The sequence below is a fragment of the Podarcis vaucheri genome, assembly GCF_965113315.1.
Source record: "Podarcis vaucheri genome assembly, chromosome: 7".
NCBI lineage: Eukaryota > Metazoa > Chordata > Lepidosauria > Squamata > Lacertidae > Podarcis > Podarcis vaucheri.
The window spans coordinates 86,223,241-86,504,023 of record NC_138765.1 but is presented as its reverse complement, the minus strand read 5'-3'; the positions used below and the strand labels follow the sequence as shown (position 1 = coordinate 86,504,023).

The following is a 280,783-nucleotide window of genomic DNA, read 5'->3' as shown; positions in this document are numbered from 1 at the left end:
GAAATAAAACACCACCTAACAGGGTGCATCCAGTATCAGCAAATAAATGAGGTCTTCAAAGCTGACAAGAAAAAGGGTTTTGCAATTTCAGTATTGGATAAAGATTTACTACAAAACAAAACAAAAGTAATTTGTAAAATCTATGGAATCTTATTGGAGTGGGAGGATCTGGATGAACAGGTAAAGGCGGTAATGATCAAATTGGCTATGGATTTAGGGAAACCTATTCAAGTAACATCATGGGGAAAATTATGGAAGGAGAGTTGGAATTTTACGGCTTGTGAGGCAATAACAGAAAATTTGATAAAGATGTTTTAAATAAGGAAATATTTCTTTACGCCACAGTGGCAGTGAGAACATTTATTGCCAATTAATTGCCAAAAATTGGAAAAAAAGAAATAATTCTGACAAAAAAAAGCTCTCTTTGGAGGAGGGTCCCTGGCACTCGGGGAGAGACCATAAATGTTGTAACTACTCCGGGTCAACGCTATCTTTCCCCTTAATTCCTCATGAAGTTTCCTAATACCAGTTATACCATATGCCTTATACCATTTCCTAAAATTCTATGATTATCCCCGCTGTGTTTTATTTAATGGAAATTGAGACGGGTTTCCTAGGTGAAGCTTTTTCCACATTCTAAACAGTCCCTTGCAGGAAATATTTCATGGAAAATTAGATTCACCAAAAGAACGAAGCCAGACAAATGTAGAAAGGGAAAAAGAAAATTAGACAGGATGTACCTCCATGTCCCTAAGATCTCTGAAGCCTACATTGAAGAAGGCCTGGGCAGCTCAGAGCAGCCTCATCCTGGTTTGAAAAGGCAGGACTGGTGGAAGAATATTCCCAGACAGAACAGGAGATGCATCTCCTATGGAGAGTTGTGGGTGTGTTAACATCTCAGGTGCTGCAGGTGGCGCTATTGGGCTCCCTCAAAATAGAGGAGGTTTGTCCTTCAGAGATCTGTATGGAATTTGAAAACTGATCTTATGATCCAGCAGGGAGCCTTACCAGAGAGGCCACGATCCCAGGATTCTCCTCCTTGACTTCCTTCTGCAGAGCTCTCTGGTCAGGATCCAGCAAAGCCCAGTCCTCCTCTGTGAAAGGAACAGCTACGTCTTCAAAGCACACTGGACCCTAAGGGAAAAAGGGGGAATAAAGATGATATTATTCTACACGTTGCTCTGTTCTTTTCTGTAACAATTTTGTTGTGTATTTAATTGATGGGTACAGTGGTACCTCGGGTTACAGATGCTTCAGGTTACAGACTGCACTAACCCAGACACAGTACCTTGGGTTAAGAACTTTGCTTCAGGATTAGAACAGAAATTGCATGGTGGTGGTAGTGGAGGCCCCATTTTCTAAAGTGGTAACTCAGGTTAAGAACAGTTTCAGGTTAAAAATGGACCTCCAGAATAAATTAAGTTCTTAACCCGAGGTACCACTGTATTAATCTTTGTGTAAGCGGGGGAATTCACGTAATAATAATATTATTATCTATATGGCACTCATCTTCATGGAAATCTTTGCAAGCATTCCCATTTTCCAGATGGAAGGACCTCCTCTCCCTTCATCTGGTGGGGTGGCTCCTGCCCCTGCCCTCAAGCCAACTTGAAGGGGCACCAGGAGGGGGTGGGGAGGTGTTACGGCTAAAATCTGGGTGCGGGGTTACTCTGCCACCCAGCTCATCGGACTAAGTCCGTGGGTCCCTGCGGAAGAAAATGAGCTCAGCCGGACACAGGAGCAAACTGCAGAAGGTCCAAGTTTATTGCGCAACAGGTTCAAGGCGAGATTGAACAGCGAGAAAGGGGGTGACATGAACTTTTGAAATTTCCCTCCATGTCCCAGAATACAGTGCAAAATACCTCCCAGTTACATCACGAATACATTAAGGAAAGGTTGGGTTACACAGATTACATCATGAATACATTAAGGAGAGGTTGGGTTACACTGGATTAACATATGGAGGAGGGAGGGGGAATATGCAGAGAGCTGGAGATATGCGCAGATAAGCACATCCTGAGAAGACAATGGTCCATGTACGCATAGTCTGTCACCTGGCATTGCCCGAGGAAAGGTTTGGCAGAGTGATTTTGACAGGATTACTTGAGAGATTATGGAGGACAGGGGAGGGGTGATGGAGTCCTAGAGAAATTGAGCAAATATATTGTAGTGAAGAAGACATGCCCCCCCTTCCGTAACAGTCCCCCATTCGGAGATAGATTTGCATTAAAGTTCTGTAAGAACTTGCAAATCTTTTCTCCGCACCCTAAATCTCGGTGAATGTAGGTTTTCCCTGTGAGTGGGAATACGCTCTAATGGAAAGGAGGTGGGTTGAGCAGGGCAGCAAAAGAGGGAGCAACACGGACGAATACAATGTACACGCGTGTTATATATATGCGCTAAATAATAACTTGGTATCTACCGTACCAGATGTGTGGGTTTATGCAAACCTGAAAGGGACTTGCATATCATGCTGCTTTAAGGATATTTGCACAGAAATATAATGGTGTAACAGTACACATAGCTAGACATAGGATATCACGTAAATTAATATTTTGTTGCTCAGTTACTTGTGGTATTCTAGCACCTTGGAAGAAATATTTTCTCAATAGTGATCTATGCTTTACATTTAGGCAGGAAGGTCCACTAATGACTGCAAAGTGCAGTTTGCTTCCCCCCCCCCCGCCATTTTGTGTTCTCAGGTGTCAAGGTAGCTCTTCTGTGGTCTCACACTGACATAGTGCTACAGCAACACATCCTGTCTGTTGAATCCCCTCGGGGCTTTCATTTAACCATGTCGCCTGGCATTCACCATAGCTGGCACAGGTTTGGGCATCTCTGAGGGAGATGTCTTCACCTTGGCCTTTAGCTATGGGATTTTATTATAGGCTGTGGTTTTGCACGCATGGGGGTTGCTCACTTGCACTTAAAGGACCAAAAGGCTAATTGCAGCCTGGATACACGTGCCCAATTCAAACTGAGTCCAATTTGAATTTATCTTGCCCCATGGTTCTCAACTCTTCAAACCAATCTGTTAAAAGAAAACCATTCTTAACAAGGGCAGTTGTCCAAATAAGTCAATTTAAGTCTATAAGGAATCATTCCTGCTAAACCAAAGCATATCCACCTTCATGTTTCTTAGAAGCTTCTCCTTGGTAAAGCAAGTTTTAGCACATTTTTAAAATGGGTAGGGAAGGTTGGCATAGTGCCAGGTGGGACAACGAATTGTGGTTATCTAAACATTGGACTACACAATAGTGTGAGCTATTAGAAAGTATAAAATGCATGAGAATTCTCCACTGGTGTGTAAGGAATAAGACATTAAACATAAAAACAGTTACACACAATAAATTGCCCCCCTTTGTGGAAATCACACTGTCAGACACATTTCAACATTCTTACATAATAACACATAATACAAAACAAAATAATTAAATATCTGTTGCATATCTTGACACCATTGTGATCTTTTACGTATGTATCTTTTGAATCTTGGAGCAGAGGCTTGAGGTTCAAGTGAAAAAATGTCCTTGCAATTCAACTCCTCCCCCCTTTGTCAGCCCCTCCCCCCGTCAGTCTATATCATTTTAAAGAGATAGCTGTGGCCACTTTGAAAACTCTGGTGTTGCAGGTCTCGTGATAGCGAAGAACTGAGTTGAGGGGTTGTTGAGGGGTTGTTGCTGCTTTTCATCATTGCACATCTGTAGAAGTGATATCCTGTAAGGGGCAGGGTTTTGGGGTGACTTAAAAACAGTTAGACAAGGAAGGGGCAAAAGGCAAAAAGGATGTCCTCCAGTTTCCATGGGAAGCTGCAAATAATAACAATGTTAGTGGATTAAACATTTTATTCATTATCATTATTGGACTATTTTGATTGTTGTTAGCCGCCCTGAGCCCAGCTTCGGCTGGGGAGGGCAGGATAGAAATAAAATTTACTATTTAGTATTATTTATTATCACATTTCCATATAATTACTGTTATTATCTGCTAAGTTTGTTTGCTTTCCTTCACTTAGTTTTTGTTGTTGTTGTTCTTTTCATATTATAAAATAAAAAATGCTCCACATGTATAGAAAGAGAACTGAAAAAATACAAAGGTTAAAAAAATACAAAAGAAAGCAAAAAATTAGATTACCAGTCAGATGAAAACAAACTTGACACAAGGACATCAGATTTAGAAAAGAATTATTATTAAATATATTATCAAAACCACTAGACTGAAAAGATGGGAAAACAATGGGGAAAAACTTAAAATTCACCATGTGCTATCTGATAAAAGAACTTCATGAAACTGACTTTCAACATGTGATGAACATGTCCCCAAAGTAAAACACAAACACACAAAATGAGCTATGAGGAACCAAAAATAAATAAATGCTAAGACACACAATTAATAAGTAACCTGAAGTAATCTGTTTTGGCATTCTAACATCCCAAATGAAAATAAAAGTGTTTCTTGATGTGACATCAGCTGTAATGTTAATAGTGGAATACTGGGAAATGAGTTAATACCAAGAAAATGAATGGCAATTTAAAGTTGTGCAAGTACCTTGCACTAGCCAAAATGACAGAATTAAGAAATGCTCAGGCAAAAGGTAAACAAATACCATTCCACAAACAATGTTTGGTTGTGCTTCGATTAATTTCATATATATAATGGAAGAACTGATAAAACGAACTTAATAAAGGAAAACAGATTATTTGTAACCTAAAAATTAATGTCAAAGCCACAAAGAGATAGAAGGAAATCAACTAATATAGCAGGGATTCAGACTTGTTTTGCTGAACAGAAAGAAAGTGACTGTTTGGCTTTAAGGGAAGTAAGACAAAAGGAAAACAAATGCAATTACTTTTTATAGAGTATTTAAATCACTGTTTGCATCCCCTCAGAAAGGACACTCTGTTAAAAGGGAAAATTATTTCATGTGAGAGGTCTGTCAGGAAATGCTGTTCCTAAAATGCATAGGCATATACACATACACACACACACAAGAAAACTGTTATAAAATTTAAATCCCATGGGGGGGGGAAACTACTCAAGAGAGGAACTCACAGTGGGAGTGCTTTGATATTTACCTGTGAAAAGAATTTGGCATGTCCAGTACTTAACTCTATTGTCTTAAGTAGCCCTGGAGCAAACTCTATTGTCTTAAGTAGCCCTGGAGCAAAACACATTAAGGATGATTTCGCTCAATGGTTCCAAGTTTTACATAAGGAAATTTGTATAGGTTTCACGCTCTCCAAACCTTCTCTCTCCCCCCTCCTTTCTCTCGCTCTCTCTTTTTTTTTTTTTAAAGCTGATCTAGCCTCTGTGCATGTGCAGAGTTCATGTCTCAGCAAACCTTTTATACCATTGAAAATGTTGCATCCTTTGGCTCAATTAGAATAAGGAAGGGAAAGGTAAGGAGTAGATTTTAAAAATAGGGTTAGATTTTAAAACAACAAAAAAAGAGAAACTCAGCAATTTAAGTATTCACCAAAGCTAGCAATTTCAGCTCAAGCAACAGGAGTGCTTCCTTTATGTACAGGAAAGGACTATCATTATTGGTCATTTTATCTGGTCATTCGCGGAACAATCAACCGCTCTCTTATTTATGAGTAAAATGGCCAGAGAGTTAGAATTCATATGATTTTTTTTTTTTTTAACATTCTCAGCCTTACCATCTGCAGACAAATTTTACTGCCCTTTATTTACAGGATGGATGGTCAAGGCTAATTCTACTTGATTATATGAATTTTTATGTGCTTAAACTTTTAATGGACTTTTAAGTTTGATTTTTTTTTTAAAATAATAGACAAAATGATGAACACTGTAATCACTTAAATGCTTGATATTACCAGTTGGGCTTCACCTCTCACCTTTTAAAACTAAAGAGCATAGCTAGGTTGAATTTCAACTCCATCACGTCACCAGAATTTAAGAAGTACCCTCCAATGCTTGCAGACACATGTCCTTCCACACAGCCACAAATCGGGAGAGTTGAAAGGGGACCCTGGGGTCATCTAGTCCAACCCTCCAAAATATAGGGTTCACAGCAAGATTTTGCAGCAAGATTTGTACTACCAAAGAGGCATACACATTTAAGTACAGATTTACAGCTGGGAAAGGAAACATCTATGCTCCTATCATGTACTAAGGAAGAGGAAAATAAAAGTACATAACTTTACACAGAACCCTTTTTGCAGATCTTGAGATAGTTTGAGTGAGTTTGAAATGATATTTAAGGAAGATTGAAGTGAACAGTTTTCGTAAGATAGGGAGAGGATCTCTTATAAAGCACAGTTAAAGCAGCCCTAGATTTGATTTTTTTTTTTTTTAAGGGAATACACGAGTGTTGCCCCCCTCCCCTCTTTGCAGTTTCCTTTAAAGGAAGCTTACTCGGGAGTAAATTTACCTGGCACAGAAGTAAGAAGGGGGAAAACAACTGAAAGAGGCAGAGTGAAACAAGGGGGAGGGGGGGCATTTTCTAACAAAAGAGGCCATGAAGTCTTATAGAGACTGATATCAGGAGCCTTACAATAACTCTTCTGTCCAACCAAATCAAAGTTAAAACTGGATTCAAATATTTTTCTTTGAATGAACACCATACTTTTATAGGCATATGCTTAATGAAGTACATACACTGCATTTTAGCTTGAGAGAGCAGTTGGCTCAACTAGGCTTTTGCAGCAGAAACATTAGGTTATCAGCACCTTCCAAAATAAGACTGTAGACTCACAATCTCAAAAGTTGGGGCAAAGCAAGAGGTGGGGTAAACATTTGCACACTTCATTCTCAATTTTTGTCTTATTTAGGACTGCTAAGATCCAGCATGGCTTCCTTAGATTTAAATTTTGAAGCAAGCTTGCAGTTTAAACTATGCACACTTAAGAAAGGCAGTCTGCCAGAGACAGAAGGAACAGACAACACACATAACAGACAACATGTAAACATACATCTTCTCATATATGTATTAACAGACAACACACATAACAGACAACATGTAAACATATATTCTCATCCTTTAGTTGGTTATTGCAAGGAGATGGGCCACTACCTTTGGCTTCATTAAGTGAAATTAGTAGGAAGGTCCCACATGGTTTTATGAGCCTCCTTGCCTCTTCAAACACACCACCAGGTAATCAGACTGGTAGGGCTCACAACGCTTGGTTGACTGGGTACCCCTTTATAGATGCATGCGTTGCTGTTGTTGCTTTTTTGCTTTTTTCTTTTTTTGGGGGGTGTCTGGGATAGAGAAGGGGAAAAAGAGGGGTTGATTAGGATTGGTATGTCTAGGGGTTTGGTATGCTTAGTACAGGGACGTATAGTAGAGAGGAGAAGGGGCTTCTAGTTGCCTGGCAACTTCCTTAGTGGGTTTTAGAGAGCTCTAGCTATCCGGTTCCTTGCGTTCCATTTCCTATTTCCTTATTTCCTTATTTCCTGTAACCTGGGGTCTCTTTCCACTCTGCCGGTCCTGCCCAATTCCTCATGGGCTATCCCTCCTGGCAACCTCCTACCTATCGTCACATCTCAGGAAAAGGGGCCCTACTGGACGCCCGCGCCATGCAGTGCCAGATCGGGTGGTCCCTGGATAGAATTTTGGGTCGAAAATCCCCCTTGCTTTCGGAAGCGAGCTTACAGTACACGTGGTATGTAGCTCGACCGGTGCGGCTGGGATTGGGATAGAAAGCAAGACCACTTCCTGCCCCCTAGAAAGGACGCTCGGGAAGATCGGAAAGAGAGCTCCAACCCCTTGCTTTCAACTGGGATGCCCGTTGCAGAGAGTCGGCTATCTTTCAAGTCGGGTCTCTCCGTCTTACTTTCGGGTTCCCAATTGGTGCGGCTGGCTGGAGATTTTAAGGAAAAGGGATAGAGCTCAGAACCCCCCTTTCGGGTTGAGCAGCGGTCCCCGGTCTCTCTCACTAACCGGACCAAGAGAAAGGCAAGAAGGAGCGATAGAGAGGAGGGCAGAGAATTCAGTTGCCAGGAGACTTCCACCCCCTTCCCACCAGTGCACTGGATTTTCCTTTTTCCTTATACTCACGCGTCTTCTATGATGATCCCGGGATCGATGAATAAGCCGGCTGGATCCCTCTTTTGCTCCCCGGCTGAACTCCTAGGGCTTTCGATTACCGCCCAGAAGATGGCTGGGGGTCCAAAAGGATCTTCCCAGGCAAAATGGCCTGGAGCCGGCTGAAGATTTCGGGGCCCCCAGTCAGCAGCTCGGGAGAACCGCAAGCCCCACGTTGGGCAGCCAACTGTTACGGCTAAAATCTGGGTGCGGGGTTACTCTGCCACCCAGCTCATCGGACTAAGTCCGTGGGTCCCTGCGGAAGAAAATGAGCTCAGCCGGACACAGGAGCAAACTGCAGAAGGTCCAAGTTTATTGCGCAACAGGTTCAAGGCGAGATTGAACAGCGAGAAAGGGGGTGACATGAACTTTTGAAATTTCCCTCCATGTCCCAGAATACAGTGCAAAATACCTCCCAGTTACATCACGAATACATTAAGGAAAGGTTGGGTTACACAGATTACATCATGAATACATTAAGGAGAGGTTGGGTTACACTGGATTAACATATGGAGGAGGGAGGGGGAATATGCAGAGAGCTGGAGATATGCGCAGATAAGCACATCCTGAGAAGACAATGGTCCATGTACGCATAGTCTGTCACCTGGCATTGCCCGAGGAAAGGTTTGGCAGAGTGATTTTGACAGGATTACTTGAGAGATTATGGAGGACAGGGGAGGGGTGATGGAGTCCTAGAGAAATTGAGCAAATATATTGTAGTGAAGAAGACATGCCCCCCCCTTCCGTAACAGGAGGGGAAGCCCCATTGTGCATTGTGAGGGGAGGGAATGGTTGGTTGGTTGGCATCCATCTGTCTTAGGAGTGGGAGTGAGATCTGGGGGAGAGACATGTGTTGTTGCATCTGGGACACAGGAAGTGGTCTGGAGATGCAGAAGGGCTTTTCTTCTCCCTGTGCTCCCCCCATGTGGGAATGTTCCCGTCTGGCTGCAGCCCCTTCTCCCCATTGCACCCTCAGGGGAAGAGAGAGGAGACTCAGGTGAGTCCAGGAGGGGCTTTTGCAAAGGAGAGAGAAGAAAGCAGGAAGGGAGGGGGAGGGAGGGGCTTCTGCTCTGGAGGACCTTTCCCCTCCCCCTTCACTTCCTGCCCTCTCTAGGAATCCAGCTCTGCTCCTTTTAACCCTTGGCAAGCCGAGCGCCCCAGGTCCTCCCCTCCCTCTCCCTGCCTTCAGTTTTCCTGCGGCTGCGCTCTAGGGGCTGCCCCCCTTATCTCCCCCCTTATCTCCTGGGGGGGAGAAGAGGCGAAGGGCTGCCTAGTGGCGGGAGGTGCCTTGGGCTCAGAAATGGCTCCCTCCAGACACCCCCCCAAGAAACACCCTCCAGCTCGGGGGGGGGGAGGGGGCTTCCCAGCCAGGAGACCCCTCCCCCTCCCCAAAAATCCCCTTTCCCCCCCCCAGGAAAATAGGGAGATGAAGAAGTGTCCCAGGCCAGGAATGAAACGCCCTCGCGATCTTGGGGGGAGGCCAAAATGAGCTTCCAGGAGAACCACCTACAAAGGACCCCGGGAAATGGCTAATCAATCAAGCCGCTTTGGGCCAATAATTGATCCCTTCAGATCCATTGACAAGAGAGGTACTTAAGCGAGAGGAATCCTGAAGAGAAATCCGCCCCTGAAGGCCCGGGAAAGGGTCGCCTGGTCGGCCAGGAATCCTTGGCGCGCAAAGTGAGGCGAGGCAGTTGGGAAAATGCGGGAAAAGTCGTTGAGGGGAAGCAGCAGCGGGGGGAGGGGCGCCTCCTCTCTCCTCCCTCAGAGACACAGAGAGAGACAAGGGGGACCCTCGGGGGGGGCGGAAAGGGGGGCTCTCCCAGAAAGGGGGGTCTCTCTCTCTCCCCCCCCCTCACAACCCCAGGGTGTTCCTCTCATGGTGGAAGGTGTGGGAGAAAAGAGATGAGCCTGCCTGCCTGCCTCCCAAGGCTGAGGTTTGGACAGACACCCAAGGAAGGGGGCCCTTCGAAGAATGGTTGATCTGGACAACCTGAGTTGTGGAGAAGAATCCCTCAGAGGCTCCTTTCCTCGCTGGTGTTACAACTAAGTGTTAGAAGTCGATTGTGAGCCTGTGTAGCAGGAACCCCCCACCCCAATCATTCTGTTTGCACAAACTTCACACACACTCACACTCACACACTACATACGCCACATTTCTGTTATAGACTCATAGAATCATAGAGTTGGAAGAGACCACAAGGGCCATCGAGTCCAACCCCCTGCCAAGCAGGAAACACCATCAGAGCACTCCTGACATATGGTTGTCAAGCCTCTGCTTAAAGACCTCCAAAGTAGGAGACTCCACCACACTCCTTGGCAGCAAATTCCACTGTTGAACAGCTCTCACTGTCAGGAAGTTCTTCCTAATGTTTAGGTGGAATCTTCTTTCTTGTAGTTTGGATCCATTGCTCCGTGTCCGCTTCTCTGGAGCAGCAGAAAACAACCTTTCTCCCTCCTCTATGTGACATCCTTTTATATATTTGAACATGGCTATCATATCACCCCTTAACCTCCTCTTCTCCAGGCTAAACATGCCCAGCTCCCTTAGCCGTTCCTCATAAGGCATCGTTTCCAGGCCTTTGACCATTTTGGTTGCCCTCCTCTGGACATGTTCCAGTTTGTCAGTGTCCTTCTTGAATTGTGGTGCCCAGAACTGGACACAGTACTCCAGGTGAGGTCTGACCAGAGCAGAATACAGTGGCACTATTACTTCCCTTGATCTAGATGCTATACTCCTATTGATGCAGCCCAGAATTGCATTGGCTTTTTTAGCTGCCGCGTCACACTGTTGGCTCATGTCAAGTTTGTGGTCAACCAAGACTCCTAGATCCTTTTCACATGTACTGCTCTCAAGCCAGGTGTCACCCATCTTGTATTTGTGCCTCTCATTTTTTTTGCCCAAAGTGCAATACTTTACATTTCTCCCTGTTAAAATTCATCTTGTTTATTTTTGCCCAGTTCTCTAATCTGTCATGGTCGTTTTGTAGTGTGATCCTGTCCTCTGGGGTGTTAGCCACCCCTCCCAGTTTGGTGTCATCTGCAAATTTGATCAGGATGCCCTTGAGTCCATCATCCAAGTCGTTGATAAAGATGTTGAATAAGACCGGGCCCAAGACAGAACCCTGTGGCACCCCACTAGTCACTCTTCTCCAGGATGAAGAGGAACCATTGATGAGCACCCTTTGGGTTCGGTCAGTCAGCCAGTTACAAATCCACTGAGTGGTAGCATAGTCAAGACCGCATTTTACCAGCTTCTTTACAAGAATATCATGGGGCACCTTGTAAAATGCCTTGCTGAAATCAAGGTAGGCTACATCCACTGCGTTCCCTTCATCTACCAGGCTTGTAATTCTGTCAAAAAACGAGATCAGGTTAGTCTGACATGACTTATTTTTCAGAAATCCATGCTGACTATTGGTGATCACAGCATTCCTTTCTAGGTGCTCACAGACTGTTTGCTTAATGATCTGCTCCAGAATCTTCCCTGCTATTGATGTCAGACTGACTGGGTGGTAATTATTTGGGTCCTCTCTTTTCCAGGTAATTATTTGGGTCCTCTCTTTACCAGGTTCCCTCTCAGGGCTGTCTCCTGAGCGAGCTGGCTCTCTAGAAATAGTTCACAATTTATAAATACAACTGACTTAACAGTTTCTCCTCCATTCCTGTTAGTCGTTTCACTTCTTTGCCACCAAGGCCCCAACTTATGCAGTAATTAGTGGGTGTGGGTGAATGCTTAGGATCCATTTTCAAGAGCCACAATAAGTTAGCTATTCCCAGAGGAAATATTTGGCTCTTTTGTTAATATTATGGGCAACAATACTGGATGCGACTTGCCCAAATTGAGTTCTAATGAATGTTTAATGTGACAAGAAGGCCAAACTAATGGCAATAAGAAAACAGCCGTTTGTGAAGGAAAATAAAACGGAGGGTTTTACTTCCTCGCAATTAGATACTTGATACAGAGGGCAATCAGCACATACATGAATGATTGTGAATACTGCAAATTATTTCAGCTCAGAGGCAGGAGCTTCAAAGGTGTGCAGAATTAATGTCAACGCACCTCTTTTATTGGTGGATAACCTTGGGAAACCTTGTTTTTCTAACTTGGGTTTCCTGAAGTTCATTCTGTGGAAGACTAGCTGTGATTTTAAAAGGGTTCACTAAAGAACAATAGGAGAGGATGTTTTGCATGTTTAAGTCCATTAGTGGGAGAGGCTGTGCCAACATCTGTAGCTCCTGCTGTGATTATGAAAAGCAGCATTTTCCTTGTGGCTCCCCAGGTGTGGGACTCCTCCCCCCCCACCAGCACAATAGAGGCCCCCCCACACACTGTCTGTGTCCAGCATCAGATTAAGTTGCATGAATTCCCCCAGGTTCATAGATCTGGCTGATGTTTATTTTTTAAAAAAATTAATATGTATTGCTTTTCCAACAATTTAAACACTACAAAAACAATACAATACAATACAAAAACACTACATAACATTGACACATTAAACACATTAAACTAACAAAACAAAACAAAAACAGTTTAAAATAAATCAAACAATTTCAATATCTTATCTTTCATTCACTTATTTCCACGACCTCCTCACACCTCCCTTTTTGTATTCCACTTCTGTTAATTGTTTCAGCAATTCCTTTTTCTATCCTATAATTATCTTAACACATTCTAACCTTATTTTTCCTTTAATACTCTATTAATCTATTTATACTTATTTCCTTATAACATTTCTACTAAAGCCATATAATTTCATTCCAACATTTTTCTAACATTCATTAATTTTACAATATTTCTGTAGATAGTCTTTAAACTTTTTCCAGTCTTCTTCCACCAATTCTTCTCCCTGGTCTCTGGCTGATGTTTTGTTAACCCGCTCCCCTTTTAATTAAAGTTGTGAATCCATGGTTCATCCGTGGAGCAACTGTGCTCCTCCACAGTCACCTGGGCACAGGAGGCCAGGTAACAAAGGAGGCAATCAGAATTGTAGAGCTGCGACTCGGGGTCCTCCAACCCCCTGCAATTCAGGAACCACAGCTAAAGAATCCCTGACAGGTGACCATCCAAGGTCTGTTTAGAAACCTCCAGTGAAGGGAGTCTCCTCCACTGTTGAACGCCTCTTAGTGTCAGAAAGTTCTTCCTAATCTTTACTGGAAATCTCCTTTCTTCTCACTTGAATCCATTGGTTCGGGTCCTCAGTCTTCTCAAACGACAAACAGCCATTGGATTCCAATGTCAAGAAAGGAAATTGTGACTCAACATGAGGCAAAACTTTCTGTTGAACATTGGGATGGACTTTCTTGGAACCACAGAATTGGAGAGTCTGGAAGGGACTCCAAGGATCATCCAATCCCCATGTGGCGGACTCTCCTTCATTATGGGTTTTCAAAGCAAATAATAATAATAATAATAATAATAATAATAATAATAATAATAATATTTATTATTTATACCCTGCCCATCTGGCTGGGTTGGCTTCCAACAAATCACTAAAATACAATAACCTATTAAACATTAAAAGCTTCCCTAAACAGGGCTGCCTTCAGATGTCTTCTAAAAGTCTGATAGTTGTTTTTCTCTTTGACATCTGGTGGGAGGGCGTTCCACAGGGCGGGGGCCACTACGAGAAGGCCCTCTGCCTGGTTCCCTGTAACTTGGCTTCTCGTAGCGAGGGGAACCGCCAGAAGGCCCTTGGCACTGGACCTCAGTGTCCGGGCAGAACGATGGGGGTGGAGATGCTCCTTCAGGTATACTGGACTGAGGCTGTTTCGGGCTTTAAAGGTCAGCACCAACACTTTGAATTGTGCTCGGAAACATACTGGGAGCCAGTGTAGGTCTTTCAAGACTGGTGTTATGTGGTCTCAGCGGCCGCTCCCAGTCACCAGTCTAGCTGCCCCATTCTGGATTAATTGCAGTTTCCTGCTCACCTTCAAAGGTAGCCCCACGTAGAGTGCATTGCAGTAGTCCAAGCGAGAGATAACTAGAGCATGCACCACTCTGGCGAGATAAGTCCTTGCTCGGGGATTCTGGAGCTGCAATGCAGGGAGGGGTGGACTAGAAGACCCCTGGGGGGCTGAAATATACTCGGAGTCGCAAAGAGATTTCATGCTCTTTATTCAGCTCATAGTGGTGAGGAGGAATGAATGAAAGTCCCCTCACAGTATCTGCTTTATATACACTATTTACACAATGGGCTGCACATGATTGGCTAATTCCGGAATTCTACTGTAAGCCAATCAGGTTGTGGATTCACTTCTATCTGGAGCAGGATTGGGTGGTTCCTGCCAACCAATCATACTGCTGCATTGTTCTAGGACCAATCAGACTGCTGCATTCTGAATCCTATTGTTCTAGGACTAATCAGACTGCTGCAATTTGGATCCTATTGTTCTAGGACCAATCAGACTGCTGCAGTTTGAATCCTATTCAACTCAGTACATAACACCCCTCCCCTCTAAGTTCCAGTCCTGCCCGGGAGGTCGCATTCATAGTCCTCAAGGTATGCCGGCGGCCTACGTGTGCGTTGCGGCCTAGGGTGTTCCCTGGTCCGGGCTCCAGGTTCTGGCTCGTGTTCCAAGGATGCTGGCTGTGATGGGGTTGTTTGGTCTGGTGCAACCGGCTCGCTCAGTCGTGGTTCTGGTTCTGGTGTCCTTTCGGCCTCACGGGTCCTCTCTGTATTTACTGATTCTGCCTCTCCTGCTGGCCCCTCCTGCTCTATGGGCCTCACTGCCCCGCTGTTCCCTTGGGACTCCTCTGACATGTTCTCCTCCTGGGTTTCTCCCGGGAATCGTCGCCGTATCTGGTCGCAGTGGCGGCGCCAGCATTGCCCCCCATCCGTTAGCACCTCGTACGACACTGGGCCAGTGACCCTGGTGACTGTGGCGGGTACCCATGCTGGGCCTGCCCCAAAATTCTTTGCGTACACTGGGTCCTGGGCCTCGAAGGTCCGGGGGTTCCTGCCTTCCCCCACCACTACCTCATCCTGAGCTCTATCGGGGTGAAGGCGGTCCAATCTGATTGCAAGGCGCCGACCCATTAGTAGTTCAGCGGGGCTCCGGCCGGTTGTTGAGCTGGGGGTGCTGTGCTGTGCTAGAAGGAATGTGGCAAGGCGGTACTCCCAGTCCCCTTGCGTCATGCGGCGAAGGGTGTCCTTGGTGGTCCGCACCATGCGTTCTGCTTGGCCATTGGTGGCAGGGTGGAACGGTGCCGAACGGATGTGGCGGATGGCGTTCTGTGCTGTGAAGGTTTGGAATTCTCCTGACGTAAATGCAGTCCCGTTGTCTGAGACGAGAGTGTCAGGGAGCCCGTGGGTTGCAAACAGCCTGCGTAGTACCCGGATGGCTGCGGACGTGGAAGTGGACGGTACCAGTGCGACTTCCAGCCATTTGGTGTAGGAGTCCACCACTATGAAGAATGTTTTCCCCTGAAAGGGGCCAGCGAAATCCACATGCAGGCGTGACCATGGTGCTCGGGCGGACTCCCAGGACTGGACTGGGGCCCTTGGGGGATCTGGGCGGGATTCTTGGCAGGCCTGGCAGTGTTTGACCCAGGCCTCTATCTCTCCATCGATCCCCGGCCACCACACATAACTCCTGGCAAGGGCCTTCATTCTTACTACCCCTGGATGTGTCTCGTGTAGGGCTGTGAGGACCCTTTTGCGGAGGGGCTGGGGAACAACGACTCTGCTTCCCCATAACAGGCACCCCTTGTGCGCCGACAGTTCATGTTTGCGGGTTGTGTAGCCGGCGAATTCTGGCCCGGGGCTGCCGCTGGGCCATCCCCTCCACACCCAGTCCAGGACCCGGGAGATGACCCTATCTTTCTTGGAATGGTGTGCAACTTCTTGTGCCTGAATGGGGCGGTCGGGAAGCAGCTCCAGGCTCATAACCTCTTGTGCAGGTGCTGGGTCAGGGCCTGTTTCCGGCAGTGGTAGCCTGCTGAGGGCGTCCGCATGGCCCATCGCCTTCCCAGGTCGGTGAATCAGTGCATACTGGTAGCTGGCAAGGAAAATTGACCACCTGAGGACCCGAGGAGACAGCACTTGGGGGGTCTGCTTTTCGGGGGCAAACAAGCCAAGCAACGGCTTGTGGTCAGTCACCACGGTGAAGGGCCGCCCATACAAGAAATCATGGAATTTTTTTACTCCCTTCACGATTGCCAGACCCTCCTTATCAATTTGCGAGTAGTTCCGCTCGGTTGCGTTGAGTGTCTGGGAAAAGTACGCCACCGGTACCTCTCTTCCATCCGAGAGTTGGTGCCCCAGGACAGCGCCAATGCCATAGGGTGAGGCGTCGCATGCTAGCACCACCGGCAGCCTCTCGTCGAAGTGTGCCAAGACAGAGTTTGAGACAAGCAAGTCCTTGACTGCCTGGAATGCGGCCTCCTGGCGCTGGCCCCACACCCAAGGGGCCCGCTTGTCCAGGAGTCTGTGTAGGGGCTCCGCTACCGCCGCCTTGTGGGGAAGGAAGGAATGGTAAAAGTTCAATAGTCCCAAGAAGGCCTGAAGTTCAGTCTTGCTCTTGGGCGCTGGGGCATCACAAATGGCCCGTACCTTGTCCCCAGTCGGGTGGACCCCTTCTGCGTCCACCATAAATCCCAGAAAGTCCACCTGAGGCACTCCTAGTAGACATTTTTCCCGCTTCACCTTGAGACCCGCCGTCTGGAAACGGTGCAGAACGGTGCGGAGGCGGATGCTCAAACTCCTCTGGTGTGGGCCCGGCAATCAACACATCATCGAAGAAGGGGGTGACACCAGGAATCCCTTTGAGGAGAGAGTCCATTAAATTCTGGAATATGCCTGGTGCCACGCTGACCCCGAATTGCAGCCGCTTTACCCTGAACGCTCCTCTGTGTGTCACAATCGTCTGTGCCTCTGCTGTGGCCTCATCTACTGGCAGCTGTTGATATGCTTGGGCCAAGTCCAGCTTGCCAAAAATTTTCGACCCAGCCAGGGTGGCAAGGACATGGCTGACCACTGGCACTGGGTATGCGTGGGCCGTGAGGGCCTTGTTTATGGTACATTTGTAGTCTGCGCAGATGCGGACCGAACCATTAGGCTTGACGGGTGTGACGATTGGAGTTTCCCAGGGGGCATTAGGCACCGGCTCCAGCACTCCTTGCTCCACGAGTCGGTCCAATTCCTCATCTATACGGGGTTTCAAGGCGAACGGGACCCGGCGGGCCTTGAGCCTGACCGGTCGTACTGCGGGGTCAAGCTGTAGCGCAATGGGGGGGCCCGTATACTGTCCCAATTTCCCGTCGAAAACCCCTGGAAATTCCTTGCATATGGCGTCCACGTCCACTTGTAAGCTAGTGTGGTTCACCCCGGTGACAGCTAGCCCCAGTGGTCCAAACCATGCCAATCCCAGTAAGCTAATGTAGGGGCCCTTGACCACAAGCAAGTCTAGTTGCCGCGTCCGCCCTCGGTATTGCACCCTGAAGCTCCCCACCCCCATTGTGGGGACCTTACGTTTCTGGAAGTCCCGGAGGGTGAATGGGGCCGGCCTGAGTTTGGGACCCTCAGTAGGACACAGTTTCCTTAAGGTCTTTGCCGAGATTATGGATAGAGTTGAACCCGTGTCAAGCTCCATGCAGCATGGGGCCCCCTCTATCTGTACCTCTACATAAATTTTCTCTACGTTGGGGTGGGGCAACTGGTATACCTGGCAGTCTGTGAGCTCCGTCGAGTTGCCTTGGTGCGTTGGGCCCCGGGACCTGGGGCTCTTGGGTTGGTCATCTGATGCCTGGTGTCGGGTGGGCCGAACCCGACACACCCGGGCGATGTGTCCCGATTTTCTGCACTGCCTGCACTCTGCGTTGCGGAAACGGCAGGTCCTCCTCTCGTGACTCTCCCCGCAGCTTGCACAGTTTCCTCCTTCTCGTCGAGGCAGCTGTGGTCTGTGCGCTGCTTGAGTGCGCTGCTGTACTCGGTGCACCTCCTCCCTGTCGGATCCTGAGTCGTCGGTGAGGTCTTCATGGTGGACCCTCGGTTGGGATGGCAGGCTCGGCCGTGCCTCTTGCGTCGACCTCTCGGCAGCTTCCGTTGCCAGGGCCTCCTCCAGAGCGACCTGGAACGTTAGGTCCTTCTTAGCGTAGAGGCGTCGTTGCAGCTTCTCATCCTTCAGGCCACCGACGAGGCGGTCACGAAGCATGTTCTCCAGCTCTGAGAAGTTGCAGAACCGGGCGGCTTGGCGGAGAGAGGTCACAAACCCAGTTATGGTTTCCCCAGGGGCTTGTCGCTTTGCGTAGAAGGCATTTCGACGAGCCACCACTGAGGGCTGCGGCGAAAAGTGCCCCTTCAGCTGTTCCATTATTGTTTTGTATGGAACAGTAGCGACGTCTTCAGGCGCAAGGAGAGCCCGGGCGATTTCAAACGTCTCCTCTCCGCAGACGCTGAAGAATATCGCCCTCTTCTTGGCGTCTTCTTCGTCGGTGACCCCTTTGGCTTCTAGGAGGAAGGTGAAACGGGAGGCGTACGCTTCCCAGTCTCCAGATGCTGGGTTGAACGGTGAGAAGCTGCTGTCGGTTGCCATTCTGAGTTCCTTGTGTCCCGGAGCTGAAGCCTGGATACACGGTGCGAGGCAGCGGTGCGGCAGGTGGCGGTGCTGCGGTGCTGTGTGTGGCAGTCAGCTCAGCGGGATCCCACCCTCGTCGCCAGTGAAATATACTCGGAGTCGCAAAGAGATTTCATGCTCTTTATTCAGCTCATAGTGGTGAGGAGGAATGAATGAAAGTCCCCTCACAGTATCTGCTTTATATACACTATTTACACAATGGGCTGCACATGATTGGCTAATTCCGGAATTCTACTGTAAGCCAATCAGGTTGTGGATTCACTTCTATCTGGAGCAGGATTGGGTGGTTCCTGCCAACCAATCATACTGCTGCATTGTTCTAGGACCAATCAGACTGCTGCAGTTTGAATCCTATTCAACTCAGTACATAACAGGGGCCTAACCAACGTGACGGTCCATTTGGCTGCCCTGGCTTCTCTTGCTCCAAAGGGGGCAGCAGGTTTTTGGAGGTCCGAGGCTAGCAAAACCCTGCCAACCCTGGAGGGACCCCCAGAGGCCGGGACCCTTAGCACCCCTCCAGCCCAGCGAGGGGCGGGCAAGGCTCCGCTCGATAGCATTGTCTGGCCGGGCTCACCCCCCCCAGCCCCCCAGCAGCGGGAGGAGCCTCCAATGAGCCGGCGATTGGCTGGGCGGCGGCGGGGAGGGGGCGCCCGAGAGAGAGGCCGCCCGGCCGGCGGGGGCGGGGACTCCTCCCCGGCAGCTGCGAGGAGGGGATCCGGGCGGCGGCCGCCGTCGTCTGCTGCCTGCGAGGACGCCCAGCCGCGGGATCGGGGCCGGGGAGGGGCGCTCCCGGTAAGTTGCAGCCGGACCTCGCCTGGTGGAGGGAGGGGGCGCAACAAAGACGCACGCGCACCCCCCCCGGGGGTCCGAAAGACTCTCCGCATCTTCCGGCGGCCGGACAGAACAGACCCACGAGGTGCATGGGGGGCGGGCGGGGGGGGGGTGCTGCCTGGGGAGAATCGGCCGAGTTTGGAAGGAACCCCCACCCCGGAAGAAGCCCCTTTAGATTCGTGGGCGCCCAACTGGGCGAAGGCGGCTGCTCTCCCTGCGCCCTTCTTGGAGTTGGGCGGGACTGGCGGGGGGGTGGATCCCCGCAGAACCCCCAGGAACCCCGCTCCCCACTGCTTATCCCTGATCTATCCGCTCATCCCCAACCGCCTTGCTTCCGAGTAAACCCGTCTGGGGTGGGGTAGACGGAGAAGCGACCTAGAGATCTGGAGCCCATCCTTCCCGGAGCGGGGCGCGGAGAAGAGGAGGGTCTCCTGCGCAAGCAGCTGTTCAGATGGAGGAATGAATGAATGGGAATTGAGGGGAGGAGCGGGCCCCTTTGTGGCTCCCATTCATTGCGCTGAGTGCTTATGCATGCAGGCAGGATCGGGCCCAGGACGACTTTCTGACACTCTCTGGGAGGAGAGTGTAGTTAGTGGTTAAGAGGAAACAGTTTGTGCTGCTGTTTCTGGCGCGGGGTGGGACAGGCCAGGACTCCTGGGTTCTCTCTTGAGTGGGGTGAAAGAAGAGGATATCAATTAATTAAGGAAGGCCACCCCAGGGACTGGGAATTTGGGGAGGGGATTCCCTTACTCTAAGTGGGTGACTCCTCCCTCCCTCCCCATCGCTTTGTGTCTCTCTATTCATCCCTCCCCGTGATGGACTGTCACTGCCTTTGTGGCTGGCTGTACCATCTCTGCCCCCCCCCCGGGTAATTTGTTATCTGCCACTGGGACTCAGATTCTCAGCTCCACAGAGGATGAGGAAGTGGGTGGGGGAGGGGAGGGGCGGCTGAAAGAGGAAGAAAGTGGGGCTTGTGAGTTTTGCAAAGTGCTGCACTACGCATAGGGGTGAGTCTGTCTATTCCTGTTAACCATTAGCTTTTTTTTTTGGGGGGGTGGACTTTAGCCCGGTGGAAAGAGAGCTTGCATGTTACAGTACTCTTGTTGGTTGTACCCCAGACATGCCTCCTAAATGCACTGGATTGTTAATTTGGGTGTGTTGAGGCTCTCTTCCCCTGCACTTAAATCCCATTGCATCTGATGAAGTAGGCCTAGTCTCAATAAACGTCTACCAGTTTTTTTGTTAGTGCCAAAAGATTCTTCTCTTGCGATGGACTTCATTTCCATCTACAAACTTTTGCTTTGCTTCTCGTCTGCCTGCCTTTGAGACTCTCTCAAAGTCTTCCTTCCATTTTGCCCAGCTCTAGCAAATAACCTCCAGTATAACATTTAATGTTCAGCAAGATCTCTTCTAGAGCACCACATCTGCATATTTCTTAATCTGCTCTGTCCCTGAAGGATGGGTAATATTCAAAATAATAATATCCAGCTCTGGAATCAATGGCTTCCAAGTGCAGAAGAATCAGTTGCTGGCTGCCCCTTCTTCATTTCTTCCTCCCATACCAAGACTGTGTGAAAGAGGGGTGGAGCACCACATTCTTCCCTGATAGTTCATATGTGGTTTGTTCTCGGTTCTTAACTGATTCTGCAGGCGGCACAAACCAACAGTTCTTCTGTGTTCAGTTTTGGTGGGCAGCATGAACAACATTTAATTCTCTGACTTTTTCTAGTGATCAGGTTGTTTTAGGAGTACTAAACATATGCATTCCTAGCTTCAGCTTTTTTGTGTTCTAAAAGGACCCTAACAATCTTGATAGCTCTGCCATTAAGACTCAGGCCTTCTCGATTTCCATCTTGTCACTAAGCAGTTGGGTCAGAGAAGATGCCATTCAGTGGCAGAACACAAACTTTGCATGTAAAAGTTCCCAGGTTCAGTCCCCAGCAGCTCCAGTAAAGGTAAAGGGACCCCTGACCATTAGGTCCAGTCATGACCGACTCTGGGGTTGCGGCGCTCATTTCGCTTTATTGGCCAAGGGAGCCGGTCATGTGGCCAGCACAACTAAGCCGCTTCTGGCGAACCAGAGCAGCGCACGGAAACGCCGTTTACCTTCCCGCTGGAGCGGTACCTATTTATCTACTTGCACTTTGACATGCTTTCGAACTGCTAGGTGGGCAGGAGCAGGGACCGAGCAACGGGAGCTCACCCCGTTACGGGGATTCGAACCGCCGACCTTCCGATCGGCAAGTCCTATTCTCTGTGGTTTAACCCACAGTGCCCCCCCCCGCGTCCCCTAGCAGCTCCGGTAGGCCAAACCTAAACAGACCGGAGAGCCCCGCTTTGTTTAACAAGCCCCCCACCCCCAGAGGAGGACTCATGAACCCTGGAAACACACTTGGGTTCAATGTACTCCGATCCACACCTGGGGACCTGCTTTGTACCCTTTCGTGGCTTTGCTGCTCTTGAATTCCATGGCAGGTGGGGTAGAAATGTAATGAAATAAGCAAGGAATGGATGCTAAACTAAATTGTGCTACAAAATAAATTGTTGCTGAATGCTGAAAATCTAGGAAAAAAGATTTCAGAAGAGTTAAACAGTGTCTGGAAAACCTTAATGAGGCTTAAGTGAACATGCTGCATTAAGCAGAGAGAAGCATTTTTTGTTCTAAGCTGGGCTCGTTTCCTAACTTTTGGAAGGGGAGATACAAAAACCAAATGCTCAAGCTGATTAATTTCCTTATTAGTGTGCCAGAGGGTTCCGAGTAGCAGATTTGCCCATTTGCCCAGCACAAGTGAAAACTAGACCCAGGCAACCAGGCAAGGAAACTATTTATTTACAAATTAGAAAAGGTTTGCCTTTGCCTTCCGTGCTATCAAAGTGCCCAGAAATTGCAATATATGCATATTTGAGCAGGCAGACTAATAATTAGTTTTGTTGGCTATGAATTCCACTTGGACAGGTGGAATTTATTTGCATAGGTGCACCTGGATGGTGCAGTGGCTTCCAGTGAGAGTTTGTGAGCTCCCACCGGAAGCCGCAATCGTATGACCCCAGCAGTGGCAATGGGGGTGCCACCCCATGTGGGGTTCTGCAGCCTGAGGCAGCCACTTCAGTCTGCCTTATGGGCTGGCCGGCCAGCCCTGAGGCAGCCAAAAGTCTGGATTCACTTTTTAAGGCTGTGGAGAGCTATAGAACTACGGCGAGCAAGGGAACTGTTAGAAGAGAGGAAACAGGAGAGAGGGTTCCAAGTGGACCCTGGTGCCTGCAGCCATAGAGACCTAATGGATGGGTTAATTGAAACAGAAGGAAGAAAGATCAGTGGGAGAGTGCAGGGTGGGTTTCTAAGCCAAGGATTTGGGATTCTTGGCAGAAGGGTGCAGGGAACCGCAGCTGGCAAGAGGGAAGGCATTGCTTGCGGAGGAAAGTCCAGAGGCAGAGCCAAAGGGGGCGATTTCCAGAACTGTAAGGCTGCAGCAATTCTGACTTTAAGCAAAGAGCCCCAGGGGGAATTATGCCACCAGGGCAGAAACTGTATCCTTCCTCGAAGGGTGGCAGTGTGTTGTTGTGTGCTTAAATTTGGCTAAGAACAACTTTTGAGAGCCATGGGGAAATCTGGCCAAGCCAAAGTATATTCAGTTCCCATTAATTTTAAGCCAAGTCAGCGGCTTTCCCGAGTGCCTAAGGCTGCTGCAACAGTAGGAACTTCCCCTGTTGAGCAAAGCAAGACTTGGTTGGCACTTGGCAATGTGGCTTTCCATAAAATGTTGAATCGGAAGTTTCCTATCCCTGTTTGAAGAATAGTATTGGGGTTTCGTGAAATTACATCGTATTTTTATTATTGTGTGCTGCCCTGGGATCCTCTGGATTTAATTCAAGCAATTAAATAAAAGTCACCATGCAAAATAGGGGAAAATGTGTGCATGAGTGATCTCCATAATTTGCCTGAGCTGCAGAAAGTTGTCTCCAGCTGAGATGGAGGCGGTTGCTGGAGGCCACAGGTGGAGAGAGGGCTTGTGCTCACATCCTGCTTGCTGGTTTCCCATGGACATCTGGTTGGCCACTGTGAGAACGGGATCCTGGACTAGATGGACCATAAAAAGTGGCAACGTCCAGCCACTTTTGATTGATGGGGTCTGTGTGGAGAGGGTAACAACGTTCAGATTTCTGGGCATTGAATTACAAGAGGATCTGTCCTGGAGTGTCAACACAAGGGGGCTTGTGAAGAAGGCGCAGCAGAGACTGTACTTTTTGAGAATACTAAGGAAAAACCATCTTCCGCAGAAACTGCTGCTTGCCTTCTATCACTGTGCCATTGAGAGCGTGCTCACTTATGGCTTATGTGTGTGGTACGGAAGCTGTACTGCCCAGGACGGGATGGGGTTGTGCAGGGTTGTTAAGGCAGCAGAGAGCATTGTTGGCTGCCCACTCTCCACCTTAGAGCAGATTTATGCCACAAGGTGCCATAGGAAGGCACTGGACATAGTAAAAGATCCATCGCATCCTGGTCACTGTCTCTTCGAGCTCTTGCTGTCGGGACGGAGATACAGGACGATGAAGACAAGAACGAGTCGTCTTAAGAACAGCTTCTTCTCCAGAGCGATCTCGGCCCTGAATGGGAAGCCCGGACCTTGAAAGTCATCAAATCTCCCTTGCTGTATTATATTGTATTGTTTAATTAGTGTTTTTATGGAGCAGTCAAGTAATTTCGTTGTCCCCGAAGGGGGCAATGACAATAAATATATTCTTATTCTTCTTATTCTTATTGGCTGGATCCAGCAGAAGGACTGTTCTTATGTTCTTGCTTGCTCTTTCAGAAGGAAGCCTTGAATTTTATGCAAGATCCGCTGCTGGGCTCTTCCAGCGCTGACATGCTGTTGCTTCATTAGAGTGTGTTAGAGAGACTGGCTTGCTGAGTTGCATTTGGGCTGGATTTAAGCCCTTGCTGCAGATTGCCACAGACCTCCCAGTCAGAAGCAGCAAAACGTTGGGGGAGGCATGTGGGGGTGGGCTCACCTCAAGGCTTCGCTTATCTGAAAGAAGCTGCAGTTCTCAGGCCAGCAAAGATGATGGATACCAGTCCAGATCAACCAGGAACCTGCTTCCTTTCTGTGATTGGATGTAGCAGCACAAATAGAACTTCTGTCACATTCAGCTGCTACCATCAGGTGTCAAGAAACAGAGGCATGCATGTGTGAACCAGATCCTTGTGTGAAGCATATGCAAGATGCAGAATAGGGTGAAATTCACACTTCTATTCTGGGACGTGGGTGGCACTGTGGTTTAAACCACAGAGCCTAGGGCTTGCCGGTCAGAAGGTCAGCAGTTCGAATCCCCGCAACGGGATGAGCTCCCGTTCCTCGGTCCCAGCTCCTGCCAACCTAGCAGTTCGAAAGCACGTCAAAGTGCAAGTAGATAAATAGGTACCACTCTGGCAGGAAGGTAAACAGTGTTTCCGTGCACTGCTCTGGTTCACCAGAAGTGGCTTAGTCATGATGGCCACATGACCTGGAAGCTGTACGCCGGCTCCCTTGGCCAGTAAAGCGAGATTAGTGCCGCAACCCCAGCGTCGTCCGCGACTGGACCTAATGGTCAGGGATACCTTTACCTTTACATACTTCTACTCAGGATTGATTGGGCACCATGTAGGGATCTTCTGACATGTAGTGTTAGAGCATGGGTAGGCAAACTAAGGCCCGGGGGCCGGATCGGCCCAATCACCTTCTAAATCCGGCCCGCAAACGGTCCAGGAATCAGGGTACTTTTACATGAGTAGAATGTGTGCTTTTATTTAAAATGCATCTCTGGGTTATTTGTTAGGGCATAGGAATTCATTCATCCCCCCCATATAGTCCAGCCCCCCACAAGGTCTGAGGGACAGTGGACTGGCCCCCTGCTGAAAAAGTTTGCTGACCCCTGTGTTAGAGTGTCAGATTAGGACCTGTGAGACCAGGGTTCAAATTCCTACTCAGCCAGGAAGCTTGCTGGGTGATCTTGGGCCAGGGTTGTTGGATAATAAAATGGGGAGGGGGAGAACTATGTGTGCTACCTTGGACTTCTTGGTGGAAAGAAAGGTGTGCTTTGAATGTAAGAAATAAGAAATCTTATACAGGAAGTGTGTGTGTGTGTGTGTGTGTGTGTGTGTGTGTGTTTGTAAGCTAAGATGGTAAATCTGTTGAAAGTACAAAATTAAATGATTGAAAGTTAGTCTCAGCAAACAGATGCTTAGTGCCATTTCACTTCCCTCTTGATCCTTTGCCCTGGTGCTGCCCAGGGGAGCTGAGCACCATTTCTCTCCTGAACGGTCTGGCAGCCAGACTTTGGATTAGGGGGCAATTTCGCTGCTGCTTCACCTGGGTAGCAGCTGCTGGTTTGCAGAGCAGATGGCCTTGCTGGGATCAAGAAAATAGTTTTAAAGTTATTTTTAGTTTGGATTATGGCTTTCGTGGGGGGTGCCAGTTTGGCCCCCAAGAGTGTTTATGTATGTGAAATGGAAGCAAAATGTATTGTGGCTGATCCTGCCATTTAGGTTCTCTTGATTCTATAAGTTGGGGAACTGATGCCAAAAGAAGCCTGTTTCTCTTGTGAGAAAGCAGACTGGGGTCTCCTTTTTTGAAATGGGAGCTGTCACTTCAGAGGATGGGCCTGCAGGCTCCCTGGGGGAGGCAGCCCAGTCCTCAAAGGTGCCACCGGATGGCATGCCTTCGTATGTCTGCCCTTGGCATTTCTTTCTGTAGGCAAAGGTAACTCTCTGGGAATCACAAGGATCAGAAATTCTCTCCCTAAGGCCAGGAGTCATGCAACCCCTCCAGCTGTCCCTGTTTTCTGATCTCTGCTAGATCACTGTCCTGGTTTGGTTTTTGTTTTTACTCTTAGCAACAAAACAAAACCTTGTAAAAATGCTGCTAGATTTGGTGCTGTGTGTCGGTTTTCAGACGTCTCCCTGCTGGAGTTCCGAGTTGGCCAGCAAATACATCTCTGCTACACTTCTCTGGCTTGCAGCTTTCTTCAGCCAGGTGCCCACCAGATGTTTCAAGCTGGGGTTGCAGATGTGCTGTACCTTTGAAGCACATTCAAAGCACATTTCCCCCATCAAAGCATTCTGGGCACTGGAGTTTGTTAAGGATTGCTGGGAACTGTAACTTTGCAACTGCAGTGCCCGGAATTGTTTGAGGGATAGGATTTGCTCCAATTGTGCTTTAAAGGTATAGTGCAGGCACCCGCAAACTGGGCCCTCCAGATGTTTTGGGACTACAACTCCCATCATCCCTACCTAACAGGACCAGTGGTCAGGGATGATGTGAATTGTAGTCTCAAAACATCTGGAGGGCCCAGTTTGCCTATGCCTGGTATAGTGTATTACACAACCTACAACTGCCATCTGTCTTAAGTCAGCATCAACATGCTCCCATCAGCCCCAGCATCTTATAATAATAATAATAATAATAATAATAATAATAATAATAATAATAATAATTTATTATTTATATCCCGCCCATCTGGCTGGGCTTCCCCAGCCACTCTGGGCGGCTTCCAAAAGAATATTAAAATACTATAATACATCAAACATTAAAAGCTTCCCGAAACAGAGCTGCCTTCAGATGTCTTCTAAAACCCTGGTAGTTGTTGTTCTCTTTGACATCTGGTGGGAGGGTGTTCCACAGGGAAGGCGCCACTACCGAGAAGGCCCTCTGCCTGGTTCCCTGTAACTTGGCTTCTCGCAGTGAGGGAACCCCCAGAAGGCCCTCGGCGCTAGACCTCAGCGTCCGGGCAGAATGATGGGGGTGGAGACGCTCCTTCAGGTATACTGGACCGAGGCCATTTAGGGCTTTAAAGGTCAGCACCAACACTTTGAATTGTGCTCGGAAACGTACTGGGAGCCAATGTAGGTCTTTCAAGACCGGTGTTATGTGGTCTCTGCGGCCGCTCCCAGTCACCAATCTAGCTGCCGCGTTCTGGATTAGTTGTAGTTTCCGGGTCACCTTCAAAGGTAGCCCCACGTAGAGCGCATTGCAGTAATCCAAGCGGGAGATAACCAGAGCATGCACCACTCTGGCGAGACAGTCCGCAGGCAGATAGGGTCTCAGCCTGCGTACCAGATGGAGCTGGTAAACAGCTGCCCTGGCAGCCCTGTAACAGCTGCCCTGTTACAGTTGTGTTGTCTGAATCTGATCGGAGTTGCCGCTCAAAATGTCCCAAAGGTGCCTGGTTGGTGGAGCCCAGTGTTGTGCATGCGGCTGAACACTGAAGATGCCAATCAATGCTCACTCTGTCGTTGTGCCCACACTTCAGCTGCTGAGCTGCCTCTTGGGCAGCTAGTAACCTATTGCAGGATGAATAGATGTTGGTAGTATATCTTTAACCTAAGGATCAAATGACCTCTTGGCTTCTAAAGGAGTTGAGCAGAAGCGACTGTTACACAAGTGTGTGTCTGCATATCCAGCACTCACTCCCTTGTCCAAATGGTTGGCTTATTATTTGTCATGAAACTGGCGGTGTGTGTACATGCTGCTTCAGAGAGCAAAGTTACAGTAGAAGCAGGCAGCAACTCGCACACTACAGACACAGCTTGATCTAAAGAGGACAAGGAGGTTCCTTGTCAAAAGCCTAAAGAGAGAATGTGTGGCGTTTGACACAGACTCATGCTAAAAGTACAGCAACAAGGGAAGGGGAGAGAGGAGTGGATACCTGGAGCAAAGCTCTCAGGCTGGTCCTTGAGAGCACAGTGTGAAAAGGGGTCCATATTGGAGCTGTTAGAGCTGACAAAGCATTGAAAGTGTAAGTACTGTTTGGAGCCAATGTGAGGTTATGGAGAAGGGAAGGGGTCTTTTAGATGAGTAATTTGGTAAGAACACCTTGATTCCTCTGTTTCATTATTCATTTCTTACAAGTTCCTGTCTGCTAGTTATTCTGCTTACCTGACTTAGTTTGTAGTTGAAAGAATATAATCCTAGTGAGAAATGACAAACTGGTTTATCTTTGTTTGTTTCCTGTCTTCTATGTGGAGCCCATTCTTTTTAGAGGAGATGTGAATTAAATTTTGCTAACAACAGATTACTGTGCTGATATTTACATAAAGTCTTGAGAGATGAGGAAGCTTTTCCAGGAGATAAGGACTCTTATCAGGGTCAGGAAAGTCCATTGAGGGGTTTATTGTAAATCAAGTTTATGCCAGCTGTACTGATGCCATGATCTGCAGTAATAAAACACTGGAAAAGTTCCAGTTGGCGCTCATCATTACACAACTGAGTTGTGCCTTTGGCAGTGGGTCAGGGTGGGAGGAAGGTTCTGAGCCTTGGGGTGGGAAGAGGGAGGTGACCAGGGCGTCCCTGGATTCATTTATGAAATGCTGGTGGATCTGGTTTCCTCAGTTCAGCCATGGGACTGTCCAAAGCCCTGTTCAGCTGTCTGGTTCCCATCACATGAAATAGCTTGCAGGAAAGTGTGGGGTCAGCCCCCTCCCTTCAACAGCCCCACACCAAGCACCCGGTGTTAGTCTGACAGAGTGGTCTCCTTTTCCATTTCCAATGGAAGGAACCTCCATCTCTCAGGGTTCCTGTCCCCATGTTGGAAGCAAACACACCCTGCTTTCAGACTGAGCCACGGCCGGCACTGAAAGTTGAGGTTTCCACTGGGTGTTCTTGAGGACCTCTTTGTGCATTCAGGGTCCATGGGTAGCCCTGACTGGCCATGGAAGCCAGGGACATGGGAGACGAGGCTTTGATTCCCCACTTGGCCATGAAGCTCACTTTGTGACCTTGAACCAGTCACTGTCTTCTCTCAGCCTAATGTACCTCACAGGGTTGTTGGGATTACATGACAAGTGGGGAAACCATGTACGCCACCTTGAAAAAAATGCAAGAAGTAAATGGGTACCAGAAGGGAGGTGGGTGGCGCTGTGATCTAAACCACTGAGCCTTAGGCTTGCCGATCAAAAGGTCGGTGTTTCGAAGCCCTGTGATAGAGTGAGCTCCCGTTGCTTGGTCCCTTCTCCTGCCAACCTAGCATTTTGGAAGCATGCCAAAAAGTGCAAGTAAATTAATAGGTACCACTCCGGCGGGAAGGTAAATGGCATTTCCATGCACTGCTCTGGTGTTGGTGTTCCGTTGCGCCAGAAGTGGCTTAGTCATGCTGGCCACATGACCCGCAATTTAACTCTTTCACCATCTTGTTCTAAAATTTCACAGTATTTTGGCCAATTGGACTCCATATTTAGTTTTTTTATCTCTTTAGCCTCCATTGGTGATAACCACCTAGGGGTTTTACTTTCCAACAAATCTTTATATCTTATCCAAACATTATACAGTGCTTTCCTCACAATATGGTTTTTAAAGCCTTTATGCGATTTTACCTTGTCATACCATATGTATGCATGCCAGCCAAATCTATTATCATACCCTTCCAGATCCAAAATATCTGTATTCTCAAGAAGTAGCCATTGTTTCAGCCAGCAAAAAGCTGCCGATTCATAATAAAGTCTCAAGTCCGGCAGGGCAAAACCCCCTCTGTCTTTTGCATCAGTTAAAATCTTAAAGTTTATTCTGGGCTTTTTGCCCTGCCAGACAAATTTTGATATGTCTTTTTGCCACCTCTTGAAACAGTCCATCTTATCCAAGATCTGGAGTGTCTGGAATAAAAACAACATTCTAGGCAATACATTCATCTTAATGACAGCAATTCGGCCTAACAAGGAAAGTCTCAATCTTGACCATATTTCTAGATCTTTCTTCACCTCTGCCCAACATTTATCATAATTGTCTTTAAATAGGTTTACATTTTTAGAAGTCAAGTTCACACCCAGATATTTCACCTTTTTTGTTATTGTTAAACCTGTTTCCCTCTGAAACTTGTCTTTTTCTGCCATTGTTAGATTTTTCTCTAACACTTTGGTTTTTTGCATATTCAGTTTAAATCCTGCTACTTGACCAAATTCCTCAATTAGTTCTAAGACTCTTTTAGTACTAGTCTCTGGCTGTTGCAAAGTAATAGGTACCACTCCGGCGGGAAGGTAAATGGCATTTCCATGCACTGCTCTGGTGTTGGTGTTCCGTTGCGCCAGAAGTGGCTTAGTCATGCTGGCCACATGACCCGGAAAAATTCTGCGGAGCGGACAAACGCCAGTAAAGTAAGATGAGCGCCGCAACCCCAGAGTCGTTTGCGATTGGACTTAGCTGTCAGGGGTCCCTTTGTTGTTGTTGTTTAGTCATTTAGTCGTGTCCGATTCTTCATGACCCCATGGACCAGAGCACGCCAGGCACTCCTGTCTTCCACTGCCTCCCGCAGCTTGGTCAAACGCATGTTTGTAGCTTCGAGAACACTGTCCAACCATCTCGTCCTCTGTTGTCCCCTTCTCCTTGTGCCCTCCATCTTTCCCAACATCAGGGTCTTTTCCAGGGAGTCTTCTCTTCTCATGAGGTGGCCAAAGTATTGGAGCCTCAGCTTCAGGATCTGTCCTTCCAGTGAGCACTCAGGGCTGATTTCCTTCAGAATGGGTAGGTTTGATCTTCTTGCAGTCCATGGAACTCTCAAGAGTCTCCTCCAGCACCTTAATTCAAAAGCATCAGGGTAAAGGGGTCCCTTTACTTTTACCTTTAAATGGGTACCACATGCCCGAATAAGGTGATGGTGTGTGCAGAATAACCTCTTTTAAGCAGGGTAGCGCGGTGTGCTGTGGAGTTTATTTTTGTGCTTCTGCATGTTGTTCCATACCTAGTGTGGTTGGCCTTTTTCCTTCCCTTCTCTTTCCTCTGTTCCTTCCTCCATCGCTCATCCCTGGGCAGCTGGGAGCTACGCTGCCATGAAGCAGATGGATGGTTCTGTGTCTCCATTAACAGGAGAGAGGCTGACAAATGGAGCGACTTTTGGCAAGGCCAGATGGGAAGGGCTGCCTCCAAGAGCAGACCGAGATGGAGGAGGGAGGCGGGGAGAGAGGGGAGGCCCAGTGGTCCTGCTGCAGGAGGAATGGACGGCAGGCGTAACAGCTGGTCCAAAGGCCAATGTCACTCTAGGTTGGATTATTGCAAAGCTTTGCATCCTCACAACACACCAGTGTTTGCACTGCACACAAAGGCCCCAACATTAATTGTGTGGCTTTTTAAAGCTTCCTCAAAGAAGCTTAGGCAGGAGGCAGCATATGTTGTCTCCCCAGCGGCATTTTATCCCCATAACTGGGGGGGGGGGGGGAACTGTGGCCCTCCCAAAATTTTTTTAATGCATGCACACATAAAGCGAATGCAGAATCAGCCCTGGTGAGTAAACAGTGGGCACTGGGCTTCCAGTGCTGGGTGACATCCAGCTTCACGGCTGAGTCATTTCAAGGTGGGCAAGTAGTGCAAAGAATTCAAAATTTAAAACATCTCCTGCAGGTATTTTGATTTCATCAATGCTCCTAAAAAGGTCAGAGCAGCTCGCAAGAATGAAAGCAGTAATAAAAACATAAACTAGTTGACTAGAAATTAAGGCCTTACAATAGCGGGAAACCGACATGCACAGATACAAAGAAGTCGTACTTCACGCGGGGCGTAGTTAAACCGTGGAACTCCCTCCCACAGGAAGCAGTCGTGGCCTTCAGCTTGGGTGGCTTTGAAAGAAGATGGACAAATTCATGGAAGAGAGGGCTGTCGATGGCTACTAGCCATGACAGCTGCGCTCTGCCTCTGCAGTTGGAGATAGCGATGTTTCTGAATACCAGTTGCTGGAAGCTGCAGGGGGGGGGGGAAGAGGGCCCTGCTATACTAGATAGGCCCCCACTGGCCTGATCCTGCAAGCTGTTCTTGTGTCCACACACATACCAGTTAAAAAGAAAGTTCTGTTTGCCTTGTAGCTCCAGCCCTCCTCCTCCTTTAGCTACACCCATTTGGGACCACTCTGCTCCGCTTTTCCTACTGCAAATGGGCCCGTGGTCTGAACTGGCGCCTTCTTCTGCCCCTGCTTGCTTCTCTTTAGTGCAGCTGCTTCCAAACTCTCCTCTCTGGAGGGAGAGATGCTTCCTTGCACAGCTGGCTCTGCTCCTTCCTCCTAACCGGTGCAGTGGATGCTCAGAGCTTGGGTTGCCAGACAGAATTAAGCTCCCACATCTGGAAAGAGGCAGCAACTCAGCTGCTTCTGATGGAAATTGTGTTTGCGAATCACAGAAGCCTTGGAGCCTTATCTTTGAGGGGTCCTTTTGAGCAGGACGTGTGAGCTGTACTTTTAAGGGTTGGGGGGGTTCTTTCTCAAGGACCTCAGTGCTGCTTTTGCCAGCTCTGAACCTCTCGTTGTTCTCCAGGATGCAGAATGGAGGGCTGGGGTTTCCTCCCCCCCCAATTTTTTATTGTTTTTCTACATTTATGACAAATATAACATATAATACACACAAATGAAAAGACAGTACTATACTGAAAGAAAATAAAAATATAAATATAAACACTTATTACTTCTAGAACCCATTTTATCTTTCATTGTTGTCTGACTTCCTCAAATCCCCCCTAACTGAATGTCATTTTATCACCTTGTAAGTTTTCCAAAATCCTCTTTCTAATAAAATTAAATCCTTCAATTTACTATCTTTTTCTCTTTTCTTATTAGTCTAAATCCATAGTTTTTTACAACTCCTTATTCTAATCCTAAACCTAATTGATACTTTCAAGTGACTTCTAATTATCTTATATTACAATATTTAGCTAGATAGTCTTTAAATTTCTTCCAATCTTCTTGGCGTTCCTCTTCTTTCTGATCGCAGATTCTTCCAGTCAGGTCAGCCAGCTCCAAAAAGTCCAACATCTTCATCTGCCATTCTTCTACAGTTGGTATTCCTTGAGATTTCCAATTTTTAGCTAATAGCAGTCTTGCCACTGTAGTGGCATACAAAAATAATCTAACATCTTTTTTGGGCAATTCCAGTCCTATTATTCCAAGTAAAAAGGCTTCTGGTTTCTTAACAAATGTATTTTTCAACATTGTTTTCAACTCATTATAAATCTTTCCCCGGAAGTCCTTAACCCTGGGACATGTCCACCACATGTGATAAAAGGTGCCTTCTTTTCTTTGCACTTCCAACATAAATTATCATTCGTGTAGTAAATCTTTGCTAATTTTACCAGGGTTAAGTACCATCTATACATCATTTTCCTAATGTTTTCTTTTAATACCATACATTCAGTAAACTTAACCCCTTTCTTCCACAACCTTTCCCAGTCATTATATTGTGTCCAACATCTCTTGCCCAGGGGTTTCCTGACATGGTGAATGACTTGACAGTGGTCTGCGGAAGCCTCACTCTGGTCCCAGGTGTCAAGGATGGAGAAGAACAAATCCTGCAGAGCATCTGGTGGGAGTCTTTGGATTCCTAGCAAACTCTCTGCTTTTCAGTCCAGCCGAGCTGTTGTCCTCTGCTCCCTGCACCCACCCACCCCAAATGCACACAGGAAACCCCATCTGTATCTAAGCTCAGGGCTAAACCAGGCAGGATGTGGGAGATCTAAGATGCAGCATTTATGACTTTCTAGTTTAGAGAAAAGGCGAGTAAGACATGTCAGGAGTTTTTAAGACGAAGCCTGGCATGCAGAAAGTGGATAGAGATAAGCTTTAACTCTCTCCCTCGTAACACTAAACTTTTGGACATCCAGTGAAGCTGAACATTGGGAGATTCAGGAGAGATGAAAGAAAGGACTTATTCGCACAACACATAGTTAAAACTCTGGAACTTGCTCCTCTGGGGGGGGGGGTGGAAAATCCTCCCCCTGCCCCCACCCCATTCCCATGCACCTGAGCCAGTGCATTGCTAGAGATGGTTTTGCTGTTCCTGGCCTGGTTAGGACGTCTCTCCATCTTGCCTGCTGAGTCCCCATCGCCCAGCATGACCCGGGCAGTGCCTTTGGCAAAGACCCTTGCCTGAGAAAGCAGACAGAGAGGTAGTCAGCCCTGGCTGTGTGCTTCCAGGGGATGTCTTGCATGCGCTGCTCACGGGGTGTGTGCTAGGTGTGCCCCTCCCCGGCTGCATTTGTTTAAGGCAGCAAGCCTCAGGTGGAGCACTGTGGGAGAGGTGGCCTGCCCAAGTGCCCCCTTGGCTCGCTTGTGGCCCTCAGGTGCTGGGGAGGGCAAATGGTTTGTTTGTTTATTACCTGCCCTTCACCCTAAGGTTTGAGCATGGGTAACAATGCGGGTGGCGCTGTGGTCTAAACCACTGAGCCTAGGGCTTGCCAATCAGAAGGTCGGCGGTTCAAATCCCTGCGACGGGGTGAGCTCCCCTTGCCTGGTCCCTGCTCCTGCCAACCTAGCAGTCAAAGTGCAAGTAGATAAATAGGTACCACTCTGGCAGGAAGGTAAACGGTGTTTCCGTGTGCTGCTCTGGTTCGCCAGCTTAGTCATGCTGGCCACATGACCCGGAAACTGTCTGTGGACAAACGCCAGCTCCCTCAGCCTACAGAGCGAGATGAGCACACAACCCCAGAGTCGTCTCTCACTGGACATAACAGTCAGGGGTACCTTTACAGCATTAAAGCACAATATTAATAACAACTAAAAACAACTTACAACCATCCTCCAAAAGCCGTACAATGCAGATGCCAGATGCACCTTTGCAGGGAGGGAGTTTCACAGCTAAGGGGCCACCACAGAGAAGGCACTCTTGCCTGGACCACCACCATGCCAAGCCTTCTAGGTTGGAGGAACTACCCAGGGGTCCCCCTGTTCTGATCTTGGAGGCAGCCTCTCAGGTCTTTGGAGCCTGAGACATTTAGGGCTTTAAACACCAGGGCTTTTTCCCAGCTGGAACTCAGTTCCGGCACCTCTCAGACAGACGCCATTGCCATTCTAAGAGAACAAGGGAGGCATTCATGGTGAGTTCCGGCACCTCTTTTTCTAGAAAAATAGCACCGTTAAACACTAATGTGAGCACCTTAATTGGGTCCAGAAACAGCGCAGCTGTTTCAAAATGGGTTATATGAGATCTAAGTGGAACCCCAGCCAGCCAGCTCCTGTGTTTTGGACTGACCGAAGTTTCCGAGTCGTCTTCAAGGTCAGCCCCACACAGAGCGTGTTGCAACGATCCAGTCCAGCAAACCAGCCAGAGCTGAAGAAAGGCACTCCCAGCCACCGCTGCCAGTCTTGAAGAGACAACGGCACTGTAGTTTGGAAATAGGGTGGGGGTGGAGATATCATTTTATCCTTTGCTTTGTGCAAGTCTTGAGCTTCATTGCTGAACAGCCCCAGAAGGAGAGGGCATGAAACAGACAGCTGTCAGGCTGGTTAGGAAAGCAGCTCAGAGGAGGCAGGAAATTCAGAATTTCATCAGCCGCTTTGCTGGGAGGTGGTGATATTCTTAGTGCTTCTGTTTTGCTCCCCACAACCCAAGAACAATGCTTGGCGGATACAGCAGCGGATGCAGCAGTGTTAAGACTTCTGGGCTTCCTGCTTTGCGTCTTCAGGCAGATACAAAGAAAGATTTGTGGACACCTGTTAAGCTACAGCAGCCAAAACAAGAGATTATGCCCAGAGGTGGCGTAAGATTAAATCCCAGAGAGAAAGGGAAAAGAAGATGGGGTTCAGAGTGGCATTCGGCACAGGAGTCAGATTCAGCACTGGAGAGCTTTCTCTTTCCCTGTTAAGTATCTAGTCCTCATGACTTCAAAGATATGTGTGATGCCTGTGAAAATTTCAGAAGCTGGGCGGCTAATGTGTGGTCAGCTGGAGGGCTTCAGTGCTCTACTTTGTGTCACTTAGCAATGTACAGGTTCAGTCCAAATTGCATAGCATAGCATAGCTTGGACTGCTGCAATGTGTTCTACGTGGGGCTACATTTGAAGGTGACCCGGAAACTGCAATTAATCCAGAATGCGGCAGCCAGACTGGTGACTGGGGGTGGCCGCCGAGACCACCTAACACCGGTCCTGAGAGATCTGCATTGGCTCCCAGTACGTTTCTGAGCACAATTCAAAGTGTTGGTGCTGACCTTTAAAGCCCTAAACGGCTTCGGCCCAGTATACCTGAAGGAGCGCCTCCACCCCCATCGTTCTGCCCGGACACTGAGGTTCAGCGCTGAGGGCCTTCTGGCGGTTCCCTCATTGCGAGAAGTCAAGTTACAGGGAACCAGGCAGAGGGCCTTCTCGGTAGTGGCGCCCGCCCTGTAGAACGCCCTCCCTTCAGATGTGAAGGAAATAAGCAGCTATCTTCTCTTTAAAAGACATCTGAAGGCAGCCCTGTTTAGGGAAGTTTTTAATATTTAATGTTGTATTGTTTTTAATACTTGATTGGAGTGGCTGAGGAGGCTCATCCAGATGGGCGGGGTACAAATAATAAATTATTATTATTATTATAAGTAGGCAGAATACATTATGCCAAAGAAAAGGTAATTCATGGAGGAGAGGGCTATTGGTGGCTTCTAGCCATAATGGCTCCTGAATGTTTTAATTGTTATATATATATATATATATATATGCAGGTTTTGGTGTCTTCGGGTGTCTTCCCGTGTAAGAGTCGGGGTGTCTGTGCGACGTTTCGACGAGGTCTCACTCGTCATCTTCAGGCTGGTGCTTTCGGCTTCTTGTTACTGGAACAGAGCAGAATCTGGTGTTTGAGTTCCTATAAATACTGTTGAGGGGTGTGGTGTATAGCCTCCAACGTTCTGGGCAGAGAGGAAGTTCCTAGATTAGTGTGCCTTTTCTTCTTTTGTTCCTTAATTACTTGAGGGATATCTTGAGTGATTTCATGAGTGATATTCTGAATACCACTGGGTGGGTCATTAAGTGTAGATTAGTTGCTAAAGCTTTCGTGTCTTGACCTCTTGAGCTTGTGAAGAGTTTTTCTGAGAAGATGGCTGTGCTGCATTTAGTTGTGCTCTGGCTTGGCTTCGTGTATAGGGGCGAGCTGTGGTTTTGTGCCTTGTGCCAGCCAGATCTGTGTAGGGATTGCAACACAGTGCAATCTGTGTAGGGATTTTCCAACACATGAAAGAAACAGGACACGAAATTAATTTTGCAGATTCCAAATTGCTCTTTAACATGGAACATCACCACAAGAGAATAATCATGGAAGCCATCGAGATAGAGAAACACCCTCACAACATGAACAAGCGTGACGACACGTCCCGCCTGCCAGACATCTGGAAATTAGCCCTCCCCACAAAAACCGACACCAGAACCAGAGGCACACAGAACGCCGTCTCCAATCAACCACACCAGACCCAAACCCAGACCCTCTCCACAGACATATTACAGACTCCATCCAGTAGCCAAACTATAGTGGCACCTCCGGATGCTGCACCCCCCTGCAATCCCTACACAGATCTGGCTGGCACAAGGCACAAAACCACAGCTCGCCCCTATACACGAAGCCAAGCCAGAGCACAACTAAATGCAGCACAGCCATCTTCTCAGAAAAACTCTTCACAAGCTCAAGAGGTCAAGACACGAAAGCTTTAGCAACTAATCTACACTTAATGACCCACCCAGTGGTATTCAGAATATCACTCATGAAATCACTCAAGATATCCCTCAAGTAATTAAGGAACAAAAGAAGAAAAGGCACACTAATCTAGGAACTTCCTCTCTGCCCAGAACGTTGGAGGCTATACACCACACCCCTCAACAGTATTTATAGGAACTCAAACACCAGATTCTGCTCTGTTCCAGTAACAAGAAGCCGAAAGCACCAGCCTGAAGATGACGAGTGAGACCTCGTCGAAACGTCGCCCAGACACCCCAACTCTTACACGGGAAGACACCCGAAGACACCAAAACCTGCATATATATATATATATATATATATATATATATATATATATATATGCTTTCGTAGATTTTCACGGGTATAGGAATGCAGGTTTTGGTGTCTTCGGGTGTCTTCCCGTGTAAGAGTCGGGGTGTCTGTGCGACGTTTCGACGAGGTCTCACTCATCATCTTCAGGCTGGTGCTTTCGGCTTCTTGTTACTGGAACAGAAGATGACGAGTGAGACCTCGTCGAAACGTCGCCCAGACACCCCAACTCTTACACGGGAAGACACCCGAAGACACCAAAACCTGCATATATATATATATATATATATGCTTTGCGTTGTTTTGATTTGTGTAACCCACCTCAAGTGTCTGTCCGGGCAGAAGATGGGATAGAAATAAACATAGTAATTGCAGTAAGGCCTGAGGTGCTGGCCAGTCCATTCCACCTCCTGTTTCTCAGAATGGTCTTCCAGGAAAACAAGCAGGGGTATCACATTTCTGCAGCTTTTGGACTCCCCTCCCTCCCCACTACAATCCATGGATCTGAACCCCATTAGAGGTCTGCAAAATCGCCATTGAATTGAACGAACGATTAGCATGTTCTTTTCATTTATCTCAGAAAGTAAATTGCTGTGTGCTTTAAAGTGGTTTCCCACCTCCCCTTTCGCCACAGGCCTCTGTTCCTGATGAAAGACACTTTCCAAGGATGGACTACATAAGTGAGAACTACCCGGTCCCTTGTGGGCACGACAAATACATTTCGAAGTAAGTCAGAGGTTGGCTGTGTGTCCCGGGCAGACCTTTGTTCTTTGCAGGGGTCCCTGGGGTCTGGTGTGTTGGTGTCTGTGTATAATTGCAAGCACGTGCAAGGAAGGGAGGAGAGACCTGAGTACTGGCAACTTGCATCTTACGCCTATCATATTTACGCAATTGGAGTGGCGGGGTGAATAAATAGAGAATGGAGGAAACCCACCAATCCTTGCTCTCCATTTATTTATGTTCTCCGCACACCCAGAGAGTCTCCCTCACTTTTTTGGGCTTTGGGAAGGAGGCATGAGGACTCAAGGATGCTCTGAGAGCCCTCGCACCGCCTTTCCAAAGCCCAGTAAGCAAAGGGCTGACTTCTTCACCGGCCCCTGGGAAAGGGCTCTGGGACAGTTCTGGAGGCCGGTAAGGAAGGCGTTGCCTCACCTAGTGGGCTCCCTGAAGAAGAAGAGTTTGGATTTGATATCCCGCCTTTCACTACCTTTCAGGAGTCTCAAAGCGGCTAACATTCTCCTTTTCCTTCCTCCCCCACAACAAACACTGTGAGGTGAGTGGGGCTGAGAGACTTCAGAGAAGTGTTACTAGCCCAAGGTCACCCAGCAGCTGCATGTAGAGGAGCGGGGAATCGAACCCGGTTCACCAGATTTTGAGTCCACCGCTCTTAACCCCTACACCACACTGGCTCTGCCCTCCTGTGACCTTCCCAGAGCAAGATAAAGAGTCCTCCTCCTGTGGGTTGGGGGCAGTTCCAGGGGCTCCTGGCTTCACGTGATTTTGTGTTTACACACTTGACAGCCAGAACCGAACTGCTGCATAAGCTGTGAGTTGCCTGTATGTCATGAAGCTGTGGGCACAGTGAAATGAGGGCATTTACAACCAACCATTCATTTCTAGCCTAGAGAACTCCCTACAGGAAGATGGACTTTGAGTGCATGCAATCAATCTCTCTCATTAATTTTCTGTTTTACAATTTCAAATACTTATTTTGCATCCTTGATAGATCAATGACTTCCCTTCTTCTCTTTCTGTGGTTCATTTTACATATCTTAAATCCCTGCATATTTAACAAAAACTATACCAATCAGTATTCCATGATTATTGCATCCATCGAAACTTATTTACACTGTTGAATTTATCTTAATGCTGCCAGCATTTTCAGCTGTATACAATTATATTCCATATGTTCAACAAATGTTTTCCAGTCTTCTTTAAACATATGTTCTTCTTGTTCTCTTATTCTATATGTTAAGCATGCAAGTTGTGCATATTCTGTCAACTTAAGTTGCCATTCTTTTTGGTTGGGACCTCGCATGTTTTCTGTTAAGTTGTGGGTTGACATAGCAGACGACACAGCGATTTCTCCAAAGCAGCTCTTTATTTTGTAAGCTGGAACAGAACTGAGCTGAGGAGCTCCGTCAGCCTGCTTATATAGAGCTACAGAACAACTGTAACTGTTGCAACGTTCTAAAACTATCCAATCACTGAACATCACTTTTTGATCCTTCATTTGCATAACTATCTACAGTATCCCCCTGCTGGCCCAGGGTGAGAACTTCAGTACATAACATTTTCCATTTGGGGGCTAAGAAAACATGGGCCGCAGTTGCTGCATACATAAATAACCTTTTCTGACTCCTGGGGATTTCATTCTGAATTATCCCCAACTTTCAGGACTCTGAAAGGACTCTCAGAAAGTGCATGCCATTTTCTGATGGGACAATGAAATGTGTGGCTGGAGAAGCATGTTCTGTGGAACCTTGGCTTTCCTTGGAGGCTTCTCAGGACAGCCATGAAAGTGGAGCAAGTTTGGGGTCAGGCGTCAGCTCCAATTACCTTAAATATTTTATTGCAAAAAGCAGCAACGTTTGGACAAAGCCACCACATGTGGCAAAGAGAGCTGGACAACTCTTCCATTTGCTCTTCTAACAGCTCTTGTTCCACATCTTCCAGAAATGAACTGTTGTTGCACTTGAAGACCTACAACCTATACTACGAAGGCCAGAACTTGCAGCTCCGGCATCGAGAGGTGAGAAGACCTTTCTAAGCAGAGACAAGTTAGGGGAGAATGTTGTGACCAGGGGTGTGTGCCTGGGCATGATTCCAAAAATGAAACTCTGCACCCATGTCACCAGAACTCTGCGCCTAAAGGAGCTGGGTCCTGCAAATGGTGTAATGCATGCAGAAAGGCTCATAGGTGCATGCTTTTTGAATTATTGCAGTGCAGAGTTTACATTTCAGTTTTTATTCCAGTTTTACTATTTTTGGCAGGCGCTGGGACCGAGCAGCGGGAGCGCACCCCGCCGCGGGGATTCGAACCGCCGACCTTTCGATCGGCAAGCCCTAGGCGCTGAGGCTTTAGCCCACAGTTCGAAAGCACCCCCGGGGGCAAGTAGATAAATAGGTACCGCTTACCAGCTGGAAGGTAAACGGCGTTCCGTGTGCGGCTCTGGCTCGCCAGAGCAGCGTTGTCACGCTGGCCACGTGACCCGGAAGTGTCTCCGGACAGCGCTGGCCCCCGGCCTCTAGATGTGAGATGGGCGCACAAACCCCAGAGTCTGTCAAGACTGGCCCGTTCGGGCAGGGGTACCTTTACCTTTACCTTTACTATTTTTGGACTGTGCAAGGCCCCAAAACTCTGACACCCCCAGACTCTGGGTTTTTCTTTTGACCTCCCTGTTTTCCCAGCTTCTGAGAATTCAGCATGTGCTGCCCATGCACTTTTAATGATGTGTTCAGGAGGGCTGGAAACCTGCATTTAAAAACTAAAATGATCCTTCCAGAGGAATACAGTATGATTGCATCTTATGCACGTTTAACTCGCACAGTTTCAACCACATGCGGTTGAAGGTGGGCTGGCTTAAAGTGTGCAAGTTAAATGCAAGCAAGGTGGAGAGCTCGAAAGCTCTTTTTGCACCAGGTCTGCTGGCGGGAAAAGCAATCAATTGGTATGTAAATCTTATGAACCAAAATAAATATAGTTGAAACCAGCATCCTTTCTTTTGGTGATTGCTTTTATTTTCACTTTATAATACACAAAAAGCAATGGCAGCAACAGTCAAGAGAAAGAGAAAAGAGCAAACCAAGAGAAAAGAGAAAAGCCAAGAGAAAGGGAAAAGAGAGGGGGGGAAATAAAGAAAGGATAGGAGGAGAAAGGAGGGAATGGTACTATTCCAAAAGCAGTGTTATAATTCCAGAGTCCTTCAAGAGTAAAGGTAAAGGGACCCCTGACCATTAGGTCCAGTCGTGGCCGACTCTGGGGTTGCTGCGCTCATCTCGCTTTATTGGCCAAGGCAGCTTCTGGGTCACGTGGCGAGCATGACTAAGCTGCTTCTGGCAAACCAGAGCATCGCACGGAAATGCTGTTTACCTTCCCGCCCAAGTGGTACCTATTTATCTACTTGCACTTTGAGGTGCTTTCGAACTGCTAGGTTGGCAGGAGCAGGGACCGAGCAATGGGAGCTCACCCCGTCGCGGGGATTCGAACCGCCGACCTTCTGATCGGCAAGTCCTTGGCTCTGTGGTTTAACCCACAGCGCCACCCGTGTCACAACCTTCAAGAGTACATTATCCAATAATGTTTATCCATAGGAGCCTATGAGAAGAGGGTGGCTGCCAGCCATGTTTCCTTTACGTTAATCTATTCAGTAAATGGATGCCAAACTTTTGAAAAGCTGTTCTTCATTTTCAGATAGCGCAGGGTTTGGGTATATTTTGTTAACATTTCCATTAGAGCTGCGGTCCAGCTCTGGAGGTAGAACCAGCATCCTTGGGGCTTGGGGAAGTTTACTGCAGCATCCTTGGAGCAGACCAGCTTCTGGACCATCCCTCAGTCCCTTCTCTCATGTGCCCTCTAGGAAGAAGGGGAGTTCATCGTGGAGGGCTTGCTGAACATCTCCTGGGGGCTGCGCAGGCCCATCCGCTTACAGATGCAAGACGACAACCAGCGCATCCGCCCCCCGCCTTCGTCCTCCTCCTGGCATTCCGGCTGCAACCTGGGAGCACACGGGTCAGTACACAATCCAGGGCAGGTTTGTGTGAGTGTGTGTGAGAAAAATATCTAGGGGTCTTAGCAGACCACAAGCTTAACATGAGTCAAGTGTGACGCAGCAGCTAAAGAAAGCTGATGGCATTTGAGGCTGCATCAACAGAAGGCGAGTTTCCACATCGAGGGAAGTCATAGTCCTGCTCTCTTCTGCCTTGGTCAGAGTCCTTTGTCCGGTTCTGGACACAACAATATAAGAAGGAGGTTGACAAGCTAGAACGTGTGCAGAGGAGGCTGAGCAAGATGATGAAGGGTCTGGAAACCAGGCCTGATGAGGAACGGTTGAAGGAGCTGAGTATGTTTAGTCTGGAGAAGAGGAGAATGAGAGGAGATATGATGACCCTCTTCAAACATCTGAAGGGCTGCCACGTGGAAGGTGGAGCAAGCTTGTTTTCTGCCGCTCCAGGGGGAAAGCCCCGAACCAGTGGATTCAAATGACAAAGAAGGAGATTCTGACTAAACATTAGGAAGATCTTTCTGATGGTAAGAGGTGTTTGGCACTGGACTCTCCGTCATTAGAGGCTTTTATTCAGAGATGGGTGGCCCTGTGCAGTGGCGTAGCGTGGGTTGTCAGCACCCGGGGCAAGGATTTGCGCCCCTAACCCGTGCATTTGCGCCCCCTAACCCTAACCCCCAAATGTTGCGCCCGGTGCGGCCGGCCCCCCCTGCACCCCCCACGCTACGCCACTGGCCCTGTGCCAGGAATGCTTTAGTTGTGGTACCTGCCCTTCAGGGAGTGGGATTAGATGGGTCCCTGCCCACTCTATAATTCTATCACCGTGACCATTTTGTTTTAACTTTTCCTGTGATCAGGGACTTAAGGGAGGGTTTGAACTCGTGTAATATCGGCAAGGAAAGCGGCACCTTGATGTGTAGAAACAAGGGTGGGAGTGGATTGGGGCCAGAAACAAACTGAGAAAATCATAAACCTTTTTTTTTTAATGGCAAGAAATATCATTGATTTTCCTGAACACTGGAGAAGTAGACGGGTTTTAGGGGAGAGATTTCAAGTCCTGCCCCTGCTGGGCTCACACTGCTCTCTGCCCCTTCTCCTTGGGTAGAAAATAAGATACGGCCAAGTACAAGGCTGGTCTGTCTGCATCTAGGATCCCCATGAACAAACCAACTTGGGAACTGCAAAATATGCAGCCCAGACTATACAAGTGGCACTGTGACCTTGATTATTTCTGCTTGTGGAACACTGTAATCTACATGATCACAAGTTGCAGATAAATAAAAAGTTTTTGTAAGTAGAAATTATAGTCAGGATGGCAACAGAGCCTCTTGGTTGCTGTTTTTGTTTTTAAAGCTTTGGGAAATGCTCAGTAATTTCTGCTGTAACCAGAGTCTGTTGCTAACATGGCACAGATCCATTCTACACATTACACAGAAGGTGGTAGTAGGATTCTGGAGGCTGGAGCTTCAGACTCCAGGGACGGTTGCAGTTTTGAATTTTCCCTGCCTGCAAAAAATAAGTGCACCTTGGTCAAAAGATTTTGCAATTCCCTCTTCTTGTTTTGCTGCATGCAGGGAGCTGTTTTACTAAGCAAAGCATTCAAAAATATTTAAGCCTCACACATAATTTTATCCCTGCTTCCTGCCTAACATCCGACTTGAGGCAATTCTGACATCATGTTTTCAAAGTGTGCCCTCTTTGGTGTCCATGTGTCTATTAGAGTCTGAAGTGGGGTGCAGAGGGCACACAGAAGATCATGCTGGCTACTTCTGTGGTGTATCCTAGAATTGTTGAGTTGAAAGGGACCCCTGATGCCATCTAGTCCAACCCTCCCTGCAGTGCAGGAATCGCAGCTAAAGAATGCGTCTTGCAACAACAACAAAACCATCATGCTCACATAACTTGCCACTATGATTTTGTGCTGTGTTTACTATTCACACGAGCAGACGAACAATAATTGCTTGCATCAATCTGTGTTTTTAGAAAGCCTGGGGAAATCTTTCAAGGTATTTTCTAAATCCCGAATTCTCTTATTTTGTCGCTTCCCTACTTAGGTCAGTCATAAAGCCGTCAACCTTACCAGACATTCAGGTCACGGAAGCTGAGCCCTCGATGGATGGGGACGGAATTGATGGGGGAATTGGTAAGATAGGGGAAGTGAAGGATGGTGGGGGTCCTTACTGGTGCTAAGGAGTTGGGTGTCTCCATCTTCTGAAAATAATGCAATAATGGAGTATAATCCTTATCTATGACAATAATTCACTGTGAAGTGTAGTAAATCAGTTTCTGAAAGGTGTTTTTCTGGGAGCTTACCCCGTGCTAGGAGTGCCATAATTATGTGTCTAAAAGGAACAGAGCAATCTGTATCTCGGGTCTAAATATTTGTTTCAGAGTTCTCTTGTGATGTGGATGGTGCTGATCCACCAAACTCTCTTTATGTTCTTAAAAGCAATGACTTCTCCATACAGTTCAGAGTTAAACTTGCCACTTCCAGATGCAGTCACAACCTCTGGCCTGGGTAGCTCTGAAAGGGGTGTGTGTGTGTGTGTGTGTGTGTGTGTGACAGATTTGTGGAGGTCAAGGCTGATCGGCAAGTGAGGGACGTGGGTGGCGCTGTGGTCTAAACCACTGAGCCTCTTGGGCTTGCTGATTGGAAGGTCAGCGGTTCGATTCCCCATGACGGAGTGAGCTCCTGTTGCTCTATCCCAGCTCCTGCCAACCTAGCAGTTCGAAAGCACATCAGTGCAAGTAGATAAATAGATACCACTGTGGCGGGAAGGTAAACAGTGTTTCCGTGCACTCTTGCTTCCATCACGATGTCCCGTTGCACCAGAAGCGGTTTAGTCCTGCTGGTCACATGACCCGGAAAGCTGCCTGTGGACAAACGCCGGCTCCCTTGGCCTGAAAGCGAGATGAGTGCCGCACCCCGTTGTCGCCTTTGACTGGACCTGACCATCCAGGGGTCCTTTACTCTTTACTTTTTACCTTCCTCCCTGGCCAGAGGCAGAGAGAGTGGCTGCACTCAAATCCTGCTTGTGGACTTTGCCAGAGGCGTCCGGTTGGCCCCCGTGGAAAGCAGGAGGATGCTGGCCTTGAGGGGCAGCCAGGCGTCTCCGAGTTCATGAGACCAGCGTGAAACACACACACACACACACACACACAAACACACACACACACACACTGAGTGTTGTGGAAGAATGAGCTTTGTCCCCCTTTTCCTTGGCAACACAGCCCTCCTCTCTTTAGAAAGGGGGAATAACAGGAGTCATTGTTAAGCAGAGTTGCCATGGAGAAATAAACATTTACAGGAGAAGCGCTCTCTGCAGCTCTCCCCACCGCCCATCGCTCTCTGATCCGAGATCGGCCTTCCTGTTTAACAAAACAGAAAACCACCACGTGGGTTTTGGCATTTACGGGCTTTGTGCAATCTGAGCTGTGTCGTTCTCGCCTCGCCTCTCCCCTCTTCTTTTCCCTTCCCTTAAAAAACCAAAGCAAGCCAGGCAACCTCTGCTTAGATAGATCAAAGTCTCCGCATCTGCATTGGTTCCCCCCGGGACGAGAAGCGCAAAGCGACCAATTTATTTGGAGTTGCAGGTGTTTGAAACGCCAAGTGCAAGCTTTTGAGTCACACAGGACGCTTCAGTAGTCCGGGTCTTCGGGAAGGAAATGTGGGAAGGGCAGTGCCCCATGTTGCTGTAGCCATAGGCCACTGTTAGACATTTCTGCAGTAAGGATTTTAATCCCACTCACTGCTTGGAAGACTAGTGGGTTTAAGGTAAAATAGCTGATGGAAATCGCTGTTCAGAAACTTTTGTGCAAAGCAAAAAACAAAACCACCCTAGCTGAGGTCCCCCCTGAGAGACAGTGTGGTGTAGTGGTTAAGAGCGGTGGACTCATAATCTGGTGAACTGGGTTCGCGTCTCCGCTCCTCCACATGCAGCTGCTGGGTGACCTTGGGCCAGTCACACTTCTCTGAAGTCTCTCAGCCCCACTCACCTCACAGAGCGTTTGTTGTGGGGGAGGAAGGGAAAGGAGAATGTTAGCCGCTTTGAGACTCCTTCGGGTAGTGATAAAGCGGGATATCAAATCCAAACTCTCCTTCTTCTTCTTCCATGCGCAACAGTCAGTGGTTGAATATATTTTGCTGTGTCAGTTTGGAAGCCCTGGGCCAGTTGGAAGCTGCCAGGGTAACCTTCTTGGTTCATGCTGTGGCCACAGACATGTGATCTGATGGTGAATTTGGGGTGACCCAATGCAAAAATCCTGAGGATCCATGTGGATCCATGCTTTGTAACCACGTTTTTGCGTCATTGCAGGCCCACGCAACAGTGGGTGCAGGCTGTAGCCATGGACCTGCTATGTGATCTGATGGTGAATTTGGGGTGACCCAATGCAAAACTCCTGAGGATCCATGGGCTTTTACCTCCCCCCTCCCAGGCAGCCTCCGCTAGCGTCCCTTATCTCTCTTCTGATCCCACCGATCAGCTGTTTCCTTTCAACACTCCCTTCCCTCTTGTTTGCCTTAGTATAGTGTCTTTTCCTTAGCTGGAGCAGTTTTTTGCTCCTCCTTCTCTTCTAATTTCTCTCCTTATTGCTTTAGTCTTCCTGTTCCCCCCTTTGCAAGTTTGCTGTCTTTACCCCCCCCCTCCCAGGCAGCCTCCTTTATCTCTAGCGTCCCTTATCTCTCTCCCGATCGGCAAACGATCAGCGGCTTTGTTTCAACACCCCCTTCCCTCTTTCAAAAAAAAGAGAGGATCTGCTTTTTGCCCCTGGGCGATTTGGCTGCAGGAACCACGCATTCGCTCCATAAGACACACAGACATTTCCCATTACTTTTTAGGAAGAAAAAAGTGCATCTTATGAAGCGAAAAATACGGGAGTTGGACCCCCTTTGGCCTGATCCAGCTGGCTCTTCTTATGTCACATGTTTAAGATGTCTTTCTATTTTTTTGTTTTGTTGTTTAAAGCCACCCAGCTTGTTGCAGATCTGAAACAGGAGCAGGCTTGGGTGGGTTGACACATGGTGAGTTGAAATGTGAGTTTAAGGAGCCCATTAAAAATGGATTAAGAGGGATTTCATTATGTTCTGGGTCCACGCCAGGAATCTTAGAGGAACGCTTAAGGGTCTGCTTTCCCTGCCACATCACATTCTCATCTCAAGGAGCAGCCGCTCGGAGGAAGCTCTTGAACTAGAGCTCTCACCCTTTTTCTAGCAGGCGAAAGGGTAAATGCAGCCAGTTAGACCAGAGGTTGGCAACCGAAGCCATGGGCCGATTCCGGCCCATGAGCCTCCTGGAACCAGCCCTCGGCTATTCCATGGATTGGCGTGGGGATTCCATTTTTTTTTCTTGGCGCCATTTTTTTTCTCACCATGGGGACCGACTTCCAGGTCGGAAGAGCGCCGGAAATAGCATGTGCTCACCTGGAGGAACACTCGTACACGTACATATACACTACTTCTGGCGCACTTCCGGTACGTGTCCCTTGTGCTTGGATCATCTCTGTGGGTCGTCATCTGGTGGGCCACTGTAAGAACAGAATACTAGAACACAGGGGGCTCCACTGGCCTGATCCAGCAGCCAGGCTCTTCTTACGTTCTTAATGTTCAGAGTTTGCAGGTTGTTGTTGTTGTTTAGTTGTTTAGTCGTGTCCGACTCTTCGTGACCCCATGGACCAGAGCACGCCAGGCACTCCTGTCTTCCACTGCCTCCCGCAGTATGGTCAGAGTCATGCTGGTAGCTTCAAGAACACTGTCCCACCATCTCGTCCTCTGTCGTCCCCTTCTCCTTGTGCCCTCCATCTTTCCCAACATCAGGGTCTTTTCCAGGGAGTCTTCTCTTCTCATGAGGTGGCCAAAGTATTGGCGCCTCAGCTTCAGGATCTGTCCTTCCAGTGAGCACTCAGGGCTAATTTCCTTAAGAATGGATAGGTTTGATCTTCTTGCAGTCCATGGGATGCTCAAGAGTCTCCTCCAGCACCAGAATTCAAAAGCATCCATTCTTCGGCGATCAGCCTTCTTTATGGTCCAGCTCTGACTTCCATACATCACTACTGGGAAAACCATAGCTTTAACTATACGGACCTTTGTTGGCAAGGTGATGTCTCTGCTTTTTAAGATGCTGTCTAGAGTTTGCAGGACAGGAGGCCAAATTGCAATGCACTTTAGATCACAATTGTTAGGGAGTTGACATCCAAATGACCTTGGCCTAGAAGGTTGGAGCGCGTTACAAATGTAGCCGAAGACACCCTGATTAGGAAAGGAGTCTGTGAATAGCACATTGTTGACTTCTTCTCACAGTAAAAACACTGGCTATGGATTTTATCTCCGGATAGTGGCACCACTCCAACTCACACAGGGTTGGGCTTGATGATCCCTGGGGCTCCCTTCCAACTCTACGATTCTTTGAAAACCTCTAATGAAGGGGAACATGTTGGCTTCTGTAGCAACTAGGAACATTGGCTGTGCTGTCAGAATTGCAGCTGGATCTCAGAGCAATTCCAGGAAACAATTTTCAGTATTCACCCTTCCTTTGTTTTCTCTGCTTGCTGCTGAACTTCCATAACCCTAACCCCTCACAGACACCTTCATTTAAAACTTAACAGTAGCATTCCATGTCTCCAGCGTCTGTCTTCACCGAAAGCACCACCTCCCCATATCCTCTTTGGGAGTCCTAAAGATAAAGGAGTACCTGACCATTAGGTCCAGTCGTGGCCTACTCTGGGGTTGCGGCGCTCATCTCACTTTATTGGCCGAGGGAGCCGGTGTACAGCTTCCGGGTCATGTGGCCAGCCTGACTAAGCCACTTCTGGCCAACCAGAGCAGCGCATGGAAACGCTGTTTACCTTCCCGCCGGAGGGAAGCACTTTGACGTGCTTTCAGACTGCTAGGTTGGCAGGAGCAGGGACCGAGCAACGGGAGCTCACCCCGTTGCAGGGATTCGAACCGCCGACCTTCTCTAGGCTCTGTGGTTTAACCCACAGCGTCACCCGTGTCCCTTTCTTTGGGAGTCTTACTCATGTGTAAAAGGAACACATGGAGAGGGACAAGCCCACTGAGTTTCACCCTTTGTGAGCTGGAGGACAAACACTTCTTCATATTCCCCAATTCTCTGTTGTAAAGAGATGCTCCACACATAAAGGAGGTTTTGTGCTTCAGTTGTTTGCCCTCCAGCTTGTGAAAGGCAGCAGGGAGGATGGAGCTTTGCACGCTTTCACATTGCCTATACACGTGAGTAGAACACCAGGCTGCTTTGTGCGCATCATGCAAGTTCTGCTTGTTGCAAACTGAGTAACCCGCTGTAGGAAGAGTCCGTAAAAATTGTGAGCTGGTAGCAGGCCCCACGCTAATATGCTTCTCTTATTGGAAACAGAAGGCAAGGGGACCTGAGTTATTTGTCCCCTGATTCTGAACATCTTGTTTGTGGGCTTCCCAGAAGACCTGGTTGGGCACATGTGGCTTGGGTCTGATCCTGCAGACTCCTTATCATGCCAGAGAGGGAAGGAGGAAATCCCAGGAGAAGATAATGTAAGAACATAAGAAGAGGCCCACCTAATCCATCATCCTGTTCTTCAGTGGCCAATCAGATGCCCATCATGCTCAAATCCTGCTTGCCGGTTTCCCATAAGAGCCCTCTCTCCTCTTGCAGTTTCCAGCACCTGATATTCAAGAACATTGCTGCTTCCTGGTCCTTTACCTGCAGTTCAGACCCCTTAGGCCTGTATGTGTGTTGCTGGCTGTGTCAGACGATGGAGCCTGGCCTCTCTTTTTTTTGAAAACTTTGAAAGGTACATGTAGGGATAATTGCTGGGTCCGGAGGGAGGACACTCCCCACCCGCAGGCAGCCTTAGCCTGCCTGCGCGCATGACCTTGGGTTGTGGGGCACACACCACCCCCCACAGACAAGCCACAGCTGTCTGAACATCTTGCCCTCTGTCTGACCTTTTGCGGTCTCAGAAGTCTGCAGGGCCCTGTCTGTAACCTTTGTCTCTGAGACCTTTTGTCTCCTTCGTCATACACAGTGCAAGGGGAAAATGACGCGGTGGAAACAGGTGCCAAAATAGCTTTGTACCACCCCTCGATCTCGGGACCGGAAGATGTGTAAAGGTCACAGCCCAAAATGTATCTGACTGGTTTGCATATTTGTGTCAATAAAAGGAGGCTCCACAGGGCTGGCCGGCAGCTTGCTTGCAGCTCACCTGTGCGCAGCTCACCTGCATTATCAACTCCTGCCTCATGTCCATCACTTCAGATACAGGTGTTTGGAATTTCTTTTGGGGGGGGGTCAGCTTCTTTTGACACACCTTTCTCCTCCGTTTTAGATGACAACGATCTCAAAGCCCAGCAAGAAGAAGCGCCGCAGCTGATGCGGACGCGGAGCGATGTGGGCATGCGCCGCAGGGGAACTCTTCGCACCCCGAGTGAGCAGCGGAGGATCAGGAGGCACCGCTTCTCCATCAATGGGCATTTCTACAACCACAAAGTGAGTCTCCCAAGGAGGGTCTCCCTAAAGCGCAGGAGCATCTTGATTTAGGGATGGATCCAGGTCAAGAATGTAGCTTTCGGTGCCTCTCAGAGAATTGTTAAGGCAGGCATTTTTTGTTTTGTTTTGTTTTATATGGAAACTAGCATCTATTTATTATTTGCGTTATCATGTATTTGTGGCATTTTGTTCCAAGGAGTTCAAGGGAGAATATGTGGTTCTCCCCTCCCTTGCCATATTCCTCACTCCATAAGACACACCTGACCATAGTTTTTAGAGGAGAAAAACAAGGAAAAAAAATATTCTGAACAAAACAGTGGATGTATGATTTTTGTGGTTCATGCTGTGACCACAGACATGTGATTTGACAGTGAGTTTGGGGTAGCCCAATGCAAAAATCCTGAGAATCCATGTGGATCCGTGCTTTGTAAGCAGATTTTTGTGCCCCACGCAACAGTGGGTGCATGATTTTTTTGGTGCAGGCTGTAGCCATGGACATGCTATGTGATATGATGGTGAATTTGGGGTGACCCAATGTAAAAATCCTGAGGATCCATGGGCTTTTACCTCCCCCCTCCCAGGCAGCCTACTTTATAGCTAGCATCCCTTATCTCCCTCCCGATTGCTCACCGATCAGCTGCTTCATTTCAACACCCCCTTCCCTCTTTAAAAAAGAAAAGGAAAAAAAAGCACAATCTGCTTTTCGCCCCTGGGCTATTCGGCTCCAGAAATCACACATTCACTCCATAAGACGTACGGACATTTCCCCTTACTTTTTAGGAAGAAAAAAGTGCGTCTTATGGAGCAAAAAATACAGTAATCCCCACAACAACCTTGTGAGGTATTTTAGGCTGAGAGGCAATGACTGGCCCAAGTCACACAGTGAGCTTCGTACCAAGCGGGGATTCGAATTCTGATCTCTCTCAGGTCTTAGTCTGACGCTCTAAGCCCTACACCACATTCTGGCTTTCACTTAGCAGAGTTTGGTGCCCATGTACCATACTTTTCCATATATAAGACGAGGTTTTTTTTCCTTCTGAAACAATGTCCAGAATTGGTGCTCGTCTTATACATGGTCAGTGCGTTGTTGGGACGGGGGATTGGTTGCTGGCGCAAGCAGGAGCTTGTCAGGGGTGATTGGGCATGACTGGTGGCCATGGTAAGGGCTGCTGCCCATAGGCTGCTACTGCAGTAATTGGGCATGTGATTAGGGTGGCTGCTGTTGGCGAATGGGCAGACAATAGGTTGGTTTGGCGACGTGCGCGATAGTCACCATTGGTCTGGCAGGTGAGTGAATTTTAGCCCTCAAAAAGCTCATCTACTCTGGGCAATTCCCCCCCCCATCTCAAAAACTCTGGGCAATCTCCCCCCATTTTCTTAAATATACACGGGGGCGTGTTATACACGGAAAACTACAATGTGTATAAAACTACAGAATGCTGGCAATGTGAGAATTCAAAAGCTCCATAATATTTGCTCCGGAATGTATGACCATTTCCCAGTTGATTTTTGAAGTTTTTTTTTAAAAAAATTACCGTATTTTTCGCATTATTGGACGCACCGGTCCATAGGACGCACCTAGATTTGGGGGGGGGGAATAAAGGCAAAAAAAATTTACCCCCCCGCCAGGCGCGGGGCTGGGGAAGCCCGAGCTTCCCCCTCCCCCAGAACGGGACCCAGAGCCATGCCGAAGCTGCGTGCAGCTTTGGCATCGCTCTGGGAGCTTGCGGGGCTGGGGGAGGAGGAAGCCCTCCGCCAGCCTCCAAACCATGTCGGGAGACAGTGGGATGGCGCGCTGCGCCTCTCCCGCTGTCCCCCGAGTTTGCGGGGCTGGGCCAGCCTTCTAGCCAAGTCGGGGGACAGCGGGAAGGGCGCGCTGCGCCCCTGCCGCTGTCCCCCGAGTTTGCGGGGCTGGCGACGGGGAGGAGCAGGCTTCTCCCCCCGCCAGCCTTCTAACCAAGTTGGGGGACAGCGGGAAGGGCGTGCTGCGCCTCTCCCGCTGTCCCCCGAGTTTGCGGGGCTGGCAACGGGGAGGAGCAGGCTTCTCCCCCCGCCAGCCTTCTAGCCAAGTCGGGGGACAGCGGGAAAGGCGTGCTGCGCCTCTCCCGCTGTCCCCCGAGTTTGCGGGGCTGGCGACGGGGAGGAGCAGGCTTCTCCCCCCGCCAGCCTTCTAACCAAGTCGGGGGACAGCGGGAAGGGCGCGCTGCGCCTCTCCCGCTGTCCCCCGAGCTTGTGGGGCTGGCGGTGGGGCTCTCCTGAAGCCTGCATTCACCCCATTGGACGCACACACATTTCCCCTTCATTTTTGGAGGGGAAAAAGTGCGTCCTATAGTGCAAAAAATACGGTAATAAAATTTTATTAAATGTTACCAAAAAAATGAAAAGAAAAGAAGAAATAGAAACAATACATAACCATACATTAAGACATTTATCTACACAATTTTCTAGAATGCAGACTAGAAAAGAAGAAAGACAAAAGATGGAAGAAAGAAACAAGAAGAATGAAAAGAAAAAATACTTTTCATAATCAATTTTATAATATTTTAACTAGGATTTATATATCATAATGTTTGAAGTATGAATTTAGAATAATTGATTATAATTTTTGAGGTTCTTTGATACCTGTAGTCAGTCCTCTTGCTGGCAATTGTTTTTTTCCTTCCACCATGTCCCCCAACTCCTCTTTCTCAATTCGATTTTGATTTAATCTTTGCATTCTGCTTTTCCAGCAACAAATGTTGAGCTCTGAGCGGTTCACAAGAATCACGGCAGCATTAAAAACCAAGAAACACTGTCAATCCCTATAATAGCAAGCACAGTAGCCTTTTAATAAAGCAAATGACTGCAAGAAATTAATCAAAACAAGGAGCTCAATAAGATCTTCCATAGTTTCTAATCTGCCATGGCGTTAGCTCCCCCTTCTCCCCCAATACATGGCTCACACATCCCTCTGTGCTTCTGTGGGCCTCCAGGGATTCCTCTTGTCTAGATCACCCTGTCCTCCAGCCTTCTGATGGCTTTCTGCTCCTCTCTGCAGACATCGGTTTTCACACCCGCCTACGGCTCCATCACGAATGTCCGCATCAACAGCACCATGACGACGCCTCAAGTGCTCAAGCTTCTGCTGAACAAGTTCAAGGCAAGTTTTGCTGCAACATTTTGTACTGGCCCAAATCTGAGCTGGGAAAGTCTCCCAGTGGTGTCCTCTCCTCCTGGGCCCCTGTCCAACTCTGGTCCATTTCTGTGGGGCTTGCGGAGGAGGGTGGCTGTCCCGAGCCTTGCCCAGCCTCGGGGCACCTCCCATCTATTTCGGACCACAATTCCCATCCGACTCAGCTTCATACGGCAGTGTTGGTTGGGAATGATGGGAGTTGTAGTCCAAGATGGTCGTGCTGCCTGGGGCTGATGGGAGTTGTACCATGGAGAGTCCCCAAATTGGTGAAGGCAGCTGTAGGTTGTATATCTGTGTCTACTTCTCGTGATGGCACTGATGAGCTGCCTGCTGTCACAGCTGCCTATTCTTGGACTGGACCCCTGTGTTGCAAAATGTAACAATCTACAAAAATGCAAATGCAACATGCTGGCTAATAACTGTTAGTCGATATATATTCGGTTATGAAGTCATTCAAAATATATGACTAAGCCACTTCAAAATGATGTATATATCATACAACACATCTCACAAAATATACAAGTAACCACAAGTTGTTATATGTATCAGAGTCAAACACAAATGTATTTGTGTTGTAAGCATCAGCAGCTACACTATCCAGTGGGCACTGATCCACTAGCATGATCCCCATTTCTATTAATATTTCACTGATAATTATTTGGTATGTACCTCTTTATATAGGGACGCGGGTGGTGCTGTGGGTTAAACCACAGCCTAGGACTTGCCAATCAGAAGGTCGGCGGTTCAAATCCCTGCGACGGGGTGAGCTCCTGTTGCTCGGTCCCTGCTCCTGACAACCTAGCAGTTCGAAAGCACGTCAAAGTGCAAGTAGATCAATAGGTACCGCTCCGGCGGGAAGGTAAATGGCGTTTCCGTGTGCTGCTCTGGTTCGACAGAAGCGGCTTAGTCATGCTGGCCACATGACCTGGAAGCTGTTTGCAGACAAATGCCGGCTCCCTCAGCCAATAAAGCGAGATGAGCGCCGCAACCCCAGAGTCGTCCACAACAGGACCTAACGGTTAGAGGTCCCTTTACCTTTACCTCTTTATATATTTTGTTCTATTGTATAACTTATATGCAGGTGGCTCAGTTTTGTTGTCATTCATTGCCTGCAATGTCTTATGTCCCATTTCCAGCTGATGAAGACTTTATTCCGAAACAGTTGAACTATTCCGGATATAATACATATAACAACTTGTAGATTACTTGTATATTTTGTGAGATGTGTTGTATGATATAGACGTCATTTTGAAGTGGCTTATTCATATATTTTGAATGACATCGTACAGTGGTACCTCGGGTTAAGAACTTAATCCGTTCCGGAGGTCCGTTCTTAACCTGAAACTGTTCTTAACCTGAGGTATCACTTTAGCTAATGGGGCCTCCCGCTGCCGCCGTGCAATTTCTCTTCTCATCCTGAAGCAAAGTTCTTAACCCAAGGTAATATTTCTGGGTTAGCGGAGTCTGTAGCCTGAAGCATCTGTAACCCGAGGTACCACTGCATATTCACTAACAGCTATTAGCCAGTGTGTTGTGTTTGCATTTTCATACTCTGGGCTGGGTCTGGAAGCTGATATGCTTCACTGGGTGGAATAAAATAACATGAACAGCCCCAAAGGGCAGTCTCAGGCCATAGAGTCTGGCTGCTGCACGTTGACTTAGCAGGCACGCTCAGGCCCACCAAGCCTGAAACAGGAAGAAGTGGTTAGACCAGCAGAGGTTGCTGGACTCCAACTCTAGGGCTGACAGGAGCTGGAGTCCAGCAACATCAGCCTGGGCATCATCTTGCCTCCCTTATAGAATCATAGAATTTTAGAGGTGGAAGGGACTCCCAACCCGCTGCAACGCAGGAATCACAGCTCAAGAATCGCTGGCAGGTGGCCATCCAATCTCCCATGAAGGAGAGTCCGCCATCTTCTGAGATAGTCCATTCCACTGCTGAACATCTCATACCGTCAGAAAATTCTTCCTGATGTTTAACTGGAATCTCCTTTCTTGTTGTTTGAATCCATTGGTTTGGGTCGTCCCTTTCGGAGCAGCAGAAAACAAGCTGTCTCTGCTATGTATTTGAATATGGCCATGAGATCTCCTCAGTCTTCCATTTACCAGGCTAAACATGCCCAGCTTAGGGCTGTCTTAAGCATATGCGGCGCCGGGGTGCAAAGATCCGTCCGGCGTGCCCTCCCCCCAGGTTGCCCAGTCCCAGGCGTGCAGAAAGGTGGAGCTGGCTGGCTTGGTCGCCCCCAAACTCGAGGCGCATAGCTGCCAGCAGCAGAAGAGCCCACTGCGGCGCTCCGACCAACGGGTGGGCTCTTCGCCAGACTCAATTCTCGGGCCTTGGACTCTTGGCCTGGCACTCCTGAGAGCCCGGCGACCGGGTGCCCTGCACCCCTAGCACCTATGGGTAAGACGACCCTGGCCCACCCCCATCAACCGTGCCTGATAAGGCTTGGTTTCCAGACCCTTGGTTTCCAAATCTTGGCCAACCTGAAAACCTTGTTCCGTGGGTGGGTGGGAGAGAGAGAGAGAGAGAGTTTTATCTTTTCTGTTACAGATAGGTAGCTGTGTTGGTCTGCCATAGTCAAAATAAAATAAAATAAAATAAATTCCTTCCAGTAGCACCTTAAAGACCAACTAAGTTAGTTCTTGGTATGAGCTTTTGTGTGTATCTGAAGAAGTGTGCATGCACACGAAAGCTCATACCAAGAACTAACTTAGTTGGTCTTTAAGGTGCTACTGGAAGGAATTTTTTTATTTTATCTTTTCTGTGTTTTCTTTTCTCTGTGTTCAGATTGAGAACTCGGCAGAGGAATTCGCCTTGTACATTGTTCACACCAGTGGAGGTGAGCAGGCTGTTATTGTGTGCTGGTTTCTTTTTAAAAAATAATAATTTTTATTTGATTTTACAAGCATAAAGTTATAACAGTACCAATTACATATCCATATTTAGAGATTTTTCTCAATCTCCAGACTTCCCCTCCATGGATCTTACTGTCAACATTTTCAACTGCATGTTATTTCATAATCCATATTTTGTATCTCTCCATATTGTCCATAGTGTATTGTGTGCTGGTTTCAATAGGGCTGTGGTTCAGCTAAGCAGTTATGGATTTAAGCCATGGGTCACCAGCCTAATTGTGATGCCACGGAGCATGGGGGGCGGGAAGGGAAGTGAGTTAAGCCCACCCCAGCTGTTAACTTCACCTGCCTCAAAGCCCCCCGCCATATGTGCATTTAAAACATGTTTTAAAATGGATTTTTAAATATATATATATTTATTTGTATACTGCTATATCATAAAATACCAAAGCAGTTTACTACAACAACCTAAAAGCATATAATAAAACCATTAAAAATATTTTAAACGTTAAAAGCAGCCATCAATTAACCATTGTGGAATGATGTATTCTTACTTGCCTACACAGGCCTGGTGGAATAGACATTTTTTCAGCAGGCATTTAAAGTTGGCACAGAAGGTGCCTGCTGAATCTCCAGTGGCAGGGCGTTCCACAGGACTGGGCCAATGACACTAAAGGCTCAGTTTCTCGTTGTTGCTAAACGAGCCTCACCAACTCGGGGAACGGCCAGCGACGCTCCTGAAGATGGATTATAAAAATAATTTAAAACGGTGTGAATTAGCTGGTGGGAAAACCTTTTCACAGGTAGCCTTGAGAGCTGCAGTTCTTGCCCACCAATTTGTACACTTTGGCCACAACCTCTCTTGACATAAGGCCCCAAGAGGAATGGACTATGGGCCAATGTGGCCCTTGGGTTGCAAAATGGCCCCCACCCCTTCTTGGATGCTTCTCAGAAAGTTCTTGCTTGGTTGCTGTTCCCCCCTCCTCTGTGTCTGGGGCAACAGGGTGGATTTAGGGGTCCCTGCTTATCCACACTCGCTGTTTCATGCAGAAAAGCAGAAGTTAAAGGTGACAGATTACCCTCTGATCGCTCGGATTCTGCAGGGACCCTGTGAACAAGTTTCCAAGGTGTTCTTGATGGAAAAGGACCAGGTGGAAGAAGTCACTTACGATGTGAGTTGCTGCTTTGCGGTGCAATCCTATTTCAGTTCAGAGACGGGCAGGTGAAATGATCAAGGGGTTGGTGGAGCAGCTTCCCTGTGGGGCAGCATTTGAGGCTGGGGGAAAGGTGAGGAAGAGGTGACACCTCACCACCCCCTAGCTATGGCCCTGGGTGCAGCAACTGGGGGAGTGTGGACGCACCTCTCTGCTTCCATCCAGTGGTCATGTTGAAGCCGTTGCAAGCACATCAGCCCTTCTCTGTTGACCGGGTGGCACGGGGGCCGAAACTTGGACCATATATTAAATGCATCGTTGCATTTAACTTGTCTGTTTTGAATAACAGCTGGGAATAGGGGAGGGAGTTGGGGTTGGGACTGCAGGGTCTGGGGAGAGGGGATTTAATGTTTCCTCTGCCCGTCCTCTATTGGGGTCTCAGCAAAATCTCTCCCATCCTCAGTTTCTCGCAAAGTGTCATTTGGTCCTGGTGGGATATTTGGAACAACAACAACAACAACAACATATTTATACCCCACCCATCTGCTGGGTTTCCCCAGCCACTTTGGGTTGCTTCCAATAAAATATTAAAATACAAACATTAAAACATTAAAAACTTCCCTAAACAGGGCTGCCTTCAGATGTCTTCTAAAAGGCTGGTAGTTGTTTTTCTCTTTGACATCTGGTAGGAGGGCGTTCCACAGGGTGGGTGCCACTACCGAGAAGGCCCTCTGCCTGGTTCCCTGTAGCTTTGCTTCTCGCAATGAGGGAACTGCCAGAAGGCCCTCGGTGCTGGACCTCAGTGTCCAGGCAGAACGATGGGGGTGGAGACGCTCCTTCAGGGATACTGGACTGAGGCCATTTAGAGCTTTAAAGGTCAGCACAAACACTTTGAATTGTGCTCGGAAACATACTGGGAGCCAATGTAGGTCTTTCAAGACCGGTGTTATATGGTCTTGGCGGCTGCTCCCAGTCAGCAGTCTAGCTGCCGCATTCTGGATTAGCTGTAGTTTCCGGGTCACCTTCAAAGGTAGCCCCACGTAGAGCGTGTTGCAGTAGTCCAAGCGAGACATAACTAGAGCATGGACCACTCTGGCGAGACAGTCCGCGGACAGGTAGGGTCTTAGCCTGCATACCAGATGGAGCTGGTAGACAGCCGCCCTGCACACAAAATTAACCTGTGCCTCCATGGACAGCTGGGAGTCCAAAATGACTCCCAGGCTGCGTACCTAGTCCTTCAGGGACACAGTTACCCCATTCAGGACCAGGGTGTTCTCCCTACCTGCCTGCCTCCTGTCCCCCCAAAACAGTACTTCTGTCTTGTCAGGATTCAATCTGACAAGAAGTGTGGAAGTGTGTTGCAAGCAGATAGAAAGTGATTCTTTTAATAGGAACGAGGAAAGGCGTTAACTTCCCCTCCTCACAGAGCTCAGTTGTGATCCTGATTCTCCTCCTGCCCTGGTGTTAAACAGGAGGACTGTTGACTGTCGTTTGTCCTTAAGAAATGCGCACAATTAAAGCAGGAAGTTTCTGGGCTTCACCCAAAGCACTCCTGTTCCCCTTTGCACCAGAAGAGGGTGCTCAGATCTGTGCATACACAGTCGTGGGTAGCTGAGTGGGGCCAGTCCCAACCTCAAGCCAGGAGATGTGTGTTTCTCAAGCTCTTCTCTGTGTCTGCCTCGCAGGGGTGGCGTGTTCCATCACCTTTCTGTTTTCTTTTTGCCTCCCTCCCCCTTCCTGGGCAGGTTGCTCAATATATCAAGTTTGAAATGCCTGTCCTGAAAAGCTTCATTCAGAAACTCAAAGAGGAAGAAGATCGTGAAGTCAAGAAACTAAAACACAAGTAAGCTCTTCCTTCCCTAGATTCCAGTTCTCAAAGCACAGTTCTTACTGAATATATTTTGAAGGGCCCAATCTGGGGATGTTTCCCTGGGAATTGCTTGAAATGATGCTTAAGATGCAGAGCAGCCTTGGCCAACCTGGTGCCCTTCAATCAAGTTGGACTACAACTCCTATCAGCCCCAGAATCTCCACCCAGCTGTGCTGTTGCAGCCCGCCGCTAAAGAGTTTTCTTTATTATTTTTATTATTACATTTATATCCTCCAAGGAGCTCAAGGCTGCACTTCTCCCTCCTTCTTCATGTTATTCTCGCAACTTCCCTGCAAGAAAGGTTGGGCTTAGAGGCAGTGACCAAGGGGGGATTCGAACCCTGATCTCCCAGGTCCTAGTCCTGCACTCTAACCGCTACACCACACTGACACCCCAGTGGAGAAGGCTGCTCTCTCCTCACCACAAAGGTCTGGGGTGCACACCCTTTTCCTTTTAAGCTGTAAGACACTGCTTATTTTTCAGGTATTCTGTCCTTCGTGTAATGATTGAGCAACGATTAGAAGAGATCTCTGAAGGCCCGGCCACAATGTGAAGCCTTTGCCCTTGGGCGGACTTTGCTGCCTCTGCCGGGGGCCCAGAAGAGCCACGTCTTGGAGAAGATTTGTTTGCTTGTGCTGCGACGAGCAGAACTTGAACACAGAACCCACCTTGACCAACTGTCTTTTCTTTCCTCCAAGCTTTCCTGGAGGTGAACTCAGCGGAGACTCTCTCTTTAGCGGCAGGAGACCTTTTGAGCGCTGCTTGCTGGGGACCAACAAGGCAGCCACCAAAGCCTTTGCCTCTTGGCCAGCCTGGACCTTCTTGCCTCTCCAGCCGGGCGATTTTGAGGTTCTCTTTCTGTTGGGGGCATCCTCTTTGCATGCCACCAAAACGCCGCTTTAACCTTCCAAGCAAATTCTGGCTTTGCGGTGGCAAGTCAGGGCCAGAGGAGGAAGTCTCCTCCCTTTCCCCCCTCTTTTGGTCATTTCTGAGCTCTAAGTAAAATATTCAGATTTTCTCTTCCCCCGCTGGGAGGGCCTGGTCTTAGTCCTACCTGCCCTTTCTCATCCACCCAGCCGCCCATTTCTGTGTCCTCTCCCTCTTGCTCTCCCCCACGTTTTTAAGCTGGGCTCTCACAGACCCACAAGATTCAGGCGCAGTCTCCTCTGCGCACACCCTGTTGGATTGCAGCCTTGGCTGCTCCTTTCTCCCTGCTGCTCAGGCAGCAAAGTCGCCCGAGGCAGCTTGGCCTGGCTAAAGCCCCTTCCAGGAGTCCCCCTTCCTCCTGGTTCCACTGGGCCTTTGAGATGGGGAGAGGCGGACAGGTTTTCATCTTGGCCCAGGTAAGGAGTGCCCAAAACTGCCTTGGGTTCGCCTGTGGCTGAGGAAGTCCGTGCACAGATACCTTCCCTGTACAGTGCCAAGGTGGGGGCAGCTGGGCTCGGGCCCCTAAGATGTCCTGAAGACAAGGGGCCACTGTAGACCCAGGCAGCACCACTTTTTGGAGACTCTTTGGCTCAGCTGTTGGAATGGGCTGGTGGCCCAGCTATGGAGGCCAACAGTGCAAATTCCCTTTGATAAACCATTTTTCTTTAAGGGTGGCTGTTAACCCTGTGTTGGCCTTGCTATATATAGCAACGGTGCAAAGTTCCACCAGCTTTAAAAATGCCCGGCTTACTCTCCCATCCAAACATAAATAGACCCAAGAGCGAGTCGTGTGGGGCCTTGCTGCAGATTTTGGCCCCTCTTACTTAAATCCTAAATGCATTTGTTCCCCTCCACCCCTTGCAACTGTAGACGTGCCATTTTCAAGAACCTCTCCCAGTTCTACAGATATGGAGGCCAAATGCCCAGGAGGTTTTGCAGGAGAAGCTCTTGGGCTTTAAAGGACATCGGATGTTTCCCACCTCCCTTTGATGTGGGTTTGAAATGGCTGGGAAATAATCCCTCTGCATAAGGCAGTATGGCAAAAATCACCTGGGGGGGGGAGCAGTTTGAAGCAAAGAAGGGGGAAGGGTGTTTAACCCTCTCCCTGCCAACCACATTCTGCCTCTAGTTTTCATCTCTGAGCTGGTTTTCCTCCTGTTGGGTTCCAGGCACGGTCTTAGTTTCTCCTGGAACCCCTCTGAAGGCAGGTCTTAGTTGAAGTGGGTCAGGAAAGGGTTAAGCATCCTGTTCCCCCTCCCCCCCTTACTAATGCATTCCAAAATGATCTCCTCCCTCCTTGAGCTGCTTTGCACTAACATAAGTGGCCAGCAGGTATTAACATGTATTTATGTGTAATATGTAGTCCTGCCCTTAGTGGCATCAGTGGAGCTTTTTTGAGAAAAGAAATAATAATTCAGAAGTTTTCCTACTTAGCCCCTGCATACCACCCCCCAAAAAGGATTCTTTTCTAGTGTGTTGTTGCTTGTTGGGGCTGAAATCCTGAGCATATTTTAACACTCCCTGAGGAAGCCCCACCAAAATGTTGTGGAACTTCCTCCTGGGCAAACCCACTTTGTATGTCTCCCCTCTTTCTTGCTAGCTAACCCTTTAACAACTTTTCACTTCTAAATTGCACTAGATGGATTGTGGATATTTTTTTAAGCTCCAGCCTTTTCTATTCTTTTATTATTATCTATATGCCAAATATTACATGCACAGGAAAATAACAGCAATAATTTATATAAATAATAATAATAATAATAATTTTTGGGGGGGGAAGGATTCTAAAATGAACCAGCACATGAAAGCAGCTTACTTATGATGCGCTTGGAAACAAGCTCTGAAGAGCACAAACAGATTTGCAACGATGATTGTAGCCTGTGGACTGGATCCACGTTTAACTGTACTTGGAGCGTCCCACTGAAATCGATGGTACAGTACTTCATTGGGTCGACTCTTAAGTAGGTCTAGGTCTGTGTCCAGCCCTGTACACCAGTGGTTCCCCCACTTTTGGGGGGCCACCTCTCCCTTGGTTCCATAAACTCAAGCCCAATGACCCCCTACCCTGTAAAAAGGATTGTCCAGAATAGCAGTTTGCGCCACCTGCTAAAATAATAAAATAATTATTATCAGCCATTTACACCTCTAGACACCTCCTTGCCTCTTAGCATCTCCCCCCCCCCACTAGTAACCCCACTGGGGGGTGGAACCAACCACTTTGGGAACGACTGCTGTACACTCTTTAGTCCAAATGTACATTTCATTCCATTCTTGTTCATGGTTTCAGTCTCTGGCGGAAACTAAAGGGTGGGTCACCTTTTTAAAAAGGGCAAGTCTGTTTTTTGGGAGGGTTATTTTAAGAACTCTTGGGATCTAAGCAAGAGCATCTCAGGATTGCAAAAGCTGACTTGCATTGCTCTGGCTAAGGGTTCGGTCTCTCACAAACGGGGATGTGCATCTCTTGACGGTGGGCGACTGAAAGTGTGAACTGGCTTGTGTCGTGCGTGAGGTCATGCGAAATCTGCAGAGGGTTCCGCTCACGCAAGAATTTGCAACTAACCAGTGGTAAAAAGTGCATGTCTGAGCCAGGACCTCGTGCCCGAAGTAGACACACCTTCGCAGGCTTATGGAAGCTGTACCTGAGCAATGGGCCAGCGTAGAGTTGCCAACCATCTTGTGCTTTAAGGGTGATCCTGAAGGAATTGCACCACAGGGGGTTGGACTAAATGACCCTCTAGGTCCCAAATCTATGAATATCCTGGCGTATTAAGCTTCGTAATGTAAACAAGGGCCACCCAGCTGTGCCCTTGTTTTGGCATAGGGTTGGCTGATGGGCGACACACCTCCGATTGCAACTGGAGTTACCTGTGTGAGATTTAGCAGTAATAGAAATGTACTCTTGACAGGAAGGACAGCGTAACATAGTCTCTGAAAGCTGTGAACTGAGAGGGCCCGAGTTCAAGTCTTACCTCTACTGTGAATTCATTAGGTGCTCATACACAAACCCCTTTGTCTGCCTTGATGCCCCTTTTGTAGAATGGGAGGGAGAGAATACAGGTCTATTTTTCAGAGCTGTTGTAAGGATCGCAGAGGTTATGTATGTGGTGCGCTTTGACATCTTACAATGCAGATATAAATGCTACGTTTTTGGCTAAAAAGTGGATGAACTGCTGTTTGTTTTACATGTGTTCTTTACAACTTCCTGACAGTAGGAGCTGTTTGACAGTGGGACAAACCCCCTCAGCAGATGGTAGAGGTTTTTATGCAGAGGTTGGATGGCCATCAGTCAGGGACTCTTGAGCTATGGTTCCTGCTTTGCAGGGAGTTGGACTAGAGGACCCCTTTGAGTCCCTTACAGCTCTACAATTCTGAGATTCTGTGTACTAATCAGGCCTATGTCTGGTTCTTTTCTGGGGTCTTATTGAGCAGATTTCTCTACTGTGTCCAGTCATCTATTCCAGAGGATTTCAAACTTTGCATCCACAGCTCCCTTGACCAACTGCACAGAGCCGTCTTACCCATAGGCGCTAGGGGTGTGGGGCACCCGGGCGCCAGCCCGAGAGTCTAGGGCCCGAGAGTTGAGTACGGGAAAGAGCCCGCCTGTCGGTTGCAGCACTGTGGCAGGCTCTTCTGCTGCGGGCGGCTCTGCGCCGTGAGTTGGGAGGTGACCGACCCAGCGAGACACTGAGGCAGCCAGCCAACTCCGCCCTCCTGCGCACCTGGGACTGAGTAACTGGGGGCAGGGGCGCTGGCCAGATCTTTGATCCCGGTGCCGCTTAAGACAGCCCTGCAACTGCATTCTTTCTGTGGCACCCCTGTGGGGCTCAGGAGCCCAGTTGTGTCACCCCCTTGCCTGCAGAGCTGGCAGCCCGTCACCCTTTTTCAAGCACCCCCACTTGTGGAGTGTTCCCTCAGCCTCCTCCCCTCTCCTTGGGAGTCCTCCAGGCAGCCGCTGCTGCTTCCTATGGTCTCTTGAGTTGCCCCCCCCCCGCCCCAAAGAGAGGTGCCTCCTCCCACTGCCCCACAGGGGCCGGGGAAGCACCCCCTGGCCAGCCCCAGAGGCAGCATTCTCCTGGAAAGCTTGTAGCCAGGGCTGCTGCAGCAAACAGCTGTGCAAGGCTTTGGGAGGCAGAGATGCGAGAGGGCATCAGAGGAGGGAGGGAAGGAAAGAGGGACAGAGGGCAGTGTTGCCCATGGCACCCCTGACCATCATTCAAGGCGCCCCAGGGCAGCAAGGCACACTGGTTGAAAACCACTGCTCTTTGCCCAGCCTCCTGAAGAGGGGAGGGTTTTGTCGCAAGGCGCTGCTTACGGCCATCTTCCCTCTGCTCCAAGGAGCCCATACGGCTGGCTCTTATTTTGGAGGTGGGCAGGAGATGTCTTTTGATGCTTCCAGCCCTTGCCTTCCTAGGGGCCAGCAGGCCTTGGGGGATGAAAGTCCTCGTTGCGGCTTCTATCCCAGAGCACAGAAAACTGTTCAGAGAATCTTCATAGCGTTGGAAGGTTAACCTTGGAAGCCATTTAGTCGGTGAGGGCCGCCCACCGCCAGCATCCAAGGCAGCCTTGCCTCGTCAGGAAAGTCTTCCTAATGCATAGTTGAAATTATTGTAGGTTGAACCCATTGACTTGAGTACTGCTCTCTGGAGGAAATAAATTTTGCTCCATCATCTATGTGATAATCCCCCCAAATATTCGACGATAGCTGTCGTGTCACCTCTTACCCAGCCCAAAATGTCTCCTAGTGTGGCTTTTGCAAATGAAATCATTGGCTAGGAAGAAAAGTCCCTCTCCCCACTACCACACACCAAAAATGTTGTGCCAAAAAATTGCTCCTAGGGCCTAGTTCAGATCCGAAGTAGAACCCATTGGCGGTGCTTTTCCTGGAATGTACCATTTCAGGCTGGAGGGGAGTTGCTTCTTGGAATGAGGCACGCACATGGACCAATAGCACACTGGGCAAATGAGTAGGTGGCCTTCTGGCATGCTACATGTGTTGTGAGTTTACCAGGTGGAGGAGGATGACTAAGATTTGCAATGGCCACACACACCCTTGAAACTGAATTGGTCCTGTCCAGAAACGCTTTACCACTCTACACTTTGGAACGTGCAAGTTGGCTTTAAGCTGTTCTTAAAGCTTCCCCCCCCCCTTAGATTTACATCGCGGCTGACTTAAGCTGTGGCCCTCCGATGCAGGCTCGACTCCAACTCCCATCATCCCTGGCTGTTGGCCATGTTGGCTGGAGCTGATGGGACCAGGAGTCCAACAGCTCCTGGAGGGCTGCTGCAAGTTCTCCACTCTTAATCCACGGGGTTTCACCTGCTTCAGACAATATATTGGTTGCTTGGTAAGAATAAATTGCAGTTTCCATTCTGAACAGAATTGGTACCCATTTGTTCTATCAGTGCTGTGTGCTACATTTCTGGAGAATCTGCTCTGCAGGGGTCCTTTTCTGGAAAAGCTTCTGTTGGGAGGCTTCCATCAGGCGAAAAGGGAAGAATCCTGAGGCTTTGAGCTTGCAGGGCACAAAGTTAATAAGCATCCAGGGATGCGTGAGTGTATGGGTGCATGTGCGTGGAATTTTCCCCACAACCCCTAGTGAGAAAGCAGCTGTTTTTGCTGAGCTGAGCTAGCAATATCTTGATTTGTCATTCACATGCAATAATACTTGGTATCCCAAGTCTTCCATCATCATCAGCGCTATCTTCAGAATTTATGTTTAGCTGGATTAAAAAAAAACACACCTTTTTATCCATGGATCTCTCAAAGGCTTGTGCTGTGGGGGGAGAGGTTTGGACCATGGATTTCATAAAACCACCTTGTGAATACCACTTTATATAGTATGAAGCACATGCAACTAGATTATTTTGTTTTAATTAAAGCACTTTGTCAATAGAAATGCAACAGTGGTCCTCTGGTTTTATTCAATTGTTGTGGGAAGAAATTGGGGAGAATGAAATGAGGGCACAGTTTGGATCTGAGATCCCCACAGCTCTGGAACGTTTGGGGTTATGTGAGGACAAAGTTGAATTAATTTAGTAGGCGGGATAGGGACCGACTCCCTGAAATTCTTCATTGTTCTTCTCAATGAACTTTTCCTTGTTTAAGATATGCCTCTTTGCCCAGGCTTATGCAAGAAATGCTCAGCTGAGGTCACTAGTGCTTTTAAGTTTTAAGATGCTTGCAAATAATATTGGTGGGTTCAGTGCACTTCTAGACTGTCACTAGTAGGGGAACGGATTCAACCTCACATTGGCAAATCACACACGCAAAATGTAGTATAAACACTGACAACTGGGAAACACTGGCCTGTGAACGCTCCAGTTGGAGAACAGCCTTTACCAGTGGTGTTGTGGGCTTTGAAGACACTCGAACTCAGGACGCAAGGGAGGAAGAAGAAGAAGAGGAGTTTGGATTTGATATCCCGCCTTTCACTCCCCTTCGGGAGTCTCAAAGTGGCTAACATTCTCCTTTCCCTTCCTCCAACACAACAAACACTCTGTGAGGTGAGTGGGGCTGAGAGACTTCAGAGAAGTGTGACTGGCCCAAGGTCACCCAGCAGCTGCATGTGGAGGAGCGGAGACGCGAACCCGGTTCCCCAGATTACAAGACTACCGCTCTTAACCACTACACCACACTGGAGAAACGTGTTAAGAGGAAGGCATGCTTTGGCAAATCCACACCGTTATCAACTCCCGCCTGGAAACCAATGTCCCCACTGTGGAAGGATGTGTGGATCCAGAATTGGCCTCCACAGTCACTTACGGACTCACTGTTAAAACCGTGTTTATGGAAGACAATCTTACTCGGCTACGAGGGATCGCCAAAGAAGAAGAAGAAGAACTGGGTCGCCCGCAACTCTCATGATTCTATGAGATTCAGGTTGCCCAATTAATGCTGATTTGGAGTTCTTGTGTAACAACAAATCCACTTCCCCAAATGATCTGACTTTTTCCAATAAGGAAAAATGCACAGGAAAGTGTGGAGTAATACCCTGTAGCCTCCCTATGAACAAATCAAGATGCCTGCTCAATAAATGGGTCGTCTGGCTATGACCTGAGAAGCTGCCAACTGCAATTTCAAGTAAGGACACTGATATACAGCTGTTACCAGTTCCAGTTAAGAAACAGGAAGCTACCTTGTCTCAAGTTAGGACATTGCCAGGAGTCCTTGCCCAATACTTCGTATGCGAAGCTGGGGCTTTCCCATGGGCTCACAACCCCTTACTCTGGGGCATTTGGGATAACCAGGTAGCTACCTAGATCTACGTACCTGGTGTATAAAGGTAAAGGGACCCCCGACCATTAGGTCCAGTCATGGCTGACTCTGGGGTTGTGGCGCTCATCTCGCTTTACTGGCCGAGGGAGCCGGTGTACAGCTTCCAGGTCATGTGGCCAGCATGATTAAGCCACTTCTGGCGAACCAGAGCAGCGCACGGAAACACCGTTTACCTTCCCGCCAGAGTGGTACCTATTTATCTACTTGCACTTTGACGTGCTTTCGAACTGCTAGGTTAGCAGGTGCAGGGACTGAGCAATGGGAGCTCACACCGTCGTGGGGATTTGAACCGCCAACCATCTGACCGGCAAGTCCTAGCCTCTGTGGTTTAACCCACAGCGCCACCCGTGTCCCATTCACCTGGTAAATGGTAGCAGGCAAAAGTGGAGACCTGGCCTTGAAGGGGTGAGCTTCTGTCATGCCTGATGCCAGCTTGAGTTTGTTCTGAATAAAGATGTTCACTCACCATCCTTTGTGCACATCTTACAGTAGCAGGTGACAGAGAGCCCTGAGGACCCTTGTGACAGCACTTTTTCCACTGGGCCCACCCTCACTTAATATAGTGCACCCACCTCGCAGAACACCAATTCCATGGATTCCTACAAACTGCCCCAGATTATCTTGTGGGGGACTTGTGTGAGGGAAAACTTAATAATTGGGAATCCTGGGCAGGATTTAATTAAATAAACAATAAAGGTTTTATTAAACAAAGGAAGTGTATGACACAAAGTGGGTAAAACACAAGATACTTCAGATTATAATGTTATTTCACTTCAGTTCCTTCTCAGTTGTTGCACAGCTGTTGCCGCTTAATACTTTGGTTCTTAAACAAGGTGGAACTTCCTGTCAGTTACACACCCCTTAGACAACTCTACTCTGGAGGTACTCCAAGTAACAGACCCAAGGGATCACCACACCCCTCTTAACTGGTTTGGGGGGGTCTTCTCTTTTTGTAGAATCTCTCCCTTCCTGACTGGAATGAGACCTAAGTAGACTGTATCTTTCCAGCTTCTACTTCTGGCTCCACCTCAGCCTCCCAGTTAATTCCTGGCCTATTACACTTACAGGACACCAGTGGCGTAGCGTGGGGGGTGCAGGGGGGGCCGGCCGCACCGGCCGCAACATCTGAGGGGGGGGCGCTAATCTAGTGGAAGAGACTCGAGTGCTAAAATCTACGGGTTAGGGGGCGCAAATTACTCGCCTTGCCCCGGGTGCTGACAACCCATGCTACGCCACTGCAGGACACCACACCCTGTCATTCACACTAAGCTCAGAGACTCCTTTTTCTAGTTTTGATACATTCCTCAGAGTGGATGTTTCTACCCAGAACCAACTCTCTCTCCTCTCACTCCCTATCTCCCAACCTATTCTCCCCAACCTCTATCCCAACCTTAAAAACTGTCTCTCAAAATCAGGCTTCCTCAACCTCGGCCCTCCAGATGTTTTTGGCCTACAACTCCCATGATCCCTAGCTAGCAGGACCAGTGGTCAGGGATGATGGGAATTGTAGTCTCAAAACATCTGGAGGGCCGAGGTTGAGGAAGCCTGCTCAGAATCCTCTCCTTTTCAACTTCCCCTCCTGGAACCCCGGCCAATCAGAAGCTGCCGTTCATTAACCGTTTGCTGGCAGGGAAAAAGGAAAACACCTGGTGACCCAACCTGCCCAGCAAAAACAAACTTTTCCGTCACAACCCTCTTCTCCTGAGGAGATCCACTGGGTGTGAACCAGCCCTGTACAACTCGAGATGACCCAGTTTGCAGGTTGCACTGACCTGTGGCAGCTCTGCAGGGCCTTGATAAGCCGCCTGGATGTGTTGTTTGGCCAGGATCCTGAACTTTGTGTGTGTGTGTGTGTGTGGGTCACGAGTTGTGCAGGGTGACTGTCTAAAGAGCCTAGCTTGCTCCATTGACCAGTCAGGTGGAGATGAGGCAGCAAGCTTTTGTTCCATTCTGGGGAGCCCTGATGTGCTCTGACAACAACTCTGTTTCCAGCTCACAGAGGATTCACGCTGTCAGCAGCCTTTCACAGGCAGAGAGCCTTTCCCCCTGAGGGTCTTCATCCGCTGCTGGTGGTTGCTCCTAGGAGAAAGTAAGTGCAATGGACTTTCTTACCTGCTGGTTTAGATTGTGAGTTTTCTGCCTTCCTTTGGGGGGTTTTGACACTTCAGCTGCAATCCAAACAATTTGCTTCCTGAGAGTTTGTGCTTATTCCAACCTACCACTTTTTCCCTCTCACTAATTGCAGCATTGGGGGGGGGGGGGCACAACAGATTTCCATGAAGATCCCAGCTAGGGAGGGAAGGTCCAGTGAAAACAAATAGCCTCCCTTGCACTTGCTATTATATTGTTGCACACCAACCTAAACTTGGAGGGCTGAGAGATTCCAAGGGTTCTAGGTTTGGTTTCATTGGAATGAAGATCAGCAGACACTGTGGTGTCTTTAGGATATATAGTTGTATTTAAACATATATACAACCTGAGCATAAAATGGAGGGGTTCACAGCATTAGCATCCTGACAGATCTCGCTTCAATAGGGACAAATGTAAGATTCTGCACTTAGGCAGGGATAACCAGCTGCACAAATATAAGATTTGGGACATCCAGCTTGCATGCAAAAACGATCTAGGGGTCTTCATAGACCACATGAGTCAAAAGTGTGATGCAGCAGCAAAAAGCTGATGCCATTTGAGGTGGCATCAACAGAAGTCAAGTGTCCACACTGAGGAAAGTTATACTCCTCCTCTATTCTACCTTGGTCAGACCCCACCTGGAGTCCTGTGTCCAGTTCTGGGCACCTCAGTTTAAGAAGTATATTGACAAGTTGCAATGTGTGCAGAGGATGAACAAGGGTCTGGAAGGCAAGCCTTATGAGGAACAGTCAAGGGAGTTGGTTGGGTATGTTTAACCTGGAGGGGGAAAAGCAGAGACATCACCTTGCCAACAAAGGTCCATATACAAAATAAAAAAATTTCTTCCTGTAGCACCTTAAAGACCAACTAAGTTAGTTCTTGGTATAAGCTTTCGTGTGCATGCACACTTCTTCAGATACACTGAAACAGAAGTTGCCAGATCCTTCTATATAGTGAGAAGGTGGGGAGGGGTATTACTCAGAAGGGTGGTGGGAATCGGAGATTGGCAGATATCTGAGATGAGCCTGATGAGCCTGTTGACGACTCTTAACGACTGTAGTAGGTCTTACAGGAAAAGGCAAGGGGTGAGAAGGTGAGAAGTGGCTTAGTCATGTATAATGAGATAAGAATCCAATGTCTCTGTTCAGACCAGATGTCTCCATTGTTTTAAGTTTGGTAAAGTAAAGGTAAAGGTACCCCTGTCCAAACGGGCCAGTCTTGACAGACTCTGGGGTTTGTGCGCCCATCTCACATCTATAGGCCGGGGGCCAGCGCTGTCCGAAGACACTTCCGGGTCACGTGGCCAGCGTGACAACGCTGCTCTGGCGAGCCAGAGCCGCACACGGAACGCCGTTTACCTTCCCGCTGGTAAGCGGTACCTATTTATCTACTTGCCCCCGGGGGTGCTTTCGAACTGCTAGGTGGGCAGGCGCTGGGACCGAGTAGCGGGAGCGCACCCCGCTGCGGGGATTCGAACCACCGACCTTTCGATCGGCAAGCCCTAGGCGCTGAGGCTTTAGCCCACAGCGCCACCCGCGTTAAGTTTGGTAATGAGTTGCAATTCAGCAGCTTCTCTTTCCAGTCTGTTTCTGAAATTCCTTTGTAGTAAAACAGCTACTTTGAGATCTTGTATAGAATGTCCTGGGAGATTGAAGTGTTCTCCTACTGGTTTCTCTGTTTTGTGATTCTTGATGTCAGATTTATGTCCGTTTATTCTTTGGCGTAAGGTTTGGCCTGTTTGTCCAATATAGAGAGCTGAAGGACACTGTTGGCATTTGATGGCATACACAATGTTAGACGATGAGCAATTAAATAGTCCCGAGATGGTATGTGTGATGTTGTTGGGGCCAGTAATGGTGTTGTCCGGGTGTATGTGGCAGCAAAGTTGGCATCTGGGTTTATTGCAGGCTCTGGTGCCAGTGTCCGTGTTAAGTCTGGTTGTAGTATTATTGTGGGTTAGGAGTTGTTTAAGATTGGGTGGCTGTCTGTAGGCAATGAAAGGTCTTCCTCCCAGAGCTTGAGAAAGAGTAGGAGGAGTTTAGGAAACGTTCTAAATCTGCCATGAAGATCCCACACAACGATGGTTTACAAGCTATAAGGAACACCATTTCAGATAAAACCACAGCGGACCTTGCCACCAAACTCTGCCAATTTGTCCTTACCCACAACAACTTCAAATTCGGTGATGACCTGTTCCTTCAGATCAGCGGCACAGCAATGGGCACCCGCATGGCCCCACAGTATGCCAACATCTTCATGGCAGATTTAGAACAACGTTTCCTAAACTCCTACCCACTCAAACCTCTCTTGTACCTGCGATACATTGACGATATTTTTATCATCTGGACACATGGTCAACAGACCCTGGACACCTTTCACCAGAAATTTAATGATTTTCACCCCACAATCAACCTTACAATGAATCAATCTATGCAAGAAATACATTTTTTGGACACTACTATAAAAATACAGGATGGACGCATAGACACCACCTTATACCGTAAACCAACTGACCGACAAACATATCTACATGCCTCTAGCTACCATCCCAAACATACCAAACAGTCCATTGTATATAGCCAGGCACTACGTTACAGCCGCATCTGTTCCAATTCTACAGACAGAGACTCTCACCTAAGAGATCTACAGCAAACCTTTTCAGAACTAAAATACCCAGCAGATGAAGTTAGACAACAGATCAACAGAGCCAGACTGATACCCAGAGAGAACTTGCTGCAAGACAGACCCAAAAAAGAAAATAACAGAACACCACTAGTCATCACATACAGCTCCCAAGTTAAAACAGTTCAACGCATCATCAGAGATCTACAACCTCTCCTAGACAATGACAGTTCTCTTTCTCAAGCTCTGGGAGGAAGACCTTTCATTGCCTACAGACAGCCACCCAATCTTAAACAACTCCTAACCCACAATAATACTACAACCAGACTTAACACGGACACTGGCACCAGAGCCTGCAATAAACCCAGATGCCAACTCCTAACCCACAGATGCCAACTCCTAACCCACAATAATACTACAACCAGACTTAACACGGACACTGGCACCAGAGCCTGCAATAAACCAGATGCCAACTTTGCTGCCACATACACCCGGACACTGTGTTTGCTGCCACATACACACACGGACACTGTAAACCCAGATGCCAACTTTGCTGCCACATACACCCGGACAACACCATTACTGGCCCCAACAACATCACACATACCATCTCGGGACTATTTAATTGCTCATCGTCTAACATTGTGTATGCCATCAAATGCCAACAGTGTCCTTCAGCTCTCTATATTGGACAAACAGGCCAAACCTTACGCCAAAGAATAAACGGACATAAATCTGACATCAAGAATCACAAAACAGAGAAACCAGTAGGAGAACACTTCAATCTCCCAGGACATTCTATACAAGATCTCAAAGTAGCTGTTTTACTACAAAGGAATTTCAGAAACAGACTGGAAAGAGAAGCTGCTGAATTGCAACTCATTACCAAACTTAAAACAATGGAGACACCTGGTCTGAACAGAGACATTGGATTCTTATCTCATTATACATGACTAAGCCACTTCTCACCTTCTCACCCCTTGCCTTTTCCTGTAAGACCTACTACAGTCGTTAAGAGTCGTCAACAGGCTCATCAGGCTCATCTCAGCTATCTGCCAATCTCCGATTCCCACCACCCTTCTGAGTAATACCCCTCCCCACCTTCTCACTATATAGAAGGATCTGGCAACTTCTGTTTCAGTGTATCTGAAGAAGTGTGCATGCACACGAAAGCTTATACCAAGAACTAACTTAGTTGGTCTTTAAGGTGCTACAGGAAGAAATTTTTTTATTTTGACTATGGCAGACCAACACGGCTACCCATCTGTAAAAGGTCCATATAGTTTTTTTGGGGGGGAGGGGGTTGGGGGCAACAGCAGAGAACTGCTGAGCCAGAAGCCTCCGGCAGTTGGCCTGTGGGTGACAACAGCTGAAGGGTGTGTGTGTTTGGACTGGAGTATTGTTCTCTTTCCTGGGACTCAGGCTTTTGTGCAAAAGAGTCATGTGAGTGGCAAGCCCTGGAGGGCCAATGGCTCAGCAATTTCACCCTCTTTGTTGTGCTGCTGTTCCCAGAAGGTTCTGCCCTGTCATTAGGCCTGGATTATTGTGTTGAGCGCAGGGACTTTTCAGTTTAAAGGAACGGCCAGTAAGGGCTCATCCACTCATAACTTTTGCCCTGCGCTTTCTAGGCACAGGCCTGAGCTTTCCTGCTTCATGTCTGAGCACTTTTCCCATTTTCTTTGCCCTGCCTACTGCATGGCCCAAGAAAACCTGCTTTTGATGCTGATTCAGGGTGGCGCTGTGGGTTAAACCACAGAGCCTAGGACTTGCCGATCAGAAGGTCGGTGGTTCGAATCCCCGCGACGGGGTGAGCTCCCGTTGCTCGGTCCCTGCTCCTGCCAACCTAGCAGTTTGAAAGCACGTCAAAGTGCAAGTAGATAAATAGGTACCGCTCCGGCGGGAAGGTAAATGCCGTTTCCGTGCGCTGCTCTGGTTTGCCAGAAGCGGCTTAGTCATGCTGGCCACATGACCTGGAAGCTATACGTCAGCTCCCTCAGCCAGTAAAGCGAGATGAGTGCCGCAACCCCAGAGTTGGCCACAACAGGACCTAATGTTCAGGGGTCCCTTTACCTTCACCTTTACAGAACAAAAGGCAATCTGGGTTTCCATGAAAGAGAAGGCTTTTGTGGGGAAAGTGGCGAGGCAACATGATAGACGTTTACGTAATCATGAATGGCTTGGAGAAAGCATTTAGAGAAAAGTTTTCCTCCCTCTCTCATAAAACAGCCTTGTGGGCATCCAATGAAGCGGAGGGCTGGACAGTTCAAAGGAAGGGTTTCTCACGCAGTGCAGAGTTGAACTAGGGAGCTTCCTCCCAAAGGAGGCAGTGGTGGGTGGCTTTAAAAGAGGATTGGGCAAATCCATGGAGGATTATTAAGCAATCATTGGCTCCTAGCCAGGATGGCACTTTTGTGCCTCTACAGTCGGAGGCAGCAATGCCCCTGAACACCAGTTGCTGGAAAGCACAGGAGGGGAGAGAGGGCTCCGGTTCTGGGATCCTGCTCCTTGGCCACTGTGAGAACAGGATGCTAGATTAGATGGGGCTCCTTTGGCCTGATCCAGCAGCCTCTTCTGTTGTTCTGATGTTCATCATCATCATCATCATCATCATCATCATTTATTTCCCTGAACAGGACTGCCTTCAGATGTCTTCTAAATGTCAGTTAGTTGTTTATTTCTTTGACATCTGGTGGGAGGGCGTTCCACAGGGCGGGTGCCACTGCTGAGAAGGCCCTGTGCCTGGTTCCCTGTAACTTGGCTTCTCACAGTGAGGGAACCACCAGAAGGCCCTCAGCGCTGGACGTCAGTGTCCAGGCAGAACGATGGGGGTGGAGACGCTCCTTCAGGTGTACTGGACTGAGGCCGTTTAGGGCTTTAAAGATCAACACCAACACCAACACTTTGAATTGTGCTTGGAAACGTACTGGGAGCCAATGTAGGTCTTTCAAGACCAGTGTTACGTGGTCTTGGCAGCCACATAAACCAGCCTTCTGCCTGGAAACCAGTAAAGCAAATGCCTTTTGTGCCTGAGACGCATTCCATGCCAGACTTTGCCAGGATGCCACCTCTAGGCATCCCAGAATGGCTGCAACTCTCTCAGGAGCAGACAGGGTTAGAATCCAGGATTCTTCTGTGGGGAGTCACTCAAGCTGCAACGAAAAGGCCAGGATTGTTGCTTTAGCTTACTGTGCTCTGCTACAGCTACAGAGCCGACCGAGGCCTTCTCTTGGCTCCTTCTAGCTCAGGCATAGGCAAACTCCGGCCCTCCAGATGTTTGGGACTACAACTCCCATGATCCCTAGCTAACAGGACCAGTGATCAGGGATGATGGGAATTGTAGTCCCAAACATCTGGAGGGCCGCAGTTTGCCTATGCCTGTTCTAGCTAACTTAACGTTTTCAGCTAAAGCCTCAGTCCAGGTCTGCCTTCCCACACCTGGTGCTTTGGCCCACATCTCCCATCAGCCCCAGCCAACACAGCCACCGGCCTGCTAGGGTTGCCAACTGACCAGTGCAGTGCAGCTGCAATGCAGCAATGTGGGGAATGGATCCTCAGCTCTGGTCTGCCCATGGAGCACAGCGGTGCCGCAAGGGCTGGACTTCAGGCCCAACATCCTGGCAGGGCCTGCAGAGGACCCAGAGAGCTGTGATTCCTGACTTGCTGCTGGACTGTGAAATAAAAAAATTAAGGTCTTATATATATAATACATGTTCATAAATGTACAAAGCAAACACGTATATAAATACATAAACCACATGTCTGAAGCAGCACAGGAAAACAGCCATGAAGCCATTTTGGCTCCCAAACTGACCAAATGTTTTCTCTGAAAAGTCAAAGGAAAATGGAAAAGCCTCCCCATTGTCTTTTCCTTCACAAATCCTGTCTTAAGGGTATGTCTGTGTATGAATAGGGTGAGCCTGTGACCTGGCTCAGGAACTAAGTATTTATCATTACAAAAGACTGGCCAGGCTCCCCAGGGTATCCAATCAAGTAAGCATTAGCAGGTTACCTGCCAGACAGGAGATAAACAACACACTCAGATTTCTGGTAAACAACACGCTCAGATTTCTGTTGTAGACCACCACCCCTTTCTGTGATGTAGGTATGATCTATCTGGGGGTGGTCTTGAGCTACACCCCTTCTGCGATGTATGTATGATGTTTCTAGGGGTGGTCGTGGACTCCAGGGCGGGCAATTTTAAATGTCTATATAAGGGCGGACACACCTTTATTCTGGGTCCTCCTCCTCTCCTGCGTGTGAGGGGAGCACCCTGTTGCAACCGTTCAATAAAGATCAGGCTTACGAGCTGCTTTGCTTCTCAATATTCTCTGGTTGGCCTCTGTTATTTCCTCCAAACGATGGAGAACCTGCAAAGGACTCTGTAAGGGCTCTTGTGTCCCTCATAAGGGAATAAGGGCAGATTTTCGTTTATTACAACTGGATGAACCTTGGAAGTCGCTTCCGACTCTACAATCCTAGAATCTTCCACCTTCTCTTTCTGTTTCAGGTACAAGACCATGAGGAAGAGCTGGGCTGCCTGGTACTGGGTCCTGGTGCTCCTGGTCACTCTCGTCAGCGAGCCTGCCATTTGCCGCAGGGGAGGAGGAAGAGGAGGTGGCGGTGGCAGCGGGGGCAGCAAAAGCGGAGGGTCATCACGTGGCGGGTTCCACTCTCTGCCAAAGAGCAGCAGCAGCGGGCAAAGTTCCAGCGGCAGTCGCGGCGCAAAGGTGGCAGGGGCCGCAGCAGTGGGGGCAGCCGTGGGATACGGCCTGAGCTCCCTTGGGAGGTCTCGCTTCTCCCGAGGGGGGCAAGGCTCTTCCTCGGCTGGAAAGCAGATGTCGCAGCCCGGATTCCAGAACCCCAACTGGTCGGACCCCATGATGGAAGGCGAGCTCTACAGTCAAGCGGCCAAGGACCCCCGGGCAGAGACCCTCATGACCTTCTCCCCCATGGTGTGGGGCGTCACCTGCCTCCTGCTCCAGGGCTGAGGAAGAGTCCTATCGTCCCCAGAGAGGAGCAGGCCCTGGAGGGCATTGTGTGCTGTGCTGTGAAGGATGGCGTTTGTGGTAGCTTGTAGTGAGAAAGAGGCTGATGTGAGGTTCAGTGGTGGCAAAGGTCAGGGCCAGCCTGCCCATGAAGAGTTTGAAGAGTTTGGATTTGATATCCCGCTTTATCACTACCCGAAGGAGTCTCAAAGCTGCTAACAATCTCCTTTTCCCTTCCTCCCCCACAACAAACACTCTGTGAGGTGAGTGGGGCTGAGAGACTTCAGAGAAGTGTGACTGGCCCAAGGTCACCCAGCAGCTGCATGTGGAGGAGCAGGGAATCAAACCCAGTTCACCAGATTACGTGTCCACTGCTCCTAACCACTACACCACACTGGCTCTCATGAGGTGGGCTGAGGCAGCGACACCCCAAGAGGCAGTCCCCATGCTGGTGCCCCACTGCCAGTGGAGAAGGGGTGGCGGCTACCAACTGTTAATGGAGTTTTACGGAAAAATCTGGGTGCGGGGTTACTCTGCCACCCAGCTCATCGGACTAAGTCCGTGGGTCCCTGCGGAAGAAAAATGAGCTCAGCCGGACGCAGGAGCAAACTGCAGAAGATCCAAGTTTATTGCGCAACAGGTTCAAGGCGAGATTGAACAGCGAGAAAGGGGTGACATGAACTTTTGAAATTTCCCTCCATATCCCAGAATACAGTGCGAAATACATCCCAGTTACATCATGAATACATTAAGAGGTTGGGTTACACAGATTAACATATGGAGGAGGGAGGGGGGAATATGCAGAGAGCTGGATGGAGGAGGGAGGGGGGAATATGCAGAGAGCTGGATGGAGGAGGGAGGGGGGAATATGCAGAGAGCTGGATGGAGGAGGGAGGGGGGAATATGCAGAGAGCTGGAGATATGCGCAGATAAGCACATCCTGAGAAGACAATGGTCCATGTTTGCATAGTCTGTCACTTGGCATCGCCCGGAGGAAGGGCTTGGCAGATGGAAATAAATGGATATATTGTAGCGAAGAAGAAGATGAAGACATGCCCCCCCCCTTCCATAACAGGAGAAATCTGAGGGCTCCCTTTGACAAAAAACAAAGGACACCAGCTAGGAATACCAGAGCAAAACAGCAGCCAGTAGGCTTGGTCTTTATTGAAGACTGTTGCGACAGGACTCCCACCTGCCACAAGGTGGAACGAGATGGAAGCCCCGAACAAAAGAGCCCCCCAACTTTTATTAACTGCTAATCCCCATGTTACACCCCCCCAAACTACATCACTAATACATCACGGTTACATCCTGAAAGGGGAGGTCTGGTGGCAGTAATCTGAGCGTCCTGGACATTGCGCCATGGTTCTCCTTGCCCTCCACCAAACACCCATCAAGTGTAACAAAAAAGATATTTACATCTCCCTGTTTCCCAGCCAAGTTAACCACACCCTTTTGTCTTCATCTGGGTTTGTTATTTCTGGAATGGCTACCTGTCTGGCACTCAGGTATCAGGATGCCAGGAATTAGGCAGAGGGGCTGCTGAGTAGCTGAGCTCACGTGTCTATATGCATTTCTGAAATTTTCCCAGTGAGCCAGTGCATAGATACATTTATTAGTGAATTCTTACATTTGTATTGTGCAGCAAAGGCCCTTGGAATAGATAGGAAGAAACTGTGATGAAGTGTTTTGTGGGGACAAATCACAAAAGTCACAAAAGCGGTTGTGCTGATTTTGGTAGTGGGCTGCATGTGCATGATATCTGCTGGAGGGGCAACACCCCCCCAACCTATACATAAATTCCTGCAACACGATGAGAAATCTCGCCAAAACCTTACAAGTTCTAACCGGAACCAGGTGTTGCTGTCTGTGCTTTGCTGGCACTGCCACACAGCCCATAGCTTTGGCAGGGCAGGGAGACTTCGGCAGCAGAGCAGACCTTTCTCTTTGGCCTCAGGCGGCGTAATTGGAGGGGCCACCCCTGGTGAAGGTAGTAGCTTTAAAACAGGGGTGGATGATCCCTTGCATCAAAGGGGAGGGTGCCCAAGAGAAGCCTCTCACACGTCAACCCCACACTCCCATGAGGCTGGGTGAAGCGAGCACCTCGAGGAGAACCCCACAAAGGACCACCGAGCTCTGCTGCGGTCTCCCTGGCTTCCAGGGGAAGAGAGGGATGGGCAGCAAAGCTCTGCAGAACACCTCCCTCTGGTGGCCTGGAGGACCACTCAGTTGAGTACTGATGGCCACTTCAAGGCCCCACTTGCCTCCCTCTCCTCCCTGTCCCTTCTTTAAACCAGGATTGGTTAATTAGTCCAATTAGAGGACTTTCCAAAGCCCATCTCTCTCTCTGCAGGCGATCAAAAGGCCTGGCCAGAGTTCCAGGGCACAGGCCAAATCGCCCAAGGAGGTTAAGGACCAGGGACAGTGGTGTCACCCCGGGCCAGAGGTTCCTCCCTGCGCCTTTCAAATGTTCTAAACCAGGCATGGCAGATGTTTTTGGGACTACAATTCCCACCATCCCTGACCCCTGGTCCTGTTAGCTAGGGGTGATGGGAGTTGTAGTCCCAAAACATCTGGAGGGCCAAGTTTGGCCATGCCTGGTCTAAACATAAAATAACGGCCCATGTTCCCTGTATGCTATCAAGGGAGGTGTTTAATTTCATATAATCACAGAACTGTGGAGCTGGAAGGATCATCCAGTCCAACTGCCTGCAAAGTTTTGAAAAGAGAGTCTGTGCTGGGCTCAGGCATGAATAGAAGTCCTGCCGTTTTTCAGGGCTTTGGAAAACTGCTCCTTGGCATTAATGCTGCTCACAAGGAATGCAGGGGGTGATAATTGACTGCAGCCCCCCTTGTCTGCACCAAGGCAGATGCTCCATTGCTGATGATACTGATGGCTTCTTCTTTCAGGTGCTGGGTGGCGCTTTTATACAGAGGTGCAGCTTATGTTGCAACCCGCTGAGGTGTGCAAATATGGTTTGACTGGGGGCCCGGTGGGAAATTTCTCTTCTGGGTTTTCTGTGGCGGCATAATTTTAATAGAAGAATTATTACATATTTGCAAATATCTGCACCCCTGTAATTCACTTTATTTTGCTGTTTTTAAGGAAATAAATGGTTGGATTTAATATTCAAACGGCTACTTTTACTCCAAATAAATGTGTCCCTTTTTTGTTTACTTCCCTTGCCAGCCTCAACAAGATCAGTTGCAGAAACAACCTAATTTTTATTTATAGGTGCTGGTGTGTTGGGACAATGCAACCCTAATCTCTGCCCACTTCCCATTGTAATAAAGCAACTTCGTTCAGGACAGCAGGTGCAAATGCTTTTATTGAAAGTAACTCTCAATCCAAACAAAGTAGCAAAGTCACAAACTTTCCATGTAAATAGCAACGTTATGAAAGCGGCAAGGATAATCTGCGACCGGAGGGGGTTTTTTTTGCAAGCGAATCGCATGCACAAGGGCGCCCTCTGCAGGTGGAGCAAAGCAAGTTCCCAAGCAAATTTGGACAGAAAAGGAATTTACTGTATGCTCTTTCCATTTCCTGGCCAGGGCTAACCGACAGTCAACTAATGAGGCCAAGCAAAGGTCACTGAAGCAGGTTTAGGTTCATCCTGTCCCACAAGGGGAGCACAGCCTTGTATGAGAGGCCATAGAGGTCTTAGGTAGGTCTCTGGTGGGAGAAGCAGGAATGGGAGGTTGGAGCCTGTGGGCTTAACTGAGGACCCACCAACCCTTTACGATATACCATATTTTTCACTCTATAAGATGCACCAGACCATAAGACGCACCTAGTTTTTGGACGAGGAAAACAAGAAAAAAAATTATTCTGAATCTCAGAAGCCAGAACAGCAAGCAGGATCGCTGCGCAGCAAAAGCAGCGATCCCTCTGGCTGTTCTGGCTTCTGGGATAGCTGCGCAGCCTGCATTCGCTCCATAAGACGCACACACATTTCCCCTTACTTTTTAGGAGGGAAAAAGTGGGTCTTATAGAGCAAAAAATACGGTATACGAGATACGGTATGCAGAACAATGAAATTGGAAATCTACATAAAACATCCAAAAACCCCTAAAAACTCTGAAACCCCATTTTAAAATACAATATACTATAGAGACTCCTTATGCTGCGTTTAGAACCAGAATTGCATTTGCGTAGAAACTGTTTCTCAGGCGGCTAGTCCTGGTCTTTATAACCCTGTACCTTCTTCCAGAGGGCAGAAGCTGAAAGAGATCATTTCCGGGGTGTGTACTATCCTACGCTATCTCTGCAGCTTTCTTATGGCACCTGGCAGCATAGATTTGATCTAATAATTTGAGCACTGAGCAAGAGGGGGGTGTCCAGCTCATGTCCCACAAGAACTGAATGAACAGTTCGCAATGTGCCATGGGATATTCTGGGAAGTCCTGGTTTTCTATTATTTATCACATCGATATCTCACCTTTTCTGTCCATGGCCCTCAAGGTGCGCCTCGCCTCTCCCCTCGCTCATTTAGTCCCCACAACAACCCTGTGAGGTACGTTAGGCTGAGAGGCAGTGACTGGCCCCCAAAGTGAGCCGCAGGGTTGAGTGGGGATTCGAACCCTGGTCTCCCAGGTGATTCCAGTCGGACACTGAAATCACTGCACCATTCCAGCTCTCTTTGGTCGATGGGTCTTTGTGGAAACTTCAAACCAGATGATTTAGGGGTGTTTTCCTATGTGAGCTACCCACTGAGCTCTTTAAGGTAAGCTCTGCTGAAAACAGCATCCTAGGGGCCTCATTTGAAGGCCCAGCGTCGGGGTATTCTTAGAGAAGAAGAAGAGTTTGGATTTGATATCCCGCTTTATCACTACCCGAAGAAGTCTCAAAGCGGCTCACAATCTCCTTTCCCTTCCTCCCCCACAACAAACACTCTGTGAGGTGAGTGGGGCTGAGAGACTTCAGAGAAGTGTGACTGGCCCAAGGTCACCCAGCAGCTGCATGTGGAGGAGCGGAGACGCGAACCCGGTTCACCAGATTACAAGACTACCGCTCTTAACCACTACACCACACTGGCTCTCACCACATTGGCTAGAAGAGGTTGCTTCTAGCCACAGCTTTCATTTTCCTCTGGAGCTGCCTTCCCCAACCTGGTGCCCTCCAAATGTTTTGGACCACAAGTCCCACCAGCCCCAGGGATCATGGCCATGTGGTGCTGGGGGTCCCAAAGCTCCTTGAGGGCAGCAGGATTTGAGTGAGGCTAGTTCAAAGGAAAATGCGCTCGGCCGAACCTCCCCAGGATTGAAGTCTTGGGACAACCAAGACTGGAGAAGGAGGACGGCACCATCAATTGCCCTCCTCTTCCAAGCGACAGCTAACTCTTTCTCCTGGATCTTGCCTCTTCTCAGATCAGCTGCCTGCAAGGAGGCAATAACCCGTAACAATCTATTATTCACCACTTCCTGAAACTCTACAGCTGTCACATTGTGTTAGTGTAAATTGGGCAGCTATCATTTATTTAAATGCTTTCCCATTTTTGCTTGTGTCCAACCAGACGTGAGAATAACCTGGGAAGATGAGGAACTTGGGGGAAATCTCCAGCTTCTTTCTGAATTCTTCTCTCTCTCTCTCTCTCTCTCTCTCTCTCTCTCTCTCTCTCTCCCCCCCCCCTACCCCACATGCAGAGACATGCCTCCCCTATGTGAGGCAGTGGATGCTAATTATGCCAGGCAGCATTGGCAAGAGCAAGTTGGGCTTTCAGCTGTGCAGATAAGAGCAAGAAGAGGGAGGGGAGCCCTGGGCCCTGAAAGGGAGTAAGCAGGCACCTGGGCATGTTGGTGTGGCCACTGAAATTCATAACTGCACCAATGAGCCTTTAATCTAGGGGGCTCACCCCCCCCCCACGCTCAGTGCTCCCACCTTGAGCTGTTAATGATAGGCATAAACTCAGGACGGATGAATCTGTCAGTATTGGTTTCCCATATTTAATCTGAAGTTCAGTTCGCCCCATTTCTACATCAGTTTGCAGCCTTTTAAATTATTTTTTTTAAGGGGCCTCACGAAATCTCATCACTGTTTTAATGGGCATTTCCCCATATACAATTTTAATGCAATTTTGCTCAATACACACATCATTGCAAGCAATTTCTCCTAATGTAATGCATTCTTGTATGTTATTTGCGCCAAAAAAGCAAAAAAAAGCAGAGACGTCACCTTGCCAACAAAGGTCCGTATAGTTAAAGCTATGCTTTTCCCAGTAGTGATATATGGAAGTGAGAGCTGGACCATAAAGAAGGCTGATCACCAAAGAATTGATGCTTTTGAATTCTGGTGCTGGAGGAGACTCTTGAGAGTGCCATGGACTGCAAGAAGATCAAACCTATCCATTCTGAAGGAAATCAGCCCTGAGTGCTCACTGGAGGGACAGATCCTGAAGCTGAGGCTCCAATACTTTGGCCACCTCATGAGAAGAAAAGACTCCCTGGAAAAGACCCTGATGTTGGGAAAGATGGAGGGCACAAGGAGAAGGGGACGACGGAGGATGAGATGGTTGGATAGTGTTCTCGAAGCTACCAACATGAGTTTGACCAAACTGCGGGAGGCAGTGGAAGACAGAAGTGCCTGGTGTGCTCTGGTCCACGGGGTCACGAAGAGTCGGACACGACTAAACGACTAAACAACAACAAGGCATTTTTAACGTGCCTTTTCTCCTAAGCCACAGATATATATTTCTGTGTGCACATCTTGGCTGGAGAATTTCCATGCAAACTTCAGAGAAGTGCAGATTTCAAAGGCTGTTTTGGATTCTGTGTGAACTGAGCCGGTGTCTATTCAAATGCAGAGTGAAACAGATTTCTTCCCCCACCCCCAGCAGAAACCCAGGAAGCCACTTTCCTGCCTTTGTGCCCCTCAATAATGTCCAAAACCACCATAGGTCAAATCTCTTACAGAATTAGCTGTGTGATCCCTCCTGAAGCAAAAACCCAGAAAGCCACCTGAGGTTGAGCTCTGATCAAGGGGAGCCCAGGGGAAGCAGCAGCATTCTTGCAATTCTCTGGAGAGTTGAAGCGCTTCCAGCATGCACCTGCAAGCCATAAGAAAGTAAAACAGTCTTGGTGAGTCAGGCCAATGGCCCATCTAGTCCACCCTCCTGTTTTCACAGCTGCAAACCTGATGCCCATTATGGGAAGCCCGCAAGCAGGATTCGAACACAAGAGCCCTCTGCCCTCTTATGGTTTCCAGCAACAGGCAAGTCCCAACTGATACATGTACATGTGCTTAGCTTTTTTTTTTTAAAAAAAGGATTTTTATTGATACAACAAGAAAAAAGAAAAAAAATCACAAATACCAAATTACCGTATTTTTCGCTCTATAAGACGTACCAGACCACAAGACGCACCTAGTTTTTGGAGGAGGAAAACAAGAAAAAAAATATTCTGAATCTCAGCAGCCGGAACATCAAGAGGGATCGCTGTGCAGTGAAAGCAGCAATCCCTCTTGCTGTTCTGGCTTCTGGGATAGCTGTGCAGCCTGCATTCGCTCCATAAGATGCACACGCACTTCCCCTTACTTTTTAGGAGGGGAAAAAGTGAGTCTTATAGAGCAAAAAATACAGTACATACAGGAATAACTATAAACACATAATTTTCTTAGCAAACAATATAACATATATTGGTCTTAACACTAAAGATCCGACCTCCTGTCTATTCCATATTTTGATTTCATAATACTTGTTGCCAATAAACACTTTTATCCTAATTAAACTTCTTCTTTATATATCTAATTTTGTATCTACCTTGCAACTATTACTGAAGTTCCTCGAATGCTGCAACAGAATTTAAACTACTATATTTATTTATCAGATATTCTTTGAAAACCTCCCATTTTGAAACAAATTCCTGTTTTGATTTATTCTTTATTTTTTCTGATAGACCATCTAATTCGGCATATTCTGTTAGCTTTTGGATCCAATCTTGTATAGAGGGGATTTCATTACTCTTCCATTTTGTCGCGATCAGAACCCTTGCTGCCGCCGTCGCATATAAAAAGATACCCTTCCTCTTTTGCGGAATATCCAAATCTGTTATTCCCAGGAGGTAGGCCTCTGTTTTTTTAATTGAAAGAGATCTTTAGCATTTTTAGCAGTTCTGCATGGATACTCTCCCAGAATATCTGTATTTTCCTACATATCCACCACATATCCATCAGCTTAGCTTGTGGGCCCATAGACTTGTGAGCATATGGGGGGAGGGTGTATGTTTGCTGTGCTGTGCCAAAATCTGTCCTCCAATTTCTAGGGAGTTTTCAACCCCTGCGAAAGAGGCTTCCATTTTCTACATATGTTTCCAGGTACAATTCAAAGTGCTGGTGTTGACCTTTATAGCCCTAAATGGCCTCAGCCCTGTATACCTGAAGGAGAGTCTCCATCCCCATCGTTCTGCCCAGACGCTGAGGTCCAGCTCCGAGGGCCTTCTGGTGGTTCCCTCACCGTGAGAAGTGAGGTTACATCAGATGTCAAGGAGATAAGTAACTATACAACCTTAGAAGATGTCTGAAGGCAGCCCTGTACAGCTTCCAATTGGCTGCAGGAACTTTCTGCACTCAAGCGGAAGCTGTGTTGGCTTCTGAAAAGTGTTCACAAACCAGAACACTGACTTCTGGGTTTGCGGTGTTTGGGAGCCAAGCTATTCGAATACCAAGGTACCACTTGTATAGGGATGTTTTTTATGTTTAATGTCTTATTATGTTTTTGCATATGCTGAAAGCAGCACAGAGTACAATTCTATGATTCTTAGGTTGCCAAGGTTGGGTTGTTATTATTATTATTATTATTATCATTATTTTAAATTTGTGTACTATCCTATACCCGCAGGTCTCAGGGCATTTGAGAGTTTTCCTTCCTCTACCTGGCTGCAGCCTCCCCTGGTGCCTAAATTTCCAGATCCAAAACAGAGGCCCACAAGAGGGCAGCCAAGGAGGTGGACAAAGCACAGGCCATGGGTGGGATCATTTGTAGGACAACGGAAGGGACACTCAGTTTCTGGGCTGACACAGAAACGAGGGAAGCTTGACCCCAAACCCTGCACCCCTCACTCGAGATTTTCACTGACATTTTCTCTCCCCTTGGATCAGTTTCCTTTCTTGTTGTTATGTACTGAGTTGAATAGGATCCGGAATGCAGCAGTCTGATTGGTCCTAGAACAATAGGATCCAGAATGCAGCAGTCTGATTGGTCCTAGAACAATAGGATCCAGAATGCAGCAGTCTGATTGGTCCTAGAACAATAGGATCCAGAATGCAGCAGTCTGATTGGTCCACAGCAGCCACCCAATTCAGCTCCAGGTGGAAGTGAATCCGCAACCTGATTGGCCTACAGGAGAATCCCGGAATTAGCCAATCACATGGGGCCCATTGTGTAAATAATGTATATAAAGCAGACATTCTGGGGGAACTTCCATTCCTCCTCACCACTATGAGCTGAATAAAGAGCATGAAATCCACTCTCGACTCCAAGTATATTTCACTTGTTAACAGAAAAATGGTTAAAAAACGGGAAACGGTCAGAGAAATTTGCAGCACAGCACTAACGTGTCTAGGTGGAAGCTGTTAGGGCATGAAGTTATAACTCCTCCTCAATTTCTGAGCATCTCTAATCCACACCTTTCTTCATCACTCACCTCACTAAGTCTGAAAGACTGGAACGTGACTGCAGAGGATGTTAAATGTGGTGCCCAGGATGGAGCGATCAACCAGAGTTGTCAGGAATGCCTCCTTCTCCCTCAGAGAAGTCTAGAAGACAGGAGAGGTTATTTTGTATTTCATGAATAAATGTACTCTTTTTGGTGCTTGCTAAAAAAATTCCTGTTTCGAAAAGCACCCCCAGATGCTTAGAAAGATGAGGTAATGCTAATCTGTTTTAGTATTTAAACTTTTTTTTTTGAAAAATAATTCTTCTTAGTATGATGTTAACATATGAGAGTGCTGGAGGTGAAATAGTTAAACAGGTTACACAATCAGAACCCAGGGGGTGGAGTCAGAGGGACTATAAAAGGGGGGGGAGTTCGTTGGGAGTTGGGTGGTTGGTTGGAGTGGGAGTGACTTGGGATAGAGTCTGTGGGGAGGTTGAGTTAGTGTAGCGAAATAAGCTGCGTCAGGAACATTTAGGAGCTAGGAAGACAAGTAAATATCTGAGAGGTGGTTTAGTGAGGGAGAGCAGGTAGCGGAAGTTATAGGTCTGGATAGGCACCCCATGATTGTAATTGACCGATACTGTTTATGAAACCACACGCTTGTTAAACTGCAATAAATAAACAGACGTTTATGTTCCAATTTAACCCTGACTGGACTCAGTATTGTACCAGGTAGGGTCTGGTTGGTGGCAGCGAGAAATAAAGTGGTGACACAGGGATAACTAGATGGTGAAACGTCCGGGGACCCTGTGTGATCGCCACAGGAAGCGCCACATAGAGCGCACTGCAGTTGTCCAGTCTTGAAGTCATCAGTACATGAACTACTGCAACTGCTTCCGCCTTCAGAAGGTTCCTGCCCTCACCTGGAATTCCTTGAGGATCGTGTCCAGGCCTTGGGTGTTCTCCTTGTCCATCTTGGTGACATAGCAGGCGTGTCCGGGCCAAGGTTTGTAGCCAATCAGCAACTGGGAGCAGACAGAGCAGGTGCTTTCAGTTATATGTCATTACCCTGTGTAATACCTTTGATATCCTGCAGTGTGCTTCCATTGCTTCTGCAGAATGTCAAAGGTATTACTCTGGGTAATGCAAAATGGTAGCAAGAAGAAATACCGATGAAAGAAGAATGGCAGACAAAATTAATGGATTACGCAGAATAGGATAAAATGACAGGAAGGATTCGAAACCAGTAGGACCAGAGATTTATTGGAAGAAATATACAAATTATTTGAAGAGCAACTGTAATCAACAAATTATGCTAGTAGGACTACAAGTAGTTTTGTAAGGAGAAATATATGAAATATTGCAAAGAAGAGAAAGAAAAGAGATATTAGTTATGAGATTTAAAAGTAATAGTGAAAATAAGAAATGTAAATTAAGTGAATAGATTGGAAAATTTTCAAGTGTGATTGGTGGAAGTCAAAAATTGTTTAAGATGTAAAAGTACCTTTAATTATTGTTGAAAATGATATGTTGAAAAACTGATAAATATATATATGTATGAGAGATATTCTGCAGTATGTACACAGTCAGATGCCAAGGCAGGAGGAAAGTGGACGAGAAAAGCTTTTCTCCCTCTCTCATAGAACTAGAATTTGCAGGCATCCAATGAAACTGGATGATGGAAGTTTCAGGACAGGTAAAAGAAAGTCCTTCTTAGAGCAAAGTTAAACTATGGAACTCCCTCCCACAGGAGGCAGTTATGGGCACCAACTTGGATGTCTTTAAAAGAGGGTTAGACAAATTCATGGAGGAGGAGAGGGCTATCGATGGCTCCTGGCTCTGCTTTGCCTCCACAGTCAGAGGCAACAGGGCTTCTGAATACCAGTTGCCGGAAACCACAGGAAGGGAAAGCGCTCTTGTGATCGAATCCTGCTTGTGGGTTTCCTTTTGGGGTATCTGGCTGGTCACTGTGACACACTGTGACACACTGTGGCCCACACTCACCCAGCCCTACTGAAGAGGCTCCTCATGAGGCCGGAGGAACATCACCCAGCTATTGTTTTATTGATTGACTGATCTAATACAGGGGTCCCCAAACTAAGGCCTGGGGCCGGATAAGGCCCAAGGGACTCATTTATCCGGCCCACAGCGACCCCTGCCGCCCACTGCCACCACCCGCTCTAACCAGCACTGTGCGGCTGCCCACTTCTGGGTCGGAGGAGCACTGGAAATAGCTTGTGCGCATGCGTTATTTCCAGTGCACATCCAGGTCGGAGGAGGCCCGTGCACATGCGCACAAGCTATTTCTGGTGCTCCTCCGACCTGGAAGTGCGCCAGAAATAGCATATGGGCACGCGCTCCCCTGCCCTTTGGCCCGCTGTGCGATTGGCGCTGGAGACGCTGCAGTAAGTTTGCTGACCCCTGATCTAATATGCTGTAAACCGCTTTGAGATTTTTATTAAAAATATAAAGCGGTATGGGGGGGGAGGATGCTGGATTAGATCGGCCATTGGCATCCCCAGCCTGCCAGATATTTTGGTCTACAACTCCCATGATTCCTAGCTAACAGGACCAGTGGTCAGGGATGATGGGAATTGTAGTCCAAAACATCTGGAGGGCCGAAGGTTGGGGATGCCTGTATTAGGTTTTTATACCAGTTTTCAGGTTTGGCTACAGATGGCATGGAAATGGGTGTGCTCTTTTTTTCTTTTTTCTTTGGTAAAAATGGAGGTGTGTGTTGTACTCACACTTTGATAAAAATACTGTGGATGTTAGGTCAAAATCACTACCATGGACAGCTAAAAGGAAGTGTGTGTGTGTGTGTGTGCCAGTACTCTGTACCAATGAGTCCTGCCACCAAAACGAAAGAAAGAAAAAGGCAATGTCTGAAAGGAAGGTGGTTTCATTTTCTAGGTCAGCTCAGACTGTAAAATCCCTCTGTGTTAAAGCTAAAAGTTGCCAGGTAAATCCTTAAAATTCTCTTACATGAATTTGCAAATCTGGCTCCCACCCAGCCTGGGTTGGCCCTATCATTGGGCAAAGTGAGGTGACGGCCTCAGGCGGCAAATGCTGTGGGGTGGGGAATGGTGGCTCGGCTTTTGAGCATTCAGAAGCAAAGTATAAACAGCCTGATGCGGCCGAAGTCGGCTATGCCCTGGTGCGGTGTAGATGTGGCACAACTCACTTGCCAGTTGCCCCTCACCTTACTGAAGTCATAAATGACTGTGGCTGGGTCGTTAGTCCGGTCCTTGACATAGAAAGTGGCTGCTTCTTCCATATTGACAGAGAGGTTGAGCTGCGAGTCTCCTCCTTCCAGGCCCTCGATGGTCATCTGCAAAACCTGCAAGTGATGGAGTGTGTTAACAAGAGGTGCCTTGTTTCCCCTTCTTTCCAGCATCCCGCAGCAACAACTACTCCCCGAAGTAGCAACCCCTGCCTTCCTGCGGGCCCCAATCCTTAGCAAACTCACTGACCAAGGGCCTAGACTTCTGTAGCTAAAAGATTATGATCCGTGCCAAAAGTCTGGAAGTATCATCAAACTTGGAGAACCCCACAGTTTGCGGAGGTATGATCCCCTCCCTGGTGGGTAGGAACTAAGCATGCTTAGCGGACACTGAATTTTCACTGCTGGTTGGAGGACAGGCAGGCAGAAAACCAGGGGAGAATATGTAATGGAATATCCTGGAAAAGGTCATGGCGGGCTGGAGCCTCGAACAGGAACACATCACACTGCAACATTTTGTCCTAGGCTCCGCTCATTTCACACCTTTCCTAATGCTGATCTTGTTGGTACTACAGCCTAGAACAGGCATAGGCAAACTCGGCCCTCCAGATGTTTTGGTAGGACTACGATTCCCATCATCCCTGACCACCGGTCCTTCTAGTTAGGGATGATGGGAGTTGTAGTCCCAAAACATCTGGAGGGCTGAGTTTGCCTATGCCTGGCCTAGAACCACAGAATTGTAGAGTTTAACCCCTGTAAACCTTCACCACCCCTGAGCGTTGGCCGTGCTGGTTGGTGTCCCGCAACACCTGCCCTAAACATCCCATGGCATCCTCGCTCTGCTCACCGCCTCCGTGTGCGCCTGGGTGACGAAGAGGCCCATCAGGAGAGCCCCCACGATGATCACCACGATGAGGACGACGATCACCACGATGATCAGGAGCCTCTTGATGTGCACGGGGCAGCTGGGCATCTTGGGCAGGTGGAGCAGGAGCCTGGGCAGGCAGCAGCACCAGCGGCAGCAGCAGGCGCAGCTGGGGGGGCAGCAGCTGGGGCAGCAGTTGGGGCAGCAGCCGCAGCAGGTGGGGCAGGAGCCGCAGCAGTCGCAGCCGCAGCAGTCGCAGCAGCCGCAGCAGGGGCAGCCCACAAACTCCGGGTCCAGGGCATGGTAGTCCTTGCAGGGGGAGAGGAAAGTGGGTGTGACACACGCAGAGACTTGCTTTCAGGTGCTTCACAAATCCCAAATAAATGCCAGCTTGGGTTGGAGTGTGGGTCAGTCTAGACCAGGGGTCAGCAAACTTTTTCAGCAGGGGGCCGGTCCATGGTCCCGCAGACCTTGTGGGGGGCCGGACTATATTTTGGGGGGCGGAAATGAAATAATTTCTATGCCCCACAAATAAGCCAGAGATGCATTTTAAATAAAAGGACACATTCTACTCATGTAAAAACACACTTATTCCCGGACCGTCTGCAGGCCGGATTGAGAAGGTGATTGGGCCGGATCCGGCCCCCAGCCCTTAGTTTGCCTACCCATGCCATGAAACTACGTCGTCATAAGACCTGAGTGGTACTTTTTAACCTTACTAGGCCTGTATAGTTTTATCTGAAACTTAAAAGCATTTCCTCCTGTGAACAGATGGCAATTTTATGTTTCGATTCATATATTCCAGTCTTCTCTGTATGCTCATAAAGATTGATTGACTGATTGAATATAACAGTTTATGTTAACCACTAAGGAAGAAAATAACACAATAAAATTCAAAACAGCAATGATTAGTTGCACATTTATTCAAAATCTCGTGAAACTGGTTTATTGTGAGACAATATGACCATAGGTGGCAAGTTGAGGGTCTTCATCAGCATCCCAAAAGAATGAGCCTGGGTGTGTGTGTGTGTGTGTGTGTGTGTGTGTGTGTGTGTGTGAGAGAGAGAGAGAGAGAGAGAGAGAGAGAGAGAGAGAGAGATGATCTGGGAGCAGGCTGGGAACTGGCATCACAGAGCCCTGCTTGTTCTGTACTGGATCCAAGGCTGAGGCTAAAGGAGATGCAAGATCTGTTTGGGTGTGAATGTCTTCTGTTCAGATGTAAATGAAACCATATATTCTAAAGGCACCACAGTCTTTGCCTGACCTTGATTCCAAGGAAGCTAAACCTGGGTAAGCACCTGGAAACCCTGGCTTGTCTCACCGCTCAGAGATTGGAGTGGCATGTCACAGTATTGAAAGCGGGATTGTGTGTGACCACCCAGGGAGCATCATGAACACAAATCATCATGACTGTGAAATGAAAAGGATGTCTGGAGGCTCCCTGGTAGAAATGGGTGAAAGAGATGCGAGATATTGCAACACAGTTTCGCACAATCCTCAGCCAAGATTTCCTGAGTCCCTAGCAGCACAAACCTGTACATGCAGACAGAGAAGCTAGTCCCAGTGAGTTCAGTGGGGATTATTTCTTGTAAGTGGGTGCAACTAACACTTATAACACACAGGATGCTAAGACTGACCTGAAGTTGTCTTTGTTTTCTCGGTTGCTCAAGCTGCACTACTGCTTATTTAAAAAGGTACCCTGAAGTCTGTAGTAACTGCAGTGTAGGTCACAGAACTAGAGTTGGAAAGGACCCCGAGAGTCATCTAGTCTGACCCCTCACAATGCAGGAAATCCCAGCTAAAGAATTCCTGACAGGTGGCCATCCAGCCTCTGCTTAAAAACCTTCAGTGAAGATCTCTGAGTCATGAAAGGAAAAGAACCTGCAGAATTCCTTACCTAGACTAAGCTTACCAGATTTTTTTCAATGATCCGGGGACACTTTAAATACATACATACATACTACATGTTAGGGACATTGATGCTGCAGCGATGGTGGTGGCAGAAGGGCAGCCGCTGCCTTGACCTCAACCGTCACGTTTCCCCTTCCTCTGAGGTTTATATCTCCTTTCTCCATGAGCCTGGGCAGCCCCTGAGTTGTTGGTTCTTCAGTGGTGGAGGTGGGGAAGCGGTGCGCAGTGGGTGAGGCATGGAAGGTGGAGAAGAAGGGCCGAGAGCAGTGGTGGTGAGGCCATCGGAGCATCCCCAATCCCATTCCTACTTGCGTGCAAGCAGGAGGGGGTGGGGATCCCTCAACTGGGAAGGGAGGCTTCCCGTTGCCTAACTGAGAGATCCCCACCCCTCTCCTGCTTCCACGCAAGTAGGAGGTGGGAGGCTGCTCCAATAGGCAGCATGAAGCCTCCCTTCACAGCTTAGTTGCTGGGGTCAGGGAAGGTGGAGGCAGCCCGGAAACTGCGTCTTCGAGCCCCTGCACCACCATCACATGGGGACTTCCAAGCAGCTCCTGAAGCCAGCCAGGGCCGACTGCTCTGGGCTGCTGAGACTGCCGCTGCTGCGTTTCCCAGGGACATTAGATGAAATCCAGGGATGGAATTTGTCTGGGGACTTATTCGCAAATCCGGGGACTGTCCCCTGGAAACGAGGACGTCTGGTAACCCTAACCTAGACTGAAAAAAGACATGTGGACTTCTGGAGGAATACAACACTTTAAACATCCAGATACGATTATACTTACCTGTATAACATTGTGGAGTCAACTTCCACAGGAGGTTGTGGACTCTCTTTCGTTGCAGGTTTTTAAGCAAAGGTTGGATGGCCACCTGTCATGGACGCTTTAGCAGAGTTTCCTGCATTGCAGGCAATTGGACTAGAGAACCCCTTTGAGTCCCCTTCCAATTCTACACTTCTCTGATTGATTCATACATCTCAGTACTGACTTTCCCATTTGTATGTTAGTTTTTGTTGTTATTGTTTGTAAAATGTGATGCATGGTTTCATTTATCTCGTAAAACCCAATAAAAATATAAATAGGTAGCATCTCCAATAAGGTATTTAGTCCTCGGTCTTGATTAGATACCTTTTTGGAGCTGCCTAGATAAACGTATACATTTAAATTAGGATTGGTGGAATCTTCTTATTGTTTCTATCGCCGCCTTGTTACATTTGCAGCTTAAGAAATAAAGTAGTTGTTTTGAAGAATGCAGATAATAATAAACATGATACCACGCATATGCAACAGCCTACAGAGTGCTAAAAATCAGAATATTTATTTTCAGAAAGAAAGAAAGAAAGAAAGAAAGAAAGAAAGAAAGAAAGAAAGAAAGAAAAGACTCCGATCTCAATGCAGGGAGGGACTCACCACTGCTGGTGCTCGGAGCAGAGCTTCTTGCGTGACAATTTCCATCGTCTCCTTGATCTCCATAGCCTGGCTGTGTCTGCAATCCCTACTCCCAGCCTGCTCTCTGAAGGGAGCATGTCAGATATATATATAGATAGATATGTGGCAGCCTAGAGGGGCAGTGACCCAGGTGGGCTGTGAGTCCTCCAGGCTGCTGACCTGGCTGAGAGCCAGGCCTTCCCTTGGCTTTTTGGGTGTGAGAACCTAGTTCTCCACCACCAGCCCTTCATACTTCAAAGCCAAGTTCCACAGAAGTGGCCAGGGAGGTCCTTGCCATTAAGCCACCTCAAAGGACCCTTGTCTCCAGGAACAGAGCTCTTGTGGTTTAGAGAACTGCAAACATTGGTCTCCTGAGGACTTAAGTGAGGTCCTTATGATGGGGCCACCCTGTCCTCATGACGAACATATCTCCTCATGGTTAAGGTGCCCTCTTTTCATCTCCTTGACCAGCTCTTTCTTGAAGAGATTGAAATGTTCAAAGTAATCATTTCGAAATCATTTGGGAAACCGTGGTGGTGTGGCAGTTAGAGTGCCGGACTTGGACTTGGGAGAAAGACCAGGGTTCAAATCTCCCCTTGGCCATGAAACTCACTGCCTCTCAGCCTAGCCTACCTCATAGTGGGGATTAAATGACGGGGAGAGCTATGGACGTCACCTTGAGCTCTTGGAGAAAAAGATGGGATAGAAATGCAATATAAGTAAATGAATAAATGAATAAGCCAGCCTCCTCCCATGAGCCTTTGGGCTAGGGAGTCTCCAGTCTCAGGAGTAGGCCACATGGATTACTCCACTTGCTCTCAGTTGGACTCCAACTCCCATCATCCTCCGTCAGCACAGTCAATGAGGAGGGGAAATGGGAGTTGGAAATCCAGCAATTTGAAGTCTCCACATGGATGCCTCTTCTCCAGCATGATTCTTTTGACATTTCTTCATTATTCCCGGGGAGGGTTCCGTATTGTTTAGCAGAGATCAGGTTCTCTATTTGTTCCAGGGAGCAGAGCGGTGCAACCCTGAAGTTATTGTTGATGGTGATGTTATCTTAATTTATTTCCCACCCTTCACCCTAAGGTCCCAGGGCAGGTTACAACAATTTAAAAGTCAACATTAAAATGATTTAAAAAAATTGGACAAATTCACAGAGGCAGCGGCAGGGCCGTCTGAAGCATATCAGGGGCCGTGGTGCAAAGATCCCTCTGGTGCCCGCCCCATATTTCCCAGCGGCTTGGGAGGAAGCTGCACGCTCGCCAGCCATATGGTTAATGGGGCACAGCTGGCGGGCGTGCAGGGAAAGGGGAGGCCGTCAGCAAAGCCGCGCAGCACCCCCACTCGCTGGGGCGCACCTGAGAGGCTGGCGCAACGCACCACTAAGCCCAATAGGAAAGATGGCTCTGGGCAGCGGCTACCAACAGCTACTAAGCATTTTAAGGAATATTTGAAAAAAATATGCTAATATTTAAATATTAGAATAGCTTTGGAAGTGGATTTAGGCTGTAGGGTTAGAAGTGGAAGATAGTGTATTTTAAAATAGTATTATTTGTAAGCGATAAAATGTGAAGTTTTTTATGGTTAAGGTAAGTGTGATTAAAAAATGGTTAGAAATTATGAAATATGTAAACTGCTAAGGATGAGGTAAAATGAAAATCAGATGGGGGGACTTGGGGAAGCCCACCTAACAATGTTTAGAAAAATAAGGATAAGACAAGAATCTGTTTGTATTGTTTGTTTTTCGCTTTGTGTTGTTTATTTGTGTTATAAAATGAATAATTTATTTTTTGGTGGGGGGAACAAAACAGCAGCTACTAAGCATGACGGCTATGCTCTGCCTCAGTAAATGCTTCTGAATACCAGTTGCTGGAAGCCCCAGGAGGGGAAAGGGATCTGGTGATCAAATCCTGCTTGTGGGTTTCCCGTTAGGACATCTGCCTTGCCACTGTGAGAACAGGTTGCTGATCCAGCAGCCTCTTATGTTCTTGACTTCACTGCTCTTTCTGCTCTCACTTTCTGCTCTCAGATTGAGGTTGAATCCTGACAAGACAGAAGTACTGTTTTGGGGGGACAGGAGGCGGGTGGGTGTGGAGGACTCCCTGGTCCTGAATGGGGTAACTGTGCCCCTGAAGGAACAGGTGTGCAGCCTGGGAGTCATTTTGGACTCACAGCTGTCCATGTAGGCACAGGTCAAATCTGTGTCCAGGGCAGCTGTTTATCAGCTCAATCTCGTACGCAGGCTGAGACCCTACCTGCCCGCAGACTGTCTCGCCAGAGTGGTGCATGCTCTAGTTATCTCCCGCTTGGATTACTGCAACGCACTCTACGTGGGGCTACCTTTGAAGGTGACCCGGAAACTGCAATTAATCCAGAATGCGGCAGCTAGACTGGTGACTGGGAGTGGCCGCCGGGACCACATAACACCGGTTCTGAGAGATCTGCATTGGCTCCCAGTACGTTTCCGAGCACAATTCAAAGTGTTGGTGCTGACCTTTAAAGCCCTAAACAGCCTCGGTCCAGTATACCTGAAGGAGCGTCTCCACCCCCATCGTTCAGCCCAGACACTGAGATCCAGCGCTGAGGGCCTTCTGGCGGTTCCCTCATTGCGAGAAGTGAGGCTACAGGGAACCAGGCAGAGGCCCTTCTCGGTGGTGGCGCCTGCCCTGTGGAACGCCCTCCCAGCAGATGTCAAAGCAATAAACAACTATTTTACTTTTAAAAGTCATCTGAAGGCAGCCCTCTTTAGGGAAGTTTTTAATGTTTGAAGCTGTACTGTTTTTAATATTCAGTTGGAAGCCGCCCAGAGTGGCTGGGGAAACCCAGCCAGATGGGCGGGGTATAAATAAATTATTATTATTATTATTATTATTATTATTATTATTATTATTATTATCACTGCCAGCCTTGACCTTGTGCCCCTCAACCAGCCCCTCTAAGCAATTTGAAAGGCGCAGATTCCAGGGGCTTGAAGACAGCCCTTCCACCAGGGGTCTGCAACCTTTAAGACAAAAAGAGCCACTTGGACCCGTTTCCGAAGAAAAAAAACTGGGAGCTGCAAAACCGGGAAGGTGATGTCGGGACGGTGTGTGACTAACGCACGCACCGCCCCCATGCGACGTCACAGCCAGTACAGCGCCCGCCACAGTGGGGAGTGTCGGGGCGCACAATGCGCCTCCTCCCCTCGCTAGTATCCGCCCCGGAGCCACGGCAAAGGTGTAAAAGAGCCACATGCGGCTCCAGAGCCGCGGGTTGCAGACCCCTGCACAAGTCCTTTCTCAGGGGCTTGGAAAGAGGTAAAGTGTAAAATGGAAAATGAGTGAGGAATGGCAACTTAAACTGATGATGGAATATGCATAGCTTGCAGACTTAATTTATAGAATAACAGAACAAGAAGAACATATGTTTAAAGAAGATTGGAAAATGTTTATTGAATATACCGGGGGGGGGGGAATTGTGTACACTTAAAAACATTGGCAGCATTAAGATAAATTCAACAGTGTAAATAAGTTTTGATGGATGTAATAATGGAATACTGGGACGCGGGTGGCGCTGTGGGTAAAACCTCAGTGCCTAGGACTTGCCGATCGCATGGTCGGCGGTTCAAATCCCCGTGGCGGGGTGCGCTCCCGTTGCTCGGTCCCAGCGCCTGCCAACCTAGCAGTTCGAAAGCACCCCCGGGTGCAAGTAGATAAATAGGGACTGCTTACTAGCGGGAAGGTAAACGGCGTTTCCGTGTGCGGCTCTGGCTCGCCAGAGCAGCTTCGTCACGCTGGCCACGTGACCCGGAAGTGTCTGGGGACAGCGCTGCCTCCCGGCCTCTAGAGTGAGATGAGCGCACAACCCTAGAGTCTGTCAACTGGCCCGTACGGGCAGGGGTACCTTTACCTTTAATAATGGAATACTGAATGGTTTAGTTTATGTAAAATATGCAGGGATTTATGGCAAGCAAACTGAACCGTGGAAGGAGAAGGAGGGAAGTCACTGATATTTTAAGGTTGTTGGAATGAATATTCTAAAACGTGAAATAGAAAAACTTAGTAACAATTTATACAAAAAAGAAAAGAGGAAAAGTGTTTGCTTTTCTGAACCCAACCAACTTAATAATTGGATATGCCCATGTTCTTAGGTGTATTTGTTAGCACAATGTCCTGGCCTGGGTTCAAGGCTTCAAGGAGCCCTCAAGGAGATCCTTGAGGAAAGTGAGGGCCCTTATAGCCATCCCTGTGCCCTCCTTGAGCCTACCCTCTCCATTGGGTTAAGTGCTTCCCAATCCTGTCATGGGCTGCCCACTAAATTTCCCTGATGTTCCTGCCAAGAGGGTGATGCTTGCGAGGTGCAGCAAGGAGGGTACCCTCCAGAGAGGGCAGCTGACAACTGAAGCACTGTTACATCATCACCAAATGCCTGCTCCCCACTGCGAGTGTGATCCAGAAATAGGCTGCATTGTTATTGTAATGGGTTTGAGTTACTCGTGCGTAAATTGTCCCCGTTAAGGGGCTTAATTGCCTTGGTTAAACCGTCCTGACTGCACAGCCCATCTCAGTGTGGCTGCCTCAGTCGCTAGCAGAATCTGTCTGTGGGCGTTTCTTAAACCTTTTCCAGCATAAAAGCTGTTTGACTCCCAGTTGTCTCCGCCTTTCATTGCGCGGGAGTCTTCTGCGCAGGGAGGGCGTGGGTAGTGGAGGACCAGTGCTTTCCTCACTGATGTCCAGGGAAGAATCCCGGAGCTCTCCCTCCACTTCCCTGGTGTTACGCCGATTTCCTTCCTCCTCTACCAAGCTGCGTCTCCCCCTAGTGCTGGTACCTTCTCCTGCAGAATCGGGGAGCCTCTCCTTCACCTTTCGCTCTGATGGCAGTTCCCTGACAGTTATATTGTGTGTTTTTTAAGGCCTTAACATAAGAAGGGCCTGCTGGATGAGGCCAAGGGCCCATCTAGTCTCTGGTGCCTCTGAGAAACCTGCAAGCAGGATGTGAGCACAGGAGCCCTTCCCTTCCCTATGATTTCCAGCAACTGGTGTTCAGAGGTGTGGCGAGCACACAGGGTCCCCGGACGTTTAACGGTCTATTGATCCCTGTGCCACCACTGGGCTCGCTTCCCTGCTGCCACCAACCAGTTACTCTCTGGTAAAACATTGAGTCCAGTCAGCTGTTAAAAGTGAACCAAAAAACCAAGTTTATTTTACAAACATTAACAAGTTTATGGTTTCTCAGATAATATTCCTGTCAGTATCTTAACTTTAGGGACGTGGGTTAAACCACAGAGCCTAGGACTTGCTGATCAGAAGAGGTTTGTTGTTGATCTTTTTTTAGGGGTGGGGGACCCCAAAGTTGTTGGCTTTTTAAAAGAAATAGTTGTTTGCCTTTAGAACGGTTGCGGGACACAGGGACTCCCAGCGCCAACCAAAAGGGGTGCCAGCACCCCAGGCACAGGGGTGTACGAAGGGGGGTATGGGTTCCATGCTGGGGGGGGGGCAAAATGTTGGGCAGCACGCACAGTCGCCATGCTGTCCATCTGCTGCCCCCTATTAACTGCTTTGGCTGCGTGTGAAGCACCCGGAGTGCCGTGTAACATTGTGGGCACTGTTCAACGCATCCTGTTGCGTGTGCCAAGCTGCGGGTTCCTTGGCTGTCAGCGCACGCTCCCAGCACCGTCCAACATGGGGTGCCAGTGCAGAACGATGGGGAATGCAAGTGGCATCAGAGGCAACATCTCCAGACAGGATCTGTCTGCTCCTATTCATCGGGTTTTGTTGCTGCCTTCAGTGCTGTCGGCGCGCGGCAGATCCCACCACAACGTTACACGGCACTCTGGGTGCAGTGCCAGAACAGTTAGCTGCCATGCAGCTGGGGCAAGAGCCAAGAGCCGAGATGAGCCGAGCCTGTTGGAGAGCTATGGGCTCTTCTGCTGCTGTGGCTCGGCACGAGTTCAGGGGTGAGTGTTGGAGTCTGGGGAAGAGCCGGTGGCACTCCGACGGACTCTGCTCCGCTTGACTGTCAGCAGCTCTTCCCCGGACTCCAATGCTCGGCCCCGGACTCGGCCTGGTGTCTCTGAGAGCCCGGCGCCCTGGTGCCGTGCACCCCTAGTGCCAATGGTTAAGATGGCCCTGCTCCTGTATAGGATATAGCCAGTGCCAGATTTATGTATGGGTTTATAGAGTTAAAATGAATGACAAAAATGAAGTTGTAAGGTACAAGGCAAGACTAGTTGCTAGGGGCTTTCAACAAATTCCAGGCAAAGATTATGATTTGTGCTATTCACCAGGTGTAAAAATATGAAACAGTTAAACTTTTGTTAAAAGATGCATCATTTGTGGAAAAGCCCACTACGCAATGTTTCTCTGCTCTTAAGAGAATGGTAATGTACCTTAAACATACCAAACATTATAGGTTGCAGTTTACATCACACATGAAAGACATGTACAAAGTATGCTTTATGTTTTTGTTCCACAGTGATGAACCACAGGGGAAATGTTGAATGGTTTCTTTACATGTAAAGGTTCATCATTGTTCCACCCGATGTGTGTCTTTAAGGGGCCGGAGCAAGGGCCAGAGCAAACTAACGAGACCCAGCTTTACAGCTGTGAAACATAGCAGGTGCTGCTGAGTTGTATTTGATTAAGGTGTGTCAGCATCTGGGTGTAGTATATAAGGAGTAGCACCTAGCTCTCCCATTTCCCTGGGGGATGGGTTGGTGGTTGGGTCATGTTTGTTTGTTGATGTATTTAGTGTAAATGGAGTTTTTGTTTTTCTTATTAAAACCTTCTTTAAGTTATTTTTGAGTCCCTTTTTAATGCATGGTCTCCCCAGCAAGCTCTCTGCAGCGCTACCATACAGTAAAAAGCCAACACCAGGAACTAAGTATTTATCACTACAAAAGAATGGCCAGGCTCCCCAGGCAATCCAATCAAGTAACCTGCCAGACAGGAGATAAACAAGGACAAGAGATAAACAACATTCAAATTTCTGTTTTAGACCACCCCTTCTGTGATGTATGTATGATGTTTCTGGGGGTGGTCTTGATCTACAGGGTGGCAATTTCAAAATAATAATAATAAATAATAAATTTTATTTATATCCCGCCCTCCCCAGCCGAAGCCGGGCTCAGGGCGGCTAACAACAATCAAATAATCAAACAGTAAAATAGTTACACAATCTAAAAATATTTCATTATAAAAATTAATTAAATCAAATTGAAGGCAACCAATTAAGCAAAATTCTGTGCAGGTTGCCAGAGGAGGGAGTCAGGCTGCGCCCTGACCAAAGGCCTGGTGGAACAACTCTATCTTGCAGGCACTGCGGAAAGATGTCAGGTCCCGCAGGGCCCTAGTCTCTTGTGACAGAGCATTCCACCAGATTGGAGCCACAGCCGAGAAGGCCCTGGCTCTAGTTGAGGCCAGCCTAACCTCTCTGAGGCCTGGGACCTTGAGGATGTTATTATTTGCAGACCGTAGGTTTCTCTGTGGGGCATACCAGGAGAGGCGGTCCCGTAGGTACGAGGGTCCTAGGCCGTATAGGGCTTTAAAGGTTTAAACCAGCACCTTAAACCTGATCCTGTACTCCACCGGGAGCCAGTGCAGCTGGTATAGTACCGGGTGAATGTGATCTCGCAGCGAAGACCCCATAAGGAGTCTCGCCGCGGCATTCTGCACCCGCTGGAGTTTCTGGGTCAGTCTCAAGGGCAGCCCCACGTAGAGCGAGTTACAATAATCCAGTCTGGAGGTGACCGTCGCATGGATCACAGTGGCTAGGTCAGGGCGAGAGAGATAAGGGGCCAACTGCTTAGCTTGGCGGAGATGAAAAAATGCCGCCTTTGTTATAGCTGTAATCTGCGCCTCCATAGAGAGGGAGGTATCGAAGATTACACCCAAACTCTTAACGGACGGTGCTGGCACTAATTGCACCCCCGCAAGAGATGGGAGTTGCCCCCTCAATCCCATATCGTCCCGCCCCAGCCAGAGGACCTCTGTTTTCGAAGGATTTAACTTCAACCGGTTCCCACGTAACCATCCAGCCACAGCTTCCAGACATCTGGTCAGTGTGTCTGGGGCCGAGTCAGGATGGCCATCCATCAACAGATAGAGTTGGGTGTCATCAGCGTACTGATGGCAACCCAGCCCAAAACTCCGGACAAGCTGGGCGAGGGGGCGCATAAAGATGTTAAAAAGCATCGGGGAGAGAATCTTCTTTATAAAAGAAGAAGAAGAGTTTGGATTTGATATCCCGCCTTTCACTCCCCTTCAGGAGTCTCAAAGCGGCTAACATTCTCTAAGACCACCCCTCAGATACATCCCACCTACATCACAGAAATTTAAATGTTGTTTTTCTCTTGTCCTTGTTTATCTCCTGTCTGGCAGGTTGCTTGATTGGATTTCTTGGGGAGCCTGGCCATTCTTTTGTAGTGGTAAAATACTTATTTCCTGGGCCAGGTCACAGGCTCACACCTTATTCAAACAGACATATCCTTGAGACAGGATTTATGAGGAAAGAGACAATGGGGAGGCTTTTCCAGTTTTACCTTGCAGAGAAAGGATTTGGTCAGTTTAGGAATCAAAATGGTTCCAGGTTGATCTTCCTGTGTTGATCTATGTATGTGCAGTTATGAACATTACCATATATCTAAGACCATAAAATTCCTATCACAGCAGAGAGTGCCTTCTCTGAGCCACTACTTTAAAGGGAGCCTTGTGCTCAGCCGCCCATCCCCAAACTGCTGTGGAGATGTATTATTCAGCCATTCTGTCTCTTTGTCTGTACAGAGGACTCCTGCACAAGCTTGTTCTGAAATGTTCCTTCTTCAGACACCCTGTTTCAGCTTCCTGAAGTCATGTCGGTAGCACTGACAAAAGGAGTCATATTGTTTCATGCAGCCCAAACTCTGAGCAGTGAGAGGCTTTGGGCTATACAGAGTGTGCTGGTCCTTTGGAATGACGCTCACTGTGGGGTCTTTAGGATACAGTGGTACCTCAGGTTACATACGCTTCAGGTTACAGGGAAGATGGGTGGGGGTGGGGTGGCCGGACTATATTTTGAAAAAGAAAATGAACGAATTCCTATGCCCCACAAATAATCCAGAGATGCCCTTTAAATAAAAGGACACATTCTACTCATGTAAGAACACGCTGATTCCCGGACCGTCTGCGGGCCGGATTGAGAAGGCGATTGAGCCACATGTGGCCCAGATGTGGCCTTAGGTTGCCTACCCATGCTCTTACGCATATTGATAGTGTCCTCAGCTTAACAGATACTTGCCAGACTGTATTTAAAGAGAGGTGTAAGCCCCTACAGTCCAAAGACAATTGGAAAGCTTTCCCCATTTCCTTCCTCCTTGCAGAGAAATATTTGAGGTCAGTTTGGCTTCAGGATTGCTCTCCTGTACTGTTTCAGACACTATACTTATGCATGTGTGCTGCCTTGTACATTTATGAACATTTATTTATATATATTGTAAGGATATCAGGGGGTTACTCGAGAGCAATCAGGCAAATGCCTCCCTGGTCGGCTGTAAAGCCTCGTTATTGGTGCCAAAAACCCTTCACCATGCAGAGCACCACTATTCCGTGTCTTGCTCATTTACTGGCAGAATCTGAGAGTGGGCGGTCCTTAAACCTTCCCCAGCAGAGTAGTTTCTTGACGCCCAGTCTGCGCCTCCCCTCTCGGCGTGGAAGCCTACTGCGCAATGAAGGCGTGGGTAACGGAGGACCTCTCTCCTCCCCACTTTGCTCAGGCAAGGTGTCCTGGCACCGCCTCGCCTCCCCCGAGCCCTGAAGCTGAAGTTTCCTGCTTGGCAGGGGGTTGGACTCGATGGCCCTTGTGGTCTCTTCCAACTCTATGATTCTATGATTCTATGAAGCTCCTCTCCACTGGAGGCGTGGCTACTCTCCTCCGCTGAGGAGGAGCTGCTTCCCACGATCTTTGGGGGCTCTCTGTAATCCATCCGGCTTTTCCCCTCTCGCCCCTGAGCCGATGGCAGTTCCCTGACATATATATAAGACCTTAGAATTCCTATAACAGTGGGATATTCCTCTATTCCATCAGCACTTTGTATGAGGTTAACTGTGGGTGAGCTGAAGCAAGGATAAGCATTCCGTGTCATCAATAATGCCTTTGCCCTACCTTTCTCCTTTGTCCGCAGCGCTAAGTGAACCTCCCCTGTGTATTGGCAGAGCTCTGCTGTTATGACAGCAGCAGAGATGCACTGCTAAACCATTTAGTATGTGTTCATAGGAAAGATCTCATGCGATCTTCCAAACGGCAGCTGTTCTGTTTTAGGCCAGAATTGTAGGTGGAACCTGGGAATAGCTGTCTTGACTGTTCCCTCTTATCTGAGCAGTTTCCTAAATCGTGGAGAGGAGAAGCCAATCTATTGACTGTGGGCCACAGTCTGTCCATGTTAGCAAGCGATTCTTCCACAGGAAGCAGCGATAGCCACAAACTTGGGTGGCTAGTAGCCACCAATAGTCCTTTACTCCATGAATTTGTCCAGTCAAATTGGTGGCTGTCACTGCCCCCTGTCATAGTGTGATAAGAATTTTAAGGTCTTAGATATGTAATAAATGTTCATAAATGTACCAAGCAAACACGTACATAAAAGTATAAACCACATGTCTGAAAACCCCACAGAAAAAAGGTTCTTAACAAATTGACCTCAATTATTTCTCTGCAATGTCAAAGTGGGAAACATCCCCATTGCCTTTTTCCTTCGCAAATCCTGTCTTAAGGGCACATTTAAGATATGAATAGGGTGTGAGCCTGTGACCTGGCCCAGGAATTAAATATTTATCATTACAAAAGACTGGCCAGGCTCCCCCAGGCAATCCAGTCAAGTGACCATTAAACAGGTAACCTGTCAGACAAGATAAACAAGTCATCCAGATTTCTGTTGTAGACCACCTTTTCTGTGATGTAGGTATGATGTATGGAGGGGTGGTCTTGAGCTCCAGAGCAGGGAATTAAAAATGTCTATATAAGGCCTTGCACGCCATTGTTCTGGGTTCCTCCTCCCTCCTGCGTGTGGTGAGGGGAGCACCCTGTTGCAACAGATCAATAAAGAAGAGGCTTACTAGCTGCTTTGCTTCTCAATATTCTCTGGTTGGCCTCTGTTTTTTTCTCCTACCAATAGGGAACCTACATAAGGACTCTGTATGGGCTCTTGGATACCCCATAAGGGGAAAGGGGCAGATTTTTTGTCTAGAACACTAGTAGCCACCAATAGCCCTTTCCTCCATGAATTTGTCCAGTCAAATTAATGGCTATCACTTCCCCCTGCCATAGTTCAACTATATGCTGTATAAAGAAATACTTATTTTTATATGTACTGGATCTTCCAGCAAACTCAAGGCCAGACCTTTTCTGGCATTATTAAGACACACACACCCCAACAGCTCAAATTTTGCCTTCCTGCACTTTATTGATGATTATAGATTTGACAAGCAGCGTTAAGAAAAAGGGAACATAACCAGCAAACGACCAGTACAAAGCATACAATAAAAAGATGTGCATGGTTGATATCAGCAGCTAGAGATGTTCAAGCAGAATTATTCTTATAACAATAGATTTTTCAAAAAAGAAGTTTAGTACATAAAATCTGTTTCCTTGCCTTGTCTTGAATTCCCATCTGCTTAGGGCCAGGATACATGATGATAACATGGCTGGGCTAAGTGCCTTCCCTCAAATTGCAGCTAGTGGATTAAATGTCTGGATGTCCCGTCTCATCCCCATCTGAAAGCAAACTCTCTCTCTCTCTGTACATGTTGGACTAGCATCCTGCACATACTAAGCTGGCATGGAGAGAGTTATCACCTGCAAGATTGCCTTGACTGCTGGACCACTTTGATTGGCAGAACTGGCACTGCTACAGGTGCCACATTTGTATGAACTCTGTCTTTTAGTACGCACTTCGGAACTCCCTGGCTATTGATACCAGGCACACACATTCACTGTTCTCTTTTCAGCACCTGCTAAAAATATTTAAGTTTTAGGCCAGCCTAACTCAGATATTTAGAAGGTTGATATGAGTTTTAATCTGCTTTTTGGCCTGTTGTTATTTTAACTTTTCGTGGGGTTGCCATATTTCAAAAAGTGAAAAGCTGGACACAAAAGTTGTTGAGTTCCCCCCCCCCTGGCAATGTTGTTGAGATGGCTTGTTTTGGTTTGGGTTTTTTGCCCAAAGTTCTTGCCCAAAAGGACGTTTCCCAGCAATTTTTAAGGAAAATAGGCAAAAATGACACTGCTGATATGGTTGCCATACGTCCGGATTTTCGCAGACTTTTTTTTTTTGCCCAATTTCCACCCGGACACTGCTTCTGACTGTGGTATTCCATGTATGTCTGAGAAAGTCCGGATGTATGGCAACCCTACTTTTGTAGGTCTTAAATTATTGTTGTTAATGTGTCTAATTGGTAATTTTTTGGTTTTATCTTTTTTTGTAAACTGCTTTGAGGTTGTTGCTTTTTTTTACGATCAAGCTGAGTACAAATTTTGTGAAATAAAATAATTATGAAATACCATGCCAGAAGTGTGTGCAGACAGGAGAACATGCACTCCAGCTTCTATCTGTAGCCTGAGCCCAGATGGGTCCAGCTAGCTCACCACATTCTCCACCATCTGATTCCTCGGCTCCAAGATTTCAGGCATGAGCCTTTCTCCTTGGAGATACCAGGGCTCGAACATGGGACTTTCTGCATGGGCTCTGCCTTTGAGGAATGGCTCCCCTTCCCATGAAACGGCTTAGTCTAGCAATGCTTCAATCCATGTAGTTGCTGCATGTGGCTTTCTATTCTGATGAAGTCGTGGCAATTGACCAAGAATGGACTTTATCCCCTGAGGCCAAGAGATTAGCAAAGGGGTGTTGTTTGCAGTTCTATCTATCTATCTATCTATCTATCTATCTATCTATCTGTTGTGATTCCTGCATTTCAGGGAGTTGAACTACATGAGACTTTGGGTCTCTTCCAATTCTGTGATTCTATGATCTGAGGTGGCAAGAATACACAGAGGAATTATACCAGAAAGATATGGATGTCTTGTACACCCCAGGTAGTGTGGTTGTTGACCTTGAGCCAGACATCCTGGAGAGTGAAGTCAAATGGGCCTTAGAAAGCATTGAAAATAACAAGGCCAGTGGAAGTGATGGTATTCCAGCTGAACTGTTTAAAATTTTAAAAGATGATGCTGTTAAGGTGCTACACTCAATATGCCAGCAAGTTTGGAAAACTCAGCAGTGGCCAGAGGATTGGAGAAGATCAGTCTACATCCCAATCCCAAAGAAAGGCAGTGCCAAAGAATGCTCCAACTACCGCACAATTTCACTCATTTCACATGCTAGCAAGGTTATGCTTAAAATTCTACAAGGAAGGCTCAAGCAGTATGTGGACCGAGAACTCCCAGAAGTGCAAGCTGGATTTAGAAGAGGCAGAGGAACCAGAGACCAAATTGCAAACATGCGCTGGATTATGGAGAAAGCTAGAGAGTTCCAGAAAGACATCTACTTCTGCTTCATTGACTATGCAAAAGCCTTTGACTGTGTCGACCACAGCAAACTATGGCAAGTTCTTAAAGAAATGGGAGTGCCTGATCACCTCATCTGTCTCCTGCGAAATCTCTATGTGGGACAAGAAGCTACAGTTAGAACTGGATATGGAACAACTGATTGGTTCCAAATTGGGAAAGGAGTACGGCAAGGCTGTATATTGTCCCCCTGCTTATTTAACTTATATGCAGAATTCATCATGCGAAAGGCTGGGCTGGATGAATCCCAAGCCGGAATTAAGATTGCCGGAAGAAACATCAACAACCTCAGATATGCAGATGACACAACCTTGATGGCAGAAAGTGAAGAGGAATTAAAGAACCTTTTAATGAGGGTGAAAGAGGAGAGCGCAAAATATGGTCTGAAGCTCAACATCAAAAAAACGAAGATCATGGCCACTGGGCCCATCACCTCCTGGCAAATAGATGGGGAAGAAATGGAGGCAGTGAGAGATTTTACTTTCTTGGGCTCCATGATCAGTGCAGATGGTGACAGCAGTCACGAAATTAAAAGACGCCTGCTCCTTGGGAGAAAGGCGATGGCAAACCTAGACAACATCTTAAAAAGCAGAGACATCACCTTGCCAACAAAGGTCCGTATAGTAAAAGCCATGGTTTTCCCAGTAGTGATGTATGGAAGTGAGAGCTGGACCATAAAGAAGGCTGGTCGCCGAAGAATTGATGCTTTTGAATTATGGTGCTGGAGGAGACTCTTGAGAGTCCCATGGACTGCAAGAAGATCAAACCTCTCCATTCTGAAGGAAATCAGCCCTGAGCGCTCACTGGAAGGACAGATCGTGAAGCTGAGGCTCCAATACTTTGGCCACCTCATGAGAAGAGAAGACTCCCTGGAAAAGATCCTGATGTTGGGAAAGATGGAGGGCACAAGGAGAAGGGGACGACAGAGAATGAGATGGTTGGATGGTGTTCTTGAAGCTACTAGCATGAGTTTGATCAAACTGCGGGAGGCAGTGGAGGACAGAAGTGCCTGGCGTGCTCTGGTCCATGGGGTCACGAAGAGTCGGACACGACTAAACGACTAAACAACAACAACAACAACAACAATGATCTCTACATAAAGGCTGAGGGTTCCCACAGGGCCATTTCAGGGATCTCTTGCATAGCATCCCTGTTGCAGGAAGTCTGACTTTCGTTGCTGGTGTGCACGTTCTGTTGGGTCTTTGGTCTTCACTTCTCTCACCCATCTCTCCTCCTCTAAGCCCAGTAGATGGGGACGCTGCTACAGAGGATGTTGATGGTGGTACCCAGGATAGAACGGTCAGCCAATGGCACGTCTGTTCCCTCCTCATTCTCTTTGAGGGATGACGCCGGAGGCCTGGGCTGCAAAAACAGATCTCTTTGTTAATGGTACGACCCTGAGGAACCCCATCCAATTCTATAATTGTATGTTTACAATACAGTGATCCATGCGACGGTCACCTCCAGGCTTGACTACTGTAATTCGCTCTACACGGGGCTGCCCTTGAAGCTGACCCACAAACTCCAGAGGGTGCAGAATGCTGCAGCGAGGCTCCTCATGGGATCTCTGCCATGGGAGTATATTCACCCAGTGCTTTTCCAGCTGCACTGGCTCCCGGTGGAGTACAGGGTCAGATTTAAGGTGCTGGTTTTGACCTTTAAAGCCCTTCACGGCCTTGGACCCTCGTACCTACGGGACCGCCTCTCCCGGTATGCCCAGCGGAGGACCATAAGGTCCATAAATAGCAACACCCTAGAGGTCCCGGGCCCTAAGGAAGTCAGATTAGCCTCAACCAGAGGCAGGGCCTTTTCAACACTGGCTCCAGCCTGGTGGAACGCTCTGTCTCGTGATACTAGGGCCCTGCGGGATCTGATTTCTTTCCGCAGGGCCTGTAAGACAGAGTTGTTCCGCCTGGCCTTTGGCTTGGAGCCAATTTGATTCCCACCCCCTCTTTCTTTTTTCCTTTCCTTCTCCTACTGCGATGAGGCTACATTTTAATATTTTAATGTTGTGTTTTAATTTTGTTTTTAAGTTGTAATCATTCAACTTGTTTTTTATTATTGCTTGTAAGCTGCCCTGAGCCCGGCCTTGGTTGGGGAGGGCGGGGTATAAATAAAAAATATTATTATTATTATTATTATTATTATTATTATTATTATTATGTTTCTCTGAAATATAAAATTGCCCTGCAAACTTTGACATAGCCTGACTGCTTCACACAGTCCCTCCAAATCCCAAATCCCTCTGGGAAAGGTTCTGCATAGTTTTCTAAGCGGCTTTAAAGATGTTCCGACAATCAGCAGGTGGGTGTGGATGGATTCCCTTCAGCTCTTGGGACTTGTTCACACATCCACCTGTCCTTTGTACCTAGAAAGCACGGGTCCAAGTGGTTTTCCCCTTGGCCCACTCCTTTCTGGGGGAAAAACTGTGACAGAGCAGAACAAATGGCAACCTATGGAAAAACGGAATTGCCATTTGTTCTGATTGAGCACTAAAGAGCAGTTTTCCCGAATGGAGAAATGGGACATGAGAAAGCACTGGTCTGTTTTCATTCTGCCCTCATGTCCTGCCTGCAAACCAGTGGCAGCCAGCCTTAAGGACAGGGATCCCCATATAGCCACTCTCAAAAGATAACTGCTACTCCAAACAGCAAATCACAATGTCCTTGCATTACTGCAGGCCAGGGTGATATGTGTCCCAGCACTGGGTTTGTGGTTGTTTTGGAGGATGGTGGGACATTCAGCCAGCTGCACTGTGTGAAGTGGTACAGTCCAGAAGCAATCTTCCCACATGATTTGCTCTTTCCATGCCTTGGAAACTCTGAATGTAGAGTTAGGGCAATTATTCTAACCTGGATGTTCTGGAACACCTTGACAGCAGCATCCAGGCTCTGGATGTTTTCCTTCTTCATTCTGGTGATGTAGCAAGACTGTCCCGGCCAAGATCTGTAGCCAATCAGGAGCTGTTCAAAGGCAAAGGCTGTCAATTTAGCTGCGGTTCCTGTATTGCAGGAGGTATTTTATTGTGGGTATACTGTACATAGGGATGCGGGTGGCGCTGTGGGTTAAACCACAGAGCCTAGGACTTGCCGATCAGAAGGTCAGCAGTTCGAATCCCTGTGACAGGGTGAGCTCCCGTTGCTCGGTCCCTGCTCCTGCCAACCTAGGAGTTTGAAAGCACGTCAAAGTGCAAGTAGATAAATAGGTACCACTCTGGCGGGAAGGTAAATGGCGTTTCCATGCGCTGCTCTGGTTCGCCAGAAGCGGCTTAGTCATGCTGGCCACACGACCCGGAAGCTGTACGCTGGCTCCCTCGGCCAATAAAGCGAGATGAGCGCTGCAACCCCAGAGTCGGCCACGACTGGACCTAATGGTCAGGGGTCCCTTTACCTTTATACTGTACATATTTTGGATCTCAACAAGGTATATGTGCAAGGGCAACCCCACCTTCTCAGGGCTCTACCTCACATCCCAGACCCCATGCCCCCCTCCAAGCTTCTCTCCCTGTGCCTTCCTCTGTTGCATCTTCTGTTCACGCACACTAGGTAAGCAAAGACTAGGGCTGAGTCAAATGCCAAGGCTTTTGGTTCTCAGAGCAGAATGAGCCCTTTTGACACCACATTTTATTCTTCCCCCAAATGAATAAGAAGAACATCAGAAGAGGCTGCTGGATCAGGCCAACCACCCATCTAGTCCAGCACCCTGCTCTCGTGGCGGCCGACCAGATGTCCCTAATGGGAAACCCAGAAGCAGGATCTGAGCACAGGAACACTTGCACCTCCAGGCAGCTGCTATTCAGAAGGATGCAGAGCATAGTCACCAAGACTAGTAGCCACCTCTCCTCCATGTATTTGTCTAATCCTCTTTTAAAAGCCCATCCAAGTTGGTGGCCCTCACTGCCTCTTGTGGCAGTGAGTTCCGCAGTTTAACTATGTGCTGTGTGAAGCAGTGCTTTGTTTTCTCTGTCCTGACGCTTCCAAGGCTGAGCTTCAGTCGATGCCCAGGAGTTCTAGTGTTAGGAGAGAGGGAGGGGAAACTTTTCTCCATTCACTTTTTCCATGCCAGGCAAAATTTTATAAATATCTATCACGTCAAGAAGAAGCATGTGTGGCTTTGATACGATGCTTCAGACTTTTTGAAGGGAGAGGGAGGGCTTTTCTCTTGGGATTAACCTGCCCTGCCCTGCTCTCAATTCTCTTCTGGTCCTAATCCACCTTTCCACTACAGTGGTACTTCAGGTTAAGTACTTAATTCGTTCCGGAGGTCCGTTCTTAACCTGAAACTTCCTTAACCTGAAGCACCACTTTAGCTAATGGGGCCTCCTGCTGCCGCCGCGCCACCGGAGCCCGATTTCTGTTCTTATCCTGAAGCAAAGTTCTTAACCTGAAGCACTATTTCTGGGTTAGCGGAGTGTGTAACCTGAAGTGTATGTAACCTGAAGCGTATGTAACCCGAGGTACCACTGTACTGGGCTCAGCTACACTTCCTCTTGTGCCATGCCTAGACAGCATGAGTCTGAGCAGTTTTCTGCTTGATTTGCACCTTCTAGGCACGCATCACAGAGGCTTGCCCCTTGCCCTCTCCAAAGGAAAACCTGCGATCGATCAGAAGAAATGGCTATCCAGAGAAAACCTAAATTGCCATTTGCACTGAAGAGTGGCTTTCCACGGGGGAAACAGCGACACAAGAGGAAGCGTGGATAAGCCCTAAGGGCACGTCCAAACCAGAAGAAAATGTGTAGCCCGTTCTAATGTTGTCCCAGTACCACTCCTTTCCCACTTTAAACGCAGGGTTTTTCTTTCTGATTTGGACTTTTCAAGGATGAAAATCCCCGCAGATAAGCAGGGGGAAGTTTGGGACATAAACTTTCATAGTCTCAAGCTAGCTTTTAAAAGTTAAAGGGGTAAAGGGAGCCCTGACCATTAGGTCCAGTCGTGACCGACTCTAGGGTTGCGGTGCTCATCTCACTTTATTGGCTGAGGAAGCCGGTGTACAGCTTCTGGGTCATATGGCCAGCATGACTAAGCCGCTTCTGGCGAACCAGAGCAGCGTACGGAAATGCCGTTTACCTTCCTGCCGGAGTGGTACCTATTTATCTACTTGCACTTGATGTGCTTTCGAACTGCTACATTGGCAGGAGCAGGGACCGAGCAACGGGAGCTCACCCCATCGTGGGAATTCGAACCGCCGACCTTCTGATTGGCAAGTCCTAGGTTTAACTCACGGCGCCACCCGCGTCCCATCTAGTTAGCTTTTAAGGTGACACAATATTTGTTGTCCTTTGTGCTTAAGGAAACCAACAGATCCAGCCAGCCCCACCAGGACTCGCCACTGACTTGTCAGGATAGATGTTATTATTTCTAAAAGGGACCTGCTAGTTGGACAAGCAGGCCTTGGGCAAAGCTGCACGACTCCTTTGGGAACTAGGAACCACTTTCAGCAAATCTTACATTGCTGTAGTCATACACCACGGTGGCCGAAGAGTTGACCCTGCTGACGTGGAAGGTGGCCAGTCTCTCCTTCCTGCTCATGGAAAGATGCTGTGGGGAGCCCTCCCCATCCAGGCCTTGGATAGTCATTTGCAGGACCTAGACGTTGAAAAGGAGACCATGTTGAGTGATGAAGAGCGAAGGGAACGAGATGTTTAACTTGGGTGAATTCAGCTTTACATGCTTTGCAAATATAAATATAAGAGGTGGAAAGGGGATGCGAGTCCAGGAAAAAAGACATGGGCAATCCCACCTGGTTTTGACTTTATGCGCTGTCCCTAGAACTGCTTCTTAGCACTCAGTTGGAGCAAACAGGAATTCAGGCTTTTCCTGGACTGATGTTTGCTCCAGTTTAGAGCTAAAGTGTGGGTTTTCCCTGGGAAAGGAGTGGAGCAAGGGGAGGACTGCCTAGAAAGTGTGGGTCAATTGGAAAACCACTCAGACCCAAGCTTTCCAGGCAAGTGGAAGAAGAGAAGAAGAAGAGTTTGGATTTGATATCCCACTTTATCACAACCCGAAGGAGTCTCAAAGCGGCTAACATTCTCCTTTCCCTTCCTCCCCCACAGCAAACACTCGGTGAGATGAGTGGGGCTGAGAGACTTCAAAGAAGTGTGACTAGCCCAAGGTCACCCAGCAGCTGCATGTGGAGGAGCGGAGACGCGAACCTGGTTCACCAGATTACAGGTTTACTGCTCTTAACCACTACACCACACTGGTGGAAGTGTGTACAGGCCTTGAGAGTCGCCAGTGCTATGAAAACAAACAACTACCATCATTTTGGGAAGAAGACAGAGGAGTGGGAACCTTTGACCCTCCGGGTATGGTGGGACTCCTCACCCAGCAGGTCTGGGAACAAGTAGCCAAGGGTGGTGGAAGTGGGAGTCCAGCAAGATCTGGAGCGCTAAAGATTAACCCGCTGTTTAGCAGAGTCTTCCCCCTTGGAATTTGCTTCTGCTTAGGGAAACCACAGTACTCAACAAGGTTCAGTGCACAGGTGTTTAAGCCAGTTGTCTTCAGTCTTCGCAGGTGAAGGACCCACCTTTAGCCCCAACAGGCATTTGAGGAATTACAGTCATACCTCGGGTTGAATGTGCTTCAGGTTGAGCACTTTCAGGTTGCGCTCCGGTGCAACCCGGAAGTAACAGAGCGTGTTACTTCCGGGTTTCGCTGCTCACGCATGCACAGACTCTCAAAATGATGTCACGCGCATGCGCAGAAGCAGCAAAACACGACCGTCGCGTCTTACGTTCTATTCAGGATGTGAATGGGGTTCCGGAACGGATCCCGTTCGCATCCTGAGGTACCACCGTACAGGGGCGCCGACTTATAAAAAATATTGGGGGAGCCCATGAATAATAAATAATGAATAATAAATGAAAGCTCATGAATAATAAATAAGCTCATGAATATGCAAATAAAGTGGCGCCGCCTCCTCGTGAGCGAATAGGGGAGAGCGTGCTGCGCCTATTAATCAGCTCCGAAGGAAATTGGGTGGAGCTTTTGCTCGGGAGGGAGGGCAGGAGGCATGCAGCCCGACCCTGTGCATTTTGGGCTGGGAGAGGGGTGGCGATGGTGCTCTGCTGGAGGGGCGTCCGAGATTATTGGGGGGGCGGAGCCCCCCAAACGAATTTCTGAGGGGGCTCGGGCCCCCTTAGGCCCCATGGAGTCGGCGCCTATGGCACCGTATTAGCTGTGGCACTTCTTGAGGTGACTCACAGACCTCATTCACTTGAGGTTTTTCAGCAGAAGTTGGGTGGCCATCTGTCTTGGATGCTTTAGCTGTGATTCCTGCATTGCTGGGGGTTGGGACTAGATGACCCGTGAGGTCCCATCCAACTCTACAATTCTGTGATTCATCATGCTGTACTTACTGTCTCTGTGTGCTTCTCCGTGATACGCAGCCCCATCAGCCCAAAAGCCAGGACAACCAAAACGATCACCACCACCACCACCACCACGATCAAGAGCTTCTTGCAAGGGAGTCCGGGGAGCCGGGGGGAGGCTGTGTAACCCTGCAGAACCAGAAAAGATGCTCATGAGAACGTTGTGGTACATTTTGACCCAGACAGAATGATTGGACAGAGGCGCATACAAGGTCTCATGGAAGGAGTAAACGTAAGCACATAAAAAGAGCCGACTGGATCAGGCCCATGCCCATCTAGTCCAGCAAACTCTTCTCACAGTGGCCAACCAGATGCGTGTGGGAAAGCAGCAAGCAGGATTCTTGCAGGAGACCGGCACTCTCTCCTCCTGTGGTTTCCAGCAACTGGTATTCAGAAGATTGCTGCCTCTGACTGTGGAGGCAGAGCCTAGCCATCAGGGCAAGTAGCCATGGATAGCCTTTTCCTCTTCCATGAATTTGTCTCATCCTCTTCTATATATATATATGTCTCTGTGTGTGTGTGTGTGTGTGTGTGTGTGTGTGTGTGTGCGTGTGTGTGTGTGTGTTTTAACCTATCATTTTCAACAGTAATTAAACATACTTTTACATCTTATACAATTTTTTTTTACTTCCATCAATCCTGTCTGAAAAATTTCCAGTCTAATCTCTTAATATACATTTCTTACTTTCCCTATTACATTTAAATCTCATAACTGATATCTCTTTTCTTTTTCTACTTTGTAACGTTTCATATTTTTCTCTTTACAGAACTTCTTGTAGTCCTACTAGCATAATTTGTTGATTACAATTGCAAATAGTTTGTATACTTCTTCCGATCTTCTGTAAATCTCTGTTCCCGCAGGTTTCGAATCCTTTCTGTCATTTTCTCCAATTCTGCATAGTCCATTAATTTTATCTGCCATTCTTCTTTCGTCGGAATTTCTTCTTGCTTCCATTTCTGGGCTAACAACGCTCTTGCTGCAGTTGTTGCATATAGAAACAATTTAACATCATGCCTATTAATGTCCTGACCTATAATACCAAGTAAAAATGCTTCTGGTTTTTTAAAAAATGTAAATTTCAACATCTTTTTCAACTCATTATATATCATTTCCCAGAAGTTCTTTACTTTCTTACATTCCCACCACATATGATAAAATGTTCCTTCTTGTCTCATCCTCTTCCAAAGCCATCCAAGTTGGTGGCCATCACTGCTTCCTGTGGGAGTGAGTTCCATAGTTTAACTCTGCACCGCCTCTGGACTGCACCACTTCAGATTACAGGTAGGGCTCCTATGATGGAGTATTCCTCCATACAGCAAAAATCCCTGTGCATAAAAAGCCCAGCCTGTTAGAGAAAAGGATAGACTTTGACCCTTGCAGGCTAGCTTTCCATGTGCAGGAATTCCTGTATAAAGGTTCCTTCATGTGACACCCTGCACCATGCAGCTTAAAGTGAGGCACGCAATAAAAAAGGTCAAATTATCTTCCAAATTTTAATTATTAATTTTACAGCATCCCGTAGTTTTTTATTTTTATTGGATTATGATTTGATATGTTAATTGGATGACTTTTATTGGAAAATTAATAAAAGCGATCTAACATGAAAGTGGGGCAAGCAGACACAAGTTTACCACCTTAGTAAGACCTGAGGCACTGAGGAAATAGGAACCAAAATGTATACACTGTATAGTTAGAGGGAAGCACAGAAGGACAAAGCCATTTGATGCAACCACAACTCCTATTCATCCATCCACCCATCCATTCATAATCCAATGTGTGGGTGGTTTTAGTGTTAGGTCTGCCGTCTCACGGGACAGATTTTGGGCACCATAAATGGCAGCAGAGTGGGAGACAGGCCCATTGAATCATATAACTGTCGAGTTGGAAAGGACACCAAGGGCCTTTCAGTCCAACCCCCGGCAGAGCAGAATCTATAGGGCAGAGTCCAGTGGGAAGTTCTCCAGCACAAGTCCCTTGGAGTGGAGAGCAGGGAGGAGAACATCCCAGAGGACCCCCTTGCCCCAGTTCCAAATGCTAGGGGCCATCCCTGGACATCCCTCTCTCTCCAGCTCAGCCCTCCTTGCCCAGGCTGGACTCCACACCATACCTGCAGGAGCAGGAACTCAGTCCCAAGTGGAGAACGACTCACCGGGGGTGCCTCTATCATCAGGACATCCTTGCTACTTTTGCTGTTATTCTCCATCTCAAGTCTTCTGGCTAGCTTTCAGCTGTCCCCAATGATCCTGGTTGTTTCCAGGCACGAGAGAGGAGGGCTCCGTTTATATAGGGTTCCTGGCACCAAAGCGCCGAAGGTGATTTGCTGTGTGTCCTCTACCTGTTCTCACCAAGTTCTTTCAAAAGAAATAAAGTACAGCTAAGTGGCCCTTGGCGTCACTTGTCAGTCAAGAGACCCTCTCTGGAGATTTGTCCACAGGCACAGAGGCCTCTTAGCAGCCTCCTGTCCTTCAGAAAGTCAGCTTGTTCTGACGCCAGGAGCGTCAAAGTGTGGCTCCTTAAGGACCCTCTTTGCCTCTCCAATAGTTGGGTCAGAAGGTTCTCGGGACTTTCAAAGCAAGAAGGCGGCCACTTTCTTCATTCTTTGATGGTGCAACTGAATTTGGGAATATTGTGTACCATTCTGACCACCTCACCTCAAAGAGGGTATTGTAGAGCTGGGGAAGGTTCAGAAAAGGGCAACCAAAATGATTGAGTGGGGGCAGCAACTCCCAGTGGAGGACTTGGGGCTTTCAAATTTCAGTGGTGCCCTGTGCTAGGACATAATTTGTCCATCCACCCCCTGCCCTCACCTTCTGTTCTAAGTCATTGTTGTGGTGCTCCCTGTGGTGTCCTCTGCAACTACGCTAGGAAAAAAGATTGCAGCATTTGCGACTTTTCAGTCTTCACAGAATCATAGAGTTGGAAGGGATTGGACTCTATTCAGGACAGATGTAAGAAAGTCACCCATGCAGCATGTATAGTAGTTCAACTGTGGAACTTGCCCTATAGGAGGCAGTGATGTCCACCAACCAATATGGCTTTAGAAGAGGATTAAGCAAATTCATGGAGACATGGCTACTAGCCAGGATGTAGTAGTAGTAGTAATAATAATAACATACCTGGCCCATCAGGCTGGGTTTCCCCAACCACTCGGGGCAGCTCCCAACAAAATATTTAAAACACAATAAAACATCAAACATTAAAAACTTCTCTATACAGGGCTACCTTCAGATGTCTTCCAAAAGTCAGATAGTTGTTTATTTCCTTGACATCTGAAGGGCGGGTGTTCTACAGGGAGGGCGCCACCACCAAGAAGGCCTTCTACCTGGTTCCCAGTACGTTTCTGAGCACAATTCAAAGTGTTGGTGCTGACCTTTAAAGCCCTAAATGGCCTCGGTCCAGTATACCTGAAGGAGCGTCTCCACCCCCATCGTTCTGCCCAGACACTGAGGTCTAGCGCCGAGGGCCTTCTGGCGGTTCCCTCACTGTGAGAAGCAAAGTTACAGAGAACCAGGCAGAGGGCCTTCTCGGTAGTGGCACCCGCCCTGTGGAACGCCCTCCCACCAAATGTCAAAGGGAAGAACAACTACCAGACTTTTAGAAGACATCTGAAGGCAGCCCTCTTTAGGAAAGCTTTTAGTGCTTAACAGACTGCTGTATTTTAATACTTTGTTGGAAGCTGCCCAAAGTGGCTGGGAAAATCCAGCCAGACGGGTGGGGTATAAATAATAAATAATAATAATAATAATTATTATTATTATTATTATTATTATTATTATTATTATTATTATTATTACTCCTGTTTACAGGATGAGCACCTCTCCTCTCATCTGCTGGGTAGGAAGATCATAGTAGGCCTTCCCCTTCCCACATACTCATCAAAGCCCCCCTCCTCTGTTACATATATACCACTCCAATGTTTTTGCTACTTGCAGGTCTCTCTGGCCAAAGGGATGACTATGATACTATTGTCTGGTCCGGACAGACTGGTGAGCTCCCTGCCCCATCCAACTTGAGGCCTGACATGTGCTGAGCCTCTCTGCCAAAGAGGATGCTCCAAGCGGTCACTTTTCTTCTGTGTGGGCCTTGCCCCCCCCCCCGAGTGGTGGGAGACCCGTGGATGTCTCGACCCTGCTCCCAGCTGCTCAGAAGGCCTCGCAAACATCAGGCCATCTTCTGCACTCACACTTTGCCCTTTGTTGTCTGGGACAGAGCTGTGCCTGGAACGGGAGATGTTTGTGAACCTCCAGCTGCACACGGGCAGCTCATGTGCCATCAATGAGCTGACAGCAACTTTAATGACTGGCAGGATGGAGGGGGGGGGATGAAAGAGATGAGCCAGCACTCAGGGTTGCAGATGGCGAGGGAGGGGGGCACTTCAGAGAGATGCAGAGCGGATAAATATCCCTTGTGGTGTTCATGCCTGCCAAGGCTTTATTTATTTATTATTATTATTTATTTGTCATTCAGTGGTAATACAGTGGTACCTCTGGTTGCAAACGAGATCAGTTCCAGAGCCCGTTCGCAACTGAGCAGAACGCAACCTGTGTCTGAGCGTGCGCGGGTTGCGATTTGCCACTTCGGCGCATGCGCGTGACGCCATTTTGAGCATCTGCGCGTGCATGAGCGGAGAAACCCGGAAGTAACCCTTTCCAGTACTTCCGGGTCGCCGCGGGACGCAACCTGGAAAGATTTAACCCGAAGCGTCTTTAACCTGAGGTATGACTGTAATAGGGACGCGGGTGGTGCTGTGGGTTAAACAACAGAGCCTAGGACTTGGCAATCAGAAGGTTGGCGGTTCAAATCCCCGCAACAGGGTGAGCTCCCGTTGCTCGGTCCCTGCTCCTGCCAACCTAGCAGTTCGAAAGCATGTCAAAGTGCAAGTAGATAAATAGGAAGGCAGGAAGGTCGACGGCGTTTCCGTGCGCTGCTCTGGTTTGCCAGAAGTAGCTTAGTCATGCTGGCCACATGACCTGGAAGCTGTACGCTGGCTCCCTCGGCCAATAAAGCGAGATGAGCGCCACAACCCCAGAGTCAGCCACGACTGGACCTAATGGTCAGGGGTCCCTTATGACTGTAATAAAAATGCCATCACCAAAAAGAGGACAGAACAGGCAACAAATTTGCATATCTTTTTATGTCGTAAAATTTGTACACCCTCAAAGCAGTCTGCAGAAAAGATAAAACATCATCGATTGGAAGAAAAAAAGATTAAAAAATCATCCATAAGAAGAATTGGCAGCAATAATTTAAGACTTTTGAACAGTTAAAATAGCAATAGACTAAAAACAGATTTAAACTCGCACCAACCTTCTAAATACCCAGGCAGGATTGTCTAAACAAAAATGTTTTTAGCAGGTGCTGAAAAGAGTGCAGTGAAGGTAACTGCCTGGTAGTGGCCACACTAAAGGATTGCATTATTACAGGTGTTATGTGGCACCTGTAACTTAGATTGCGTTGTAAATATGCTAAACATTAATATTCAACATCTATGAACCACCCTGAGACCCCCAGGTATAGGGTGGAATGATAATAATAATAATAATAATAATAATAATAATAATAATAATAATAATAATAGGTTAGTATGTTATTTTTTGTATGTGTGCAATCGAAATTATACACACACTACATGATACTAAGACTCTCATAAGCTCCAGCCTGCATGACCGATGGTCAGGGATGAGTACTGAGGGGTCCAGCAACATACAGAGGGCCAGAGGTTTCCCTGTCTCTCAGCCCTGGATGCTTTGAGTTCGCTTGCAGCAGTAAGTACAACCGCAGACTGTTGGAAATGCAAATATGAAATAGGAGCCTTTTCATATATATACATGTCCAGTAGCAAGTGCATTCTGGTATTCAGCTGAACTATGTAGACAAATTGTTTATCTCTAATTCTTAGACGTAGTTTTACTAGAAGTGAAATCGTATGCATGTCAGCTTGGAAGTAAGTTCTACTGACTCGCAAGTAAATTTGTATTTAGAGAAAAACCTACCCATGACCCATTGTGAAACGATAACACACCTGCTGATTTCTGTAGTGAGAATTTTGCGTACTGAAGTAAAGAGGGCATCAAGTGTGAAAGAGTGAGAAAACAAGTTATGTGAATACGTAGTTCTTGTTCAGTGAATGTGCTCTCTTTGAGCTATCCAGAAAGACCAAATATCTCATTTGGCTCAGCAGTATTCAGGCAACTGCCTTCTGTCATGAGTTCAAATCCAGAATCAACAATTGACAGGGTTGCACTAAATCACAATTCATGGAGATGTAGATCAGGCTCCCCTCTTTGCAGTGGGACCCAAAATCCCACTGCTCAACTGTAGGCGGTGTGGCATAGTGGTTAGAGCATTGGACTAGGATCTGGGAACCCAAAGATCAAATCTCCCCAGCTGACCATGAAGATCATTGTTTGACCTTGGGGGTCAGGCACTGCCTCTCCGCCTAACCCACTTCATATGGTTGTTGTGGGGGTTAAAGGAGGAAGAAGGGAGGACTATACACACCATCTTGAGTTCTGGGAGAAAAAAGGGGGGATATAAATATAAACATCAGGAAGAACTTTGACAGTAAGTGATGTTCAGCAGTGGAATGGACTCCCTTTAGACTCTCCCCAGATGTTGTTGGACTACAACTTCCATCATCCCTGAGCTCTGGCCTTGCTAGCTAGGGGTGATGGGAGTTGTAGTTCAACAACATCTGGGGACCCACAGGTTGAGACAGGCTGGTTTAGAAGATGTGGATTCTCTTCCATGGTGGTATTTAAGCAGAGGACAACCTCAGATATGCAGATGACACAACCTTGATGGCAGAAAGTGAGGAGGAATTAAAGAACCTTTTACTGGGGGTGAAAGAGGAGAGCGCAAAATATGGTCTGAAGCTCAACATCAAAAAAACGAAGATCATGGCCACTGGTCCCATCACCTCCTGGCAAATAGAAGGGGAAGAAATGGAGGCAGTGAGAGATTTTACTTTCTTGGGCTCCATGATCACTGCAGATAGTGACAGCAGTCACGAAATTAAAAGACGCATGCTCCTTGGGAGAAAAGCAATGACAAACCTAGACAGCATCTTAAAAAGTAGAGACATCACCTTGCCAACAAAGGTCTGTATAGTTAAAGCTATGGTTTTCCCAGTAGTGATGTATGGAAGTGATGTAAAGAAAGAAGGCTGATCGCCGAAGAATGGATGCTTTTGAATTATGGTGTTGGAGGAGACTCTTGAGAGTCCCATGGACTGCAAGAAGATCAAACCCTCTCAATTCCGAAGGAAATCAGCCCTGAGTGCTCACTGGAAGGACAGATCATGAAGCTGAGGCTCCAATACTTTGGCCACCTCAGGAGAAGAGAAGACTCCCTGGAAAAGACCCTGATGTTGGGAAAGATGGAGGGCACACAGAGAAGGGGACGACAGAGGACGAGATGGTGGGACAATTTTCTTGAAGCTACCAGCATGAGTCTGACCAAACTGCGGAAGGCAGTTAAAGACAGGAGTACCTGGCATGCTCTAGTCCATGGGGTCACGAAGAGTCGGATATGACTAAACAACTAAACAACAACAAAATACTTAGTTGCTGAGCCAGGTCATAGGCTCACCCTATTCAAACACAGACAAACATACCCTTAAATTAGGATTTGTGAAGGAAAAGACAATGGGGAGGCTTTTCCATTTCCCTTTGACCTTGCAGAGAAAACATTTGGTCAGTTTGGGAATCAAAAAAGGTTTCAGGTCGGTCTTCCTGTGCTGATCTATGTACATGCTTGGTTGGTACATTTATGAACATTTAGTGTTAAAATTCTTATCACACTGCATTGCATGGGGTTGGACTAGAAAACCTTTGGGGTCCCTTCCAACTCTGCAGTTTTATGATTCTATGCAGTGCTTTTTTCTGGGGGGGACGCAGGGGTGCACATACCCCTAAACATTTTGTGAATCAAAGTTTGGCCTCATTGAGGGGCAGTATTTCAGCATGAGTAGGGAAAGGAGAGTACCCCTAAACTGTTTTTTTCCAGGGAAAAAAGCATTGATTCTATGAAATGCAATCAATAAAAAGAAAGATCCTGTCTCTGTCAGCAACCCAGGTCCGCAGCTCCAACCTCACTCTGCTTCACCCCGAAAAGCACCCCAACCAAGTGCCGGCTTAACAGCTTGCAGGGTCAGGCGTGCCGAGACGCTGGCCACCTTTCTTCAGCCTCTTTCTCCCTCTCTCTCCTGGATTGGGGAGGCTTCCCCGGCTGCGGGAGATGGACAGCTCCTTCCAGCTGCTGCTGCTGCTGCTGCTGCTGCGCTCTATTCCCACGTGCAGCCGACCTTTTGTTCCACGACCCGCCCCCCGCGGGCGCCGTGACAACCCCCAGGCTGAGGCTGCATCCAGTCAGCGATGCGCTCATTCATCCACCCTCCCCATCAGTGATCACTCCAGAACTTGGTGCTTTCGTGCTGCGCGCGTCTCTCCATCACGCCTGGCGGAGGAGCGCAGCTTCCTGCAGGGATGAGATAGCTCCCAGCAGCTTGCAGCAGCCTGCAGAGACAGAGAAGAGGAACCAGAAGCTGTAGAGGAGGCGAGCGGAGAGTTCGGCTTGCTCCTGCATCATTTTCCTCTGCTGCTGCTGCTGCTGCTGCAAACGCCCGCTTCTCCCTGGGGAGACCTTCCCCAGCCTTGGAAGGCTGGTTCTCCCCCAGGAAAAGGCCATGGCAGAGCTGCAGAGGCTGGGGCAGCTTCTCCTCCTCTTCCTCCTGGGCCTGGCCTGCCTCTGGCTGCCCGCCACCTGCCGGAAAGCCCCCAGGCCTCCCCCCTGCCCGCCCAGCTGCTCCTGCACCAGAGACACAGCCTTCTGCGTCGACTCCAAGGCCATCCCCAAGAGCCTGCCGCGGGATGTCATTTCGCTGTAAGTGGATGGGGGATTGGGGCGGGTGCACATCTGTCTCTTGGTGGGTGGGTGACGGGCTGCTATGCAGTAGGGCTTCAGGAGCATGTGGAGATGGTGTCCCCGGGTGGAACAGGGCCGGTTGGTGTCCAAGAGAGAGATGACAGGGATGAGGGGTCAGAAGTGAGGGGTTAGATTGCCGGGGTGAGCACAGACAGCATTGGGAGCAAACGTCTGCATCTTCAGCATCTTCAGACTGGTCTCCTGTGGAAGTCCATTTCCAGATGTTGCATCCCAGCTGGGGAATGGCTCGTTTGCTCCTGGAGAAAGAGGGGGGTTCTATAGATGATGATGAATTACATGCACGTCCCATTTCTGCTAAAGGACCTGAAGGTGGCATAGATAAATCTCATCGTCCCCATTTTATCCTCACAACCACCCTGTAAGGTAGGCTAGGCTGAGAGTGAGTGAGTGGCCCGAGGGCTTCGTGTCCAAGTGGCAATTCGAATCCTGGTCTCCCAGGTCCTAATCCAACACTCTAACCGCTATGCCGCACTGCCTATAGATGGCTTCTTGCAGGTGAAAAGACCAGCCGGGCTACATGATCCTTAATGGCAGCTCTACATGCAAATGCAAAGTAGTGGCTGCGTTGGTTTATAGAGCCAAACCTCTTGGCTGCTTCTTGACACTCGCTTGGCTCGTCTGCCTTTAATGACGTGAAGCTGAACTGGTTATATCATAAACCTTGAGGTGATACAGAAGTTCTCTCTGTGGTGTGAGATTTGCGAAAGCTCAACCAGGCTTTTTGTTGCAGTGATCAAGTGGGGATTATGAATAATTTTCTCCATCATAGCCATATTCCAGAGGGAGTGGTAAGTGTAAGATTTTAGGCTGTTTGCCACCGAGTTGCAATTGCTATTTGAGCTGCCAAGATCATGCAAAAGACCAATTCTTTTGACAACATATCTACACTGGTATCGTCAAAAATATCCAGCAACATTCATTTTGGACAGCAAACAAGAGTTTTAGTAATATTTATCATTTCTGTCAAAATTAAATTCTAAAAATCTTGCACCAGCTTACAATTCAACCACAAATTGTATGGTAATATGTACCAAGTGCATACAGGGTCTTCTCCCCCCCCCCCCATTTTCTAATTTCTTAGCAGTGTGCAATAACATAATGCATGTGCAGTGAAAAGTTGGAGCCCATGTGAGCTTGCAGCATGCTTATTAAGCACTGGTATAAATAAACAAATCTTGATTTTCCTTTCCTTTTTTAAATAAAGTAAGTTTCCAGCCAACATGATTGTGTATGTGGGAAGCTCGGGGTGGGGGAGTGTGCATAGCCACTCCATAGTGCAATCTGAGCATGTGGGATGCTTGCATGCCATAAATACAACTGAATATCCATATTAAATGTCAGCTGGGTGGAACTGCTGCAGCGCTTGCTCTTACATCGCTCCTTTGTTGCACAGGGACAATTCAAGCATTAATGCGCATCACTGCATTGCTCTGTACTTTAAAGCAAAAATCCAGAAAACCAGATTGACATAGGAGGGGCATCTTCATCACCTTCCCATATTTAAAACTTTGCTCCAGGTGGTTTACAACATCAAAAGATTTGCATAATTACAAAATTAAAACTGAGGTAGTTGCAAGCAATAAATGAAAACATGCTAAAATGTATGCAACGGAATTGAACAATCCCCATATGTCATGGATACAAAAAAATTAAAAATTAAAAAATTGCCAGCACCCCAGCAAAGCAGAATAGTTTTCCCCCTTCCCCCAATGGCTTGGGGTACTTGGGAGTTGCAGGGATGGAGGCACAGAGGCATAGGAAGGGTGCGGACATTTGGCGCCCACCTGTGACTCCCAAGCCTACCCCGAGCTGTCGATGTGGGGGGAATGGGTGACAAAAAAAATTCCACACCGGGTACCACCGGGTACTACACCTCTGCTTGTGGGGGGCCGGACTATATTTTGAAAAAATAATGAACGAATTCCTATGCCTCAGAAATAACCCAGAGAAGCATTTTAAATAAAAGCACACATTCTACTCATGTAAAAACATGCTGATTCCAGGACTGCCTGCAGGCCGGATTTAGAAGGCAATTGGGCTGGATCCTGCCCCCAGGCCTTAGTTTGTCTACCCATGTGATAGAATGTACCCCTTTTTTCCCTTTACTTTTCCAGCATGTGTCTGACTCCGAATTATACATTTTCGCCAGTTTACTAGGGGTTAGAGGTTGCCTTCTTGAACAAACGGGATTTAGAAAAGATCTCCTAGGTTCTGTGTATATAGTTTCTGTGCAATATAACAAATAACAAAGTATGTGGTTGTCCACAAATACAGAGTCTATCTACGTATGAAATCTTATAACGCCCTTCCAGCACAGCTGAGGGCATTGCTTAGTAACGCAGCTCGATAAAGGCAGGTCTTAATGGACCAGGTAAGAGTTTTTTAGACAAATAACTGGCTCTAAAATGCCCTGTTTTAAGAGTGGGAACCACAGAGAACATTTGGAAGATTTAATCTCTTGTAGGTCCCGTCCAGATTCTGTCCAGTAGAGCCTTAGTGGACTCTTGTCCATATTCAAAAACTTGTTCAATTCATGGACACAATAGTAATCCAGGATACACTGAACGTTTGATTTCCACCAGAGCTGTTCCCCATACAGCACAGGGCTGGAAAAGCTCGCAGGGTCAGGAAGTAAATCTTTTCAGATAGTTGAATGGGATGCAGTCTTGCTCTGATCATTGTCCATCTGGTTTCCGTACATAGAAGTGCAGCTGTTGTTCCGCTGGCTAAGGAGAATTGTCTCCTAAGAAATTGATTCTGAACTGTTTCTAACCCTTTAATAGAGTTCACATTGTCACCCCAAATTTCAGCTCCATACAGCATTTGTGGGATCACTTTGCTTACCAAAAAGATTCAATGCTGGAAGAAACAACTGTCCACGCTCCGTAAAATAAAATATTGGTGTCCCTATAGCTTTCTGTGCTTTGGGTTTGCCACTTCAAAGACAATGATTCACTAAAAAGGACTCCAAGATATATGAAGGAGCAAGTTTGCTGTAAATTATGTTGATCCAAACTCCATTTATATTGAGCGCTGTGTTTCCCAAAAATCATTATTTTAGTCTTGGAGTAGTGTGTTGAGAGAAGCTTTTCTGTTTACAGCATGAGCTAAAAGCCACCAATACATTTTTAAGACCCCCTTTAAAAGAGTGAAAGGAACTCTATGTTGTCTTCATAGACAAAACACCTTCCTGGACACCATTTCAAAGCCCGTTAATTGCTTTAAATTGATCTTTTCATTAGTGCTAAAATTCTTTTCTGCCTATAGTACCACTGATATAGCACTATAAAACTATAGTGCTGATTTAAATATTAAACGAACAACTATTTCCATCAGCACCGTTTTAGACATGATTTTCTGGTTTGATTTGGTTTTGTGCTAATTAAACACTTTTTAATCTGCATTGTGTTTTGACATTTCATGGGTAGCGATAGGCAACCACACTAGAATGCTTAGCGCTAAATAAATAATGGAGGTTTTGATTTACTTATTTATGTGAGGATCACCACCCTACTAACCCAGTTGCATCTTCCTCTCCTATCTACTGGTGTGGAAGTGCAAAATCCCCGAAGGTGTGGAAAGTCAATTGAAATTCCACTTACAGCTTGCAACAGGAGAGCAATAATTTATTACACTGGCAGCAGCCAGCTGTCTGGAAGAAACCTCAGAAGTACAGTATGAACTAGAGCCTACCTGCTTCACGTGGTGAGCACACTCAGGTGTGTAAAACTGGTGGTGAGGATATATGCACCTGTGTGCACCAAATGGGGCTTGTGGGGTTGAATGGAGAAGTCTGGAGTATGTGAGAGTGTGCAAGGGTGCCTCAGTTCCCCACCAGAAGTTTTGCACCACAACTCCCATCAGCCCCAGCTTTCATGAGCCAGTTCCTATTGGTGCAGGCGTCATGCAGCTGTGCTGGTTGAGGCTGATGTGTACTGTAGTCCAAAACATCTGGAAGGCACCAGGCGAGGGAAGGCTGATATAAGAGACAGGAGCAGGACTCATAGGACACTCTACTCCAACTCCAAGGCAGAAATCACAGGTAAAGAATCCCTGACAGGTGGCCATCCAACTTCTGTTTTATAAACCTCTCATGAAGAAGCATCCACCACCTTCAGAGGGAGTCTGTCCCACTGTCCAAGTGGTTTTTACCGTCAGAAAATTATTCCTAATGTGGAGCCAGGGTCTCTTTTATTATACACCAGTGTGGTGTAGTGGTTAAGAGTGGTGGACTCGTAATCTGGTGAACCGGGTTCGCGTCTCCGCTCCACCACATGCAGCTGCTGGGTGACCTTGGGCCAGTCACACTTCTCTGAAGTCTCTCTGCCTCACTCACCTCACAGTGTTTGTCGTGGAGGAGGAAGGGAAAGGAGATTGTTAGCTGCTTTGAGACTCCTTAAAGGTAAAGGTAAAGGGACCCCTGACCGTTAGGTCCAGTCATGGCCGACTCTGGGATTGCGGCACTCATCTCGCTTTATTGGCCGAGGGAGCCGGCGTACAGCTTCCGGGTCACGTGGCCAGCATGACTAAGCCACTTCTGGCCAACCAGAGCAGCGCACGGAAACGCCGTTTACCTTCCCGCTGAAGCGGTACCTATTTAGCTACTTGCACTTCGACGTGCTTTCGAACTGCTAGGTTGGCAGAAGCAGGGACCGAGCAATGGGAGCTCACCCCATCACAGGGATTCGAACCGCCAACCTTCTGATCAGCAAGTCCTAGGCTCTGTGGTTTAACCCACAGCACCACCCACATCCCTTTTTCTCAAGAGGTACTATTAGTATATAAAGCCCTTAACAACTTTGGACCAGTTTACCTATGAGATTGCCTTACCCTGTGTGTGCCCACTCAAACTGTTTCTGGCAGCAAAATTGACACTGTTGCAGGTGCCTCCTAATACCCCTTCCACATTTTTAAGAACTTGACCTTTTAGGGTGGCAGCACCTGCACTTTGGAACTCCCCGCCTATTGATGTCAGGCAGGCGCCTTCGCTGTACTCTTTTTGGTGCTTGCAAAAAACATTTGTGTTTAAGCAACACTGCTCTGGTTTGCCAGAAGCAGCTTAGTCATGCTGGCCACATGACCCGGAAGCTGAAGCTGTCTGCGGACAAAGGCCGGCTCCCTCGGCCAGCAAAGCGAGATGAGCGCCATAACCCCAGAGTCGTCCACGACTGGACTTAACAGTCAGGGGTCCTTTACCTTTACCCAGGTGTTTAGAAAGTTGGAGCAAGTCTGATCTGCTTTTAGTCTAATTATAAACCAAACCAAACCAAACTGGTTTAAACTAAACTAAAAACTATAGATTATTGTTAATTTTTCTTAATTCTTAATTGATCTATCATTTTCGTAAACTGCGGTGAAGTTAAATATATAAATATCAGAGACATTGGTGCACATCAGGCACAGTGAGATGGCAGCATTTTGGGCCATAGGAGCCAACTCCTAGGGGCTGAGGGGCCTTCAGCCCCCAATAAAATATTTGAGGGGGCCAGCCCCCCATATCTTATTCAGGTTGGCACCCCTATTCTGGACTATGCCACTTTAGACTGTGGACAGGTAAAAGGTAAAGGTAAAAGGACGCCTGACCATTAAGTCCAGTCATAACCGACTCTGGGGTTGTGGCGTTCATCTCGCTTTATTGGCCAAGGGAGCCGGCATACAGCTTCCGGGTCATGTGGCCAGCAGGACTAAGCCACTTCTGGCGAACCAGAGCAGCACACGGAAACGCCGTTTACCTTCCCGCTGGAGCGGTACCTACTGATCTACTTGCACTTTGAGGTGCTTTCGAACTGCTAGGTTGGCAGGAGCAGGGACCGAGCAACGGGAGCTCACACCGTCATGGGGATTTGAACCACTGACCTTCTGATCGGCAAGTCCTAGGCTCTGTGGTTTAACCCACAGTAGGCATTTAATTGTTGCTTCCCCCATGTTAAATAAAAAACTTGTATGGGGCACATCAGAAGCAGAGAGAGAGTTTTGGCAAACTCCTCTTGTTGATAATGCCAGTTTCTTGCTTCTGGACAGGGCTTTCTGTGTGTGACTCTCTCCCCATCACCTACAGCCTGAAGTGAGAGATTCAGACTGCATAATAAGATGAGATAATTCCAATTTATGCAGAACGAAGGTGTGATCAACTGAGATGGCAGAATTCCACTTCAAACTGCAAGTGTGTGTGTGAGAGAGAGATGGTTTTAATCAACAGAAGTCCAGCGTCAAGATCAAGGAAAGCAATAGTGAGACTATTTTGGGCACCAAGGTTTCAGAAGGAACAGAGGAGGGTGACCAAGATGACCAAGGGTCTGGAAACCAAGCCTTAGGGCTGCGAGTTGATTCAGCAGCCCCGCAACCCCATCCTATTCCCACTGGGAATTTCTGGCATTTCCTAACACTTTTCTCCCAGACTGCTGCGCCTGGCTCTGTCTTTGTGCCAAGGCTGATGCCCGCATTGATCTGTTTAAGTGTTTTTCCCAGCCTCTCTCCAACCACCCTTCATTAATCACAGCAAATGGAGAGATCTTTAAATGCATCCTCTCTGCCAAGGGACTATATTTCTTTGGCTGTGCTCAGTTTATGTATAAAAGAGAAGGGAAACTGCAAGAAGAGGAGGAGAAGGACAGAGAGAGGAGAGGTCAATCTCAGGGGTGCGTGTGGAACGGAGCAAGATTGGGGCCCCAGGCTCTGCCTACTGAGAGCTAAAGTCAGGAGACAACTTTTAATAATAATAATAATAATAATAATAATAATAATAATAATAATAATAATTCAAAGATTTTCAAAATATGCAGATAACAACCACAGTAAAGGCTAAACAAGTCCGCACGGTCCAGTCACTTGCTATCAGGATTCTGATGGCTGGCGCCTACCAGCTAGAAAAATGTGCAGTTTAGCATTTGGCCTGTAGCCAGTGAGGGAGACAACGTGAAATCTGTGAATGCAAGACAGCCTGACAGTAATTGAGGAGGATGACATCGGACGCCAAGCCATACACTGCAAGCAAATCAGTTTTATCTTAACGTTTGCTGCTCTAGCTTTCCACAAAGGATTCCTGCTGGTGAGGGGCCTCCTACCCCAGATCTATGATTCCCAGGATTCCTAGGGTAACAGAGTGGCATTAAAAGCAAATTAAGTCAGTAGTGCAGACAGACCCTTAGGGTGCTTTTTAGGGTCTTAATTAGCTATAATAAATGTAAACCTTCTTCCCTTATGGGGGACACAAGAGCCCTTATAGAGTCCTTTGTGGGTTCTCCATCGGTCGGAGAAAATAACAAAGGCCAATCAGAGAATACTGAGAAGCAAAGCAGCTCCTAAGCCTGATCTTTATTGAACTGTTGCAACAGAGTGCTCGCCTCACACGCAGAAAAGGAGGAGGACCCAGAACAAAGGTGTATCCGCCCTTATATAGACATTTTAAATTGCCCGCCTTGGAGTCCAAGACCACCTCCAGAAACATCATACCTGTATAACAGAAAGGGCGGTCTACAGCAGAAATCTGAGTGCGTTGTTTACGTCCTGTCTGGCAAGTTACCTGTTAATGCTTACTTGATTGGAAACCCTGGGGAGCCTGGCCAGTCTTTTGTAATGACAAATACTTAGTTCCTGAGCCAGGTCACAGGCTCACCCTATTCATACACAGACATACCCTTAAGACAGAATTTGTGAACAAAAAGACAATGGGAAGGCTCCCCCACCTCCTCCTTCCTTGCAGAGAAAACATTTGGTCAGTTTGGAAGTGAAAATGGTTTCAGGGCAGTCCTCCTGTGCTGCTCCAGACATGTGGTCCACACATCTATGTATGCGCTTGGTTGGTACATTTATGAACATTTTATACACACACACACACACACACACACACACACACACACACACACACCATTTCATAGCAAACTTTAGGTTGTAGGCAGCAGTTAACAACAGCGGATTTTTATTTATTTTAAAATAATTTGTGAGATTTGCCCCAGAAAGGATCATAAGCATTGGTGGGGTTTCACAGCTTGTTACCAGTATGGGGAAGCAAAATGGGGTTGGGGGTGGAGATAGGTTGGCGTTTTGATGACAATGGCATCATCTGGACGCCTCAAATAAAAAAAGCTCACTGGGTGTGAACCGGGGACCACTCCCTGCCTCTCAGCCTGACTGACCTCACAGGGTTGTTGTGAGGATAAAATGGGGAGGAGGAGAACAATGTAAGCCCCCTTGAGATCCTCAGAGAAAAAGATGGAACATAAATGCCACAAACAAAAAGATAAACCGTACACACATCTGGAAGCAGGCGTGAGTGAGTTTGTGGCTGGGAGTGTGATTGGAAACAGCCAATTCGTCGCTCGTGCTTTGAGCCACTAATGGAGAAGCCACCTACCGTATTTTTTGCTCTATAAGAAGCACCAGACCACAAGACGCACCTAGTTTTTGGAGGAAGAAAACAAGAAAAAAAATATTCTGAATCTCAGAAGCCAGAACAGCAAGAGGGATCGCTGCGCAGTGAAAGCAGCTGTTCCGGCTTCTGGGATAGCTGTGCAGCCTGCATTCGCTCCATAAGACGCACACACATTTCCCCTTACTTTTTAGGAGGGAAAAAGTGAGTCTTATAGAGCAAAAATTACGGTACTTTGCAGATTGGAAACTGGTTTCGCCACAATTATTCGGCCTAGGACCCTCGTACTTACGGGACCGCCTCTCCTGGTATGTCCCACGGAGGACCTTACAGTCTTCAAACAAAAACATCTTGGAGGTCCCGGGCCACAGGGAGGTTAGGCTGGCCTCAACCAGAGCCAGGGCCTTTTCAGCCGTGGCCCCGATCTGGTGGAACGCTCTGTCATTTCACAAGAGACTAGGGCCCTGCGGGACTTGACATCTTTCTGCAGGGCCTGCAAGACGGAGCTGTTCCATGAGGCCTTTGGCCAAGGCACAGTCTGACCCCCTCCTTTGGTAATCCTCACAGAACTCTACCCTAATGGTTGCCATTAATTTGATTTTGAATTGATTTTAGAATGAATGGATTTTAGAATGCATTTCAATTAATTGATTGTGATTTTATGTAAACTGTGTTACTTTTATTGTTGTTAGCCGCTCTGAGCCCGGTTTCAGCTGGGAAGGGCGGGATATAAATTATTATTATTATTATTATTATTATTATTATTATTATTATTATTCCCTCTCGAGATTGTTCACTCTCTGGAACCGCAGAATCCTGCACTCTCTCATCAAAGTACAGACCAATTACATAGGTGTGGGATCCACATATGTTTCTAGTGTGATGGTACACAAGCTCTCTGTGTATCATAAGAACATAAGAAGTTAAGAAGTGTCTTCTGAATCAGGCCAGTGGTCCATCTAGTCCAGCTTCCTGTTCTCACAGTGGCTGACCAGACGTCGCCATGCAGAGGGCATGCAGTCCATACCCAAGCTGGTTTCCAGCAACTGGTATTCAGAAGCACTGTTGCTTCCAACTGTAGCGGCAAAGGACAGCCATTATGGCCGGTAGCCATCAATAGCCCTCTCCTCCTCCTTGACTTTGTCTGGTCCTCTAAAGCCATCAGTGTTGCTGGTCATCACTGCATCCTCCAGGAGTTCCATGCTTTCACTGCACTGCACGAAGGACGTGGGTGGCGCTGTGGTCTAAACCACAGAGCCAGGGACTTGCTGATCAGAAGGTCGGCAGTTCGAATCCCTGCAATGGGGTGAGCTCCTGTTGTTCTGTCCTCGCTCCTGCCAACCTAGCAGTTTAAAAGCACACCAGTGCAAGTAGATAAATAGGTACCACTGCGGTGGGAAGATTAAACAGTGTTTCTGTGCGCTCTGGCTTCTGTCACGGTGTTCTGTTGCACCAGAAGCGGTTTAGTCCTGCTGGCCACATGACCCAGAAAGCTGTCTACGGACAAATGCCGGCTCCCTCGCCTTGAAAGTGAGATGAGCTCTGCAGCCCCAGAGTCGCCTTTGACTCGACTTAACCATCCAGGGGTCCTTTACCTTTACCTTTTGTACGAAGGACTTCCTTTTATCTATCCTGAATCCTCCAACATTCAGCTTCATTGGATATCCACAAGTTCTAGTGCTGAGATAGAGAAAAACTTTTCTCTTATCCCGGTGTTTTGTGAGCTTCCCCAGGGAAAACTGCTCTTTAGTGCAGTGTTTCCCAACCGGTGTTCCGCGGCACACGAGTGTGCCGTGAGACGTTGCCTCGTGTGCCGCGAGATGCCTGGAGGGAAGCGGGCGAGTCGGGCGGCGAGAGGCGGGGCGGCGGCGGCGAGGAGAGGCCGCGCCTCCTGCTGCTGCCTGGCGCTCCTCCTCGCAGCCGGCAGCGCTGCCTGGGCGCCTCCGCGCGACTCTGCCTCGCTGGGTTTGGTCTCCCAGCAGAGACGGGTCACACGCGCCCCTCCTTCCCTCCCTCAGCCTGCGCGGAGGGAGAGCCAGAGAGAGGCATCGCTCCTGCGCGGCGGGAGAGGGAGCAGCCGGAGCGATGCCCCAAACGAAGGCATGGGACCGGAGGGGAAATCCTCTCCGAGGAGGATTGAGCGCAGCTGAGAGAAGCCTTTCGAGGAGCTGCCGTGTCCCCTGGAAACCCCCTTCCCAGCTCTGCCTGCCTGCCTGCCCAAAGCTTGGAGGTTCCCCGGCAAGGGGGAGGGAAAAAACTTTCACTTTTGTGCGTCCCTCCCGGCGTGACGCTGCGCGCTGACGTCACGGGGCGGGGCTTTAATGGTGGTGTGCCGCGAGATTTTTTTTCAGTACACAGGTGTGCGTTGCCCAAAAACGTTTGGGAAACACTGCTTTAGTGCTCAATCAGAGCAAAGGGCAATTCTCCAGATTGACTTTCACTCCCATTTAGAGTTAAAAGCATGGGTTTTCCCAGGGAAAGGAGTGGGGCAAGGGAAACGCCACTAACTCATGTGCTTTCCAGGCCCAGGACAAGTGGAAGTGTGGACAAGCTACCTTTTTACTGCTGCTCAGATCCTTTTGTGAAATTCAGTTGCCTCCTTCTGTTTCAGCAGACGTTTTAGCATTTCTCTTTTTCCCCCTCTCCTCTCCTGCAGGACCCTGATAAATGCAGACTTCAGCGAAATCAAAGAAGCCGCCTTCGCTCACCTCCCGTTCCTGCAGTTCCTGTATGTCTCTCTGCCTGTCTGTTTCCCCTGGTTTTTTCTTTGGGGAGGAGGGTTCTTGTTACCCTGAGTTGTCACAGTGCTGCTTAGCCAGCCAAAGAACTTTACCATTAGAGTGACTGCCTAGGCAGTGGTACCTCGGGTTACGAACTTATCCCGAGTTAAGTTCTTAACCTGAGGCACGCTTTCACTAATGGGACCTCCCACTGCTGCCGCCGCGCCGCCACTGTGCGATTTCCGTTCTCATCCTGGGGCAAAGTTCTTAACCTGAAGTACTACTTCCTGGTTAGCGGAGTTTGTAACCTGAGGCGTTTGTAACCCAAAGCATTTGTAACCCGAAGTACCACTGTAATTGGGCTAAGGGCAGGAGTTTTCCATGGCAGCAGATGAGAGAGGACATCCTTTCTGCCTTGACACATTAACTTTTTCAGCTTAGAAACGGCAGTGGTTGGAATGTGGACTCTGCAATACAGTGGTACCTCGGGTTACATGCGCTTCAGGTTACATACGCTTCAGGTTACAGACTCCGCTAACCCAGAAATAGTACCTCGGGTTAAGAACTTTGCTTCAGGATGAGAACAGAAATCGTGCAGCGGCGGTACAGCAGGAGGCCCCATTAGCTAAAGTGGTGCTTCAGGTTAAGAACAGTTTCAGGTTAAGAACGGACCTCCGGAACGAATTAAGTACTTAACCCGAGGTACCACTGTATAGTTAATGCCACAGGGCAAGGCACTAATAGAATTGCTTTTGCACCCAACTGGAGTGGGAAACATCTGGTTTTCATGAGCCTTTGTTTTTCCTTCTGTCCATTTCAACTAAACTGTCTGGAGTTCCTTTCACAGTCAAGATAACTTCCCCTGAAATAAGTTTCCTAGATCAAAGCAGAGCAGAGCTCTTGTGGAACTGGAATTCCTCGCAAGTTCTTAGCTCCTTTACAAGTTGAGAGGAGCTCTGCATCACCTGAGCTGCTAGTTGGCACCCCTCTTCTCTAGGCTAGAGCCTCATCCCCTACACGCCTACTCGGCTGCTTCAGTCGACAGAATTGGCACCATTACACTTCGGAATTCCCTGCCTATTGAGACCATACAGGTGCCTTTGCTGTACTTTTTAGCACCTGCCAAAAACATTTTTTCTTTAGACAAGCCTACCCAGATATTTAGAAAGGTGGTGCAAGTTTAAATCAGTTTTTATTCTATTGTTATTTTAACTTTTTGAAAGTTTTAAAGTTGTTCATTTTTCTTACTGATAGTTTTATTGTTTTATCTTTTTTCCCTAAACCTCTTTGAGTGTGGAGTTGTTTTTTTGTGATCAAGTAGTATATGAATTTTATTAAATGAATCAATAAATATTCTGCAATGTGCAGAGCAGGACATCAGTCCTGAAGGCACACCACCTGCGGGGTCACTGGAAAATCAGTTTAGAAAGAAAAAAACCCTTACCTTAAATATGTCAGACCTTGAACGAGGTGGGGGGGGGAGCATTTACTGATTTTTTAAAAGTATTTTTACCCAGCTTTTCAGAAAAAGCAAGGAGAAAAACCCTCCCAGAGAGGCTTATAAATATCAGTAATAAGAACACACCTTACACCTTACATTCTAAAAGTCACAACACAAAAAGGAAAAAGATTGGGGCGGGGGAGAGACAAAGCCAGGCACTAGTTCCTATTTACAGAATTTATTTATTTTTTAGTTACACATTTATTTATTTATTTAATTCAATTTTAATTCACTTTTATTAAACAAACATTTCATACAAAAAACAAAACAAAGAAAAAAACACAACTTACATTGGATATTTCAAGCTTAAAGATAGTTATTACAGTATACATTATCAAATTATCAAACATCTAGAATAAATGTGTATTATATAAAAGAAATAAAGAGAGAGAGAGAGAGAAAAGAAAAAAAGAAAAAGAAACATTAACGGCAATGAAACCAGAAAATTTACAAGACTAAAAATACCTGTCAGGGTTACTTCCAGATCCTAGCTCACAGAGGATCACGCTAGCCAGCGATCGTTAAATAAAAGTCTTTATTGAGTTACAGTCTCCATTCTCAAGCTGCTGCGTGCAACCCTACGTCTTATGCTTAGATCGGCGAAGCTCCGTCTGAGTCTCCGCCCCTTGCGCACCAACTTAATATCCTAGCCCTGCTCCACCTTTTCCGCCTGACAGTTCTCCTCTGGGTCCCTCTGCCCCCCTGGGTCTCTTCCTTCCGGGATTCTTCTGACGCTGACCCCCCTGACTCTCCTGTCTCCTTGCGCCGGGCTTTAGGACCTGGCTCCCTTTCCGGGCTGCCTACTGCGCCACCTTCCTGTGCATTTGAACTTGGCGCGCGCGCCCAACCTTCCACTTTCCGTCTAACCGTCACTTCGCTCCCCGATGAAGGTGTGGCCACTCCTGACTCGTGCCCTCCCTCCTGTTGCGAGCTGCCAGCGCTTGCTCCCTGGCGCTCTTCCTCTTTCCTACTCTCTGGCGGTGACGTTGGTCCCGATCTCCAACTGCTCCCCTCTGAGTCCCCTCTGGCTCTTTCTTCCTGGGGTGTCCCCCTAGTCTCCCCCCTTGCCCTGGCCACTGGTGCTCCTTTTTGTGAATCTTCTGATTCACTGGAAAGACTCGGAGATCTCGGGTCGTCGTCATCACTCATCCTTTCTTCTGCCTCCTCCCCCTCGCTCTCTGTTTCCTCCCTTGCCCTCGCCTCTGCTCCTGAACCCCTGACAATACCTATCGAACAAAAAACATTATTTTGTTAATTCAAACCAGTACCAGGGTATGCTGCTCACAAAGTCCCTCCTACTAGATTGAATCCCATTTTTTAATTTGTTGGTTTGTTGACTTCTGTCTGCTCTCTGGTTTCAGTTCAGCCATTGCTACCTTTAATCTGTATTTAATTATTGGTCTCCATCTTCGGATACTTCTGTCTAAACACAGCCAAGTGTTATTGTTGGAACCATGTTTGTTCAAGTAATTTTTAAAACATTCCCATTCTTTCTTAAGCTTGTCTATCGATTGATTTCTTATTAACTCTATCATTTTTGCGAGTTCTAAATACTCACAGAATTCATGTGATGAATTTGCAGAATTCATGTGATGAGCAACTGGGATGGAATAAAGGAGGAGGAGGGATGCTGGTGGCGCTGTGGGTTAAACCACAGAGCCTAGGGTTTGCCGATCAGAAGGTCGGCGGTTCGAATCCCCGCAACAGGCTGAAAGCACATCAAAGTGCAAGTAGATAAATAGGTACTACTCTGGCAGGAAGGTAAACAGCGTTTCCGTGTGCTGCTCTGGTTCGCCAGAAGTGGCTTAGTCATGCTGGCCACATGACCCAGAAGCTGTACGCCAGCTCCCTCAGCCTATAGAACGAGATGAGCGCCGCAACCCCAGAGTTGTCTGTGACTGGACCTAACGGTCAGGAGTCCCTTTACCTTTACCTTTTAAAGGAGGAGGAAAGCTTAAATCTGCTGGTCTCTCAACTAAGAGGCGCTGAGCTCCCATCTCTTCCTCTTCTGAAGCCATCTCCTTGTGATGCTCAAAGCAAAATCCTAGAATTGTAGAGTTGGAAGGGACCCAAGGGTCATCTAGTCCAACCCCCACAACATGACATGAAATGTTGAATGAATGAATTTTATTATTACGGTCACAGACCAGTTCCGGCTCACTTACAATATCAGAAAAATCATAAAACACAACAGGGATACATTGGATTGCAATTGGGTTCAACAGAGACAATTCAGATATAACAGCAGTTAAAAATATACATTAGATCTCGATCACTAAAATATAACCTAAAATTGTCATTTAAAACATTAATCATTTTGGTAGTACAGCTTGTTCCCTAGGTTTTATGGCAGTCGCACAGAATTTGACATGAAATGTTAAGCCAAGCATTGCTAAGGTTTACTGTCCCATTCTCACTGCCTTAACACCGTGTCTTTTCTCTTTGCAGCTTATTGAATTCCAACAAGTTTTCCTTGATTGGGGACAATGCGTTCACCGGACTCTCCCACCTGCAGTACCTGTACGGATCACTTTTCCCTAGCCTCCACAAGGGGATACACTGGGACAACACTTGGAGTAGGAAGAAGGGCCAGGAACAGGGGGAAAGGGGAAAGCTGATGTTTATAAGTCTTAGGAACAACAAAATACACAACAAAACTCACACATCTTATTCCAGCTACAGCCATGCCCATCCCTACGCAGCCAGTGGAGGGCTGGCGGGGGATGGGGTGTCAATGACTATCAGACTTTCAAAAGCTGGTGTAATAAACATAAATCTGCCCTCATTCCCTTATGGGGGACACAAGAGCCCTTATAGAGTCCTTTGTAGGTTCTCCATCGATCGGAGTAAATAACAGAGGTCAACCAGAGAATATTGAGAAGCAAAGCAGCTCCTAAGCCTGATCTTTATTGAACTGTTGCAAGAGGGTGCTCCCCCACACGCTGGAGAGAGGAGGAGGACCAGAACAAAGGTGTGCCTGCCCTTATATTGACATTTTAAATTGCCCGCCTTGGAGTCCAAGACCACCTCCAGAAACATCATACCTGCATCACAGAAAGGGTGGTCTGCAACAGAAATCTGAGTGCGTTGTTTACCTCCTGACTGGCAGGTTACCTGTTAATTGATTCGATACCCTGGGGAGCCTGGCCAGTCTTTTGTAATGACAAATACTTAGTTCCTGAGCCAGGTCACAGGCTCACCCTATTCATACACAGACATACCCTTAAGACAGGATTTGGGAACAAAAAAACAATGGGGAGGCTCCTCCACCTCCTCCCTCCTTGCAGAGAAAACATTTGGTCAGTTTGGGAGCCAAAATGGTTTCAGGGCAGTCCTCCTGTGCTGCTCCAGACATGTGGTCCACACATCTATGTATGCGCTTGGTTGGTACATTTATGAATATATATATATATATATATATATATATATATATATATATATATAACCTTACTTTTTTTATTTCACTGGTGTCAGTCAAGCTCATAGTTTTTGTTGAATTCATTAAACTAAATCTACAGTTAATGGGGGTTTGAATCAATGTGTAATTAACTGCTAATGTTTTTAATTTTATTATCTTCCTTGGTGGGTCGTGCAAACTCCTGTTCTGAATGATGCTTTTTTAAAGGATAGGGTAGTGGGTATTAGGGATGAGTTTATGAAAACAAGGCAGGGCGGTGGCCTACAAAAAGCATGGGAGTCCCTGGGTGAGAATATGTCTTTCTCTTTGCCTTCAGGTTCATCGAGAACAACGACATCCAGGCTCTGTCAAAAAACGCCTTCCGTGGGCTCAAGTCCTTGACACACCTGTGAGTTGCCACTTGGGCAGAAGGATCTGCAGACTTGGCCTTGCATGCTACTAACAAACTAAGATTAACTGGTGCACTCCTGGCAGTGTGGGACGTGCCTGCCAGAATAATAATGAAGCTTAGGAGTTGTTTTTTTCTTGGGGTTAAGATTTAATTTTGGAGATCTTAATTTTGCTGTTATGGAATCATAGACTTGTAGAGCTAGAAATTCCCCAAGAGACATCTAGTCCAACTCTCTGCAATGCAGGAATCACATTATTATTGATGTTGATTTTTTGTATCTCTATTTGTGGATCTTATTATGACTTGTTTGGGGCAGGTGTTAAATTATGTTGCTTGTGTTTTGATTTTTTTTTATTGCTTATGACTACTTTTGTTGTATTTTTGTAATTATGCAATTCTATTCACACTGCATATGAATGAATTATGATGATCATGAAGACATGGATCAAATGGTCAGGGATTATTATTATTATTATTATTATTATTATTATTATTATTATTTTATTTATACCCTCCCATCTGGCTGGGTTTCCCCAGCCACTCTGGGTGGCTTACAGCACATAAAAAATGGTAAAACATTAGACATTAAAAACTTCCCGATACAAGGTTGCCTTCAGATGTCTTCTGAAAGTCAGATAGTTGTTTATTTCCTTTACATCTGATGGGAGGGCATTCTACAGGGCAGGCACCACTACCGAGAAGGCCCTCTACCTGGTTCCCTGTAAACTCACTTCTCACAAGGAGGGAACCACCAGAAGGCCCTTGGAGCTGGACCTCAGTGTCCGGGCAGAACGATGGGGGTGGAGACGCTCCTTCAGGTATACTAGATCTGTCCAGGGGGTGGGGGAGAGCTTCTTCATTGCAAAGGGCAGGATGCATTATGCCCACAGAGATATTGCAACGCCCTCCTGCAGGATTCTTGTCCGTGAGGGTTGGCTGGGTCACATGGTGTCCGTAGGGGTGGCAGGGTTTGCCTTTGCATACCCTCCAACATTTCTCCAGTGGAAATAGGGACATCCAAAAGCAGGAGCTTCTGGGATCAAATCAGAAACCGGGATGGCTTCTGACATTCCAGGACTTTCCCTGGAAAATTGGGACACTGGGAGGGTCTGCCTTTGTCACAGCAGCAGTAGCAGCCACCAACCTGGATGGTTTTGAAAGAGGATTAGACAAATTCCTGAAAGAAAAAGCTATCAATGGCTCCTAGCCACAATGGCTATGGTTCTGAATAGCAGTTGCTGGAAATGGCAGGAGGGGAGAGTGTGGGAATGTTCAGGGATGCAGGAGAGGCTATATTGTTTGATTATATTCTTTCCAACTTGTGTTAACAAGTTCACAATTTAGCAGAGTAACATTCCCCCCTTTTTAAATTGCTCAGCGGATGCGTTTGCTCAGGCTCGCTAAAGCCTCTAAAATGTTACCTGGTAATTTCCCCTTTAGTCCCTCATAAAAGAAATAGACACGACACAGTCTTCTATAAAAGTATAAAAGAGTTTACACACTCACATTCTGTTCACAGATGGATCCCAGAAGGCAGACTTAAGTTACAAAAGTAATATACACCTGGAAACTATCAGCTCCTTTGTCCTTTTTTGGCTGCAAGCCAAGAGAGCATCTTAGGCTAAGCAGATGTTGCTTCTTTGACGAATGTAGTCGAAGAGAGAGAGATGGCGGCCTCTGCTGAGGTATTTTGTTATCTGCATAGGTGAGGTCACGCCCACATCTGGTCACATGTAGAGGAAGTCTGCCCCAGCCTAGGAGGAAACAGGCTCTTCTTACATCCTTATGTTCCTCAAAAGCAGCAAAGAGGGGAACCCCTGGCACAACCAACATTCACGTCTTCCTTTCTTCCAGGTCTTTGGCCTACAACAATCTGCAGACGCTGCCCAGAGGCCTCCTGAAACCGCTGGACATCTTGAGCGACCTGTAAGGTTCCTTCCCACTTCGGTGCAAGTAATTCTGCTCCCTGCACCTTTTGCAATTGCAAATATTGCAATGTCCTCCCATATTTGTGGCCCACAAGTTCATGGCAAGCTGCAAGAATTTCACCATATATGAAAGACCCACCATTGTAATTAAATTAACCACAGTCCAGCCAGTGTGGTGTAGTGGTTAAGAGCGGTAGACTTGTGATCTGGGGAACCAGGTTCGTGTCTCTGCTCATCCACATGCAGCTGCTGGGTGACCTTGGGCCAGTCACACTTCTCTGAAGTCTCTCAGCCCCACTCACCTCACAGAGTGTTTGTTGTGGGGGAGGAAGGGAAAGGAGAATGTTAGCCGCTTTGAGACTCCTGAAGGGGAGTGATAAAGCGGGATATCAAATCCAAACTCTTCTTCTTCTCTTCTTCAATTACTGGGAAGGGTTTGCTGAAAACGGGTGAGCCAAGCAGAATGGACCAATTTAATTTGGAGCAGCAAGAGGCACCCAGTTAAATTATTTTATTTCATTTGTGGGGAATAGGAGAGCATTAAGCATATGTATAATTCTCCTTTTCAAGATCAGTGAGACTTAAAAGCACCAACTTCACCTTAAAGCAACATGTCCTTTACACAATAGTAGTGGATTTGGGCTACCATAATATTTCTGTCCGGAGAGATCACAGCGCAGTAAAAGTGGAACAAAACCCAGAACATTTGTGGTTATCAAATTTCAGCAGGGAGTCTCAGGGTGGGCATTGACTGGAAATGAAGCAGACATTCTTTTCACTGTGAATTTATTATTATTGTTTGTGTCCATGATGCTGTTTGGTGATCAAACGCTATTGTACTTTCAACACTAATTTCAATACATGAAAAGGTTTTGGGGTAGTCACACTGCTTCATTTCCAATCAGGGCATAACCTGTAACTTCCAGCTGAAATTCTGTAATTTTCATAAAGCAAATATTCTAGGGTTGCTGTTTTTCTGTCTTGCTTTTCTTGCACTTGGAGCCATTCCAGGCAGCAATAATAGTTATTTGTTTATTATGTGGTAGCATTAGAGAAGTCCACAGAAAAGCTAGTTAAGCAGGATAAGTCTACCCTGACAAGCAAATGTATTATGAGATCAGCATTATCATTGGTGAAGATGGACAGCAAACAAATGTTATTCAGATTTTCAAAGCACAGGGAATCTCTGTACTTAGGGAGGAGAGTGCGGGTGACAGCAGTAGTTGGGAATGCTGGATCAGATTTGCAATCTTGCCTTTGGATTGGGTAACTGCTCTTAAATTGCCGTATTTTTCGCTCTATAGGATGCACCGGACCATAGGAGGGGGAGAACAGGGGGGAAAAATTCTCCCCCTCTCTGCTCAGCGCCCCTTCAGCGAAGTGGCAGGAGAAACGGAGCCCCTTCCATTTCTCCTCCCGGTTCGCTGAAGGGGTGCTGCGCAGCTCTCCCGGCTTCAGCAAAAGAACCCGCTGCGCTCCGGAGACTTCAGGCGGCTATCCCTGAAGCCTGGAGAGGAAGAGGGGTCGGTGCGCAACGACGCCTCTCGCTCTCCAGGCTTCAGCGAAAGCAACGCGAAGCCTCCGGAGCACGGAGGGAGCGCTCCCACTGCGCTTCAGAGGCTTCGCGTTGCTATTGCTGAAGCCAAGGAGCCTGCATTCGCTCCATAGGACGCACACACATTTCCCCTTAATTTTTGGAGGGGAAAAAGTGCGTCCTATAGAGCGAAAAATACGGTAGCCAATTTGTGGGTGGAGGTGATTGCTCCTGAATTGCCTCTCTCTTTGACAGAGACCTCCGGGGCAATTCGTTGACCTGTGACTGCAACATCAAGTGGCTAGTGGAGTGGATGGATAGCACCAACACAAGCATCCCCGCCGTTTTCTGTGGGAGCCCCGCTCAGTACCAAGGCCAGAAGATCCGGGAGCTGCCCCTCAAGGACTTTGACTGTGTCACCACAGGTAGGAACAGCTGGTATTTGCATGGCCTTCTAGGAAATAGAATGGCACCCAGAAGTAGTGCTGCATCTACAGATTTTGCTGGGGGTGGGTGAACCCTGCCTTGCCATCCCCTTCTCTTGCAGATCTGTGCCCGCCATGACCACGTCTGGAATAGCTTGTACAGTTTTGGTTGTCTCACTACAAACCTGTGGAGGTTCAGAAAAGGGCAACCGAAAAGATCAAAGGGCTGAAGCGACTCTCGCATGGAGAAAAGTTGCACGGTTTGGAACAGGCATAGGCAAACTCGGCCCTCCAGATGTTGTGGGACTACAACTCCCATCATCCTGGACCACTGATCCTGTTAGCTAGGGATCATGGGAGTTGTTGTCCCAAAACATCTGGAGGGCTGAGTTTGCCTGTGCCTGGTTTGGAACTTCTTTGTTGAGAGAAAAGGCAAATAAGAGGTGTCATGACTGACTTTATAAAACTATGCCAACCTCCATGTCAGGATCTCTGGCAGGCACGACCAAGCTCCAATACAAATTAATGAGCCTCTGGCAGGTTTATATTACGTTTATTTAGAATTTACAGAAAGCGGCACCGAGCCAGCCTCCCTTGGTAACTAGTTGCTCACTCTGAATCTCCGCCCCTTCCGCAGCATGAAGCACGCCAAAGTCCAGCCCTTCCTCCCTTGCACTTCTGTTGCATTTCAACCTTTTCAGCCCTCCTGGTTTGGGGGGAAGGTAGATGGACTTTCCCTCCACTTTCAAACGAAGAGCCTTCTAAACACTGCCTCCCTTCTGGTTGCATAGCAACCCCCTGAAGGCCGTCTGATTCCTCCCCCGCCCACCGACTGTGAGCCTTCTGAGTCTACTATTCTATCGGCGAATGGAAACTCAGGAGGAAAGGGGGTCAAACTAACCCACTCTTGCTTTATTTGTGACTGCATTCCCTCATCTTCAGAGTCAGACTCTTCCCAGGCATCCAGCTCAGTCACATCCCTGAGACTCCAGTTTGGAGGAAAGGGTTAGGTACGAGGAGAGGCAAAGAGGAGGTCACATGAACAGAGCTCTGTAAAATGATGCACAGCATGGAGAAAGTGAATAGAGAAACGTTCCCCCCCCCTCCTAACACTGGACATCCAGTGAAGCTGAATGCCAGAAGATTCAGGACAGGTCAAAGAAAGTCCTTCTTCATGCAGTGCATAGTTCAACTGTGAAACTTCCTCCCACATGAGGCAGTGATGGTGATAGTCACCAACTTAAAGGTAAAGGGACCCCTGACCGTTAGGTCCAGTCATGACCGACTCTGGGGTTGCGGCGCTCATCTCGCTTTACTGGCCGAGGGAGCCGGCGTACAGCTTCTGGGTCATGTGGCCAGCATGACTAAGCCGCTTCTGGCGAACCAGAGCAGCGCACAGAAAGGCCGTTTACCTTCCCGCTGGAGCAGTACCTATTTATCTACTTGCACTTCGATGTGCTTTCAAACTGCTAGGTTGGCAGGAGCTGGGATCGAACAATGGGAGCTCACCCCGTCGCGGGGATTCGAACCGCCGACCTTCTGATCGGCAAGCCCTAGGCTCTGTGGTTTAACCCACAGCGCCACCCGCGTCCCTGGTCACCAAATTAGATGACTTTTAAAGATTAGACAGACTCATGGAGGAGAAGAGAGCTGTCGATGGCTACCAGCCAGGATGGCTCTGTCAGAGGAAGCAGTGCTTCTGAAGACCAGCTGCTGAAGACCACAGGAGTGGAGAGGCCTCTTGTGCTTGGGTCCTGCTTGCTGGTTGGCCACTGTGAGAACAGGATGCTAGGCAAGATGGGCCATTGGCCTGACCCAGCAGGTTCTTCCTACATTCTTATCTTCACACTACAGAACAATGAAATGTAACAGAACGGATGAAACCATGACTATAAACAACCTACACTTCACGTGGCAAAACATAGGTGGGTAGGGAAGGTTACCCTGGCACTGGACTGATGTCCAGGAGGTGAGGATGCTATGTAAATAGGACATCGTAATCAAGAAGGTTTTTCCTGACCAGTGTCTAATTTCATGTGGGAATGGGAACCCATGGAGTTAAGGCTGGCTGGTGTGGTAGAATGTGGCCCTTCAGGCAGTGGCGTAGCGTGGGTTCTCAGCACCCGGGGCAAGGCAAGTAATTTGCGCCCCCTAACCCATGGATTTTAGCACTCGAGTCTCTTCCACGCCCCCCCAGATGTTGCGCCAGGTGCAGCAGGCCCCCCTGCACCCCCCACGCTACGCCACTGCTCCCACCACAAGTCTTCAGGACAGCCATCCGAAGGCTGGCGTGGGGAGAAGGTCTCTCCGCCCCACCGCCAGGCTTCGGAGCAGCCTTCCGAAGGCTGGCGCGGGGAGAAGGTCTCTCCGCCCCACCGCCAGGCTTCGGAGCAGCCTTCCGAAGGCTGGCGCGGGGAGAAGGTCTCTCCGCCCCACCGCCAGGCTTCGGAGCAGCCATCCGAAGGCTGGCGCGGGGAGAAGGTCTCTCCGCCCCACCGCCAGGCTTCGGAGCAGCCTTCTGAAGGCTGGCGTGGGGAGAAGGTCTCTCCGCCCCACCGCCAGGCTTCAGAGCAGCCTTCCAAAGGCTGGCGGCGGGAGGAGGTCTCTCCGCCCCACCGCCAGCCTTCGGAGGAGGTCCGAGGGCAGTGGGGTTCCTGCTTCCTCGAGGAGGGCCGGCCAAACGCGCCCCCCCAAATTTTGCGCCTGGTGCGGCCGGCACCCCTGGCACCCCCCACGCTACGCCACTGCCTTCAGGTATCCAGGGTCCCAAGCCATTTAATGGCTTTTTTAAGGCAATCAGCAGGAATTGTTTGGGATACAGACAAGGTCTCTTTGTTTCTTTCCTCCATCAGATTTTGTGGTGCACCAGGTCCTGCCTTTCCAGTCTGTGTCCGCAGAGCCGTTCCTGTACTCCAGCGACCTCTACGTGGCCCTGGCCCAGCCCAGTTCCAGCAGCTGCAGCATCCTCAAGTGGGACTATGTCGAACGGAAGCTGCGGGACTTTGACCGCATCCCTGGTAAGCAGTGGATGGAGCCATAGAATTTGTAGAGTTGTGTTATAAGAATTTTAAGGTCATAATATAAATGTCCATAGCTGTATACACTGGTATAAGCCACATGTCTGAAACCCCACAGAAAATATCCGGAGCAAATTGACCTCAAATATTTCTCTGCAAGGTCAAAGTGGGAAACCTCCCCGTTGTTTCTTTCCTCACAGATTCTGTCCTCCCAAATCCTGTCTTAAGGGCACATTCAAGATATGAACAGGGTGTGAGCCTTTGACCTGTGACCTAGATTCAGGAATTAAGTAGTTATAATAACAAGAGTGACCAAAACCCAGATAATGCAATCAGGTAACTTGCCACGCACTCAGATTTCTGTTGTAGACCGCCTTTTCTGTGATGTAGGTATGATGTATCTGCGGGTGGCCTTTGCAGAATGTCCACCTAAAACTGTCATGCACGTGTGCAACAGATGCATGTCTTTTGTCATGCATTTAAAAATGCCAGAGGGCAGGGGTGACTAAGGTGCATGCCACATTCCTCATCGCAACCTGTTTGAAGGGGCTGTTGCTTCATTTCCCAATCCTCTCTCCATGGTGCCTCCTTCCTTGTAGTCTGTTGCCTGCAACATTTAGCTGTGATTCCTACATTGCAGGGCAGGGATCGAAAGAGATGACCCTTTGGTTCTCCTTCCAACTGATATAAGTAAAAAAACTGCTCCTTCCCCCCTTATGGGGTATCCAAGAGCCCATAAGAGCCCATACAGAGTCCTTATGTAGGTTCTCTATTGGTAGGAGAAAATAACAGAGGCCAACCAGAGAATACTGTGAAGCAAAGAGGCTAGTAAGCCTGATCTTTATTAAACTGTTGCAACAGGGTCCCCCGCTCACCCAACGCAGGGAGGGAGGAGAACATTCCCAGAACATTGATGTGCAAGCTCTTATATAGACTTTTGAAATTGCCCACCCTGTAGCTCAAGACCACCCCCTAAAACATCATACATACATCACAGAAAGGTGGTCCCCAGCAGAAATTTGAGTGTGTTGCTTCTCTCCTGTCTGCCAGGATTGCCTTTTTTGGGTAGCCTGGCCATTCCTTTGAGATGGTAAATACTTAGTTCCTGAATCTCTTACACATATTGATAGTGTGCTCAGCTTAACAGATACTTGCCAGACTGTATTTACAGGTAACTATAAGCCCCTACAGTCCAAAGACAATTGGAGAGCTTTTCACATTTCCTTCCTCCTTGCAGAAAAATATCTGAGGTCAATTTAGGAGAGTCAAAATGGCTTCAGGATTGCTATCCTGTGGAATTTCAGACGGGACGCAGGTGGCGCTGTGGGTTAAACCACAGAGCCTAGGACTTGCCGATCAGAAGGTCAGCGGTTCGAATCCCCACGATGGGGTGAGCTACCATTGCTCGGTCCCTGCTCCTGCCAACCTAGCAGTTCGAAAGCACGTCAAAGTGCAAGTAGATAAATAGGTACCACTCCGACAGGAAGGTAAATGGCATTTCCATGCGCTGCTCTGGTTCTCCATAAGCGGCTTAGTCCTGCTGGCCACATGACCCGGAAGCTGTACGCCAGCTCCCTCGGCCAATAAAGCGAGATGAGTGCCGCAACCCCAGAGTCGGTCACGACTGGACCTAGTGGTCAGGGGTCCCTTTATCTTTACCTTTACTATTTCTGACACATGGTTTATATACTTATGTATGTGTTTGCCTTGTACATTTATGAACATTTATTTTTTATATATATATAAGACCTTAGAATTCCTATAACAGACCTTTTCGTGTGCTGATGCCTCATAATGTTCTCCTGCAGCTCACTCAGCCGTTTACTGCAAGCCCATCGTGGCTGAGTCGCAGCTGTACGTCGTGGTGGCCCAGCTCTTTGGCGGCTCCTACATCTACCGCTGGGACACAAACATCGACAAGTTCATCAAGATCCAGGACATTGACAGCCAGAAGATCCGCAAGCCCAACGATATCGAGGCCTTCCAGATCGAGGGAGAGTGGTTCTTCGTCATTGCCGACAGCTCCAAAGCTGGCTCCACCAGCCTCTACCGCTGGAACCAGAACGGCTTCTACTCCCACCAGGACCTGCACTCGTGGCACCGTGACACCGACGTGGAGTACCTGGAGATTGACGGCAAGCCCCGGCTGATCATCTCCAGCAGTTCCCAGGCCCCCATCATCTACCAGTGGAACCGCTCGCAGAAGCAGTTCCTCCACCTGGGCGATGTGGCAGACGTGATGGACGTCCAGATGGTCAAGCACTTCCGGGTCAAGAGGGACAACTTCCTGTGCCTCAGCCGCTACATTGGCGACTCCAAGGTGGTCAAGTGGGAGGGCCTGCGGTTCACGGAGCTGCAGACCTTGCCCTCCCGAGGCTCCATGGTGATGGAGCCGTTCCGTGTGTCCCAGCATCAATATATGGCCCTGGGGAGTGACTTCTCCTTCACCCACATCTACCTGTGGGACGAAGAGAAGCAGAAGTTTGCAAAGTTCCAGGAACTCTCTGTGCAGGCTCCCCACGCCTTCCGCCCCATCCCGTTGGAGGACATGGATATCCTGCTGGCGCCCAGCTTCAAGGGGAACACACTGGTTTACAAGCATATTGTGGTAGATCTCAGCTTGTAGGGCACCACCATCCCCTACCTGCACACACACACACACACACACACACACACACACTTCTGCTGGAGGTGGGCACCTCAGCACTGTAGTCACTTGGAGCAAGGCTGCTTTCTCATTCCCCCACCCTTCTACTCTCCACGGTAAGGATGTAAGCTCAGGGCCTCCTCAATGCAGAGGCTCCTGCAGAACAGAAAAGGGACCTAACATACACTCACTCACTCTTAGGTCAGCCTGGATGTATATGCAATAATAATAATAACACACCCCTAGACCTCACGTCATTAACTCCATGCAATGCTGGCCAAACGTGCCGGTTGGAACGCAAATCTTGTTGCCAAATTTCAGCACTGAAGTAACTCTACACACACAGCAGACACACGAAGCTCCCCGGAATAATGACCACACTTGGAAATGACCTTTTGAGGTGATCCCTTGAGCGTGTGAGAGTTGAAATGTTAGGTTTCCACACTTGGGATTTCCTCTGGGGTTGCCACTTTTGGTTTTTTAAAGTACACCCACACGACAACGTTGTCATCAAATCGCTCTTCTCCTGCCTTTCCTCCCGGGTTTCTTCCATTTCTTTTGAGATCTCCCCAAAGCTTAATTTTGTTTTTGTTTTTTTAAGGAATGGAATAGCATCCTGAGTGCAAACCATGATGAAAGTGCAGTAGAAATGTTGTCTGGAGGGCATCAGCTGGCTCCTGCCAATCCATACGAATCCATTAACAGGGAGCTCAACACAAACCAACATCCTTTACTCCATACTTCCTGCCTTGCAACAAATAAACCCTGATTCTGTGCGCGTGCACACACACACACACACACACACACACACTTTTTATGGCTCTGCACCAGCAGCTCCCAGCTGACTTCCAGCTGTGCCTCTAACATCCCAGTTTTTCCTGACTGGTCCATCAGCTCTTATTAACCTCTAAGCCTACAGCAACTCTCATCCTAAGAAAGCCGCTTTCTAGCTGTTGTGGACAGAGAGCTAGAAAACATAATGGTGATTGGATTGGGAATCAGGTAGCAAGTAAAGAGACATAAATATTAATTACACAACCCCTACCAGAAATCCCATGATTTCTAAGCTCGTTTGCAGATTTCTGAGGGTCCATAAAACATTATTCCACATACTAAGAGGAATATGCTGGAAGATATCACAGGATCGAGACCAGACATCCATCTGGATAGTGCAACTGATGTATACGGTTTATGATTATATGAAGACAGTTACTATATGCAGCTATTTTATTATGCAACTAAAATATGTGACTTTGGCAGCGGACGTCTCTCTATATTTTTACATATTCCCCAAAGTGTACTCAGTCCTGCTTATTGCTTCTCACTAGGCAAAAAGTGTATTAAGAAAAGAGCAAAGCCTGCTTTTAGTATGGGGCAGAGGTGGCAGATGGGTCTCTGTGACTCAAGGTGGTGCATGGGGCAAACTCTTGCCCAGTTGAGTGGGTCAGCATTGCATGTCGCTCGCTTTGACGGCTCAGGGTGGCTGCAACTTAGCCAAGCTCCCTCTTCCAAATCAAGGCTGGCTTTGAACCTCTTGGGACTGGCTCAGGAGAGATGAGGAGCAGCAGAAGGCGGGACTTGCTGTTGTCCAGTCCCAGAATAAAGTGAATGGGATTTGATCTGCTGGTGACATCTCCTGCTAGCACCATTCAATGGGCCAGATCCTCAGAACCATTTGAAGCATGGAGAAACCTCAATCAGACTCTTGGCCTCCCAGAGTCAGGCCAAGGGCTTCTAGAAAGGGTGGTAGAAGGAGGCTATGGAATCCATAGGGCAAGCAGAACATCCAAGTGTGCAAACAGAAGGAGAACAGCAAAACAGGCTAAACTTGGGGCAAGAACAGGAGCCAGGGCAGGGAGAAGCCTGGTAATCTATGGCTCAGGCTTAGGAATGTGGTCAGAGAGTTATATAAAACAGAAAGTGGTGCACCACAGATACCTGGGTTCAAGAGGGTCATGTGATTTCTGCATTGCAGGGGGTTGGCCCTTTGGGTCCCTTCCAACTCTACAGTTCTGTGATTCTATGGGCGTAGGTGGAAATCCATGCACTGCCTTCCTTTAGTGGAAGGAGCAGGGCACCCAAACGTGGTCTCCTCTTTTAATTTGCAGTATTTATGAAAGCCTCCGGTGCAATTGAGACCCTTTACACCTAACGCTTGTAAAGGCAGAGTGTAGTCCATGCTGTTTTTCTAGAAAAAGAGGTGCTGGAACTCACCATGAACGCCTCCCTTGTTCTCTCATAATGGCATGCAGAACGTCCCACATCCAACCCTTAGCATCCCTTGGTAGGGCTGGGAAAGACTCCAGGCTGAAACTCAAGTGACTCTCCCTGCCTTCTGTCCAGTTTTCCTTCATCACGTCGTGGTGGGCCCTGCTTGTGGGTTTCCTAGAAGGCATCTGGTTGGCCACTGGATGCCAAACGTGATGGGCCATTGGCCTGATCCACCAGGATTCTTCTTCTGTCCTTATACCTTTCCTCTGTAGACCTCACCCTCACTCTCCACAGCCACCTTTCCCCAAGGCGATGGAGAAAAGCATCTCAAGCCATGGAGAATAGCCATGCACAGCAACAGCAGAGTGGGGAAAAGGACAGTTCAACTCCCCTCGGCTCTGCATTTCTTGTGGTGTAAAATGTAGCATGCACACACATACACACATACACACACACACACCACATCCTGTCCGGATTCAGGAATGTAAGGCCCAGGGATATGAAGGACACAAGTGTGATGGCCTCAGCCCTATGGTGTAAGCTATGTTGCAATCCTAACCCACTTACTTTGAAGTAAGCCCTATTGAATCCAATGGGGCTTACCTCTGAGAGGTTATGGTGAGGACTGCAGCCTTTCTTCTTTTTGGATGGAGAGCAGGGTGCCTCTGGGCCTACACAGAGATCCTGTGTCTCACCATTCTGGAACTTGAGTTTCTCTTGTCTTCAGCCAAGATAGTCTTTGGCAGGTAGGTGTGGAGGCTGCTCAAAATTAGCAAATACCAACAGCATTTTGAATTCGCAAGGAGAATGGCCTTCAAAATCTCTGCTGGGAAGAACTTGCGGGAAAATATTGGGGGGATAAAGGTGAAGTGAAGCATCCATCAGGACGCTTGGACCTTTCCTAGGGAAGGCATGATATTAAGCAGGTAGGGGAGACTCTATATGGACAGGACACTTCTCACGACAGACACTTCTGCTTAACCACATACGAAATGCACTTGGGAATGTGCGCTGTGAAAAATAGTGGCACCTCTACACCTTTTAATTTGACTTGGGAAATTTAATTCATGGTAATAAAGTTATTTATTCCCTATTTCTTCATGCTTTCTTCATTAACTGTCTGGAAGCTGGTGTTGATTTTGCCTTGAACTGTCATGTCAAGTAATGTTGTAGTCACATGGGGGGGGAAAACACCTCTTCCCCCCTCCCCCCTGCCTTCTTTTGGGGGTCAGCATTAGGCAAAGGGTGTTGTCCTTTCTATTTAGAAGGCCTCTCCATTATATATTATTTTGCTGTGATTCCTGTATTGCAGGGTGTTGTGGAAATTGGGGTTTGCTTTTACAGCCTAACCCCCTTTCGAGGGATGTGGGATCTCCCAAGGTCCACTCTTGGTCAGAGAAACAAAACAGAGATGACAATCAGGTAAAAGAAAGCTAGGCAGGCTCTTTAAACCTGGTCTTTATTGATCTCTTGCAGCAGTGCATCTCCCTTTTCCAACAAAAGGAAGAAGAAGAGCCCTAAACAAAGTGGGGAACAACTTTTAAAAGTTCATAAAGTGTCCAGCAAAAACTGGAGCATGCATAAGTTACCGTATTTTTTGCACCATAACACTCACTTTTTTCCTCCTAGAAAGTAAGGGGAAATGTCTGTGCGTGTTATGGAGGGAATGCCTGCAGGTGGCGGGGGGGGGGTCTGCTGCAGTCGTGAGCAGAGGATCCATGGTTCCCCTTCCTTCCCTCCTCCGTGGTTACAAAGCATGGATCCACATGGATCCTCAGGATTTTTGCATTGGGCTACTCCAAACTCACTGTCAGATCACATGTCTGTGGCCACAGCATGAACCACAAAAATCATATATCCACTATTTCGTTTAGAATATTTTTTTCTTGTTTTCCTCCTCTAAAAAACTATGTGCGTGTTATGGTCTGGTGCGTGTTATAGAGCGAAAAATACGGTACATGTTTTTCCAACTTGTCCATCATGATACATTGTAAATAGCCCACCCAGGTCTGCCATTCATCTTCCTGACATATTGTATCCACTTCTTTAGATATTGTATTTATCTGGGTTCGTTTTTCTCACACTCCTAAAGGTAAAGGGACCCCTGACCATTAGGTCAAGTCGTGACCGACTCTGGGGTTGCGGCGCTCATCTCGCTTTATTGGCCACGGGAGCCGGCGTACAGCTTCCGGGTCATGTGGCCAGCATGACTAAGTCGCTTCTGGCGAACCAGAGCAGCGCACGGAAACACCGTTTAGCTTCCCGCCGGAGCAGTACCTATTTATCTACTTGCACTTTGACATGCTTTCGAACTGCTAGGTGGGCAGGAGCAGGGACCGAGCAACAGGAGCTCATCCCGTCATGGGGATTCAAACCGCTGACCTTCTGATCGGCAAGTCCTAGGCTCTGTGGTTTAACCCACAGCGCCACCCGCGTTGTGGGTTATACAGTTCTACTGATGCACAAAAGACCTCAGTTTGACAGGTCTCACTCACCATTTTGTTGACAAGTATCCAACCTACCAATTAATGACCAATCTGCAGCCCATTTAGGAGTTCCTGACTGCAGAGGTGACTGCCAGGGTCAGATGTGAACCAAACATGGTGCCCCTCTTCCCCTTTTATGCTCATTGTGATGTTTTGGCTGATTGGCCAGCTAAATCAGGTGGAGAAAGCCGATTGGTCTCAAACCCTCAATGATTTAAAGACTTCCCCTGCATGCAAAGACAGGCTCCAGCAGATTGAGTGGACAAGACCAATGGTGGGTCCAACAGTCAAGCAGGCGGTTTCTGCACATGCTGTACAGTGGTACCTCAGGTTAAGTACCTAATTCGTTCCGGATGTCCGTTCTTAACCTGAAACTGTTCTTAGCTAATGGGGCCTCCAGCTGCCGCTGTGCTGCCGGAGCCCGATTTCTGTTCTTATCCTGAAGCAAAGTTCTTAACCTGAAGCGCTATTTCTGGGTTAGCAGAGTCTGTAACCTGAAGCGTATGTAACCTGAAGCGTATGTAACCTGAGGTACCACTGTACAGGGAAGTGAGGGGCAGATGGGACTTTTCAACCTGGGAAGGTTGCCCATCTAGGAGAAGGAGAAGTCTGATCCTAAACATCTGCTGCCTTGTGGGATATCTCCAGGAGAAGAAAAGGCAGTAGTATCATTCATAAAATACATTATTCATTCATAAAATATCTTATTTACAAATATGAGTTATAAATTGATTCTTTCCAGGCGGCAAAACACTCCAGCAGGGGGAACTGTTGTGCATGTGAAAACACCGATGGTAAAGTTCTGGTTTAAAGGGGAAATGTGGTCCTTTTAAACGAGGAATAATGCCTTGGAGATTGTGTAGGGTGGAGCCCTATTTTCTGCAACATGACCCACGAGATCCCTTCCAACTCTACAACTCTCTGACTTATTGACATTCTGATCCTATCTGTTGCCAAATAAGAGAGATGGAACTACGGAAACATAATCCCCTCCTTCCTTAATATTGGCCTATTGAACTCTCAGAGTTCGAGATCTCTTATTATTAAGAGAAAAATAACTACCAAACTCTTAGAAGACATCTGAAGGCAGCCCTGTTTAGGGAAGCTTTTAATGTTTAATAGCTTATTGTATTTTAGTGTTTTGTTGGAAGCCGCCCAGAGTGGCTGGGGAAACCCAGCCAGATGGGCGGGGTATAAATAAATTATTATTATTATTATTATTATTATTATTATTATTATTATTATTACTACTACTACTACTACTACTACTACCCGAGTGATGACAGCCTTGACCTAGAACGCGGATTCCCAAATTTCCCTCCCTCAACAACATAGGAACCAACCTCCCAATATTTTATTCAAGTTGGCAGTCCCTGCTGAACACGGATCCCCCTGAAAATTGCTGGTGGTTCTGGTGGATCAATTAATGATTTTTCTGTCTTTTGTAGCAATTGTAATGTACTTTGCTAGATGCTGCATTTTTTGGTATGCGTTCTTCTATATAAATTCTTAGAACTCCATAGAATTCAAACTGTAGTGCAAACTCTAACACTGTACAAGAAAATAAAAGAAGCAGGGATGTTTTGGACTACCACTCCCATCAGCCTCTTCCGCGGTTAGGAAACACCCGGACCGGAAGGATCGCCTCCTGGGGCTGACGGGAGTGGTAGTTCCCAAAACGCCTAGAGAGGGCACCAAGCTGGCGGAAGAGGCCGGAAGCGACTCTCCCTCCTGCTACTTAGATCTCCTCAAGCCAGTCAGAGAGGGCGGAAGGGGAGCAGCCGCCAGCCCCACTAAGGGGCAGCAACCGCCGTCTTCTGTCTGCCTCCTAATTCGCCCGCCCGCAAGGGGCGGGGCCCAGGGCAGCCTATCGGGAGGCAGGCAGAGCCGTTGGGGCCGCGCGTGCGCACCGGCACCAACATTCAAACGGCTGGCGAGGGGAGGTCGCCGCACCTGTTGCCGCCGCCGCCGCGGGGTCGGGGCATCCTTGGCTGAGGCGGCGCAGGCGGAGGAAGCAAGAGGCGCCTCCGGGGCCCCGGCGGCCCCGGCCATGATCTCCTGGGTCCTGTACCGCGTCGTGGTGTGAGTTGGGCTGCGTTCGGGAGCCGGTGGTGGGTCGACTGGATGGCCTCTGGGGGACCCCGCGGCGTTGCCGTGAGGCGAAGCTGCGAGGGTTCAGCCCAGGGCGAAGGGGTCTTTCGTCTGAGAGCAGAAGGAGCTGGCCTCGTGTAGGAGCCTGAGGCAGCTCGGTCGGTGGGTGGGATGGCAGCTAATGGGACTGGATCTGCGCCTCCTTTTTAGATATGTTCATGCCCATCCAGAGGACTAGAAACTTGGGCTGGTAAATGGAGGCGCCTCGCCCCGTTGTTCTCTCCAGCTTGGCGGGTGGGGTTCGTCTCCAGAGAGAAAACGATGAGCCCTTTGAGTGGCACCCTGGCTCCCAGACGCCATGGAGCACCCCCCAAAACACATTATAATAGTACATTATTATTATTATTATTATTATTATTTATTATTATTTCAGTTTATTGCCTGCCCTTCCTCCTAAGGTCCTAGGGCTGTAAAAGACATTAAAACACATTGCAAAAAATAATAATTGAGATTAATAAAAAGTAAGAAAAGTTTGTGCACTTCCACTTGTGGAACGCTGCTGTTTTAGATGCACTCTGGTTCGGTGATGGAGTGTAACTTGGATGCTTGTGGGATGCCTTTAGCGCCAGGCCAAGTTTATGTGTAACAAGGGTGCCCATTGAGGAAGTGTGTTCTGGAGGCTTGGCATGAATAACTCTCATGGAATTGAGTCAGGGCTGTAGGCAGTGTGGGAGTCGGGTGCTGTGCCAGGGGCATGGATGCCATTCAGCTGCGGATCTGTGGAAAGAACAGAGACAATGGAGCATTTTCCCTTTCTTTAGCAATAGAGATCCTTTTCCCTTTAATTTTTATTTCCTTTATAATCCTCCGGTTTGACAGAGTGGTTGGGGGCCCTCTGGGCACCTAAAACTTGATGCTGGTTTCTTGAAACTTGCAATGTTCCTTCAGCTCCACCGATAAACTTGGTCTTTTCTCAAAGGAGCCAAAGGTTATATTATGCTCTTTGAGTCCTGAATGCAAGACACAACAAGCCATATTATGCTCTTTGAGTCCTGAATGCAAGACATGACAAGCCATATTATGCTCTTTGAGTCCTGAATGCAAGGCATGACAAGACATGCCCTCTCCTCCCTGGTTGCACAACTGGCAAAATGCTAAGGGCCATTTTGCACTTGACTCCTGTGGTAGTCGGGTTTTCCTCTGGTGTCTCACAAGCTGCACATAGTGGTTCTGAATTGAGTCAGCACCAGGAGGCCGAATTAGATGACTATTGGCTGGATTAGATGACCCAATTCCTGTAAGTCTATGATCCCCAGCTTTGCATCCTTAAGAGAGGAGTCATGCTAGTGTGGAAGGAGCCACATAATGCTGGGCTTCTCTGATGCAGAGAAACTCAGATGCACCATAAACATTACAGCTTAAATCTTGCAAGTTCTAAATCCTGGTAGGTAGCTGTGTTGGTCTGACGCAGTAGAAATATATAATAATAATAATAATAATAATAATAATAATAATAATAATTGTCGGCATGCACATGAAAGCTCATACCAAGACCAAACTTAGTTGGTCTCTAAGGTGCTACTGGACAATTTTTTAAATTTTTTTTATAAAGTTCTAAATCTTCACCCTTGTAGTTTCAAGTTATTGCTTGCTCATCTTTCTCAGTAAACAATTGTTCAGCCTCCCTGCCACTATTTTTCTTAAATATAACCTGCCTCAGTTTTGCTTAACTGCAAACTAATGGCCCTCAGTTTCTTTCAGTCTTTGCTATTGTATGCTTCTTGAACCTGGTGCCTTCCAGATGTCTTTTCATCAGATTCAGCCAGCGTGGCCCATAGAGTGGGAGCACAGCAGGGGGAGCTGATGAGAGCTGTGATCCAGAACATTTCAAGGGCTCCAGACTGGGGAACTGAATCTTTTCAGGCATGCCATCAATAGTTCCAGAAGCATCCCATCGATTCAGAATCATAGAATTGTAGAGTTGGAAGGGACCGCCAGGGTCATCTAACCCAACCCTCTACAATGGTTGATTGGTTGTGTAGAGCTCCTTCCTCAGAAATGCTGTTGCCTTATACTGAGTTGGACCATTGGTCCATCTTGTTCAGAATTGCCTGGCAGGGGATCTTCAGCATCTTAGAGAAAGATCTTTCCCAAACTTCCCTGCAAATGCTGGAGAATGAACCTAGTCCCTTCTGTGCACAACCAGGTACTCTTCTACTGAGCTATGGTAACCCTGATCAAATATTCCCTGTTTCCATATATGTTATGGTGCCAGCAAGATGGTGGAATGCTCTACACAACATTCCTGCAGTTTTGAGTCAGGGGCTGGGGAGATCCTTAGATTTCATGGGGGACTGAGCTGGGCTTCCTGTCTTGGAGGCTCCTGGAGGGGCTTGAGGTTTATGTCTCCAACTGCCCTTTTGTTTACACCCAGCAGCCAAGGAAGGCCTGGCTGAGGAGCTTGTTGAGCCGGTCCCACCTCTCATTGAGCAACCCAAGGCATGTGTGTAGGAGGGAGAAGGCCCCAGAAATAATCCTTGAGAGTGCCTGAGCTGCTCAGTGCAGTCGGCTGCCTGCCTGGTGCTTGGAGGCCTCTTGCACCCTTCTTGCCATGCCCCAGGGTCAGAATAGCATATTCTCTGGGGCAGCCATGGAGGCCGCAAAGGCCAAGGTGCAGCGCTATGCGAAGCAGTGGTGCCTGTGGATCCTAGCTGGATTGTACCGGTGCTGGCCTGCTTTCTTGACGCCCCCTTTCCGTTACAGGCTGGTGCTTGGGATGCTCTACCCTGCCTATGCTTCCTACAAGGCTGTGAAAACGAAAAATATCCGGGAATATGTAAGTGGTGTGGGGGCGGGGGGGGGGAGAAGACTGAAGTAACCCTCAGATTCTGAATACAGTACAGTGGACTCTCCGGATACAAATTAAATTCATTCCGGGGGTCCATACTTAACCTGAAAAGTCCGTAATTGGAGGCGCCACTTCTGTGCACACATGTGGCGTGATAGAGCGCTTCTGCGTATGCATGTGGTGCGCAGAGTGCTTCTGCACATGCGTGCATGGTGAAACCCAGAAGTATATACTTCCGTGTTTGCCGCGTTTGCAACCTGAAAGTTACGTATCCAGAGCGGTACATAACTCAAGGGTCCACTGTAGTTGACTCAAGCTGTGGGTTGATTCCATCTCAGTACTGTGAGTGGCTTCCAGAGTGGGCAGATTCTTCTGTAGCCACAGTGCCCAGGGCTGCTGTAAAAATAAAGCAAATTTATTTCCCACAGTGCCTAGCTAAAGCAGCCAGGTGCTCTGCTTTCCAGAGCCAGGGGCATTTGTGCTCAGCTGTGGCATTGAGCACCATGCACTTTTTGTGGGGCTGCCCTGAGGACTACATTTGGACATTTGGGGACTACAAGTGGCACTGAATGGCTTCCCTTTGGGTGGTCTTCTCCCACATGATGCTCCTCCTCAGGGGTCTTGCTGTCTGTCCCTCTTCTTGCCTGAGGTGCAGTGGGTGACTGGGGCAGATCCTTCTAGAACTGGTGGACATCCAATGAAGCTGAATGTTGAAAGATTCAGGACAGACAAAAGGAAGGACTTCTTAATGCAAGCACAAAGTTAGACTATGGAACTCCCTCCCACAGGAAGCAATGATGGCCACCAACGTAGATGTCTTCAAAACTGGATTAGACAACTTCATCGAGAAGTGGGCTATTAATGGCTACTAGCCATGGTGGCTACGCTCTGCCTCTGCAGTTGGAGGCCACAGTGCTTCTGAATACCAGTTGCTGGAAACTGCAGGAGGGGAAAGGGCTCTTGCACTCGAATCCTGCTTGGGGGTTTTCCACTGGGACGTCTGGTCAGCCACTGGACTAGATGGGCCATTGGCCTGATCCAGCAGCCTCCTCTTATATGCTCCTATGTTCTTCTCAGCCCGGGGACCAGGATCGTGGCTCTCCAAATTAAAGACACTTGCGGCTTGGAAGACACACTTGTCATGATGATTAATAAACCAAAGTTAGATGGGGGACAGTCAATATTGTGGCTGGTGTCTCTTTACCTTTGTTGACGTACTGTGTGTCCATGGTGCAATTCCACATCGAGAGCTGAAGATTTGGGTGCCACCGGAGACCAGTTTCTCCGTAGCAGGGCAGGGTTTCCCCGGGCATTTGCATCTCATTGACTAGGAGGGACCTAACACTTCCTGGTGACTTGGCAGGTCCGCTGGATGATGTATTGGATCGTGTTTGCCCTCTTCATGGCCACAGAGACCCTCGCAGATACTTTCATTTCCTGGTGAGTTGCCGTTCTCCCTCTCCCTCTCTCCCCACCCCCTTGTTTCAATGAACTACATAGACATGTCCGCTGTTGAACAGAAAAAATCCCAAAGCCCACCCGCTCCCTGGTCTCACAACTGTGTTTTCTTCTGAACAGGTTCCCCTTCTACTATGAGATCAAAATGGGATTTGTCATCTGGCTGTTGTCTCCATACACAAGGGGGGCTAGCTGGCTGTACCGCAAATTTGTACATCCCACATTATCCCACAAGGAAAAGGTGAGAGTAATCCTGGAACAGACTGTCCGCTTCAGGGAAGGGGGGAGGCATTCAGGGGTCTGGCACCAGGTGAGCCACTCCTTCATTTTTCCGTCCAGTTCTGGATGAGCAAAGGATTTCTGGAAGCGTCTCTGTGGGAGTTACTACATGCATGGAGGTTTTGGTCACCAAAGGTTCCAGCCTTCAATGTGGTTTGCCTATTGTTTATTTAGTTCTGCCAGAGTCATGTGCATTTCATGCAATCTTTCTCTTCCTCTTCCTCTTTCCCTGCAGGAAATTGATCAGCTCATCCTTCAGGCCCAGGAGCGTGGCTACGAGACACTCCTGAGCTTTGGGAAGAAGAGCCTCAATGTCGCAGCCACAGCTGCTGCCCAAGCTGCAGCAAAAGTAACCACGTTTCGTCTGCATATTGGCTAAGAAGGGGATGGGGTGGCAGGCTAGCTTGGGCAACAAGCAGCAGCCCTGGAGGCTTTGTCTGTTGCACTAAAGCCCCCTGTGGCCTTGCCAGTTCCCAGCTCAGCATTGCCAGGCCATGGAGGGTGGTTGAAGCATGCTATGCAAACCTCTCACCCCAGCTGACTGAGATGTAACCAGCCAGAATCTGGGTAGTTCTCTGGACTCAGTTGCCCTTCCCAGTTGACCAGATACTGCCTGCAATAAGCTTTGCCACCTGTGGGAAGGAGCTGGTAGGGTGACCTCATTTTAATAATCCACATGAATGTAGAACAAAATTGGGCTTACTCCCAGCTCTTACTGGGAGTGTGGCCCCGAGGCAGATGCTTAGGCCTTTGAGCAGGATTACGCTTCCCAGCTTGGGCTGGTTCCTTCTCTGGATGCCTCTGAAACAGACCTCTGCTTGTGGAGGTGGGGATGTTTAGAAATATCCCTGTATGGCTGCAGCTGTGGATTGCCTCGCATTCTGCACACTCTTTAAGAAGGTCCTACCAAAGGGGATTTGAGGGAATTCTGCTTTTGGGAGTCATTTATCAGTTGTGTCCCCATCCCTTGGCACAGGACACCCCTCTTTGTCTCATTCCTCCTTATTTATTAAATTTATTTCATAAAATGTATATACTGCTTAATTTCAGAAAACTTCAAAGCGGTTTACAAAAAGAATAAAACAGTAAAAGCAATTAAAACATCCAAAAATTAAAACCAGCAGTAAACTAGAAACACGTCATCATTCTAAATATCTGGGTTAGCTTGTCTCATGTGACATCACTAACCGTGGCAGTTCTCTCTGCTCAGTCCTCTCCTCTGTCAGCTCTGTTTAACTCTATGTATTCCTTTCATCTTCCCCAAACACAATTGGGGCAAGGAGCAGTGTCCATATCATGTTGGTTTCTTCTCCATAGTGGGGGGGAAAATTACCTCCAGGAAAGATTTTTGGAAGCAAAGCTTTTCTTGTCATTGGGGAATGAGCTGCCTTTGAACGTGGACTTTTGTTTGCATACAGCTCTCTGCTTCATTCCTCCCTTTGTCTCCCCTTGTTCAGAGTCAAGGGGCCCTGGCCGGGCATTTGCGTAGCTTCAGCATGCAGGACCTGCGTTCCATCCCAGACACGGCTCCTGTGCATTACTCTGATCCCCTGTACCTGGAGGAACAGGAGCTCCGCCGGAGGCCAATAGGTGAGCAAGCCCAGAAAATGCTTGGAACTGCTGGCATCCACAATGATCAAGGAGGAGGAGGAGCACCTCCCCTCTAAGGAAAGCTTGCCATGTTTGTGACTTTTTAGTTTGGAGAAAAGGCGAGCAAGAAGTGACATGGAAGACAGTCATAGAATGCATGGCAGGGAGGAAGTAGACAGAGAGCTTGCCACTGTTTCTGTCACATGAACAACACATGGGAAGGGTGTTTGACCATTGGCTGTGTTGACTGGGGCAGATGACAATCCAACAATAACTGGTGTACCAGTTTGCTCCTTTCCCTCCCCCTGCATCACCAGCAATTGCAAGGGGGAAAGAAGACCCTCCCCCTCTAACTTCCTGGGCTCCTGTTGCAGCTGTATCTACATTTAAAAGTGCATGTTGTTTGGTGTCAAAACAGGCATGAGAAAAACTCCAGCCTTCCTTGCCTACCACTCTTGGTTGTTTCATAGGACACAAGGCATCTCCTCAAGAGCTGGGCTCTGACAGCAACGAAGAGGAGTGCTGGTCAGACTCTGAGCTCTCTGCTGGCGTAAGGGGCCACAGCAGGAAGGCTTTGATTTCCAAGCCACTGGCCAGGACCCAGAGCCTCCGCATGGTGAAGAAGAAGTCGCCTGTCAAAGAGGTGAGACCCTTGGGTGGTGGGCGCAGCCTGGGAAGTGCCCTGGCTTGTGCTGGCAAAGGGAGAGGTTGCAACCCCGGCCCCCACCCTTTCAGCTCTTGTATCCGAGGCTGGGGTCTGCATGCCAGAACACTCACACTTTGTCCTCCTCTGCAGGGCTCGGCTCGGGTCCCGCGAAGTCGCCCCAGGAAGAAGGTGGCTGATCCGATCTGTTAGGCTTGTCTGCAGGGAAGCCTTGTTTGCACATGCTGGCACTTGGAACAGCTTGGGAGAGCGATGACTGCAGTGCTTCTCAGCTTGGTTGTGGAGGGAGATGGGTTTGAAACATACCACGTCCTGGCAATGTGAAGCCTTGTGTACTGTACAGCTACCACCCACACTGCAAGCTGGCTCTCAGGGCACCCTCCCCTCCTTGTCTCAAAGTGGTGCCTTGATTGTGACTGGTGGCCACCTTCCTCACTGTACTTGCTGCCTGTCAAATATCCTGCCCACATGATGTGCCTACAGGAAGGGAAGGTCTCTCTCTCTTTCCCTTTCACTACAAATGCCCTTTTTGACACAAGAATACTGTGCCATAAGCAGACTTGCCTTTTTAAATGCCAGGGGTGGAAGAGCTGTTTGCTGGGGGAGTATTAGACTCCAAGAATCTGGGTACCATTTTTCTTGTCTGGACACTTGGCTGCTTTGAAGATGGGTGCCCCAGATTGAGCTTAGTGCACTTCTACAGCATTTGCACTTCGGATTGGGGTGCAGTGGTGAGATACCAAAGAAGAAAACAGCCTCTCTCCCCCCACTTTCCTTGTAGCTGCTTACATCTCAGGTTTCTTCTTCCGCTGAGATTCCCCCTCTCCACCACCGGTGAAAACACTGGCATGTCTACTTGAACACTATCACTAGCTAGGACCTTGACCTAAGTGCATTTGTAAGTTTTGTATATTAAATAAATGCATTTTTATTAGACCTTATATTGCTTATCTTAAAAAGCAGAATGTGTGTGTTAAGGGGAACATTAGCTTAAGAGCTAATGAAAGAAGCATTCCAGGCCAGTAGGGGTGGAGGGTGGGGAGGCTCCCTACCTGCCCATCTTGATGGAGTAGGAGTAGTGAAATACTGAAGGAAGGAGTGTGCTCACATCGCTGGCTCTTGTGGTGGTGAGTTCGCGAAATGGGGTTGTCAGGCCCTGCTCAGGAGCCATGCAGTTTCTAAGAGCCATTTAATGGCTGTCTAATGCTACTCACCTTCCACGTTCTCCTCTTGTTTTATCCCCGCTGCATAGACCTATCAGCTGCCCCTCCCCTACAAGGGAGGTTGCCATTTCATAGAGCCTAAGATAGGATAGTATACAGTGGGCTGGGGTGGCCATTCCATAAACTCAGAAATCTAAGGAAGGTGCTTTTAGTGTCTAGAGTATTTGGGCTGTGGAACTGCTATTGCTCTGAGCTAGCCCTTTGTGGGAGAAAGGGTTAATGTCCAAGCTCAGCCAGGTCCTGAATTTAGGCACTATCAAGCCTCCCAAGGTGTCCCTTCCCACAAAAGACCCCCAGCAGCCCTTCCTTCCTTTGAACTGGCTGTGTTTTGGTGCAGCTGGAGTTTTTCCTTTGCACCTGGTGGCTGAAGCCCCAGGGAATTCTCAGAGAAGTCAGTTGTGGAATTACTGAACTAACAAAAATTTGTAACTTCACCATCAGATCAGCCTCCATGTCTGAGGACTGGAAATTAGCCAATGTAATGCTCAGTTTTAAAAAGGGATCCAGGGACCATCCTGCAAATTAAAGGTCAATTAGCTTAGCATCTGTCCTTGTGAAAACTGGTGGAAAGTATCGTTAAGCATAATATAATCAACAAGAAGAACAAGCCCTACAGAACCAGCATGGCTTCTGCAGGGGCAAGTCCAGTTTCACAAACCTATTAGAGCTCTTAGAGAGTGTCAACAGGCCATCTAGATAGAGGTCTAGATGGTTGAGATACTGTACTTGGACAAAGTCCTTTACTAAATTCTCCATAGTAAGTTTAGCAGTCATGGGGTAAGAGGAGAGGACCTATTGTGGTTCAGGAATTAGTTAGTGTCAGAGCCAGCCGTTATACAAATGGTGCTTTTTAGGCATAAAATAAAGACACTGAGGCCAGCAATATTTCCATGGACGGAGGACAGCTCTTGTTTCAGACTTCTTCCCCTTCCTCCAGTCCGTTTATTACTATATACCCTTTGTTCCTCTCCAGCCGCATGGCTGCATTCCAATGTCTCATGTTACCTACATCCGGTCCTGGCTTTAACCCACCCACAAACGATATAGGGTTACACTGCCCAGAGGGGGGGGCATAACTCCATATAAGGTCATGCATTCCAATACATTGTAAAGCTCAGAGTGCTGGTCAGCCGAGGTCAGGGAGCACCCTGCAATATTACAAGCCTTTACCGTGGCTATCTCTCCCACAAGTTAGCTTGCAGGAAGTGAAGAAGGAATAAATTGATAGTTCTCTGAATGGAGAGATGCAGGAAGTAGAGTCCCCCAAGGGTCAGTATTGGGAACTGTGCTTTTTAACATAATCATAAATGATCTAATGTTAGGAATGAGCAGTGAGGTGGGCAAGTTTGCTGATGATAATAAGTCATTTAGGGTCATTAAAAGAGATGATGATGAGCTTTAAAAAGACCTTGTCCAACATAATGGGTACTACATTGGCAAAAGCAATGTAATGCAAACAAGTGTAAAGTGATGCATGTTGGGGCCAAAAATCTGAATTTCACATATATACCATGGGATCTGAACTGGCAGTGACTGACGAGGAATGAGACCTTTGGGTCATAGTAGACAGCATGAGTCAGGTGTTGGTGTAGGGTGAAGCGGCTAAAAAAACAAACAAGTTCTGCGCTAGGGATCATCAGCAAAGGAAATGAAAACAAAGCTGCTGATACAATGCTGTTGAATAAATCTAAGGTGTGACTGTACTTGCAATAATGTGTACAGCTCTGGTTGCCTCACCTCAAAGAGGACACAAGAGTTGGGAAAGGTTCAGAAAAGGGCAGCCAAAATGATCCAGGGGCTTGGGAGACTCCCCTGTGCATAATGGTAGTGGCACTTGGGACTTGAGTGTTTAGAGAAAAGGCAAGTGAGATGTGACAGAGAAATTTATGAAATAATGCAGGACATGGAGAAAGTTGGTAGAGAAAATGTTTTCTCCCTTTCTCATAAGGGAGGAAAACTAGGAACTCCTGGGCATCCAGTGAAGTTGAATGTTGGAAGATTCATGACGGATAAAATGAAGTGCAGCAGATTAGACAAATTCCTTGCGGAAGAGAGGGTATCGAGGGCTTGCTAGCCCTGATGGCTATCCTCTGCCTCCTCGCTCATGGGCAGCAAATGCTTCTGAATGTCAATTGCTGGAAACCGCAGGAGGGAAGAGGGCTCTTGCAGGTTTGGCCACTGTGAGAACAGGGTGCTGCTCTGATCCTGCTCCTCTGATGTTCGATTCCTCTGAGAGCGAAGCGGTGTTGTTGTTTTTTGAACGTCTGACTACCTTGCGCGTCACAATGTCATCGGGCGATTGACGCTGTCCCTGTCCAACAGGAAGCGAGCGCAGCAGCCAGCTGGCGCGGGAGAGGCGTCTCCTTCCCCATCGCCTCGCCCCTCAACGGCCCGAGCAGCCGCTCCTTCCTTCCTGCCTGCCTGCCTTCCTTCCACCCCGCCTCCCATGCCCCGGGAGCAGGCGCGAGCGAGCGAGCCCCTGAGCGCGTGCAGAGTTCCGCGCGCCCGCCCCGTCCCCGCGTCTTCCGCGCCCCTGGCGAGGATGTCCTCGCTGGCGGCTGAGCTTGGGGCGGCGGCGGAGGACGAGGAGGTGGCGGCGGTGCTGGGCGGCGGGGGCTGGCCGGTGGTGGCGCCGCCGCCGCCGCAGGGCCGCGATCTGGAGCCGGCGCGCCTGCGGAGGAACACCTGCTACATCGTCCTGGCCGTCCTGCTCAACGAGGAGGTGCGGCTGCGGGACGGGAGGAGAAACTGACGCTGCGGCTGTTCTCGGGGGTGGGGGGAGGCGCTCCCCTCTCTCCCTTTCTTTGCCCAGCGTTGCCCGCTTGCCCAGGACCCCCAGGCTGGACGCGGCTGGCTTGCCTTGGCCCCTCGACGGCGCGCCAGGCCAAGCAACGCTGCAAAGCATCCTTCCCCGCAGCCAGATTGCTTTGCCGCATCCACAAGCCCGCACGCACGGAGGCGGGGGTCCGGCAGGGAGTGGCCTGACAGCCCCCCTCCCACAATGTATATGTGTCTATATATCTTTCCTCGCCCCCTCGCCCAACAGGGAGAAGTGCTGATGATGCAGGAGGCCAAGCGGGAGTGCCACGGGCGGTGGTACCTGCCGGCGGGGCGGATGGAGCCCCGGGAGACCATCGTGGAGGCCATGCGGAGGGAGGTCCAAGAGGAGACGGGCTTGCAGTGCCAGCCCCTCACACTGCTGGCCGTGGAGGAGAGGGGCCCCGCCTGGATCCGCTTCGTCTTCCTCGCCCGACCCACCGGTGCTGGCCCGGGCGCATCTGGGGGGGGGGGGGGCTTGGAGCTGCGCGGGTTGGGAGGTCGGGGTTATCCCCTTGGCAAGGGGTGCCCTGCTTCGATGCAGAGCCAGCTGGGGGTTGCAACAGCAGCAGAGGAATGCAGGAAGCTTGCTGGGCCTTCCTAGACCCAGGGCATGCACTTGCAAAAGTTGATTTGCATGCAGAGATGCCCATCTGTGCCACAGTGCTTCCAAAACTTCTTCAGTACTATCCCATAGAAAGCATTATCCAGAACAGCAGTTTGCACCACCCACTAAGCAAGATAATACAAAAAAATTCAGAACAGTAACAATTAGTTAAACATTTATTCAGAAAAATAAACACATGCTCTGATCCAACATTGCAGCTTAAAAATATATACGACGAAGAATTTTGCATGAAAAGTATTTTTATACATTCTTACTAACAAAAACATACAGATGAAGGAAATTTATAGTATGAAATGTCTGCATTTATGTACTTCCCAAATATACACAAAGCTTCACAGATGTACAGTAACTATAAGAAAATTAATAGCTGTTAGCAATAATTGGCTATCTGGCGACTTGTGATAATTTAGAAACATAAAGACGGACAAATGTGACCAAACAAAATAGCTTTGAAAGCAGTAAGAGCAGTAAATACGAAGTAAGGAAGATGTTTCACTTGAGGTGCCAGCCTGGTCAATCCTAAATAAGCCATCAGTGCCCTCAGAGGGGCCCCCCTCCAGCCCCCCCCATTGCCTCTTAGCATCCTCCCAGGTAATCCTGTCGCCTCCCCCCCCAAGGGGTATTACCACCCACTGTGGAAACCACTGGCCTGAGTTCTCGCTGGCCTTGGGCCTTTCAGCATTATCACCAGCCCTGTAAGTCTTATTAAGAAGGGACCCAGGAGATGGGCAGGAGATCTGGGACCCAGGACAAAAGTGCTCGGCTCTAACAGTGCCTTTGCAAACACAAATCTTCTCAAAGCTGGGGCTCCGTGCTTTTCCTTTCCCCAGTGAAGGACAAAGCATTAAACTGGGCAAGAAGTAGGGTGTCCCGGTGTGGCTGTGTTCCAAGGCCACTTCTGAACATCTAGAGTGTGTTTGGAGTGGGGGTGGGGGTCAGACTGGATGAGTCCCTTCTGATTCTTGGGGTCTTGGACCCAATGAGGGCTACAGTCTAATTAGAGGAGGTTGCTAAACAAGTTTCTCTGCAAGGTAATGGCCTTCACACGTATCCTAAAAACACCAGTCTCCACTGAGCATTCCAAGGAAAGTGAACCCTGGATCAGGCTAGCATATAGCAGAGAAAATCCATCCTTGTGGGTGCACACACATGGCACAATTGTCTCGACTCCCACCTAACCCCAGGCATCTTCTCCCTTCCAGGTGGTGCCTTGAAGACCCTTCAGGAAGCTGACGCAGAATCCCTGCAGGCCCGGTGGTGGAACAGGGAGACGCCCTCCCTGCCTCTGCGTTCCCGGGACATCTTGCCCTTGATAGAGCTGGCTCTGCGGTACCAAGCCAGCCCGGCCCACCCGCGAACGCTGCCCGTGGAGCTGCCTTGCGCCTTCATCTGCCAACGCCTGCTGCTTGTCTGCGTTGGCAGCAGTGGTGACTTGTGGGTGCTTCAGGGGACAGCAGGGGCTCCGGGCCTTCCTCTGGCCACAAGCGGCCTGGCTCCCTCACACCTGGGCCACAGGCTCCTGGGGGCCATCCTGCGCCTACTCCAGGACTCCCTGCCACAGCCCCAGGTGCCCGTCCACATCCAAGGCCTGCTTGGGGTCCAGCATCTTGGGAAGGAACCCGGGCAGAGCGATGGGATCTGCTTCAACATCATGGTGGCTGTAGGCGACAAGGGACGGTGGCTGGATGAAGCGCCCCCGGCGTTGCAGAGTGGAGCCTTCCTCTGGCGGAAGGTGGAGGACGAGGCCCTGCGGAGCCGGATCCTGCAGAGGCTTGATGAAGAGTCCTTTGTCCCCATTCACAGCTGAACCACCCCCCTGTGGAGATACAGGATGGCCCTGGGTGTGTACTTTGGTGACTTCGGGCCAGGCAGGGATCCCTGGAGGAGCCTCAGCTGGGCCAAAAAGGCTCACTGTTTGCTGGAATGAGGGACGTTGGGAGTCTGTGGTGCCACAGAGGGCACCTTGCATTGTGCCTTTGCAGGAAACGACGCAACAGCTGAGGGCATGGCGCCTGAACTCTGGAACCGGCCAGGAGAACCTTTTCTTGCTCCAGAGTGGCAGCTCACAGCTGTGATTCTTCCACCTTTCCGCACCAGGAGCATGGCAATGCCTGTGCATGCCGCCCCCAAATGCCCAGCTTCTGGGTTCTCCCCACAGCTGCAAGAAATAGGACCTTGACAGGAGGAGCTTAGAGCTTTTGCCACCCTCATGGATGATTTGCAGCCTTGTAGAATCCAGCCAGGCTTGGTAAAAATAAAATTAAAAAGGCCAGTTTCCCCCCCGTGTTCTACTGTTTCTGCATGTTCTTGTTTGTAAATGAGAAAAGGGGGCTCAGCGACTTCCCACAGGTCCTAAACATGAGCGTGAGCAAAGCCAGGACGTTTACCACAGATTATTTATTTCAAGGCACGAGTAAGAAACCCACCAGGGTAGAAGCAGAGAATCTGTAGCTGCAGTGTGGAGACACCAAGTGCGCCCCAGCTTACGGAGAGGGGGGGGCATATTCCCTCCTCACATGTATTGCACTTGAAAAGAGTCTTTAGACCCACAATGGACTGGACGCCGTGCCTGGCCATGGTGGGTGGAGCCTGCCCCAGCCAAGGCTGCTGGTGGTGGCCTTTATTTATTTACATATTGCGTATTGAAACGAATAGCTCACCTTTTCCTCCAAGGAGCTCAAGGCGGCACATGTGGTTCTTCTCTCATATAATTCCAACCACAACAACCTTGAGAGGCCAAGAGGCAGTGACTGCCTTAAGATCACACCCAGTGAGTTTCATGATGGCTGAGTGGGGATTCGAACCCTAGCCTCCCAGGTCCTATTCCACCCTGTGACTCAGCCTCTCTCAACCTTGGGTCTCCAGGTGCTATTGGACTACAACTCCCATAGTCCCTGACAACTGGTCCTGCAAGCTAAGGATGAGGAGAGATGTAGTCCAACGCCATCTGGCGAATCAACGTTGAGAGAGGCTCTTTGGGAAGGGGTTAAGTTGCAGCTGACGAGAGGAAGGCTAGCAGAAACTCTGTTAGAATAGAAAGTAAAAACAAAAGGGAAAGGGCTCTTCCTGAGGAGTTGAGGCTGGACAGATCAATCCGGAAAGGAGCAGAAGAAAACAATGTCTGCTGTGGTTAGGAGCAAATAGTGTCTCCCCCTCTTTGGCTTGGCCTTTGCGGCCTGCAGAGAAGGTCAGAATCGAGGCAGGCAGCCCCATCACTCCTAACGCCCAGCCATGGATAGTAGGAAGATTCTTCCTTTCACAAAGCAGCTTTCGGTCACCCTGCCTGCCCCACTTTCCCATTGGGCAAACATTAAATAAAACAAGCCAGAGATTAAAAACCCAGAAAGTCCAGGAGGAGCCTTTAGTATCTTCTGTACCAGACTGCCCTGAGGTGCCACATGCAGGCTCCAGGCTCCGGCAGGGAGGGAGGGAGCCATGATGCTCTGAAATCACAACTGGAGCCAAGGCGAGAGACTTTGGAGGGAGAAGGCAGAGCACTTCTGGCTTTGCTGAGGAACCACACGCTCGGCCTCAGGGAGAGCTAGGTCTCGCCTCGTCGCAGCCTGACTTCTGAGACTTTGGCTCTAGGGACTGGGCGTGGGGCTCCTGGGCAGCCCTTCAAGCACAGGGGGCCTGCCTCTGCTCTCCCTGCATGAAGGCAACCAGCGACGGCTGCGGCCCGGTTCTCACGAGGCTGCAAAGGGCCCTCTAGGGTTGCCACAAATGCCCTTTCCAGACCCCAGCTGTGCATCCATCCCTTGAGAAGTGTGGGGTCCAAAAGGGGCAGTGCGCTCCTTGGAACGTCAGGCGGGGACCTCGCGCATGGACTTGACGAAGACGATGGCAGCCAGCTCCTTGCAGAACTCTTCGAGGACAACCACCCCCTCCAGGAGGGTACGATGGCCGATCCTGTAAGGAAGCAGCATGTGAGGCTGAGGAAGCGGCCTTGCCCTCATTTCCTATTGCTCTCCTCCCCACGTCTGCTTCTCAAGAACGACAGCACTTTACATTTGCTAAACACCTTCATCATATATGCACTATCTGAGTCCTTTGCAACCCTAGCAGAGGAGTCCAGCGTCACGCCCAGGAGGACAGGAGCTTGCCGGAGGGGAGACTTAAACCAAAGACTGCCTCCTTTACAGGTCAGTCTCATTTCCTCCATGCAGATTGTCATTTGTCAGGGAGTCTTTAGCTGTGATTCCTGCTTCCCAAGGGGAAGGACTAGATGACTCTTGGGGTCCCTTCCAACTCTACAAGTCTCTGATTCTATGGCCTGCACAGCTTTGTCTGATCCTGCTAGGGAAGCAGCAGCAATGCTGCAAATATCAGACTGTGAAGGGAGTAGATGAATATGAAAATGACAGGCTTGGTCGTCCCCATCCCTCCCACCACACCTGAGAGTTTGGGATGTGCCTGAATATAATATGAGAATAGTACAGCATCCTGTTCTCACTGTGGCTAACCAGATGCCCATTGTGGGAAACCTGCAAGCCAAGATTCCAGCACGAGAGCCCTCTCTCCCCTCCAGTGGTTTCCAGCAACTGGTGTTCACATGCATTGCTGCCTCTGACTGTGGAGGCAGAACAGAGCCATCCTGGCTAGCAGCCATCAACAACCCTCTCCTCCTTCTTGACTTTCTCTAAATCCTCTTCTAAGTCCATCCAAGTTGGTGGCTACCACTGCCTCCTGTGGAAGGGAGTTCCATAGTTTAACTCTGTGCTGCGCAAAGAAGTCCTTTCTTTTTATCTGTCCTGAATCTTCCACCATTCAGCTTCATTTTTCTCTATTCACTTGCTGCATGCGGTCTATCGTTTTAGGGTTCCCTCATCTCATGCAGCCTCTTCTTTACCTTTCCTTTTCTCCAAACTGGAGGTCGGCACCAGCCCTTTCAACCTGTGTGTCATGTCCCCCCAACACTCACTGTTGTTCTTCAGCAGGGACCAGCCCCATCAGCCCCCTCCGGACCAGCAGCAAGTTGGTGGGGAAGTTTGGTATCCGGTGGATCCTTTGCATTAGGTCTCCAATCACCTGGAAGGAGGAGAGACCAGCGGGGCGGCTTGTGAGTCAGGCCTCCAAGTCAGGTGGAGAGGAGGAACTGTGGGGAGGGACGACAGGGCTCCCCTTAGCTTAGAGGCACAGGACACCCCAAAAGGCACCTTCTTCCCCAGGCAGCATTCCCCATTTCTCCCCACCCACCCCGTCTGCCTTGCCAAGACTAGACATTACCCTGATCAGGACGGAAAAGAGGGTCCTGCAGCCGGGGGCCAGAGGCAAGTAGGGATCCAGGAGGTACTCGTGGAGGTGAGGGTGGGGAAAGAGAGCCAGGCGGGACAACACCGACGTCACCTGCAGGTTCACTGCGTAGGGCTGCAAGGGAGGAATAAGAAGAGGGCAGAGGGCTCAACCGTGGGGCGTCATTCACAGCCTGCACAAACAGCCAGGCATAGAGGGTCACCGGAGGGGGAGGGAAGAGAGCAGGAGAGAAGCGATTCCCCCCACCCACAACATTCTGCATTTGCTCTCTGCAACCAAGACCTTTTTGTTATGTTATGGAATGAGCCCCAGCTGCAAGGTGGCATTTCAAGGCCTTCCCTGTAGGGATGATCGCTGGGTGTGAAGCACACTTCCGCCCACAGGCAGCCTCAGCTGTCTGAACATCATGCCACCTATCTAACCTTTTGCTTTCTTAGTGGTCTGCCATGCCCTGTCTGTGATCTTTGTCTCCTTCGTCATACACCGTGCCAGGGGAAAATGACGCGGTGGAAACAGGTGCCAAAATAACTTTGTACCACCCCATGATCTCAGGATTGGAAGATGTGTAAAGGTCACAGTCCAAAATCTGACTGGTTTCGCATATTGTGCCAATAAAAGGAGCCTCCACAGAGCTAGCCAGCAGCTTGCTTATGCACAGCTCACTTGAAGATCATAATTCACTTCCCCATTCCTCTTATGTACAGTGGTACCTGGGGTTAAGTACTTAATTCGTTCCAGAGGTCCATTCTTAACCTGAAACTGTTCTTAAACTGAAGCACCACTTTAGTTAATGGGGCCTCCTGCTACTACCACGCCACCGGAGCACACTTTCTGTTCTCATCCTGAAGCAAAGTTCTTAACCCGAGGTACTATTTCTGGGTTAGCAGAGTCTGTAACCTGAAGCGTATGTAACCTGAAGCGTATGTAACCCGAGGTACCACTGTACTTATTTAGAGCATTTGGGTACCCTCCTCATCAGCCAGAGGCTCCCGGAATGGCTTACGAGACAAGACACAACACACAAGGGGAAAAGGAAAGGGAGGGATGAGGAAAACAAAAACTCAGGCAGAGATTTCTAAATAGTTGACCAGGTGGCCCAGTTCAGGGGTAGGAGGCGGCTGAAGGAGCTGGGCCTCCAGCACAGCTGATGCAATGAGCCCTGCTGCTCCCACTTTCTCTTCCCCTGAGACCGCCTGACGGAATGGCTGCCCCCAGGTGACAGGTGAGGGGAGAGGAGGCCAAATGGAGCTGGCCTCTCATAGCAGAGCCCAGCTTTCCAGCTCCCCTGCTGAGGCAGTCTGGTGGAGAATCTTAGCGCTCCATCCTAGAGAAGGAAGCAGGCCCTGAAACTTGTCGCTCCCTGCCGCTTCTAGGCCACAGAAACACCAGGCTCCAGGGTCTTCGCGATGCTGGCCACTCCCAGCAAGGATCCCTTTCCCATCCTTACCTGGTCCAGGATGCGCATCAGCCGTTCAAAGAGCACTTCCAAGAAACGGCCCTCGTAGAAGCCGGTGCTGGCAGAGCAGGTCTCCAGGGGCCCAGGGGCCTTTGGCCAGTGCCAGTGAGACGCCTTGGTACAACATTCCTGGAACTGACAGAAGAGGAGGGGATGGATGGAAGAGGGTGGGCAGGGGAAGGGGCTAAGGAGAGGCTCTTGAAGGCCCAGCTGAGACAATAAAGGAGAATTAACTCAAATGCTGTGAATCGCAGGAGCAGGGAACAACGCCAGGAATCACACATAAGCAGAGATCAGGTAGGCAGGGAGACAAGGGACTCACCAGCACACTGGCATCGTGGACATAGGTGTCATACCCGGCCTCTTCCAGGTAGGCAGAGGTCTTTGCTTCACTGGGAACCAGGCAGAGGAAGCTGAGAAAGGAAGCAGGATGGCAATGATGGGGTGCAAGGAAGCCTCTGAGACCCAGGACAGAGGTGTGAGGGTCAGCATTAGGAAGAACCTTAACATGGAACCTTAACCGTCGGAAGGCAGTGGCCTCTCCTTCTCTTGGGGATTTTAAGCAGAGGTTGGATGGCCAGGTGTCAGGGATTCTTTAGCTGTGATTCCTGCAGGGGTTTGGACCAGATAACCCATATATATACAGTGGTACCTTGGGTTACATACCCTTTAGGTTACAGACTCCACTCACTCATAAACAGTACCTTGGGTTAAGAACTTTGCTTCAGGATGAGAACAGAAATCGGGCTCCAGCGGCGTGGCAGCAGCAGCAGGAGGCCCCATTAGCTAAAGTGGTGCTTCAGTTTAAGAACAGTTTCAGGTTAAGAATGGACCTCTGGAACGAATTAAGTACTTAACCCGAGGTACCACTGTATATATATATATATACATTGCAGAGATATAATCAGGGCAGGGTTAAAAACCAAGCTGGATGCAGAAAGCCAAGTTGTTGGCCTAATATATCATACAAGCTCCAACCAAAATGCTCAGCCATTTTAAAAAATCCTGTAAAATGGCCAAGCCACATAGCTCCCTTGATGGCAGCCCCTGTCTACCTTGTGCTTACTACAACTCCCATCAGCAGTGGTCAGGACAGCCACACCTGGCTGGCCCTCATGGAAATAAGAACCATAGAACTGTAGAGTTGGGGGGGGGGGAGAGACCCACAGAGTTATCTAGCATGTCTGAAATGCTTGGGCCTGGCTGGGGTGGGGTGGAGGAGTCTGGCGCAGGCCTGCCTTGTGAGTTCAGTTCATAGAATCATAGAGTTGGAAGAGACCACAAGGGCCATCGAGTCCAACCCCCTGCCAAGCAGGAAACACCATCAGAGCACAGTTAAGCTGTTCAGGTATTGTGAGCCGGTCTCCCTGCCCTGACTTCGTACCTGCTGACCACCTCCTTCACGTCCTCGGGCTGGGCTTGCTGCTTTGGGGCAGGGACGCCCAGCTTGGTAGAGACCTGGAAGCTGGTGCCTGGGAACCCGTCTATGAAGTAGGGATCCTCCTCCAGTTCTCTACAGGGACAGAGAACGGAAGCATTGAGTGGCTGGCCTGGACGAGGGTCCCGCCCCCCAACTTTCCTCTCCCGCTCTCACTTACAACCCTTCCTCGCAGGGCTCCTGCTCACGAGCAAGGGACTCCTCCTGCCCAGGTGGGCTTCTCAGGAGGTAGCTGCGCTCCTCCAGGTGGTCCAGGACCAGGCGCTGCATGACACGGCGATCCGGAAGCCACAGCAGCTCCTCAAACAGCCTCAGGGTGGCCATACTGATCTGGAGGGGAAGAGGGAAGGAGGGCAAGGAGTCAGGAAAGCCCGCAAGGAGGCCCTGCTCCCAGCACTGGAAGCTGCTGAGTTCCACCACCTCCTGCCACCTGGAAAAAGGTGTAGGGAGATGGAAGTCAGGGGTTGGCCATGGGAAGCCTCCCTTCTGGGAGAGAAGCTCTCACTTCAGGCAGCCTGGAGCCCCCCCTCTTGGAGACCCGCAGAAACTCCAGGCAGCCGGCAGGGAAGGTCAGTTCAAGACAAGCAAGAGCAGCTATTGAGGGACAAGGGCACCAAGTTGCTGGGTTTTGGGGTTGCAGACTGTCATTTCCCATCTTGATCAAGCCATGAACATAGGACGAGGCTGCCGGATCAGGCCAATGGCCCATCTAGTCCAGCGTCCTGTTCTCACAGTGGCCAAGCAGATGCCCCTGACAGTAAGAGCTGTTCGACAGTGGAATTTGCTGCCAAGGAGTGTGGTGAAGTCTCCTTCTTTGGAGGTCTTTAAGCAGAGGCTTGACAACCATATGTGTCAGGAGTGCTCTGATGGTGTTTCCTGCCTGGCAGGGGGTTGGACTCGATGGCCCTTGTGGTCGCTTCCAACTCTATGATTCTATGATTCTATGATTCTATGCCCCAAAGGGAAACCTGCAAGCAGGATCCACGCAGAAGAGCAACTCTCTACAGAAGAGAGTCGCTCCTTCCCCTTGATCATTTCGGTGTTCCTTTTCTGACCTTACTAAGGGGCCTGGCAGATAATAATAATAATAATAATAATAATAATAATAATAATAATAATTTGTTTTTATTTATATCCTGCCCTCCCCAGCCAAAGCCAGGCTCAGAGCGGCTAACAACAATAAAAGTAACACAGCATTCTAAAAGCAATTCAATTTAAAATCAATTCAAAATCAAATTGATGGCAACCATTGGGCTTACCAAAGGAGGGGGTCAGACTGTGCCTTGGCCAAAGACCTGGTGGAACAGCTTTGTCTTGCAGGCCCTGCGGAAAGATGTCCTGCAGAGCCCTAGTCTCTTGTGACAGAGTGTTCCACCAGATCGGGGCCACGGCCAAAAAACCCCTGGCTCTGGTTGAGGCCAGCCTAACCTCCCTGTGGCCTCTGTGGGACATACCAGGAGAGGTGGTCCCGTAGGTACGAGGGTCCTAGGCCGTATAGGGCTTTAAAGGTTAAAACCAGCACCTTAAACCTGATCCTGTACTCCACCGGGAGCCAGTGCAGCTGATATAGCACTGGGTGAATGTGATCCCACGACAAGGACCCCGTAAGGAGTCTCTACATGGGACTGCCCTTGAGACTGACCCAGAAACCCCAGCAGGTGCATTCTGCACCCACTGGAGTTTCTGGGTCAGTCTCAAGGGCAGTCCCATGTAGAGTAGAGATTCAACCGCAGAGCTCATTGCTATCCTGCGGAAGCCTCAGCTACTGCTGAAGGCTTCATTTCCTCCTAAAGAGCTGAGCCTGATTCCTTCCCTGGGGTTCACTAAGCCTCAAAGGCACCATGAGAGTTTCCATTTTGCAAGGGAAGGTTTGGGGGGCAGGGGGAGGGCTGGAAAACCGTCCCCCATGCTGGGATCTCCTTGGCCTGCTGTGGTCTTTGGTCATCACTGTCGCCCCAGGGGTAAGTTCGCAACAAGTGGGGAGAAGACCTCAAGCCCAACAAAACCCATAATCCCCAACCCCGCTCTGAAACTCCTGGGAGCATGGCAGTTTTTGTGACTCAGAAAAAGTCCTCTGCACATGCTCTGAGGCTTTTGATTGCTTCCCACAAGGAAGCGCTGATGCTTGGCCTTCAAAGGCTTGAAGACCTCCGTCTTATCAAGATGACGTCCTGAACAGCCTGAGGTCCAGCAAGCTGTTGCCCCCTAAGGGCAACCTGACCCAAGCACTGAGCCACCGCTGCGTGCTGCATCTTTCTCCCCACTGACGCTTGCAGGAATCCTGCTCAGGTGGAACCTTTCCAGCACGATTTCAGCTCACCTCGTCAGACAGGTGGTTGCAGCGCTCAATCAGTTGGGAGCAGAGGTGGTGTTGCAGCTGGTGGCCTAAATCCTTGGCCACTGCGGGTTCTTCCTTGGTTCCCAGCACAAACCCAACCAATTCCTGGAGGAGCGCAGGAGAGCGGATGTGTCTTACCAAGGCAGTCAGGACAGCTGTCGAGAGAAGGATGCCGCGTTCTGACCTGCCAAGGAAGACAGGGATGAATGGGGGGGGGGGTGACTTTGGCCATGGGCTTATTAGGCAGGTCTCTGAGTTCCCCCAAGCAGGACAAGGCTTGGTGCTCACCCCTCTTTCCATGTTAAGCTTGGACTCACATTTGCAGGAGCTGGGACTGCAGGACTCCCTGGAAGAACCTCTGAGCCACCGTCTCACTTACGGCACCTGCCACAACCTGGTGGGGTGAAACACCACAATGACTCATCGTGATCTCCGCAGCTCCTCCTCATTCAGAAACCCGAATCAGCCAGCAGGCCAAGGGAGAACTGACAACGCAGAAAGCTCCCTGCAACTTGGAGGGAAAGGGGCAAAGAGCCTGAGGCAGCTTCCAAAGACTTAACTACGTGGATGTGGGTGGAGATTTCAGCAGGAGGTCTCTTCCTTTTTAAATATTTTATTAAAGTTTTCTTGGTTTACAAAGGTATGCACAATGCCTCTTTTTTCAAGTTACATTTTCCATAGGTCAGTTTCATTTGTTGAGACATTAAGGTTACATTAGGAAGAAAAAAGGGGAGAAGAGGTGGAGGGGGCCGTGGTGGGTGGGGGTGGGGTCGGGAGGCAATATTTCTGTTTTGCTTAATGTATGTGTGGGTTTTTGTGTCACTGTTTTTTGTGCAGGTTCTCTTTGCTATTCACTTGTGTTCCTTTGGTGGTGAGAGAAGTTGGGGTTGGCCTAGGGTGTGGTTGTTCATTTGTGGTTGGCTGTGGTGATCTTTGTTTTTGTGTGTGAGTGGGGTGGGTGGGTGTTTTGGATCAGGTTAGCCATATTGATTCATATGCTGTTGGTGGATTCTTGTTGTCGTCTTGTTGGGCTGTGTATGTGATGAAGGGGAGCCATATTGGGGTGAAGGTATCGTCTTCTATTAGTCCCCGTGTCAGTTTCAGTTTATCGGTTAATTTTTCTAGTAGGGCTGTTTCCCATGCTATTTGGTACCATTGGTCCATGCTTACTCTTGACAGGTCTCTCCAGTGTCTGGCTATGACATTTCTGGTTGCTGAGAGTAGGTGGGCTATGAGTTCTTTGTTATATGAGTGGGGATTATTGTCTTGGAATATAGTAGGGCCAGTTCTGGGGTGATTTCTAATACCTGCTTAGTTATTTTACATATTTCTTGTATAGCTATTGTCCAGAATAGTTGGATTTTGGAGCACTCCCACCACATGTGGAGGTATGTGCCTGTGGAGGTGCACCCTCTCCAGCATTTTGGTGAGGTTCCTGGGCGTATTAGCTCTAGTTTCCTTGGTGTTAGGTACCACCTGTAGGTGAGTTTCAGAGTGAGTTCTCAGCAGGAGGTCTCTTACCGGGTGCGCCTCTTTCACTAGGCAATCACAGAGATCGAGCCAGGCAAAGAAAGCCTCCAGGCTGGCCTGGCCTGGGAAGGCGTTCTCCTCAACGCAGCTGCCCTGAAGCCTGGAAGGGCGAGAGGTACAGTTCAGCAATGTATGGAGAACTGATCTGTCCAAACACCTCGTCAGGCAGATTGAGAGTGAGAGGCAAAATACCGTATTTTTCGCAAAATAGGGCGCAGCTGACCATAGGGCGCACCTAGTTTTCAGAGGGGGAAATCAAGGGAAAAAATATGATTACCCCCCCAGCTCTGGGAGCAGCAGACAGGCTGCAGGCAGCCTGTGCGATTCTCGCAGACCTTCTTCCTGCTCTTGCGGGAGGTGGGGGAATTCCCCCACCGCCCGCAGAAGCCCTGCACTCTTTAAAGGGGCTGTGCGGCTTCTGCTGGCTTTTCTAGGAGGTGGGGAAATTCCCCCACCTCCTGCAAAACTGGCAGAAGTCGCGCGCTCTTTAAAAGGGCTGCACGGCTTCTCCTGGCTTTCCTGGGAGGTGGGGGAATTCCCTCACCTCTCGCAAAAGCCCGCAGAAGCCACGCAACCCCTTTAAAGAGACCGTGGCTTCTCCTGGCCAGTCAGTCCCTTCTCCCTCCTGTGGAAAAGCCCGCAAGAGCGCACGGAGCTTGTGTGCGGCTCTTGCGGGCTTTGCCCGCCTGCCTCCCCCCCTGCATTCGCTCCATAGGACGCACCCACATTTTCCCTTGCTTTTTAGGAGGGAAAAAGTGCGTCCTATGGTGCGAAAAATACGGTAAGTCTAACAGCTTCAAAACAGACTGGTTTGGGTTATAGACACACAGAATAGGGAGGGAGGTGTGTACTTTGCCTGACATTCACTGAAAGTTAGTTTTATAGTAGTACCTTGGTTCCCGAACGGCTTGGCTCCCGAATACCGCAAACCCGGAAGTGAGTATTCCAGTTTGTGAACGCTTTTCGGAAGCCGAATGTCCGACATGGCTTATGCAGCTTCCGATTGAGTGCAGGAAGCTCCTACGGCCAATCGGAAGCCGCGCCTTGGTTTTCGAACCGTTTCGGGAGTCGAATGCATTCCTGGAACGGATTAAGTTTGAGAACCAGGGTACCACTCTATCTCTGCGTATCCCAGTTTTTCAATCATACGCTCTTCAGCTTTAAAGTACGATTGCATTCTGTGTGGGGGTTAAGTTCCAGGGATCACAGATATATGCAAAAACACGTATACCTGAACTAGCCCCTTCAAACCTGCCCCCACATGAGAATCCTTATCTTCTAGAGCTGGTGCACCGAACAGGAATTACTCCCCTAGCAAGGCAGAGAGCTTTGAAGATCTTGAAAGATTCCGGTAAGCAAGACAGAGCACTTGAAAGCTCTTTCAACGCTGGGAGAACCCAGTGCAAAAAACCACAAATTTTAAGCTCTCCACCTTGCCTGCATTTAATCTACACAATTTCAACCAGCCAGCTTTAAACCACACAAGGTTGAAATTGTGCAAGTTAATTGTGCATAAGATGCTATTGTACTGTTATTTCCCTTGAAGAGTTTGGATTTGATATCCCACTTTATCACTACCTGAAGGAGTCTCAAAGCGGCTAACATTCTCCTTTCCCTTCCTCCCCTACAACAAACACTCTGAGGTGAGTGGGGCTGAGAGACTTCAAAGAAGTGTGACTAGCCAGCCCAAGGTCACCCAGCAGCTGCATGTGGAGGAGCGGGGAAGCGAACCTGGTTCCCCATGTTACAAGTCTATCGCTCTTAACCACTACACCATACTGGCTCTCCTTGCCCATGTGAAAGTCTCTGTATTACTTTTGTGACAATAAAATCAATAAAAAGTTATTGAACTATACTGTACCTCGGGTTAAGTACTTAATTCATTTCGGAGGTTCCGTTCTTAACCTGAAACTGTTCTTAACCTGAAGCACCACTTTAGCTAATGGAGCCTCCCACTGCTGCAGCGCCGCCGGAGCATGATTTCTGTTCTTAACCTGAAGCAAAGTTCTTAACCTGAAGCACTATTTCTGGGTTAGCAGAGTCTGTAATCTGAAGCGTCTGTAACCTGAAGCATATGTAACCCGATGTACCACTGTATATGTAAATGGGGGAATGCTTCCCCACGGTGCCAGATATCACACAGGCACAGTTAATGCTGAAAGGAGGGCACTGGGACCCCAAGACCCATAGTGGGGGTGGGCGGGCTGTTATCCCCACTCAGTAGCAGTGCCAGGCATTGTTTGGAGGGAGGAAGAAAAGGAAACATCCCTGGGGCCTGGCACCATCTAGAATGACTCTGGCAGTGTCTCTCCCAGTCCAAGTCTTGATAGGGAATCTAGTACCGATTCAATACAAGCTTGAGTCTTAATGGTGCCAAATACTCTGTGTCCTCAATTAAATGTCGTTTAACATGCTGTCATATTTTCAATGTACCGTATCTTTTGCTCCATAAGACGCACTTGTTTCCTCCTAAAAAGTAAGGGGAAATGTCTGTGGGTTTTATGGAGCGAATGCGTGGTCCCTGGAGCTGAATTGCCCAGGGGTAAAAAAACAGATTGCACTTTTTTCTTTTTAGAAAGAGGGAAGGGGATGTTGAAACAAAGCGGCTGATCAGCAAGCGATTGGGTAGGGAGATAAGGGACTCTAGCGATAAAGGAGGCTGCCTGGGAGGGAGGAAGTAAAAGCACATGGATCCTCAGGATTTTTGCGTTGGGTCACCCCAAATTCACCATCAGATCACATAGCATGTCCATGGCTACAGTCTGTACCCAAAAAAATCACATATCCACTGTTTGTGGGGCCGCAATGGCGCAAAAATGTGGTTACAAAGCATAGATCCACATGGATTCTCAGGATTTTTGCATTTGGCTACCCCAAACTCACCATCAGATCACATATCATGTCTGTGGCCACAGCATGAACCACAAAAATCATATATCTACTGTTTCGTATTTTTTTCCTTCTTTTCCTCCTCTAAAAACTATGTGTGTCTTATGGTCAGGTGCGAAAAATACGGTGCGAAAAATACGGTAATTATTAATTGGCAGCATTGCATTTGGAAGTTGGTTGGTTGTTTTTTTACAAAATGGTGTATGGATTTATGGAGACTTGTGGGCTGGGAGGGAGAAACCTGCACCCATAAGAACGTCAAGAAGAACCCAGTGGGATCAGGCCGGTGGCCCACCTAGTCCAGCGGCCAACCAGATTCCCAAAAGGGAAATGTGCAAGCAGGATCCGAGCCCAAGAGCACCCTCCCCTCCTGGGGTGTCTAGCAACTGGTCTTCAGAAGCAATACTTCCTCCTAAACAGCCCCAATGAGGGCTCCTTGGTTCCCAGGGAACAAGCCACGCAAAACCAGCTAGGCCACTTCACTTGCTGGAGGATGACCAAGGTCTAGGCATCCTTGTGGCCCCAAAACTCTGGGGGTATCTTGAATGGCAGATGAAGATGATGGACTTTTCAGAGCTAGCCGACCCGACTGGAAGAGTCCGTGACCAGAAGGAGGAGGAGTACCAGAAGGAATGGATGAAATTTAGTTAGATATGTTAAGACAACTGAATTGGGAAAATTTGCAAATATCAGACAGGCTTAGGATTTAAATATGTGATGTTAGAGAATAAAATGTTTAAAGTTAAAATGAAAAGAAAGAATGACGTTAAGCGGTTAAGTTAATCTTATGAGAAATTTGGTTTTGAAAAACGGTTACAAAGATATATACTGAAACTCAGCCAGAGGGATTAGAGGAAGTCACCTAAAAATGTTATGAAGAATGGATTAAGTACAGTTAAGATTTATGTTTGTTTGTTTGTTTAAAATTTTTGGAAAACCAATAAAAACTTTTTTTAAAAAACAAACCAAACTCTGGGGGTATCTTTACCTCCAGCTGACCGGCTGAAGCGTGGTGACATCGGCAGGGTTGACAGTGGCTGGGATGGCCTCGCACAGCGTGCAGAGGTGGTCAGCCACCAGGGGGCAAAGCCTGCTGTCTCGCGCCAGAGCCAGGGCAGCTGCTCGATGGTCAATGCTGGTTAGCAGTAGAAGGTTCTCCTGAGCTTTGAGGGCAACCTTCCTCTTCTGCAAGGGAGGGAAAACAACGCTCAGGAAGCCCCTCCTTGATATGAAGTCTCACCTTCTCCACCTGCCCTAGCAAGAGGCAGCGTACGCCCCACCCCACGGCCCTGTACCTTGCTCTTGCACAAGCTGATGAGGGAGGTCACCAGGTTTGGGGCAGAGGAGTCTGGTTCCACAAGCCGCACCTCGCAGGAAGCTTCCTCTGGGCACAGTCTTCTGTCCTGCTCTACAGGGGTGGGCAGGGTCCGGGAAGGGTCCAAGGCAGGCTCTGCTGTTGCTCCCTGAGGTTGGAAGGCCGGATCCACTTTCTGCCCACTCGCCACATTCTTGCCCTTGAAAACGGGGGGAGAATCTGGCTACATTATCCCTGTTTGGCATGCTGGGCTTAAGGTGGGAAATCAAGCAAAGACACATTCCCCCAGCTGGGTCCAACCCATAGGTGGCTCCTCCAGAATCAACACCAGGCATAGGCAAACTCAGCCCTTCAGATGTTTTGGGACTACAACTGCCATCATCCCTAGCTAACAGGACCAGTGGTCAGGGATGATGAGAGTTGTAGTCCCAAAACATCTCGATGGCAGAGTTTGCCTATGCCTGATCAACATGCTTGGAATGAACCTGAGCTTTGCAGCTGAGCACCCACTGCAGAAAGCAACACCCACTGAGCCCCTTCAAATAATAAGTAAACCGCTTGATTCCTAAAACTAAATGAGTTAGCTATTTCATGCAATTCATACACTGCTTGATTTGCAGACCCAGCATGAAACGTCTGCTTAGTATGCATGGTTTGGGAGCACTGGGGATTCATTCTCTCTCTCTCTCTCTCACACACACACCGAATAACTGTGGAAACAGGCAGAAAAAGAATTAAGTGGTCTGTCAAGACTCTCAGCAATTTTTAAGTGGTCTGGCCGGGAGAGAACAGTTTCAGAACCACTGACTTAAGATAATTTCTGTTGAGTAAATGCTATATAACTTTTGAAAATAAAGCAATAAAAGATCAGGTATGTGTATTTCTGTAGCAGTAATAATAATAATAATAATAATAATAATAATAATAATAATAATAATTTATTTATACCCTGCCCATCTGGGCAGCTCTGGGCAGCTTCCAAAAAAATATTAAAATACTGTAATACATCAAACATTAAAAGCTTCCCTAAACAGAGCTGCCTTCGGATGCCTTCTAAAAGTCTGGTAGTTGTTGTTCTCTTTGACGTCTGGTGGGAGGGCGTGCCACAGGGAGGGCGCCACTACCGAGAAGGCCCTCTGCCTGGTTCCCTGTAACCTGACTTCTCGCAGGGAGGGAACTGTCAGAAGGCCCTCGGCGCTGGACCTCAGTGTCCGGGTAGAACAATGGGAGTGGAGATGTTCCTTCAGATATACTGGACCGAGGCCGTTTAGGGCTTTAAAGGTCATACACGCACACACAGACCTTGCGAAAACAGAGCACTCTGCAGTCTGTCCCAGACTGTTAAAAGATGTACTGGCACCTGGATGCAAGCAGATGCAAGAGTCCCTCACCTCTAGGACGTAGGGCAGCAGGGCCGGATCCTGTTTGATCTTGGTACACAGGGCAGCAACAAGCTGCATCATTTCCTTCTCAGGCTCAGAGCCTAGCGCGTCGTTCCCAAGGTGGAGGAGTTTCTGTAGAAGGACAGCGGGTGGATGGGTGAGGGTAGCAGTGGCTCCAAGGAGCAAATGGGTAGAAAGATGCTTTAAGAATACAGTACAATCGCATCTTGTGGGACGTGGGTGGCGCTGTGGGTTAAACCACAGAGCCTAGAAGGTCGGCAGTTCTAATCCCCACCACGGTGGGGTGAGCTCCCGTTGCTCGGTCCCTGTTCCTGCCAACCTAGCAGTTCGAAAGCACGTCTAAGTGCAAGTAGATAAATAGGTACCACTCCGGCGGGAAGGTAAACGGCGTTTCCGTGCGCTGCTCTGGTTCGCCAGAAAGCGGCTTAGTCATGCTGGCCACATGACCCGGAAGCTGTACGCCGGCTCCCTCGGCCAATAAAGCGAGATGAGCGCCGCAACCCCAGAGTCGGCCACGACTGGACCTAATGGTCAGGGGTCCCTTTACCTTTACCTTTTACAATCGCATCTTACACACATTTAAGATGCTCAATTTCAACCATACGTGGTTGAAGGCCGCTGGCTGACATCCTGCAAGTTAAATGCAAGCAAGTTGGAGAGATTAATAACTTTTTCTGTGCAGGGAAAACCCACTGCGAAAAGAGTTTTTATACATCAAACCCACACACAAGATGCAATCTTATTGTAACCAAAAGAGTTTTGAGCCCAGGGCTCAGAATCACGCGAACCAAGAGAAAACATGCAAGTCTGCTTTGTTTTCGAAAATGGAATCCTGCTCTTATAGCAGAACTTGAGTTGCCTTGGCACAGAATTTGATTTTTCTTTGTCAGCACGGAGTACAATGCTAATTGGAACTTTCACCAGATTTGACGGAGAGGGGAGTGCCAGAAATTGCCTTCTTTGGCATGGGCAACTCAGACGAACCCTGGCTGGCTCAGCAGAAAGGAACTCACCTGGACAGGCCTGTACACGTTCAGGTAATGCAGCAGAGGGCATTGCATTTGTCCCAGCAAGCGGCTGAAGAAGAGGACCACGTGAGACCTCATCCCCGTGGGATACTGGGGATCAGAAGAGAGACAAGAGTACTGCTACAGAGGGTCCCTTCGGAAGATCCTGCCCTGTCCCCTCCTGCTGCCAGGCCTCAAGGAGCCTTGAGACTGACTCAGGCAAGTCAGTGAGAACAGCAAAATAAAACACAACGCCAAAAATTAGGAGTTCAGTTAAGCACCCTAAAATTGCAAACAACCCAGAAAGCATAAAATAGCCCAGCAACAGCCCTTCGAGTTATGCCTAGCTGCTGCTTCCAAACACCTACTTGAATAGAGAAGGGGGGAAAGAAAAGGTGCCTGTGGGTTGAATTTATTCTGCAGGAGAGTTCCATGGTCATCCTCATCAATAATGTTTATAAACCACTTAGTACGTAAAATCTTTACGGCAGATGAAAATGATGGACTTTTTGGAGCTGGCTGACCTGACTGGAAGAATCCGCGACCAGAAAGAAGAGGAATTTCAAGAAGATTGGAGGAAATTTAAGGACTACTTGAACAAATATTGTAATATAAAAAATTAGAAACTACTTGAAAGTAACAAACAGGTCTAGGATTAAATTAGGATATAATCAAATAAATGGGATTTAGAACACTAAGAAAAGTGAAAAACTTATAATTGGAGATATTTTAGTTTAATAATGATATTGGAAAGCTGTTACATTCAATTAAAAGGAAAAGGAAGGGAGGGACTGGAGGAAGTCAATTAAGATGTTTATATGGTTGGACTTTTAAAGAATTAATTTGTTTTCATTGTTTATTTTTGTTTATTTCTTGATGTATTTTTCTTTTTGTTTTTGTGTGTTATTCCGTTATGTGATATTTGTTATAATTATGGAAAATCTAATATATATATATATATATATTTAAAGTATGTAAAATCTTTAAGCGGCTAACATAAAACACAGTAAGATGATTTAAAGAAGAAAAATGTCTCTACAACATTTAAAACCGAAAATAAAAAGAAATACATCAGTAAAAACAGAGAAGCCATCAATAAAACATTCAGTTAAACATCAATAAATAATCTGGTAGGATCACGTGATGACTCTTAAGAGGCCGGGAGGGCCTGCTTAAAGAGATGGATCTTTAGGAGGTGTTTAAAGCTGGCTTCTGCTTCTGTTTCTGCCTCACGAATAGTACATGGGAGGTACGCTGGCCATGTTGGCTGGGGCGGACAATCCAACAGTACCTGGAGTGCCACAGGTTCCCCATCCTTGGCTTAAAAGATAAACCCAGCAACAGGATTTTGGGGAGCTCTCAGACCAGGCATCCTCTGTGGAACCCCTTAAACTGGGCATGCAATTCTCTTCCACTGCCTGACTCCTCCATGCAAAGTGAGGGTCATGCCTGCAGCCAGTGGCACCACTGCCAAAAAGGCCCTGCTCCTATTGCATTTCAGCAAAGCAGACGCTGCTTGGGTGGGAGGGACAGCAGAAAAGTACAGGACTGCCTCAGAAAGGAAGCTGTGGTACCTCTGCTTTTGCCAGAGTGCTGAGGGTCTCCAGGATTTTGTGTTGAAGCAAGTACTCCAAACAGGGTCCTGTCTCCCCCGATGGCTGCTTCTTCTCCTCGTACGCTAGGATATCTAGCATCTGTTTCAAGCGCCAGGGGATGTCCGTCTCTTTTGCTGGCTTGTTTTCATCTTGAGAAAAGACAATCAGCTTGTCACAAGCATACCCACTCACCCGTTTTTCATCAAACACAGGGATCTCATTCATTCCTTTACCCAAGCACTGAAAAGATGGTTGAACAACATTATTTAAAAACATTTTAATATGTTTTTGCTTTCTTCCTTGTTGTTTGCTCCCCTGGGCTCCTTTGGGAGGAAGGGTCTGATATTAATGTAATAAAAATTAATATCCAGAACTAATACCTGCAGAATGCAGCTGCAGACCTCTCTGCAACTGCATGGCAAGTTCTGTATATGGCTAAAGGATCTCAACCAGACTCTGATCCCAGAAGCTCTGTAGCAGCTTTCCCCAACCTCCAGATTCCAAGACAGGAAGACTGGAGGGTCAGGGATGATGAAGTTGTAGCAGTTCATTAACATCTGGAGGACACCACACAGGTGGAGGCTGATTTATGGGCCAGGATTTGTTTTTTGCCAGTGTTAACTGGCTTTTATCCATAATTTTATTTATACAAGTATTTCTACTTGCTCTTTCACAAAACAGCAGGGTGGTTCCCTCTTGGAAAACAAGGACTGGCCCACTCTACAGCATTTTCTCATACTATCATCATATACTCCTGCCTTTCAAAGTTCTTCGGAAATGTCAGCTGGATCCAAAGGTGTCATGTATCCTTAAAAGGGGGAAATGGCAGAAAACAAAACTAGCCCATTCTGTCCCTATAGATTCCCCTTTGCTCACCTTGATTTCATAGTTCGTTTGTTTTTTAAGGGAAAGATTTATTATCATTTTGATAAGAGTGTCTCCAGGGCACTTTTTGGCCAGGAAGGTGGGAGATAAGCATCTCAACTCCATATATAGCCTCATTTGAATGTGTGCCACACCGGTCTGACAGGTCAGGACAACTTGGGCCACAAATATATTATTTTCCCTTTCAGCCTGCATGTCACCTGCCTTCCTTCGGAAAAGAACATTCACAGAATCATAGAACTGTGGAGCTGGAAGGGACCCAAAGTGTCATCTGGCCCAACCCCCTTGCAATGCAGGAATCACAGCCAACTTAATCTAAGAAACTTCCTCCACCTCCACAAAATAACTGTGTACCATAAGCTCTGCGTTTCCATCAATCAACAGCAAGAGCAACGGTAAAGAAAGTAGCAACAGCTCAACAAGAAGAAAAGCAAGGTGTGGATGCACACAAAAGGGAGTGCTGGCATTCGTGGCCACAGGGGTTCCTACCGGTGGTCTCCAGGTAATACTGGGTGATGCCCTTCCAGTGGTCCGTGAAGGCGGCCGGGAGGTCCAGGCGTGGCTCCTCCTGCGAGGGGGGGGGAGGAGAAAGCTGCTGTGAGGGTAAAGGCCCACGCTGTTCCCTTGCTTATATGCCTCCTCAGCAGTGCTGGATTTACATATAAGCCAAACAAGCTATAGCTTAGGGCCCCACTCTCTTGCCCCCAATACTACTTCTTAATTGTATTTCAGTTCAACAATTACTTTGATAAAATACATTTTGTTATGTGCAAATGTCTTTAGACACCTATTAGGTCCATAAATTACCATATAGCATATACAGTAGAACCTTGGCTTACGTTGCCCTCGGGTAACGTAAACTTTGGGTTGCGAAAGTGGCAAACTCGGAAGTATATTTCCGGGTTTTGCCGCTCGCGCAGAAATGCTCTATCACGTTGCGCGGAGCTCTGGAATGGATCCCGTCCACAACCAGAGGAACCACTGTATTCAACACAAAAAAACAGTGACAGTTTGTTGTTGACAAAGGGCAGCTGGACATATAAAGGGTCCTGTCACCTTCGGTAGCTTAGGGCCTCATCAAACCTAAATCTGGTCCTGCTCCTCAGCCCACCCTGAAAGGACAGGCAGATGGGAACAAAGAGGGAAGCGGTTTTCTAAGGAATGAGCTCCATCCCTGACCCCACCTGAGTGGGTCGCCTGCCAGCCAGGTAGCCAGTGAGCCAACCAACATGGGCATGGCCAGGATTTTTGTTTGGGGGGGGCAGAACCTCAGATTTGTATTGATGGGGGGGCTATGCCCATGCCAACCAATTAGGTAGTCAGGTAGCCAGCCAGGTAGCCTGACAGTCAGCTTCTTAGCCAGCCAGCCAGCCAGCCAGCCAGCCAATCAATTCGTTTGCCAGGTGGCCAGCCAGCCAGATAACCAATCAGGTAGCCAGTCAGCTCCCTGATCAGTTGATTGACCAGCCGGCCAGCCAGTCAGGGAGCCAAGCGGCCAGCCCAGCTCCGCTAGCCCAGCTCCGCTCCCTCGCCCCGCCGCTCACCGTCTCCACGGCCCGTTGCAGGAGGGCTCCTAGGCGGCCCAGGAGAGCCATGGCTTCTGCGCGGGAGGAGAGAGGAGGAGCCTCCCCGCCCAGGGCGCCGTCTGCGCCCTTTCTCCCCTCCGCTCGCCCGCGGCCGTTCCTTCCCAACCGTGGAGAGGGAGGGCAGGAGGCCCTGATTGGTCCATCCGAGCGCGTACGGGGGCGGGGCGTTGGGCGGAAAGGGGCGAGGCCTCCGCAGGACGTCATCGAGGCGCGACGGATTTGGCGGCGCGGGAGGCGGCGGCCTCTCTGGGAGCTGCGCTTGTCTGTCTCTCGCGGCCTCCGCTACCCTTGAGGGCCGCCATGTCCTTGGCGCCGGTGCTGCGGGCTGGCAGGGCCCGCGCGGGACTCAGCTCGCTCAGGGTGGTGAGTAGGAGGGGGTGGGGGTGGGAAGGCTTCCCTTGTGGACCCGCCTTTTCCCCTCAGAGGAGCTCAAGGTGGCGCCCGCCCTCGGTTCTCCCTCTCCCACAACAACCCTGTGAGGTAGGCTAGGCCCCCCCCAGGCTCCCCCCCGGCGAGGTGGACGGGGAGGAAGGATGGCGAGCAGGCCCACCTCGGGTTGGAATTGGGGCCGCATCGCTTTGGTCGACAGAAACCACTGTAGGAATTAATGGACTGGAAGCTGCCCCCGCCCCGCCCCCAATAGTCAATTTTCTTACCTTTTTTAAAACAGCGCTTTGCAGATTGCTTCTTTTGCTTACTGTATTTATATACCGCCGCAAAGCGGTTTGGGTAAAGGTCATTGCCAAACGTAAGCATCCACCTGGAGAGTTTACAGTAGATGGCAAACATTGTCACCCAAGAGGCATTTTCTGAGGGGGTTTCGGTGTTGAGGGGATTATGTTTTTCGTTTTAGGGAAGTAGTGCTTTTAGCTAAGTGCAGATTTAGGGAATCACTTAATGAGCTTAAGACTCATGCTTAAAAAAAACACACACATACCATGGAGTTGTAGGTTTACATAGAAAAGTCATTAAGATGCCTCAGATAAGGTTGGTAATATTGCAAGAAACCCTTGCTCTTTAATAATTGTCCTTTTTTAATATGATATGGAGAGGGGGCAAAGTAGCTGTCAGCTTTGTAACTGATGTGAAATGTGACACTGATCTCTTGTGTGACAGAAACTTGAGATTTCTAGTTGGTACCAATGGTATTGGTTTGAAATATTTATGTCCTGCTTTATCTTGAGACAAAATAAAGTTTGCTGTTGTCTGAAGACAGTTTGGGGCCTCTGCGGGCTTCCTTGTCAGACGTTGGTGCTGCTACTGAGAAGGCCCTGATCCTATTTAGTTCCTGTTGAACTTCAGCTGTTTGGGAGCACACGTATCAGAACTTCAGTTATTGAAGAAGACAGATAAGACAGTAGATAGGGGAGAAGGTGGCCCTTAAGGTGTCCAGAACCTATAGAAAATTTTGCCTATTAAGTTGTTGCTGGCAATATTTCAGTCATTGTATGATTGTTTGAATCCATCTTAATTTGTGAATGTGACAATTGGTGACATGCTGGTATTAATGGTGGAATCTACACATATATAAAAACCGTTGTGAAAATGCTTTTTTAAAAGCGTTTTTAGAAATACATTGAATTTTCCATAAGGCTCACCATTGCCATCTTGTGTCACATTGTATATCGCACTTAAAACACAATTAAAATGTTTTGTTTGCAGCTGTATAGCTGAGTCCAATGAAAGGAAGCTCAGTTAAAACTGGGGAGGGTTCTGTTCACTGTAGGATGCCAGTGTGATATAGTAGTTAGAGTATTGGACTAGGACCTGGGAGGCCAGGGATTAAATCCCCACTCAGCCTCGAAGCTCAGTGGGTGTGACCCTGGGCCTAACCTACCCCATAGGGTTGTTTTACGAATTAAATGAGAAGCAGCAGAGGCATGTATGCCACCTTGAGCTCCCTGAGGGGAAAAGTTGGGATGTAATTGCAATTAATAAACAATAAATAAATAATAGTGTTCTGTTGCATTTCTGGTGAAACCAGTATAAAGCTATCTAATGACGTCTAATGATTCTTTTTGAAAAAGTTCTGTCAGAGTTAGGTCAATACTGTGCCCCCCCCAAAAAAACCACTGTATGGTTTTGTTGCATATAATGTTAATATGGCAGAACATTAAACCCCAAATATAGTCAATTCAATCTGATTTTCCCCTTCTAGGCAAGGCTTCATGTGAGTTCCCGGTGCAGCCTACGGTATAACTGGCTGGCATATTTTTTGGGAGAGAGAACTACTCCAAGGTTGAATGAATACAGCAAAGTCTTCACGGTGGATGGCAATCTACGAAGCGGCAAGGGCAAGCTTGCACAGCAAGTAGCAGAGAAGCTAGGCATGTACTTCTGTATTGCTGTTGGAACTCACATATAATTTGTAACCTTTTGGGTAGTGGAATGCCCTCCTTGGGGGAGGCTCACCTAGTACCACTGTTACATATATTTAGGTGGCAGACAAAAGCATTCCTCTTAAACTAGGTCTTTGGCTATTCAAGCGGAGGTGGGGGATATTTTTTTTTTTGCACACCCACCCTGTTTCTATTTAGTTTTTGTATGGGAGCTTTGGGTGTGAGTTTCTGTTGCTGCTTCTTTGGGAAGCAGCTATGTATCAATGACAGCCCTCTTCATTCTGGTTGACTTTTGATGGCTGGCTCTGGGTTGGAGGGTTAATTTCATCTAGGCCTATTGCACAGTTAACAAAACCATAGCAAACTAGTTACAAGTTGTATTTTCTGTGTCAAATCTACATACGTTTGGAGACGAAGTGGAACTATTGCATCATTGCATTTATATTCCATCTTTTTCTCCAAGGAGCTTAAGGTGCATAGTTCTTCCTCTCTTCATTTAACTCCCACAACAACCCTGTGAGGCAGTACCTGACCTGGGTCACCTAGTGAGCTTCATGGCCAAGTGGGTATTTGACTCCTGTTCTCCCAGGCCCTAGTCTGATACTTTAACCATTGTACGAAACTGCCTGGCTTTTGTAAACAGCAGACCATCTTTGTTTATAAATGTGTGTCTATGTTTTGGCAAGTGCTGCCTCAGAAGAGATGTTCCCTAATATGTGATGGAGGAGGAGAAATGCCTTGTATGAGAAAGTATCTGTCAGCCCTGTGGAATTTTGGTTGCTTATTTTAAGCATAATCAATAACTTGAAGAATCTGTTGTTAATCAGAAACACTTTCTAAATTGGGAAAAAAAATAATCAACTTCTAATAGCCTAGATAGGGATGCGGGTGGCGCTGTGGGTTAAACCACAGAGCCTAGGACTTGCCGATCAGAAGATCGGCGTTCAAATCCCCATGACGGGGTGAGCTCCCGTTGCTCGGTCCCTGCTCCTGCCAACCTAGCAGTTCGAAAGCACGTCAAAGTGCAAGTAGATAAATAGGTACCGCTCCGGCGGGAAGGTAAATGGCGTTTCCATGTGCTGCTCTGGTTCGCCAGAAGCGGCTTAGTCATGCTGGCCACAACCCCAGAGTTGGTCACGACTGGACCTAATGGTCAGGGGTCCCTTTACCTTTACCTTTAATAGCCTAGATAATGGGGTCTTAGTGTTATATTACACTTTGATCCATCCTGATCCCTCAGGACAAAAGGTGTATAAAATAAATAAATATACAGCAGTGGCCATCTGGAGAAGATGGGATTTGAGAAGACTATTTTAAAGACAGAGACCTCCAATTGTCTTGCATTGGTTCGCTTCTGAAAAGTAGGTTTGGAATGGAACTTCGTTGAAGAGTGCTGTGTAGATAATGTAAAGAAAGTCCTTGCATGTGTATAGAGACGCAATTGAGCTTGTATTCTGGAGTGGCTTAAGATGAACATCAATATCAGGCTTTCCCTTTCAAATCTTTGATTGCTCTTTCCAGGTTTGCGATACTTTCCAGAAGCAGATATTCATTATGTGGACAGGGTCACAGCAGATGGAACAATATTGGATTCAAAATTCAGCGGAAATTGTAGCCTGGAGAAATTTTACAGCAGTCCTAAACACCCAGATGGAAACTCGTATCGGCTTCAAGCCTGGTTATTCAGTAACCGCCTCCTACAGTATGCTGATGCCCTGGAACACCTGCTGACCACAGGTAATGTAGTTCCTTTTGTTCCTAAATAAACTTACTAATTGAAATTTGGATTCTGTTTAGAGAAAATGTGGCAAAATGAAAACATAACTGGGAATTCACAGAGCAGCAGCCAGCCATAGTTGGTTCTTCAGTCTTCTTCAACCTGGTGCCCTCCAGATGTTTTGGATTACAAGTCTCATTGGCTGCAGGCTTCCTGGACATTGCAGATACCAGGTTGATGGAGACTAGAACATTTTAAGAAGCGGTACCTGTGCAATTTCAACTTGCATGATTGAAGACAGGCTGGTTGAAATTTAGCAAATTAAATGCACACATGTTTTTTCAGGAGTGAATAATAATAATAATAATAATAATATTTTATTTATACCCTGCCCTCCCCAGCCAAGACCGGGGAGATGATAACAACAACAACAACAACAACAACAACAACAACAACAACAACAACTTATTAAGAGCAGTTGAGTTGGAGATAAATAGGTTTGGCTCATTACTAGGCCAATGGAGTGCCATTTTGAGTAAACTCCTCATTAGGGATAAAAATAGCTTGGTCTGGTCCTGTTCACAAGTGACACTAAAAGCACCTTGATGACTTACTTTATGCCATGATGAGTGAATGTTCTTAACACAAAGATTGCAGCTAAGTTATTTTAGAAACTGAACTTAATGCCCCCCAATAGCTGCCTATATTTGCCTATATCGACTCAAAAGCCAAGACTGGTATAGCAATGGAGATATTGCAAGAAAGTGAAATGAACTCCTTAGAATTAAAAGAGCTTTTAAACTTTCTGCCTTCCTTGCTGGGCTAGGCTTTCTTGGCGTGCTGGCTTTGGAAGCCTGGGGACAGCCCTATGAGATCTCATGAGAGCTCGGATGGCCCTGCAGAAGCACCCCAGAGCTAACACACTGAGCTGGCCTTGCCTGCTTAAAAGTTCTCTGCCTTGCTTGGTGGGCAAGGCCTGTTTGGTACACGTTTCCAGAAGAGTCAATAGGGTGGTTTGAGTACGCATATTTTGGTGTATATATGTCACCCCTAGAACATAATTCCTGTATAAAATCCAATTGTACTGTACTTCTTCAAAGGTATTTTGAACAAATATGATCTGGAGGGTTGAGTGGTTTGCCAAAGCAGAGCACTGCACTTCCTGCCAACTTTAAGATACAATTGCAGGTTCTTCCTGTGATTAGCAGACCTTGAACATGTGGGCTTTAGGGTGTAGTGTCAAGAAATTAATTATTGCATGCATAATGCTGCTTTGCAAACTGGGAGAAAATAATAATAATAATAATAATAATAATAATAATAATAATAATAATATCTTTATTGTCATTGCCACGAAATTACTTGACTGCTCCATAAAAACACTAATTAAACAATACAGTATAATACAGCAAGGGAGATTAGATGACTTTCAAAGTCCGGGCTTCCCATTCAGGGCCGAGATCGCTCTGGAGAAGAAGCTGTTCTTAAGACGGCTCGTTCTTGTCTTCATCATCCTGTATCTCCGTCCCGACGGCAAGAGCTCGAAGAGACAGTGACCAGGATGCGATGGATCTTTTACTATGTCCAGTGCCTTCCTATGGCACCTTGTGGCATAAATCTGCTCCAAGGTGGAGAGTGGGCAGCCAACAATGCTCTCTGCTGTCTTAACAACCCTGCACAACCCCAACCTGTCCTGGGTAGTACAGCTTCCGTACCACATACATAAGCCATAAGTGAGCACTCTCTCAATGGCACAGTGATAGAAGGCAAGCAGCAGTTTCTGCGGAAGACGGTTTTTCCTTAGTATTCTCAAAAAGTACAGTCTCTGCTGCGCCTTCTTCACAAGCCCCCTTGTGTTGACACTCCAGGACAGAGCCTCTTGTAATTCAATGCCCAAAAATCTGAATGTTGTTACCCTCTCCACACAGACCCCATCAATCAAAAGTGGCTGGACGTTGCTCTTCTGCCTCCTGAAGTCCACCACAAGCTCCTTTGTCTTCCTTGTATTTATGAGCAAGTTGTTAGCTCTGCACCACTCTGTCATAATAAGAAGCAGCGTTGAGGAGCACAAGCTTTAAATAAAGGTTGCCTAAATAAAAACTTAGCCTCGCTCTAAGCCCAAACCCCATAACTTGTATGAATAATATGTGATGGTGTTTCTCATTTTGAAGTTGTGATCCCTGTTTAACTTCAGGGCAAGGAGTGGTTCTGGAGCGCTCCCCCTACAGTGACTTCGTGTTCTTGGAGGCGATGTATAAGCAGGGCTACATCCACAAGAGGTGTAAGTCATCGTTTGAATTTATTTATTTATTTAAAAGATTTATAACCCAGCCATCATCGGTACTGGTTTGGATTATGTGGGGCGAGCAAACAAGGCCCGAATCCTATTGGAAGAAGGTAGGACTGGAACAGGGGAGCCCAACTCTAAGGTCTCTCTCCCCACTTTTCTCCCAGACCTGAAACTTACCTCCCTCTGCTCTGCCCATGACCATTGTGGTATTTGTGTGTGTGTTTGAGGGGGGTGTGTGTGTTGTGATATAGCATCATCATGTAAGCAGAAGGAATTTACTGTTGGGTAGGAGTCTCTCCCAACCCTCCCTGGAGATTCAGGGAATTGATCTGGGATTCCCCCCCCCCCATTTTTTTCCAATTCATTATAAATCTTTTCCCAGAAGTCTTTCACCTTGGGACACGTCCACCACATGTGAAAAAAGTACCTTCTTTCTCTCTACATTTCCAACATGTATTATCATTCATGTGGTAGATCTTTGCCAGTTTTACTGGGGTTAAGTACCATCTATACATCATTTTCATGATGTTTTCTTTTAATATAGTACATGCAGTAAACTTAACCCCTTTCTTCCATAACCTTTCCCAATCTTCCAACATTATATTATGTCCAACATCTCTTGCCCAGTCAGTCATTACCCATTTAACTTGTTCATCCTTTGTATGCCACTCCAGCAACAAATTATACATTTTAGACAAATTCTTAACTTTAGTATCTAACAACTCCGTTTCCAATTTGGTTTTTTCCGTTGCAAAACCATTTTTCTTATCAAGCTTATACAATTCATTCATTTGATAGTCTTGTAACCAATCCACTTTATCTTTAATTTGATCAAATGGTTTTAATTTAAATCCTTCATTATCTTCCAACAGTAAATCCGAATATCTCAACCATTTGTTTTCCATATGTACCGTATTTTTCGCTCTATAACACGCAGATTTTTTCTCCTAAAAAGGAAGGGGAAATGTCTGTGCGTGTTATGCAGCGAATGTGTGCTCCCTGGAGCCGAAAAATGAGGCAAAAATCAAACCGCGCTTCAGGGAGAAGGGAGCTCCGTGAGAGAGGAAGCTGTTGCTTTCCTGCATTCTGCCTCAGGGTCTTACTGCCCGCCCTCTCTGTTTCGTTGCTGTGTTTGCTCAAACGGAACAAAGAGCAGGGAAAGCCCCTCCCCTCCAGGCAAGAAGAGAGGAAAGCAGAGCGTCCTTCGTTCTATCCTCTCCCTGCTCCGGAGGGAACAATGTTTGTGAAGGGAAGAGAGATTACAGGTTCGGCTTAAAATTCTGATTTGACTTCCTGCTTTTTGTTTTTGGAGACACACAGCATTCAAATATGCTTTCTTCCATTTAAAAGGATGAAATCCTTAAACAGTGTTTTGCCTGTAAATTCATGCGATCTGGAAGATTACAGTGTCTGTACCTCTTAAGGGATGGCAAAGCTTAGGTTTCGCTGCTAAATAGTTCTTAATGCAGATAAAATGCTTTCTTCTGTCATGCTGGTGGGAGAGAGAGGGAGAGAGAGAGAGAGAGAGAGAGAGCGCACGCTGGCTGACTTGTGTGGGTGGGTGGGGGGAAACTTTTGCCTTCCTTTCCTCACGTTATAGCCCTCTCCTGCATTCTTAGCCTTCTTTGTTTTTCCTTCCCTCCCCACTTAAAATGTGGTTACAAAGCATGGATCCACATGGATCCTCAGGATCTTTGCATTGGGTCACCCCAAATTCACCATCAGAGCACACAGCATGTCCATGGCTACAGCCTGCCCCCCCAAAATCACACACCCATTGTTGCCTGGGGCTGCAATGGTGCAAAAACGTGGTTACAAAGCATGGATCCACATGGATCCTCAGGATCTTTGCATTGGGTCACCCCAAATTCACCATCAGAGCACACAGCATGTCCATGGCTACAGCCTGCCCCCCCAAAATCACACACCCATTGTTGCCTGGGGCTGCAATGGTGCAAAAACGTGGTTACAAAGCATGGATCCACATGGATCCTCAGGATCTTTGCATTGGGTCAGCCAAAATTCACCATCAGAGCACATAGCATGTCCATGGCTACAGCCTGTCCCCCCCCCCAAAAAAAATCACACACCCATTGTTGCCTGGGGCTGCAATGGTGCAAAAATGTGGTTACAAAGCATGGATCCACATGGATCCTCAGGATCTTTGCATTGGGTCAGCCAAAATTCACCATCAGAGCACATAGCATGTCCATGGCTACAGCCTGTCCCCCCCCCAAAAAAAAATCACGCACCCACTGTTGCCTGGGGCTGCAATGGTGCAAAAACGTGGTTAAAAAGTATGGGTCCACATGGATCCTCAGGATCTTTGCATTGGGTCACCCCAAATTCACCATCAGATCACATGTCTGTGGCCACAGCATGAAGCACAAAAATGATACGTCCACTGTTTCATTCAGAATATTTTTTCCCTTGTTTTCCTCCTCTAAAAACGATGTGCGTGTTATGGTCAGGTGCGTGTTATAGAGCGAAAAATACGGTAACTTTTTCTGGGTCTTTGTTTCCATTGGGAATATCCACCTGGGTGTTTTCCTTTCTAGGAGACCTTTGTACCTAATCCATACATTATATAGCGCAATCTGGGACTTTTTACTTGCAAGGCAGACACACTATGACCTCTGAGCTAGGCAATGAGGGAGCTCCTTGGCTTGTCCTTGTACAAAGAGTTGCTGTGTTCTTGGTGTGTGCTGATCTAACCGCATAGCTTCCTGGCTCTTGGGTAGGAGAATGAGGGAGCAGAGAGAGTTGTAGCAGGAGGAAGGGTGTCGAGAACCTACTCGACATCCGAAATAATCAGTCTCACACCAAGATGACTTGAAGAAAAAGCTTTGGCTTCAGCCGTGCAATGTTTATTGTGTGCAGTGAAAATAAATCATCCTCTCTCTCCTCCAGCACAGCGTTTGTTCTGTCTCGTACTCAAAAAAGTAACAATCACAAGAATGTTACCTTGCCTCTGCCCGCAGACAAAGAGAGTCCTATGCTACGTGAGCCAATCATTTAGTCTAGCATGAGGTGTTCACGTGCTCATCATGCTCTTAGCAATATCTCGTGCTGCAAAATCACTGCAATAACAAAAAGCTTTTGTTCATGTTTTTATGTGCAAACCATTTTCCCACAGAAGGGGACTTGCTGGGTCATCTGCAAGCGATTTTTAATTTTTTGACTCTCCAAAGGTGGTCTCACAGGCACAATGTGATACAGTGGGACATTTCAGTACGCATCTGCTACAGAGTGGTTTGAATAGCTGGTGTAAAACTTTCCATTTTCTCTGCCTGAAACAAGATGTGCCTTTAGCTGACGAAAGCATTCTCTTGCTGGCTTTCTTTCTAGGCGTGGAGCACTACGATACAATGAAGGATCTTAGTCTTTCTGATTTCTTGCCCCCTCACCTGACCATTTATATTGACGTACCTGTCTCAGAAGTAATGAAAAGGATTGAAGAGAGAGGCAAGGTATGCTTGGTTTGGGCGGGCGAATAATATTGCGTTCAATAAGCCCGCAACTTACACACATTTAACTTGTGCACATTCAGCTTTATCACCTTGGCAAAGTAACAAATAAAGGAGGTGGAAAGCAAGAGAGTGTACGGGGGGGGGGAGAGACTTTGGCCATCCCACCGACCATTGAACCCAGTGTGTTTTGACTACATGCGATTTTGGCTTTAGGTGTGATCCCAGGGTTGTAACCCCCACGTGAGTTGTGGGCTTAGTGTATTAGTCTGACAAAGAGTGCTCCTTCTCCAGAAGTGTAGAACTTGTGGTGCCGGGATTGTTTTTCTACTGACAAATCACTTTAGGGTGTGGAAGACTGCCCTTGTAGGAATATATTACGTTTTGACTCTGCAAGTCGGCTTCCTTCCTTATTTATATGAAGCATTTTTGCCAACCTCTTGGGCTGAAAAGGTTTGCAGAGTGGTTTACAGAAGGCAATAAAAAAAAAGGCAGTCCATGCCCTAGGGGCTTATAATTAAAACATACAAGGCAAAAGGAAAAGGGGATGAGGAGGGAAGAGGAAAACAAGCAAACCCAGACACTGTTTGTTAAAGTTGCACGGTTTCTTCTTACAATGGCCAGGTGGAATGGGAACATTTCAGGGTGGGGGAGAGGAGCTGATCTCAGCTGAGTGGAAAGAATGAGTGGTCCCACTTCCATCTCCTTCTGCTCTAGCAGAGTGGGGAGACCCATGTATGCCACCTCACGGTGGGGTAGGAAAGCAATAAATAATAATGTTACAGAAGCGTCTTGTGGTGTGACTTTTCGTCCCTCCCCTACTGGTATTACTAAAGGGCAAGAGGGAAAGACCTTCCTGTTCAAGTGCATCTTCTGACTTTGATCAGCACTGCATTGGTACAAATACTCAACTTTATAATTCTGAAGCCTCTCTGGAAATTCTAGATGTTATAATAAAGGTGATAGTTAAATGACTTCAGCTGGTCAAATGAATACAGCAGCAGTAGCTTCAGTCACATTGAGTTTGAATGTGTGATTTATTTATTTTTAAAGCCGTATGAAAAGAAAGTATCACCTGCATATCTTCAGAGCATTGAAGATGGCTACAAGAAATCTTTCCTGCCTCAGATAAGGTTAGTATGTGTTAACACGAAACAAGCACCGTTTAGTAAAACTGCTTGTACATCAGCAGCTTTGTGTCATACAGTTTGTATTCTGGTTCTTAATGTACGATTGGCCTTAGAAATTACAGTGCAAATCTCAGCTTTGCTCTCTGTCAAAGGACTGGAAGAAAAGAACTGGATGGTGCTTCCCTCTTGGGTGTTTCCATTCATAGGCTGATCTGTCTTAACCCTCTTGGCTCTTTTTTCTCTGCCTTGTGCCACCCTTTCCAGGTTCACATGTGGCTGCACTCTTTTTGCCCCATTTCAAGTTGCTTCTGGACTTCTACTCCCACATCTTCAGGTGTGGCCTGTCCTAGTTGGTGCTTCATCTTCACACTGCATTTGTTTTTGCCCCCTTCGTGTCTGTCCAAAACTACATCTTCATTAATTTTGCTTTCCAGACAACTCAATTTACTCATTCTTTCCTGCTACATTATTTCAGACACTTCTAGTTTACAGTATATAAATTACCTTTGAAGAGATTAACTTAATTACTTCTTTTTTAAAAAATTCTGTTTTGCTGCACCTCTCTGTTTCTGCTCTGGATCCTCTTAACTCCTGTACTTGCTTAACTTAATCCATTTCAATAAGGGGTTTCTTACTTTTAACTAATATTTTGTTTCTTGTATGTTTTTAGGCTATCGTTCTGGAAGTTGGAATTTATTTAATAAAACAATTTACATCTCGCCTTTCTGTGCTATTGAAAACATTAAAGGCATATTTACCGTATTTTTCGCTCTATAAGACGCACCAGACCACAAGACTAAAGAAAAAAAATATTCTGAATCTCAGAAGCCAGAACAGCAAGAGGGATCATCCGCTGCACAGTGAAAGCAGCAATCCCTCTTGCTGTTCTGGCTTCTGGTATAGCTGTGCAGCCTGCATTCGCTCCATAAGATGCACACACATTCCCCCTTACTTTTTAGGAGGGAAAAAGTGAGTCTTATAGAGCAAAAAATACGGTAGTTCTTTTTGATTCCTGCATTTCAGGGGGTTGGACTAAATGACCCCTGGGTCCCTTCCAACTCTACAATTATATGATTTTGTAGCTTTCCCCTTCCGTATTTATTTATTTATTTGTTTCTTATAAAAATGTTTATGTACCGCTACGTCATAAAAAAAAATTATCACAGCAGTTAAACATAAATCCATACAATATAAGTCATAAAGAAGTTAAAAAGAGATATCAGTTAACCATTGAGGAGGGATATCTTGTTAATTGCCTGCACAGGCCTGGCAGAATGGAAAGGTTTTCAACAGGCATTTAAAAGCTGGCACAGAAGGTGTTTGCTGAATCTCTAGTGGCAGGGCATTCCACAGGACTGGGCCAATGACACTAAAGGCTTGGCTTGTTGTCAAACGAGCCTTACCAAAATCTGCGATTACTGCTGTGTCTCTCTGCTGCTGCCGCCCTCCACCCCACCCTCTCCCAAGCATGTTGTTGTTGAAATGTTGTTGTGTTACCCCAGATATGTCCTGCTGCCCCTCCAGAATCCATTCTCATCTCTCCTGCAGTTCTGGGATATGGCACATTCTGTAGCGACTCCATGACATACATGCAGTATGTGAATTGGGGGTTGCCTCTTGTTTCCCGAGACCACATAACACTGGTCCTGAGAGATCTGCATTGGCTCCCAGTACGTTTCCGAGCACAATTCAAAGTGTTTGTGCTGACCTTTAAAGCCCTAAACGGCCTCGATCCTATATACCTGAAGGAGCATCTCCACCTCCATCGTTCTGCCCAGACACTGAGGTCCAGCTCTGAGGGCCTTCTGGCAGTTTCCTCACTGCGAGAAGTGAGGTTACAGGGAACCAGGCAGAGGGCCTTCTTGGCAGTAGCGCCTGCCCTGTGGAACGCCCTCCCTGCAGATGTCAAGGCAATAAACAACTTTTACTTTTAAAAGACAACTGAAGGCGGCCCTGTTTAGGGAGGTTTTTAATATCTGATGCTGTATTGCTTTTAATATGCAGTTGGGAGCCGCCCAGAGTGGCTGGGGAAACCCAGCCAGATGGGTGGGGTATAAATAATAAATTATTATTACTATTACTATTATTTTCCTCCATATCAAATAAAGTGATTCAGTGTTACCTTGTTTCCTTCTAGTGAGACTTCTGAGGTCTTGCAGTATACCACAAGCGAGGCTGAACACGTGGAAAAAGTAAGTTGCCATGAGCTGTCTCTCTTTGTGTGACCTCTTTTGCAGGATCCCTTCCATTGCTCTGATGGTGGTGGAGGCTGCTTGTGTGTTTATTGTCCATCTTTCCAGCTTTGCTTTGTCAGGTTCAGGAAGGATGAAATAAAGTGGGCATGTTCAGAGAAGTGCAAGTAGACTAGCAGAGCGAGCCTTTTCCAACACCCCCTGCCTGCTCGTTCTAGCCAGGGCGGGTGTGTGTGTGTGATATTTCTCCTTTATTCCATTGTATTTCCTCCCTCTTGGTTTCCATGGAAGTGAATTAACTGCATCAGCTAGAAGCTGACAGGTCTTTGTGCAACAAGCCTTTCAAGTAGGGAATTTCCCAGTCTGCATCTATATCAGAATTGGTTTTTGGATGTTTTTATTGTTTTATCAATCTGTCAGGGATTCTTTAGCTGTGATTCCCGCATTATAGGGGGTTGGATTAGATGACCCTTGGGGTTCCTTCCAGCTCTGCAGTTCTGTGATTTTAAGAAAAGCAATGTGGCCGTCTCGGGGGAAGGGTTGCATTAAGCTTACAAAAGGCCTTGAATTCTCGGTGTGTTTTATCACACATGCACCTTCACCTCTTCCCCTGGAGTATTGGGGGAGCTGTAGGAAGTAAGTGGCAAGAATCTGTCCCTTTGACCTCCAGTGAGGTTCAGAGGAGAGTGTCCTTTCCCCTGCAAGTGATCGAAGGGAGAGCTCATGGCTGAATGGAAGAACACCGCTTTTGCATGCAGAAGTTCTCAGATGGCCTCCTTGGTGATACTGCAGTGGTGTCTATGCTATGAAGTTATTCATATTGTGCTTTATTATTTTTCTGTGTGTGTGATGCTGAACTGTTAGCCACTTTGTGTTCCCACTGGGAAGGTAGGCAAATCACAATATGATCACGTCTTGTAGTGGGGGCATTACATTCCAGGGATGGCACATAGACGCAAAAACGTGTATATCTGAACCACTCCCTTGGAACTGCCCCCTACACAGACCATCCTTACCTTCGAAGCAAGGCAGAGATTTGATTGTACTGTAAACCAAAATATGGGGGGGGGGTGAGTTACAGGATATTGACTTGCTGGGAACAGGAATTGCTCAGCCTCTCGTTTCCTTTCTTGCCTGAACTCTGCACTTAATGGAGTTCCTTGTTGCAGATTTTAGACCAGGCATCCCCAACCTTCGGCCCTCCAGATGTTTTGGACTACAATTCCCATCATCCCTGACCACTGGTCCTGCTAGCTAGGGATCATGGGAGTTGTAGGCCAAAACATCTGGAGGGCCGCAGGTTGGGGGTGCCTGTTTTAGACTTCCCACCACATTTCATTCCAGTTCGTTCTCCAGGTTAAGCTGATTTTTAAAAACCCATCTAAACTCCGTACTTTAACGTCTGTGGTGCAGCATATACCCCTTGGTCATCTTGGCCTTGCAGCCTTGTGGTAGCAAAGAAGCTCAGGTGTCCTTGTGGAGAGCTGGCTGGTTGCATTGATGCTAATCCTTTTCTCTTGGCAGGTAATAGAAGATATTGAGTACCTGAAGTTCAACAAGGGACCTTGGCCTGAACAGGACGATGTCTCTTTTCATCACTTGAGGGTTCTGTAAGGATGGACTTTCTAACTAGTCTCCTTTCATGTTGCATCTCTTTCTACAGAAGCATCTCAGAGCCGCCTCCTGCTGCGGAGTGTGGCACAGCTTTAATGTTTCAGAATTGAATACATACAGCAGTGTTTCCTATATATTGGATTACCTTTTTTCACCCCAATGCAAAATTACAACAAAAATTACAAACATAAAATCCAAAAGAAGAAGAAAAAACCCCAAACAAAACAAAACCACACCCACAAAGAAAACCATGCCATCATAATAATCTTTACGTACATATTGACTTCCTTCCTCTGTTTTGAGACCTCACAATTTTTAATCTTTCTGAATTGTTGTGTCTAATGTAAATTACCTCTATCTTTATACCTTTCGCACCATTTTTCAATTTCTTTAACCCTGCAAAGCTTCATTCTTTACATACCGATATACTTACTCCAGAACAATGTTTTTTCTTATATTCCTTAACACAATCTCATTCTTTTGCTAATTTTTGGTCTGATTCTCCCCTTAAGAATGCTATGAATCTTGCCAAATTTATATATTCACAAAGTGTAGTTTGCCATTCTTTTATTGATGGGATTTCCCCCCTTTCCAGTTTTTTGCTATGAGCATCCTGGCAGCTGTTGTCGCATAGAGGAATACTTTCCTTTGATTGCCAGGAATTTCTTTTGTAATTATATCTAAAAGGAATGCCTTCTGTTTTTTACTAAAAGATATTTTAAACATCTTTTTGATTTCTTCATATATTTCATTCCAAAATTGTTCAATAGGTCGGCATTCCCACCACATGTGAAACATTGTTCCTATTTCTTTCTTGCATCTCCAACTGGTATTTGATTTTGATTTATAAATTTTTGCCAATTGGATTATCAAGGCATACTCTTGATATATTTTTATTTTTTTATCTAGGATTGAAGTTGGAGGTGCTTCACAGTGGGGATTGCCTTCCCCTCAGGGGATGCTAAGCTTGGTTTTTTATGCCCTCTGATTAGCAGCCAAGAGCAATGACTTGCAGAGGTGCAGTGGGCCTCTCCTATGGACAGTACAGCTCCATTTCTGTGCCCAAGTTAATGGGCCACTCATTTGCTAGCTAGAGATGCCCACCCTGTGCAGAGGCAAAGCAGAGTAGTGACTCATGCAGAGAGGCAGCAAGCACCCTTTGAAGCTGGTACTTAATTCAAGCCCAAGCCGAGAAAGGAGAAAAGCTGCCTGTCTATCCTGCTCTGTGGAACTCTGGCCTGCTTTTGGGTGAGTGGGTGGGTGGTAAACTCTGATGTTGACAGATTGAAAGAAGCATCTTATCTCCTTACCCCCCCCAAAAAAAACCTGTCATCTCTCTCTCTCTCTCTCCCCCACCCCAGTGTGAATCCCCAAAGCTGCTGCCTTTTCAGTAAGCATAACCAAGCTGCTGTTGTTATTTTTTGCATGTTAGGGCACAGGACAAGTACAGTGTCATCCTTCCTACTACTCTCCCTTTCTACATACCTGAAATCACAGTGGGAGGCCTCGATGCTGACAAAGCGTTTACTGAATACAAGGAGGTAAGAGGAGAACATTCAGTGGTGGTACAGTAAAATGTAATTTTTGGAAGGTGGCAGAAGAGGAACTCCCAAGAGACATCCTGCATATTTAAGTTTTAAGGTCCAGCACGCTGGTACTTTTTCATGGTGATGGGCTGTGAACCTTCATCTTGTCAATGTTCTTTTGGTTTTATGCTCGGATACTTCAGGTGCCTTGTACATACTTCAGGTGTCTTTTTATATTCAGCAATTTTTAAAATGAGGTTGTTTGATCCTCAGCTCAGCTTTTAGATCTGTAGCCTGAGAGAGGTGGTATTTTGCACACACACACAAATGTACAACTGGAAAAATTGGAAAAGTGGTATAATACAGAGTGGCTTGCCAAATTATTGGAGTATTACAATATATCCATATCGGAAGGATCTCAAAAGAGAAGATAGACAAGGACTGGAAGGTGTTTAAAGGATATTTGCAAAATCATATTGAAAAATCAGAACTCCTATTAGAATAAATAAGTTCCGTTATAAATAATGAAATACTAAATAAGATGGATAACAATGTGTAACAGAAAAAGAGGTAGAAAGTTGGTTTAAAAGTGTGTGAAAGAAAGTAATAGAAGTGGAAAGAAATTGCAATTGAGTAGATTGGAAGTCTAACACAAGGGTGGGGTGAGGTATGGTGGTGGGAAAAGTATGTGTGGGATTGAGTGTGGGTATGTATGAATATTTTTAAGGATTGTATAAAATGTACATAATATGTATTAATGTTGAATTATTTTAATAGAATAAATGTAAAAATTATTTTTAAAAAATGTACACTGCTATAAAACAATAACTTGTGCCCAATCCCCCCCAAGAATTCTGAAACTTGCAGTTTTCTTAAAAAGAATTCTCTGGAGATCTGCAGCTGCAGTTCTTCATGCAGCACTTAAACTTTGGCTCTCCTGCAGGAGGCAGTAATGGCCACCAACTTAGATGGCTTTAAAAGAGGATTAGAGAATTTCCTGAAGGAGAGGCCTGTTGATGGCTTACTAGCTATGCTCTGCCTCCACAGTCAGAGACAACAATGCGTCTGAATGCCAGTTGCTGGGAACCACAGGAGGAGAGAGGGCTTTCATTCTCAGATCCTGCTTGCAGGCTTCCCATAGAGGCATCTGGCTGGCCACTGTGAAAACAGCTGGACTAGATGGGCCATTGGCCTGATCCAGTAGCCAGGCTCTCCTAATGTTCTTATGAGACAACCAGAGAGGAGAGGGAATGGCTATCAGGCAATTATAAGTCTGCGAGGTCAGTGTTTTCCACAGCCTGCTAAAAAACCAACCCTATGTTGAAAAACTGTGTTCAGTTCTGTTTGCCATCCCCAAAGGGCTCTGAAAGGGCAACCAAAATATCATGAAGCTGGAATAGCTCCCTATGAAGGATGGCTACCACCTCGTGCCCACGTGGTCAGGCTTTTTCCAAGGAGAAAGGAACATTTTATTATGACAACACACTTAAGAAGTGTGTGTGTGTGTGTGTGTGTGTTGAGAACATTGCAAGAGGTGCATAAAACCATGCATAGTATAGAGAAAGTGGAATGAGAGCAGCTTTCTCTGCCTCTCATATAAAGCGAGAACCTAATGGGGTCATAAGAGATGTGGGTGTCGCTGTGGGTTAAACCACAGAGCCTAGGACTTGCCGATCAGAAGGTCGGCGGTTCGAATCCCGGCAACGGGGTGAGCTCCCGTTGCTCGGTCCCAGCTCCTGCCCACCTAGCAGTTCGAAAGCACCTCAAAGTGCAAGTAGATAAATAGGTACCGCTCTGGCAGGAAGGTAAACGGCATTTCCATGCGCTGCTGTGGTTCACCAGAAAGCGGCTTAGTCATGCTGGCCACATGACTCGGAAGCTGTACGCCAGATCCCTTGACCAGTAAAGCGAGATGAGCGCCGCAACCCCAGAGTCGGCCACGACTGGACCTAATGGTCAGGGGTCCCTTTACCTTAATGGGGTCATGCGGTGAAGCTAAACATTGGAGAAGCCAAAGGAAGGACTTTTTTATGCTGTGCTGCCGCCGTGGAATTGGCTCTCACAAGATGCCGTGGCAGCCACCACCTTTGAAAAGGGAATTGTTTATGGCTACGAGCCACAGCGACAATATTCTTCTGCCTGTTTTCCTGGAGTCAGTATGCCTCCGAATGCCACTTGCCAGGAATCTAAAGTTGGAGAGAAAACTGCTGTGGCACTCAGGTCTGCCTTCCCATAGCCACCTGGCTAGCCACAGTGGGAACAGGATGCTTTGGCCTGATCCTGCAGGCCTGCTCGTATGTTTTCAGGGCAGTGATGACAAGAGTGAAGCTGTGCCCTTATCTTCATGGATCTTCTGTGCTTTCTACTGCAGCTTCCTGGACGTAAATACGAACAAGGCTACAACGCTGAGGCTGGCGACAAATGGATCTGGCTGAAATAACGGGTTGGTGGAGCTCCTGTGATCAGCCTGCCTTTTGTGGGTGATGCCTGAAGCTGGACCGACACGACCAGGTCATTGTCGAATGACCTTGAAAAGAACGAAGTCTAAATCACCTCCCATGCAAAGTAATTCTCAACTGAATCCCATTAGGAAGACTGATAAGTGATTGGCAAGGCAGGTAGGCATGGCCCTGGGAATGTGGTCTTATCATCAGAGTGGTGGCTGGTCCAGGAGCTTGGCTGGATTTCGATGAAATAAAACCCTTTACTCGTGCTATTTTCTTGGTGAGCATTTTTCTTTGCACAGCACATAGTTAAACTATGGAACTCGCTCCCGCAGGAAGCGGTGTTGGCTGCCAACTTGGAAGGCTTTAAACGAGAATTAGACACATTCATGGAGCAGAGGGCTATCGATGGCAGCCAGCCACAATGGCTGTGCTCTGCCTGCATAGTCGGACGCAGCAACACTTTTGAATTCCAGCTGGTGGAAACCACAGGAGGGGGGAATGTGATTGTGTTTGAATCCTGCTTGCAAGTTACCCAATAGGGGCATCTGGTTGGCCACTGTGAGAACAGGGTGCTGGACTAGATGGGTCTGTGGCCTGATCCAGCAGCTTCTTCTGTGTTCTTTCAGCAGGTTGTGTGTGCAGTTACCCGAAGGCCCAGTCTGTCTCAGAGGAAGAATAATGTGTGGTCTCAGAATAGATTGCTAGATTTCTCTTCTAGTGCCTGTGGTCTGTTGTCTTAGAAGTGGCTGGGCAGTGTCTTTTTTTTTTTTTTAGGAGGAATGTGCCAGGGAGGGCTTGAAAAATGACCAGTTCCCTCTATCCTCATCCAAACGTTTTCTTAGTGAGCATTTCTCACTTTTTCCTGCATTGGTTACTTCTAGACTGGAACGCTGCAATGCCCTCTGTGTGGGGCTTCCCTTGCGCTTGATCTGGAAGCTGTAGTTAGTGCAGAATGCTGCAGCACGATTGCTGACAGAGTGAGGCCTTGTCAGCATAGAACACCTTTGCTCAGAGATTTGCACTACTTGCAAGATCACATTAGCCCATAGATACCCACTCAATTGACAGAACTGGCACTGTTACAGGTTCCATATAATACTCATTTTGTATTTGTAAGAAATTTATTTTTTAGTGTGGCAGCGGCTACACTCTGGGATTCCCTGCCATTTGATATCAGGCAGGTGTTTCCACTGTACTCTTTCTGGTTCTGTGCACAGAAGATTTTTATTTAGAAAAGGCTACCCAGACATGTAGAATATTGCTATATGTTTTAATCTGTTTTCAATTTATTGTTTTGCTTTAGGGTTTTTAGGGTTTTTACTAGTAATTTTATTGTTTCATTCTGTTTGTAAATCGCTTGGAGGTTTTGTTTTGTTTTTAATGATCAAACGGTGAATAGATTTTATGAAATAGAGGAGAGGCTAGAAAGGATTTAACAGTGTGGTGCAACTCATACATCAGTCCTGACAAACAAATAACAAAGCAAGGACAAGACCTTTTTGAATAAAGCCACTTCACATTTAATTAAAAGGGGGTGGGGGTTAGAGAGGAAATCATTTCCACACAGATTCTGACGTCAGCCGAAGTGGGTGGTGGAATAGGGATAGGCCGCTCTTCGCACTAGGAGGTCCTTATTTATAGATATGCTCACAGAATAGCAGTGAAAAGCAAGTAGAGGCCGGTGACTTCTAATAAATTACATTCTTTACATTTGCACAAAGTGGAGTGGCCAGGAGGGAGGAAATGTAAGGGGGGGGCAGCATGGCAGGGGCTGTGTGGAGGGAAAAGGCGTGAGCTGAACACTGGGCTCTGAGCCAAGAAAGGCAGTTTCTCCCACAGCCCTGGGGAATGGCTCATTGGGCAGTCTTGGTGGCTGGATTTCAGGGCCCGGGTGCTATCCTGCTGCTTCCCAGATGTTTGGGGCTGCAGCTCCCTTGAGCTCCAGCCAGCACACTGGAATTGTGCTGGGGTTGGTGGGAGCTGCCATCAAAAGCAGTTGGAAGGCGCCAGGTGGAGGGGAAGCACCTCTCTCTTCATCTTCCTGGCTCGAAAGATAGACTTGCTTGGGCCTAGACTGCTGCTGCTGCTGCTTTGATCCACCCCACCAAGGGCAGCGAACCCTTCCAGGCTCTTCTGCTCTCCCTCCCACAATGCAATGGCAGCACCCTTACTAGACTGAAAAGTGCCAGGACAGCATTGTGGGTGGGAGGTTTTTGCTGGTGCAGTGCAGGACCCCTTACGTGAGACAGGTGGGCCTGGCGCTGGTCTGGATTGGGGAATGTTCCTTGGAAGTGTGGCTTGCAGCACCCCTCTCCTCCTCGGCAAACTCTTCCCCCTCTTTAAATAGCCTGATGAAAAGTACCTCTGGATTTCAGTAATTTTACCAGTCAGTGAGAAGCCACCACTTAAGGGCTGGTAGATTTTGTGGAGGAAGGTACTCATTGGGACAGAGAGAGAGAGAGAGAGAGATCTTTTCCGCCCCAGCAGAAACCAACCCTGCAACTCCCTGCTGATGTCTAGCAGCCTGTGCAACATTGGTTTGTGTTCCTAGAATCATGCAATCTGGAAGGGGCCCGAAGGATCACCTAGTCCAACTGTGCTGACTTGTGGGCCCTGGTAGTTCAACAGGCACGGGTGCTTGTGTATTGCACGCAACCACTTGTGTGCTCCCTGGGGCAGGGGGAGTGTGATGGTGATGGGCAAAAAGGAGCCTTGGCCTCCAGGAGGAGGAGATGGGGGTGGGCGGGTGATTCTCAGCTCTTGGTGAGCAGAAATGTGTGGCAGTGTAGAGACAGCCTAGTCTCCTCCTGTCCTGGCTCTCCCTGCTCAGTCTGGCTTGAGACTGACGGTTGTTTGGCTCCTAAAGAAAGAAAGCCCGTCTTGGTACAGAAAGTGACAGAGCAGCCTGGATCTTGCCCATGAAGTGGCTGGACTCCCAAGGTGATCCTTTGCAGAGCCTGGCCTCTATGCGCTAGACAGAAGGGGCCGGCTAGGAGGCTCCTGTCCCTTGGCATAAATGCCGTTGCCTTGCATGACTTAAACTACCTGTAGTAGCTTCTGAGAGACCTAGGGCTGTGGCACAGTGTTGTGAGCCTTGCGGTGGCTGAAGCAGAAGAGAGCTCTCACTCCTCCAGCTTTTAGGGTAGAAGAAGAATTTGGATTTGCTATCCCGCTTTATCACTACCCTAAGGAGTCTTGGGTGGCGCTGTGGGTTAAACCACAGAGCCTAGGACTTGCCGATCAGAAGGTCGGCGGTTCAAATCTCCGCGATGGGGTGAGCACCTGTTGCTCGGTCCCTGCTCCTGCCAACCTAGCAGTTCGAAAGCACCTCAAAGTGCAAGTAGATAAATAGGTACCACTCCAGCGGGAAGGTAAATGGCGTTTCCGTGCGCTGCTCTGGTTCGCCAGAAGCGGCTTAGTCATGCTGGCCACATGACCCGGAAGCTGTACGCCGGCTCCCTCAGCCAATAAAGCGAGATGAGCGCCGCAACCCCAGAGTCGGCCACGACTGGACCTAATGGTCAGGGGTCCCTTTACCTTTAAAGAGTCTCAAAGTGGCTAACAATCTCCTTTCCATTCCTCCCCCACAACAAACACTGTGAGGTGAGTGGGGCTGAGAGACTTCAGAGCAGTGTGACTAGCCCAAGGTCACGCAGCAGCTGCATGTGGAGGAGCAGGGAATTGAACCCAGTTCACTAGATTACGAGTCCACCACTCTTAACCACTACACCACACTGGTTGTGCAGGAGCAGGGGCATACCCAGGCTTTGCATCAAGCCACCTTCTCTGCAGTCCTTTCCACAGGACTAGCATGAAGCTGTGGAGACAGGGCAGGTAGATCTGTGTACGTACGAGTGCAGGGAATGTGGAGGGCGAGGCACATAGGCTGAAGAGGCGGGCCTGAACTACGGGCATGACAGCAGCAGGTAAATGCATTCCTCTCTTCAGACACATCTCTATTCAGTCTCGCTGAATAGAGCTTGCAGGGTAGGTGGCAGGGGCCCCCAGATTTTGGGGTGGGGGGGCAGGCAGCAGGTGCAGCACAGAAGAATGTTACAGCCTAGATGGATGGGATGGCAGGGCAGAGGGAGAGCAGGAAACAGGTGCCACATATAGCTGGCCCAGGACCAGCTTGCAGGAAGAGTTGGGAATGCTGGGGTGGAAATGGATAGAGGAAGGTGGCCTACAAAGGGAGCTTTTGGCAGCGGGGAAGAAACTAAAACCATAGAGTTGGAAGTGACTCCAAGTGACCCCCTGCAGAACAGGGGCCTGGACACATGCCTCGATTCCAAATGAAGCCCACCTCTATGCCCTTCTCCATGCCTGCGGGCACCGTGGTAGTGGCTGCATTCCTCCTGTAGACAGCACATCTTAAAGAGGGGCCACGAAATACTTCCGTTTGTCCAGTGCAGTAGGGGCAGGAGCTAGCAAAGAAAGCTTTTTTTGTTTTTGCTGGGGAGGGAGCCATCACACTGCTGCTTGGTAGCCATTTAGATGAGTTGCAGCCCCAGGTCACGTTCACTCCAGTGGGGGCTAGGCACGTCCAGCGGGCAGCTGAGTACCAGTCACAAGGGGGAGGAAATCAGTGGGAGAGTGTGGCAAGGCTGCCCCCTGTGAGAAGAGGATGCTGGGGCAGAGAAACCCTCTTCAATCTGGTCCTGCTGCAAGGTGGGAGTCTGCCTGGTGCCATGATGCTCAGATCTGCCCGCTGGGCCAAGTCGGGGGCTCATTCTTGCCCAAGTTTAGAAAACCTGATGGGCCTGCGTGCCAAAGGGGGGAGAGGACGCCTGGTCTGGGAGTAAAGCCAACAACGGAATGAGCTTAAGGGTGGCAGCACAGAACACCTAATCTCCACCCTGGCCTCTTCCCACCCCACACATGGCTGATTTTCACCGGGGGGGGGGAGTGGGGAAGGGACTTGGCACCCCCCACAGCCGCTGCCACATCCAGCACAGGGTCTCACCACTCTTTTCCTGACCCACTTTTCCTCTGCCCCAAGAGTCAAGGCATGGCAGCCACCTCTGCAGTGAGGGCGGTTGGGTGGTGGTGGGGAGAAAGGAGCAACGTCCCTTCGAACGAGCTCGAGAGTAGCCCTAAAGCGTCTGTGATGAAAGACGGGTCGGCACACACGCACGGAGCGTCACGCCGGGCATGTCGGCTCTGCGCGGGGGCTGGGATCAGAAGAGGAAGGCTTTCTTCTTCAGCTCGTTCCGCTTCCACAGGGCCAGCTTGCCAAATTCGTCCGGCGACATCTCAAACGCACGCAGGAAATCCTCGGCTGACAGGTGGCGCTGGGATGGGGAGAGAAGGAAGGAGGCTTGCTCATTCATTCATTCATTCATTCATTTCATAAGATTCATGAAACCACTTGAGTGGTTTGCAGTCAAGGCACACGAAAAATAACTTTTTAGAAACAAATGAACACCTGAAACAACTTTCTAAAACATATAGGTAAAGGTAAAGGGACCCCTGACCATTAGATCCAGTCGTGACCGACTCTGGGGTTGTGGTGCTTGTCTCGCTTTACTGGCCGAGGGAGCCGGCGTACAGCTTCCAAGTCATGTGGCCAGCAGGACTAAGAAGCTTCTGCCGAATGAGAGCAGCGCACGGAAACGCCGTTTACCTTCCCGCCGGAGCGGTCCCTATTTATCTACTTGCACTTTGACGTGCTTTCGAACTGCTAGGTTGGCAGGAGCAGAGACTGAGCAACGGGAGCTCACCCCGTCACGGGGATTCGAACCACTGACCTTCTGATCGGCAAGTCCTAGGCTCTGTGGTTTAACCCACAGCGCCACCTGTGTCCCATAAACATTTGAGTAGGCGCTGCAAAAGGGTACAGTGAATGCACCTGCTTGAAATCAATCGGCAGGGAGTTCCAAAGGGTAGGTGCTGCCAGGCTGAAAGATAAGAGAGTTCCTACAAATGTGGAGCCCATAACAATGCCAGTTCTGCCGATCGAAGTGGTCGAGTGGGCAAGGTGCTTGTCTGGAAAGGTGTTGTATTTCGTGTCAGAACATGGGAAGCTGCCTTATCTTGAGTCAAGACAAGTGATTTGTCTTGCTCAATTTTATGCACACCAACTGGTGCCTTGCAGAAATTGGACTACAGCTCCCATCGTCCCTGCCCACTGGCCATGTGGGCTGTTGAGGCTGATGGGAGTTGAAGCCTAACAACATCTGGACCTTCTTACCCCACATGTGGCCCCTCTGCTGCTTCAATCAGCAGGGCAGGCGCAGTTACAAGTGCCCCATAATACAGGTATTCCGCATTTGTAAGAACTTGATGTTTTAGTGCAGCAGCACCCAGAGTTTGGAACTCAATGCCTATTGACACCTTTACTCTTTTCAGCACCTGCTAAAAACATTTTTCTTTAAACAAGCCTGTCCACATGTTTAGAAAGTTGATGCAAGTCTTAATATGTTTTTAGTCTCTGGTTATCTTAACTTTTCCAATGTCTTGTTATTTCTTCTTACTGCCAATTTAATTGCTTTTTCTTTTCTGTTAAGCCCTTTTGAGTTTTTCTGACAATTGGGTGGCTTATACATTTTCTAAAACAACAACAACAATAATATTATTAACAATAATAGTACAGTCATACCATGGTTGTCGAACAGAATCCATTCCAGAATTCTGTTCGACTTCCGTAAAAATTCGACAACCAAAGTGCGGCTTCCGATTGGCTGCAGGGGCTTCCTGCACACAATCGGAAGCCGCATAATCCGCGTCGGATGTTCAGGTTCCAAAGAACGTTTGCAAACCAGAACACTCGCTTCTAGGTTTGCGGCATTTGGGAGCCAAAATGTTCAAGTCGCAAGGCATTCAAGATCCAAGGTATGACTGTAATAGTGATGATGTTGATAATGATAATAGCAAGGAAGTGATTTGCTGAGTGTCAAGGTTGAGAAAGGTAGATTTGCACCAGTGCTATTTCTTTGTACCTCTAGCCTTGTCCTGTCCACGCCTGGAGGCAGTTTCACTCTTCCCCGATTCGTCACCATCAACATCTCGTAAGGGTAAATCTTCAGGGAGGAAGAAAAGCAAAGTTAACAAAGGGGCCGCTTGGCTGCATTTCTTTGTGGGCGCATCAGGACACATTACCCCCATGCGAAAGGACGGTGGATATTCCCCCATGGCCCCAGGGGCGGTTCTCACCTTTTGCTCCAGCATACTAGGGAGGGAGTTTCCCCTGTCCATCCGCCCTCTCTGGCCGTTCTGTGGAGGGAAAATAAACCCAACACAGTTGCAGGGCCTTCTCCCACAGAAATAGTGCTTGGCATGGCTGTAGACCCACAGGAGGCAGCCAGTTGCACCACCTTATTCCCTGCTGGCCCCCCTCTCAAACCCTCCTGAGCCTTCCTCTGGGGTTTGGGTGAGACGCCGTCACTCTCCCGGGTATCCTTGGGGAAACTGGCCTGATACATCACCTCTCAGGGGGACCACCTGTGCCTGGACATGTGTGCTCACCTGTAGACCTGCAAGACAGAAGGAAAGGGGATGAAGGTGACAAGACAACAGTCCCCTGCCATCTTCTTCAGTTGGTTCATTGCTAAGTTTCCAAGACCACTTAGTGTGATTCCTGCATTGTGGGGGGTTGGGAGTAGATGACCAGGGTTCGAAATTAGCAGGGCGCCAGGCGCATTCCGCACCTGAAGATTCTCCGTTTGTGAGCACCTCAAAAAGTCTGGGTGCTTTATTTTCATGCCTGGCTGACACTCAAGGATTACTGAAATGTATGTGCATCGAAGTACAGTGGTACCTTGGGTTACATACACTTCAGGTTACATACACTTCAGATTACAGACTCCGCTAACCCAGAAAGAGTACCTCGGGTTAAGAACTTTGCTTCAGGATGAGAACAGAAATCGTGCTTGGCGGCACAGCAGCAGCGGGAGGCCCCATTAGCTAAAGTGGTGCTTCAGGTTAAGAACAGTTTCAGGTTAAGAACGGACCTCCAGAATGAATTAAGTACTTAACAAGAGGTACCACTGTATATGTTAAGGATAGGCAATGTGTTAATAAAAAGAGTGTTTTGAAAACTGAAGTATGGCACCAATAATTTTTATTGCAAATACCAACTCAAACATGTATTAGCAATTTCTGTTTAAAATGTGATATTGGCAATGTGTCACTTATGTGAATTGCTTATTATTATTTCATGCTTATCAAAATAATAAAAAGTGTTGCCAAACACTCCCCCATGGCGACTAGACATTCTGTTTTGGCGCCTGCAACCCAGGTCCCAGGAGCCATTTGGCTCCTAGCTTTTGTATCCCAGTTTTTAACATTGCCCTTGGGGTCCCTTCCCACTCTACAATTCTGTGACCAGAAGGGAGGTCAGAAGTGGCTCAGAAATAGCAGAAGAGGGTCCAAGCTAGGGCAGGTGACTGATGTCAGTAGGTGAGAGGTCTGCCTTTGCCCCACCCCAACCCTGTAGTTTCGCTTACCTGGGCTCCCTTTCTCACTGCCAGCAGGACTGAACTCTGTGGACTGCAGCTGTAGAAGGCGGGAAAAAGCAGAAGAGTCAGGGTCACCCACAGAGACATGCCAACCTTGGTGCCTTTGTGGCATGAAGAGAGCAGGCGCGTCGATCTTTCCTAGGTCACATCCAGACCACACATCTAAAGCACACATCACTTTCCCCAAAGACTCATGGGAACTGCAGCTTTGTGGGAGAAAGGCAACCGATTCCACGTGTCCATGGTGTGATTGTGCCTTTATTACTCAGGTTTTCTGCTTGTGGCAGAAGGATTCCCCCCCACCTCCCAGTAATGGCAGGAGATGTGGGCTACTTGTGGGACCTCAGCCCCAGGCCAGCAGGTCTCTCTGCAGGGCCAATGCCAGCTGTACGATTCTTGGTCAAAGATGGCGTGGATCAGAATTTGACAGCCATCTTCAAAAACCTGAAGAGTTGTCCCATGGAAGACTGAGCAAGCTGCTCCAGAGGGGACGACTCAAATCACAGGGATTCAAAGGGCAAGAAAGGAGATTCCAATTAAATACAGTCGCACCTTGGAAGTCGAACAGAATCCGTTCTGGAAGTCCGTTCAACTTCCAAAACGTTCGGAAGCCAAATCGCTGCTTCTGATTGGCCACAGGAAGCTCCTGCGGCCAATCAGAAGCCGCAGAAGCCCTGTCGGATGTTCTGCTTCCAAAAGACTGTTTGCAAACTGGAACAATCACGTCTGGGTTTGCGGCATGTGGGAGCCAAAACGTCCAAGTTCCAGGGCGTTCGGGATCCAAGGTACGACTGTATTAGGAAGAACTTTCTGACTCTAAGAACAGTTTGACAGTGGAACAGACTCCCTCGGAAGACAGTGTTGGCACTCCTTCCTTGGAGGTGCTTAGATGGCCACCTGTCAGGAATTCTTCAACTGTGGTTCCCTGCACTGCAGGGAGTTGGACTACTCAGGAGTCAGCAAACTTTTTCAGCATGGGGCCGGTCCACTGTCCCTCAGGCCTTGTGGGGGGCCGGACTATATTTTTTTGGGGAAATGAACAAATTCCTATGCCCCACGAATAACCCAGAGATGCATTTTAAATAAAAGGACACATGTAAAAACAGGCTGATTCCCAGACCGTCCACCGGCTGGATTTAGAAGGCGATTGGGCCAAATCTGGGCCCTGGACTAGATGGTCCAGCTCCCTGCTGTTCCTTCCCAACTCTACAATTTTATGATTCTATGGTTTCAGAATGGAAGCAGGCGCCAGAGGACCAGGCACAATTTGGAAGGGTGGCCCTGCTTGTAATCATTGAGATGATTTCCACTGCCTCAGATTAGACTGTTCTTGAGCCCTCTCTGCACCAGCAAGACAAGACTGCTTTCATAAAAAGGAAAGCGGAGGACTTCTAGATGTGTGGAATATGCACATTCCCTCCAAACACCTCCACTTTTTCTACTTCCATCCAAGGGATAGAGCAGAGATGGGCAGTGTGTATTAACTCAAGACTTGCACCACATTGTGGATAATCTTCTCGGGTCTGCATTCAACGGAGCTCAGGGCGAGCGGCAAAACAGGTCAAAGCGGCAAATGCATTGCTCTCATTTCATAGCAGGCTACATACATTCCAGAATCACAAAAGTCACACACAAACACCATCTCCAGGCAGGCAGGCAGGCAAGGGGCATTATAGCATTTAATGGGCCCAATCCAGACCGTGAAAGCACTTGCAGTGAGTGCAACCATGGGTTGGGGAAAGCCACAAGAGAAGAAAGGGGGAAGAGAAAAGTCTTTCTCTGTCACAACACTAGAACTCGTGGAAGCTGAAGGACTATGATGGACTACGCCAAAATGGCGAAACTGACAGGGAAAATCAGAAGGCAGGAAAAGAGGAATTTTAAGAAGGAATGTGGAAAATTTATAATGTGCTCAAGAGAACACCGTAAACAATTTTAAAAACTTTGGCAGGATTTGAGTAATGCTTGTAACGTATGAAAAACCCTGGAAAAATGGGTTGTTATTCTTTTAACAAATTAGAGAAAATAAGATAAGCAGATAAAATAAAATAAAGGATTGATAATGGTAACCGTGGAAGGGCAGAGGGAAGTCAAGAGATTCAGAGAATATAAATGAGGAGGTGAATGATGTGTTTGAATTTAAATTTGTTATGTAAAACTTAATAAAAATTATATATATATATATATATATATATATCTCAAAGGACTCATAGAAGCTGAAGGTTGTAAGGTTCATGGCAGAGGCCCCTAACTGGCTCCTTACCCTGGCGAGGGTGTTTCTCCCGTAGGCAGGAAGGGAGGAAGATTTCGAGCTTCCGCCGTGAAGAGCTGGAAAAAGAGGAAGACCAGTGATTAATATGGCTGGGGAAAGGGCTCCTGTTAAGCTGGGTTGAGCAACAGTTCAGGAACATGCGCAGATGGTAGCGCTGGAAGGGAGCTTGGGAAATGGGCAGGCCGTGGGGCTGCTGCTCAGGGCGGCCACATGACGAGGAGCTCTGGCCAAGGGGCACATCTGCTGCTCTAGACCAGCCTTCCCCAACCAGGTGGCCTCCAGCTGGTTTTGGACTACAGCTCCCATCAGCCCCAGGCAGCACAGCTCTTTGGTGCAGGGGCTGATGGGAGCATGGCCAGGCTGGCAAGGACTGATGGGAGTTGTAGGCCACAACACTTGAAGGGCACAAGGGACAGCTCTCATGGGGCCAAATGCTCAGGCACACTTGCAAGAGGGCAGCCGCCTCTGTGTCTCCTGGGCTCTTTTGGCCAAATCTGCTTCTTCACACAGCACACAGCTGAACTGTGGAACTCTCTGCCACAGGATGCAGTGACAGCCACCAACCTTTAAAAGAGGATTAGACAAATTCATGTACCCACTGCCTTGTGGGACATCTTTCAGAGAAGAAAAGGCTAAGGTGTAAATCCCACACAAATCCCACGTCCCTAAGACTGTTGGATGGCGTATTGAATGCCTCCTTCCAGCAACTCCTGCAGCCAATCTGGTGTCAAATGCATTGGTCTACTCTCCTGTAGACCACTCCAGTGTGGCTGAGAGGGGGGTCTTGTCGTCTGGGAGCCCAGGACCTCCAGACACGCTGCCCAGGCTTGCGTCACTTTGGTGCAGCTAACACAGCAAAAACAAGATAGGGGAGGCAGCAGTTACGAGTTACCAGTCTCTTCAGCCACAGCAGGCACTGTGGACACATGACCCCTGGAGGCACACTCCATTGTCTCTCGAGAAGGACAAAGTCATGGGGGAGAGGTACTATCTTTGAAGGTTCTGCTATGCCTTCACAAACAGAGGCAACTGTGAGAACAGGGCACTGGGTCTGGATGTGCCATTAACCTGGCTCTTCTTATTCCCAGTCATTCATTCCGCCTGCATTGGGAATATGGGTGGCCAATTCTGGGCATGGCCTGTTCACTCTGCCACTCTCCCCAGGAGAGGACAAAGTGGTGTCATGTTGTGTGCCAATCTCAACTTTTCCTATGGTTTCCTTCTGTAGATCACGGCAGGAGTACAGTTGGCGTAAACTTGATATAATACCTATGTCTGCATGCAGAAGGTCCCTGGTTCAATCTCTGCCTGAAACCCTGGAAAGCGATTGCTTCCAGTCTGCGAAGGCAGTACTGAGCTAGATGGACCAGGTCTTGCGTCCTTGCGCTGACCTTTAAAGCTCTAAGTGGCCTGAAGGAGTGTCTCCACCCCTGTCGTTCTACCCGGACACTGAAGTCCAGCGCCGAGGGCCTTCTGGTGGTTCCCTCACTGTGAGAAGCGAAGTTACAGGGAACCAGGCAGAGGGCCTTCTTGGTGGTGGCGCCCGCCCTGTGCAACGCCCTCCCACCAGATGTCAAGGAAATAAACAACTATCTGACTTTTTGGAGACATCTGAAGGCAGCCCTCTTTAGGGAAGTTTTTACTGTTTGATTGTTTCGTGTGTTTTAAATATTCTGTTGGGAGCCACGCAGAGGGGCTGGGGAAACCCAGCCAGATGGACAGGGTATAAACAAAAAATTATTATTATTATTATTATTAGTGGCATAGTGGTTAAGAGTTTCGGTCAAGGACCTGGGAGACCAGGGGTCAAATCCCCACTCAGCCATCATGAATCTCACTGGCTGACCTGGGTGACCTAACCTGCCTGGCAGGGTCGTTGAGAGGATAAAAAGGGGAAGAAGAGAAGCATGAATGTGTCAGGAGTTCAGCCTACACTTGAGTAGGACTCTGGCAGAGACACATGCCCGACTGGCATATTCCCTCCCTCCTGGTCGGTTGTTCGGGAGCTTCATAAGCTTTCTTCTGCCCGAACATCACAGTGACCGATGCCAACCAACACCGGCACACTTAGGGATCCGCAGAGTCTTCGCAGCTTGTGCAACAGACCTCAGCAACTCAGCATTTTGGCTAATCTACTTTATTTACATATAAACACACACGGAGCACTGCAACATGGCTCCCTCTCTCTCTAGCATCAGAAAGCAAAGAGAGAGAACAAAGGACAATAGTTCCACTTCACGGAACACAGTAACACAAACATCCTGTCTCTGTCACTTCCCACTCTGTGGAATGAAAACATACACCATCATGTGATAGACAACAATCCCATGACTGCAATCATGGAGCAGGAATTCTAACAGAGTGCTATCTTGAGCACCTCGGAGTAAAGGGTGGATTATAAATGCAAACAAACAAACAGGGGTGCACGAAAGATGTGCCCTTCCTGTTTCAAAACAAAAAGAATGGGAAGCATGGGAAATCAGCCCCTGGTTTTAGCAGGGGGTGGGGTGGGGGTTGCTTACTCACAGGAGTGGAAGGGCGTCCGGTCTGGAAGGGAACGGGTTTTCCTCCGGATGGGGAGCGACTTCTCCATCTCCTCCTTGAGGATGAGCTTGCCAAGGTTGGAGGCCACCTTGCGGAGAGAGAGAGTGGGGACAGGGAGCTCAGCCACACAAGGAGCCACTGGCAACCAGGAGCGCCCCCACCTGGCTTCGTCTGCCCCCAAGCCCTCTGCCCACCTTGCTCAGCTCTTGCTTCTGCAACTCTCGCAGGCTCCCCAGTTCTTCCGTGCTGTCCTCATCCTCGTCCTCGCCTCTTTTAGAGGCCATCCGCCGCCGCCACTCAGTCTCTGCAGAAAGACAAGGCAGGAGGGTGTCTCACATGCGGCAGACAGATTCTTGGGCGGAGGATTTCCTCACCTTCAAAAATGATGCCCCCCCTCCCCGATTTCAGAAGAGATCGTCCCCAGGTGAGTGTGCTTAGGGTGGAAACCTTATAGTACAGTGGTGCCTCGCAAGACGAAAAGAATCCGTTCTGTGATTCTCTTCGTCTAGCGGTTTTTTTCGTCTTGCGAAGCAAGCCCATTGACAGATTAGCGGATTAGCGCTATTAGCGGCTTTTAGCGGCTTATCTGCTGATCGGATCAGCTGATAAGCGGCTTAGAAAAAGGGGGGAAAGGGAAAAAAACCCAGCAGGAACTCGCAAGACATTGTCGTCTTGCGAAGCAAGCCCATAGGAAATTCGTTTTGCGAAGCACCTCCAAAATGGAAAACTCTTTCATCTAGCGAGTTTTCTGTCTTGCGAGGCGTTCGTCTTGCGGGGCACCACTGTATCCATTTGGGGAGGGGAAGATGAAAGGGACCAAAGAGGGTGAAGCTAGGACTCTATAAAGCCCTTAGTAACGTGAGGCCAGTTTACCTGAGCATTCACATGGATTACTTCGCTGCTAGATTACTGCTCTGTGCTCTGTGTGGGGCTTGCCTTGCACCTGATCTGGAGGTTGCAATGAGTGCAGAATGCTGCAGCACAATTGCTGACAGGATTTGGCAGCACAGAACACCTGCGCTGATAAATCTGCCCTGGTGGCCAGGTTCAAGGGGTTGCTATTCTTATATCAACCACCCTTAACAACATGGGACCAAAATAATAAAAAAAAATCCTTCCAGTAGCACCTTAGAGACCAACTAAGTTTGTTCTTGGTATGAGCTTTCGTGTGCAAGTGTGCATGCACACGAAAGCTCATATCAAGAACAAACATAGTTGGTCTCTAAGGTGCAACTATGGACTGCAAGAAGATCCAACCTCTTCATTCTGAAGGAAGTCAGCCCTGAGTGCTCACTGGAAGGACAGATCCTGAAGCTGAGGCTCCAAGACTTTGGCCACCTCATGAGAAGAGAAGACTCCCTGGAAAAGACCCTGATGTTGGGAAAGATGGAGGGCACAAGGAGAAGGGGAAGGCAGAGGACGAGATGGCTGGATAGTGTTCTCGAAGCTACCAGCATGAGTTTGACCAAACTGCGGGAGGCAGTGGAAGACAGGAGTGCCTGGCGTGCTCTGGTCCACGGGGGTCACGAAGAGTCGGACACGACTAAACAACTAAACAACAACAACAAGGTGCTACTGGAAGGATTTTTTAATTATTATTTTGTTTCGACTATAGCAGACCAACATGGCTACCTACCTGGAACTAGGACATGGGACCAGTTTGCCTGCGAGATCACCTCACCCCATATATGTCTGCTCAGCCCCCACATTCTGTGCAGCTGGCATTATTACAGGGCTATATAATACCTGTTCTTCACTTGTAAGAAACTGGTCATTTAGTGTGGCAGCGCCTGCACTTTGGAACTCCTTGCCTATTGAGATCAGGCAGGCACCTTCACTGTATTCTTTTGGGTGCCTGCTGAAAACATTCTTGTTTAGACAAGCCTGCCCAGGCATGTAGAATGGTGATGTATGTTTTAATCTGCTTTTATTTATTTATTTTGAAGGTTGTAAATACAGTGGTGCCTCGCAAGACGAAATTAATTCGTTCCGCAAGTCTCTTCGTCTTGTGGTTTTTTCGTCTTGCGATGCACGGTTTCCCATAGGAATGCATTGAAAATCAATTAATGCGTTCCTAGGGAAACCGCCTTCAGACCAGGTCCGGGGACAGTCTGTCCCCGGACCTCTTCTGAAGGCTGGGGGGGGGGACAAGGGCTTTTCTTCCCACCCCCAGCATTTTAAAAAACCCCGGGACAGCGGAGGACTTCTCCGCTGTCCGGGCGATCTTAAAATGCTGGCGGGTGGCATTTTAAAATCGCCCCGTACAGCGGAGGACTTCTCCGCTGTCCGGGACGATTTAAAAGCCCCTGGGAAGGCAGGCAGGGGGGACAAAGACTTTTGCCCCCCGCCAGCCTTCAGAAGGTGTCCCCTGCCCCCCGCCCGGCTTCCGAGCACCGCTCCGAAGCCCGACGGCGGCGGCAGGTATCCCCTGCCCCCCGCCCGGCTTCCGAGCACCGGGAGAAGAAGAAGAAGAAGAGTTTGGATTTGATATCCCGCCTTTCACTCCCCTTCAGGAGTCTCAAAGCGGCTAACATTCTCCTTTCCCTTCCTCCCCCACAACAAACACTCTGTGAGGTGAGTGGGGCTGAGAGACTTCACAGAAGTGTGACTGGCCCAAGGTCACCCAGCAGCTGCATGTGGAGGAGCGGAGACGCGAACCCGGTTTCCCAGATTACGTGACTACCGCTCTTAACCACTACACCACACTGGCTCTCTCAGAAGCGATCTCCCCGCAGCCCCTTGCTTCAAAAGAGGTCCGGGGGCAGCGGGGAAGAAGCGCTGCGCTTCCCGCTGTCCCCGGACCTCTTTTGAAGCAAGGGGCTGCGGGGAGATCACTTCTCCCCGCAGCGCCTTGCTTCAAAAGAGGTCCGGGGGCAGCGTGAAGAGCTTCCCGCTGCCCCCGGACCTGGGGCTGTGGGGAGAAGATTGCTTCTCCCCGCCGCCCCTTGCTTCAAAAGAGAAGACCCGCTGTCCCCGGGGCAAGCTTCGTTTTGCGAAGCAAGCCCATAGGGAAATTCGTCTTGCGAGGCAACTCGAAAATGAAAAAACCTTTCGTTTTGCGAGTTTTTCGTCTCACGAGGCGTTCGTCTTGCGGGGTACCACTGTAGCTCTTTTGGAAATGCAAAAGATCTCGCAAGGAATCACTACCGTTTAAAACCGCCGGTACGAAGCAGCAACCCCATCAAAGAAAAGGAAAGCAGTATCCAGCCTCTGCTCGATTCTTTCCCTCATATTCCAACTTCCTCTACGCTAATCTCTTTTTTTAAAAAATTTTTTATTGGTTTTCCACATTTTATATAAACACAAACAATGAACAATACAAACAAACAAACACATAAACAAACATGTATAATATCAAATCCTTATTTCTTGAACCTTACTTCATCGACTTCCCCATACCCCCCCCCTTTCTGCATCCAAATTTCCAAATTAGTTTCAGCAAATCCTCCCCCTTAAGTTTATCTAATTTTCCCTTGTTCTTTTCATTTACTTAACCTTTTGCCGCTATAATCCCCTTTTTTCTATACCCTCAACATTTTAGCACTCATTGATTTTGCAATATTTCTTAAGATAAATTTTAAATTCCTTCCAATCTTCTTCCACCGTCTCTTTCCCTTGGTCCTCTACGCTAATCTCTCACAAGCAAACTTGAAAGCCTTGTTATCTCCTCATTCGTTTGCCAGACAAAGGAGACCAATCGCCTGGGCACCTTGCCAGATGGCATCATTGCTCCATTTCTGGGGGGAAAGCCCCGCAGCTCTGCTCCCCTGCATTCCCCCATCCACTACCCCACTGGCTGACAGAAAAACACTGCAAGGACCACCTACCCACAACTGCCAAGGAGGGCGGGCAGGGCCAGTAGTCCGTCTCAATCTTGGCCGGCTGGTTGGGATCGGGCGGCTGGGCAGCCGGGAACTTGGAGGATTCGATGATCAGGTCCTCGATCAGGTGCTTGCTCTGCGGGGTTGGCGTCACCGACTGCTCTGCAAGGTGCAAAGGGGGGGCAGGTGACTCTGAGCCTCTGCTGTGTGTAGCCCCACCTTCGCCCGCCCCAGAGGTCATCGGGGAGCGCCACCTACCTCTCTGCTTGTAGATGGGGGGCTTCTTGTAGATGTTCATCTCTGCCGTGTTGGTATCTGGGGAAGGAGCAGGGAGGTGCTCAGGGGACGCAGCAACTGGTTTGGGGCCACTTCTCAGGGAGACCCCCGAGGTGGTTTTCCGGCCTGCTGCCGCCCATATTTCTCGTTTTAAAGGTAAAGGGACCCTTGACCATTAGGTCCAGTCGTGGCCGACTCTGGGGTTGCGGCGCTCATCTCGCTTTATTGGCCAAGGGAGCCAGCACACAGCTTCCGGGTCATGTGGCCAGCATGACTAAGCCGCTTCTGGCGAACCAGAACAGCGCACGGAAACACCGTTTACCTTCCCGCCGGAGCGGTACCTATTTATCTACTTGCACCGGTGTGCTTTCGAACTGCTAGGTTGGCAGGAGCAGGGACCAAGCAATGGGAGCTCACCCCATCGCAGGGATTCAAACCGCTGACCTTCTGATCAGCAAGTCCTAGGCTCTGTGGTTCGAATCCCCGCAACGGGGTGAGCTCCCATTGTTCGGTCCTAGCTCCTGCCAACCTAGCAATTCAAAAGCACGTCAAAGTGCAAGTAGATAAATAGGTACTGCTCCGGCGGAAAGGTAAACGGCGTTTCCGTGCGCTGCTCTGGTTCTCCAGAAGCGGCTTAGTCATGCTGATCACATGACCCGGAAGCTGTACACTGGCTCCCTCGGCTAGTAAAGCGAGATGAGCGCCGCAACCCCAGAGTTGGCCACGACTGGACCTAATGGTCAGGGGTCCCTTTACCTTACCTTTACCTTGGTTTACGAACTTAATCCGTTCCGGAAGTCCGTTCTTAAACCAAAGCATTCTTAAACCAAGGCATGCTTTCCCATAGCAGCGGGAGACTCAATTTACAAATGGAACACACTCAACAGGAAGCAAAACATGTTCTTATTCCAAGGAATAGTTCACAAACCAAAATGCCTACTTCTGGGTTTGCAGTGTTCTTAATCCATGTTGTTCAAAAACTAAGCTGTTCTTAAACCAAGCTACCAGTGTATTTTTATTTTCTTCATCATCTTTTATATCCTGCCTTTTTCCCAGACTGGGACTCAAGGCGGTTTACACAAATTACAACACCACCAATTAAATAAGTTAAGAAACATATAAAAAGTAATTAAACTCTAATAGAATTAAAGCAATTTTAAAAACTCGTTTATTAAAATACAAATAATAAAAGAGCACAGCACTTATTAAAAGCTCTTTCCTTAAAAAACAACAGTCTGTTCCCAAAGGCCTGTTGGAATAAGAAGGTCTCCGCCTGCTGGCAGAAGGACCAAAGGAGGGGGCCTGCCTGGCTTCTCCAGGGAGGGAGTTGTAAAGTCTGGGAGCAGCCACCGAGAAGGCCCTGTCCTGCGTCCCCCCACCAAGTAGGCCTGTGAGGGTGGTGGAACTAGGAGAATGACCTCCCCTCAAGATCTCAAAACCTGGGCAGGTTCTTATAAGGGAATATGGTCCTTCAGAGAGCCTGGGCCTAAGTCATATAGGGCTTTATAGGCCACGACCAGCACTTTCAATTGTGCTCAGGAACAGATGGGCAGCTAGCGGAGCTGTTCTAACAAGGGGGTCAATATTCTGCCCACAGCTGTCAACTTTTCCCTTTTCTTGCGAGGAATCCTATTTGGAATAAGGGAATTTCCCTTTAAAAAAGGGAAAAGTTGACAGCTATGATTCTGTCTGGCTGAAGCTCTTTGAGCCAGCTGACGTTTCTGAGCCCTTTCCAAAGGCAGCCCCATGTAGTGTATGACGGCTGCATTGCAGGGGGCTGGACTAGATGACCTTTGGGGGTCCCCTCCAACTCTCTACAGTTCTATGACTGAGACCCCCCGGAGAGGCTGCAGCTGTTGGAGGGCAGGGAAGGGTCTAGGGGAGCAGTCTAAGGCGTGGGTGGGGGTGTCAGGGAAAGTCTGAAGGCGCCTTTGGCAAGGGGTGGGGGACCCTACCAGGGCGGTGGAAATGGTGGACTCCGCTGCGGCTGCTGCTGCTGGTTCGGCGGCTGCCCGGCTGGGAGGCATTGCCTGGAGACTTGCTCTCCTCCATCCAGTCGCGAGTGACCTGTGGGCAGAGCAAAGGAGGTCAGAGGAGGCCAGCAGTCCGGTTTCAGGGCCGGCCCAAGACATTTTGCCGCCTGAGGCAAAACGGGAGAAAATAGGAGGCAGGTGGCAACAGTGGCTCTGTTCTTCCCTGGTGGCAGCTGCGAGCTACAAGCACAGGGGACGGCGGATGGCAGGTTCCTGGGGTCCCCAGATCTGCAGCTCCCCCCAGCTGTCTCCAGCCTGCAGCCTGAGGCAGCTGCCTCATCGGCTGTAACGGGTGGGCCGGCCCCGGCCTGAATTGCCACACAGCCCTTTCCCTCCCGTTGCAGAAGACCAGCCTGCACCCTGCCCTCCACCAAGAGACTGTCAGCAGCCGAGGAGCTATGCCGGCCTGTCGTTTGGCAAGGAGTCCTGCAAAGGGGCTTGCCTCTTGGCCAGAGGGCTTCTGGAGCTGACAGGCCCCGGTGCGCTGAGCTCAATTGCTGCCCGTGCAGATACAGGAACACATCCCTCTCCCCGCCACCCTGTCGCACTGACAGCCTTGCTCATCTCTTCCCCACTCCCTCCCTCCCACTGGCCTCTTCTCTGCTCTTGGTAACCCATCTTGGAAACCCATCTCCAAGGCAACCCTGAGAAACACTTACTTCTGGAGAAGGAGGAGGAGAGAGGGATTTGGGCGAGAGGGAGCGCTGCAGAAGGGAGTCAAGAGAGAGAGAGAGAGAGAACTTCACTTGATGCCGCTCACATCTGAGTCATCTATTACGTCTAAAAGGCTTCCTTACAGAAGATGGAGCAAGCTTGTTTTCTGCCTCTCCGGAGAGGAAGACCCGAAACGATAGATTCAAATTCCAGGAAAGGAGATTCTGGCTAAACCATCGGAAGAACTTTCTGATGGTAAGAGCTATTTGACAATGGAAGGGACTCCCTTGGAACGTGGCAAAATCTCCTTCATTGGAGGTTTATAACAGAGCTTGAGTCATGTATGATCTAGTTGAGATTCCAGCATTTCAGGGGGCGAGCCTTAGGGTCCCTTCCACCCTAGTTTTCTATGATTCTGTGTCTATACTGCAAGCCACAGTGGGGCTCGTGGAACACAAAAACCTCACAGTATTAATTAGCCAGCCATTACAGAACTGGCCTTACTGTTTCCTTTTTCTAAAAAAAATATATTTTCATTAGTTTTTTTCAACATATCATTTCCAACGTTCATAAAACATAATTTCTTATCTTATACAATATTTTTGACTTCCGTCAACTCCTCTAATGATTTTCCATTTTTATCATAGAATCATAGAATCATAGAATCATAGAGTTGGAAGACATTTCTTAATTTCTCTATTACTTTTAATTATCATTAACTAATAATTCTCCAGGGACGCGGGTGGCGCTGTGGGTTAAACCACAGAGCCTAGGACTTGATGATCAGAAGGTCGGCAGTTCGAATCCCCGTGAAGGGGTGAGCTCCCGTTGCTCTGTCCCTGCTCCTGCCAACCTAGCAGTTTGAAAGCACATCAACGTGCAAGTAGATAAATAGGTACTGCTCCGGCAGGAAGGTAAACACCGTTTCCATGCGCTGCTCTAGTTCGCCAGAAGCGGCTTAGTCATGCTGGCCACATGACCTGGAAGTTGTACGCTGGCTCCCTTGGCCAATAAAGCGAGATGAGCGCCGCAACCCCAGAGTCGGCCACGACTGGACCTAATGGTCAGGGGTCCCTTTACCTTTAATAATTCTCCTCACAGTCTTTCTAGCAATATTTCAAATAATCCTCCTTACAGAACTTCTTGCAATCCTACTAGCGTAATCTGTTCATTACAATTACTTTTCAAATAGTTCGTATATTTACTCCAGTTTCTAAGAATCTCTGGTCCCGCAAGTTTCGAATCCTTCCTGTTAATTTATCTAACTCGCCATAGTCCATCAGTTTCATCCTCCACTCCTCTTTCGTCGGGCCTTGCTGTTTCCTAACAACTCCTACAGAATCACAACCTCAAAATAGCTTTTGCTGCGGTACTCTGGGCAAAGCAAAGGACCCCCCCACCCCAGGCCCGAAAAGGGGGGTTGGGCTGCCCCACCTCTCGGCTCCTTGGCCTCTCCACGTGGTCCAGGAGGGAGTAGGTAAAGTGGGGCTCATAGATCATCAAGTCAGGGCGCTCTATGTCCAGGATCGCCTTGTCTTTTGGGATTGCTGCTAAGTCCTTGTAGACTTCATTGTCCATTTTTGCCTGGGAAGGGAGACAGAAGCATCAGCATTCCAGGTCTTGATTCAGGAGGCATTCAAATAAACACACTCACTTACAAAACCAAACCTAAAGCTATATTACGTTGCACAACATATTAATTTGTCAATGGATCTGGATATTCGAGCCGACTTAAAAGCTACAAACTTTTGAGCCTGGTTACCTACAATAAATATCATGGGGTAGAAACACAGCTAGACCAAAGCAAACAATCTCTTTTTGTTAACAAATTGGTTGAAAATATGATATGGCAGCCATCTTCAAATATCTCAAAGGCTGTCACATGGAAGATGGAGCAAGTTTGAAACAACCTTTCTCCCTCCTCTATGTGACATCAAATATATAAAAGGATGTCACATAGAGGAGGGAGAAAGGTTGTTTTCTGCTGCTCCAGAGAAGCGGACACGGAGCAATGGATCCAAACTACAAGAAAGAAGATTCCACCTAAACATTAGGAAGAACTTCCTGACAGTAAGAGCTGTTCGACAGTGGAATTTGCTGCCAAGGAGTGTGGTGGAGTCTCCTACTTTGGAGGTCTTTAAGCAGAGGCTTGACAACCATATGTCAGGAGTGCTCTGATGGTGTTTCCTGCTTGGCAGGGGGTTGGACTCGATGGCCCTTGTGGTCTCTTCCAACTCTATGATTCTATGTTTTCTCCTGCTCTGGAGGGTAGGACTCGAACCAATGGCTTCAAATCACACGAAAGGAGATTCTGACTAAACATCAGGAAGGACTTTCTGTTAAGAGCTGTTTGACAATGGAATGGATTCCCTCCTCTGCACACCTTCCAGCTTCTCAATATCCTTCTTAAACTGTGGTACCCAGAACCGGACACAGTACTCCAGGTGTGGTCTAACCCAAGCAAAATAAAGCAGGATTATTACTCCCTTGATCTGGAGACTGGACCTCTGCTGAATAGAATTAGCTTTGCTTGCTGCTGCATCACACTGCTGGGTGATGGAGAAATGCTATTGGGTGATCTCTTGATCTTCTCTGCACAGAGGACCTAATACTTGCTGGTTCATCCTGAGCTTTGGCCAGCCTGACCTTTCTCCCTGCAGCTGTTGGCTACTCATGTATACTCTTCCTTCCTTCATAATTTCCCCTTTCTCCCCTTTCTTATTCATGCCCTTCTTATATCTCAGCTCATCTGTAACCAGCCACACTGGTTTCCCTGCTCCAGCCACCCCACAAGTTTCTGTGGGATGTAATCCACTGAGAGCAGTCAAGTACAACATTCCTTGGATTGCTAGAGAAGACATGCGAGGGAATGTTTGGTCCAGCCAGTTGAAACTTCCTGTTTCTCCTGGCTGGAGCATCCTTCCTTTTGCATGTGATAGAAAGTAGGCGTGACCTAACCTGTCCAGGTAACAAAAGGACGAGTCACGCAGCACACCTCTCTCTCTCCCCCCCCTTCTTCGTTTGACCAGCTTTTAGCTAGGACTGCTCTGCTAGCCTCTCAGCTAACAGAAGCACTGGGATTATTCCCCCATATGGGGTAGATCCCCATGTACATATTGGTAACTAAGTCTGCCTTCAGGGATCCAACTGTGAACTGATGTGAGTAAATTTCTTTTACTGACTTTGAATAAGATTGCCGTGTCTTTATTCTTTTAAGAGGGATTCAAGGGAACTTACCAGGAATATACAATTCAATCTGAGACAGACTGAATTGTAAAATAGTGAGAGGCTTGCACAAGCCTGCAACCAGCTATCTGCTGTGCATGTAAAAGGGGAATGTAAACTCTGCTAAGAAAAGGAACTTGCTAGTGCACATTATGAAGGATATTAATAAGCAATAGCTTCCAGTCCCAGTGTGGGTCTCAGCTTCGGCCAGGTAGGGTGTACCTGTCTTACCTGCTGCCGATGGCATGGTTTTGACTTTTTCTGGTTCTGCTCCTGCTGTAGTCTTGCATTTCTGCTATGTTGCTAAGCTTTTTAGTCTTCCGAATGAAGCCCCAGAAAGATGCTTGATGGAGAATCATAGAAGAGTTGGAAGGGACTCTGAGAATCATCTAAAACAACCCCCTGCAGTGCAGGAATATGCAGCTGCCCCATACGGGGATCAAACCTGCAACCTTGGCATTGTCAGCACCACGCTCTAATCAGCTGAGAGATCCATGCATGGAGGTGAGGTATCATTTAAAAGCAAAGAGTCCATCTGCATGGTACTACTCACCACAATGCTGGAGGGTGACCCAGGGACGCTGGAGCCCCGGGAAGAGCAGAGGCTCCCTGGGGATGTCAGCTGGTGCTGGAGAGAGGAGAAAAGACACGAGTCAGAGGGGATGTGAAAAGCAAAGAACTCCTTTCTCATCTCTTAACAGCAGCAGCCCAGGGTTGTATTGCCAAATTCTGGAAGGCCTTTGATCTTAATAATTTGGATTGCTGGTGTTCAAGGATTTGGGAAACCACCCTTCTTTTTTAAAAAAATAAATTAAAAAAATATCGACTGTTTTCACATAATAAATGATTCCAGCAAATAATCTTCATTATATTTTTCCCCATTTCCCCCCTCCCCCCATACCCTCCCTCCCCCCTATGACTTCCCTTAGCTCCTCTCTCTGATTTTTTAACACATATTATTTTCTGCATGTTGTAAAAATGTAAAGATCCTCAAGTTATCCATTTATTATATTAGCAACAATAAGTTTGTGTAAGTTTATTCGGCAAACCACCCTTCTTGAAAAGATATCCCCTCAACCAGTGGTGTCCAAACTTTTTCCAAAGAGGGCCAGATTTAATGAAGTGAAGGCCGACCAAAGTTGTTGACCTTTTTTTTAGAATTGAAGTTGTTGAGATTTTTCAATTTTACCCCACCAAAGTTGTTGGGGTTTTTTAGGATTGAGGCTATGGAGGTTTTTTTTTTATTTTACCCCAGGGGCCGGATTAAACCTACCGGCAGGCCGGATTAGGCCCCCGAAACGGACTTTGGACATACCTGTCCTAAACTAAACGTACCTAAAGGGCCGAGCTCAAATAACTTTTTAAAGTATACAGTCTATATATGACATGATGTTATTTCTTACACAGCACCATCAATACATACAAGTGTCTGGCTCCCTTAAGACTAAAAAGGACCTTTGTTCTAAGGAACGGTGGAACTCACAGGTGGAGACGGCTTATATTTTTAACAAATCTTTGCTATTTCTAAAGGGAACCTTTGTATGAGTTAATACTTTATTATCCTTTTGGAGCTGTCCTTCCAGACTGTGTTGATTTACAGTTTAAATATGTGATTCTTTGTTTTTCCTTTCTCTTTGTTATGTTTGTAGGGCTGTCGTTTTCTTGGCTAGCAACTCAATATTTTTGTAAAGAAAATCGGGGACCCGACTCAGATGGGGAGGAGGTGCTTCCACTAAGGGGGCAATACTAGAGCAGGCATTATCAACTTGATACCATGTAGGAGATTGGGGGGGGGGAGTGTTTTATGTTGAGGGATGGGGAAAAAGAATCAGGCATCTTGCCTCTTTGCTTTGTGGAGCCCTTGGTGCACAGTCTAAATTAGTGCTCCGAAGCACTCTAAAAAGGAAGACATTTTAAGGAAGGGGCACTGGGTGTGGACGGGCAGGTGGAGATTGACAGCAGTCACCTTATCCAGGGCAGCAGCCAGTCAACAGCCACCAGGTGGCGCTGCTTCCCTAAAGGCCAGAATGTGTGGCCAAAAATTGGAACAGCTGTATTTGCAAGAGCTTTATGGCCATTCGAGAAGCTTCTTCTTCCCATTTAAATGTCACTACACACACACACACACAGAGAGAGAGAGAGAGAGACAGACAGACAGACAGACAGACAGAGCGCTAGTGCATGAGAACAACACCTCTGGCCATGTATTTGTCTCCACTGCAATCCCACTGCAATCCATTGCAATTGTGGCTACCAGCAAATCCATCTGCCTGCCTCTTCCCTAGCAGCCCCATCACCAGCCCTGAGGCGTGGGAGGAGGAAGAGGAGAAGGGGAACCCCAGTTGTGGCTCATGGGGTGCCTTTTAGCCCCCCAGATATTGCTGATTAAAGGCGGCTGCTGCCCCAGTGCCAAAAGGGAAGGGACTCTCTACTTTGGGGACTCTATGAAGAGGTTGCCTTCTTCCTCTTTTCCACCTGTATTTATGGAAAGCAGGGTGGGAGGTTTCTACTGTGGAGGCTTGTGGGCAACGATTCATGTTCCCTCCCCGGGTAACGGCAGAAGGTATTGACTTCCCCATAAGATGCTTGGAAATTCTAATTTTTGTCCTTACTGCTGTTGAGTTCTGTTCTGTTAATCTACTGATCAATCTGTGCTTGTACAGTGGTACCTCGGGTTACATACACTTCAGGTTACATACGCTTCAGGTTACAGACTCCGCTAACCCAGAAATAGTGCTTCAGGTAAAGAACTTTGCTTCAGGATGAGAACAGAAATCGTGCTCCGGTGGCGCGACAGCAGCAGCAGGCCCCATTAGCTTAAGTGGTGCTTCAGGTTAAGAACAGTTTCAGGTTAAGAACGGACCTCCAGAACGAATTAAGTACTTAACCCGAGGTACCACTGTATATTGTTTTCCCGCATATTTGTATTGTTATTTCATTTAATTTCTCTAGGCTGTGGGGTTGAAATATTCAGCAAGGATCATTTTCTTCGCCGTTCCAAACTTTGGACTCCCATGAAACTTCCAAGGTCAGGGGGGGGGCTAATTTCACTGATGGGGTGTTTAAAAATAGGTCAGTTCAGCTGCAGAAGCACCAGCACAGGGGGACATCATCACAACACACAAAGCAACAGGCCAAGTGCAATCTGCTCGGCTTCTCTCCAACTTCCAACAACAGAGACCAGGGTGGGGGCAGCAAAGGAAATTCCTGTGATGTAAAATGAAGGGGAAAGAGGAAGAAGAAGGGAAGGGGTGTCTGTTATCAGAGGCCAAAAGGAGAATTTTGCAAGGGGAGGAAAGGTTAAAAATTTGTGTGTGTGTGTGTGTGTGTGTGTGTGTGTAAATTCATGCCAAATGTGCGGAACTCTATGGAAAAAATGCCGCGTGTCAGGCTAAAAAGGAACTTCTGATAAAACATTTCTGTTCCAGACACTGGAGAGACCTGTCAGGAGTAAGCATGGACCAATGGTACCAAATAGAATGAGAAACAGCCCTACTAGAAAAATTAACCAATAAACTGAAACTGACAGGGGGACAAATAGAAGAAGACGCCTTCTTTGTCACATACACAGCCCAACAAGACAACAACAAAAATCCACCAACAGCATACAAATCAATATGGCTAACCTGATCCGAAACACCCACCCACCCCACACGAAAACAAAGACAACCACAGCCAACCACAAATGAACAACCACACCCTAGGCCAACCCCAACCTCTCTCACCACCAAAGGAACACAAGTGAACAGCAAAGAACGCGCACAAGCAACGCTGACACAAAACCCCACACATATAGTAAGTAAAATAGAAACATCGCTACCCGACCCCCCCATCTCTCCACCTCTTTCCCCCTTTTCTTCCTAATGTCTCAACAAATGAAACTGATTTGTAAAAATGTTACATGGGGGGAAAATACGAGAGAGAGAGATTGCAAACACTTTTAAATATCAAGAAAATATTTAATAATAATAATAAAATATGTAGTAAAACCTTTCTTTTCCGTGACACAAAAGGAAGTCCTTCATGCAGTGCATGGTTAAACTATGGAACTCCCTGCCACTAGAGGCAGTGATGGCCACCAGTCTAGAGGGCTTTAAAAGAGGATTTGACAAATTCATGGAGGAGAGCACTATCGAAGGCTACTAGCCAGGATGACTGCTCTGCATACACAGCTGGAGGCAGTAATGCTTGTGAAGACCAGTGGCTTGAAACTACAAGAGAAGCCAACACTCTTTTGCTTCCATCCTGCTTGCAAGGTTTCCCACGGGGGTCTGGTCAGCCAGTATGAGAACAGGATGCTGGACTAAACTTGGCCTGATCCAGCACATTACATGGCAGAAGATTGAATGCAATCGCAGCTCCACCTTCCTGCATGGCTGCCAATAGATTAAAGGCTTGCATATGAGTTCATTAGGTAAAGGTAAAGGGACCCCTGACCATTAGGTCCAGTTGTGACCGACTCTGGGGTTGCGGCGCTCATCTCGCTTTATTGGCCGAGGGAGCCGGCGTACAGCTTCCGGGTCATGTGGCCAGCATGACTAAGCCGCTTCTGGTGAATCAGAGCAGCGCACGGAAATGCCGTTTACCTTCCCACCAGAGTGGTACCTATTTATCTTCTTGCACTTCATGCTTTCGAACTGCTAGGTGGGCAGGAGCAGGGACCGAGCAACGGGAGCTCACCCCGTCGCGGGGATTCGAACCGCCGACCTTCTGATCGACAAATTTTAGGCTCTGTGGTTTAACCCACAGCGCCACCCGCGTCCCTATAAGTGCATTATTATTTTTAATTTTAAAAAATCCGTTTTTGTCTTCCGTACATGCACAGCAGCAGCTGCAGGAAAGAAAGTCAATGCCATTCAACGAGGCCAAACGGAAATTTGCATTGGCCATGCAGGCAGCGTATTGAAGAGCTGTTTCCAGCAAGGATTTCCTTCCAGCAGGCACAGTAAACTCTGGCTTTGTCACAAATATACATTTGTATTCCCTCCTGCAAATCAGATGGGTTGCTGTGTGTCCCCAAAGCGCTGTTTTCTGGGCAGAGCTGCTGAATTCCAGCCCCCTTGCAAATGTGCCACCAAAGGGGACTGGAGACTGACTGATAAGATTCTTGGCTATCCAGTCGGGGACAGAAACAGAAAAGCTTTCTTAGAACCGGCTACACATCACAAAGCCGAGAGTGAGCCGGCTGCCAAGTTTCACTGCCTGGATGTTAAAAAGCAGGGTGGGGAGGGGCACACTGGAAAGCCAGTCTGCGAGATGGGGCAGTCTTTTTAAAATGTTTCAAGTGAATACCTCGTCTGGCCCACCTATATTACAATATAATCCTACAAAAAGAATTGCGGAATAGATTGCTCTCTTTGGATCCAAGATATCTGGCGATGCTTCGTAGCAGTCAAATTACAAAACAGAATACAGTGGTACTTTGGGTTACATATGCTTCAGGTTACAGACTTCCCTAACCCAGAAATAGTACCTCGGGTTAAGAACTTTACCTCAGGATGAGAACAGAAATCGTGTGGCGGCAGTGGGGGGGCCCCATTAGCTAAAGTGGTGCTTCAGGTTACGAACAGTTTCAGGTTAGGAATGGACCTCCGGAATGAATTAAGTACTGAACCCGAGGTACCACTGTAAAACCCTCCACATCTGACATTTGATCAGTGACTTCCATTTCAATACAGCCTTGAAAATTTATTTCCCTCCTTCAGCAGCGAGGCCAAGACTCGCTGCCCGCGGTAGCAAGGGGTTGGACTAGATGTCCCTCAGGGTCCCTTCCAACTATTCTATGCATCGCCCCCAAAAAGAGGACACCCATTTATTGCAGGCTAATTTGTAAGTGTAAGTGCAAAACTATAAATAAGTACTATGGCTGAGAGAAAACTGAAGGGGCATCGCCTCACCGTAGTGGAAAAGACTGTGACCACGTGGCCTTTTCTAACTAAACATCAGGAATAACGTTTTGACTGTAAGAGCCATTTGACAGTGGAACGGACTCCCTTGGAGGCTTTTAAACAGAGGATGGGAGGGGAGGGCATCTGTCAAAGATTATTTAGTGCCAGATTTACATATAACCTAAACAAGCTATAGCTTAGGGCCCCTCTCTCTTGGGCCCCCTCCAAAAAATTAAAGGAAAAACAACAACTGGATGTACATTTCCAAAATGTAAGATCAAAAAGAAATAAAATAATACATACATACAGCAACAGTGTTTTGTGTTGTGTAGGTTCCTATGATGTAAGTCATGGGCCCCACCTGCTAGCCTGCTCCTTAAAATATCATTGGTTTGCTCCTTTCTATATATAGGGTACCTACATACTGCATGGAAGTGTTGCATGGCAACATGTGCAAATGGCTTTAGATACCTATGAGGTCCATAAATTACCATATAGCATATATTCAACTCAAAAAACAGTGACAATTTGTTGTTGACAAAGGACAGCTGGAGATTTAAAGGGCCCTTTAAAGTAGCTTAGGGCCTCATCAAACCTAAATCCAGCCCTGGTGGTGATTCCTGCATTGCAGAGAGTAGGAATAAATGAACCTTGGTCATTTTATAATTCCATCCGCGGTCCAAGTGCTGCTTACTGTGAATGAGGAACTTTACGTGTTGCCCCCGCCCCTCTCCACAAATACATACAGCTTCTCTCCCTTCTTTGGGTCATCTTCAAACTGAGCTTTTACCTGACAGTCCTTCAAACAGAGGACTCTCCTCTGTCCCAAAGGACGCACAGCCCCTGTACTGCTACCTCACATCATTCTGCAGTCAGATTTTATTCCAATATGACAAACAGATAATTGCCTTTTCTTCCCCGAAGAGAGCTTGTGTCACAATTGCAAGTCCCCACAGATGCTGGAGCCTGTTCCCTGACAATATAAGCCACACCTCCCACCTCCCAACCCTTAAGCAGCTGTTCTTTTATTACCCCTGGGGGTTTGTGATTATTATCATCATTGCAAGTATTAATCTTGCGGCAGTTATCAAACTTCCTCCGAGATCTGTGCACATTCTCCTTACAGCATCCTCAGTGTAACCTAACAGAACCCCTGCTGGACCACTACAAAATCATGGATTATAGAGGGGTTTTTTTTTGCAATGCCTGGCCGATTTATAAAAACATATCTGCAGTGATACCAACCTCTTCAACACCTCCAAGATTCTGCAGAATTTTTCCTTTTCCCCCTAGTCTGTCACAGAGAAGTGGGAAGAGGGCTTGGCAAGTGTCCCTGCTGGACTGAGCTTTTCAGTGTCCACAGAATCATGGAAAGGTGGAACTGGAAGGGATCCCAAAAGTGATCTAGTCCAACCCCCTACGATGCAGGAATGAAGTTGACATCTATTGTAATCCTGTCAGCCTGTGCCTGAATGAGCCAACCTTACCCCATTTCTAAAGGGACAGAGTTGCCTTTGCTTCACACCAGACACGGAATGTGTTTCGGTGCTGGCTCTGTATGTCCTACCGCCTTAAATTGTGAACCGGTGCCCCCACCCAAATGTCCTGGCTAAGCTTCCTATGAATATACAGCCAAAACTGGAGTTAGTAGCCAGCCTGACTCCATGCTTTGTTTTCTGCCACTCACTTGCTGATTATCTCAGCCATGGCAAACATTTCAAGGTAGAAGTTTATTTTTCTCTTTTCCCTTACTCCACTGCAATTCTACAGCCTTTTGTGTTTGTCAATAAGCCTATCTTCTTGATCACAGAAACCTGATCTGGGGGTATTTTAGCTGACCTTTTCTTCACGTTTTCATCTTTTTAGCCAAGCTAACGACAGAGCCTAGGGCTTGCCGATCAGAAGGTCGGTGGTTTGAATCCCCGCGACAGGCTGAGCTCCTGTTGCTCAGTCCCTGCTCCTGCAGTTCGAAAGCACGTCAAAGTGCAAGTAGATAAATAGGTACCACTCCGGCAGGAAGGTAAACGGCGTTTCCGTGCACTGCTCTGGTTCGCCAGAAGCAGCTTAGTCATGCTGGCCACATGACCTGGAAGCTGGACGCCGGCTCCCTCGGCCAGTAAAGCGAGATGAGCACCGCAACCCCAGAGTTGTCCGCGACTGGACCTAACGGTCAGAGGTCCCTTTACCTTTACCAAGAGAGCACACGGCAGTCTTTGCCAGCTATGTTGGCTGGGGCTGATGGGAGCTGCCATTCACAACCACTGGAGGGCACCAGGTTAGGGAAGGATGGAGTGAGCTAAGGCTCAAGGGGTGTTGGGTGGCTGGAGACTGGGGCGCTCCATGCATCAGCCATCTCCCCCCTTAACGCACCCTCCTGCGTGTGAATTCTGGAGTGAATTTAATCTCAGCAGAGACACTGGAGTCACCGATCAAATTCAGTTCATCAAGTGGAATCACAGACTTCTGGGATGTCACTAATATGCCACTTAAAAAAAAAAAAATCCCCTTCATCGACTTAATAAAATATCAACAGAGGGTGTTGGCTGTTTCTTCCAAAAATATTTCCAAATGGGTGTTGGAATCTGTTTTACTAGAACTGCTCCCCCATTTTGCATATTTCTGCTGAGCAGAACAGAAACCCACTGGTCATTCTGCAAATATTCTACAGCCACCTTTTGAAGGACATGAATCCTGCCAAGAGGGTTTTCAAATTTCACAGAGTCCGAAGGGACCTTGCAGGCCATGCCATTCAACCACCCTGCTCAACACAGGAAACAGAGAAGGAGATTTAGCGCTATTTAATTAGATCCCTGGTCACATCACAGCCCTCCCTGTAGTGCTGTAAGTCAGCTTCTCATTTGCAGGTACTGAAAGAACCTGATGGGTGGACTGATTATTACATTCAGTGAAGTTAAAGAGAAGATGAATGCAGAGCAAGTAACCCCTTTCCCCTCACTTAACCTTGCAGCCACATGTTTCCCTCACAAAGGGACTTTAAAGTCCTAAATGGCCTCAGTCCAGTATACCTGAAGGAGCGTCTCCATCCCCATCGTTCAGCCGGCGTTCCACAGGGAGGGCGCCACTACCAAGAAGGCCCTCTGCCTGGTTCCATGTAACCTCACTTCTCACAATGAGGGAACTGCCAGAAGACCCTCGGAGCTGGATCTCAGTGTCCGGGCTGAATGGTGGAGGTGGAGATGCTCCTTCAGGTATACAGGACCAAGGCCGTTTAGGGCTTTAAAGGTCAGCACCAACACTTTGAATTGTGCTCAGAAACGTACTGGGAGCCAATGCAGGTCTCTCAGGACCGGTGTTATGTGGTCCCAGCGGCCACTCCCAGTCACCAGTCTAGCTGCCGCATTCTGGATTAGTTGTAGTTTCTGGGTCACCTTCAAAGGTAGCCCCACGTAGAGCGCATTGCAGTAGTCCAAGCGGAAGATAACCAGAGCATGCACCACTCTGGCGAGACAAATCCCCTCCTCACCCCATAATGAGAGCCCCAGAGAACCCGTGTAACCCGTTTCCCAGGGCAGGCCCAGACCAGACCAGACCAGCTTGGTTACCTTCTGTAGTTTCTCCATTCAGTCTCCTGCTTGAGGATCCAACTCATTCACCAAGTCCTGTCCAAGGAGAAGGAGGCAGGTTAAATTAGAAGGAGCAGATTCTCACAGGGCCAGTTTCTCCAGAAGTGCCTTGCCCAACTGGGTGCCTTCTAGATGTTTTGAACCAACTCTTATCTTCCCCAGACAGAAGGCCTTGATGCTATCAGCCCCACAGCATCGTACGGGGCTGTTGGGAGTTGAAGTCCAAAACAGCCTGTCCTATAAGGTTCTTCTTGTCATCACTTTGGAACAGCCAAGGGGAGCAGTCTGCCTCCATCCCACCCCCTCCGACTGACAGGACACCTCCTGGGAAATCACAGCCAAGCAGGCAGCAGCTGAAATCTCTCAGCCTCATTTTCCCATCGGTGAAATGGAACGGCAGTGACTTTCCTGAGTTATTCAGAATTATACTGGGAAATTGAACGGGATAAAAAGAGAACCAAGTCCACCACTTTGAGCTTGTGGAGAAAAAGGCGGGATGGAAATGGAATAAATAAGTAACAAATGAATAAAAGGCTCCATGTGGATTAAAGGCGGTGCAAAAGCTAGGAATGACATACAGCACCTCCTCTCTGTCTTTCTCTGTTAAAGCATCCTAAAAAGGGGTCGCCATATAGCACATTTTGCATTACTGACCATCATGAGGATTTAAAGGGATGCTGTGTAGCTTAAGGCTCCAGATCATTTGTAAAGGCAAAGGCAAAGGGACCCCTGACCATTAGGTCCAGTCGTGACCGACTCTGGGGTTGCGGCGCTCATCTCGCTTTACTGGCCAAGGGAGCTGGCGTACAGCTTCCAGGTCATGTGGCCAGCATGACTAAGCCGCTTCTGGCGAACCAGAGCAGCACACGGAAACGCCGTTTACCTTCCTGCCGGAGCAGTACCTATTTATCTACTTGCACTTTGACGTGCTTTCGAACTGCTAGGTGGGCAGGAGCAGGGACCAAGCAACGGGAGCTCACCCCATTGCAGGGATTCGAACCGCCGACCTTCTGATCGGCAAGTCCTAGGCTCTGTGGTTTAACCCACAGCGCCACCCGCATCCCTCCAGATCATTTGACAATGGGGCAAAAAGCGAAGGTGGCTGGATACTCTGGCCGCATCCAGATTTCTCGTGGCCGTGTTCCCTCCCTCCCTCCCTCCCTAAATGAACATCTTTCCAGGCCCTTTGACTCCTTGCCAAATTGGAGGAAAGGCAACGATTCACGGCACAGAGAAAGTGGGTAGGGAAGAGGTTTATTCCCTCTCTCCTAATGCTATAACTGGTGGGATAAAAACAAAGCATTTCTTCACACAGCAGTGACAGCACCAAGTTAAACTATGGAACTCCCTCCCACTGGAGGCAGTGGGGAGAAGACTATGGATGGCTACTAGCCAGGATGGCTATGCTCTGCCTCTACAGTTGAAGGCAGCGTTGCTGTTGTGAGTCACTTTGAAGATGATTCGGCTACAGAAAAGAGGCGTACGGATGAGGGGTCAGTCAGGAAGGCCAAGGAAGGAACCAGACGGGCAACTCCCAACAGGACTTTTTCGCCTCCACAGTCCTGCCATGTCCAGGTCTCTATGGGCTTTGCCTTCCTACCCTATTAGGGGGCTGAGGTTGCCAAGCGTGGACTGTGGGCAGCAGGTGAGGAGGGGGGCAGGATAGCAGAGTGAGGGGAAGTGAAGCTAATGGAAGATGAGGGGCAGATGACAGGCACATGAAAGATTCATGGCTTGGTGGCAGGGGGCTGAGAAACTGCCTGGATGGTGGGGTGGGGGTGGGGAGCCAGCATGATCTCAGGATTGCAGAGGTGAAGCTAAGAGATTCACATGGAGGTTGCCCAAGAAAAGATGTCAGACTGTTTTTGTATGCAGCTAGAATTTTGTTGGCCAAAAATTGGAAACTACAAGGAGTACCAACAGTGGAGGAATGGCAGATGAAGATGATGGACTTTTGGGAGCTAGCCAACCTGACCGGAAGAGTCCGTGACCAGAAGGAGGAGGAGTACCAGGAGGAATTGAAGAAATTCAAAGACTATTTAACCAAATATGCTAAGATAATCTAAACAGAAATATTTGCAAGCACCATTGGCCTAGGATTTAAATATGTGATATTATAGAATACTATGTCTAATGTGAAAATGAAAAGAAAGAAAGATGTTAATTGCCTAAGTATATTTTATGTGAAAATAGTTTTGGAAAACTGTTATAATGATATACACTGAAACTCAGCTTGGGGGAGTCAAGGAAGTCATCCAACAATGTAAACAAAAGTGGAATTACTATATTTAAGATGTTTGTTTGTTTGTTTGTTTATAAATATGGAAAATTAATAAAATAAATTTTTTTTGGGGGGGGAAAGATTCACATGGAGGGAGGCCGCAAAGAGCCAGCCTCTGTTAGAGATGGAGAAATAGGTGTGGGGGCCACTTACCTGCTCACCTGGCTGTTCCCATCCCTCCTGGCTTGGCTGGGACTTGGATCAGCGGCTCCTTCTGCAAGGAGAGACAACAACAAAATATAAGACAAAAACCAAAAAATATAATCCAGAAACAATGGAAATGTCTAAATGGTTATTTCTGTAAATATTGTAAGATAAGATGTTAGAAGTTACTTGAAAGTACCAAACAGGCCTAGGACTAGAATAAGAATGAATTCTAAAAGATTATGGACTAGATTATTAAGAAAAGAGAAGAGGAAGTAAACTGAAGGAGTTAATTTTATGAGAAATATGATTTTGGAGAGCTGTCACAAAGCGATTCAATGAAATTCAGTTGGGGGAGGAGTCAGTTACAAATCAAAGTTAAATTGGGTATTAGAAGTTATACGTCTATTGTTTTCGTTTTATTTTTCTTTAGAATTGTAATGTATGTTTCTTTTTGTGTGTTATATACATTATGTTTGTGATAAATGTTGAAAATTAATTTTAAAAATTGGAAAAATAAATAAATGATTATTTATGTAGACAAGGATTAAATGTAAGGTATCGGTTGTGTTCAGAACTGATTTATGAAAGATTTAGAAAACTTATTGATTAGAATATTTGTGTGAGATGGTATGGGGAAGATACGGAATGACAGATACAATCTTGCTTAAAATGTATATAGGAAGTGCAGTGTGAGCGATGGAAGTCAATCAATGAAATTTTATTATTATTTTCATATTGAGATATTTGTAGAATAAATTTGGAAGAAATTATTCCAACTTTTCTTCTTCTTTTCTCTTTATTTTTTCTTCTTCTTTTCTCTTTGGTTCCTTTTTTCATATATATGTGCTTATTTGAAATATGTATGTATGTATGTATGTATGTATGTATGTATTTGCAATATTTTGCTTATATTTTTAACAATTACAGTGGCACCTCAGGTTACATACGCTTCAGGTTACAGATTCTGCTAACCCAGAAATAGTGCTTCAGGTTAAGAACTTTGCTTCAGGATGAGAACAGAAATCGTGCTCCAGGGGCACGGCGGCAGCGGGAGGCCCCATTAGCTAAAGTGGTGCTTCAGGTTAAGAAGAGTTTCAGGTTAAGTACGGACCTCCGGAACGAATTAAGTACTTAACCAGAGGTACCACTGTATGTTAAATAAATTATTATTTTTTTAAAAAAAAAAACACACACAAAAAAAACACACAAATGGGTGAGCAGCTCCAAAGCTGCCCAGCTTGTAAGCTGCAAGTAGGCAGGTCTCAGAAGTGCCTTCAGCCTCAGAGCCTGAAGCACACGGAGCAGAGCAAATTTGGGGCAGGCCCAGGTGCTTGATTCATTCACCTGCTGAGAAGGATGGAATGCCTGATGGGACACCATCTTCACAAATCCATCCGTGGAGACAGAATCATAGAACTGTAAAGGTGGAAGGGAACCCCAAGGGTCATCTAACCCAACCCCCCTGAAATGCAAGAACCACAGCAAAAGAACCCCTGGCAGATGGCCAGCCAAGCTCTCTTTAAAAACCTCCGAGGAAGGAGAGTCCACCGCTTCCCAAGAGCGTCCGTTCCTCTGTTGAATAGCTCTCACTGTCAGAAAGTTCTTCCTAACTGAGCACAAATCGGAAGACCCAGAGCTGTCCCAGCAGGAAACTGTTAAGTTGTGGGTGAACATATCAGACGACACAGCGATTCTTCAAACAGCTCTTGTTTATTCACAGGCCAGGACAGAACTGAGCTGAAGGGTTCAGCCAGCCTGCTTATATAGAGCTCCACTACACTGCAACAGTAACCACTTTCTGTAACTATCCAATCACTGAACGTCACTTTCAATTCCTTATTTGCATATGTGGACCTGAGTCCCCTGCTGGCCCAGGGTGAGAACTTCAGTACATAACAGAAACCAAAGGAGGGACAGCATCTGAGATCAACCCAGCAGCAGCAGCACCACAAACAACTATTTACAAACTGAGTCCCTTTTTCCCAGCTGTGTTCAACTAACAGTCTCTTCCCCCCACCCATTTTCATGCGTGTTATTTGACTCTTATTCAATTTTAATGTTTTGGGTTTTTTTAAGATTCCCTGTCTGGAATTCCAGAGAGCAAATACCAAGCCAGCTAGGCCAAGGGTTTGGTTGGCGCTGTGGTGTAAACCACTGAGCCTTGGGCTTGCCGATCGGAAGGTCGGCGGTTCGAATCCCTGCGACGGAGTGAGCTCCTGTTGTTCGGTCCCTGCTCCTGCCAACCTAGCAGTTTGAAAGCACAAAGCGCGAGTAGATAAATAGGTACCACTCCAGCGGGAAGGTAAACAGTGTTTCCGTGCGCTGCTCTGGTTTTGAACCGCCAACCTTCTGATCGGCAAGTCCTAGGCTCTGTGGTTTAACCCACAGCGCCACCCGCGTCCCTGTATGGGCGGGGTATAAATAATAAATTCTATTCTATTCTATTCTATTCTATTCTATTCTATTCTATTCTATTCTATTCTATTCTATGAGCAATTCTCCCCTCCTGTGGTTTCCAGCAACTGGGATTCAGAAGCATTGCTGCTTCCAGCTGTGGAGGCAGAGCCTAGCCATTGTGGCTAGCAGCCATTGATAGCCTTCTCCTCCATGCATAGGTGCCAACTCCCTGGGGCCCTGGGTGCCCAAGTACAAAATTCCCCATGAAGGGGCTGGGCACCCACAAAATCCGGTGCCAAGGTCATGCCTGCTGCATGGGACCCATGGCCCTAGGCACCCATGGTCACGGGGCCAAGATGGCACTCCTGCCTCCATAACTTTGTTTTTTAATCATTCTGCTGGCAAATGTATATGTATAATTTGTGTCCTTTAGAATAGAAAAGCTATGTAACCATTTTAGAAACAAAAGGAAAGGCTGCAGCAAAAAGTGCAAAGTTTCAAAGGTGCAACTACATCCTAGCACAACCTTTTTGTGTCTGGTGGTGCCAGCCAGATGTTTTGGACTGTAACTCCCCATCAGCCCACCAGCACATCTGGTTGCAGAGGGCTGCCCTAATGCTCACATTGCCCCTCCCTCAAACATGCACAGTTTGTTCCTAAAGGATCCAGAGTTAGGAGTGAGCAGCGAAGATGATGCCAAATATGGCTGCTGACACTGAATTGTTCAGGGCTGTTAAAACAAAGAGATGTTGCAAAGAACTCCGAAAGGACCTCTCCGAACAGAGTGAATGGACGGTAAAATGGCAAATGCAATTCAGTGTCAACAAGGGTAAAGTGATGTATGTTGGGGCAAAATAATAATAATGTCATGTGTACCCTCATGGGGTCTGAACTGGCTGGTACTGACCAGGAAAGAGAGGTTGTTCTGAGCGGCTGCTTCTGCAGCAAATAGATACTTAAAGGGCTACCAGAGTTATTGTGCCTGCTTTGCCTCTGGTCCACAAAAGTCCCAACCACAATAAACCTGTTAAGTTTTTAAGGTGCTGTTGCCTCCAGAATTTGTCCTGCAATGATTGCAGAAGGAACGAGCCTCTAGAAAGAGTTGGGTGAAATCAGGAAGGGCAGCGTGTCTCTTTCTGCCGCCCTTCTCTCTGTGCCTTAGTTGCCGCACGTCCTTGCAGCTAAACAGAAAAGCTCTTTCCTGGACGGCAGGGGATTGCGGAGGCATCTGGAATCCCTTGTGGAAGATGCTGGGACCAGGCGTGTCCCATTCATCTGGCCTGAAAGCCGTGTCTGTGTGCAGCGGCAGCGTTAGCAGGCAGGGAGCATGAAGGGCACATTGTGTGTGCCGGAGAGGCCGGCCACTCAGGCCTGGCAGCATCCAGACACTCAGATTTTCCATAGGCATTTTCCATAGGCTCAGAAAGTCAAGGGGAGGGCAAGGAGGACTGGGAGAGGAAGACACGTCCATTTGTTCTCAAGAGGGCTTATGAGGTGGCTCTTGGGGGGGGGGAGGACTTTTGCATGAGCCAGCTGCTGAGGTGTTCTGAACTGCATCACCAAGTTGGCTCCTCAGGTAAGGCTTCTGGGAGGTAAAGGTAAAGGGTAAAGGGACCCCTGACCCTTAGGTCCAGTCGTGTCCGACTCTGGGGTTGCAGGGCTCATCTCGCTTTACTGGCCGAGGGAGCCGGCGTACAGCTTCTGGGTCATGTGGGCAGCATGACTAAGCCGCTTCTGGCAAACCAGAGCAGTGCACAGAAGCGCCATTTACCTTCCCGCCAGAGTGGTACCTACTTATCTACTTGCACTTTGTGTTTTCGAACTGCTAGGTTGGCAGGAGCAGGGAGCAAGCAATGGGAGCTCACCCCGTCACGGGGATTCGAACCGGCGACCTTCTGATCGGCAAGTCCTAGGCTCTGTGGTTTAACCCACAGCGCCACCCGCATCCCTAGGCTTTTGGGAAGGCACTGGCAAAAGGGAGCTTCCCTTCCTCACAAAACGTAACAACATAAGCAGAGCCTTCTGGATCCGGCCGATGGCCCATCTAGTCCAGCGTCCTGTTCTCACAGTGGCCAACCAGAAGCCCATAATGGGAAACTCACAAGCAGGACCTGAGCACAAGAAGAAACTCTTGCGGTTTCCAGCATCGCCACCTCTGACCATGGGGAAAAAATAGAGGCAGAGCAAAGCCATTGTGGCCATGGAAAAATTCACGGAGGAGTATAAGGCTAGCCCTCTTTTAAAGCCGACCAAGCTGGTGGCCATCACTGCCTCCTGTGGCAGAGAGTTCCATAGTTTAACAAGGCGTCAGCCCACCTAGTGGTTTTCCCAAGGGGCTGGTATACAACCCAAGCTGTCAATAAACTTGAAAGGGTGATTCTGCACCAGCCTGGCGCCTTCCAGGTGTCCTGGACTACTACTCCCATCAGCCCTGTATAAGGCACAGCCACATGTCACTGGGGCTGATGGGAGTTGTAGTCCAAAACACCTGGAGGACACCAGGTTGGCGAAAGAGCTGCACCCATCACTCTGCATCTTTGCCCAGGTGGTCTAAAAGGATCAGCACAGCGGCAGCAACGCCTCATTCAACACGTTTCCCCCTCAAACTGCTATGCAGACCCTCTCCCGCTGCATTTCCAGTGACTGCAGCGACTTGGACGAAGCGCCCCTTGGCACAAAGGCATGGGTCCGCAACAACAAGATGAATTTAAACAGGGAGAAATGTAAAGTATTGCACTTGGGCAAAAAAAATGAGAGGCACAAATACAAGATGGGTGACACCTGGCTTGAGAGCAGTACATGTGAAAAGGATCTAGGAGTCTTGGTTGACCACAAACTTGACATGAGCCAACAGTGTGACGCGGCAGCTAAAAAAGCCAATGCAATTCTGGGCCTCATCAATAGGAGTATAGCATCTAGAGCAAGGGAAGTAATAGTGCCACTGTATTCTGCTCTGGTCAGACCTCACCTGGAGTACTGTGTCCAGTTCCGGGCACCACAGTTCAAGAAGGACACTGACAAACTGGAACGTGTCCAGAGGAGGGCAACCAAAATGGTCAAAGGCCTGGAAACGATGCCTTATGAGGAACGGCTAAGGGAGCTGGGCATGTTTAGCCTGGAGAAGAGGAGGTTAAGGGGTGATATGATAGCCATGTTCAAATATATAAAAGGATGTCACATAGAGGAGGGAGACAGGTTGTTTTCTGCTGCTCCAGAGAAGCGGACACGGAGCAATGGATCCAAACTACAAGAAAGAAGATTCCACCTAAACATTAGGAAGAACTTCCTGACAGTAAGAGCTGTTTGACAGTGGAATTTGCTGCCCAGGAGTGTGGTGGAGTCTCCTACTTTGGAGGTCTTTAAGCAGAGGCTTGACAACCATATGTCAGGAGTCTTCTGATGGTGTTTCCTGCTTGGCAGGGGGTTGGACTCGATGGCCCTTGTGGTCTCTTCCAACTCTATGATTCTAGGATTCTATGGTCTTTGCCACACCCAAAGACCCCTTCCAGATATTTTGGGATGCATAGGTCCCAGCCAGCAGCGCCAGGGGCGCAGATGTGAATCGGAGTCCAAAACCCGCGGAGGAAGGTTGCCGGAGCTCCGCCGTGTGAACGGGTTTTGCTCCACTCAAGCGGTGCTTCTGTTAACGTCCTCGTGGCGCCGAGGTCTCCTAGGGCAGCAGTCGAGACCTCTGCCCCGGAGAACCTACATAGGAAATACTCAGAGCGAGCCGAGAGCGCCCGACGGGGCGGAGGCGCGCAACGGCGCTTGGGCTGCCTTTCGGCTGGTGCTGAGCGCCCTCGGAAGAGGCCGGCGGTGCTTATCTGTCGCGCCCAGGCAGGGCCCCGCCCGGCTCGCGCCCCCTCCGACCTCGCGGCGCCCCGCCCGGCCCGCCGGCTGCGAGCAGATAGGGAGAAGCCGCGGGCGCCCGGCCAGCCCCAAGGGTGCCTCTGAGCGCGTCCAGAGTTCCCACGGGCGGGGACCGGCAGCTGCGGGGAGGGCGCTTCCGACAGCCGAGGAGAGAGAGAGGCAGCCGGCCCGGGCCTTCCCCGCCCCGCTCCCTTCCTCTCCCGGCTGCACGAGCTCGCGGGGTCAGGAGGCCGCGGCGATGGAAAAGCCGCTGACGGTGCCAGAAGCGCGCTCGGCCGGGTCACAAGTTCCAGAAGCAGCCGGAGGGGCCGGCCGGACTCGCCCCGCGAGGGGCCCGCAGGCAGGGAGGCAGCGGAGGCGCCCGTCGGGCCTTGCACCAGGAACCCCCACGACCTGCCCAAGGCTTCTCAGTTTGTTTGTTTGTTTGTTTGCTTGCTTTTTATTGGGTTTTGCAAGCAAGAACGTTTTACAAATAAGTATACCAAGTTTTCTCATGTGCATCACAAAAAATAGCATAATAAATGTGGGAAAAAATATATTTCATTGTTCGTGGTCAATGTTTTGCATTTTTATCCTACCTGTTTCTCCAAGGAGATCAATGTGGCATTTTCATTTTCCCGCACCTCATGTAATCCCCATAACAGCCTTGTGATGTGGGTCAGACTGAGAGGCAGTGACTGCCCCCCCCCAACGTCATCCAGCGAGCCTCCTGGCCAAGTGGAGATTCAGTCCTCTGTCTCCCAGTCCTAGTCTGACACTCTGACCATTACAACACACTTCCCCCTGTCTATGCCGCCCCCACCACCTGGATATGGTACAGGTATGCCAGTCATGCTGCCAACTTGGAAGTGCATTTCCTCAAGTCCCCAGTAGACCTGGGCCAGGTGCCACCTGCCACCTTGTGACTCCTCAGTTCACCTGCATGCCCTCTGTTGGCATCACCCTCCAGCTTGCGCTGCCCTTCAGCTCCTTCTAGAGTCCCAGGAGCCCCTGGAAATGGGTGCCTGGGGCTCCAGGATGCCTGCTGGACATCTAGCACTTTTACAAGGTGCATGTGACACCAATGACCAGGGAGGGCACCACCAGTGGCATTGGCAGGAAGCCTCTGGGGCACTCATGGGCAGGAGCAAAAAGGCTTGTGGGTCTGCCTGGGACATAAAGTAGCTTTCCTCCCATACATTTAGCTGTGATTTCTGCATAGAAGGGAGTTGAACTGGATGACACTTCCAACTCTGCAATTCTGTTATTCTATGAAACCCAGAGGGACGCGGGTGGCGCTGTGGGTTAAACCACAGAGCCTAGGACTTGCCGATCAGAAGGTCGGTGGTTCGAATCCCCATGACGGGGTGAGCTCCCGTTGCTCGGTCCCTGCTCCTGCCAACCTAGCAGTTCAAAAGCACGTCAAAGTGCAAGTAGATAAATAGGTACCACTCCAGCGGGAAGGTAAACGGCGTTCCGTGCACTGCTCTGGTTTGCCAGAAGTTGCTTAGTCATGCTGGCCACATGACCCGGAAGCTGTACGCTGGCTCCCTCAGCCAGTAAAGCGAGATGAGCACTGCAACTCCAGAGTCGGCCACGACTGGACCTAATGGTCAGGGGTCCCTTTACCTTTACGAAACCCAGAGATGCAGGAGGTGTTCTAACCATGCTCTTCTGAGTCAAAATGCAGTTTCGCAGAGTACCAAACACTTCACACAACAGGGGAAGAAATGCGAAGTTGTGCCACAACCTTGACACAGGAGCAAAAGTTACGCCAGTGACTGCCGGGAGCTTCTGCAGCAATCGCAAAAGTGACTGGATTTAAATGCAATACATTTAAAGACTGTTTAAAACAATTCCCTGAAAAGAGAAACAGCACAGAAACACAAGAAAGTCAGACGGGCCTGCTGGATCAGGCCAGTGGCCCATCTAGTCCAGAATCCTGTTCTCACAGTGACTGACCAGATGCCTCTACTGTATTGGGAAACCTGCAAGCGGGACGAGCACTAAAGCAACTCTTTCCTCTGGTGGTTTCCAACAACCAATACTCAGAAAAATTGCTGCCTCTACCTGGGGAGGCAGAGCAGCCCCATCCTGGCCAGTAGCCAAGGCTGTAACCACACTACTCCCTTAAACCCAGTTAGGTTGTTCTTTAAAGGTAAAGGGACCCCTGACCATTAGGTCCAGTCGTGGCCGACTCTGGGGTTGTGGCGCTCATCTCGCTTTACTGGCCAAGGGAGCCGGCGTACAGCTTCCGGGTCATGTGGCCAGCATGACTAAGCCGCTTCTGGCGAACCAGAGCAGCGCATGGAAACGCTGTTTACCTTCCCGCCGGAGCGGTACCTATTTATCTACTTGCACTTTGATGTGCTTTCGAACTGCTAGGTTGGCAGGAGCAGGGACCGAGGAACAGGAGCTCACCCCGTCGCCGGGATTCGAACAGCTGACCTTCCGATCGGCAAGCCCTAGGCTCTGCGGTTTCTCTTAACCCCTCCATCAAATCAGATTGAAACTGGTTTGGGGGAAAACTGCATCAAGCAGAGCATCTCACAGGAGAGAGAAATGGAGTGTGGCTAATGTGCAGACACCGCACTCCCCAAAGCAGCAGCCGGAGCGCATTGGAGTAAACGGAGGTGTGTCCACTTCTCTCCTTCCATCTGAAGAGCCTCCATTGAATCACAAGCGACTGGCAGCTCAAAGCCACAAGTTTCCCATGGATTTCTGAGGGCGGCAGTGGCGGCAGAGGGGCTCAAGGAAGTGCCCCTCCCCCCTCTCCCTTTTCAGCAGAGTCCATTAGAGACAATGAAATCTTAATGTAGGAGCCACCAAGTTAATGGCACGGAAACGGCCATAAGGAGAGAGCTGAGTGCAGTCAGGCTCAGGGAAAAAGCAACACACACACACACAAAAACACACACAGCCCCACACCCTTTTTCTATATAGGATATCAGCCTGGCCTAGATATGCCCTTTTCGCAAGGCAGACGACAGAAGCTCCTTCCTGGCATTGGCAATCTGCAAGGAAGAGAGCAAGCGAGCACAAAACCATCACCATCACCCCAAAACTGCCCTGGCTGCTGCTATTTTTGCTTCTAGGCCAGTTGCCAGAAAGGGCATGTCCTCACCACAGCCCCACTCAGAATTTTCCATTTCCAAAGCTGGCATCTGAGCCACAGGTGCAGGAGGCAGAGCAGGTTCCATCTGGAGATTTGCAAAGATGCCCCAGAAGAGAAGCCCAAATTCTATGTTGTGGGATGTGAAACACAAGAGCAGTCAAGTACTACATTCCTAGAGTGAACATGTTTACACGTGGGGAGGAATGTTTGTCCAGCCAGCAGGTAAACTTCCCGTTTCCTTCTGGGCTGGGACAGACTTCCTCTGCATGTGACTGGAGGTGGGTGTGGCCTCACCTGTGCAGGTAACGACAAAAGCACAGGACAGGGCAGCCATCTTTGACTACATGCATTGAAGGAGCAACATCTGCTTAGCCAAAGATGCTCTCTTGGCTTCTAGCCAAGAGAGGACAAAGGGACTGTCTCCTTATGAGATAGTTTCCAGGTGTATGTTACTTTTCTAAGCTAAGTCTGCCTTCTGGGGTCCAATTTTGAATCGAATGTGGGAAAACTCTTTTTATACTTTTATAGAAGACTGTGTTGTGTCTTATCTTTTATGAGGGAATAAGGGGAAAATACCAGAACAGTTATTATAGAGGCTTTAGCGAGCCTGAGCAAACGCAGCCGCTGAGCAAGTTTAAAAAGGGGGGTGTTACTCTGCTAAATTGTGAACTTGTTTACACAAGTTGGAAAGGCTATAATCAAACAATATATGCTCTCCTGCATCTCTGAACATTCCCACAAATGTTCCTGAAGTCAGCCAGCTTCTGGATGCACCCCGTCTCGCCCTCCACCTCAGGCAGCACAATATAATGGACCAGTCCTGCTTCCTGCAAACAAGCAACCAGAGACAAGTCACTGACTGTCTAGTTTGTTAGAAGCTTCAGATGCAGGCAGGAGTGTTTCAAGCTGGTGGGACAAAGCGTCAGCAGCTGGACCGATGTTTCCTGCTGAACAGAACGAGGTGGAAAAACGAAGTCCAGATACACACATTTCCTCTGCTGTTGCAAGCTACACAGCTGGGCGTGTTGCATCCCAGCTTTGCCTTGGATCTCAGCCACCCCCAAACAGGGCTCAGCATTCCAGGCAGCCCCTGAGAGGAGGCACTGCAAACCGGCTTCTTGACCTCTCTGGTGCCTGTGCCAATCGCTACTGAGCTGAGCTGCCTCTCAACTCATGCAAGGAGAAGGCTGCCTGGGAGGAACTGCTGCTGAAGTTTATAATAATAATAATTTATTATTTATACCCCGCCCATCTGGCTGGGTTTCCCCAGCCACTCTGGGCAGCTTCCAAAAGAACACTAAAATACAATAACCTATTAAACATTAAAAGCTTCCCTGAACAGAGCTGCCTTCAGATGTCTTCTAAAAGTCTGGTAGTTGTTCTTCTCTTTGACATCTGGTGGGAAGGCGTTCCACAGGGTGGGTGCCACTACCAAGAAGGCCCTCTGCCTAGTTCCCTGTAACTTGGCTTCTCGCAGTGAGGGAACCACCGGAAGGCCCTCAGCGCTAGACCTCAGTGTCCAGGCTGAACGATGGGGGTGGAGACGCTCCTTCAGGTATACTGGACCAAAGCCGTTTAGGGCTTTAAAGGTCAGCACCAACACTTTGAATTGTGCTCTGAAACGTATTGGAAGCCAATGTAGGTCTTTCAAGACCAGTGTTATGTGGTCTTGGCGCTCCCAGTCACCAGTCTAGCTGCCGCATTCTGGATTAGTTGTAGTTTCCGGGTCACCTTCAAAGGTAGCCCCACGTAGAGCGCATTGCAGTAGTCCAAGCGGGAGATAACCAGAGCATGCACCACTCTGGCGAGACAGTCCGCAGGCAGATAGGGTCTCAGCCTACGTACCAGATGGAGCTGGTGAACAGCTGCCCTGGACACAGATTTGACCTGTGCCTCCATGGACAGCTGTGAGTCCAAAATGACTCCCAGGCTACGCACCTGGTCCTTTAGGGGCACAGTTACCCCATTCAGGACCAGGGAGTCCTCCACACCTGCCCGCCTCCTGTCCCCCAAAAACAGTACTTCTGTCTTGTCAGGATTCACCCTCAATCTGTTAGCCGTACTCATTCTTGCTCTCTCAGTGTTTTTGTGGGGAATAATCAGCTGTCTTTTTGGCAATGTCAGACGTTTAGTTTAGACTTGTATAGGATTGTATTGGCATGCTGGTATGTTTGCTGTACTGCAATATTTTGTCATTCGCATCACTGTACTTGTTTATTCTTGAGAGCCGCCTTTCTGGCTGAAAGGCGGCATATAAATAAACAGCAACATAATATAAGAAGCCACCTGTATGTTTTCTTGCGTGAGGTCCCCTGAAACCAAGGGGCCATGAAACAGGAGCATGCTTGCTCACTGCAATGGAGAGAAATCCACTATGGACTAGGACCCATGTCAATTTCTCTGTGTGTAATGGGGAGGGAGCGAAGGGGGGAATTTTGCACTAGGCACCCAAATATATTGGGCTAGCCCCGGAACCCGGGTCCTCTGTGAAGGGGAAGCCGCACTGCCTGGTTCTGATAGACAGGGAGGGGGTCATGGGGAATGCATAATCTACGATTAAAAGCAGGATTAGCCTACTCATCATGCTCTGGTGTGCATGTGGGAGAGCTGCAGAGCAGGAGGGGGCTGGGAACCAAACAGGAACCTCAGAGCCAGACCCAGGAGCAGAATGACGTGTTCTCAGCAGAGGGAGGCTGGAGCAAAGTGGCTGCTTCTGCAATGGGTAAGAGGCCAGGTCCCATTGGCCTCAGTGCAGATGGTGCTTTGGGGCTCAGAGGTTATTTATTCCTCACCAGCTACAAGAGAACGTTGGACCAGGGTTCAAGTCCTTATTCAGGCATGAAGGTTGCTGGGTGATTTTGGGCCTGTTGTTGCCTCTTAGCCTCACCTATCTCACACGGTTAATAATAATAACCCCCATTGTTCAGCCCGGACCCTGAGATCCAGCGCCAAGGGCCTTCTGGCAGTTCCCTCATTGCGAGAAGTGAGGTTACAGGGAACCAGACAGAGGGCCTTCTCGGTAGTGGCGCCCGCTCTGTGGAACGGATGTCAAGGAAATAAGCAGCTATCTTATCTTTAAAAGACATCTGAAGGCAGCCCTGTTTAGGGAAGTTTTTAAAATTTAATGCTGTACTGTTTTTAACACTCGATTGGGAGCTGCCCAGAGTGGCTGGGGAAACTCAGCCAGATGGACGGGGTATAAGTAATAAATTATTATTATTATTATTATTATTATTATTATTATTATTATTATTATTATTATTATTATTTTAAATAATGTTTACTAAAGTTTCACAAACAATGAAAAGTTTCAAAATTTAAACATAAGAAAGACTACAAAAATGAAAAAAATACCAAAAACAAAACACATAAAAAATACACACAAAAAACAGTTAACAAAAGAAAGTAAGGGAAAAAGGAAAGGAAAGAAAAACCAAAAAAACAAACAAAGCAGAAAATAGATTAGTATTTTCATATCTTCACTAGTTTCTTGACCTCCTCACACCTCCCATTTTGTATTCCAGTTCAAATATTAAATTCAGCAAGTCCTTACCCTCTAGCATTTATCCTCACTCAAGATATTAACCTATTATAAATATCAATTTTCCAGTTATCAATCCTTATTTATTTATTTATTTATTTAAAGACTACTTGCAGAAGCACTGTAAAATTAAGGAATGTTAAAACGATGTCTGATGGAAAATAAGTGGCATTGGTAAAAAGATATTATTATTATTATTATTATTATTATTATTATTATTATTATTATTATTATTATTACCAATTGCTGGAAACCACAGGAGGGGCGAGTGCTCTTGTGCTCAAATCCTGCTTGTGGACATCTGGTTGGCCACTGTGAGAACAGGATGCAGACTCTTCATATGTTCTTATGGACTAATAACATCGTCACAGCCTATTCTGCTACCCACAGGACACCCAGGAGATTGGCAGTCCTTGCCCACATACCTAAAACCCTTGCCACTGCTTCTTGATTGATTTTTATATTTGCCCTGAAAGAGCCATCATTCAATTGATATCGCCAAACTGACTTTCCCTATTCAGTGCCTCCCCTCAAATCTGGGTGGCGAGATCCCCTCTTCCCCCATGTTGGAAATTCTCCAGTCAGTCTCCAGAGCTGGCAGGCTGCACTGTGAGCAAAGGGACTGTGCTCCTGCCTCGCCCAAGGAACCTTCCACTGGCTGAGGAGGGATTTGCCTCCTCTGGAATTCCCTGCAAAGCTCCGTGGCAGAACAGACACTCTGCAGGTTCAATCCCCCAGCAGCATCTCAGGTTAACAGGATCAGGAAGCAGGAAAGAGCCTCGGTCTGCCTGAGACCCAGACGCTCAGTGTCCTGCAGGGTTGGGGAGGCAGACCAATGCAGGAAGATAATAATAATAATAATAATAATAATAATAATAATAATAATAATAATAATTTATTTATTTATTTATACCCCGCCCATCTGGCTGGGCTTCCCCAGCCACTCTGGGCGGCTTCCAAAAGAATATTAAAATACTGTGATACATCAAACATTAAAAGGTTCCCTAAACAGGGCTGCCTTCAGATGTCTTCTAAAAGTCTGGTAGTTGTTGTTCTCTTTGACATCTGGTGGGAGGGCATTCCACAGGGCGGGCACCACTACCGAGAAGGCCCTCTGCCTGGTTCCCTGTAACTTGGCTTCTCGCAGTGAGGGAACCGCCAGAAGGCCCTCAGTGCTGGACCTCAGTGTCCGGGTAGAACGATGGAGGTGGAGACGCTCCTTCAGGTATACTGGACCGAGGCCGTTTAGGGCTTTAAAGGTCAGCACCAACATTTTGATTTGTGCTCGGAAACGTACTGGAAGATGGAAGAGTCAGGACTCATCACAAAGGGACAAACAGCAGAATTTTTTTTTACCTTGTAAGAACATAAGAGCCTGCTGGGTCAGGCTAATGGCCCATCTAGTCCAGCCGCCAGATGTTTTGAGTCTACTATTCCCATCATCCCTGACCACTGGTCCTGCTAGCTAGGGATCATGGGAGTTGTAGGCCAAAAACATCTGGAGGGCCGAGGTTGAGGAAGCCTGGTTTCTAGTGTTGTGAGAGAGGGAAGAAAACTTTCCTCTTTCCCCTTCCTCCAAAGCTGTGCATCATTTTACAAACTTCCACCATGTTGCCTCTTACTTGCCTTTCCTCTAAACCAATGGTTTTCAGCCAGTGTGCTGTGGTACCCTGGGGTGCCTTGAATGGTGGTCAGGGGTGCCATGGGCAACACTGGCCTCTGTCCCTCTTTCCTTCCCTCCCTCCTCAGATGTCTTCTCACAACTCTGGCTCCCAAAGACTTGCATAGCTGTTTTTTGCAGCAGCCCTGGCTATAAGCTCCCCAGGCAAATGGTGCCTCTGGGGCTGGCCAGGGGGTGCTTCCCTGGCCCCTGTGGGGCAGTGGGAGGAGGCACCTCTCTTTGGGGCAGGGGATGCAGCTCGATACAATACGAATCGTTATTGTCCCCCATACAGAACAACGAAATTGAAAAATCTACATAAGACATTCAAAAACCAGCAAGCCTGCTATCCCAACCGGGTTAGCCCCCTAAAAACTCTGATACCCCATTTTTAAATACAATATTCTCCCATAGAGACTCCTTACACTGTGTTTAAAACCAAAATCGCATTTGGATAGAAACTGTTTCTCAGGCAGCTAGTCCTTGACTTTATAACCCTGTACCTTCTTCCAGAAGGCAGAAGCTGAAAGAGATCATTCCCGGGATGCGCACTCAGAGACCAGGATGGCAGCAGTGGCTGCCCTGAGGACTCCCAAGGAGAGGGGAGGAGGCTGAGGGAACACCCCACAAGGGAGGGTGTTCGAAAAGGGGTGAGGGGCTGCCAGCTTGGCAGGCAAGGGGTGACATAACTGGGATCCTGAGCCCCACAGAGGTGCCGCAGAAAGCAGATAGTTGGTCAAGGGAGCCATGGACTCAAAAAGGTTGATAACCTCTGTTCTAAACTGAAAAGTCCCAAACTCTGCAACCTTTTTTTGGGGGGTGTCACAAAACCCCTTTGATCATTTTGGCTGCCGTTTTCTTATCCTTTTCCAACACCTTTTTCCGACCAGAACTGTGCAAAGTAGTGAGTTTTCAAGGCACAGAAATGGCACCATCCTCGCGTTCTCAGAAATGAGAGGAAGCAGCAACCAGGTCCCTGCAAACTTAAAAAAGAAACTCAAACCTTCTGGCTGACAGTCTCCTCCCCGTCCCCAGCCCCGCAGTGCCTTCTCTCAGAATCTTTCTGGCACAAAGCTTATCAGCCAGCTAAGGGCCTTCCCTGTCCTGTCCAGGCATCCACTGTGTGCCTGGATGTGCACAAGTACATTAAGGAGAGCTGCCTGGTGGGAAAAGACAGACCTTTCAGCCTTCCCTGGCAGCTTCCTGGCAGCCCAGCCCTGGCACTGCCGCGCTCCCAAAACTCTGGATCTGAATGTCCGGAACACGGAAGAGCAGAGAGCAGCCGGGTGACATTTCCTAAGTTCCTTTGTGGTGAGGCAATGGGGGGAGGGGAGAAGAGGTCAAGGCACTTGCATAAATCTGGCAGCTGGAAGGGGGGCCCCTTCCCCATCAGCTGGAGACTCCCCCCCCCAAATCTTTGTGCCATCCTGACTGTCAGCTTAACTAAGGGCTCCTCATGTCCTCCTCTCCAATGCTCTAAGGATAAAGAAGTGCTCCTAAGCTGAGAGCCAACCAGGGCAGGATCTGTTGTAGGCAGGATCTGCTGCAGCCTTTGCTCTCTGGAAGGGTAAACATTTTGCACCCAGAAAGGTGCCCAGTTCCATCCCATGGCTGGAAAACAGCCTTGTTCAACCGGTGGCATCTTCAGGTCTGCTGGACTCCCCGCAACCCTCACCTTCAGCCAGCAACATGGACCATGGGCAGGGGGTGAAAGCAACTGTGCACCAGCAACATCTTGAAGGTGGGATGGAAGGTTCAGAGGCTTCCCATTGCTAATGTGGACAAGCCTGGTCCCTGAGCTAGACAGACCAGTGGCTAGGCTTGGCACAAGGCAAGCTCCTACATCCCCCTAGAAGCATCTCGGCTGATGGGGAGGTTTTTCTGTGGGACGTAACATAAGCAGTCAAATACAACATTTCCTGTTTGCCTAGGATGGACATGCAGGGAAGTGTTGGTCCAGCCACTTGAACTTCCTGTTACACCTGGTCTGGAGCATCCTTCCTTTTAATGTGACCAGGTAGGTGGGCGTGACCCTTCCAGACCCCACAAAAGGTCCAGTCACGCAGCCACATTCCTCTTTTAATGCCTTTTCTTCTCTTGGACTGCACTGCTGGCTCTCAGCTAGCAGCATGTGGGATGAATTCCCACATGGGATGAACTCAAACCCTTTTCTGTAGCTCTAAAGCCTGCCTTCAGCGATACAACTGTGAACTGAATGTGAGTAAACTTCTTATTACTTTTAAAACAAGACTGTTTTTATTCCTTATTCTTTTAGGAGAGAATCAAAGGGGTCTTACCAGAAATATACTCCAATCTGGGCATGCCAAATTGGATTGCTTAATCAGATCCTGAAGCTGAGGCTCCAATACTTTGGCCACCTCATGAGAAGAGAAGACTCCCTGGAAAAGACCCTGATGTTGGGAAAGATGGAGGGCACAAGGAGAAGGGGATGACAGCGCACGAGATGGTGGGACAGTGTTCTCGAAGCTACTGGCATGAGTTTGACCAAACTGCGGGAGGCAGTGGAAGACAGGAGTGCCTGGCGTGCTCTGGTCCATGGGGTCACAACTAAACAACAACAACGAATCTGCAACTAGCTTCCTGCTGTGTAAAGAAGGGAATGGACTCTTCTGTGTGAATAAACTCACAAGCATGAGTTAGGAAGGACAATATTTAATCAATATATCCTCTCCTGCTACCCACAACTTTCCAACATTTTCCAGAGGGGAAGCAGGACTGTGTTGGTTGGTTTATCCAATTATGAAATCAACATTTGGGAAGCCAACATGCCTCTTGGCACTTCTCTGAGACTCTCCCATCACGATGAGCATGGACTGGTTTTCCCAATCCTCAGAACAAAACCTAAGCGTTGTCCTGCTGGATCCGACCTCACTAGCCCTCCCTAATTCCCAGGGGTTTGGTCTGCTGGTATGTGGGCACTACTTTGCTGAAGGTAGGCAGGTCTGGCCAGTGCCTGGTTGAGACCACCTGGGAATGCCTCATCCATGCCTCCTTGGGTTCCATGATGGAAGGAAGGCGAGATATAAATATAAGAACATAATCAACCAATCTGGACTAGACCCACCTCCTAAAGGTCCACAAGATCATCTTCAGTCCAGTTCTGTGTTGCCAAGAGTGGCCAGCTAGATACACCTGAGAAACTCAGAGTCAGGGCTTGAGGCCAATGGCCAGCTGTCCCAGCTAAGTAGAACTTGAAGGTAGACTATGATGGTGTGGAGGCTCCACAGGTCTCCTCAGAGGAGCTACATTCAGTGACATCCTGAACGTACTGCTTTGATAAGCAGAACTGGCACTGTTACACGTGCCACATCAAACCTTTTCTGCATTTGTAAGAACCTGGTCTTTCAGTGCGGCAGCATCTACACTTCAGAATTCCCTTCCCATTGACATAAAGCTGGAACGTTCCCTGCACTCTTTTGGGCACCTGCTGAAAACATTTTTCTTTAGACAAGTCTGTCCAGACGTTTAGCAAGTTGATGAGAGTTTTAATCTGCTTTTAGCCTATATTTAGTTTAACTTTCTGAAAGTTTTAAATTATTGTTGTTAATTCTTCTTATGGAAAGTTTTATTATTTTATCTTTCTGTAAACACTTTGAAGTGTGTGTGTGTGTGTGTGTGTGTTTTACAACCAAACAGTCTACACATTTCATGAGATAAATAAATAAATTGCCGTATTTTGCGCCCCATAGGACGCTCCGGCCCATAGGACGCACCTAGTTTTTTGGGGGGGAAATAAAGAAAAAAAATTATTTCCTCCCCAGGTGCGGGCTGGAAGAACCAGGTCGGGGAACAGTGGGAAGGCACGCTCTGCCTCCCCGCTGTCCCCCGAGCTTGTGGGGCTGGCGATGGGGAGAGGTGCGCTGATCCCGGGACTGCAGGCAGCTCTGCGCAACCCTCAGAGCCGGTCTCCCGAGGGTTGCACAGAGCTTCCTGAAGCCTGGAGAGCTAGAGGGGTCGGTGTGCACCAACCCCTCTCGCTCTCCAGGCTTCAGCAAAAGCCTGCATTCGCCCCATAGGACGCACACACATTTCCCCTTCATTTTTGGAGGGGAAAAAGTGCGTCCTATAGGGCGAAAAATACGGTACATCCTGAAAATTGGGGCTAGGCCACAAAATTCATTAAAAAGAACAGAATAAAACACACATGCCAAATCCATACCATCTCCAGTTAGGGTCACACCCATTCCAGCACTGGGCACCAAATGCCAGGTGTTCTGTTGCTTCCTACAAATGCTTTGACAGAGGATTTCCAAAATTGCCAGAATGTCTGATGGGTCCACTATGTGGATGGGGCAAAATGAATAGAAGGGGGCTCTCAGCAGACTGGAGAAATAGGATAGGAGGACAGGAGCCAATTTTTATAGTCTTGGTCCCCAAGTGGTTGTTCTTTATCAGTTAACACTGAACCTTTGAAGCTGGGACACTGGAGCACAAGAGTAGCAGAACCCCACAACCCAATGCTATCAGGAGACACACTGAACAACACACACTAGCGGAAGCTTCTGATCAGCCTTCAAGGGCAGCTCCTTGCACCGCAGTAGCCTAACCTGCACCCCGGAGATGGACAGCTGCCACTTGTTCGGACATGGAAAAGAGTCACAGCTGCCTCATCACCGGAGGGGCAACTCACACAAAAAAGCGCGCCCCTGTCCATCGCAACAATCTGGAGGTCTAGATCTCGCAGTTCGTCTCACAGCTAAGCTGATTTTAATTTAACAGGATTGCCTATGTCAAGAGGAATTTGCTTTCGCTTCATTCAAAATGTGTGGCAAACATTCTTACAACTCATGAACTGCATACCAAAATGACCACGTGGTTGATATCCCAAAGGGGGACACGATTCCCTTCAGCTCTCTCTGACTCCTACCTGATTCCCTCTTCCTCCTTTCTCCCCACCCCAGCCCATTTTTCCTGGAGTCCCCAAGCAACTCTCATGTCCATCTTAATCGCCCCTCTGAAAGTCCCCCCTTTCATCAGGTATTTGGGTCCCTTCCAACTCTACATTTCTATGATTCTTCAGCAGCTGGGACAGGCATTTTTGGGGACATTCCCCTGCTCCCTTCTGGCTCTCAGCCTCTTTGTCCAATTCAGCATGAAGCATCTCCTTCTATTCTTTCCCGTCTCACTGGTAAAGGTAAAGGTAAAGGGACCCCTGAACATTAGGTGCAGTCGTGACCGACCCTGGGGTTGCGGCGCTCATCTCGCTTTATTGGCCGAGGGAGCTGGCGTACAGCTTCCGGGTCATGTGGCCAGCAGGACTAAGCCGCTTCTGGAGAACCAGAGCAGCGCACGGAAACGCCGTTTACCTTCCCGCTGGGGTGGTACCTATTTATCTACTTGCACTTTGACGTGCTTTCGAACTGCTAGGTGGGCAGGAGCAGGGACCGAGCAACGGGAGCTCACCCCGTCACGGGGATTCGAACCACCTACCCCTGCGACTGGTACCAGACAGCTGATCTCCTCGGGCATTTGGGCCTTACCCTGAGCCCCAGGAGGGAGCTGCTCTCCGAAATGCAGATCCCTTTCCTTTGCCAGGAGAAACACAGGAAACCTCCCAGCTTGCACTGAGCATGGGCTCCAGGAACAGGTAGCTGGAAAGCTCAAGGCGTTTAGAAAGAGGAGCCTCTCTCACCAAAGTAAGCAAACACCAAGACCAACATGAAAACAAACTGCCAGGCGCATTAGTACCAGGGGACCAACTAATAATAATTTTTATTTATACCCCGCCCTCCCCAGCCAAGACCGGGCTCTGGGCGGCTAACACCAAATATAAAAACAATTGATTGAAATACAGCTTAAAAAACAATATTAAAACACAACATTAAAATGAAGCCTCATTTCAGTGGAAAAACTCAATCAAACACTTTTCTGGGGATAAAAACGTCAAGTCTTCACCAAGGCTAACTATCCAGACTGGTCCTATGTGGTCCAGAAAAAAGCCAGGGAAGTCCTCAAATAGGAGTTCCAACACAGAAGGAGAAAGGGAAAAGGAAAGAGGGAGAGGGAATCAAGTTGATTCCAAGCCAGAGGCCAGGCGGAACAACTAGGGAGGGAGTTGGGCCAGTAGATGGCATGGGGGGTGGGGAGGTGTGCTAAAGGATGAAAGGAAGTTGCAGAGAGGCTGGATGAATTAGCTGCATCCTATGTTAGTCACCTTCCCCCCAAAGCCCCAAATGTAACACAAGAACGTAAGAAGAGCCTGATGGATCAGGTCAATGGCCCACCTAGACCAGCATCCAGTTTTCACAGTTGGCAAAGAGATGCCCCTTCTGGGAAGCCCACAAGCGGCAGGACCCAAGAACAAGATCCCTCTTCCATCCCTGTGGTTTTCAGCAACTGGTAGACAGAAGCACTGCTGCCTCCCTTAGGTGCCAACTCCCTGGGGCCCTGGGTGCCCAAGCACCCACACAATTTCCCATGAAGGGGCTGGGCACCCACAATTTTTGGTGCCAGGGCCATGTACACTGCATGGCACCCACTGCCTTGGGCACCCATGGTCTCAGGATCAAGTGGGCACTCCTGCTGCCTCCAACACTCCTTTCCTTCCAAAGGAGTTTCCAAAGGACCCAGTGTGGTATAGTGGTTAAGAGAAGTGAACTCGTAATCTGGTGAACCGGGTTCGATTCCCTGCTCCTCCACATGCAGCTGCTGGGCTAGTCACACTTCTTTGAAGTCTCTCTGCCTCACTCACCTCACAGTGTTCGTTGTGGGGGAGGAAGGGAAAGGAGATTGTTAGCCACTTTGAGACTCCTTAAAGGTAAAGGTAAAGGGACCCCTGACCATTAGGTCCAGTAGTGACCGACTCCGGGGTTGCGGCGCTGATCTCGCTTTATTGGCTGAGGGAGCCAGCGTACAGCTTCTGGGTCATGTGGCCAGCATGACTAAGCCGCTTCTGGCGAACCAGAGCAGTGCATGGAAACGCTGTTTACCTTCCCACCGGAGCAGTACCTATTTATCTACTTGCACTTTGATGTGCTTTCAAACTGCTAGGTGGGCAGGAGCTGGGACCGAGCAATGGGAGCTCACCCTGTCGCAGGAATTCGAACCGCCGACCTTCTGATCGGCAAGCCCTAGGCTCTGTAGTTTAACCCACAACGCCACCCTTGTCAGTAAACATGTGGATAATGGTGGCCGCCAAACAGATCTGGTGCTGTGCAGGCGTGAAATGGCACCCCTGAGGTCTTCCACTGGCACCCCATAAAGACTGTGAGTCTTCCCCCACTTGCGACTCCCTTGCCATGCGGTGAGGAGAGTGATTACCTCTCCCCCCCCCCCAACAGTAGATACTGCTGAAGGAAAAAGTTGGGAAGAAGAGGAGGGGTCTTCTGTGGCTGTGAGAGAGTCACTTGGCAGCGGCACAAGAAGTGCTTAGAAATGGGGGGGGACCTAAGGAAGCAGAATGTTTCGAGGCTCAAGACTTTCCCCACTCAGCACAAACTAAGGAATTTGCTCCCACAACCAGTGACGCCATGATGGCTTCCAGCTTGGCTGACCTTAAAGGGAATTTAGGCAGATTGGTGGAGGAGAAGGCGGTGGATGACCACTAGGCATGATAGCTATGCTCTACCTCCAGTAGGTGGGGGAGGGGGCTATGGACACCCACGCCTTCCTGGTGGAGGAGGAAGTATCCCATCCCCATCATAAAATTGCTTCCCTAGTGTGGGAATCAGGAGCGTGGTCAGGATGCCCCTTAGCGGACTGTGAGTGGGGCCTTGCGTGCCACTCTTTCTCTCTTTTAATCACAGCTAACGGCACAGAATCATAGATTCACAGAACTGCGGAGTTGGAAGGGACCCAACAGGTCATCTAGTCCAACCCCCTTGCTTTGTCCCCCTTGACAATTTCCCGCACCAAAGGACAGGTGGGATATTCAGTCTGGAGCAGGAAAAAGGACCTAGAGGCCCATTTCCAGGGTTCTGGGGCCCCGATTCAGCAGGAAAGTCTCAGGCTGGCCCAGGTGGGCTAAGTGGAGTTTGCTTCCCCTGCCCCACCCTCCCAGCCTCAAAACATTCTGGGCTCACTTCCCGCCCCCATGGCGCCCCTCTTTTTCTTCCTTGCACTGTTTGTGGTTCTAACAAAGGAGCTCCTGAGCTTGGCGGGCGGGGGCTTAGAGCCACAGGGGCGCACCCGAGGTTGCCTTGGGCAGTCAGATCAATGGCCCACCTAGCCACATACAGCCCACACTGACTGGCAGCCAAAGCTCTGTCAGAGTTGCAGGTAGGGATCTCATGTTGCGGACAAAACGGGGGCCTTTTACACCGCTTCTCCCCTGAAAGTAAAGGAAGAACGACGAGTGGGACAGATACGTGGAAGACTTTAATTTCCATCAGGGGCAACTCGGGCATTAAAGATCCCGCGTCCCAGTCACGCGGTTTGCGCGCCGGGGAGGGGAGCCGGGTGCGGCGGTGTGTGTGGTCCCGCTCCGGAATCGCCGCCCGGGGATCGCCTCTTGCAAACTGCGGAGGGCAACACTGGCAGGGGCGGCCGAAAGCGCCGCAGCCGTCGAGGGAGGCTTTGCAAGGCGAATTACGCGCTCGGCGGCTCCCGCGCCAATAAAAGCTCCTTTTCAAACTTTAGACGCCGGAGGCTGCCACGCCCGTCGGAGCTCTAGTCAACTCTCGTGGGACCCCCGGGCACGTCCAGTCCGGGAGAGGCCGACCTGCCAGCCTGCGACCCGTTAGCTCGGCTGCTCCCGATCCCTTCTTAGCTTTTACCAGGGAGTAGGGAGGAGGCCCAACCCCAAAACACCTCGCGGAGGGGCCTGGACGGGAGCGAGGCCAGTCCTCTCGAGGAGACTCGGGCTGGAACTTGGAAAAGGTCGTCGGAGCCAAATTTGTACCCTGGCGAACCCCAGCGGACGACCCTCCCTCAGATACTCAGCTGCCAACTTTTTTTGGCCGGACTCCCGTGCCTTTAACAACAGCCCGACGGGGCCCGATTCACGCCGTCAAGCAGCGCTTCCTATCCCCCGGAGTCCCGACCGCCATGCCAGCATCTGTGCTCGTGCGCGCAGTTCCAGCTCGACATGTGGCACAGGAGCCGCGCCGGAAAACAGTTGGCAACCCTGCTTAATCTGGTTGGTTAGACGCCGAGACTGGCGCTCTTGGCCTCGACCTTCCCTGGCTGTGAGGAACAACAAGGCAGAGTCCGCCGGGGGTGCCTTATGCAGCACCCCCCGGAAAGGAGCAGCTCAGCTCGGCCTAGCCTGGGCGACGCTTCCCAAGCCGCCTCCCGCTCGACGGCCGCCAAAATTAGTCTAATTACGCAGTAGATGCAACGAAAGGAAGGAGCGACTCCTAGCTAGCTTGGGGAGGAAAGGGGGCTCAGGCCGGACTGGCTTATCCCCCCCCCCGCCCTGTCTTCGAGAGGTCTACGACAGACAAAAACCCAACCGGTGTACCCCCAACTGCCTCCGTAGAAAGTCGCCACTTACCAGGCCGGGCGAGCGAGGCTGCTGCTTGCAAGGACTGCGCGGGCAGCGCCGAGCACCCGACGCCGAAGGCTGCTGCTCCGAGGGCGCGCGCGTTGTGTGCCTGGGAGCCTCCGCCCGCCGCCGGGGAAGCAGCCAGCCAGCGAGCGGAGCGTCGTGACGAAGCACCAGCGGGCCGCGCCCGGCTGGAGGAGGAGGAGGCCTGCGGGGAGAGACGGGGGCCGCCAGGGGCCGGAGGATCAGGCCCTGCACTTGCCTCGCCTAGCCGGGGTGGTTCTAGAGCTGCCAGCCCGCGCTGGGTTTGGACCCCCGCCTCAGCCTCGCACATACCGCCCCTGTCTTTGACGGCCGCCCAACAGGTGCAGCGCTGCACCTGTTTCGGAGGCTGACGCCCTCTAGGCCATGACTTATCTGCCCCCACCGCATCCCCACGAGCTGGCAGTCATTGTGACACCTTCCCCACCCCGCGCCCAAAGGTGCTTCAATCCCCCCCACAAGAGGGGCTTGGAGCCCCCGCCTTCGAGGCCAGCCCTGTCCGCGCACTCCTGCGCTCCCTCGCCCAGGTAGTTTGAAGAAAGCTCACCCTGCCCGCCTCCTACTCCATTCAACTGCTACACGCTGCTCACGCTCTGCCCCTTCCCCAAATGGCTCAGTGGCGCCCCCTACGGACCCTGCGCCGGAACCCTCCCCGCTGGGAAGGCCGAGGGATCCGACGCAGCAATCGCTTCCGCGCCCAGGCTCAGTCCCGGGCTGCTGCCTCTGCAAAGATCTCTCCTTCATCCCCGAGGGGCTTCTCCATCCTACAAAGACCACCAGGCCAGGTGGAGGGCGGGCAGCTGGGGGACGGGACGGACCATCGGAGAGCCCCATTTAAAAGGCCCAAGGCGGGGGAGGGGACTTCAGTCCAAGCTGGACAGACCCTCCCGGAAAGGGCTTCTCCGAGCGCCCCTACGAGGAAGCAGCCGGCGACCCAGCTCGGATTGATTCCATTTCCACGCGACTCCAGTCCTTGGGGGGGGGGGGTCCCATGCAACACCCCCCCCCGCAAAGCAGCAGCAGGGCCGGCTTCCCCTGGACGTGGAGCTGCTCCTGCCGGGAGCTCCGGGTACCGGGAGCCAAGGGCCAGGGCGATGCCTCCTCGCGCGCCCTAGCGCCTCGCCCCGGTGTCAGGCGCTTGGATGCCCTTGGCCGGGGCGGTGGCGCAGCCTCGCCCTGCCAGGCAGCAATAGGCGTCCTCTGGAGCCGGGCAGAGCTCGGGCCCAGCCGGCCGCCCCACCTGCGCCGCGCCTGGCCCGCCGGCCTCTGCCCGCCCGTGGAGCCGTTCGCCTACCTTCAGAGGCGCGACGCGGGCCCGGCGGCGGGCGGGGCGCTGGTCCTTCCCGGCGGCGGCGCCATCCCCGTTGCTGCTGCTGCTGCTGCCTCCCGCATCTCTCGCCTGGCGCTGCGCGTTGCCAGCGCGACCGCCCGGCCGCCTCCCGCAGCAACCCGCGTGGGGAGGAGGAGCAGCCGCTGCTGCCGCTGCGCAAGGCGGGGGGAGAGGCGAGCGAGCGAGCGGCAGCCCCCCCCTCCTCCTCTCGCCGGGCAGACGTCCTGGGGGGCCGCGGGGCCGGCCGGACAGCGCCTAGCCTCCGCCAAAGGCGCCTCCCCAGCGAGACCATCCATGGAGCCCGGCCCCGGCGCCTGCGTGCGCGCCCGGCAGCTTGGAGCTGGGTGATGGCAGCTCGGGGCGCGCAGACCCCGGGCAGGATCGGAGCTGGCACACCTGCACCCCCGGCCCCGCCAAGCCCAGCCCCGTCTCGTCCTTCTCCATGCCCCCTTCGGATGGTCTTTAGACCGGGGAGGGCGCACGTTCCGTGAGCGGGAGGATTAACTCGCCATGGAGCTCGACTGTCCTGCCCCCCAGCGAGGACGAGGGAAAGGGGGCGGTGGAAGCGTCGCCCTCCTTTTGCTCAGGGGCTTCTTGGCATCCCCGGCAGGGCGCGCCACCAGGGCAGCTCCGGCGCACCCGCCCCGAGGACGTTGCCTGCTGCTGGAGCCGCCCTGCGTGGCAAGATGGACGGGCCTGGCCCGTGGGGGGGGGGCAGGCTGATCGCACCCCCCCCCACTGGGCGCAAGCCCTCCCCTGGAAGAGTCGGGGGCAGCGCAGGGGGGCCGCCAGCGCCTGCTCATCCGAAGGAGGCTGGCCGGCGCCTCTCCGGGGAATTTCGCGTCCTTTGAATTAGCCGGATGGTCTCCGTGCAGCTCGGAGTTTCAGCCTCAAGCGCCTCGATGTTTTGGGGTGGTTTGACCCCCACGTTGCCTCACGGGGCTCATTAGCGTACCGTTATAAGGCGACGGGAGGTTCTGGCAGAAGCGGTGGGCCGCTTTCATCCCTGGCCAATATGCCCCCCCCCACGCATCCCCTCCTTGCAAAGAGCCTGCTGCGTAAACCGGGCACAACGCAGCAGCAGCAGCCGTCATCAGCAGGCAGCGGGCAGTACTGCAGTGCTCTGGTGCCCTCCGGGGCCTACAGATGGTAGGGCAGCCGATTACTTTTATTTCAGGTGTATCATCATAATCACAAATACTGCCACCGTTTTCTCCAAAGATCTCATGACAGAAGATACCATAAAGGCATGGGCAGTGCAGAGGTAGCAAAGAGAGAAGCGTGTGTTCCCCTTTCGCTGTCATGCTAGATAGAAACTGCAGGGATTCGGGATCTAGACACATCAAAGAAATGTTTTAGTTAAACGTGTTTTAGACTTTGTATGAGAAATCAGGTTAGCAAAAATGAAACTCCAGAGCGCCATCTTGTGTCACAGTGTTAGAATGAATTTTAATGTCTTAATGTTGTACAGTGGTACCTCTGGTTAAGTACTTAATTCATTCCGGAGGTCGGTTCTTAACCTGAAACTGTTCTTAACCTGAAGCACCACTTTAGCCTATGGGGCCTCCTGCTGCCACCGCGCCGCCAGAGCACAATTTCTGTTCTCATCCTGAAGCAAAGTTCTTAACCCGAAGTAATATTTCTGGGTTAGCAGAGTCTGTAACCTGAAGTGTATGTAACCTGAAGTGTATGTAACCCGAGGTACCACTGCATTTTAATCTTGTTTTTAAGTTGTATTCATTCAACTTGTTTTTATTATTGGTTGTTAGCTGCCCTGAGCCCGGCCTTGGCTGGGGAGGGCGGGGTATAAATAATAATAATAATTATTATTAAAAACGCATGTAAAGCGCTTTTTCTTTGCCAATGTAGCTGAACTTTTGGAACTCACTGCCACAAGACGGGGTGGTGGCTAGCGGCTTAGATGGCTATCAAAGGGGATTGGATGAATGCGAGGAGGAGGAGGAGGCTACCAAAGGCAACCAGTCAGGATGTCTATATGGAACCTCCAGCATCAGAGGCAGTGTACCACTGAATATCACCTGCTAGAGAACAGAAGCTGCAGAAGACTTCTCCCCTGCTGGTGAGCTTCCTGGAGGCATCCAACTGCTCCCTGTTCTCAACTATACCTACAGGTGTAACAAGAAAAGGGAGGTGGCCCACAACTTGAAGCTCTTGCCTGCATAGCAGAAGGCATGTGGCCCTTTGCTCTGGGGTTGGAGGGGCTGCGGCAGCAGCATCTCTGTACCTCACCCTCCAAGTGTTGTTGTTTAGTCGTTTAGTCATGTCCGACTCTTCATGACCCCCTGGACCAGAGCACGCCAGGCACTCCTGTCTTCCATTGCCTCCCGCAGTTTGGTCAAACTCATGCTGGTAGCTTCAAGAACACTGTCCAACCATCTCGTCCTCTGTCGTCCCCTTCTCCTTGTGCCCTCCATCTTTCCCAACATCAGGGTCTTTTCCAGGGAGTCTTCTCATGAGGTGGCCAAAGTATTGGAGCCTCAGCTTCAGGATCTGTCCTTCCAGTGAGCACTCAGGGCTGATTTCCCTAAGAATGGAGAGGTTTGATCTTCTTGCAGTCCATGGGACTCTCAAGAGTCTCCTCCAGCACCAGAATTCAAAAGCATCCATTCTTTGGCGATCCGCCTTCTTTATGGTCCAGCTCTCACTTCCATACACCACTACTGGGAAAACCATAGCTTGAACTATACGGACCTTTGTTAGCAAGGTGATGTCTCTGCTTTTTAAGATGCTGTCTAGGTTTGTCTCTCCAACTGTTCCTGGGGCACAATTCCCTTCAGGCCCAGCCAACAAGGGCGGGTCTCTCTCAAGTGACTCACAGGGTCAGGAGGCCACCCAATTCTGTCCCAGCAGAAGAGCTCTGTAGCCACAAAACTCACACCCTGCACTTGCCATAAATCAGTGGTTCCCAAACTACGCCCACGGACCACTTGAAAACTGCTCAGGGTCTTAGCACCACTGTGCAAGATGCGGTGTGCTTTTTAATTGTTGCTTTTAATTTTATTTCTTATTGTTTGAATACTTTAGAATACCGGTTGTAATACAGGAAAAATACAATATAAGGAGCACACTGCTTGCAAGATATGTTCAGAGAAAGATCTGACGGCCCGTGAGTTGCGCTGCCTGTTGCACAGAGCGAAGAATCATAGAACTGCAAGCTAGGAGAAATCCCAAGGCCCATCTAGAACAGAGCGCAGATGTTGAATAAAACAGGAAAAAAGCAGCCATTGAAATGCCATTTGAAACGAGAGACGGATAAGAGGAGATATGGTACAAAAAGTGAATAAGGAGTAGGCTATCTTTAAGGAATACATCAAAAATTATGTGGAAAAAGTAGAATTTCTGACAGATCCTGAGTGAATCCAGAAAATGATTAGATTGAAAGGAGAGTAAAGTTAAGATAAAAGAAGAGATTAAAGAAATAATGAAATGTGTTTAAGCTAGTTGGAAAAATAAGGTAGCGTGACAAGAACGGCTGGAAGTCAAGTCACTTGGTGGGTGTCCGTATGGGGTAGGTGTGTAGGTACGTTGATATGTATAGTATACGTAGGTAAAGGTAAAGGGACCCTTGACCATTAAGTCCAGTCGCGGACGACTCTGGGGTTGCGGTGCTCATCTCGCTTTGCAGGCCAAGGCAGCCAGCGTTTGTCCGCAGCTTCCGGGTCATGTGGCCAGCATGACTAAGCCGCTTCTGGCAAACCAGAGCAGCGCACAGAAATGCCGTTTACCTTCCCGCCGGAGCGGTACCTGTTTATCTACTTGCACTTCATGCTTTCGAACTGCTAGGTTGGCAGGAGCAGGGACCGAGCAATGGGAGCTCACCCCGTCGCGGGGATTCGAACCGCCGACCTTCTAATCAGCAAGTCCTAGGCTCTGTGGTTTAACCCACAGCGCCACCCGCGTCCCTCGGTTTCCATAAAGGTAAAGGTACCCCTGCCCGTACGGGCCAGTCGTGTCCGACTCTAGGGTTGTGCGCCCATCTCACTTAAGAGGCCGGGGGCCAGCGCTGTCCGGAGACACTTCCGGGTCACGTGGCCAGTGTGACGAAGCTGCAGCTGGCGAACCAGCACCAGCGCAGCACACGGAAACGCCGTTTACCTTCCTGCTAGAAAGTGGTACCTATTTATCTACTTGCACTTAGGGGTGCTTTCGAACTGCTAGGTGGGCAGGAGCTGGGAGCGAAAGACGGGAGCTCACCCCATCGCGGGGATTCGAACCGCCGACCATACGATTGACAAGTCCTAGGCACTGAGGTTTTACCCACAGCGCCACCCGCGTCCCTTTTTTCCCCGCGTCCCCTTTTCCCCCGGTTTCCATAGACAGGTTCAAAAGAGCCAGGTGCAAAGATGGAACAATAATTTGTTTGGGTATCAAAGAGATCTTAGCAAACGCCTTGTTCCAACATTCAGTTATGTACAGTATAGGTAGGTATTATATAATGTAGGATGTTTTATGTTATGAAAATTAGTGTGTTGTGTACGTGTATTGTGTAAATGTATATGCATGTGTTTTATATGTTAATAATAATGAAAAAAGGAAACGAGAGACGGAGGGGTGTGCCCATCTTCGGCCACGAATCCAGAGACCCCCTGAAGGTGGGGGGGGGGGGCGCCCTTGAAACAAAAGGCGAGGCCGGGCAGGCGACGGATTCCTCAGGATCACGCAAACCCCGCTCGCCCCTCTTCTCGCCTTGGACGCTCTCAGTTCCCTGCCCCGCTCAGCCGCCAAGCCCCGCCCCGCGTCCAGGGCCCCGCCCCTTCCACCGGCGCCTGCGCACAGCCCCGCCCCGCGACCAAGATGGCGGTGCCCGCAGGAGGCGGCCTGGCCGCGCTGGTGAGCGTGCGGAAGAGGGGAAGGGGCGGCCGGGTTGCCATGTCGGCGACGTCGCCCCCCCCTTCAGCTTCCTCACCGGCTCTCTCTCTCTCTCTCCCACCTTGCAGGGCGCCCATGAAGCCGCCGCCGCCGCAGCCGCCGCCCTCTCGCTGCCGGCCGAGGCCTACGGGAACGACGTGAGCCAGGGGCCGGGTGGGGAGCGCGGGGCGGGCCGGACCCTCGCGGGGACACAGGGAGCAGCCTGGGACCTCCCCCCCCTCTCTTTTTCTCTTTGCAGCCCACCGTGGAGATGATCTGGGCCATGAAGGCCCACCAGCACGCCGAGGTCTACTTCAACGTGAGTCCTAGGGGCGGAGGGGGCGCAATAGGGGGGGCTCCCCGCCGGGGGGACCCTCTGCCTTGCTAGGCCACAGGAGGAGGAGGAGGAGGGAAGCCGGCCCTGCTTTTGGAGGTGACAACGAACCCGACACCGCATCGCCCCTCAATCCGGTCGCCCCCGCTCAGTATTAATTCGTCTTACAGTGGTATCTCTGGTCAGGTACTTAATTCATTCATTCTGGGGGTCCGTTCTTAACCTGAAACTGTTCTTAACCTGAAGCACCATTTTAGCTAATGGGGCCTCCTGCTGCAGCCGTGCCGCCGGAGCCCGATTTCTGTTCTTATCCTGAAGCAGAGTTCTTAACCTGAAGCCCTATTTCTGGGTTAGTGGAGTCTGTAACCTGAAGCGTATGTAACCCGAGGTACCACTGTATTTGTTGATCACCCTTTGGCCTAAGGTTCCATTGTGGGTTCAAACACAATACAGTGGTACCTCGGGTTACAGACGCTTCAGGTTACAGACTCCGCTAACCCAGAAATATTACCTCGGGTTAAGAACTTTGCTTCAGGATGAGAACAGAAATCGCACAGCGGCAGCCGGAGGCCCCATTAGCTAAAGTGGTACCTCAAGTTAAGAACAGTTTCAGGTTAAGAACGGACCTCCGGAACGAATTAAGTACTTAACCCAAGGTACCACTGTATAAAAGCAACTTCCAAGTATAAAATCAAGGTGAGTTCAAAGAAACATAAGCTTCCAGTGTCAAGACAAGGCAGAGAGGTGCATGCTCCAAGCCCTGGAGGATGACATGGAGGCTCCCAGGTGGAGGAATGGAAGGAGCAAGAGAGTGGCAAAAATGTCCCATTTGCTTTCCTAGAGCAGGTTTTAGGCATTTGTGGGCGGGGAGCTGTGCCTCTGCCTACACAGTGCATGTGTGTGCTCATGCACACTTATTTATTGCATTTATAACCACCCTTTTTTCTCCAAGAAACTCAAAGTGGTGCTCATGGTTCTTTCCCCCCTCTTTGTTTAAGCCCCACGTAGGTTAGATTGAGAGGCAGTGATGGCCCACCCCCAAGCTTTCCCAGTGAGCTTCATGACAAGCAGGGATTTGAACCCTGGTCTCCCATGTCCCAGTCCTGCGGCAAAGCACACTTTGCTTGGCTCCCTTAATTCAGTGTACACACTTGAGGGCATTCCCCACATCCAGGTAATTGATGTTTGTATGACAGCAGTGCTCTCCAGGTAGTTCAGGAGCAGGTGTTTCTGCTGGCTTTTCAGCTAGCATTGGGTAATATCCTCAGCAGTGACTGGTTCGTTGTTTAAATTGAGGGCTAGTTTTTGGCTGGCCTTGGGAGCCCAGCCACTAATTCTGATCACCAGTTTCCCTCCCACTGGGCTAGACAGAATCCAATTGCAAAATATCTCCTCTCTTCCCTGAGGAGCTCAGAGTCCCATGGCTGAGGAACTGTTATATAAGCTTCCTCTGGTCATAGAAAGATGTGGAGCATGTAGGTGGGGCATCCATCGCATTGTGGCCAAGAGCTCCCGTTTCCACAGGAAAGGGAGTATTTTTTTTTTCTGGTTTAGCCTTTGTGCTCTGGACACCTAGGGCATAAAGCTGCCAGGCACCCCCAACCTTAGAGGGCATTGGGAGCAATACAGGACAACCCTTTCCTAGCCCCACAGCTTCAGCATTTGATGACTTTGGTGTCAATTACAGTTGGTAGGATTGGCCACATAATTGTCAAAGCTCCTTGGAGTCTGAGGTCTTGTCACTATGTCTTGTCCTCCCATGTTTTGTAGGTGCTTTGAGTGTGAGCCCTACATCACAAAGCTGATGTGCAGAAAGCTTGCTTCAGTTACTTAACGGCCTGGATGAAAGAGTGGTGGAAGCAATCCTGTTTTCTGTTCTTCCCTCTTAACCTTGCCTACTTTCCCCATGCGTAGCTCATTTCTTCAGTTGATCCCAAATTCCTGAAACTTACCAAAGCTGACGACCAGATCTACACTGAATTCAGGAAGGACTTTAACCATCTTAAGATTGATGTGCTCGACCCGGAGGATCTTAAATCCGAACCTGCTAAAGAGGTTTGTGTTGGGTGTGAGACTTGAGGCTGCTTGCTCTTGAGACTCTTGCGGGGCAGGAAGTAACCGAATGCTCTGGCTCCACAGAAATGGCGTCCATTCTGCTTGCAGTTTGACGGAGTAGTTGAGGACTTTAATTATGGCACACTTCTACGTCTGGATTGCAGTAAAGGTTACACAGAAGAGAACACAGTATTTGGTAAGGTAACTTTTTTCTGCTTTCAGTTGTGCTTCCTCTGGCCAGGTCATAAGAGTCATATAGCTGTGGAGTTGGAAGGGATCCCATGAGCCATTTGGTCCAGCCGCCTGCATGAGGCTGATGCCTAGAATGGCTTTGCTGGTCAGTCCAATAGCATCCTTGATGAAGGAAAAGACGGCCCCTCCCACTGCACATGCACCCTCCCTCCCAGTCCTTTGTTCTGCATCTATTTTGCGGGGAAGTGTGATGTATTAGTTGGAAACTGGAGCAAGATCCCCAGGGTCATGCCCATCCTAAAGAAAGTTCTCTTCGCAGCAACCAGGATCCAATTCTTCGCCATTGAAATAGCCCGTAACCGAGAAGGCTACAACAGTGTGGTCTACAACAGTGCCAAGAAAGCCAGCTCAGCGACAGAAGAGGTTAGCTCTGGCTGAGACGTTCTGCTCTCAGAAAGGGCAACACGTTCAGAATGGACAGGGATCATGGCTTTGCACCAGCATCAACTCTGGCCGAGCTGCAGACTGTTCCTGTTTCGAGGCAGAGGTGTAAGAGCCACAGCTGCTGCTGGAATGTTGTTTAAGGTGCCAAAATGATCTAAATTTTGGATTAACAGTGACACATTTGTGGGCTCAGCCAAAGCAACAGACTCTGATAATGTCAAGAGTCCAAATACTATGGAAACGAACTCAACATTAAAAGCTAAAATGAAAAACAGCAGCAGGTGAGTCCTAATTGGTCCCTGGTTTTTGTACCCTCTCTCACTGATTCACAGAATACAACAAACTTAAAAGCTGTGGGATGATCACAGGTAATCAACACAAACGACCATGTTAAATATGGTTACCAAGCTACAAGTCACACACTCTTAAGCTGCCCTGTATCCTGAGAGGGATATTCACCCACACTATGTAGGATACTGTTATGTTTCCCAAAAAGCTAATTGGTACCAGTGATCTCAGAAAAATCTTGTAGGATGCTGGTGTGCTGTTCTATGCCTCTGCCTAGAACAGGGGTTGGCAACCTGTGGCCTATAGGCCACAAGCGGGCTGACGGAGGTCGTTTAAACGATCCACGAGCTGCCTGCTGTGCTAAACTGATGGAGCAGGGACTCACTTCCACAGCAACGGAAATCGTGTCTGCGCAGACGCGATCTGGCCCATGGAACAATCTCTGCGGGAGTGACCCAGTCCTGGTAAGGAAAACCTTGCCACACCCTGGTCTAGAATGAGTGTGCCTGTCATGTACCTAAGGCACACACCCTTGCATGTGCCTGAGCCAAAATAAAAGAAAAAGGCTTCCTCAGTGTGGGTATTGACAGTTGAGGCTTAAAAGCAGCATGAAAATAAACTTGAAGAGCAGCTTTTGTATTGTGTATCTGCTCCAGCCCTGAATGTGAAGAGTTGGCTGTGGAGATAAAAGATGGGTTCAGGGGAGAGCTACAAATCAGGTTTACTACATATTCCCCTAGCAGCTCCTCTAACTTATCAGAGTATCGAAATATGCAGCATAAAAAAGGAGTTTGGAGAAGCAGCCCAGTGTTGTCGTCCCCTGCAACAAGCCTGTACAATTGCATCTTATGTGGGGGTTTGGTTCCAAGGGTTCGGTGTATATGCAGAAATGTGTGCACTCAAGCCCTTTGAAGCCACCTCTGCACAAGCGTCCCAGGGCTTCCAGAACTGATGCACACATTAGCGAGCTTTGCTTCCCAAGAAATCCAGAGAGCTCAAAAGCTTTTTTGCACTGGGGTTTTCACAGCGCAAAAAGAACTTTTAAGAGCTCTGCCTCGCACCTGAAGTTACAGGATTTCAATCAGCGGCCTTCAACTGCATATCATTGAAATTGCACAGATTGAATGCATGCAAGATGCGACCTTACTGTGTTG

General features: G+C 48.5%; 11 protein-coding genes across 21 annotated transcripts; 7 read left to right on the top strand and 4 right to left on the bottom strand.

Annotated features, from left to right (window-relative positions):
• The first annotated feature begins 19,309 nt into the window (after positions 1 to 19,309).
• On the top strand, positions 19,310 to 61,088 carry RASSF2 (Ras association domain family member 2). 2 transcript variants are annotated; one of them, XM_082230464.1, is made up of 11 exons: positions 19,310 to 19,420; positions 38,820 to 38,911; positions 40,862 to 40,937; positions 42,766 to 42,917; positions 44,964 to 45,052; positions 51,229 to 51,389; positions 54,427 to 54,528; positions 57,353 to 57,404; positions 58,471 to 58,592; positions 60,320 to 60,417; positions 60,928 to 61,088. In XM_082230464.1, exons 2-11 carry the CDS (start codon positions 38,853 to 38,855, stop codon positions 60,995 to 60,997), a joined length of 981 nt encoding a protein of 326 aa, XP_082086590.1. In that variant the 5' UTR covers positions 19,310 to 19,420; positions 38,820 to 38,852; the 3' UTR covers positions 60,998 to 61,088. The 2 variants fall into 2 exon arrangements, with proteins under 2 accessions (XP_082086590.1, XP_082086591.1); XM_082230465.1 differs by lacking the exon at positions 19,310 to 19,420 and adding an exon at positions 20,412 to 20,466.
• An 8,803-nt stretch (positions 61,089 to 69,891) lies between these two features.
• LOC309536444 (uncharacterized protein) lies at positions 69,892 to 78,880 on the top strand. The gene is made up of 2 exons (XM_082230689.1): positions 69,892 to 70,736; positions 77,907 to 78,880. Exon 2 carries the CDS (start codon positions 77,917 to 77,919, stop codon positions 78,385 to 78,387), a length of 471 nt encoding a protein of 156 aa, XP_082086815.1. The 5' UTR covers positions 69,892 to 70,736; positions 77,907 to 77,916; the 3' UTR covers positions 78,388 to 78,880.
• Positions 78,881 to 85,016: 6,136 nt separating this feature from the next.
• LOC309536386 (surfactant protein C-like) lies at positions 85,017 to 95,522 on the bottom strand. 2 transcript variants are annotated; one of them, XM_082230584.1, is made up of 6 exons: positions 95,378 to 95,522; positions 92,043 to 92,369; positions 91,175 to 91,312; positions 88,896 to 88,997; positions 88,021 to 88,132; positions 85,017 to 85,427 (listed from the first exon to the last, which is right to left on the bottom strand). In XM_082230584.1, exons 1-5 carry the CDS (start codon positions 95,438 to 95,440, stop codon positions 88,025 to 88,027), a joined length of 738 nt encoding a protein of 245 aa, XP_082086710.1. In that variant the 5' UTR covers positions 95,441 to 95,522; the 3' UTR covers positions 85,017 to 85,427; positions 88,021 to 88,024. The 2 variants fall into 2 exon arrangements, with proteins under 2 accessions (XP_082086710.1, XP_082086711.1); XM_082230585.1 differs by having other exon boundaries at positions 88,021 to 88,124; positions 88,897 to 88,997.
• An 11,266-nt stretch (positions 95,523 to 106,788) lies between these two features.
• SFTPC (surfactant protein C) lies at positions 106,789 to 118,590 on the bottom strand. 2 transcript variants are annotated; one of them, XM_082230646.1, is made up of 6 exons: positions 118,388 to 118,590; positions 116,268 to 116,408; positions 114,358 to 114,495; positions 111,760 to 111,870; positions 109,983 to 110,269; positions 106,789 to 108,357 (listed from the first exon to the last, which is right to left on the bottom strand). In XM_082230646.1, exons 1-5 carry the CDS (start codon positions 118,481 to 118,483, stop codon positions 110,144 to 110,146), a joined length of 612 nt encoding a protein of 203 aa, XP_082086772.1. In that variant the 5' UTR covers positions 118,484 to 118,590; the 3' UTR covers positions 106,789 to 108,357; positions 109,983 to 110,143. The 2 variants fall into 2 exon arrangements, with proteins under 2 accessions (XP_082086772.1, XP_082086773.1); XM_082230647.1 differs by having other exon boundaries at positions 118,430 to 118,580.
• Positions 118,591 to 124,699: 6,109 nt separating this feature from the next.
• On the top strand, positions 124,700 to 152,431 carry LGI3 (leucine rich repeat LGI family member 3). Its single transcript, XM_082230158.1, has 8 exons — positions 124,700 to 125,163; positions 136,251 to 136,322; positions 140,264 to 140,335; positions 141,550 to 141,621; positions 143,479 to 143,550; positions 145,342 to 145,511; positions 148,364 to 148,528; positions 150,337 to 152,431. Exons 1-8 carry the CDS (start codon positions 124,967 to 124,969, stop codon positions 151,152 to 151,154), a joined length of 1,638 nt encoding a protein of 545 aa, XP_082086284.1. The 5' UTR covers positions 124,700 to 124,966; the 3' UTR covers positions 151,155 to 152,431.
• A 5,011-nt stretch (positions 152,432 to 157,442) lies between these two features.
• On the top strand, positions 157,443 to 165,743 carry REEP4 (receptor accessory protein 4). Of its 3 annotated transcripts, none has more exons than XM_082230506.1 (8): positions 157,443 to 157,954; positions 160,727 to 160,799; positions 162,175 to 162,251; positions 162,390 to 162,510; positions 162,784 to 162,897; positions 164,006 to 164,138; positions 164,609 to 164,781; positions 164,935 to 165,743. In XM_082230506.1, exons 1-8 carry the CDS (start codon positions 157,923 to 157,925, stop codon positions 164,992 to 164,994), a joined length of 783 nt encoding a protein of 260 aa, XP_082086632.1. In that variant the 5' UTR covers positions 157,443 to 157,922; the 3' UTR covers positions 164,995 to 165,743. The 3 variants fall into 3 exon arrangements, with proteins under 3 accessions (XP_082086632.1, XP_082086631.1, XP_082086630.1); XM_082230505.1 differs by lacking the exon at positions 157,443 to 157,954 and adding an exon at positions 158,893 to 159,407; XM_082230504.1 differs by lacking the exon at positions 157,443 to 157,954 and having other exon boundaries at positions 159,610 to 160,799.
• A 1,477-nt stretch (positions 165,744 to 167,220) lies between these two features.
• NUDT18 (nudix hydrolase 18) lies at positions 167,221 to 171,745 on the top strand. Its single transcript, XM_082230389.1, has 3 exons — positions 167,221 to 168,747; positions 169,072 to 169,285; positions 170,673 to 171,745. Exons 1-3 carry the CDS (start codon positions 168,472 to 168,474, stop codon positions 171,275 to 171,277), a joined length of 1,095 nt encoding a protein of 364 aa, XP_082086515.1. The 5' UTR covers positions 167,221 to 168,471; the 3' UTR covers positions 171,278 to 171,745.
• Positions 171,746 to 171,848: 103 nt separating this feature from the next.
• On the bottom strand, positions 171,849 to 192,260 carry FHIP2B (FHF complex subunit HOOK interacting protein 2B). 2 transcript variants are annotated; one of them, XM_082229977.1, is made up of 17 exons: positions 192,124 to 192,258; positions 191,069 to 191,147; positions 189,674 to 189,843; positions 188,106 to 188,210; positions 187,081 to 187,203; positions 185,670 to 185,888; positions 185,363 to 185,559; positions 181,477 to 181,585; positions 180,273 to 180,349; positions 179,938 to 180,139; positions 177,778 to 177,947; positions 177,564 to 177,692; positions 176,502 to 176,592; positions 176,171 to 176,314; positions 174,697 to 174,837; positions 174,392 to 174,498; positions 171,849 to 173,379 (listed from the first exon to the last, which is right to left on the bottom strand). In XM_082229977.1, the coding sequence occupies exons 1-17, from the start codon at positions 192,172 to 192,174 to the stop codon at positions 173,274 to 173,276; spliced, it is 2,220 nt and encodes a 739-aa protein (XP_082086103.1). In that variant the 5' UTR covers positions 192,175 to 192,258; the 3' UTR covers positions 171,849 to 173,273. The 2 variants fall into 2 exon arrangements, with proteins under 2 accessions (XP_082086103.1, XP_082086104.1); XM_082229978.1 differs by lacking the exon at positions 176,171 to 176,314 and having other exon boundaries at positions 192,124 to 192,260.
• Positions 192,261 to 192,369: 109 nt separating this feature from the next.
• NDUFA10 (NADH:ubiquinone oxidoreductase subunit A10) lies at positions 192,370 to 211,156 on the top strand. Its single transcript, XM_082230613.1, has 10 exons — positions 192,370 to 192,528; positions 194,324 to 194,492; positions 196,026 to 196,241; positions 198,416 to 198,502; positions 201,860 to 201,981; positions 203,032 to 203,111; positions 205,246 to 205,300; positions 206,825 to 206,910; positions 208,347 to 208,455; positions 210,812 to 211,156. Exons 1-10 carry the CDS (start codon positions 192,466 to 192,468, stop codon positions 210,878 to 210,880), a joined length of 1,056 nt encoding a protein of 351 aa, XP_082086739.1. The 5' UTR covers positions 192,370 to 192,465; the 3' UTR covers positions 210,881 to 211,156.
• Positions 211,157 to 215,923: 4,767 nt separating this feature from the next.
• On the bottom strand, positions 215,924 to 273,237 carry DMTN (dematin actin binding protein). Of its 5 annotated transcripts, XM_082230425.1 has the most exons (16): positions 271,412 to 271,544; positions 246,075 to 246,135; positions 243,620 to 243,676; positions 234,722 to 234,796; positions 232,378 to 232,527; positions 230,949 to 230,993; positions 230,212 to 230,323; positions 228,239 to 228,295; positions 227,987 to 228,142; positions 224,354 to 224,463; positions 224,142 to 224,247; positions 221,607 to 221,671; positions 219,309 to 219,380; positions 218,040 to 218,099; positions 217,826 to 217,906; positions 215,924 to 216,178 (listed from the first exon to the last, which is right to left on the bottom strand). In XM_082230425.1, the coding sequence occupies exons 3-16, from the start codon at positions 243,635 to 243,637 to the stop codon at positions 216,065 to 216,067; spliced, it is 1,221 nt and encodes a 406-aa protein (XP_082086551.1). In that variant the 5' UTR covers positions 243,638 to 243,676; positions 246,075 to 246,135; positions 271,412 to 271,544; the 3' UTR covers positions 215,924 to 216,064. The 5 variants fall into 5 exon arrangements, with proteins under 5 accessions (XP_082086551.1, XP_082086550.1, XP_082086549.1 ...); XM_082230423.1 differs by lacking the exons at positions 215,924 to 216,178; positions 217,826 to 217,906; positions 218,040 to 218,099; positions 271,412 to 271,544 and adding exons at positions 218,103 to 218,359; positions 272,403 to 273,237 and having other exon boundaries at positions 219,332 to 219,380; XM_082230421.1 differs by lacking the exons at positions 215,924 to 216,178; positions 217,826 to 217,906; positions 218,040 to 218,099 and adding an exon at positions 218,103 to 218,359 and having other exon boundaries at positions 219,332 to 219,380; positions 271,412 to 271,557.
• A 3,000-nt stretch (positions 273,238 to 276,237) lies between these two features.
• On the top strand, positions 276,238 to 279,618 carry PBDC1 (polysaccharide biosynthesis domain containing 1). Its single transcript, XM_082230677.1, has 6 exons — positions 276,238 to 276,298; positions 276,406 to 276,474; positions 276,576 to 276,635; positions 278,565 to 278,705; positions 278,790 to 278,901; positions 279,217 to 279,618. Exons 1-6 carry the CDS (start codon positions 276,263 to 276,265, stop codon positions 279,333 to 279,335), a joined length of 537 nt encoding a protein of 178 aa, XP_082086803.1. The 5' UTR covers positions 276,238 to 276,262; the 3' UTR covers positions 279,336 to 279,618.
• The last annotated feature ends 1,165 nt before the right edge of the window (positions 279,619 to 280,783 follow it).

What these genes read in the sequence shown, in the direction of transcription:
- RASSF2 (XM_082230464.1), top strand. Translation starts at nt 38,853, where the DNA reads ATGGACTACATAAGTGAGAACTACCCGGTCCCTTGTGGGCACGACAAA. An exon ending in CGGAATTGATGGGGGAATTG is followed by an intron (nt 45,053 to 51,228) that starts GTAAGATAGGGG and finishes CCTCCGTTTTAG; the next exon opens with ATGACAACGATCTCAAAGCC. An exon ending in TGGAAGAAGTCACTTACGAT is followed by an intron (nt 58,593 to 60,319) that starts GTGAGTTGCTGC and finishes CTTCCTGGGCAG; the next exon opens with GTTGCTCAATATATCAAGTT.
- LOC309536444 (XM_082230689.1), top strand. Translation starts at nt 77,917, where the DNA reads ATGAGGAAGAGCTGGGCTGCCTGGTACTGGGTCCTGGTGCTCCTGGTC.
- LOC309536386 (XM_082230584.1), bottom strand. Translation starts at nt 95,440, where the DNA reads ATGGAGATCAAGGAGACGATGGAAATTGTCACGCAAGAAGCTCTGCTC. An exon ending in TGCTCCGAGCACCAGCAGTG is followed by an intron (nt 92,370 to 95,377) that starts GTGAGTCCCTCC and finishes TCCCCCTGCAAG; the next exon opens with GACTACCATGCCCTGGACCC. An exon ending in CCCAGGCGCACACGGAGGCG is followed by an intron (nt 91,313 to 92,042) that starts GTGAGCAGAGCG and finishes CATCACTTGCAG; the next exon opens with GTTTTGCAGATGACCATCGA.
- SFTPC (XM_082230646.1), bottom strand. Translation starts at nt 118,483, where the DNA reads ATGGAGAATAACAGCAAAAGTAGCAAGGATGTCCTGATGATAGAGGCA. An exon ending in CTGAGTTCCTGCTCCTGCAG is followed by an intron (nt 116,409 to 118,387) that starts GTATGGTGTGGA and finishes CTGGTTCTGCAG; the next exon opens with GGTTACACAGCCTCCCCCCG. An exon ending in CGGAGAAGCACACAGAGACA is followed by an intron (nt 114,496 to 116,267) that starts GTAAGTACAGCA and finishes TTCAACGTCTAG; the next exon opens with GTCCTGCAAATGACTATCCA.
- LGI3 (XM_082230158.1), top strand. Translation starts at nt 124,967, where the DNA reads ATGGCAGAGCTGCAGAGGCTGGGGCAGCTTCTCCTCCTCTTCCTCCTG. An exon ending in CCGCGGGATGTCATTTCGCT is followed by an intron (nt 125,164 to 136,250) that starts GTAAGTGGATGG and finishes CCTCTCCTGCAG; the next exon opens with GACCCTGATAAATGCAGACT. An exon ending in CTGGACATCTTGAGCGACCT is followed by an intron (nt 143,551 to 145,341) that starts GTAAGGTTCCTT and finishes TCTCTTTGACAG; the next exon opens with AGACCTCCGGGGCAATTCGT.
- REEP4 (XM_082230504.1), top strand. Translation starts at nt 160,575, where the DNA reads ATGCCCCAGGGTCAGAATAGCATATTCTCTGGGGCAGCCATGGAGGCC. An exon ending in GCAGATACTTTCATTTCCTG is followed by an intron (nt 162,252 to 162,389) that starts GTGAGTTGCCGT and finishes TCTTCTGAACAG; the next exon opens with GTTCCCCTTCTACTATGAGA. An exon ending in CTGCCCAAGCTGCAGCAAAA is followed by an intron (nt 162,898 to 164,005) that starts GTAACCACGTTT and finishes CCCCTTGTTCAG; the next exon opens with AGTCAAGGGGCCCTGGCCGG.
- NUDT18 (XM_082230389.1), top strand. Translation starts at nt 168,472, where the DNA reads ATGCCCCGGGAGCAGGCGCGAGCGAGCGAGCCCCTGAGCGCGTGCAGA. An exon ending in CCGTCCTGCTCAACGAGGAG is followed by an intron (nt 168,748 to 169,071) that starts GTGCGGCTGCGG and finishes CTCGCCCAACAG; the next exon opens with GGAGAAGTGCTGATGATGCA. An exon ending in CTTCCTCGCCCGACCCACCG is followed by an intron (nt 169,286 to 170,672) that starts GTGCTGGCCCGG and finishes TCTCCCTTCCAG; the next exon opens with GTGGTGCCTTGAAGACCCTT.
- FHIP2B (XM_082229977.1), bottom strand. Translation starts at nt 192,174, where the DNA reads ATGGCTCTCCTGGGCCGCCTAGGAGCCCTCCTGCAACGGGCCGTGGAG. An exon ending in TGCTGCCCTACGTCCTAGAG is followed by an intron (nt 185,889 to 187,080) that starts GTGAGGGACTCT and finishes CCCGTTTTCAAG; the next exon opens with GGCAAGAATGTGGCGAGTGG. An exon ending in GTCCCTGCTGAAGAACAACA is followed by an intron (nt 173,380 to 174,391) that starts GTGAGTGTTGGG and finishes GCTTCCTTACAG; the next exon opens with GATCGGCCATCGTACCCTCC.
- NDUFA10 (XM_082230613.1), top strand. Translation starts at nt 192,466, where the DNA reads ATGTCCTTGGCGCCGGTGCTGCGGGCTGGCAGGGCCCGCGCGGGACTC. An exon ending in GGGCTACATCCACAAGAGGT is followed by an intron (nt 198,503 to 201,859) that starts GTAAGTCATCGT and finishes CTTTCTTTCTAG; the next exon opens with GCGTGGAGCACTACGATACA. An exon ending in AGGCTGAACACGTGGAAAAA is followed by an intron (nt 205,301 to 206,824) that starts GTAAGTTGCCAT and finishes TTCTCTTGGCAG; the next exon opens with GTAATAGAAGATATTGAGTA.
- DMTN (XM_082230425.1), bottom strand. An exon ending in GCCCTCCTTGGCAGTTGTGG is followed by an intron (nt 224,464 to 227,986) that starts GTAGGTGGTCCT and finishes GTCTTTCTGCAG; the next exon opens with AGACTGAGTGGCGGCGGCGG. An exon ending in AGAAGCAAGAGCTGAGCAAG is followed by an intron (nt 224,248 to 224,353) that starts GTGGGCAGAGGG and finishes TCTCTCCGCAAG; the next exon opens with GTGGCCTCCAACCTTGGCAA.
- PBDC1 (XM_082230677.1), top strand. Translation starts at nt 276,263, where the DNA reads ATGGCGGTGCCCGCAGGAGGCGGCCTGGCCGCGCTG. An exon ending in ACGCCGAGGTCTACTTCAAC is followed by an intron (nt 276,636 to 278,564) that starts GTGAGTCCTAGG and finishes CCCCATGCGTAG; the next exon opens with CTCATTTCTTCAGTTGATCC. An exon ending in AATCCGAACCTGCTAAAGAG is followed by an intron (nt 278,706 to 278,789) that starts GTTTGTGTTGGG and finishes CTGGCTCCACAG; the next exon opens with AAATGGCGTCCATTCTGCTT.